We start from the raw sequence: 272633 nt of genomic DNA, 5'->3' as shown, positions 1-272633 counted from the left end.
CATACATATCCCTCGCATCATTTGCCTACAGGCCTAACTGCGACAAGGCTCAAGGACAGAGCTGTCCCGTGTAGGCACCGAGGACAGCTGCAGGGGAGCCCAAGGCCTGTTCCAGAAGACAGTGCTGCCTGGGGTGACACTGAAATGCTGTCACCCTTGGGACTGATCCATCCTTCCCCAAATAATGGACAAAGGGTGTACCTGAATTTCCTTCTTCAACCTCCTTTGACAGGTCAGCCCCGAGTGCAAACAGGGAGCGGTGCCTTACTAACTCATCACCCAACAAGATTCCACTGGCGTGTGCAGTAAACCACTTACACCCCTCGAGAACCCACAACACAGTCTTGTGTGAACAGCTGTGGAATGAAACCTCTTAGCAAACTTTTCCTCATGCCAACCCCAGAGAGCCCACTGATGTGACCAGAATACGCCTAGGTTCTGAGGAAGCCATGACTGAGGACAGGTGACAAGCCATTGTAAGGCCTCTCCTCAAACAGGATTCCGGCCGTGCTGTGAGCTCTGCTAGTGAGCTCTTACGGTTATCAGTTTTTCTGGTTTTTGTCTGTTTTGCCCCCAGGACTCACCTACTTGGAGTTTTGCAGCTTAAGCCAATTCTGATTAAGGACATTCAGTCCTGCGCTTGCATCTGCCTACCCTGTTCAGAAAACGGTAAGGGAAAGGACAAAAGCTTTCTGTTTGCTGCAGATGTGCTGTGGAAGCGGTGAGGCCGTTTTCAAAGCAGCTTTCCTGTCTTTCTTTCTTTTTTTTTTTTTAATGCTGAGCAGAACCTGCTGTTTTCAAGGTTAGAATTAAGTTCCCAGTAGGAGAACAGCTCTTAATTCATTTCAGTGTGGCATACTGAAGGCACCAGTGTCTCAAACAACACTAAGACCTAATGTAGCTCAGCTAACATTTACTGAGGGCAGAGCTGGCACGCTCCCCCATGCCCTGCCAGCTGGCTCCCGGCACGTCTGCAGGAAGTGCTGCCCCAAGGAATTCTGAAACTAAATGGGGAATTGCTCTGGCCACACCTAAGTAGCCTGCAAAGTGTAATGAATGCCTCCTCTTGTCGACTCAACTGCAGTTTGTGTGTGTGCTAATGGACTGATAATACCTATCTGCTTAGATCTAACACCCTTTTTTAAAACTCAGCCCATCCATCTCAGAATATAAAAAATACACAAGTTTCTTAATTTCATGCTATTTAGAGTAGTTACAGGTTTCTTTCAAAGCGGAAAAAACTGGGCCTAAAATTTTAATGCTATTTGAAACAGTGGCTGCCTAAAACTGCCCTCCCACGGCTGGCATCCCACATCTGGCCATGCTGGTTCAGTGGGACACACTCACACCTCTCAGCAGAGGCCTGAGGGTGCACGCGGGCGAGGAACCACGTCGGGTTGTCCTGGCCCTGCACTTCACTACAGTAGTCAACACTACATGTGTTAGTATATCTGAGAGTGCCAAGATGGAAAAATACAAGCACGTCCTGAGTTCAGAACTCCAAATAAGACTATACGCAGAGTTAGAATCTGACAGCAATTCAATCTTAAGGCTCCACTCTGCTAGCCTTCCTAACTTCAGAGGTTCCAGAAGGCAGGGCTCGAGTCACAGGGCTAAGCCTGGCCACCAGCAGGAGGACGCAATCATCTCTCAAGAAGGGCCCAAAGAGAAACAGGGCTGCCAATCTCTTGGGAACAGCTGGAATGACCAAGTGCCTTCTAGGCACACGTGGCAGTTCATTTCAGAAGAGAGACTAGGCCAGCAGGGTCACAGGCGAGTGGACGCACCGTCCAGGCATTTCACTCTGCTCTGCCAACCCAGGACAGAACTGCCTGTTGGAGCCAGCAAGGGAAAGGAGTTCGTTCCTACAACAGAATCGTGCTGGGCTCTAACAATACTTTCTTGAGTTTTTCTTTTTTCATTTTTGGTGATTTTGGACTCAGCTCTGAAAGTAACCTGTACTCAGGTGCAAAGTCACATTTTGGCGTTCACACACCTTTAAGATCCTAAACACGGGGAGTCCTCCTTTACACTGGTTACAGCATTTCCCTGATTTCAGTTCTATCAAGTGGATCCCTCTCCTCTGCCCCTTCCTAAGTCATAAAAAATAAAAACAAACAAAAAAAACCTCACACCCTTTAATCACAAAAAGCCTGATCACCTTCCTGCTTTTCTCCTTTATCTTGAGTGTACTTCCTTCAACAGCGTGTGCTGCCGTGGCTCGACAGACGCAAGGCTTTATTTGCCACCACTCTGTAGGAGCAGTAAGCTTTCCAGTTTGACCAGACTTAGCTAAAAAAAAAAAAAATGATAGTAATAATAAAAAGACACAAGAGATTGCAATGTGTATCTGTAAAATCCACAAGTGTGGAGGAAGAACTGCAAAGTTCAGTGCCAAGCCCACCCTCCAGGCCCACACCCAGTCCCCTACCCTCTGGCATGGACTCAAGACTGGCCACCTGGCTGGCCCCTGCTGGGCGGGCCGGGGCGGGGCCGAGGAACTCAGAAGGGGATTCCGCAAGCTCCCCGCGCTGACCCCTGTGGCTTTGCCTCAGCTTGGAGTGCAGAAACACCAAAGACGAGCTGCCCAAGGCCACCCTGTCCCCGTCACAGAACTTGCTGCAGGCCACGTGGCAATCCGTCTCATCCCCTTTGGAACTGATTGTGCTGTTTCTCTATCTGTAAAAAGAAGTGCCGCTTGTTTGGGGCTGAGCATCACAAGTGGGAGAGAGGCATCCTGTCTTCCACCAGCACAGTGTCCACCCCAAACTGGTCAGCGCACTGCTTCACGGTGCCCAGGACGCTGAGGAGCCGCTGCTCCAGGGCGTCCAGGTGGCGATCCGCCAGCACGGGGGCGATGGGGTCGTGGGCCATGGCGGATTTTAAGGCAGACTTTAGCACACCATTCTTTAAGTAGTTCAGTCTGTTCCAGGTGGAAACGCGAATGCTGGAAGAGAAAGTTTCAGGACACATTACACAGGCTCTCTTCCAGACGGCGTTTAAAGCCAGTATGGCAGACCCAAGTTAAAAAACACAACCCAAACAACAACAACAAATCACAAAACATTCTAAGTAAGAAATATTTTGCTTTTAAAATATTTGTTTTTAAAAATATAAAATTTTGTTTTTAAAATGTCCATTATATACTCTGGTTTCTCTTCAGATTGTATAATTCTTTCACCTTTTTAAAATGTCCATTATGAGTAAGCCGCATTACTGCTATTTGATATTAAGGGAGTTACAATTAATTAGAGATATATACAAACATCTACGTGTGTTCACTGTAGTGCTAGCTGCAATAGAAAAATGCGAAACAATATGAATGTGCAAAATTGAAAAGTATTAAACAAATTATAGTTCATTCATTCAAAACACCACCACAAAGTCATTGATAAGTTTTGGAGCACGGACGTTGTGCAACACCGTGGGTTGAGCTGAATTCTACATCAGAGAGTCTGGGCTGGATTCTACGACTCCTTTTTTTTTTTTTTTAAGATTTATTTTTATTGGAAAATCAGACATACAGAGAGGAGGAGAGACAGAGAGGAAGATCTTCCATCTGCTGATTCACTCCCCAAGTGGCTGCAACAGCTGGAGTTGATCCAATCTGATCCAAGGCCAGGAGCCAGAAGCCAGGAACCTCTTCTGGGTCTGGGGCACAAACCAGTGCCCATATGAGATCCCAGCGAGCAAGGCAACAATGTAGGCACTGAGCCAGGCCCAGAACATTTCGAGGAGCAGGCACTGAGCCTGCCTGCTCTCACAGAGTGCTGGCCTTGATCCCTGGCTCTGCTTCCCGACCCCAGTGACCTGCCCAACTAGATCCTGGGAGGTGGCGGGTGATGGCCAGATAACCAAGCTCCCAAAACCCACGCGAGGCCAGGCTTGTGTTCCTGATTCCTGCCTTTTGGGCCTGGATTTTATGCTGGCCTGGATTTTGGGCCGTCCTGACTCCTTCCCAGGACACAAGCAGGGAGCTGGAAGGGAAGTGGAGCAGCCAGGATACGAATCAGTACCATGTGGGATCTTGGTGTACACAACCTGAGGACTTTAGCAGACCTATAGCTCTTTCTTTATCTCATTTCCTTGATTTTCAATTTTTTTGTTTCTCTAATACAGACTTTTAAAAAATCAACTATTACACTTTGGGCAACAAGTTACTTTTGATTTATACAATTTCAAGCCAAGATATGCAAGTCTCAGGTAACATGTGATAGGTGAGAGGACCTGAAACCGCAGGGAAAACTGGATGCTGCAGTCAAGGACACAGATTTTACTGGGATTCTTATTTTGGGGGGAGAGGAGGTGGGAGCAGGGAAGGGCTGGAGGACAGAAGACATTGAATCAAATAAGGATATGTATGACCGATCATGAATTCTGGACTCTGGGTTACTTGCCTCCGCACCTCATGAGCCCAAGGGCCTTGGGTTGGAAAGCGGTGGAGAGCACAGCTCACGTGTCAGGAAGTCCTGAGGCCAAGGGAAGGACCCCCGTTCCCTGAGCCCGAAAGGCAGGCGAGGCAGGCAAAGGACTTTCCGGGCAGAACTTACATGCAGCACTGATAGAGAGGGGCGAGAATGCTTCTCTCATCCAGCGAAGGGTTCCCGAAGCTGCAAAGGGAAAAGGACTTGGTCATCCAAGGCGGTCACCAGGCCCCTCGTCAGCAACAAAGCAACAGCAAATCATCTGAGAGACCCAAAAGGGATCCGAGGTAATTTCACACTCTAGGAGCTCAAAAATCTTAAACTGAAAAGCCCAATTCGATACAGGATCTAATATCCTTATTCTCCAGGTGCACACTTCACCAGGGCACAGTGCGGTGCTACTGGACCAACAGGGCGGCTGCAAGACTCCTATGCGTTCCCCCTCAAAATACTGCAGGTGCACACTTCACCACGGCACAGTGTGGTGTTCCTGCACCAACGGGGCGACTGCAAGACTCCTACACCCAAAAGGCTCCCAGGGGCAAGGAGTCCTACTAGGCCCCCAACAAGCAGATGGCATGTTTCTCTTCATAATTACCATCTCCTGGCTTCTCACAGTGATCTTCCATATAGATTCAGACTGGAAAACTTGCTCACGGGGGCTGAGAAAACCCCAACTCAAAGCAGATACAAAAATTATCTTAGCCACAATTCACAGTTAGAAAAGAAGTAATTTGGGAAAAAATTGTTCATTTTCCATTCTTCTTCCAGAAGTTCGATCTCAACAGTTAAAGATTCTGGAAGCCCTTGGTGTTCTGTAGCTCCAGGATTGAAAGCCAAAGGCAACTGCCACATCTGCGTGTTTGTCACCCCAACCCCAGTGCCAGGGGACAGAGGCCAGGGCGGGGCCTCTATCAGAGGACTACTGCCCTTGCAAAGGAGGCCGTGGGAACACTGGGCACCTCATCTGTCACGTGAGGACTCGGAGAAGCAAGCACTTAGGAGAAATGGCCCCTCACTAGACACTGAACCTCCCAGTGCCCTGCTCTTGGACTCGGTCTCCAGAATTGCAAACAATGTTCAGAAATTACCCGTCCACAGTATTTTGTTATGGCACCCTGAATGGACTCAAAAAGCAACTGTTCTGATATACATGACATATATGAAATACAGGAAATATCAGGTGCACCACAATATACATGGCCATTTTTACAAACAAAGACATGGATTTTCAGGAACACATATAATGTTGTCCACCACCTGCTTTGCTGGGGAGGGGAGGAGGGCAAGGCAGTGCTTGCTGGTGCTCCACTTTCTGCAGCTGCCACCAGCTTGGACACAGCACAAGGCATCCGCGGTTCAGTATTCAGGTGGTGGCACCTTGCAAACACTGCCCATGCACTCCTGCTGAGGAGCTACGTGCCAGGTTCTTCCCGGCACCGACGTCAGCACAGGAACCTTGTGCCTGCACAGACCTGGGCTCTGAGGAGGTGATTTTTTTGAGCAAACACTCGCTCAGTGTAGCGGAATGTTGAGATTGTGAACTGGGCACCATGGCGAATGCAGAGGCCAAAACGGAGACACAATACACTCTCCAAAGAGCCGAGGCTCAACTAAGTAAGGACATTCTATATATCACAAAATCAACTCTGTCCTATTTAAGAAAAAAGCAGTTTGTTCTTATATGTAATCAGTAAGTACCTGCTCTTCTTCCCAGGACAGCAAAGTCTTGGCCTAAACTGCCACAAAACTAGCAAAACTTTTTATCAAGTGGATTAACTCTAAAACTTGGACAGCATAAATCTAATTGGGAAAAAATTTCATGTTCTATTAAATCTGTATTTCTCAAGACTCTACACATCACAGTCAAGAAAGAATGATATACGGAGTGACAATTTAAAGATCTAGACTTCCGGCTGTCTACAGACAGGACCATTTTTAAAGTCCTGAGATCTCTGGGGACAGAGGGTGGGACAACAAGGACTCCACGTGGAAAGGAACGAAGGCCTTGTATGGGGCTGTGCCCTGGATGTCTTTATGATACTAAAGAATGTGTCCTCTGGCTTTTTTAAAACTTTATTTGTATTTCTGTGTCCTGTTTATGCACAGAAACCCGTAGCGGGCAAGGGTGTCTCCCGGCCCACCTTTTGGCGTTGTCGAGAAGGATGAGCATACTGGCGCCTTCATCATCCTGAAAGCTCTCGTAGTGATGGCGGTCGGCATTGCCAATCAGGTAGTCAAAGACGGCTGTGTCGATGATGTCCAGGAGGCGTGGGCCCGAGTCATAAGGGGACGTTTTCTTCACAGCATCACAGTAACTCTCATCATATTCCCACCTGCAGGCAAGCACCACCAACAGAGTTACTACTGAGTGCCATTAAAGACAAAGAGATGACACGACCCGTTTAGCGAGTTTGCCCCCAGAGTGTGGCTCCTCAAGGCTGGCACCTGGCCTGGCCCTGGGGAGAAGGAAGCAGTGGCCCACAGTAGCATGCACCTGGCTAGTTTCCCCTCTCGGTAGGTTCTGCCCCACGGGTGTCGGTGTTTCTGCAGAGGCCACACGTCTGGAAGCCAAAGCGTCACAGACCCCTCCATCATGTCTCCATCAGCACAGGCGGGCTCCGTCTCTCGGCAGTAGTAACACTTACCATAGAAACAAGTGTTGTTCCCTGCAAGACAGGAAAGACCACTGAGGGGGGCGGGGAAAGGAGAATTCCCCTCCAAAAGCAGCCGAGTCAACAAGCACCAAGAGAACAAAGATCCTCAGCTTCATCATATCTGTCACACGTATTTTCCTGTTCAGGTAATATGAGTACAGGCTATAAAAGTTCTTTTGAAAGTACAAAGAGAGACACATCATCAGAAAGTACCTTTTCCTCCCCTTCTCCGTGGCTTTCACCCACTCTCTCCCAGGAGACCACTCCCACATTCCCCCTCCCCCACGAGGGCTGAGGTCTGGACACAATGTCCAGGAGGGGAAGGAGGCGGCACCTACTGAGCTAAGCCGTGCGGGGACTGGTTGCTCGCAGGGTAGGGCATGGGCCTGGGACAGGCAGGGGGAGCGGAGAAGGAAAAGGAAAGCTCACAGTAAACCTTGTGCTGTTGATTCAGAATTGGAACACTGGTTTACACTCACACATTCTCAGACACACGTGTGTCTGTGTGCGTGTGCACACATATGTCCTATCTCTTTTTAACAGAACCTGGATAATGACTCCCACAGAGCAACAAGCAAGCATATTAGATGCTACCTACATATTAACATTATGAATTCCATTAAGAAAAAAGACCTATTTTATTTTTACTGGAAAGGCAGAGTTACAGAGAAAAAGAAAGAGGAAGTGGGGAGAGGAGGAGAGGGAGGGAGAGAAGGAAGGAGAGAGAGTGAGAGAATGAGAATCTTCCATCTGCTGGTTCACCCCCTAAATGGTCTCAACAGCCAGAGCTGAGCCTATCCAAAGCCAGGACCCAGGAGACTCTTCCGGGTCCCCCACATGGTGTAGGAGTACAAGTACTTGAGCAAGCCCTCTGTTCCCTTCCCAGGCCATTGGCAGAGGGGTGGGTCAGAAGTGGAGCAGCAAACACTGGAACCAGAGGCCTAGCGTGCAAGGCCACAGCACTGGCCCCTCTGAATTCCATTTTATTACTTTAATGAAAAGAGAGAGTTCATTAGGGAACACAGCTGTCCCTTGGCCAGGACAAGCACAAGAAGAACCTGGACATACTGCAGTGAAGAAGTGCTCCGAGATATGGGATCACTGGAATGACACCGGCGCTCCTGTCCAGGGATCTCTCTGAGCACAACAATAGTAACAAACTGTCTAAGTCAGTAGTTAAGCCTGTAAATTCAGAGTAATAAAAATGAGGCAGGAAGGTAGATGGAAGACTCCTTTTAACACAATGGCAAATAATAACATCTACAATTGAGGATAAAATTAGAAAATTACCGTTGGGCAATAATCGAATATAACTGATTCCAACAAGGATTATCAGTAAATGCTAAAATTGTGAGTGAAGGTTTAATAAGAAATGGGATTTGTCACCTTGCAAGTGCCAGTATCCCAACTGGCGCCAGTTCATGTGCCCACTGCCCCACTTCCCATCAGCTCCCTGCCTGGCCTGGGAGAGCAGTCAAGGACGGCCCAGAGCCTTGGGACCCTGCACCCGTGTGGGAGACCCGGAAGAGGCTCCTGGCTGCTTGTTCCTGGCTTTGGATTGGCTCAGCTCTGGCCGTTGCTGCCACATGGGCAGTGAATGAGCGGATGGAAGATTTGCTCTGTCTCTCCTCTGTGTAAATCTCTGTTAAAAAAAAAAAAAAAAAGTTGAAAAGAAAAGAAATGGGATTTGAAGGTACTTCCACAAGGTCATGAAAAATATAATTAAAAGATATATCTAGGACCCGGCGCGGTGGCCTAGTGGCTAAAGTCCTCACCTTGAACGTGCCGGGATCCCATATGGTTGCTGGTTCTTTTTTTTTTTTTTTTTTAATATATTTTTATTTTGAATTGTGTGGTACAATTTTGTGTAGGCTGGGATTTCCCCCCAAACTCCCAACCCCCGTCAGATTTTTCCCATTTTGTTACAATAGTGTAGTCCATAAGGAATCATAATTCTATCAGTATCTTATTTAAGTCTACTCTGACATTGTTGGTACAGACAATGTCAGACATATGGCTGCTGGTTCTAATCCCGGCAGCCCTGCTTCCCATCCAGTTCCCTGCTTGTGGCCTGGGAAAGCAGTCGAGGACGGCCCAAAGCCTTGAGACCCTACACTTGCATGGGAGACCTGGAGAAAGTTCCTGGCTCTTGGCTTCGGACCGGCGCAGCACCGGCCATTGCAGTCACTTGGGGAGTGAATCATTGGACGTAAGATCTTTCTGTTTCTCCTCCTCTCTCTCTTTCTCTCTCTATATATATCTGACTTTCCAATAAAAATAAACAAATCTTAAAAAAAGATAGATCTATTTGACGTTTATGTACAATAATGTGTATCTTCCATGAATCTTTGTCAGCTCCCCTTTATATGGTTCTAGAATATACCTGCCTACCAAATATTTAGTACTTATTTATTAGCAAACGCAGCAAATGCTGGCCTACTTCCCAGTGGAACACCATCCTAATGAAATGCTAAGAGCTCCTCTCACCTGTAACAGGACACACAAATCTACACCGTGCACCTTGTGATGTGACGCGCAAAAGGGCATTCTCACTTCTCTGCTGATTCTGCCCATGTTTGCAATCAGAGGGCATTCAACAAACCCACATGTACATGTGCTCGGTAAGGTTAGTGACCTAAACTCTTCAGCAATGTCAATATCACGCTCAAATAAGGAGAGGGATTTTTTTTTTCCGGAATGGCTGATGGAATTTATAGAGAAAAGCACTGAATACTGAATTTATACTAGACATGACCAGGACAAGTGGGAAATCGAAGTGAGGTCTATGGATTAGACGGCGATATTGGGTCAACGCTAATCTCCGGATTTCCATGGCTGAATGTGCTTACGTAAGAGTGTGTCCTGCCAGCTGGGGCACACTGACATTTTAAGGACACGTTAAGCAAAGCAATGAGACATTATCGTCTGCCACCTAGCTTCCAGTAGCCCAGCAGTGCCAACCAGGGAGGGATCTTCAGGCTCAAGATCATTTCCTGCAACTTCTACAGAAGTTTAAAATGATCTCAAAATAGAAAACTTTTTCAGTAATAAAAAATGTAAAAGGTAAACAATGCTGTGCTTTGCCCTACTACCCCATGAAATGACATCATCAGACAAGCTAATTTCTTATACCTAACATTTTAACACTCATTTTATTTATTTTTTTAAAAGATTTTATTTTTATTGGAAAGGCAGATATACAGAGAGGAGGAGAGACAGAGAGGAAGATCTTCCATCCGATGGTTCACTCCCCAAGCGGCTGCAATGGCTGGAGCTGAGCCAATCTGAAGCCAGGAGCCAGGAGCTCTTCCAGGTCTCCCATGCAGGTGCAGGGCCCCAAAGCTTGGGGCCGTCCTCGAATGCTTTCCCAGGTCACAAGCAGGGAACTGGATGGGAAGCGGGGCTGCAGGGATTAGAACCGGCGCCTATATGGGATCCCAGCGTGTGCAAGGCAAGGACATTAACCACTACGCTATCATGCCAGGCCCAACACTCATTTTATTTTATGTTAATGTTATTTACCTAGTTGAGAAGGATGCAAGCTCATGTGAGCAACTGATTCGGGTGGGGAAGCTTGAGGCACAGAGGAAGGTGGGTGGATCAATGCTTATCTGCAGGGGATGCTGGGAGGGTGAAGTGTAGGGGGTCACTCCTTGCTGCCTAACTACATCAGCGTCTAGCGATGGGGACCGTCCACTCATTGTCATCTTACAGACCCCAATGTGCAGAAGAATGCTCTAAGTGTGTCACCTGAGTGGTTTTGATAGTTCTAACACATCGTTGGGCTGAGCAAATCTTTCCAAGGTCCATTGGTTAACAAAGTCCTCCTTAATACATCCACACGCCCTGACACATGCTGTCAAAACTAGGCCAGGAGAGTGGTCCAACCTGCTCTGCTTTCCATCCTCTGACAAGGCACTCGATATCCTCTGATAACCCAAATGAGCTGGCTGCCATGTCCCGTGTATTTCATCACTTGCCACCTTCTCATTTCCATTTTTAAAAGATGTATTTATTTATTTGAAAGCAGAGTTACAGAGAGAGGGAGGAAGGGGACTAGAGAAGGGGGAAAGAGGTATTGTACCCAAAGGTTTGCTCCCAACTGACCACAATGGTCTGAGCTAGGCCAAAGCCAGGAGCCAGAAACTTCTTCCAGGTCTCTAATGCAGGGGCCCAGTTGAATCAGAAGTGGACTCACACTGCTGCCCACGAGGATGCTGGAGACGTAGGTGGGGCCCAACGGCAGCCCCTCGCGCACTCCGCCTCCTGGGCACGAGAGCTCTCCTACACTCACCACACCCCTGTTCATGTCTGTTCTCCGCCTAGACCAAGGATAAGTTCGGGTCTGAGAACTGAAAGGAAACAACCCCAATCTGAATCTTAGCATTTCTTTCCATCAACATGGCAGGGACCAAACTATAATGTCAGCATTACCTGTGACTTTGCCATCAAAGGGTACAGATTTTTTATGCTTCGTTAATATAATCACTTATAGATATCGCAAAATATCTATTTATATTGCTAGTGTGCAGTTATTAGAGTAGTTCCCAGATCTGTGCTAGAGTATAATGTGCTAACTAACAAAACACATGTTATTATCTCACAAATTTATCTTTCAAGTTTTTATTAGGAGATTAATACTACTGGCTTAATTTAATGTAGTTAATAATTCTTATTTTACATATTTAAAAACATTATTTTGAGAAAGGATCCATATTGTCCAGACTGCTAAGCAGCAGATGGTGCAAACAACGTTAAGAGTCCAAGCCTAGAATGTTCTTTCCCATTGTATCATCCAGAAGACTGCTACCCTCATTTTAAGACTTGACTAAAATACCACTCTGAAAATATCTGCATCATCACTTTCACCAATGAACGGCCCCCCACGTTTCACCCTCCATGGGCTCCGGGCACGTCTGGCTCCCCCTTCTCACAAAATCCCTCGAGGACAGCAAGGTCAGAAGGCACCCAATTCAGAGCATGTCATACAGCACTGAAATCAAGTTTTATTGAACAAATGAATATATAGAAAAGACCATAAGCAGATAAAACATTGAGACACCATAAAATCTAGGTAACAATGAGTAGCTTTGTGACTCTGGAAAAACCTTTGTACTTTTCCTCAGTTATATGAAATGTGAAGATAACAGTTTGAAAGTGCTTTGTTTTTAAGATCAAGGGGCAATGTATCATTATATCAACCTATCGTACCAAGAAAAGGAGAGAACAAGTCAGAGTGGGAACGAATATTTGCAAAAGACACACCTGACAAGGACTGTCACTTAAATATTCAAAGAATTTTCAGATGGGAGCAATCAGGAATAGGCAGGAACAGTTAAGAAACTGCTTGGGAACTCTGAGTCCCGTATTATTAGAGTCCTGCTTGGTCTTGCTTCAATTCCCAGTCCAGCACCCTGCTCGAGCGTACCCCGGGAGGCAGCAGCGCCAGTCCAGCACCCTGCTCGCGCGTACCCCGGGAGGCAGCAGCGCCAGTCCAGCACCCTGCTCGCGCGCACCCCGGGAGGCAGCAATACCAGTCCAGCACCCTGCTCGCGCGTACCCCGGGAGGCAGCAGCGCCGCCCCACACAGTGCAGTCTGCGAGTTTTTGCCTGCAGCTTCGGTCGGGCCCAGCCGAGTTGTTGCAGACATTTAAGGAGTGAACCAACGGATGGATGTCCTCTTAGTCTGTGGCTCTGTCTCTCACATAAACAAGTAACCAAACTCAACAGTAAGAAAATCAGTACCCTGAAGAGTTTATTTGCAAGGCAGATTTTACAGAGAGAAAAAGAGAGACCGAGAGAGGTCTTCAATTCACTGGTTCACTCCCCAAATGGCAGCAACAGCTGGAACTGAGCCAATCCAAAGCCAGGAGCTTCTTCCGGGTCTCCCACGTAGTGCAGGGACCCAAGAACCCAAGTCATCCGCTGCTACTTTCCCAGTCTGTAAGCACGGAGCTGGGCCAGAAGCAGAGCAACGGGGACATCAACTCCTGCCCATATGGGATGCTGCTGCTGCAGACAGAGGATGAGCGTGCCACCATGTTGGCCCCAGCAGCCTGAAAATTCTTAAGGCAGCAAAAGCAGCTCCTCTAAAACTCTTCCCCAGCCTGTGCTTCTCCCACACTTCATATAATGTGTGGGAATAAGCCTTATGAGAGTCTTTTAAGAACAGGGACCCTGGCTTGCAATTCTTGTCCCCTCTCATGGCTCCCAGGAACTTGACAGTTGCTCAGCATAAAACTGACCAACCAAAGGAGGCTGAGCAAACAACTGAAGGTGACTCCACATGCTGCTGGCTATCTGTAAGAGGCAAGCCCGAACATCACAAGTTTAAATTCTGAATGACCACATGCTGCTGGCTATCTGTAAGAGGCAAGCCCGAACATCACAAGTTTAAATTCTGAATGATGATGTGACCTAAGTCCCTGGAATATTCAGTTCTACCTCATTTTAAATGTAAATCCATTCACTCTAGCAAAAACCAAGGTAAAGTTCACCTTGCAATGTCCATTTCAACATTCATACCATAACACAGAAGCCTGGATCACTGAAGATGAGTCACCATGAAGAAGCCGAGACAAGAGACCACATGACCTCGAAATTCTTCTCATTCCTATCACTCCTTAAGGACAGGACCGAGAATTCTGGGCCAGATTCCCTGATTCACAAGGGATGATGGAAAACAAGCCAGAGGCCCAGGCCCAGCAGTGAGGCGGTGGAGCCTGTCCAGGCCCAGGACCTATAGCGGCTCTTCTGATCCTTCTATAGAACTCCCTGAGGGGCTCCTCAAGCAGGAACTTAGTTCTCCAGAAAACAGATACATGAAAAAGTCACCAAGTCACGAGTTTTGTAAGGTTGGTAAGGCTGTCCAAGTTCTGAGTTTGCAGAGGAAAATGCATTTATAATCTGCTTTCGCTATCAGCTAATGACTTGCACAGACACAAAAGAGGGTGTACTGGAAACCTTTCACTTCCCCTCCCATCCGCATCCCTCCACAACCTGACAGCAGGTGCCGGCCTGCTCAGTCACGAGCCAGCTTGCTCAGTGACGCCCCCACACAGGGTAGGAAGTGTTCCCCTAGCTAAACACTGTCCGTCATCTTACCTACAGTTAGGAAGGTGCTCAACAGCTGCTCCGTGGCAACAGGCTTCATCTCTGTCCGCAGGTTGACAAAGCGGCCAACCACCAGCGGGGCTCGGCGGAAACCCAGGATCCTGGTTGGGGGGTTGAGAAAACAAGGGGAAATCTTTAGAGATGTTACTTAGGGATATTCATAGCACATCAGCAAGAAAGATAAAGCAAATCTGTGAAAATACAAGCAACTGCTACCTCTAGGAAGTTTATATATGGGTTTATTTACTATTCTCTCCATTTCTGTTGGAAATTTTTCAAAATGCAAATGAAAACTAAGTATTAACAATGCATTAGGAAAAAATGAGTCTAAACTCATAAATGGGTTCAAGCTTCGCATAAACCAGCAGAGAGCCTGGCGTGATAGCCTAGTGGCTAAATCCTTGCCTTGCACGTGCCAGGCTCTCATATGGGCGCCAGTTCGTGCCCGGCTGCTCCACTTTCCATCCAACTCCCAGCTTGTGGCCTGGGAAAGCAGCTGAAGATTGTCCAATGCCTTGTGATCCTGCACCCTCTTGGGAGATCCAGAAAAAGCTCCTGGCTCCTGGCTTCAGATGGGCTCAGCTCCAGCTGTTGTGGCTGCTTGGGGGGAGGGGAACCAGCAAACAGAAGATCTTTTTGTTCCTCCTTCTCTCTGTAAATCTGCCTTTCGAACAAAAAATTAAAAAATAAAAAAGAGAGAGAGAGGGAGAGAGAGACAGCGAGGGAGGGAGGGAGGGAGGGTCAGAGTACCCAAGTGTCAACCTGGCCAGAACGAGCACTGGAGAACTAGCAGATGGAGCTCTCTCTGTTGCTTCCAATAAATAAAAATTGTTAACACAACTGAAGGCCGAGAGATAAGTAATCCATTCCTTTCAGCTGCTAATTCTGTCCTGAACAGAAAAGCTGCCAGAGCAAAGGACTCTACACACTTGTCAAAATAAAATAAAATTTGACAGGGCACCGCCTGATGCAAGAGCAGAGAGACTGACTGTAATGTGATCCCGAGCAGTAAGGTGTGAGAGGCCACGCAGAGCAAAGCACAAAGCTAACTGTACCTGCTACTAGGCCAAAGCAGAGCAGCCATCAGCGCCAAGGTCGGCGTCATCGTGGCCCTCTGCGTGACAACCGACAGCAGACGGGAGGACTGGCTGGACCGTGTCGACAGGGAAGGACTTCTAGTACAAGCCACAAACAAACACTTTACCAACACCGCAAGTGATTATTTTACGCAAGGACCGTCTCACTTACAGTTAGCCTTGGCTGTCCTGCTGTGAAAAGACAACTTTCCACAATTGGGGAAATACAAAATACCAATCAGGTACCACTTCACAAATAGTAGGCTAACAGAAACTGCAATAGTGGATAGTATAAAGAATTGGGTTAAAAATGAAATAATATGAATCTTCATGCCCAGGTGGTGTCTGATTGACAAACTGAAAACAGGAGGAGGGCTGAGGATGAAGAAAACAGGACCAAAAGGTCCTCGAAGCCAGGTGCCAGAGTATAGCGAGAGCAGGATTTACCCAAGCTCCTAAAGGAGACAGGCAAAAATCCTGACACTGTAACGTGGGCACTAGGTGTAGCGGGTCAGACAGCGCTCGGCACGCGGATTCCCCTAGCAAGTGTCCGTGAGTCCAGCTCGGCTTCTGCCTCCAGCTTCCTGCTAACACAGACCCTGGTGGGCAGCAACGACAACTCCACAGGTTGGGTTCTGACACGCAAACTCTTTGGCCAAGCCACCCCCAGGGGAAGGATGGGAAACCACCGCCCACCAAAAAACATCAATGATTTTCTTTTTTTTTTTTTTTAAATTTATTCATTTTATTACAGCCAGATATACAGAGAGGAGGAGAGACAGAGAGGAAGATCTTCCATCCGATGATTCACTCCCCAAGTGAGCCACAACGGGCCGATGCGCACCGATCCGATGCCGGGAACCTGGAACCTCTTCCGGGTCTCCCACACGGGTACAGTGTCCCAATGCACTGGGCCGTCCTCAACTGCTTTCCCAGGCCACAAGCAGGGAGCTGGATGGGAAGTGGAGCTGCTGGGATTAGAACCGGCGCCCATATGGGATCCCGGGGCTTTCAAGGCGAGGACTTTAGCCGCTAGACCACGCCGCCGGGCCCCATCAATGATTTTCAAACTGCCTGGCGTTGTAACCATCTATTCAATCTTGTCCATGTTATAGGTGGCCTGTGGCCAGTTCTTCACTGCTACAATGTCACAGCTACAATGGCTGTGCATATACCTTTGGGTTTTTATTTCCCTAGGGTACTTCCTGGAAGTATCTTCCTAGAATTGTTCTATACATAAAAAAAAAAAAAAAAGTTTTTTCAAAGGTTATGAACAATAAGGTTTCTGATAACAATGCCAGAGTTAACAGAAGGACTGAAAAAAATTAACAATGCCATAAGCAACACATAAATCTCAATGGATTAGTCCTTGCAATGGAGCATTATCTTAATATAAAATCTTTACAGTTTTTGGCAGGGGAAAATGGTATTCTGCTGTTCTACCTGGAATTTTGAAAACTCTGGTAAGGATAAACACCCCCCTCAATTTATCAGAAATTGATAATCGCCATTCAGTTAACTGCTTTCAATTCTGATCTACTTTCTGTTGGCATTTTAGTGTATGTATAGATTTGCATATCTACCCAGAAAATACTTTGTAATCCAGAAAGACAAATATATATATTCCCTTTTACTTGCTTTAGCTTCCTTTCAGATTCATTTTAGATACACACATTGTGCCTAAGTGCACCTGAAGTCTCAACTCAGCAGCCTGACGGAGCTGGCAGACCAGTCACTGCAGCAGCCTGACCAAGACATGTGACTTCTCCCAGCCAGTCAGCAACCTGCAATTCACCTCTACTTCCACTTGGGATTACCTTGGTTCACGAGGCTCTGCAGACTTGTTTCAGGACACTAACGCTCGGCGGGCTAAGTCACCATTACTGTAAAACTGGAACCAAACCACAGAACCGCCACACGCAACCAAAGACCAGCTCCGTCCTGGGGTTGAGCTCAGACTTTGGTTTCCATTTGCTATATTACTCACCAACAGTGTCTTCGCTCACAATAAAGACAAAGGAATGAGATGACCTAAAAAGCTTGGGGTTAAAATATTTACTTTGATATTTCTGGTATTCTGCTCAAATTATGAGGGATTCTTTTTTTTAAAAATATTTATTTATTTTTATTGGAAAAGCAGATATACAGAGAGGAGGAGCGACAGAGAGGAAGATCTTCCATCCGATGATTCACTCCCCAAGTGGCCGCAATGGCCAGTGTGCGCCGATCCGATGCCGGGACCAGGAACCTCCTCCGGGTCTCCCACCCAGGTGCAGGGTCCCAATGCATTGGGCCGTCCTCAACTGCCTTCCCAGGCCACAAGCAGGGAGCTGGATGGGAAGTGGAGCTGCTGGAATTAGAACCGGCACCCATATAGGATCCCGGCGCGTTCAAGGCGAGGACTTTATCCACCATGTTATCACGCTGGGCCCACTATAACTCATTCAAATAAGCAAACTAAAACCTTTAAAATAATAAAGGGTACAGCAGGCATGCCATAAAACTCGTTAAGAATCTCGGGGCCCGGCGGCATGGCCTAGCAGCTAAAGTCCTCGCCTTGAACGCGCCGGGATCCTATATGGGTGCCGGTTCTAATTCCAGCAGCTCCACTTCCCATCCAGCTCCCTGCTTGTGGCCTGGGAATGCAGTCGAGGATGGCCCCAAGCCTTGGGAGAGCTGGAGGAGGTTTCTGGCTCCTGGTTTCGGATCGGCACAGCACCGGCTGTTGCGGCCACTTGGGGAGTGAACCATCGGACAGAAGATCTTCTTCTGTCTCTCCTCCTCTCTGTATATCTGCCTTTCCAATAAAAATAAATAAATCTTAAAAAAAAGAGTTATAGAAAAAGCGAGGGAAAGGAACAGATACAGGGAGAAAAGAAAGGTTTTCCATCTGCTGGTTTGCTCTCTAATGGCTGCAAGGCCAGGGACAGGCAGGCTGAAGCCAGGAGCTGAGAGTTTTACCCAGCTCTCCCACATGGGCAGCAGCAGTCCAAGCACCTGAGCCATCCTCTATTGCCTTTCCCAGGCAATCAGCATGGAGCTGGATTGGAAGTGGAGCAGCCAGGACTCAGTGTTGTTCATATGGGATGCCAGCTTTGAGGTGGTAGCTTAACCCATTATGCCACACGGTCGGCCTCACTGCTGCACCCTGTGGCCCAGGGGTGGGGAACGCCCAGCCTGCAGGCTGTATAAGGCCTGTGAAATCATATGAGCTGGTCCTGCCATGGAAACCGTGGGTGGAACCTGAAATGGAATAAATCTATAGCAGGCTACCTTCTTCTTGATTATTCTCTATGGCCTGTGGATGATGTTATAAATATGCAAATGGCCCTTGGTAAAAAGCAAGATGCTTTGTAAGAGACAAAATGAATGTGACATCTGGTTATACACACATACCTGTCCAAATGGAAGGCTGCCACCTCTGCATTGTGTCTGTCATAACCAGCATATGGCTCCCCTTCCACCACGTAGTCCCGGCTATACCTGCAACGTGAACCGGAAGCACACACAGAGCCGTGAGGACATGGCAGCCACAGGGCACCGCACGAGAGGCACACGGTCAACCCGAGCGAGCCCATCTGCCTCCACACACACACCTTCTCTGCCAACCCTGAGAACCGCTGTGGCTTAGCAAGCACTGCTGATGGAGGTCAGGGTGAGGTGGAGACAAACGTCTGAATTCCCACTGCTTCAGCAATCATGCCATGAACCCAGCAGGGAGGATGGCATGGTTGCCCCTCTAAAGGGCTTTCAATGCAGCTTTAAATCCAACTACAAGGTAATTCTCTAGAAGGCAAGGTTCATCCCTGTACTACCAGCAGTGTTGGGTCTACAGCTGGTACTCAACAAGCATCTATGAAAATGTTTATTAAACTGAAGTGAAGAAATGAAGGAAAACACTCAACAAAAACTTCTGCTTGCCAGATGGCTGTGGTAAGGATTTATAAGAAGTTTAAATTTCTCGGGGAAAACCAGTCCTGATACACCTCAGTTTTTGTCATGTGAAGGAAAAGATGGTTAAAAACAAAAACAAAAGCAACAACGGCCATTCTGGTTTTATGCTTCACGGGCAGGGCCAGCCAGGGGACACTGTCATGACCTGACGCGGGAAGCCTGCAAAAACCTCCCTCTGCTCCAGGTAGCAGCGTCCTCATTATTATTATTCTTCGTAGTAGTAGTACTATTTTAATATTTATTTGGAAGGCAGAGAGTCACAGAGAGAGAGAGAGAGAGAGAGAGAGAGGAAGAGGGAGAGATTTTCCCAACCACTGGTCACTCCCCAAATGACCACCATGGCCAGCGCAAGACCAGTCCAAAGCCAGGAGCTTCATCTGGCTCCCCAATGCGGGTGGCCAGGACATGAGCCCTGGGGCCCCTTCTGCTGCCTTCCCAGGTGCCTCAGCAAGGAGCTGCATTAGAAGAACCTCAGCAGGACCTGGAAGCAGTACTCACACGGTGGCTGACCCCGTGACCCACTGCACCACAATGCTGGCCCCAGGGCCTCAGGTTAACTCTGATGTGAGCAGCTTAACTAGGGATTCGTTTTTAAGGTCTCCTTTCTCAAACTGCATTTTGATAATTTTGTATCCAATGTGTGGCACAAAGGATGAGAAACTGGTATATTTCTACTAACCAAGAAAAAGACTGTAGTGCAGCGCGTTAAGCTGCCTCTGGAGGGGCTGCATCCCATAGGGAGGTATCTGGGATCAAGCAGCACTCACACTCCCAGCCCACTTCCCGCTGACACACCAGGGAGGCACATCAGGCTCAAACACCCAGCACCGTGCGAGACCCAGAGGTCTCTGACTACTGCAGGCACTGGGGAAGCAAGCCAGCAGATTCATATTCAATTCCTTCCTGCCTCTCTCTCACATACACAAACCTTTTATTTAAAGAGAGAGAGAGATACAACTTAGGTCTGTTACTTGTGAAGAGAGATGCAGGAAAAAAAACCTTAATTTCTTGATGACCTCTGCCACTTACCCACACTCCCTAAGTTACAGGAGATGTGTGGGTTCTGCAATAAACGGACTGAGGCAAAGCGAGGCAGCTCTGCTGAAGACGCTGAAACAGCTGCGGGAAGCGGAAACAATACATAAAGGCAGGGACCTGGGTCCAGGCACCAACCCCTAGGGGCCAAACCCCGGGCTTGAATGCTTCAGGGTCCTACACAGTCGCTTAAGGAGGGAAGATCTTTCTCTCTGGATCTCCTTTGCTCTGTATATCTGCCTGTCCAATACAAATAAATCTTACAAAAAGAAAAAGGAAGGATCTTCAACTTAAGACATCTTAGAATACAAAGTAAAATCGTATGCAGAAAACACCTTCAACACAATGAGGCATTTGCAGAAGACAGCCGTCATCACCATGTGGCTGGGGACTGGTTCGGCAAGGCCAACATTCTCAGACTTGTTTTTACTCTAGTGTGAAGGATTATTAGGCTACCAAGGTTTCTATACTCACTACCTCTAAATTAAAAGTCAGGTTTTGAATGCGAATGCAGAAAACTAACAGTTGAAGCCATTTTCTCGCGACGGCAGGTGTAGGCTGCCCATAAAGCTAGGAGTCTGGAAGATTGGACTCCGCAGAGCTCCAGTGAAGCCACAGCCGACACGGTGACGCTGTGCGGGGCATGCCACCCAATGCAACACTGCAGGGACGTCTAACATGGCTAAAGGCCACTCAGAGTGAAATGTAAAACCCTACGGGCATCGAAAAAAAACCAAAAAAACCCTACGGGCATCCAGAAACTGAGGACGGGCCAGAGAGGAAGCGAGGGGAAGGAAAGTGAAAGAAGAAGGAATCCAATCAGTGCAGCGCACTGCGGTCGGCGGGTCTGACTGCTCAGCGCACATCAGGGCCACGAGAAGCAGGCAGAGCCACCATTCTGGATGTCCTTCTCCCGACCTGTAAGACGGGCAGCTGGCCAGCTGATACCCAAAGGCCCTCTCGGGACACCCTGAGATCACCCACACACTTCTACCCACTCCTATGACCCTGCCCCTCGCTCCTTTCCACCCGAACTCGTTTTTGCCTGTGAAAATCAATTTGCTTCCAGAACAGACAACACTGGGAAAAAAATCATTTTTATAAGGTGAGATGAAATGTGTAAATAAAAGCATCATGGTATCCCTACACTGTCAGCACCTGTTCACACCTGCCAGTTCTGAGAGCAGGATGTGGCTCCGGAGACAGTGGGACCATGGGTGGCTGTCACAGGGAGGCACACGCCTCGACCGAGCAGCAAGGACACGTGTCCCTGACAGAACAGCACAGCTCCTACCGGAACTGCCAATAAATCACGCCTTCTGGTCAAGGCCGTCAGAGTCGGCCTCACCGCAGGGCTACACAGCCTCTGCGGCCCTGCGGGTCAGGACAGCATCGTGCTGGGGGGTTATGGACTGGAATCAATTTCCAGAGTATTTAACCTATACTCACCTTCCCCAGTCTGTGACAGTGCCTAGTACAACACAGCACACATTGTTGTGCACAGGGGCTCACCTCAGCTACCCGGCTGGGGTGACGAGTCCCCTGGACCTAGAGTGGGCTCGAGGGCTCTGCAGAAGGTAGGCTGGGGTCAGTGTGACACAAGGAACTAAGGGGGATAAGCCAGGTAGAGACAAGTGCAGACTGCATGGGGCTGGGATTTGTCGGGAGGACAATGGGAAGTCCCTACATACTTCCACGCTGGGAGCACAGTGGTAACAGACATTTGCGGAAAGAATGGAACTGGCTTTCAGGATGGCCCGGAAGAGGATGCAGTGGCAGCAGGAGACAACAGAGGAAGCAAGCAGTGACGGATGCTTATGCAGGATCTGTGGCTACCTCTCTCTCCTCTGTATCAGTCCAACCTCTTCCTTCTCCTGGGCTTCACCAACACACCTGAGCCAGTCTGCAAGGCACCCACTCCAACACAGTGCACTCCTGCTGCCCACCTGCTCTAACACAGTGCACTCCTGCTACCCACCCGCTCTAACACAGTGCACTCCTGCTACCCACCCGCTCTAACACAGTGCACTCCTGCTACCCACCCGCTCTAACACAGTGCACTCCTGCTACCCACCCGCTCTAACACAGTGCACTCCTGCCGTCCACCCGCTCTAACACAGTGCACTCCTGCTACCCACCTGCTCTAACACAGTGCACTCCTGCTACCCACCCGCTCTAACACAGTGCACTCCTGCCGTCCACCCGCTCTAACACAGTGCACTCCTGCTACCCACCTGCTCTAACACTGCACACTCCTGCTACCCACCAACTCCAACACTGCACTTCTGCTGGCATCCAGCAACCCTGCCTTCCAAGCTCACCCCTGATTCTCCAACAGACAAACGGAAGGTTTGGGAAGATCTGGATGGGATGCTCACAACTCCTCTCGTTCTATACAAATGTAATGTTCCTTTTGCCTTAGCCTCATCCCACTGCTTATACTATGAATATCTCAGGCTCGAAACAAGGTCAAGGACAATACCTCATATCTAACTTACAGGAAACCAAGTAAATAACTTAGAGAATTACATGTAAGGTGGAAGACAAGCTTCTTCTGACACTGAAAGCTATGGATTCAAACCCCAGGCCTGCTGGCTATTACCATGTGACCTTGTGAAGTTAGTTACTTCAACCTTTCCTTTCACCATCTAGAAGCAAGAACAGAGCTTCCCACGAGGGTTAGAACCATTATCAGATACAAAAGTACTTAGTCTAATACCTGATACATGATGTTCTTTTTTTTTTTTAAAGATTTATTCATTTTATTACAGCCAGATACACAGAGAGGAGGAGAGACAGAGAGGAAGATCTTCCGTCCGATGATTCACTCGACTGCTTTCCCAGGCCACAAGCAGGGAGCTGGATGGGAAGTGGAGCTGCTGGGATTAGAACCGGCGCCCATATGGGATCCCAGGGCTTTCAAGGTGAGGACTTTAGCCGCTAGGCCACGCCGCCGGGCCTGATACATGATGTTCTTTCAGGCCACTGAAATCAGATTCCAAGGCCCGCCTAGCCATGCTTTTCATGCTGACAGCAAAGCATAGTTTCCAATCTCCTGCAGTCTTTAACCTTACAATCCCCACCGCTTCCACACACCGCGCTTCCAGCTCCAGGCGCTACGGACCCCTGCCAAGGCTGGGATCTCGGCGCATTCGCTCTACGGCTGCCTTTTCTCTACTGACAAGTGGGCAACTAAGAGAGCTGAATTTATCCAGATCTCCTCTCTCTAGCCAGAATTCCAAAGGTGTTAACTTACTCAAAAATTTCACTGAGGAATGAAAACCATGTTCTGCACGCAAAAAAGAAAAGTTAGATATGACCCACTTTGAGAATAACCACTGAGAACTACCGGCAAGACAATACAAACCAGCATGGTGACCAATTTCAAAATCAAATAGTCTCGGAAAATTTTTTAGTTAATTATACCATAGAAATGCCACACTTATTTTCTCTGTAAATCCCTAGAGAAGTCCCAAGGGATCACTAACAACATTTATACCACTTAATTATTCTGGTAACTAAGATGGCCCAAATTTTTGCTTAGGAAGCAACAATGTGGCAGAGTGGGATATCTTGCTGCATGCAACCACATCCCATACTAGTGAGTGCTAGTTCAAGTCCCTGCTACCCTTGCTTCTGATCCAGCTTCCTGCTAATGGCCCTAGCAAGGAGGCAAAGGATCACCCAAGCCCTTGACCCCTGCCAACCAGGTAGCACCCAGGAGGCCAGGAGGGAGTTTGTTCTGATTTCCAGCTGACCCACTGCAGGCTGCTGTGGCCATGTGTGGGAGCGACCCATGGGCCTGGATAAGCATCTCTGTCACTCTGGCTCACATAAACAAATCGACCTTGAACTACAAGGAAAGGAACCGCAAGGCACCGCCACTGCACTCCTGTTAGAAGCACTACCACCGAACACTGCCCTCAAATCCGGCCAAGGAAGTGGAGCAACAGGAAATCAGGCTCAGCGGGGGAGGGGACGTGTAACAGCACAGGCTCCTGGCTGGGCGGCTTGGCACTGCTCTCATCGGAGCCACACGAGCAGAAAACTTGGGTCCACACAAACAGCTGCACATGGACATCTAACACAGCTTTATCCACAACTGCCAAAACTTGGAAACAACCAAGATGGCCCACAGGAAATGAAGTGGGAAGCTGTGGCCCATCCAGACAATGGACTGTTACTCAGTAGTGGAAGTTTAAAAAGAGAGTTAACAAGTCACAAAAAGATACACAGAGATCTAAAGGGCATAATAAGTGAGAGAAACCAATGTTAAAAGGCTACACGCTGTGACTCCAACTATATGACACCTGGGAAAAGGCAGAATAATGGAGAGAGTAAAAAGATCAGTGCTTGCCAGAGGTTCAGGGTCAGGTGGGGAAGGATGAAAAACGGCAGAGGCTCTTTGGGACAGAGGACACGATTCTGAATTATATCACAGTGATGGGAACACATTGCCATACATCTGCCCAAACCCTGAATTTTGCTTCTGAATGTTATCTGTATCAGATAAACAAAGGTTCATCTGTAATAAACACACTGCACCAAGAGAAGATGTTAACCCAGGGTAAGGTCGGATTTCTGGAAATCTAAAAGTGCTCCCAAAATTTTAGTATTAATAATGTTCCAAAAGTTTATAATAATGGTAATAATAATAAACTGAGACCCCATTTGACAGAATCAGTGCTTCAATACCAAAAGGAACTTTACCCCCACCCGGACGTGTAGTTAGCTGGGAACTGTCCATGGTTGCCGACTAGCTGCTTACATAGCCAGTTCCACATGGCACACAGCAGAGATCTGATAAATCAGGAATCGAGGCTAGCTCTGCCAAACAGTTGAGTCTTACGAGGTAGGCAAATGTGTTCCTATAGATTTCCCTTTCTGGAAGAGTCACAGAATGTTACGAGCTAGGGAAGAGCCACCTGGAAATCCTCTAGCCGATTCCCCTCCTATTACGGCAGAGAACAAGCGAGAAAGAGGTGAAGGCTTTCATGCAGACCCCACCGTACAGGACCCAGCCAGCCAGCACGCGGAACTTCCGCTGCGAAGACTTACCGCTTCGGTTTGAAGACAACTTTCTGGCCTCCCTCAAGTATCAGTAAGGCTTTCAGCTGCGTCCCTTTATAACCCACATCAGCTTTGATAATTTTCTTGGTGGCCATGGCATGCATAATTGCCCCAAGTTCTGGTGTGTCTTCTGGGTACACTTCCCGGGGAACCACCCACTGGGCCGCGATCTCCCAGGGGGATTGCAAGGTGTGGTCCAGCTTGGGTGCCAGCTCTACCCGCAAGCCAGTCATCATTCGGTGAAAGGCCCTCTGGTCCTCCCGGTTGGCAGCCGACGTGTCCAAGTTGTCAATCAGGAAAACTTTGGTGAAGACAAAGATGATGAGGAGAATTGCTAACAGCACGACTCGCTGCTTCAGCTTCATGGTGACCTCTTCTTCTCCCTGACCCCCTCTCTCGCCCACCAGCAAGGAGAGCAGGTGTGGATGGCTAGCCACGAGAGTCCATGATTACACACACCGGTCCATTTCCTCCCACAATTCCTGCAAACCCAAGTACAAAGCAACATTTGATCAGAAATGCTATCCAACCATCCCTGGGTTCCCTCCTCATTACCCACCCCTGCATCTTTCACAAAGCTCCAACATATTACTTACCCTTTAAGCCTTGCTAATCCTAAATTTGAGAAGACCCAATAATTTAAAACTGACTGGTCTGAAGAAGGGCTCAGTAAGTAAGCATTAGTCTGCCTTTTTACCTTTCAAATCCACAAAGGACTGCTGAATGCCTAAGATCACGAGTATTTTGTAACTTTTTGTAATTACCTTCTCCAAACATGCTTTATGACACCTTGTAAGACAGAAGTCCTAAAAACACCAGAAACAGTACAGCAGACGGAACAAAGTCCCTCTCTGGACCCAAATGCCCAGCAATCCGAGACACACCTACAAGCTGCTCACGTCCTGACATGCGACACCAGGACACACATTTCTACTGTTACGGGTGCGAGCGAGATCACACCAGACATGTCCAAGGCTCATTAAGGAGTCTATTAACCAAGCTTGGTGATAACAGAACACACTAGAAACAGCAAATCACAAGTCTATACAGCAATGCAACAAATCATAATCCAACCAAACATAACCCCAAGAGGAACAAATGGTCATTACCCTTAAGTCCATTAAGCTGAAGACCTATGTCCCAGCTTCCCCAACAATATCAGTTATCCTAAGAACATGCTACAAATAACCTGGACACACTTACAGAGCTACAGATGCTCACCTTTCCCCGGCTTCTCTGCCCACGTTCCACTACTGCCAGGCCTCACCTCTGCTACAACTTGTGACAGCACACAAACCAGAAACAACATTGTTATATCCATTGTCCCATCTAAGCAGTACGCAGGGACCATGCTCAGGGGATTACCTGTCCTGGGTTAGCCAAGAGTCGGGGTGCCAGAGCAGCAGAAGCACCTGACCAGAAAGAGAGAGAGCCCCTGCTTCAAAGGTCTTTTAAAGGGGCTTGTGAGGGGAGTGGTTACACAACAATGCAATGCTGTCCCCTCTCAGTTGATAGGTGAGTCACAGGTGGGCAGGAGCGAATACCTAGGTGGTGGTGGGGGAGTGGTTGAGAACGGAATTAACATTCCTTTGCTGTTAGGACCACCTTCAGAATAGAAGGTAGGGGACACAGCTCACGTCAATGGGTGCTGGCTATCTCTGGCTGCACCCCATAACACTACCAGATGAGCCTTCCACCAAGTATTTTTCAAAAATATGGATAACCAAATCCAAGTCAATGAAGTAAAGGACAACTTATGCCTATACCATCTTGCCAAGAGTAGAACATGACCAGAAAACCAGCGAAAACCTGGCAACGCTACTGCCCTAGAACAGCCACATGCATCACGGGGGCATCAGGGCCACAGCCCGACAGCAGCACTGCTTCTGGGGCGGGAGTGACCACACGCCAGGCAATCCTAAAGCCAGACGATTCCAAACACAAGGTTTTTGCAAGGGTGCTGAGAACATACATCGGCATGTTGAGGGCCAGGTAAAATATGTTCACCCTTGCTCTACTACAGGCACAGCACTGGGATAAGACGAAGATGACAAGAAGGTAACAGGATGCTGCTTCAGTCTCCAATTCACTTAATGACTCGAGCCATTAATGGGACAAATGAGACAATACAGAAGACAGGGCAAACAATGCAGGCTGAGACCCCCCACCCAAACCTGAGACTGCTGGCTTGCTAACAGCTGGAGACAACAGAAACCAGCCTGGAGAGCCCACAGGTTCAAGGGTAACACCTGGCCACAGAACAGCTTATTCTCCGTGGTTCACTACTCTTCTCCCATTCATTTTCATGAAGGAAACAGATAGTGCGAGTTAAATTCAAATTGTAATTATCTCCAGCCACCTGCTTTGTTTCATCATCACCTCCCTCCGTCCAGGGAGGACAGAACACTATTAGCTAAAACAAGAACAATTCAAGTGCATCTAAAACCTAATTGTGATGCTATCAAATCTGGTGTGGAACCCAGCAAAAAAGCTCCTGTGATTTCTGTTAACAGCCCTGTTACAAAAGTCAATTCAGAAAATGTTGCTAGTCCAACAGTGCACATCTCGGGCTGCAGGGCCAAAGGTAAGAGGAAATGCCTGCACTCACCTCCTCAGCCCCACAGACGCAGCCACCTGGAGATGCGGGCCAGTTCGGCTTTTTGGCTTTCATCCAGTTCCTACGACGCACCCCCAGAAGCCTGCTTAACCCACACCCTTCTAACAATGCTCAAACCTATTACGACAAAGATAATTCTCCCTGATGCTACATGAATAGATCCTAGCCATTTAGCATGAAGGCACAGCTGTTTTATTCCCCAAACAGCAGCACAGCTGGGGCTGGGCTAGGGTGAGAACCTGAGCCAGAAGCTTCTTCCGTGTCTCCCAGGTGGGTGCAGGGACCCAAGGACCAGGAAGGACCCCTAGCCCTGCTTCCTCAAGTGCATTAGCAAAAGTGAAGCAGCTGGGACTTGAACCAGCACTCATACGGGATGCCAGTGTTGCAAGTGGCAGTTTAAGCTGTTGCACCACACTGGTCCTGTGGGTTTTCTTTAGCACCGACGTCATTAGTTTTAGCAGCTCTGAAATTCAGATGAGAAAAAAAAATGGTCCAATTCTGCAACCCAAGTGTCTGTTGCTAAGTTTTGAAATTTCACTGCCTTCTGAACAGAGCTCCTAAGCCACTCATCCATCCAATTCACTGTGCTCCGGGAGGATAACAAGTGGGAACCGAGGGGCTGGACTGCTAGCTCGTTTCACCACTGCCCTCTCCCACGCAGGGCAGGAAGGCGCTTTCCTCCCTGTGATGAGCAACCCCACCTGGTCGGCAGCAGTCAGACCAGACTGGGCATGGGTCCTTCCCAACTGCCATCAGTCCGTGCAGAGAACTGACTGCTCGGGCCCCGGGTTCCGTCTCCAGCCTGAAGGAAACAGCCAGGATCCTGTCCTGCTCACTCGTGTGACTGCACGCTCATCAGCACAGCACTCCGGCACTACCTCACGTGGCTTCAGCAGAGGCAACGCGCTCGGTGCTGCCAAAGCATACCGGCGGAACGAGCCCTGGTCCTCCCCTGAGGGGCTGCCCCTACCCCAGTCACTGCTCTTTCCCTTACCTTTTCTTCTCATCCTTTCAAGGCCACCTTCAAGGCCATTCTGGTCTCTCTGGACTCTCAACAGTAACTTCTCCTTCCCTTTGACCAGCACTTAACTACACTCTGCCTTGCAGAGAAAAGCCTTCCTGTACACAGCTCCTAATTCCCCTTTCCGACCCGGGCTGCACGAGGCCCTCTGCTCCTTCCCCTGCAGGAGAGCGGGACACACAGCACTCGGTGTTCTTCCACCTGCCCCTCGTACTGGGGACAAAGCAGCACACTACACATGCTGAAAACAAACACCAGCAAAATGAATATGAGCTCACTGCGCATATTCCAAACTGTTCATGAAAGCCTGACTAGCAATCCCAGAGGAACATGCCTGCTCTATTTCATCTCCTACAAACGCTTCCAACACGCAACACTGCCCAGTTAGCTCATGGTCGTTTACGTTCATGCTTCTGCTACGTGCAACAGCCCAGCTCAAAGAACAAATGGCTCCAAAGCAGTACCACAACTCAAGGGAAAGTTACCTACACAAAAGGCACTGCGGAGGGCACATTTGTTAACAGCTTTCACACGAACAAAGGGCACAAATTCCCAGACCCAGCTCCCTCAGCTTAGGTAGGGCTTGCTACAGAGGTCCATGTACTGTTCTGCATAGACCCTTGCAGCCAGCCTGTCTGCTTGATAAACACTTTATAAGAACAGAAGGAGAAGAGAGAGACTGCACACGAACGGGTGAGGTCCTAGTGCAAAGTCCTCACTGAAGAGCCGGCAGGGGAGCACGCCAGGGCCGAGGTCCCTAAGTCACGTCATACAGTTCAATGCATGCAGCTGCCAAGGAACTTGCAAACACCTGGCCCGACACTCACTGTCACTTCCTGGGAGGTCTGGCAAGCCACCAGGGAGGTTCCAAGTCCCAAGAGCAGAGCGCCCTAATGAAGGTGACGCCTTACCTCATCCAGACAATTCTGAGGTTTCAGAAAAGAAATCTCAACCTTGGCTCATAGCAACTTCAAGCTTCAAAGCAAATCTGTTTTGTGTCTTTTCTTCTAATGGTTGAAACAGGTTCTTGACACAGCAGTGAATCAAGTGCCTTACGGATGTGAAGTCCAAGGCGCAGCTTTCGTGCAAACACTCCACGCAGAGGGCTGGCAGCGGCAGCTCTGCCACAAGGGGTGGAATGTATTAAATACCTAGCAAACAAGAGTACATCACAAAGATTTTATGAAGAACCAGGCATTCAGTCTAGCATTCAAGATGTCCACAGGCCATGCCAGAATGCTTGCATCAGATTCCCAGCCCCAGGCCCCGAGTCTAGTTCCCTGCTAACGCAGACCATGGGAAGCAGCACCGGTGGCTCATGTAATTTGTTCTCGTCCCTGACATAGGAGACACACTGTGTTCCAGTCCCGGACACTGTGACTATGTGGGCAATGACCCAGTGGAAGAGACCTCTCTGTCAGTCTCTACGTCTCAAAAATTCATTGAAAAATGGAATTAAAAGATAGGTTTAGGAGCCAGTGTTGTCACTAAGTGGCTACAACCTATGCCTTCAATTCCAGCATCCCATATGGGTGCTGGTTTGTGTCCTGGCTGCTCCACTTCCGATTCAGCTCTCTGCTAATGACCTGGAAAAAGTAACAGCAGATGGCCCAAGCACGTGGGCTCCTGACGGCCCATGTGAGAGACCTGCCTGGAATTCCTGGCTCCTGACTTGAGCTTGATCCAGGCTCCGCTGTTACTGCAACTGAAGGATGAACCAGCAGATGGAAGCTCCCTCACTGTGTATTCCTCTCCATTGCCCTGCCTTTAAAAATAAATAAATAAATATAGTTTTAAATCAAGAAACCATTGTCTTAAGACTCTGTATCTGGGGATAACTTATAAAGCCCAGTATTCTCACATCTATCCTGTCCCTACTACAATGCCATAGTGATCAGGGGTGAAGACATGGGGACATGAGCTATGTGACCAAAAACAATTCCCTCAGGGAGTGGTAACATTTAATTTGCCAGTAGGTGTAGATGAATGTTGAATCAATTAACTGTTGGGTCGTATTTGTAAATGACTGTAGATGCCTTCTGGGGGGTAATGTGTCCATCAGGAAAGCTCTGCCATGTCTATTTCTACTTCTTTTCTGCCATCGCTATAGATGATGGTTAGGAAGATACGTACTTTAGAAAGTCATTCCACTTCAGGCTCAGGGCCCTTCAGGCTAACCTCACCTGGCTGCAGCACTGCACACAGCCCTGCTACATTCTTCAGTCACAGTGCAGACAGCTGAAACCAGACCCATGCTGCGACACACACATCCACCCGGCGCTGGGGGTGACACAGCCCTTTCCAAGCCGCAGGGAGCAGCAGAGTAAGGTAGGTGCTCCACTGGGACTGCCTTTGCCCCCAGCAGTCAGTGTGGTCTCTCCTGATGGTTTGTAAATGATGAGCATTCAGAAACCTTTGCACTTAATGGCGTACGCTTCCAGCCAGGAAGGCACAGCCTCCACTACCACACAGCCGCAAGGGTTAGTACCTGAACAAACGCTGCAGACTGCCCAGAAAATCTGCCCTCCCGCCTGCCGCCCGCAGCCTGCTGCAACAGCACACGAATCTCCCTTTACACCTTCAAGTGGGGATCCTCAACTGAAAACAAAAGCCAATACCCAACAATTTCACCAAAGAGCACCATAGACACTTCTCTTTCTTTGCCTAAGGAACAGCTTCTCAATCCTCCTTCTTACACTAGGCCCCAGCTCTCCTGCGCAGGGAGATTCTGTGAGCCTGGGCCTGAACACGCAGGATTTGGATCCAGATCGAGCCTCCCAGCTCTCTGGGCCTCAGTCCCTGCAGGCAGAAAACCAAACAGGGATGCTGACATGCGGTGATTAAATACCACATGTTTGCCTTAATTTAAGATGATACGATGTTATGTATAACATGTTATGTTTTGAATATTATATGTTGTATATAAACTAAAATTGAAGTATAGGTGAGGTGGTCACAGAAGGTGGCTGGGAACTCGCATTTATCTTTAACATATTGGTTACTCATTACTATGTCAATTAATTCCATAATGATGTAAATTTTTGCTGATGGTATGTTGGAGCTTTCAATTGACTGGGATGATACTCTGCTGGCTCTGTCTTCAGATCAGAGAGGGTATACCTAAGAAGCCATTGAACTTGACTGGACAACAAGATGTTGGACTCTATGTTTGGTATATGCTTGCAATGGGGGAATCTCAACTGAACTTGATCTGTGGTTATGCAACAAGGTGGAGGAATCCACCATGGTGGGAGGGTTTGGGGAGGGGTGGAGAGAACCCAAGTATCTATGTAACTGTGTCACATAATACAATGTAATTAATGAAGTTAAATAATAAATAATTAAAAAAAAAATGAATGAGGGCCCAGCGGCGTGGCCTAGCAGCTAAAGTCCTTGCCTTGAATGCCCCGGGATCCCATATGGGCGCCAGTTCTAATCCCAGCAGCTCCACTTCCCATCCAGCTCCCTGCTTGTGGCCTGGGAAAGCAGGAGAGGACCGCCCAAAGCTTTGGGACCCTGCACCCGCGTGGGAGACCTGGAGGAGGTTCCTGGTTCCCGGCTTCGGATCGGCGCGCACCGGCCCGTTGCGGCTCACTTGGGGAGTGAAACATCGGATGGAAGATCTTCCTCTCTGTCTCTCCTCCTCTCTGTATATCCGGCTTTCCAATAATAATAAATAAATCTTTAAAAAAAAAAATGAATGAGCTGACTCTACCTACGATACTAAGATTAGTGATTGGACAAGTCACAAATGATTGGCGTAACTGCTTGCTAGTCATTATTGCTGCATCAGAAACAAAGGTAACCTGAGCAGAGGATGACTCACAAGAGAAGCCTTGCTGGAGTCCACATCCCATAACACTGTCTTCTCAAGCCTACACGCAGAGGCTAAGCACACCCACGTGTTACCAAGTTTGCTAGTAATGAGTACTCTGGAGAAGCTGAGATCTGAGTTGCATGTCTGAGGCCACGTTGCTGGTTTCACTACTCTCTCCTCTGCAAAGCACAGCCCAGCCCTTGCAATGTCACTGAGCCACATGGGAAAGATAAATGCTTTTTTTTTAAGACTGAAATATACATCTTTCTCAAAAGTCTTCAGTGTGAAAAATTAGTTCTGTGTCTTCAAGACAACAGCTTGGCATGTCCTCACATCCTTAAGATAAATCTTAAGAGTAAATTAAAGTTACAGTATAGAAAATCAATTCCTCTAAAGTCCAAATCAGCTCAAGCATTAATCCCTGTTTTCACTTTCACATACTTAAAAAAAAAAAGATTTATTTATTATTGGGCCCTGTACTATTGCCTAGTGGGTAAATCCTTACCTTGCACGCACCAAGATCCCGTATGGACACTTGTTCGTGTCCCGGCTGCTCCACTTCCCATCCAGCTCCCTGCTTGTGGCCTGGGAAAGCAGTAGAGGATGGCCCAAAGCCTTGGGACCCTGCACCCATGTGGGAGACCCTGAAGAAGCCCGTGGCTCTTGGCTTCGGATCAGCTTAGCACCAACTGATGTGGCTACCTGGGGAGTGAACTAGCAAACTGAAGATCTTTCTGTATCTGCTCTCTGTAAATCTGCCTTTCCAATCAAAATAAAATCTTTAATATATATATATTTATGTATGTATTTGAAAGGCAGAGTTAGAGAGAGAGAAAAGCTTCGCTCCCTAAATGTCTGCAATAGCCAGGGCTGGGCCAGGTCAGAGCCGGAGCTTTGTCGGGTGGAAGGGCTCGAGCTCCTGGGCTGTCCTGCGCTGTTTTCCCAAGTGCATCAGCAGGAAGCTGGGTTGGAAGCAGAACTCACATGGGACGCTGACACAGCGGCACCGTACCAGCCCCTCACATTTATTCTTCTAGTATCTTTAACTCAAATCTAACAGTTCCTCACTGGCATTAAAGAAGCCTTCATCTGGCCTCTCCTTCTAGGTATGAAAGCAAAAACCAAACAGACAATAGTATTTCCTGTTTGGGGAAAAAAAAAATCTCAATGTATGTAACCTGTTTAAACACTGACTGAAAACAACCTTTTAAACCTCTTCCTTGAAAAATCAGAGGGGGAAAAAACACAGCACACACCACTAGCAAGATTTTTAACACATCACAGGCCACGTTCCCTGACACACTGGTCAGCTTCAGCAGTTCAGTGGAGCGGGCATGATGAAGATGCCCAAGTCCCGAGGACCCCACGGCTGTCGGCAGTGAACCACCACTGACTAGAGATCTATTACTGACCTAAACTCCTGGATCACACCAAGATACAGAATTTCAAATAACTGACACTTTTCTCCAGCTTTCCATACACTTCGCATATTTACTCTCCAATTCATTAAAGTTCTTAAAATAGCATATAAGTTTTATGTAACACAACAGCACTTTGCGTTTGTAACCCCGTTTCCCAGGATGTGCCAAGCTGACTGGTCACAAGGAGTCACTTTGACAAACAGCAGACCTCGGGGCCGGTGCTGGAATGCAGCGGGTGAAGCTGCTGCCCGCAGCGACAGCATCCCATACGGGCAAGCCCCACCTGCTGCACTGCTGGTTCAGCTCCCTGAGAAAGCAGTGGAGGACCACCGACTGCATGGACCCCTGCTAGCCCTGTGGGAGATCCTGAAGCAGCTCTGGCCACGCGGCCATCTGAGACCCGTTGGATGGAAGATGCTCTCAATGTGCAACTCTTCCAAACAAGAAAAAAGAAAAGTTAAAACTGTGATCCTCAGCACAGGAGACGTGTGTGCCTCTCCGGTCCAACTAACGTGATCCAGTGCTGATGTATGCTGAGCAAAAGGAACAAAGATCTTTAACTGGCCACTCTGATTCAAAGATGGTTTCTTTAACAAACCTGAGAAAAAACGTCTGTATTTATCACACAGTTTAAACTGCAGAAGAATCAAACAGATATGCCGATTCGACACACCCGATGTCAACTGCGGTCTCCTGCGTCCTGCTTCCACACCTCAAGGCCACTGCTGAGGCGAAACTGGCGCGGGATTTTGACTGAGAATCAAGAAGATCAGGAAATACAAGGAAAGATGGCATTGGTCCCAGCCACTGCCCAAGGGTGAGACAAGCAGGGCTGGAAGCAGATCTTCCAGGATTCCTGTTTCCAACAAGGGCCAGCATTAGCATTTCTGTCTTATCTTCTTTACCAATGAGAAGAACTACAGGAGCACAAACGCACTTTCACTTTTTACATTCACTACTTACAATAAGACACAAAAACCAAAAAAATTCTTCGGAAAAGCACAACAGTGGTTATGGAGTTCATAAACTAATGGGGGAAGAGCTGGCAGAACCTAATTACCTGGTGAGCGGAATTACACTCTCAGCTAACCAGAAGAGAGAGTGGCGCAAATCCAAAGCTGGTCAAGATGGACAAAGGGGCAGTAAAACAAGAGCAGCCCAAAGATGCGGTGTTCGGCCGCTGAAAGGCCCAGCTGCATATCGGAAGCAGGCGGAACAATGCAGATGACAGAGAGGCAAACTTACTCAAAACTACAGGCAACGATTGTCAGTAAGGGATGACAGGAATCGCATCTTTTCATTGCTGAAGAGGACACAGAATACATATATAACTCATTAAAGAAATGTTTTTACACAAGGTGTGAGGTGGGAATGTTCACTGGCCATCAACACGAGACGCATGAGGCACTGCCACACATATCCGTATCTCACATTCCCTGACCTCCTCTGCACCGTACCTCAATTAGCACCCTCCCCTCTAATGGGGTGGCACTCGGCCAGAAAGTACAGACCTCAGGCTCACAGCAGCACCCTCTCTTCTCCATCCCCCCGCCACCCACAGCCATCACAGGCTAGGGTGGCTGAGGTCAACTCCAGGAGAGGGTCAGGCCAGAGACAGGACTGCTGCTTCTGTTTTTGGTAAGAAGATCAAGTGAGAAGTGAGATGTGTGCACCGTATTCTCTCCCAGGCAGCTCGGGCACCCATGCCAGAAGCCAGCTTCAGGTACGGGCAGTCCTGTTCTGAAGCTCACACCGCACTAATAGAGCCATCAGGCCCTGGGGTGCCACAGGCAGCCACGCAGGGAAAGAGGCGACACTTACACAGGAGGGGCAGGAGGAGCAGGTGCTGGAGAACTCTAAGAGGGTTGACACCCCACTCTGCCCAGGGTGAGGCCGAGGTCAGCGGGGTCGGGCAGGGCCAAGAGCACTCAGTGTTCCCAATACCTGGCTGCTGACCCACCTGCTGAGATACCCTACCCCGCGCAGCCTGCAGCAGCAAGCCCACGAAGCCACACCTGACCAGAGCCTCTGAGGCGGCTCCAGCAAAGAACTGATGCCTTTTACAGACTATGTCAATATGAACGGGAAACGGATTTTTCTTGGTTTTTATTTTCTTTTGACAAAGAAGAACTAAACAGTTTACAGTATATGTGTTGGAATATTGTTACACTCTCCTCATACTGTTTTCCTTCCTTCATCCCACCAACAAATACTTGCTGCACAGCTACGACACCCTAGGCACTGTCCAGTGCAGAGAAAAATGCCAACTACTGCAACAACCCCTGGGCCTCACTGCAACGGTATTTTCCATCGCAACCCAGAAACCCACCCAACACCCAGTCCCAGAGACCCACCAGGCACCCAGTCCCAGGGACCCACCAGGCACCCAGTCCCAGGGACCCACCAGGCACCCAGTCCCAGGGACCCACCTGACACCCAGTCCCAGGGACCCACCTGACACCCAGTCCCAGGGACCCACCCAACACCCAGTCCCAGAGACCCACCAGGCACCCAGTCCCACGGACCCACCCAACACCCAGTCCCACGGACCCACCCAACACCCAGTCCCAGGGACCCACTTGACACCCAGTCCCAGGGACCCACCAGGCACCCAGTCCCAGGGACCCACCTGACACCCAGTTCCAGGGACCCACCTGACACCCAGTCCCAGAGACCCATCAGGCACCCAGTCCCAGGGACCCACCTGACACCCAGCCTCAGAAGCCTGTCTCATTATCACTGTTTGCATCTATGGCCACAAAAGGCAAACAGCACCTTCTGCTCTAAGATTGTAGCAATCATCAAGTGCCCAGAACTGTGGTTAGTTATTTTTAAAGAGTTCTCAAGGTAAGAACTTCAAGGCTTCGGGGCTTACACCACTGAAATGACAGCCAGACAAAGTAAAGGAAGTTTACATCTGCCCTAAAGAAAACAGAAAATTCCACTTAGGAATTCCAAATTCAGAGCTGTGTGGAAGAGCTGGAATATCTACAAATGGAAACCAAAGGGATGAACTGAAAGACACACCAATCAATTTAACACGGAACAACTCTATCATATAAAGTATTACAGCAACGAACTGATTTGTTTGTTCCTAGGAAGACAAGCGGCGCACGCGTCTTCGTGCTTTCACAACGCAGCTTACTGAACCAGAGAGAAAGGAGCAAATCCGAGTGTCACATTTTCACCAGCAACAGACAGCGGCTGTGAACAGCCAAGACGGTCATCGCTTGCTGTCCTCCACATGCGCCACTGTTCTGTGTCTGGAAACCAACCGCTGGCCTATGCCCTTGAACTCCGCTTTGAGGAGCAACTTTGCAGGTGGAGGGGCCTCCTGGTCGCGGATTTCACTGTGCGGATCCACAGCCCAACATCTCCAGAAACTTAGAAAATTTCCTGACGGAAAACATTAGTCCTCTATCTGCCTTAGACCGGCTCTGAGGGCAGGCCAGCAAGCTGCCATCTGCAACCCCTGTTCCTGGGCTTCTCCTAGGGGCAGCTGCAACCCCGTTCAGAATTCCTGGGGTGCAGGTCAGCTTCCAGCTAACACACACCTTGCAAGGCAGCAGGTGGCTCACGTGAGGCAACCCCCTGCCACCCACGCGGGAGACCCAGACTTCTCAGCTCACAATCTCCACCTGGCCCAGTCCTGGCTGCCGCCACCTGGGGCCGGCCACCTCTCGCCATCTCTCTTGCAAATGAATACGTACGTGATTTTTAAAAATATGTCCTATTGTTAAATAATACACAGAAGTGCTGAGCTTAGGTCTTCGTTAAAGTCAAGGCATGTTCCCAATGCACGTGTGCAGTGGGACCTCCAGCCCAAGTTTGAAAAATCGCCACGGCCATGTTTCGGCAGGGTTTTCACCCCCGGGATGATGGGCCACAGTGAATAACACTCGGCAGCCTCAAATCTACCCGAACACAGATTTATGAAGTCCTACAACGTACAAAGTTAAAAGGGCCTACCTACAACTGCAACCCCCCAAGGTGAGAAACCACCTCCTGGCTGTGTGTTGGGGGCAGGGGGCCAGAAGAGGGGTGTGACGTTACTACCCAAGTGGCAGCATCAAGCGTCTGGCCACCACCCCAACGGACCACATTCCGCAATGACCAACCACGCAGCGGCGCCTTCCACTTTCCTTCCAACTCCTGCCACCCGCTTCTCTGCCTCATCCGGAGCCTGGCGGCCACTCGGGGGCCGGCAGGAAGGAATCTCTCCTCGCACCGCAGGCTCACGGACGCAGCTTGACAGCTGCTCGCATGAATCACGACTGGCAACGTTTGCGCCTCGCTCCAACCGCCCCGGCCATCACACCCGGAAATGAAACGTCCAGCGCAGCCCACTTTGGACGACCGCAGCGTTTCCTCAAGTTGTGCCCCACTAAGCCAGCGCCGGGAGCCGGGCCGTGGTCACCGGGGTCCCCCACACCCGACGCCCCGGGCCTGCGGGTCAGCGGCGCCGGGCGGCCACGAGGCGGGCGCCGCGGCGGGGACCCCGGGAGCGCGGGGCGCAGGGGTCGGCACCCAGGCCCGGCTGCACCCCGGGCGGCCTCGGCCAAGGCCCGCGTCGCTTCCGTCGCAGGCCCGGGGCCGGCCGGCCGAGGCGGCCCGGGGAGCGCCCGGCACGTTCCCGCCCGCAGCAGCCGCTCACCTGTCGGGGCCCTAGGCTCGCTCCATGGCCGCCCGCGCGGTGCGGAGCGGAGCGGCGCGGCCCCGGCCGCCCACGCCGCACTCACCGCCCCCGGGAGCCGCCGCCACTGCGGCGCCCGCCCACCCCCGGCCCGGCCATTCCCCGCGCCCGGCCGGCCGGCCCACACCCGCCCTGCCTCCTGTTGGTACGGTCCGAGCCGAACGCCTTCCCCGCGACCAATCCGAGGGCTCGCTGGGCGCGGCCCCGCCCCGGGCCCCGCCCTCCCGCGGGCGTGCCCCGCCGGCCTCGCTCCGGGCCGGCCCGCTCCACCCCTTGGTTTCCGGCCGTCCCCACTTAACTCTGTGGGCACCGACTGGTACTCGCGGCTCCTGCCTCGCCCCGCCCCGCGGCCAGGCCCCGCCTCTGCCTTGCCTCCCTGGCTTTTTCTTTCCTGGACGGAAAAGCAGCCAGGCCTCAGGACTGCAGCTGCTGTGGTGCGCCCTGGGGCAGGTGGGCATTCTGAAAAGGGGGACGGCCGCGTCCCTTTTGCCTTTTCGTTTGCCTGACTTCTGCCCGGAGGTCTGTGTGGCCCCCAAAGAGGCCGGGGTGCCTGTAGCATCACCCACATGGCTGAGGACCGGAGCACGGCGCCCTGCTTTAGTCCGCCTCCTCTCCCCGAACTACACCTGCAAGAATGAATGCGCCCAGTTCATTCATTCACCCTCTCCAAGCTGGGACGCAGTGGGCCTGACCTTGAGATGTTGCATTGCCCGTTACCCAAAGGGGTAAGCGATGGGGAGGACTGAGTTGAGGCTGCTGTTCCAGGGAAGGACCCAGCTGATGGCTTGGCAGGCCACCTGGCTCCTCCCACGGAAGGGACTCTGACCGGCTGGCCCCGTCTGGGTGGCGCCCAGGGAGGTCCACCCTGTCCAGTCAGCCGGTTGGCATCCGGGTGTGTGTTCATCACCTCTCCTCTCAGGAGTTCCTTAGGAGTCTCCAGGCTTGACACCCACCCAGGACTGCCTGGCCAGCGGGCAGCGTTACCCACGCACAGTGCTGAGCGCACAGGGCCTCGTAGCGAGCAGCCTTTACGAGGGTGGGAGGGCTGGGCACTTGGTCGGAGGGGCCCTGTCAGAGCAGGGCACGTGTGATGCTTGGGCAGGCCGGCTGGGTGGTGAGGAGAATCCGGCTCCTTCCCCTACACAGGGGCTGCAGTGGTCTGTAGCCGGCCACGCTCCCAGGCCCCGTGCGCATCAGCAGGCCCGAAGGCAAAGGCGCACAGCACGGCCCTTCTCAGGGGCTCCCACCCCTACTCTGCTTCCTTCCCGGTGAGGGTGGACATTCCCGGAGGCCAGCTCAGCCCGTACCTGAGGCCTTAGAGAAGGGCTACGTGGGCCCTCCGGGTGTAGAGTGCCTCCCACGCCCTCTCCTTCCCCTCGCCTCCCACCAAAGGCAAGGCTGCGGGCTTTGAGGGCAGGGGGCTTTCTATGTCCAAGGTCTCCCCTTAGCCAGGATGTGTCTGCCATCCAGCACCCGTGACGCCCGGCTCTAGCCCCACACGCCTGCAGTGGGTTCGTCCCCAACCAGTCAGCAGCGGAGCCCAGGTCTAAGTGCTGACAGATCAGTTAAGGCAGGAATTTGCAGGACTGGCACACCTGCAGGGAGCAGCTGGGAGGCGCACAGGGCACTTGGATGAAACTGCTGCCATGGCGGGGAGAAAGGGCCCAGCAAGCCATGGTGCGCCTGTGCACCCAGACAAGAGTTTTGACCCAGTTAACATCCCCGCAGTGATGGGGCCTCTAAGAACTAGGAGAACTGGGCATGAAGGCCTTTGGGGGCAGCTCCAGGAAAGCCCAGGCTGTCCCAAGGTGCCGTAGCCAGGACATGGGCAGGGTCAGGGAAGGGCAGTGGGTGAAAGAGTGCGTGTACCTGCCAGTCCCTGCCTGGGGCTGGTGCCTGCCATGGCCACCTCCCAGGAGCTGTATGCCCCTCACCGGGCACCAGGCTCAGTGCCAAGCTCTGTCTGCGTTGCTTTCCCTGTGGAGGGTAAGCTTGCTTTTTGCCATTCTGCCGCACCTCTGCAGAGCTACCCCACTCAGCACTCCCCGGAGTACAAACAGATCAGACACACTCCTAACTCTTGGCCTGACACCTGTGCTCCTGCCAGGTGAGCCAGCCATGCATGTCCCAGCGACAGCATCAGAGCACAGATACAGGGGCCGGCACAACGGCTCTACCAACTCCAACTCCAAGCACCAGGATCCCATATGGATGCTGGTTCGTGTCCCGGCTTCTCTACTTCCCATCCAGGGAAAGCGATAGAGGATGGCCCAAAGCCTTGGCACCCTGCGCCCAAGTGGGAGACCTGGAGGAAGCTGCTGGCTTCAGATCAGCTCAGCCGTTGTGGCCATTTGAGGAGTGAACTCGGGGATGAAAGATCTCTTCTGATCCTCCTAGAAGTTCTTTATGCCTGTGGCCAGTCTACAGCCTCTCGGCTCCCACCTGCCGTCATCCCCTGCTCTGTGAAAATGACCCTGGTCTTTGAAGTAGGGGAGTCCCTCAGTGCCTGCGAGGGTTGGTCCCAGGGCCTCCTGTCCACAAATCCACGGTGCACAGACCATGTCAGCATGTCACTCGTCTGCCTTTGTGCTGTGCTTTAAATCACCTCAAGGGGGAGGCGTTGTGGCACCGCAGGTAAAGCTGCCTCCTGCTGCCTGGCATCTCATTTGTCATCCTCACGAGTCCCAGCAGCTCCTCTTCCCATCCAGCTCCTCTTCCCATGCAGCTCCCTGTTACTGTGCCTGGGAAGGCAGCAGAAGCTGACCCAAGTGTTTGGGTCATGAAGCCTGGCCCTAGGTTGAGGCAGTGACACGCCATGTGCTAAAATGCAGCAGTAGAGGGCACTAGAGAGTCGCTGCACGAGATGTGGATTTTCCCCATTGGCTGCGACTCACTTTTTCAGATGGCGTGCACTCAACACCTCTGGTGCCGGACCATGGGACTGCACAGCGGCTAGCAGCTTGCCCCAGCCCCCGTCTTCCTGACTCTTCTCAGTGTCTTTCCCTAGCATTCTAGGAAAGGGATTTGTTTTAAATGGCAGGTTTTCAGAACCGTTCTTTTTGTTTGTAATTGTATTTCTTTGAATTTTTATTGAAACACACACACACAGATCTTTCATCTTCTCACCCACTCCCCAGATGTTATAAGCAGTCAGGGCTGAGCTGAGCTGAAGCCAGGAGTCTGGAACGCTCTCTCGGTCTCTCATATAGGTGGTAGGGGCTCCGCTTTGGGACCACAGCTGCCTGCTTGGGTGCACATCAGCAGGAAGCTGGAATCAGAAGTGAAGGCGGAACCTGGGCACTCCTCGCTGTACAGGACGTGGGCATCTTAGCTGCTGAGCCAAACACCTGGCACTTTGAGAGGTCTCCAGCAGGTATCATGTCTCTGCCATGCTGCTGGAAGAGCCGACTGTGCGCGTCCAGCCTTGCTGGAGCTCAGCCCTGGAGGCCGGGCGGGCGTGCCTTGAGGTGGGGTGACTGACAGCTCCAGTCCTTGCATGCTCTCTGGTTCCATTTATTTCTTACCGATTCCTGCCGACTGTAATCCGCTGCCATCATTGTTCCAATCACTGTATGTTCCTAGCTTCATACGTCCTTTCCTGATAAGTATTTTCCTTCTCCGCGTTTCTTTCTCGCTGGTGTAGCTCCCTGTGGTTGCTGCGGGAATCCAGCAGTGGCTGGTGGAGTGCAGCTGCCCCAAGTTCGAGCATGTCAGTGACTCGAACTCCACCTTCTGGCCAGCCTCTCCCGAGAGCCCTCCACTCGGTGCTGCTCTCTCTTCGTGGGCTCCCTCCTCGACACACGTCTCAATGTCGTTGCTTTGACTTCCTTCTTCCGCCCCACCTTGGCAGGTGTATGCCTTTTTGAAATCTCCTTCGGGATGGGGGCATTTGCCTGAGCAGTTACTACTCTTCATCACATAGCATAGCCCTTGGGTTTCCTTCCTGGCTTTAGCTCCCGACGCCAGCTTCCTACCGGCGCAGATCCTGGGAGGCAGGGGCGGAGGAACACAGTGGTTGAGTTCCCTCCGTCTACACGGCGACCTGGGTTGAAGTCCTGGCTTGCAGCTTTGGATCAGGAACTTGGGGATATTTGTGGTCTTAACCACTGAATGGGAGCTTTGTCCCTCTCTTTCAAATAAGATTTTTAAAAAAGATTTATTTTACTAGAAAAGCATATTTACAGAGGGAAGGAGAGACATAAAGATCTTCCCCTTACTGCTTCACTCCTCAAGTGGCCACAATGACAGGAGCTGAGCCAATATGAAGCCAGCAGCCAGGAGCCTCTTCTGGGTCTCCCACATGAGTGCAGGGTCCTAAGGTTTGGGCCATACTCCACTACTTTTCCACACCACAAGCAGGGAACTGGATTGGAAGTGGAGTAGCCGGGACATGAACTGGCGCTCATATGGGATCCTGGCACTTGTAAGATGGAGGGTTAGCCAATTGAGCCGTCATGCTAGGCCCAATATTTTATTATTAATTTATTTTTTAAAGACTTGTTTATTTTTATTGGGAAGGCAGATATACAGAGAGGAGGAGAGACAGAGAGAAAGATCTTCCATCCAATGATTCACTCCCCAAGTGGCCACAACGGCAGTAGCTGACCAATCCAAAGCCAGGAGCCAGGAGCCTCTTCTGGGTCTCCCATGCAGTGCAGGGTCCCAAAGCTTTGGGCCATCCTCAGCGGCTTTCCCAGGCCACAGGCATGGGAAGCAAGGCCACCGGGATTAGAACCGGTGCCTATATGGGATCCCGGTGCGTTCAAGGCGAGGACTTTAGCAGCTACGCTATCCAGCTGGGCCCTTATTTTTAATTTAAAAATCAATAGCCGGGTGCAAGGTATGAGCAGCTGAGCACACCAGCTTCCTTGGCAGAGGGAGGTCCAGAGGGCTTCCAGGACCCTCCAATCCTAGAGGCCTGGCTTTTTGACCTGCAGGAGTACTTACAGCTGGGTGGCCTGGAAGCCCCTTGGGCTGCCCTGGGGGCGCACCCTCACAGTTAGAGTGTCATGATTTAATGTGGGATGATGGGATCGCACGGGTGGCAGTGGGAGATGACCTTTGGTTTTTATGCCCAGGTTAGTAATTACAGCTGAAGGGCTTCCGTTGATAAGTCCATGGCCTGTTCATATATGAAGGGGACCCACACCAAAGTGGTTTAAAGAGGTGAACAAGAGAGAAGTTGGCCTATCAGCAGAATCTGTGGGGGCAGTATGGGCTACCCCTGTGGAACTGCAATCTCTGCTGGCTCCTCCTGGAACTGAGGGTAGGGTCAGGCCTTGCTGGGGAGCTCAGGGGGACCCCAGATGGGTTGGTGTTCCCACTGGTGAGAATGAGAGTAGGACTGAGTGCAGCAGGCATGACTGTACATGGCTACACACTGCATGGGCACAGGTGTGACTGTACATGGCTACACACTGCACGGGCACAGGTGTGCACTGGAGTGGTGGAGCGACAGCCCCCACTGGTACTTGTGAGAGCCACTTTGGGTTTTAAACTGGCCAGACCAGGCCCTGACTCCCACTGAACTACCTGAAAGCTGTGGGGGTGTGTACCAGGTAACGCTGGACTACAAAGACCAACAACAGGAACCAGAATGGGCGTGGCCGGATAAGCAAGGCCACTGTTCTCACCAGGACAGGAGGTGGACAAAGTCAACCTGGGCCAACAACCCAATGGTGTGCGTGAGAACTGTCACTGGGAGGACTCAGTGGAGGAGCTTGGGAAACTCCTTCACTGGGACGCAGCCCCTGCAGGACAGCTGAAGAAGTAAGGCCAAGAGCAGCCCAGACCATGCCAGGTTACAGTACCCACCAGCATACATGTGGGTCAGGTCTGGGGAAGGACCAGTCTGGGCCAGCACATGACACCCACTGGCAGATCTGAGAACCAGGGCAGGGGGCAGGAGGAGCCAGATCAGGCCGCGACACCAGTCAGTTCACATTAGGACTGGGACAGTAATCAGGCTGGGCCTGGGATAGGCTGGAGCACCCACCAACAGGAGGGGAAAAGAGGGCAGATTAGACTGGGCCAGATGGTGCGATCAGACTACAGACACTCAGGTGAGGCGAGTCGTGGCAGCCTCGGCCAAGCGGGGGCCAAGTACGTGAATCCCAGGGGCAGGGGATCTGACAGGGCTTGGGTAGACTGGCTCAGGTCATGGGGCCCACCTGTGTGGTGGGTGCTGGATTCCTGAGCCCCAGGAGTGGAAGAGTCGACGATGTTTGGGACACCTGACCCAGCTTCTTGGACTCACCAGCAAGAACATGCCCTAGTTAATCAAAAAGGTGGGGCAGTGGACACAGGCCCCGATGTAAAAGAAGAATAAGGCAGCTCATTTGGTGCTGTAGCAGAAGGACAGACCTAACTGGACAACTCCCAATCAGATGCTGACGGCAAAAAATCTCAGTGAATGGAGCCAATGGACATTGGGAGGTGGCACCATCCTTGGATCGGTGAAATCGGCAGCATTCCAGAACTATCCAAACCACTTGGACAGAACCCTCAGAATACGTACACATTGAGACTCTGGGTTGAGATGAGGAGGCGGTTCCTCATCCCTGGTACTGGGACGTGTGGGAAGTCGTGAGTGGCTTCCCCCTTTGTCTCTCCCCTTTCCCCAGGAACAACAAGAAGAAATAGCAAATTTGAAAGCAACGAATCACCCAATTTTTCCTAAACCTTGATCCTTCCCACCCTGACCAATCATGTAATCATTATTTTTTAAAAAATAAATTATTAGAAAAAACAAGTTAAAAATATATAATACATGTATCATATGATATATATCTGATATATGATATGATATATGTGAGCTATATGATATATGTATTATATATACATAATTTGAAGTTCAAGTTCCAGGCCCAGGTTTATGTTTATTTAGACTTTTTAGACTTTTAATTATTTATTATACTTTATAAAAAATCCACATGTATTGATATCACTGGTAAGATGCTAACAGAATGTTTGTTTTAATAAGGAAGCAAATCCTTTGGCCTTTCCCAGACTTCTCTGTATATAACCTATTGAAATCTAGGTTTTTTTTTAATTTAACAATATATTATGTTTAATGATATATTATGAAGAATTTCCCATATTCTTACAGATTACATTCTTTTACACCTATTACGTATTCTTTTGCCCATATTCACATTTTAACAACATTTTTTTGGTATTCTATACCATAGAATATAATGAAGGGAGTCTTTAAAAACTTCATGAAAAACCTGTACGTGGATTTCAAAAATGTTTTCTGCCCATATAAACTCACGCTAACTTGTTCCAACCCGTCTGAACATGAAGTGGTTGGAGACAGTGGTAAGACATCAGTGTGAGAAGAGTCCCCATCAGAACACCATGAATTCTGCCAGAATTAAAGCAAGAACACACAGCAGATTCACAGTGAAGCTTAGGTGAACACAGTGAAATCACTAATGTTTTGCAAAAAGTTAGTGGGGACAACGGCCTACAGAAACCAGCAGTTTGCAAGGGGCAGCCTGTTTGAAGAGAGAAGGAGCCTACACGGAAGATGGAACCCATGATGGCAGAGCTGCCAGGTGCAGCCGCTGGCGAGGAACCCACTCTCCTCGCTCACTCCCTCACTGAAGGGGACCAGTGGAGACACAGCCAGCCCCCGCCTCTCAGCTCAGCGCTCCGCATCACGCAGTTCTGAAGCTGAGCTGCGGACAAGGCCAGAGCTGGCCCGGAAATGCTCACGGTGCGGGGCGGATGCCGCAGGCCTTGTGGGACATGCACCGTGACTTTCTTAGTGTTTCCCAGACCGGACACACAAAGCCACAGGTGCCAGGAGCTTGAAGACAAAGCGAGGGCAGACTGGCCAAGGGCAAGGTCATGCCGATGTTGTTTCGGGCTGTATGAGTTGCCCCTATGCATTCTAGAGAGCCCAAGACTGCTATCTACTTATGAGGATACTGACTGATTTGACAAAGCTACTCGAAGTGTAAGCAGAAAAATGGCCAGAAAAGTTTTGCCAACTTTTGTTCACTGTACTGCTCCCGGTCATTGTTTTTCAAATGAGAGCCATTTCACATGAACTTCATGAGCGCTCATGATACATCCACCTTACAGTCTTGAAGTGACTCAATTTCAAGACTGGCACATGCAAAGCGAGGATTTAGCCACTGGGCTATCGCGCTGGGCCCTTTTCCCAAACTTAAAACATCTCCAGTGAGCATGTATTTTTTTTTTCAGTTAATTATGTGAAATAGACTGAGTCAACAAATTCTCAAAACACTGTTTCTTAGAGATAGACCAAGTGTCTGGTCTCATCACCTACAAAATAATCTTGAACTTGATGGATTTTATATTGAGAAATGAAGTTTATCTTTTAATTTCATTCTTCCACAAACTTTCTCAAGTCCCCTAAAATGATAGCATTTTTAACCCTTTTCCTTTTAAGGGAATATAGGTTGTTACATGTTTGGTGTTGAAAACTGTTTTTTCCAAAAAAATTATTTGTTTGGAAGTCAACGTCATAGAGAGAAGAGAGAAAGAGAGGGGGAGATTGAAATCTCCCACCTGTTGGTTCACTCTCCAGCAAGACCAAGGCCAGGAGCCAGGAGTTTCCTCTGGATCTCCCACCTGGGTGCCAGGGTTCAAGCAGCTGAACCACTGTCCACTGCTTTCCCAGACACACTGGCAGAGAGCTGGTCAGAAGCAGAGCCAACAGAGATGGGATGCAGCTGGCACAACTCCAGTCCCTGTTGAGAACTGTTATGAAGGGCAGGTCTGCAGAGGAGATGGGGCCCCCCGGGAGCCCGAGACTCGTGCCTCTCACAGAGTCAGCTTGTCATGCAACAGAGCAGCTTCTGTCTCAGCTTTTCTGAGGCATCCATGGGCACTGGAGCGGGCCTGTCTGTTGCTACCCAGCTACCAAGGCCAAAACGTTCGGAGGCTGTCTTAGCCAGCTGCCTGCTGATCGGCGTCTTAGCCAAGGAAAGGCCAAGTTGGTAGCTCTCAGCCCATCTACAGCTTCTCTGGGAGCTTCTCTCTCTCTCTGTATTTTACTGCTATTTCTGTTTTGTGTGTATAAGCTACATCTGTGACTGGCAGCCTTGTCTACAAGTACAAAGTGCGTTAGTAATTCCTGTGAGGCCTTTGACACTTACCTACCCACCTTGTGTGCTTACCCTGGATCCGGCTCTTAGGGTATGTCAGGCGCCGTGGAACGCTGGGTAGGTGCCGCTGGCTCCTGGCCCCTTTGACTCCTGCCGTAAGGTGAAGGCAGGGAGCTTTCGGCACCTCAGGTTCTAAAATGCAGCGAGAGGTGACATCATAACACAGACAGAAATAGAGGATGCTCAGTGCAAAGCTAAGGCTTGGCGAAGCCTACCAGGAAAGTGGGGCTAACTCTAACACCTCAAGTCTGCACCCCCTCCATGCATAAAAACAGACGGGCAATTCATAAGCAGATGCAAGGTTTTCAACACCCGAAGGTTTGTAGCAGCGAGAACAAAGTCCCAAGTCAAACTCTCCATACAGTGCCTCTCCTTGTGTTTCTTAAACCTCAGAGGCCCCAGCAAGAACACCCACCCGGCTGGAAACCACCAGGGCGGAGGCGGCCCTGGGCACAGCGCTTCGTCTGTGCCCCGGGAAGGAAGACTGGGCGCCCCGGGGTCCGGGGGCTGCCGGCTCACCAAGCCCCATCTGGCTGCCGCTGGCCCAGCCCCACTCAGCTGAACTTGCAGTGAGCCGTGGGGGCTGTGCTTTTGAACGAACCTTCCTCTGGGAGACGCACACTGAAGTTTTCACGTCCAGGATCTTGCCCACACACGGCGCCTTCTGGGCCTGGGACAACACAGGGTATCACGCTGGCGCAGGCCAGCAGGCGAGGAAAACCAACCCCGGTTCACAATCCCTTCTTTTCATCCCGCTTGTTTAATTGACAAGCACCTGGCCGCCAGCTGTTTGCAATTACGACAGAGGCTGGTTGGGCGAACCGGTGTGAAGGGAAGGGGGCTGGATGGAACTGGTGTTATCTGAGGCAGTACCCTGCAGACCAGAAATACAGCAACATTTTCCAAAAGGAGTTTTGTTTAGGTACAATAATCTCCCACCCCTTGTCAACATGGGATAAATTCTAACACCCCCAGTGGATGTCTGAATGCCCGAAGCTACAGAGAGCTTTGAATCCCACGTGCCCAGTGTTTCCGGGTGCCCGGTGTTTCCTGGGTGCCCGGTGCGATGGCCACCTCCTACCTGCAGCTTCTACCCATTTCATCCTGGGCTCTCCTTTACATCGCTGTTCTTGCTCTGTGGTGCCACTATTAAGTAAAATAAGGTTTATTTGGATACAAGCACTGGAATAACACAACAGTTATTAGAAAACAAGATGGCTCTGAGTGACTGGCAAGTAACATGTACAGTCTGGAGACGCTGGGCAAAGGGCAGGACAGAGCCAGACACTGAGAGCTCCTCACAGCAGTGCAATTCAACTTAAACTCACTGAGACGCTGGGGAGGGCTCCGGGCATGGCAGTTAGGACACAGCGTAGGCCACCTGCCTCCTACGTCAGACTGCCTGCATTGGGTCTCAGGTTTGCCTCCACTTTCAGTCCCTTGTTGGTGTGCAGTGTGGGATTGGCTCAAGCTGTTGATCCCTCACCCGCCCAGGTGGGAGGCACTGAGCGGGCTGTGGAAGTCTGAGTTCAACCTTGTCCTGCCCTGGCTGTTGCAGTCACCTTTGAAGTGAACCAGCAGATAGAAGATCTCTATTTGTCTCTGTCTCTGTTGTAATTTTTTTTTAAGTTGATAAAAAAGTGAATTTTTCATTTCTAGAATTTTCCATTTAACATTTTCAGGCTGCCATTGGCTAGGGATGCAGAAACTGTGGGAAAGCAAAATTTCTGAAAAGGAAGAGGGATGACTGAGCTACACAAAGACTGAATGGGCCAGCAGTGGTATAACAGGCTAGTCTTCTGCCAGCAGTGCCAGTATCACATATGAGTGCTGGTTCTAGTCCTGCCTCCTCCACTTCCCATCCGGCTCTCTGCTAGTGGCGTGGGAGAGCACTGAAGGATGGTCCAAAGCCTTCGAACCCTGTGCCCATACGAGAGACCCAGAAGAAGCTCCTGGCTCCCACCTTAGGACTGGACTAGCTCTAGCTGTTTCAGTCATTTGGGGAGTTAACCAACAGATGGAAAAATCTCTCTCTTTCTCCCTTCCCCTCTCTGTTACTCTACCTTTCATATAAGTGAGCCTTTAAAAAAATATGGATAAGGGGCTCGGCACCGTGGCCTAGCTGCTAAAGTCCTCGCTTTGAACATGCCGGGATCCCATATGGGCGCCGGTTCTAATCCTGGCAGCCCTGTTCCCTTCCAGCCCCCTGCTTGTGGCCTGGGAAAGCAGTCGAGGACGGCCCAAAGCCTTAGGACCCTGCACCTGCATGGGAGACCCAGAAGAAGCTCCTGGAATGCCTAGAGGAAGTTCCTGGCTCCTGGCTTCGGATCGGTGCAGCACCGGCCGTTGTGGTCACTTGGGGAGTGAATCATTGCTCGGGAGATCTTCTCTGTCTCTCCTCCTCTCTGTATATATATCTCTAACTTTGCAAAAAAAAAGTGGATAATGGAGCTAAAGGATTCAACTTCTATTTTTGCAGTGAACCAGGCCACATAAGAATGAGAGCCCAGAGGGAACCCGAAGCCCTAGAGGCAGAGGGAAGACAGAGCAGCAGTGGAAAGTCCTCCCCACCTCCCCAGGGCATGTCTTACAGGTGAGGTCTCCAAGAATGCCCCAATGGCTCCTTGCTGCTAAAACAGCCCAGCCCAAACAACAGGAGCCTTCCCCAGCCCCGGCTCAGCTCTGCTTATTTTGCTAAAGTCTATTTCATCCACCCCAAATCAAACCCAGAGCAGCCAAATGCCAGATGAGACTAAACTTCCTCTTTGTGCAAAGATGGGAAGGGTCTGTTTTTCTAATGTCTGGATTTAGTAGGAAGGAGAAAATACACAAAATCCTGTTAATGACCGTGACTTCACGGAGGCCACCAGATGTTAGCTGTGGTTGACTCCCAGAAAGCGGCCCCAGCTAGGGTGTTCCTCCATGGAACGTCAAGTTCTCAGAAGTCTGAGAGCGCAGAGGAGATAGGATCTGCTGTGTAAACATGAGCGCGGGGAGCAATGCCAGTGTGGATGGTGAGTAGCCCGATTATTCGCGGCAGCTCAGGGGGCAAAGCAAAACTCAACGACGCGTCCGCACAGTCTTTCCACTCACTGCTGTTGGCACCGCGGTGAGACACCCTGCTGGAGTCCTGGCCTGCAGAACGCGGAACAGGCTGCACGTAGCCACTGATGTTCCATGGCCTGCTGGACTTCGCCAGCCCATGTGAGCGCATGCGTGTTGCCACTCCGGTGCAAGGCCGTGCTCTCCGCCGCTTCATCCTTACTGACCGTCAACCTCAGGCACTGGTGTGCGGCACCCCGCATGCTGACAAGCTCACAGGGCTGCAGGGAACCTGCTCAAGCAACTGCACTCCCGCTGCTCAGGCTAACGGGGCTCGGGATCTTACTCCCTGGGGTTGGCCCTCGCCTGCCTGTCATCTGTGAAGGGAGGGGGCGAGTCTGGTCATCTCGGGATGAATTCACTGGGCCTCCCTAGGGCTGGAACTTCCGGGCTATTTCTCAAGCCTTTGGGCAGCACCACCTCTTATCTCATCGTTCAATACCCAGGGGATGCGTCTCTCCTCCCTGAGCCTCGGCAGGTGGGGCTGGGTGAGGGAGTGCAGAAAGACACAACCTCGAACCTACGGTTTCTGTGCTTGCCTCCCACTGTCCCTGAGCCAACGCCCAGAATCCCACAGATCCAGTTCTGACTCAGCCCTGTAGTCCCACGGGGATGGGGCCAGTGCGTCTCACCATCCCGTCTACCGACTGCACTCTGTTCTGTTTTTGGGTGTTCTGGCGCAAAGCAACAATCTTTCACCCTCTCTCCCCATCAAAAAGAAACAATAATCCACTTCTGTGTCTTTCATTTGACCAACAGACACAGGTTCCCATTCCTACTGGCCCATGCAAGGACTGCTTTGGGACAGAAGAGATGAAATGGCTCAAAAATCTGAAGTTCAGACACTGGTCTAATGTTGGTGACTCAAGGAGCGAACTTCTGCTACCTTCCAACAGGCTTTCAATCACTCTCCATTCATCCTCCTCCCTACACATGGACTTCGAAGTCTGCTTTCTTTGTAACGCTTTTAATTTCTTTTCTTGGGGTTGCTGTGTAGTGTAGTGGGTAAGGCTGCTGCCTGTGACACCTGCATCTCATATGGGTACCGGCATATGTCTGATAGCTCCACTTCGGACGCAGCTCCCTGCTAACATGCTTGGAAAAGGCGAGGGAAGATGGTCCATCCCCTTGCGCCCTGCCACCCACGTGGGAGACCTGGAAGAAGCTTCTGGCTCCTAGCTTTGGCCTGGTCCACCTCTGGCTCTTGCAGCCATGCAGGGAGTAAATCAACAGATGGAAAACTTCTCTCTGGCTCTCTTCTCCTGTGCTTGAGATTCATGGCCTCCACAGGGGGTCTCAGGGCACAGCTCTGCAGCCGCATTGCTCTGGGCCACCATGCACTGCCAACAGCTGGTTCATTCCTGCCATTTGGCATAGCCCAGTGGGCTCCTATTTCAATCACCGCCCAAGACTACGTTGAGAACACTCTATGCCGAGCCCTGCAGTGAGGGCTGCAGCCCAAGCGTGAACACAACCCAGTGCACCTCAGCCCTGGGAATTCCCACAGCTCCCAGGGCAGTGCCAGGGTGGCAGGGCGGGTGAGGGTTGCGGGAGGCAGGCAGGGACACAGGAGCTGTACCTCACCACAGATTTTTTTTTTTTTAAGATTTTATTATTATTGGAAAGCTGGATATACAGAGAGGAGGAGAGACAGAGAGGAAGATCTTCCATCCGATGTTTCACTCCCCAAGTGAGCCGCAACAGGCCGGTGCGCGCCGATCCGAAGCCGGGAACCAGGAACCTCTTCCAGGTCTCCCACGTGGGTGCAGTGTCCCAATGCATTGGGCCGTCCTCAACTGCTTTCCCAGGCCACAAGCAGGGAGCTGGATGGGAAGTGGAGCTGCTGGGATTAGAACTGGCGCCCATATGGGATCCCGGGACGTTCAAGGCGAGGACTTTAGCCGCTAGGCCACGCCGCCGGGCCCACCACAGATTTTTTTGTAAAGAATGTTTGAAGTGGGGCCAGTGCGGTGGTACAGCACGCTGATCCTCTATCCTGTGGTGCCGGCACCCCATAAGGATGCCTGCTCATGTCCTGGATGCTGCACTATCCATCCTGCTCCCTGTTTGTGGCCTGAGAAGGCAGTGGAGGATTTGTCCCAAGCTTTGGCACCCTGCACCTGTGTGGGAGACCCTGGCTCCTGGCTTTGGATTGGCTCAGCCCCAGCCATTGTGGTCATTTGGTGAGTGAACCAGCAAATGGAAGAGCCTCTCTCTCTCTTTCTCTCTCTCTCTTCGTCTCTCTGTAATTCTGCCTTTCAAATAAAAATAAATCTAAAAAAACCCCAACAAAACGAAACAACAACAACAACAAACAGCCCTTCCAAACAAGTGTAGTGGATGGGATAATAACCGTGTATGTCTCCCCAGCCTTCAGCCAGTCACTTCTGGCCTTCACTTCTTTCCTTAAGTATTTTGTTTTTTAAAGATGATTTATTTAAAAGGCAGAATTGAGAGAGAGAGCCTCCAACCCTTGGTTTATTCCTCAAATGGTTGCAAAGGGCCTGTGGCTGAAGCCAGGAACCTGGAACTCTATCAACGTCCCCCACCTGGATGCAGGGGACCAAGGACTGGGGTCATCTCAGGCTGTGTCTCCAGGCACAGTAGCAGGGATCTGGACTGGACTTGGATCAGCTGAGACTTGAACCAGTGCCCGAATGGCATTTAGGCAGTGGCTTAACCTACTACACCACAACACAAACTCCTTTCCGAGTACTTGAAAACAAATTCAGGGTATCATTTTACTTGGGCTACTTCTGTCTCCATGTCTTGCAGACAAGCCACGCCTACACCAATCTCAAAGCTTCCTGGAACCCGTGGCACCTGAGCCATGCCCGGGGAAGGAGAAGGCTTGGCAGCAGGTAAAAGACACATGGAGAGGAAGGGTGAGGAGGAAGCGGGAAGGAACAGGGGTCAAAGGCAAGGAGAATGTGGCATAGTTGGCACCTTCTTGCTCACCTGTGCTCCGTGGGCCCACAGAAGGGCCTCACCTGGGAGCTTGCCAGGTTTTCTGGACCTGGAGTTCCACCCCAGGTACAATGGGCCAGAATCCATATTCCTCCAAAACACCCGTGCAGTTTGCTTGCATGGCCAGGCCTGAGAGCCCGGCGCGGGGGGGCGGGGGGCGGGCAGTGCCTGACACTCCACACCATGGGGGAGAATGGTGCAGGTTGGGGCCAGGGCAAGGGTGAGGCACGAAGGTTGGCACAACCCATGTAATTGTGCCAGCTCTGATGCCACAGAGGAGCCGCAGGAGGCTCCTGGAGGCGGCGACTGTGCAGTCTGTGCTTCCCTTAAGGCTGCCAGTGGCTGGGCGTGGCTTCTGCAGCCCAGGCCTCGCCTGTGCTATATTTTAAACATTTTATTTCTTTTCATCTGTTGGCTTGTGACCTAAATGCCTACAATGACCAGGGCAAAGTCAAGCTGGAGCCAGAAGCTTGGACACAGCCCGGGTCTGTTGAGGGTGACAGGAACTCTGCAACTCGACACATCAACCACTGCCTCCTCCAGGGCGCCCTGGTTGGCAGCAGAGGTGGGCTGGCTCTCAGGCACCCCGGTGTGGGTGCAGGTGTCCCAGGCGCTGACTTGGCTGCACCCATCACCTTCCCTGCAAGCATGTTTTTCAAAAAAGATTTATTTGCGATTTTTATAGAGAAGGCAGATTTACAGAGAGAAAGATCTTCCATCTCCTGGCTCACTCCCAAAGTGGCCACAACGGCTGCAGCTGAGCCAATCCAAAGCCATGAGCCAGGAGCCTCTTCTTCTGGGTCTCCCACAAAGGTGCAGGATCCCAAGGCCTTGGACTGTCCTCAACTGCTTTCCCAGTCCACAAGCAGGGAGCTGGATGGAAGTGGACTAACCATGAAATAAACCAGTGTCCATATGGGATCTCAGCGTGTGCAAGGTGAGGATTTAGCCACTGAGCCATTGTGCCAGCAAGCCCCTCCCCACCCTCTCCATGAATATTTTCATTGTATTGTTCAAACCCAAGCTTGACTTCTTAGGAGTCCAGTGGCTGGGGCTTGAGACATAGCTCAAGCCTCCCATGCAGCTCTGCGCATGGGTGCAGGGGCTCAAGGCCTGGGGCCGTCCTCTGCTGCTTTCCCAGGCCATTAGCAGGGCTCTGGATGGGAAGTGGGGCAGCCAGCACTGATTTTACCTACTAGGCCATGAGGCTGACCCCCGAGACCAGCTCTCTAACTTTCCTGGCCATCTGTTTCCTCCTCCACCCAGGTACTGGCACTTTGCTTTTCTGGGATTTGAATCAGCAGCAGTGACAAATGAACGTCTCAAGTGGGAATTTCAAATAGAATCAGAAATGCGACAACACTGAGACTAAACCCTTTCCCCTCCATTCCGGGAGAGAGCATACAGGTGGTGCTAGGGACTCAACGGCTACAGGACAGGGTCAGGTGCCCCGCCTCACCCAAGCCCCTGCTGCGTTGGGCGGGTGCACCCTGCAGCCGCCCTCCATGCTCTGCTAAGCTGTCTTGCTTCATCGGACAGCCAAGTGTGCATGCGGTTGTTTAGGGAGCATGCTCTGTTCCCCCTGCTCAGGGGTCTGGGGAGCGTGCTCTGTGCCCCTGTGCTCAGGGGCCTGGGGAACGTGCTCTGTGCCCCTGCTCAGGGGCCTGGGGAGCGTGCTCTGTGCCCCTGTGCTCAGGGGCCTGGGGAACGTGCTCTGTGCCCCTGTGCTCAGGGGCCTGAGGAACGTGCTCTGTGCCCCTGTGCTCAGGGGCCTGGGGAACGTGCTCTGTGCCCCTGTGCTCAGGGGCCTGGGGAATGTGCTCTGTGCCCCTGTGCTCAGGGGCCTGGGGAACGCTGGGAAGTTCACACATTTCTTCCCTTGGCCTTCACAATCCATACTGCTCCTTCTGCTCATCTCACACCTGCCCCCTCACCCTCATGATCAAATTTTCAGGCTGGAGAAGAGCCGAAAGGGTCTGGTGGGAACGTCCGTCCCCAGAGGAGGGGGGCTGTGCCATGAGTAGGAACTGAGCGAGGCCAGGAAAGACCTTAAGCGCTGTTCAGTGGAGACAGAAGGACCACTCTTAAGGCTCCTTTCCTTCCCTCCCCCAGCTGCACCTCCACGTGTGGCCACACGGGGTCAGTGTCCTTTCAGCTTTGGGTCTGAGTACCTGGTGCAGGACAGTTGGGGCTCATTGTGCAAAACTCTTGTGAAGTCTGGGAGCAATACAGCCCTGTAGGCCAGACAGACCTCCTGGTCAGGAGGGGGCGCAGAGGCTGTTTCTAGCGGTCACTTTGTGCCCTGGGAGGAGCTGTCTGTGTACTGCCCAGATGCCCTGACCAAGGGGTTTGGGGCGGCGGACATTCAGACCTGAGCTGGGTGGGTGTACCCCCAGGACTATCCGAGGTGCCATGCCACAGCCGACAGTGCCTGGGGTGCTGCTGCTAGTGACCACTGGCCATTCAGCCTGGGCACACGCCCTGAGGGCTCCCCTTGTCCCAGGAGGGAGGCAGGAAGAGACCCAGGTGCATGGCCCTTGGGCTCCTACGTCCTCCTGCTGCCAGGGCGGGCTGGGGCGCTCCTCAGCCTCCAGGGACCAGAGGTGAAGGCTGGGCTGGAGACACAGGGCAAGGAGTGGGCTGGCAGCCCCAGGGAGCCCCTCGGACTAGGACTAGCCATGGGTAGGAACCTAGTCCTTGGGCTAAACCCACGTTGGGATAGGGCACAAATCTAGGCTCTGTGAGGTTTGTGGCTGGTACATTTCGGAAGGTCTTTTAAAAATATAAAATTACAAACAGAATTGAGCATTAAAGTAAATATGTATTTAGAATGAGAAAATAAATGACATCAAATTGTAAAATTTTTAAAGGCTGGCAAACACCAGAAACATCAGAGAACCCAGAAAAACAGAATGTTTACTAGCTGTTGGGCCTGCCTCGGAACTCTTTTCCCAAGTGGTCCTGGCTGTAGACTCCGGGCTAACCACTTCAGGTGCCAGGAACTTTGTACAAATCAGTGCCTATGGGAGAAACAGGAAGAGAATTCCATTTTTCCTTTAGGATAGTTGGTCACAGTTTTGTGTGATACGGCTCTAGGGTTTTCCTTACAAACCCCAAAATCAGTTATTATATTTTATAAACCCAAACCCGTAGAAAAACAAGTATGGTGTGTTTCTCATTGTGTGAGTACTTCGAAAGGCTTGTGGGAAAGTGGGATGAAAAGATGTCTATTCTGCTACAATTTTTTGAAGCCCATAGTTTGTTTGTTTTAATACAAGCTTCTGTGAAGTTTATGGAGCGCCCTCTTCTGCTGTGTTACGTAATACTCCTGAGGGGAGAGAATGACCCTGCAAGACAACTTGACAGCCACTACAGAATAGACCCTGCCTTTTACATTGACAAAGAACCGCTTCTAACTGCACGCCTTGAACCTGGTGTCTCCCATACTTTCCAGTTCCTGGGTTATACGTCACATTCGCATTGTCTTACAACGTGGGTCGTAAGTATCCACACGACGGACAGAAGTTACAGAAGATCTGGGCAGAATTCTGACAGTGGGCTGTGATGGCTGCTTCTCAGAGCAGGCTGCCCGCTGCTCAGAACCAAGGTGCCGCAGGCTGGCCAGACAACACTGATGCTCAGAGATGAAAGTGGTACTTACCTGGGTCCAGCTTCATGCCCTCGCTGTGATGGCAGCCACTTAGCTGGTGGGAGTGACCCAGGCTCCGGCACGCGTGAGCAGAGCACGCTTCGCAGGCAGGCCCCCTTATGCACTAAGGTGGCCTGCAGTTGGTCACGCAAGGCCCTAAGACAGAAGTATCCTTAGGCCTACGTTCAGATCTTTAACGGAAGTGACCATAAATCAATGTATGCTCTCAAATGAATCTCCTTTAGCCAGATACTAAAAATGTTGCCAGTCATGTCGAATACCAGCCAACAGGAAAGGAAGTGTGGCCGTGGGGTGCTGGAGTGGGGAGACCATGGCCATTCCTGTGCTAGCTCACAGGGCCTTCCAAAAGCTCGTGAGAACTGCTTATGATGGAAAAACTAGGCACAGATTTCCAAATTGTTTTTTGTTAAGATTTATTTATTTAGTTTTTATTGGAAAGCCAGATAGACACAGAGGAGGAGAGACAGAGAGGAAGATCTTTTGCCTGTTGATTCACTCCCCAAATGGCCACAACAGCTGAAGCTGAGCTGATCCGAAGCCAGGAGCCAGGAGCTTCTTCCAGGTCTCCCTCGCAGGTGAAGGGTCCCAAGGCTTTGGGCCGTCCTCAGCTGCTTTCCCAGGCCACAGGCAGGGAGCTGGAAAGGAAGCAGGGCTGTGGGATTAGAACCAGTGTCCCAGACCCTGCAAGTCAGTGCAAGAAGCATGGAAGGAAACAGCGCAGAGGTCATGGAAAGTGACCCACTGGCACACATTTGGCATGGGTCGGGGGCAGACCAGGCTGAATCAGTTCACATTATTTGCTGGCAAATTCGAACGCCGGAGCAGAGTGTGGGTCGAGCCAGGTTTGGTTGCGACAAAAGCAGTACACAACACGGAATGCCAAGGTGAGGTTGCCTGTGCCAGATGTGACCGCAGCACCCAACCAGCACACGTGAGAATCAGGAAGGGAGGGGGCAGAACCGGCAGGGGAATAAGGGGTGGCTCCCTTGCTGGACAGCTACTCCCACTGGAGAGCGTGAGCTGGGATGGGGACAGACCAGACTAGGCAGGGCTACAGCACCTGTGGGCCTCATGTGGACCAGATCAGGGAAAAACCAGGCTGAGCAGATTATTCCTACTGGTGCAATCTACAATTAGAGTGGGTGAGGGTTGGTTGGGCTTAGCCACAGCATCAGCTGGCAGAAGCTGGCACTGGGGGCTAGTTCTGTCAAGTCAAACCACAGAACCACTTGGAGAGTGCATAATCCGCGAGCGGGAGTGGCCTGGAATGGAAATAGTGGGCTTCTCCCTCTTGGGTTACCACCCCCCACAGGAGGGCATGAAAACTAGGATGGGGGCTGGGGTGGCTAGACAGAGACACCCAACAACATCCATGAAGGCTGGATAGTTGAGCTGGTTAGATGGAACAAGGTTTTAATACCCATTGACATGTATGACAGCAGAAGGGGATGTGGCACAAACTGGACTAGTCTGCCACACATACGGGCAAACCAGGGTAGGGTCGGGCCTGGTGGGGGTTATTGTGGGCCGCTCTGACTAGACTGCAGCTCCCACTGGTTTATGTGAGGGCTGAGTATGTGCTGGGCAGAACCAGGCTGGACTGCAACACCCATGGGTTCCAGTGGAAGACAGGGATGGAAACAGAACCAACCCAGCAATTGCAACCACCAGCTGATCGGGGTGACGGACTGTGCCAGGCCCTGTGCTTACTAGTACATACAGGAATCTGGTCTGGGAACACCTCAGACAAAGTTTCTTTGGGGATCTCCCCAATCGAGCTTTCAGACTCAGAACCCTAACCATGAAAAGACAGAGGACAGAACAACTCAATCAACCACCTCAGCCATATGTTGGCAGTGAAATACTGGGCAAATGGAGACTCTATGATGGACTATGTCAACCAGTGGATTCTTCAACGACCTCATCGTGCTTGGAGTGGTGAGAGTGGCAGCAATTCAGAACTGTTGAACTACCAAAACCACTTGAGCAGTGCCCTCGGAGCATGCCCCACATCAGGGACCTGGGCTGGGTGGGAGACTGGGTGGGGCTTCTCCCTTAACATCCCCTTTTCCCTCAGATATATTAAGGAAACAATACGGAGCTAATTGTCTTGCCCATCTTCCTGTAGCGCTTGAACCTTTTTACCCTAATTATGTCAAGATTGTCAAAAAAATAAATTAAAAAAAAAGACATTAAAAAAAGAACCAGTGTCCATATGTGATGCTGGAGTGTGCAAGGTGAGGACTTTAGCCACTACGCTACCGTGCCTGGCCCCCGAATTATTTTTTTGTACTGAAACTGACATAGTTTTATCTTTCCACAAATTTCTGGAAAGACTCCCGTACATGATGCTTTCCAGATTTGACCAATGGCTGGGGTCTCTCCCAGAAGGCTTGGAGGAGTCCTGCAGTGACACTTTGGCTGCATTAGTTTCTCGCTAACTCTTCCTCTAGCTGGGTCCATCACTTCTCTTCCTCCAGCTCCTGGAGCTGGCCCATCTTCCTCATTCTCTGCACGGGGGTGGCTCCTGGGGGAGGAGCTTCTGCCTCTTCCTGATGGAAGGTAGGACAGGTCCTGGGACTCCGGCCTCAGCCCCCAGCCTCCTTTTGTGCTTTCTGCTGGTTTGACCACCAAAATGACAGACAGGGAATCAAACAGATTCTTCTCTGCTTCCTCTGTCTTCTCTCTACCTGGCAGGGGTCCCGTGGTGGCACGCACAAATGTAGGTGCTGGTGCTTTTAGCTGTGACCAGAGGGACAGGGGCTGGGGTTTCTGCCTGCTCCCTCCTGACCCCCCCACATCCTCAGTTGATCCTGTGGAAGGCTCAGGTTGTGTCTGGTTGTTATCCATGCTCCCTACACCTAGCATAGTTCTCGGTAAACAGTAGCTGTTGAATCAACGCTGAATTTGAAGAGCAGAATGGGGTCTTGGGACCCCGTGCCCCCCATTGGCCCCTGGGGGAAGATGAAAGGGGTGCGTGGTGTTGAATGCCTGGAGGTGCTCGAGGGCTTGGAGGTTTACCACGGCAGATGGCAACCAGGGCCGGGGCACTGCCTTCCCCACCCACCTGGCGCATTCTGGCTTGGGATGCTGCTAGGCTTAACATGCTTCTTCCTCTAGTAATCAAAGATCAACACCAGCAGCCTAGTGTTTCCAGGCAGGAATCTCTCCTAACCCTGTTTTTGGAAACTGCACATTTTTCCGAATTCCACATCCTGAGAAAAATTAGCTGGGGTAATAAGACACGGTGTGGTGATTTTCCTGTACGCCTGGAGGCTTAGCTCTGAGCCCAGAGTCGGCCCTATGTGCAGGCCTGCACGCCCATCCCTGCCCCTCAGCGTCCAGCTGGATCAGCAGCTGGAAATGCTGACGACTGAGCTCGGTCAAGGCTGGTGCTTTGGGGTCACACAGAGAGGCCTGGTCAGCACACAGCTCCTCGTGCGCGCAGCCCTCGCTGCATCATGAATGAGGGTTTGTGATGTGTTCTGCTGCCGCAAGTCACCATTGCAACGAAATCGGTACCAAGAGTTCAGATATGTGTACTCTTTGTGACTCCTACCAATGATGTGTCAAGAAATAACACGTACGGAAAGTAAAAACAAGTCCCCAGATGGGCGACTCCACAACTCTGGGTCATGCTATTGACCTTGTCTAAGATTTGAAGGTGGCATTACCCAAACCCCACCTGGCATCTTCCAGTGTTCAAGCATTCTCTACAGGCAAACATCACTCACTGTGTCTTACACATTATGCAAGATTGAGACGCCCATAACGAGGAAAGAGTATGAAGGCTGTTGGAAGCGTTTGAAGAATTTACATTTTGGGAAAATTTCTAAGAATGCCCAGGAGTTTCCATGCCTTGTGCCCGAGTCGTAAAGGTAAGTCAATATTTGTCAGCAATTCTGAATAAGGGGACTGGGACCAGGCTAATCTTTATGGGGCAGGGACTCGGGCTGCGAGGCCCGCTGCAAGGTCTCCCGGAGCACGCTGTCAGGTGCAGCTCTCAGCGCGGAGTGCAGGTTGCCACATGGGTTGGTAATTAGGGAATCTAGAATGAGCAGTGTCGCAATGGTCGCCCAGTGACCTTGACATTCAGTAGATGAATGAGCAGCTGGGATGGCTCCGGGCGACATGATGCCTGACATTTCTGGTCTTCAGGAACGAAAATGAAAGCAGTTTGATTAAACATGACACGTTAAAAGCAGGGATGTCTTTCCACTCCTCAAACTCCATTTAAGATGTTTTATTAAGAAATTTTAAGTTATCGCCTCAGGATAAAGTAGAGATGTCAAAACAATGAAGAGGGCCCGGCGCGGTGGCCTAGTGGGCACCGGTTCTAGTCCAGGCGGCTCCACTTCCCATCCAGCTCCCTGCTTGTGGCCTGGGAAAGCAGTCGAGGACGGCCCAAGGCCTTGGGAATTTGCAGAAGACGCTCCTGGTTCCTGGCTTCGGATGGGCTCAGCTGCGGCTGCTGTGGCCATTTGGGGAGTGAACCAGCAGGTGGAAGATCTTTGTCTCTCCTACCTGTAAATATGCTTCTCCAATTTAAAAGATAATAGCAATGAATCTTTTAAAATGAGAAAAAGAATCTGTCCAGCCCAGAGCAAAGGACTGCAGCCACTGGGATTGGGGTTCCCCCAACTGAGTGAGCAGGTGTCGCCCTGCTGACCCAAGGGTCCCTTTGCTCTGTCCTCAGGCCCAGAGCAGCACAGCAACCATCCCGCAGCTCCAGGGCACCAGAGAGGGAGAGTCGTTAATAAACAAAGACGCACTTTACCTTGTGTTCAAGTTCCAGGGAAAATGTCAGAAATCACTATTTAAAACCATCACCACTCTGCAGCTACAGACGAAGAACAAAGAGGACCTTTGCCGTCCACAAGGGGCAGCACTGAGCTCTGAAAACCGAGCCTGTAACTAGAGCTGCATGACCAATAGAATTATTCAAGTAAGGTTTCATGGTCTGGTGACTAAGAATAGGGGGCTATGATGTGTGTGCGCTTTAAATATTCTTATTTATTTACTTGATAGGCAGAGTTAGAGCGAGAGACAGAGAGATGTTCCACCCGCTGGCTCACTAACGGTTGCATCGGCAGGAGCTGAGCTGATCCAAAACCAGGAGCTAGCAGCTTCCTCCAGGTCTCTCAGCCCGGCCATCTTCTGCTTTCCCAGGCACATTAGCAGGGAGCTGGAGCAGAAATGGAGCAGCCAGGACTGGAACCAGCGCCCATTTGGGATTCTGCCTTTCCTCACATGCCACAGCACTGGGCCTCACTGTGTATTTCTTACCTTAAAAACAAGTTGTAGGGGTGGCACGGTGGATCAACTGTCTAAGCCTCTGCCTGCAGTTGGTGGCATCCCATGTGGGCGCTGCTTCCTGTCCTGGCTGTTCTACTTCCAGTTCAAGTCCCTGCCTGTGGCCTGGGAGGGCAGCGAGGGACGGCCCAAAGCCTTGGGACCCTGCACCTGCATGGGAGACCTGGAAGACGCTCCTGGCTTTGGACAGGCTTGGCTCCAGCCATCGCCGCCATTTGGGGAGAGAGCCAGCAGTTGGAAGATCTTCATGTCTTCCCTTCTCTTTATAAATCCGATCTGCCTTTCCAATAAAAATAAATAAATCTTTAAAAAGAACAGCAACAAGTTTTAATGCCAATGAAGTTCCTGACTTGCTCCCTGGGTGTCAGGAATTTCTAAACAGAAAATGCAGAGCAGAACGACTTCAATTTTACACGTTTGAAGTGACCTTTTTCACTGGAGGAAAAAAAAGGTTGATTTTTTTTGTTTGTTTTTTGTCTAACAAGGGGAAATTAAATATTTAATCATTTATTTGAAAGGCCGAGTAAGAGAGATCTTCCAACAGGCAGATTTGGGTCCTGTGGAAGCCAGGAACTCCCTCCAGGTCTCCCATGTGGGGGCAGCGTCCCAGTAGCTCAGGGCATTATGTACCTCCAGGCACATTAGCAGGCAGCCCGATCAGGAGGGGAGCAGCTGGATGCCAGCATTGCAAGTAGTTAATTTTTATTTTATTTTATTTTATTTTTATTGGAAAGGCAGATATATATAGAGGAGGAGAGACAGAGAGGAAAATCGTCCATCGATGGTTCACTCCCCAAGTGGCTGCAATGCCTGGAGCTGAGCCAATCTGAAGCCAGGAGCCTCTTCCAGGTCTCCCACATGGGTGCAGCGTCCCAAGGCTTTGGGCCTTCCTCTACTTGCTCCCCAGGCCACAAGCAGGGAGCTGGGTGGGAAGTGGAGCCACCGGCATTAGAACCGGCGCCCGCCCACATGGGATCCCGGAGCGTTCAAGGCAAGGACTTTAACCTCTACGCTATCACACTGGGCCCTAATTTTATTTTGTATAAAGGGAAGCTTATTTATATTTTATTTTGGTTATGATTTATGTATTTTTATCCATATGAGACCATCTTTAATATTAAACATGGCAACCAAAGCAAGCAAGTGAAAAATAAACAGAAAAAAAGAGGAGTCCCAGAAACAAATTTAATGTAAGGTACAGAAGGAAATACTAAATCAATTGTAGTGAGCCTTGGAGAGTTCAAAAGCCATTACAAAAATGCTAGTTGCTGGCCCTTGTAAGTGGGGCACTCCAAGAACAAGGAAGACCCCTTGGAAATTAAAAGCACAGCAAGACACATTCAGGAGGGGGCTGAAACTTCAACCTGTGGAAACCAGGGGGGCTAGGGTGCTGCTTGGGACAATCGCCCCGCGTGAGTCCCGGCTCTGCTGCACGGCCTGCTAGGGCACCCCCTGGAGGCAGGAGGGCAGGGCTCCAATACTTAGGTCCCTGCCATCCACATATGACCCCTCTCTCTCCTTCTCTCTCTGTTGGCCTTTCAAATAGCTTTTTCTTTTTTTTTAAAGGCAATGATGAAACATAAGAAAGATCAAATATCATGGCAAAGAAACTTTGAAATGGGCCCGTGTGTCTCCACTTTTATTCCAGGTTCTTGCTCCCACAATGTTAAGAAGTACAAACGGAGGCACCTCTATATATCAAACAAGTGAGAACAAGATTTACTTTGTGAGAGAACTAGTTTACATGCAGGTGCGAGCCTGGGTTGTCCCATACAGAGAAGCGCTCATGACGGCTGCGCGAGCAGTACCTCTGAGGGCGGATCCCGGCTCCCAGAGGCCCCTGCCCTTTCTCAGCCCCCATATGACCTGGGATCAACAGAGGAGGGGCTTAGTCTTTGTAGGAAGCAGCCAAAGACATCAGGTTACATGGCAGTGTGGCAAGAACGTCCATCCACCTAGATTTGTCTAAGTCCTAGTTGCACCATATCCATCTCAGCGGGACAGACTAGCCAATTGAGGACGTCACCAAAACTCGCAGAAACACTGCTGGCCTCGAGGGCGTGCATGGGCTGTGTGAAAGCACTCAGGGTACCAGCAAGGACGGTAAGGCACCTCATTTCACACTGTCACATCGGGCCAGGACAGGTGGTGCTCACAGCCTGGGGAAGACAGCGAAAGTGACAACTCGGGGCAGCAAGGTGGACGGCGCAGGGGCTGGAAGACAGAGTGACAGAGCCCTCAGCCGGGGGAGGAACCTCTCCCAGCCCAGTCTCCAATTCTATTTCCGGCCAGACTTGGAAACCTGTGAGGACAGACCAAAGGCATTTGCAAGACCTAAACCAAAGCAACACACCAGCACCACCCTTGCCTTGGGCAGCTCCTGACACGGGAGTGCCCAGGAAGGGGGGGCGGGAATGAGATAGACAGAGGTGACAACCGGGGAGAGTACTGTCCAGGGAGTTCCAGGAACAGCAGTGGTCAGGCCCCAGGCCCGGTAAGAGCCGGAGGCCGAGGGCTGCAGAGGGAGGAGCGCTCAGAGCAGGCAGCAAGGTGTCCACCGCCTCGCCTGGGGCCACCCGGGTGCGGGGAGGAAACGATAGGCACAGAAAAGGGTATTTGTACCTCTCACATGGGGGTGGAGCAGGAGCAGGGACTACGTATGGAAAAGGAAATGTATTCCCTAAGACTCAGCTAAGGAGAGGATGTGGGTGTCGTGGCATAGCGAATTCAGCCGCCTGTGACACTGGCATCCCACAGGGGCGCTGGTTTGAGTCCCGGCTGCTCCACTTCTGATCCAGCTCCCTGCTAATGTGCCTGGGAATGCATCAGAGGATGGCTGGAGTGTCTGGGGTGCTGACACCCCCATGGCAGACCTGGAAGATACCCTAGGCTCCTGGCTATGGAACAGCCAGCTCCCACCGTTGAGGACATTTCCAGAGAGAACCAGTGGATGAGAGTTGCGCTTCTCCATCTTTCCTTCTCTCTAGGAATCTGCCTTCCAAATAAACGCAGATAAGTTTAAAAAAAAATGCGTGGGAGAATGTCACGGGGGGTGCCTGGCTTTGCCTCAAGTCTTGCAGCTGAGAGCTTAGTCCACGCCGAGAGCAAGGCTCTTGACATAGCCGAAGCATGTAGGTGGGTTGCACTGGCGTTGAGCTGGACGAGCAAGCCCAGCTGGTTCTGTCTTGGGCCTGAAAATCATATTTCACTTTGGAAGTGCTGGAAGCGTCCTGTGTTATGCAAAAGCAAAGGTGATTCAAACTATTCCCCCCTCTCAATTTTAGTTCCTTCCGTGCCTAACTAAGAAGGTCTCAGCGCCCCTCACCCTCCATCCTCCTGAACTGTCCTCCCCAGGAAGAGAGCAAACCGACAGCCCACCAGCACTCCCTTCGTTGCTCCTAAGCTGCTGGGCTCCTGCCAGGCTCAGCTCTCCCCATATCAAAGAGGCAAACCCGAAATCGCCTGCCTCCCTCCCTTCCCCGACCCTCCCCGACCCGCAGAGGCAGCCAGACTGTGCCGCAGAGCCATTAAAACCGGAGCGACCTCCGGGGCGGGAAATGAGGGCGCACGCAACATCAAACCGCGAGGCAGCTGCGTGGCTTTTATCCTCCGGAGAGGCAAGCGATGGGCGGCCCGGCGAGACCCCGCAGCTGGCAAACTCATTATGGACGCGAGCTTCATTGCAAGAGGGACACTCGGAGACCCACACATGGCAGGAGTTTGGGGGTATTCATCGGTTGCCTGGAAACCAGAGCCCAAATAGGAAACAGGAAGCCCCTGGAGACAGGCTGAACTATTTCAATAGCATCGTTTCCAGAGGTGACGGCTGCTGGCCAAGCCGCGGGGGCAGCTCTGGTCCTGCTCTCTCCTGCAGCGTGAGGGTCAGAGAACTCGGCCCCCTTCCACTCCACCTCCACTCGCCGCTTTGCACTCTCAGAGGGAGAGGCAGGCTACACGCACACATGCGCGTGCACGCACACATGCGCGCGCAGCCTCGAAGCCTCTGCTGGCGCTCTTGCTGCTGAAACTGAGAGGCTCATGAAATACTGTCTCGCTGCTCCGGGTCTCTCGCAGCTGCCCGGGCTGCCTGCACAGGGCACGAACTTACTGCTTCCCTGTGTGTGACCCCGTGGGAGGCTGGCTCTGTCCCAGGATGGACAGCTGGAGATGAGTGTAGCCAGGCATGGAGGGGCATACGGGAACCCAGAGCGTGGACCTCGGGGCGTCTCCACCCCAGGTCCCCGCAAGTGTGCAGCTCTGGGTCCCTGCCCCTCACCCCTGTCTGCGACTCTGTGTCTCTTCACAGCCACGCGGAAGCCCCGCTTCCCTCCCAACCACCTCCTCCGGGTCTGCGTGTTTGTGCTCCCCTGTTCCACACCTGTGGCATCTCCCTGCTGTCCGTGTCTGGCTTCAGCACCCCCCCCCCCCCCGGGCACCTGACTCCTAGGGGGTCGGTGTGTGCCAGGCGTGAACTACAGGCATGGGCTTTGCTTTCTGGCATCGGCTGGATCTGGGGGCAGCTCTAGCCCAGCCCGTCTTAACCTCAGTTATTTAGAAAAACATGAGCAAATCTTTCTTCTCAACGGAGCCCTGAACCTTAGGGTAAATACAATACCCAGCTTGTCTTCACCAAAAAGAAGAAAGACAAGTGGTTAACAAGTACCTGAGGAGAGATTCAACGTTGCTCACCACGGGACATGAGAAGTTAACTCCAATAAGATACTTAAGTCTTTTAAGAATGGCAATGCTGGGGCCTACAGGAAGCATGGTGTATTAATCCTCTGCTTGCAGTTCTAACGCCCCACATGGGCACTGATTCCTGTCCCGGCTGCTCCACTTCTGAACCAGCTCCCTGTTTGTGGCCTGGGAAAGCAGCAGAGCATGGCCCCAAGTGCTTGGACCCCCTGCACCCCTATGGGGGAGCTGGAGGAAGCGCCTGGCTTCAGCCCATCCCAGCTCCAGCGGCTGTGGCCATTTGGAAGTGTTCACAGCAACACAGTCCTTCTTCCAGCTGAGGACGCGGAAGCAGGAGGCAGTGTATTCGACAAGCACCTCTGGCTCTTCTCTGGCATGTCCAAATTCCAGCATCACGACTCGTGTCTGGGAGCAGTGCAGAGTAAGGTGAGGACTACACCCATACTTGTCTTCCAGTCCCACGGCACTGCTAGTTACTGACACAGAGGTAGCACACACAGCATGGAGACGCTTGCCCACAGGGCAAGTCACGTCCTGCATGGAATGGAGCAAGATCATTTTTTTAAACATTTGTTTATTTGTTTGTTAGGTAGAGCTGCAGAAAGAGAATATCTTTGAATGTCTTCTGTCCTCGGTTCCCTCTGTAAAGAGGCTGGAACTGACCAGGCTGTAGCCACAAGCCTGGAACTGCTTCTGGTTCTTCCACATTAGCAAAGGGATCCAAGGACTTGGGTTGTTTTCTTCCTCCGGGTACCTTAGTGAAGAGCTGGGTCAGAATGATGCCCATTCGGGATCTTGGCACTACATGTAATGCCTTGACATGCTGTGCTACAGCACTAGCAACAAGAGTCTATCATGCTTCTCACAACAGCACCCAGTTTAAAACTTATGAGTCGGGGGCCTGCTTTGTGGCTTAGCAAGTCAAGCCAGGGCGTCCCATGTGGGAGCTGGTTCATGTCTCAGCTGTTCTAGTTTCCATCCTGCTGAAGCAGCTGAAGATGGTCAAGTACTAGTGCCCTGCCATGCACATCGGAGACCCAAGGAAGCTTCTGGATTGTGGCTTTTCATTGAAGGGGATGTATAGTAACTATGTAATGAAGACTGTCATATCCAGATGTGAGGATACAATGCAGTATGCATCTCTACTTCCAGACAAAGATGGACTCCCAATGAAACTGTTAAATATATCTTGACAACAGGATGCTGGACACTCTGCCATTGTCCATGCCCACAATGATGGACTTATGAATGTTTATGAAGAACTACAGTATTGTAATAATATAGCTGAAATCAGTAGGGGGTGAGGGGATTTAAGGAGAGGTAAGAGAAGTCCCAGAGTCTCTGTACTGTATCATAAAATAATAACAATAGCAAGAAAATGAAAACAAAACAGAACCAGGTATGCTTAGTGTAAACAGGATTTGCACTCTTTTTTTTTTTTAAAGATTTATTCAGTTTATTACAAAGTCAGACATACAGAGAGGAGGAGAGACAGAGAGGAAGATCTTCCATCTGATGATTCACTCCCCAACGGAGCCGCAACGGCCCATGCGCGCCGATCCAAAGCCGGGAACCTGGAACCTGGGTCTCCCACGCGGGTGCAGTGTCCCAAAGCATTGGGCCGTCCTTGACTGCTTTCCCAGGCCACAAGCAGGGAGCTGGATGGGAAGTGGAGCTGCTGGGATTAGAACCGGCGCCCATATGGGATCCCGGGGCGTTCAAGGCGAGGACTTTAGCCACTAGGCCACGCCGCTGGGCCCAGTATTTGCACTCTTGCCAGTGGATCCTGCCCTGCTGGGAAGCCTGGGAGCCTCCCTGACAGTACTGCCACCTAGAGGATGGGAAAGCAAGTGGCAAGATCTGTATCCACGTGGCATTCGCACAGTTGAGTCTGGAAGGGCAGACCTGAACAACTTGTACCTCTGCTTGGGCCTACAGTGTCGGGCCTTGTCCTGCGGTCTTCCCACCAGGCCGTCCAGGGGCAAGTGGACTTCACGGGATAGCCCAGCTGCTGGCTGGAACCGAGTCCTGCACTTGGCCTGCCAGTGCTGGGCTGAGGGCTCCAGAGCAGCTGGGAGGGTTGTGCTGGCTGCTGCAGTACAGGCCTCCGTCATGCTTCCTTAAACGTGTGTCAACTGGGACTGACCTTGACCTTGACTTGAGCCTGCGAATGTGAAGAGAGTTAAAAGCCTGATATGGGAACCAGTGTTGTGGCATAGTGCATATGTTGTCCATTATGTATGCTGCTACATTTTTCTGATTTTTTTTAATGATAAACAGTTCTTGGACAAGCACTACTGCTGTGCCCATCTCACAGAGAAGCAAACCAAGGCTCTAGAAATCTCAGTAACTTGCCCACGGGCCCATAGCTCCAGGTAACAAGGGCTGTGGCCCTCCCTTCTTGTCTGAACGGACAGGGACTCCTGGAAGGTTCTGTGGGCATGAGACTTGTTGATGTGGAAAACCTGGTGCCCGTGTCCCTGACCCTCAGGGCACCATTCACGCACGTGCTTACCACACCTGTGCTGCCCACTGCCCCTCAGATGAATGACCGCTGCTTTTCCTTTCCTGGCTTGGTTTTGTAAAATCTGGTCCTGTAGACTTCCGTCTCTTACTCTTCCAGTTAGCATTTAAAATACTTCTGAGGGCCAGTGAGCGTTTGGCTCAGCAGTTAAGACGCCTGCTAGAGCGCCCGCACCCCACACTGGAGTGCCTGCAGTTAGCCCCCACTGTCCTGAGAGGCAGTAGTGATGGCTCAACTCACGGGGATGCTGCCACTCCCACAGGAAGGCCAGAATTGAGTTCTGGGCTCCCAGCTTTAGCTCAGTCCAGTCCCTGTCATTGTGGACATCTGGGGAGTGAAGCAGGTGGGAGAGCTACTCACGCTTGCATTTTCTATTGAGTATTAAAACAACCACCACCATCTTGCACCCACAACCAGTTCGAATGCATCCCTGAGCCGCACTGAGGTCCTCTTAGGGCTAGGGGTGGGGAAATAGGAGCGTGAGAGGTAGTAGGGCGGGCGGGGGGGGGGGGGGGGAGGCGGGGCAGGAGCAGCTAGCAGCTGCTAAACCAATCTTTTCAAAAATGGAAAAAGAGATCGTTTCCCAAACCAGCACCCTTGGCCAAGCCTGTGGTTGGTGAGGACAATTACAGACACAGGTGGTGAGCCCTTGGGGACAAAGTGGCGCCCCTGAGTCCTTTAGACCTGGAGAGTCAGCACAGACTCCCAGCCTGGAGCAAGGCCCTCCACTGAAATGCCTGCTCTGTCCTCCAGGTTGCAGGGCAGTGAGGTCAGGATGCCGCTCCGGCCTGCCAGGTCTTGGCTGGCTGGGTGGAAGTTCTTGGAGAGCGTTCATGAGGGCTGGAGACGGACGATCAGTCTTGTCACATTCATCACCTACAAGCTATGTGACTGTGCAGGAGGCACAGCTGGTGACCGCGTGGCCCATGCCAGGCTAGGTGGGGACAAGGACAACTCCCAGGCCAGTCCTGTGGGGGGAGGGGTGGTCACACCCTGTCTTTCTTTGTTTAGTGTCTTTGAACTCCCTCTTTTCTCTGCCTGCAACGAGGAATCAGAGTGCTATTTCTGGAGGAGAGCCAGGGCTGCTGCGTGACTTACCCCAAAGCCCTGTCACCCACCTTGCAGGTGCGTGATGCCCCATGGGGAGGTGGATTGGAGATCTGCTGCCTGAGGTGGCTGGGGAGCCCTGGGTGAGTAAGGAGCCTTGTTGTATCGAGCCATGTGATCCTGGGGTTGCCTATCACTGCGGAAACACCTGCCTTGTCCTGCCCCACACAGCTGGCCAACAGGGCCTCAGGTCATGGTCACGGAGCCCACACTGGGTGCTCATACATGGATCAGATAGACTTTTAAACTTTTTTTTTTTTAATTTCATGATACAGTTCCATAGGTACAAAGATTTCCCCTCCCCCTCCCCATTCTGCCCCCGCCCCCGACGGTTTTCCCCCATATTATTATGATAATGTGCTGCAATAGTCCTTGAGCGTCATAATGATTTACCAGGTGTTATTTTTTTGGATTGCTGGACACCTAGAGATTTTTACATGTTTTTACTCATTTAAGTCTCTCAATAACCCTATGAGGTGAGGTAAGTGCTGTTATGCCTATTCCTCGGCTGAGGAAGCTATGGCTCTCAGAGCTTAAGAGTTTATGTCAGACCCACTGGACTCCACTTGATGGTGCAGAAATGATTTGAGCAAGCAAGAGAGGGGTGTTGTGGCACAGTGGGTAAAGCTGCCACCTCCAACACTGGCATCCCATATAGGTGCTGGTTCAAGTCCTGCCTAGCCCACTTCTGATCCAGCTCCCTGTTAAAGGCCTGTGAAACACAGGAGGTGGTGGCCCAAATGCTGCTCACAAGGAGACCTGGAGTTCGAGGCTCCTGGCTTCGGCTTGGCCCAACCTTGGCTGCTGCAGCCATCTGGGGGCTCTCCCTCTTTGTAATTCTGCCTTTCAAAAGAAATACATTAATAATAATTTGGGGATCCCGCCAACTGAACTGCTGATCTCAGAACCCCAACCATGAAGAGAAGTTGCAGGTTCCATGGTCTGACCATGGAGTGCAAGTGTCAGAGCTGAGCCTCCTCAGAGGCTCAGACGGAACAGTGGACAGCATATCCAGGTGCACATGGAGGATATGGGGGTCCATCGGAGCCTGCAGAGGACACCTGGTACCACAGCAGAGGACAGAGGACAGAACAAATCAATCATCTGCCCCAGCCATGCGTTGGCAATGAAGATCTGGGCAAACGGAGAGTCAGGTGGGCTGTGTCAGCCAGTGGATTCTGGAGAGATTTCATCATGCTTGGAGTGGTGAGATTGGCAGCAGTTCAGAACTGTTGAACTATCAAAACCACTTGAGCAGTGGCCTCGGAGCATGCCCCACATCGGGGATCTGGGCTGGGTGGGAGGCTGGGTGGGGCTTCTGCCTTTATCTCCCCCGTCACCCCAGATACAGAAAAAAATATATAATGTGGAAACAATGGTCTTACCCACTTTCCTGTAGCTCTTGACCCTTTGTGCCCTGATCAACTATGTAAAGACTATCAAAATAAAATAATTACAAAAAATACATTAATAGTAATGAAAGAAACAGAGACTAGAAGGGAGGGAGAAGGAGGCAGTTGGAGAGAGAATGTAATAGCAGGCTCCCATTCGTTGGCTGCTGGACCAGGAAGCAGCCGGAACCGGAACCTCAGGGCAGGGTTCTCATCCGAGTGGCAGGGACACAGCAGACTGAGGCACCGGCTGCTGCCCCCTGGGTCCGCTTTAGAGGGAAGCTGGAGTCTGGAGTGGGGCTGGGAAGCACGCCCAGACCTTTGGCAGGGAGGGTGAGCACCTTTACTGCCGCCATGCTACAAGCATGCCCCTCCGTCTGACATTCTATAAGCTGCTCCACGTTTCCTTGGCTCTTGGCCCACACCGGAGCTCAGAGTGGGCCCTGCAGGCTGGCGGCGAGGCGCGCTGAGTGCACCGTCTCCTGGTGGTCGTCCGCTCAGCAGCTGCGCACTCGGTCTCCTGGTGCAGAGCAGGCAGGCATGCCCCGGCCACGGCTGAGGGCAGGCAGGCATGCCCCGGCCACGACTGAGAGGGGGCTGGCTTGGCCCGGCCATGGCTGAGGGCAGGTAGGCAGCTTGCTAACCTGCCCAGCCGGGTGATGGGTCACCTGGGAGATTCCGTGTCTGCTTAGCATCTCAGGATGCTTGAAGTGGTCTGACTGCCAATAAAATTCCCCACCATGTCCTTTGGGGGGAAACACCCCATCAACAACCCCTACCCTTGCCCTTACGGTTCTAAATCCATATGAATTCTCTGGGAAAATTCGATCCATATGTTTCTCAATCTTTCATGCACTCAAGTACTTCCCAGGGAGTATTTGACTTCCAGATCCTCCCACCGCCTCCCCCCAGTCCCCCTCATCTTTCCTGATACTCCCGAAGCAGGAATTCACATTGTGGCAACAAGCGAAGCTTGGGGGAAACGTACAGGCTCCTCTGAGCAGGCTGAGTGGCTCTGAGCCACCGAGATGCCAAATGGGCACCTGCTAACCCCGGGCGCCAGCTCCTTCCGCACTTGGAGTCAGGTCAGCTGGCGGCCACGGAGACCCGCCCTGCCCGGGTCCTTCAAGAGTTTACAGAAAGGACTTAGGCGGCTAGTTGATCGTCCTATAAAACATTTGAAGCTCCGTGGATAGTTTCTTCTTTATGTGCGTTTTCCATGAGCTTTTCGAAGACCCACATCTGCAGCACTGGGTGAGGACTCACATTTTGTCAGGGCCTAGAGACAGGGCCTGGCCACAGCTCCACCCGCTCCCGATGGGGTTGCGCAGGAAAAGCCCGTGGGTCTTGCAGCAGTTTGAGGGGCAAACTGTACAGGGGATGGGGTGGGGGTGTGTCACCGCCGCTCTGGCTGCAGCGACGCTAAAAACGCTGAGTCATATTCTTGGAGGGCCGGGAAAAACTGGCAAAAGCGGCTGCATTTTAAAACCTTTCTCCGCTGCTCCTGTCCCCGTCTGTCTAAGCTTCCCTACCCGCTTCTTCGCCACCCTTCCTCCGGTTTTCCACCACCCTTCTTCCCCATTCTTCCCGTTTCTGTATTCCCCCCATAAGGGCCACCAGAATGTCGCGCACCAAAGAGGAGAGAGACAAAACCAAAAAGAGAGGGCGAACCAAAAAAGGCGTTTGTTACCGTAAGCGAGCTGCTTATATACAGTTCTTCCACCAATCACTTCGGCCCGTGGTCCACGGGGCGCTATCTGATAGGCCAGCAGTCACAGCCAGGGAGAATAAGCCTATCCTTGTGACTTCCTGCCTGCCCACTGGTGGGACAAGTCCCGCCTCCTGGCACTCGGCTAGCCGCCATCTTGAAGCCCCTCATCCACGTGGGGTCGGCCGCTCCTCACAGGGGTGTTTCCAACCAAGCTCCAGGAGGTAGAAATAACCATTATAAAGCCTGGTATTTGTGCAGTCTGGAGAGCCAAAAATCTTAGAATCCGTTGTCTTTGCTCTCCAACTTGAGCCCATTATTTCCTCTCTGGGCCTCAATTTACTCATCTGTGAAGTGGGGACAATCTGGAGTCCTGCTTCACAGGCCAGTCAGGAGTGTCACAGGAAGACAACAATGATGGCAAGTTACACCTGCTCACACCTCCACACCTAGGAGTCCCGGCTGCTCATGAGTGACAGATTGTCTGTTTTCCTTTTTTTTCTTCCTAAATGTTTCTTTATTTGATGAGCAGATTGAGAAAGAGAAAGAGAGAGCTTTCCTCTGCTGGTTCACTCTCCAAGTAGCCTCAGCAGCCAGGGCTGGGCCTCTCTGGAGCTGGGAGCCTAGCAGCCAGTCTTGGAGTCCTCTGAGAGTGGCAGAGACCCCAAGTCCCTGAGCCTGCACCTGCTGTCTGCTCAAGTGTGCCCACCAGCTGGGAGAACTCTAACGCCAGAGACGGATGTGCCAAGTCTTACCCGTTGAGTCAAATACGTGTGTGGCTCCCCTTCCTCATTAATCTAAAAACCAAAGTGGGCCATGCCCCTCTCGGGCTTACTGTCCGTCCTGTGTGCTCCCAGAGTCCAGAGCCTGGGACCTGTTTCTAGGAGAATCCACAGATCCTCTCCCAACCTGGGGCGGGTGATTCATGCTAGGGGCTTCAGCCCTGCTGAGCACCAGCAGCCGCTAAACCTCAGCAGTGCAGGGTCCCTTCTTGGGTTCTAAGGAGCATTTGGCAGAGGCGAGCTCTGTGGTTAATGGGAAGGAGGCACAGCAGGGGGACACATGATGACAGAATGGCACTGCCTCGCCCCCTGGGAATCAGAATTGCAGTGCAGGGAACCGGTGGTCCCACCACGGCAGGTGGAGGTCGGTCCCCTGGCTGTGATCCTAGTCGATTCACCTTATGCGCACGTGTGTGAGAAGTTGGCTCCCTAGGAAAAGGCTCAAACTCCTGAGCATGGCACCTGAGGTGAGACTGGGTCCCTGTCTGAGCCCACTCCTCATGGCACCCTGGCAGGAGCCCTGGGCAGTTCTGTGCCTTTGCCAAGGATGCTTCCTGCCTGATTTCTGCCCACCCTTCCCACTTGGCCTCATTCTTAGGACCAGGCACATCATTCCCCTCCAGGGGCTCCAACTCTTCTGTCGGCCTTTCCTGCTCCACTCAAGTGTCCCTCCCAGCCAGCTGACCCAGCCCAGCCACTCCAGCTGACCCTCGCTAAGCAGCTCCTGTGCCTAACCCTCTGCTCCTTGTGGGTCCAGTGAATTCCTCCTGGGTGGACGCTAGCAGGAGGAATCAACGGGAAGGAGTTTGTCAGGGGAGAGGGAGAGCAGCTCACCCCGAGTCAGCCAGTTCCCAAACTGGGTTTGCAGCAATATGGAACTCCTGCCCTCCTCTGTGCTTACAGGCTTCCTGGGGTTGCTGCCTAGGGAAGATGGGCACACCTGGCTCCCACGGGGCCTGTTTCCAAGCCAGCATGCTCGCTTTGCCCGGGCATGACGGGCAGAACGCACCGAATGGGCAAGGCTACATCCGGGCCCATTTGTCCATGGCAGTGGCTTCTGCTTTGCAAGGTACCCTGGGCATTGCTGGCTGCTCCCCTGTCCCCATCGGCTTCACAGGTAGCTCTTCTCGAGCAGGAAGGAAAGTCTGCCAAACGCAGGAAGCACCCACTGGCCAGTGCCTGGCAAGGCTGCTGGACAGGTGCCCAGATGGGATGTATTGCTACAGGACAGAGAGCTGTGAAGCCATCCAGCTCAGGCTCCGCTCCCACCCCATCAGTCACCTCAGCATTTCCAAGGGTACAGACCAGAACTCTAACAGGTGGCTCCAGGGGACAGCCACATTTGCATAAAGGTGATCTTGGAGGAGTGGAAAGAAAAACCTGGGCACCAGCTCTGAAGCCATGAACTTGGGCCCTGGCTGGTTGCCTGGCTGGTTGCTTGGACCCCATCTTGTTGGTGAGGTTTGATGAGGTCTCGAGGTATTCCTAATGTGCACGGAGGGCAGCACCCCTGACCCAGGCTGAAGGCCTCACTGGACTAAGAGACGGCAGGGCACGCCAGAGCGCCTGTCACACATAGACGCCCTGGATCTGAACCTAGGAGCAGAGCCCTGACTCCAAAGCCAGGAGCCACGAGCTGCTTCTGGGATTCCAATGTGGATGCAGGGGACACCTCTGCTGCTTTCCCAGGTGCATCAACAGGGAGCTGGATGGGAAGTGGAGCAGCCAGGATGCAAACCAATGCCCACATGGGGTAGTGCCATTGCAGACAACAGCTTTAGTTGCTGCACCACGGTGCCAGGCCCAGGGATTTTTTTTGAAAGACGGAGTAACAGAGAAATGAGACATAGTCTCCCGTCTGCTGGTTCACTCCCAAAAGGCCACAATGGCCGGGGCTGGGCCAAGTTGAAGCCAGGAGCTTTGTTTGGGTCTCCCACATTGGTGTAGGGGCCCAAGCACTTCTCTGCTGCTTGCCCGGGCACCTTAGCAGGAAGCTGGATTAGAAGTGAAACCACCGGGCCCAGCGGCATGGCCTAGCGGCCAAAGTCCTCGCCTTGAACGCCCTGGGATCCCATATGGGCGCCGGTTCTAATCCCAGCAGCTCCACTTCCCATCCAGCTCCCTGCTTGTGGCCTGGGAAAGCAGGAGAGGACGGCCCAAAGCTTTGGGACCCTGCACCCGCGTGGGAGACCCGGAAGAGGTTCCAGGTTCCTGGCTTCAGATCGGTGCGCACCGGCCCGTTGCAGCTCACTTGGGGAGTGAAACATCGGATGGAAGATCTTCCTCAATGTCTCTCCTCCTCTGTGTATATCCGGCTTTCCAATAATAATAATAAAATCTTAAAAAAAAAAAAAAAAAAGAAGTGAAACCACCAGGACTCAAACCAGTGATATGGGATGCCGACATCCCAGGCAGAGGTTAAATGTACTACTCCACAGCACTGGCCCTGACAATTGGTGGCTGAAAGTCCCTGGAACTGGGGTTACCCTCAGTAACGCCAGCTGCTGCCGCACTAGGGAACTGCGCTAGTCTACCCCCAAACCTCCCCTCCAAGAGGCTCCTCTCTTCTCCTTCCCAGGAAACTTCTTTCAGATCCCAGGGGACACCTGGAGGCCAGGCATATGGAGCCATCTTCGCATGAACTGTGCTGCAATGGAACAGTGCCTGGCGCCCTGACTTGGGTTGGATGTTGGTATTATTAACTTGGCAGCAGCATTGCAGACACCCGGAGAGCATGCATGGCTGCATAACCCACCATCTTCGTACACAGTTGTTTCTACTTAGCCATGCTGCCCTCCCTTCTCCAGCCAGGGAAACACACACTTTCCCTTGCTTCCACTCACAGCTTTGCATTCTGCTTCCACTTAGGACGAGCCTGTGCATGTTTCCGTTGTCTCGGCTTGGGGCTGGCCCGTTCTGGCGTCTGCAGAATCCATCACTTTGCTGGCTCCCTGAGCTGTTCCCGAGAGCCGGGGGCTGAGGTCAGTCCCTCTTACGCACAGCTGTGTGGTGCCATCCTGGGGCAGGCCCTGGCCGCACCTCTCACGCGGGACATTTCTTCAGGTGTGCTTGGAGACTGGAGGGCAGAGAGGCCAGGGCCGTGGGACTAGGGGTGGGGTGTGTTTAGGGGGATGTGACTAGGGGGCGCATGTGAAACAGGACCCGAGAAGCAGATCATCTCTCGTCTCTTGCTTCTGCTTGTGTGGACCCAGCAAGTCAAAGAGACTTCCCAGCCACCACCTGCTGGGCAGTGGAGTCACAGGCTGGGTGAGAAATTTCTGGACTTGCACCTACATGTGCTTGGAGAAGGGTGGAGAATGGGGCATCAAGCTCTTCCTTGTTCTGTGTGTGTCCACACAGCTGTGCTAGCTCACACCTGATGAATAAGTACTGTGCGATGCACACGGCCCACTGTGCCCTCCTTTGTCCCGAGGGAGGGGACTGAGACCTGGAGGACACACATGGGGAAGTGATCAGGCTCATTATTTCCAAAGAGTGAGGAGGACTGAACAAAAGCTGTCCTCAGGAAGCAATAGGAACTTCAGGCCCAACTCAGATACACTAGGCCCGGCGGGAGAGAGGCCAGGGTAGCAAGGTGGGGGTGCGGGGACCGGGAGGTGATACAAGCAAAGGCTCCTGGGAAAACCAAGGCAGGCCAAGGACTGGGCATCCTTGAGGGTTTCCCACAAGGCCTTGGGAGGGATTTCTGAGCCCCCCCACTGCACTTGCAGTTGCTCACACACTGGTTCCGCCTCACCTTCTTCCCTTCTGGAAGCCGTGGGGATGCAGGCTCCAGGTCAGCTCTACTTTGACCTCCAGTGTTGGTGACCCTGTCACTGTGGGCTAGAAGCAATGCTGAGGGCCAGGGGCGTGGAGCAGGTGGCCAGGCAGGCAGTCCCCACAGGGGAGGTAACACAAGTTGAGGCTGGCGGAGGAGGGGTGAGTTCATTGACTTGGGTTCCTGTTGGGGACAGGTGAGCAGTAGGCTGGACCCAGGGCCCCTGGCAGAGTTCGCAGCCTGGGGGAGCCTCTTCCAGGTTCTTCTCTGGCTCAGGGCATGGAATAGCGAGGGTGTGTGTACTGATTGCATTTGGCACTTTCGTGCAATCAGGAAAGGGGGGAGTGAATAATCCAACCCTAGATGAGGTAAACACGTCCAGACCCTGAGTGAAAGCAGGCTTCCCAGCGCCGGTCTCAATTCCAGCGGCGAGCCTGGAGGAGTAGGGGCACACAGGAGGGACCCAGCTGCTGCCTCAGCCAAAGCTGAGTCCTGGGGGGCAGCCAGTGCGTGGGACAAGCTCACTCTGGCACCATAGGATGGTGCTGTGGAGGTGTCACCCTCAGGCTCCAGGAGCCACCAAGAAGCACTGGGAGGCAGCGGCCATCTCCTCCCTCCGCAGGGCGAGCCACAGGAGGCGCCATTTGTGCGCTCCGTGGGTCCCAGACTCCTGCCCATTGGCTTTGGAACTCTGGTGTTAAGTGAAACCAGCGAGGATTCCTGGCAAGCCCTGAGACAAGACAAGAATGAGGAAAACAGACGTGTCTCCCCAGCAGTGTCAGCAAACAGCCCGAGGTGCTGACGGCCTCCAGAGAACAGCCTGACCACAGCCCTGAGCCACCTGCCCAAGCTCACTCAACTGTGGTTCAAGTGACAAATGCTGACCCCCACAGCCCAATGCCTGCTGGATGTTTCATCAGGTGGAAACATCTCCCGCTCAACAGCTGCAGCCAAACTCAGGCCAGGCCTCTTGTGTGTCTGCAGCTCCAGGTCCTCCACCTGCCTAGCAATCGGGCCCAGCCACACAGTACACACCGTTATCACTTCCACCGCAACCCAGCCTCCCCCAGCACCATCCCACTGGTCCTGTCATTCAAGTTCTCCTAAACAAGAGTTACAACCAAGTGCGCGATCCTCCTGCCTTCCCCTTGACTGCTGACAGGAGTAGTTCCAGGCAGCAACCAGGAGACTCCACCCAAAAGGCGAAACTGACCTGGTGGTCCACCACTGCTGCCTTAGAATGGGCAGCAGAAAACATGAGAGAGAGAGAGAGAGAGAGAGAGAGAGAGAGAGAGAGAGAGAGAGAGAGAGACTGACTATCCACTGGTTCATCCCTAAATGCCTGCAATGGCTTGGCCAGGCTGAAGTCAGAAGTGAGAACTCAATCCAAATCCCCTACGTGGTGCAGGGAGCCACCTGCTTGGGCCATCACTGGCTGCCCCCACACCCCAGCCTTTAGCTGGAGTTCACTTAGCAGGAAGCCAGGACTGGGAGCAGAGTCAGAACTCAGCACTCCAGTGTTGGATACGGGCAAGCCACATGGCACCAAACTCCTGCACCAAGGCAGCATTTCTTCTGCTGCTGCTTTTTTTTTTTTAAAGATTTATTTATTTTTATGAGGAAGGCAATATACATAGAGAAAAAGAGACAGAGAGAAAGATCCTCCAACCACTGGTTCACTCCCCAAGAGGCCACAACGGCCAGAGCGGAGGTGATCTGAAGCCAGAAAACAGGAGCTTCTTCTGAGTCTCCCACATGGGTGTAGGAGCCCAAGGACTTGAGCCATCCTCTGCTGATTTCCAAAGCGTGGAGCTGGATCAGAAGTGGAATAGCTGGGACTGTGGGATGCTGGCACTTGGAGGAGGAGGACTAGCCGTTGAGCAATGGCACCGGCCCCAAAGGCAGCACCTTTCCAAGGGTGAGTTGGTGGTGTGGCTCTGTGAGCTGGCAGATGGAGCTCTGTCTGGCTCCCTTCTTGCAGAAAGGGCATGTGGGAGCTGAGTGTGTGCGTCACTGATGAAGGCTCAGCACAGTGAGACAAGTGGGTGGGAGCCACAGAGCACCTGTGCTAAGTGGGAAAGAGCAGCGCAGACACATAACCTTAAAACATGCTTTTCTGCTTCTGGCATCACCGAGCCAGCGCCCTGTGTCGTCTCTTCTCCCCACACTCACCATCATCTTTAAGCACCCAGTCTGGTGGAGGGTTCTTGGGGGACGGATGAGTCCAGCGATGGGACAGAGGAAACCAGGACATGTCTGGATCAAGGGATCCCTCCTTGATGGACCAAACCTTGATGGTTTGGTCATTTGCTGAGACAAGCTGAACCACAGAAAGACTTGGAACTCTTGTGGGGTGACTCAATTGTTTAATCCCCCATCTGCCTGCACTGGCGTCCCATTAGGACTCTGGTTCTAATCCCGGAAGCTCCACTTCCCATCCAGCTCCCTGCCTGTGGCCTGGGAAAGCAATCAAGGACGGCCCAAAGCCTTGGGCTCCTACACCTGCGTGGGAGACCTGGAAGAAACTCCTGGCTCCGGATTGGCTCAGTTCCGGCCACTGTAGTCATTTAGGGGATGAACCAGCAAATGGAAGACCTTTTCCTCTGTCTTTCCTTCTCTCTGTAAATCTGCTTTCCTAATTACATTTTTTTTCTGAAAAAAAAAAAGACTAAAAATCCATTTCAATACTCAAAACCATTATACAGAGGAATGGTTGGTGATGGGGGTGGACATGTAATTGGATGTGTGCCTTTGAGTGATAAACAGGTCTTTTATTTCTTTTAGTGGTTACCATCACTATATAAATCTGCTTTTAAATTTTTTGTTCAGAGTGAGGAAGAAAGGGGGAGAGAAGACAGAGAAACTGGGAGCTAGAACCCGGTCCAGGTCTGAGTGAGAGGTGCGGACTTCTCGGTTCAGGGGGCAACTCAGTGTAGCAAGACCCACGTCTCCCTGAAAGCCGAGGACTTGGAACGTGACTGATGGGAGATCCGTGAGGAAACTGAAGCTGCTCCTAGGGGAATCTCCTTGAACCAGCTCACCCAGCTCTGCGCCCTGCCCCACCACCAGCCGCTTGCTCAGTCACGTGGCAACCCTGGCTGTTTCAGGCAGTTCTGTTCTTCTTGTGGTCTGCTAAGAAGGCTAAAGATGCTGGGAAGGTAAAACTAGTATTTAGTTTTAAAAAAAGTTTCTGAAATCCTAGGAAAGTGTTAAAACTGACACCTCAGGAAAGTGTGGAATTTCGGAGAGGAGACAGAGTGCAAACCACCGTGTTAGCACTTTTACAGCAAATTGCGGAGCGAGAGTGCTAAACAGCTTGGCACGCACGCGATTCTTGAGCTGCAGGTTGAATACATTTAGAGTATTTAAGAGGAACTGCCTCTTATAAACTTAATGAAATGTTGGGAGGTGTTTGTTCAGGTCTGCAGTCAGTGTTGAAGGTGGAAATCCAATTACTAAATTTGTGCTTTGGTAACAGACTACGTTTTAGAGCAGTTTTAGATTTATGGCAAAATAGGCCAAAAAAAATAGAGTGCCCGGTGTGCTGTGCCCCACATCCTCCCATCCTCATCCACCGTCAACCTCCCCATCACAGCGGGGTCCTCCCGGGCTCCCTTGCGCCCCCACGGGCTGTGCTTTGTAGGAGGTTTCTCTCACTCAGTGCTGAAAGCTCTTTACACTTAGATAAGCGGGAATCTTCCAGTCCAGTCCAGAGTTGATGCCCAGTCTTAAAAGTCCTCCAGACTCCCCTCTCCACCCCTCCCTTCCCCACTGGCCTCCACACCACCACCACCCTTCTCACTGCCTCCATGGTTTTGCCTTTTCTAGAATGTCATAGTTAATACATGCGGTGCAGCCTGCTTACATATTTTTTTTCACTTAGTAACATTCATTTAAGTTTCTTCTGTGTCTTTCCATGTGTTGATAATCCACTTCTTTGTAGCACTGAATGCTGTTCCCTTGTTTGTGTCACCGTGTATTTTTCTATCTACCTGCTGGAGAGATGGCTTCCGAGTGTTGACAACGGTCCATACAGCCGCCATGGACTGTGCAGGTTTAGATAAGTTTTCAGGTCATTTTGATTGATACCAAAGGGACCACATCACTGGGTCCTCTGAAAAGATCAGCTCACACTGGTAAGACCCCACCAAGCCCTCTGCCCACGTGGCTGCCCCGTTTTGCATTGCTGCCATCCATGAGCGAGAGCTCCCCTGGCTCCCTCCCCATTCTCACCAGCATTTGATGTTTTGGGCTTATGGTATTCACAGCGTGCAGTGGTATTGAGTTGTTTTCAGTGAATTTTGGATTGGTGAGTGACGGTGGCATGTGTACATATCTTAACCTGTGGAGTGAAGATTGTCACACACTGAGATTTCTAAATGGACAGGGACACAGGTGCAAGCAGCAGTTGGCATTCCTCTCCATAGTCAGGGTCTTGCAGATTTGAAAGGACCACCTGTGTCCTTAAATACACAAGCAGAACAGCGCAGGGTGGCGTGGGGCTGGCTGGAGAGGGCTAAGAGCAGGCGCCTGGGTGAGGGGTGTGTTACGGAGGAGGGGGCCCGTGGGAGATGGAGCCGCACGGTGGAAGGTCCAGGCTCGGATGGTGGAAAAGGCCAACCCAGGACCGTGTGCTGTGTTGCTCACTGAGAACAGCAGCACCATGATGGAAGCTTCCCTGTGTCCACGGCTGCTCATCCCACAAAGGCCTTCAGTGGGCAGCTCTGTGGAGCTCCCAGAAAGCCACGGAGCTACGCACTGATGTCCACGAGGAGCCGAGGTGGCGGTGGGCAGGGGCAGGTGAATGAGGCCGAGCCGCATGGGGGGGTGTTTACAGCCTGAGGTCACCTCACTAAGGCCTGTGCAGGTCTCCGTGACAGGTGGCACTGGTGGGTCGGAGCATGTCATCATTGCCAGCTTGGCATTAAGGCACGGGAGGGTGGAAGCATGCCATGGTGGCAGGATATGCTTGCATGAGGGTATTTGCCACAAACCTAAGCACCTTGCTACCACTGTCCACAGCACGTGCTGAGGGGACGGGGCTGAGAGAAGCCCTCCATCCTGCGGGCGGCTTGGCAAGCTCTCCTCCCCACTCTGAGACACAGCCTATGGGTCCATTCCCGTCTCAGTCCCACTCCAAGAAACCTGGGCTGGGCTTACAATGCCTTGTTTGAAATCACAGGGAACACTGCGGAGTCCCCCAGGTGAGGTGAGGTGAGGTGAGGTGAGGTGAGGTGAGGTGAGTGCAGCTGGGGCGGGGCCTTCTGACCAGGACAGAGATTCCAGGGCCTCCCGTGGGCCAGGGCCGGGTGCCGCCCTCCTGCAGCCGGAGCTCTGGCCTGCCGCCACCTCTGCCGGACATGGGAAGGGATCCCACAGTGAGAGCTGGTCCCCAGGCTCCGGGATGGCTCCCAGGTGTCAGCGTGCCAGGCCAAGCTCTCAGCTGCCCCTGCCGTTGCTTCCAGCCAGCGCCACGTTCCGCCTTGTCAGCAGAACAAGAAATGAACAACAAGAAAAAGAGTGCAATCGCAGGCAGGGGGACTTTTAAGGCCGTAGAGAGAAGCGTGCTTGTTGGAGCACGTCTTTGCCGTCTCCAAAGGTGCTGTTGTGCCAGGGAGTTGAAAAGGCTCTCCCAGGGCTCTCCCAGGGCTCTTGCCACAAGGGCGGCCATTACCTGGGATGCCCGTGGCCCCTGTCTGCATGTCTGGCTCGAGTTCCAGCTATGCTTTCCAACCAGCTTCCCAGTGAGCTGCACCCTGGGAAGATGGCAGATGCTGGCTCAAGTGGTTGGGTCCTAGGATGGAGTGCCTAGGCTCCTAACACCCACCTGGCCCACAGCTGACTGCTGCGGGTGAGAGATTTTCTCTCTCTTTCTCTACTGTTTCTCTTTGGTTTTCAAATAAAATGAAAATAAGCAAGTGGAAAGTATAATAGAATCAGACCACACTTCTGCTCATCAGTTCTTAGGGAGGCGAGTATGAGAGACACCAGGGGAAGGTGTGGGCTGACACTGCTGGTCCCTGTACATGCCATCTCCTTCTGCCCACGGAGGCATCAATGACCACAGGCAGGCAGTAAGGAGGGCATGAGCAGGTGGGCCAGCAGGTGGCCAGCCTCATCCTTACACCCTGACACCACTGGATGCTGGTCCTCACTCCCAAGGCAGCACCCTATCATCACATCCCATGTAGCCTGCACAGGTAATAAGGGCTGTTCCATAATCCTTGTGGGTAAGAACTCCAAAGCCCAAAGAGCAATCTTCTTGACAATAGTAGCGGTGGTGGTGACGGCGGTGATGGTGATGATGGCGGTGGTGATGACGGCAGTGGTGATGGTGGTGATGGTGGTGGTGACGGCGGTGATGGTGATGATGGCGGTGGTGATGACGGCAGTGGTGATGGTGATGATGGCGGTGGTGGTGATGGTGGTGATGGCGGTGGTGGTGATGGCGGTGGTGATGACGGCAGTGGTGATGGTGGTGATGGTGGTGGTGACGGCGGTGATGGTGATGATGGCGGTGGTGATGACGGCAGTGGTGATGGTGATGATGGCGGTGGTGGTGATGGCAGTGGTGATGGTGATGATGGCGGTGGTGGTGATGGCGGTGGTGATGACGGCAGTGGTGATGGTGGTGATGGTGGTGGTGGTGATGGTGGTGATGGCGGTGGTGGTGACGGCGGTGATGGTGGTGATGGCGGTGGTGATGGCAGTGGTGATGGTGATGATGGCGGTGGTGGTGATGGCAGCCACGGTGACCCTTTCCTAGCAGGAGAGCGCTCTGAGATGCCAGGGATAGCTAGAGCCACGAGGAAACCCGCCCTGCCCCAGGCCTGTCCTCATCCTGGAGTGCCACACGCTCTTCAGCTACCTCACCTCTTTGGTTTCACATTTCTCCCCCAGTGGCCAAGATACACTTTTCCTGGAAAGCCACACACCTGCTATTCCAAAGCAGCCCGCCTCTGTGGATGGTGCCACTGCCTGCCTGGGAAGCCCTCCAGCACAGCTGACTTGGTGCCATGCACAGACCAGGACTGCAGGCCAGGGCCACGCTGCCAGGAGAGATCATATAAAAGGCACCGCCTTGGGACACGTGGACCTGAGATTGTATTATGCTGGTGCTGGCTCTGCCCCTGGACCTGGGGTACAGCCCGCACACGGCTGCTGGCTGCCCCGTGGGTCGGTTGTGTGCAGGGCACATTCCCAATTCATCTCCTAAGTGTACAAGGCAGGGAAGTGTCAGCGCTCTTATGCTCACGTTGCAGGAAAGTAAGGATCAGAAAGCCAGGAAGCTGGCCGCACAGCTCCTAAGGCTGAGGCTGCGACATCCATGTTGAGTCTTCAGGAAGTGGGACTGCCTTGGTTGGACTTGGCACTTTAGTCTGATTGTCAAGGTCAAAAGCTAACTCAGGTCTAATCTCCGGGAAACAGACAAACCTTGCAGTGTCAGGCTCCTTGGAGACAGCAGGAAGTGGCGTCCCTAAAAACCTTCTATTTGTGCATTGTCAAAAGGTCGCACTTGTGGCAAAGTCTTCTAGCTATAAAAGACAGTCTATCTGCTGGTTCCCTCCCCGAATGGCACGACAGCCAGCACTGGGCCAGCTGACCCATTGTACATTAACAGCGAGCAGGATCAGAAGTTCGACTGTGAGTCCAACTGGTGCCCTTATGAGATGCAAGTGTTGCAAGCAACAGCTTAACATGCTTTGCCACGGCACGGGGGCCCCCCACCCTGGGATCCCATACCTGCTGTGCTTTCTCACCTCTGCATTGCACCTTGGAAGTGTGGTGTTCAATATCTGAGATGGACGATACTGGGGGTCAAGGCCAGGAGAATACTCGCAACTTCACGCTGTTCAACCAATAACAGACTATGCAACTTGCTAAGCCGCTGCTGTCCGACCTCCATCTTCTCCACCAATGTTTCTTGTCCAACTTGTACCTTCCTGGGACAGTTCAGCTTGAGTCACGCCACTTCCTCCAGCAAGTCTCTGCTGAGTCCCCCTTCAGAAAAGACCTGTGCCGGGACTCCCCCAGTCCCTCGGTTTCACCTCTGCTCATCGCCTCCCAGATTCCCTGGTCACCTGTGTGCATGTGCACCTGCTCCCGTCTGCTCCAGGAGTTCTGGCTCACTTAAACACCCCCAGCCCCCAGCCTGTCCAGCTCTTCCCATGGGATCTGGCATCTTGGAGGTGCCAGCCAAGTGTATCTAGTATAACAGTGTGACTTCCTGCCTCTCATGGGGCCAGCTTGCGTCGGGTCATCCAGCTTGCAGCGGAGTCTGAATGTAGGTATGCGCAGTTTCCACCGTGAGTGTGAGCTGTGGTGGCCAAGGGGTCGGCAGGCAGGTGGCTCTGCATTTCCAGCTTATTACATTCTGGGAAGGCTCCCCTGGCAGCCCTCCCCTCCCAGGCTTGATTAAAGCAGATGGGATTAGTGAATTTCAGTTTTCCTCCAGAGAGGCGAAATCCACCCGGCTTCCTCTCTATGATGCTGATTGCAGAAGACAGATGGGCCACAGCTTGAACTGAGCGGAGCTGTGGTTTCCGCTCTGGATCGGAAACAGCAGAAGGCCCGGCCTGAACCGTTGCCTTGAGGGGAACTTCCCAGCACTGAGGAGAGGGCCCGTGGGAGAGGCGAGACGGGCAGCAGCCATGGGCGCACAGATGGGTACTTAAGCAGCCGCCTCTTCCACCAGCTGTACCCTCACCTTGTCTGAGTGCCAAAGCCGATTGCACAAGGGCACACAAGCTAACTGCAGATACCTAAGACGCAGGCTGAAAACACGTGAACAGTTGCATATGGGGGTGTGCCTTTTTTAAGTACTTATTTATTTAAGATGTATTTATTTTTATTGGAAAGGCAGATATACAGAGACCATATATATACAGTAGCCATTTGGAGGGCGAATCGTTCGCTGGTTCACTCTCTAAGTGACTGCAACGACCAGAGCTGAGCTGACCCGAAGCCTAGAACCAGGAGCTTCTTCCAGGTCTTCCGCAAAGGTGCAGGGTCCAAAGGCCTTGGGCCATGCTCGACTGCTTTCCCAGGACACAAACAGGGAGCTGGACGGGAAGTGGAACAGCTGGGACACAAACTGGTGCCCAAATGGGGTCCTGGTGCTTGCAGGGGGAAGATTAGCCTATTGAGCCATTATGCTTGGCCCAATGGAAGTGTCTTTTAAAAGTGCATGGAGGGGTTCGGGCCTTGGGATTCGGGGGCAACTGCCGCTCCTCACAGTGTGGCGGCTGTGGGGGGTGCCCCTGCCGGGTCGGACCCAATGCTGGGGGCTCACGCCAAAGACACTGCCGCAAGGCAGTGAACGAGTCCTCGGCCTCATCCAGGACCCAAGAGAGCTCATTCCTCGGGTAAGTGCACCATGAGGGAACTTGGGAACTGGCTTAAAATTCCTAGCTCCACCCAGCTGCTAATATCTGGCAGCTAGGTGAGTTTGGGAGGGGTTCGGGCCTTGGGATTCGGGGGCAACTGCCGCTCCTCACAGTGTGGCGGCTGTGGGGGGTGCCCCTGCCGGGTCGGACCCAATGCTGGGGGCTCACGCCAAAGACACTGCCGCAAGGCAGTGAACGAGTCCTCGGCCTCATCCAGGACCCAAGAGAGCTCATTCCTCGGGTAAGTGCACCATGAGGGAACTTGGGAACTGGCTTAAAATTCCTAGCTCCACCCAGCTGCTAATATCTGGCAGCTAGGTGAGTTTGGGAGGGGTTCGGGCCTTGGGATTCGGGGGCAACTGCCGCTCCTCACAGTGTGGCGGCTGTGGGGGGTGCCCCTGCCGGGTCGGACCCAATGCTGGGGGCTCACGCCAAAGACACTGCCGCAAGGCAGTGAACGAGTCCTCGGCCTCATCCAGGACCCAAGAGAGCTCATTCCTCGGGTAAGTGCACCATGAGGGAACTTGGGAACTGGCTTAAAATTCCTAGCTCCACCCAGCTGCTAATATCTGGCAGCTAGGTGAGTTTGGGAGGGGTTCGGGCCTTGGGATTCGGGGGCAACTGCCGCTCCTCACAGTGTGGCGGCTGTGGGGGGTGCCCCTGCCGGGTCGGACCCAATGCTGGGGGCTCACGCCAAAGACACTGCCGCAAGGCAGTGAACGAGTCCTCGGCCTCATCCAGGACCCAAGAGAGCTCATTCCTCGGGTAAGTGCACCATGAGGGAACTTGGGAACTGGCTTAAAATTCCTAGCTCCACCCAGCTGCTAATATCTGGCAGCTAGGTGAGTTTGGGAGGGGTTCGGGCCTTGGGATTCGGGGGCAACTGCCGCTCCTCACAGTGTGGCGGCTGTGGGGGGTGCCCCTGCCGGGTCGGACCCAATGCTGGGGGCTCACGCCAAAGACACTGCCGCAAGGCAGTGAACGAGTCCTCGGCCTCATCCAGGACCCAAGAGAGCTCATTCCTCGGGTAAGTGCACCATGAGGGAACTTGGGAACTGGCTTAAAATTCCTAGCTCCACCCAGCTGCTAATATCTGGCAGCTAGGTGAGTTTGGGAGGGGTTCGGGCCTTGGGATTCGGGGGCAACTGCCGCTCCTCACAGTGTGGCGGCTGTGGGGGGTGCCCCTGCCGGGTCGGACCCAATGCTGGGGGCTCACGCCAAAGACACTGCCGCAAGGCAGTGAACGAGTCCTCGGCCTCATCCAGGACCCAAGAGAGCTCATTCCTCGGGTAAGTGCACCATGAGGGAACTTGGGAACTGGCTTAAAATTCCTAGCTCCACCCAGCTGCTAATATCTGGCAGCTAGGTGAGTTTGGGAGGGGTTCGGGCCTTGGGATTCGGGGGCAACTGCCGCTCCTCACAGTGTGGCGGCTGTGGGGGGTGCCCCTGCCGGGTCGGACCCAATGCTGGGGGCTCACGCCAAAGACACTGCCGCAAGGCAGTGAACGAGTCCTCGGCCTCATCCAGGACCCAAGAGAGCTCATTCCTCGGGTAAGTGCACCATGAGGGAACTTGGGAACTGGCTTAAAATTCCTAGCTCCACCCAGCTGCTAATATCTGGCAGCTAGGTGAGTTTGGGAGGGGTTCGGGCCTTGGGATTCGGGGGCAACTGCCGCTCCTCACAGTGTGGCGGCTGTGGGGGGTGCCCCTGCCGGGTCGGACCCAATGCTGGGGGCTCACGCCAAAGACACTGCCGCAAGGCAGTGAACGAGTCCTCGGCCTCATCCAGGACCCAAGAGAGCTCATTCCTCGGGTAAGTGCACCATGAGGGAACTTGGGAACTGGCTTAAAATTCCTAGCTCCACCCAGCTGCTAATATCTGGCAGCTAGGTGAGTTTGGGAGGGGTTCGGGCCTTGGGATTCGGGGGCAACTGCCGCTCCTCACAGTGTGGCGGCTGTGGGGGGTGCCCCTGCCGGGTCGGACCCAATGCTGGGGGCTCACGCCAAAGACACTGCCGCAAGGCAGTGAACGAGTCCTCGGCCTCATCCAGGACCCAAGAGAGCTCATTCCTCGGGTAAGTGCACCATGAGGGAACTTGGGAACTGGCTTAAAATTCCTAGCTCCACCCAGCTGCTAATATCTGGCAGCTAGGTGAGTTTGGGAGGGGTTCGGGCCTTGGGATTCGGGGGCAACTGCCGCTCCTCACAGTGTGGCGGCTGTGGGGGGTGCCCCTGCCGGGTCGGACCCAATGCTGGGGGCTCACGCCAAAGACACTGCCGCAAGGCAGTGAACGAGTCCTCGGCCTCATCCAGGACCCAAGAGAGCTCATTCCTCGGGTAAGTGCACCATGAGGGAACTTGGGAACTGGCTTAAAATTCCTAGCTCCACCCAGCTGCTAATATCTGGCAGCTAGGTGAGTTTGGGAGGGGTTCGGGCCTTGGGATTCGGGGGCAACTGCCGCTCCTCACAGTGTGGCGGCTGTGGGGGGTGCCCCTGCCGGGTCGGACCCAATGCTGGGGGCTCACGCCAAAGACACTGCCGCAAGGCAGTGAACGAGTCCTCGGCCTCATCCAGGACCCAAGAGAGCTCATTCCTCGGGTAAGTGCACCATGAGGGAACTTGGGAACTGGCTTAAAATTCCTAGCTCCACCCAGCTGCTAATATCTGGCAGCTAGGTGAGTTTGGGAGGGGTTCGGGCCTTGGGATTCGGGGGCAACTGCCGCTCCTCACAGTGTGGCGGCTGTGGGGGGTGCCCCTGCCGGGTCGGACCCAATGCTGGGGGCTCACGCCAAAGACACTGCCGCAAGGCAGTGAACGAGTCCTCGGCCTCATCCAGGACCCAAGAGAGCTCATTCCTCGGGTAAGTGCACCATGAGGGAACTTGGGAACTGGCTTAAAATTCCTAGCTCCACCCAGCTGCTAATATCTGGCAGCTAGGTGAGTTTGGGAGGGGTTCGGGCCTTGGGATTCGGGGGCAACTGCCGCTCCTCACAGTGTGGCGGCTGTGGGGGGTGCCCCTGCCGGGTCGGACCCAATGCTGGGGGCTCACGCCAAAGACACTGCCGCAAGGCAGTGAACGAGTCCTCGGCCTCATCCAGGACCCAAGAGAGCTCATTCCTCGGGTAAGTGCACCATGAGGGAACTTGGGAACTGGCTTAAAATTCCTAGCTCCACCCAGCTGCTAATATCTGGCAGCTAGGTGAGTTTGGGAGGGGTTCGGGCCTTGGGATTCGGGGGCAACTGCCGCTCCTCACAGTGTGGCGGCTGTGGGGGGTGCCCCTGCCGGGTCGGACCCAATGCTGGGGGCTCACGCCAAAGACACTGCCGCAAGGCAGTGAACGAGTCCTCGGCCTCATCCAGGACCCAAGAGAGCTCATTCCTCGGGTAAGTGCACCATGAGGGAACTTGGGAACTGGCTTAAAATTCCTAGCTCCACCCAGCTGCTAATATCTGGCAGCTAGGTGAGTTTGGGAGGGGTTCGGGCCTTGGGATTCGGGGGCAACTGCCGCTCCTCACAGTGTGGCGGCTGTGGGGGGTGCCCCTGCCGGGTCGGACCCAATGCTGGGGGCTCACGCCAAAGACACTGCCGCAAGGCAGTGAACGAGTCCTCGGCCTCATCCAGGACCCAAGAGAGCTCATTCCTCGGGTAAGTGCACCATGAGGGAACTTGGGAACTGGCTTAAAATTCCTAGCTCCACCCAGCTGCTAATATCTGGCAGCTAGGTGAGTTTGGGAGGGGTTCGGGCCTTGGGATTCGGGGGCAACTGCCGCTCCTCACAGTGTGGCGGCTGTGGGGGGTGCCCCTGCCGGGTCGGACCCAATGCTGGGGGCTCACGCCAAAGACACTGCCGCAAGGCAGTGAACGAGTCCTCGGCCTCATCCAGGACCCAAGAGAGCTCATTCCTCGGGTAAGTGCACCATGAGGGAACTTGGGAACTGGCTTAAAATTCCTAGCTCCACCCAGCTGCTAATATCTGGCAGCTAGGTGAGTTTGGGAGGGGTTCGGGCCTTGGGATTCGGGGGCAACTGCCGCTCCTCACAGTGTGGCGGCTGTGGGGGGTGCCCCTGCCGGGTCGGACCCAATGCTGGGGGCTCACGCCAAAGACACTGCCGCAAGGCAGTGAACGAGTCCTCGGCCTCATCCAGGACCCAAGAGAGCTCATTCCTCGGGTAAGTGCACCATGAGGGAACTTGGGAACTGGCTTAAAATTCCTAGCTCCACCCAGCTGCTAATATCTGGCAGCTAGGTGAGTTTGGGAGGGGTTCGGGCCTTGGGATTCGGGGGCAACTGCCGCTCCTCACAGTGTGGCGGCTGTGGGGGGTGCCCCTGCCGGGTCGGACCCAATGCTGGGGGCTCACGCCAAAGACACTGCCGCAAGGCAGTGAACGAGTCCTCGGCCTCATCCAGGACCCAAGAGAGCTCATTCCTCGGGTAAGTGCACCATGAGGGAACTTGGGAACTGGCTTAAAATTCCTAGCTCCACCCAGCTGCTAATATCTGGCAGCTAGGTGAGTTTGGGAGGGGTTCGGGCCTTGGGATTCGGGGGCAACTGCCGCTCCTCACAGTGTGGCGGCTGTGGGGGGTGCCCCTGCCGGGTCGGACCCAATGCTGGGGGCTCACGCCAAAGACACTGCCGCAAGGCAGTGAACGAGTCCTCGGCCTCATCCAGGGCGGCCAGTGCACCATGTGGTGCCAGGCTTTGCCTGCTGGCCGCCCGGCCGGGAAGCTCTGGGGTAATGGATGTCCGAATTGCTGCTTAGATAGCTCTAGGGTGACCCCACTGTTTCTGGGTTCTGAGTCAATCCTAAAGATTCCCAACGCCAGTAACTCTTCTTTTGGAGAACTTCTAATCACTCAATAATGCTGAGCTTTGAACACCTATAATGCAAAAGATAAACCCCGGATTGTCTAGCAGGATATTTTTTTGCCTGACATGATGTCGGTTCAGGAGACTGGTCACATTAGGCAGGTCCATAATTTTAACTAGCACTCTAGAACCTTATACTGGGGTGGACTCTGTGCAGGATGTGTGGGCCACACCCTGTAGAAAGTTTGGCCCCACTGGTAAACCTAAATTTTAGGTGGTTATGGACTAAGCTAGGTGTGACCAAGGAGCCTGCCATCAATCACAGGTAAAGGGATCCACCATAGACTGGACTGGGCAAGGCAGCAGCACCCAAATGTGCATCCTGAATAGGCTGTGGGGTGGGCCGGGCTGCAACATTCACCAGCTCATACAAGGCCAAATGGGAGGCCAGAGTACATCGGGCACTGGCCTAAAAACCAATGGCATGTATGTAAACTGGGTTTGGGAGTGGATCAAGTGGAGGTACTTGGGAAGCTCCCCTGGCGAGTCATAGCTCTCGCTGGTGAACATGCCGTCCAAATCTGGGGGTCAGACTAGCAGGGCATAGTAGCTCCAAAATGTGTAACTTGGTAATGGACCGTAATGTACTGGGCAGGACTGAACAAACCTTTGTTTACAAGCAAAACTAGAAACCAGCATGGAACACAGGTCATACCGAGCTAGGCTCTTGCACCTACTGGTCCTCAGAGCAACCACGGGCAGGTGCATGATTTACAGCTAGGAACAAGCCCAATCGGGGAGGTAACGCGACACCCTAACTAGGTTGAGGTTCCCACCAAGGGGCGTATGTGCTAGAATTGGGGCTGCGTTCTATCTAGGAAACAGTTGCAGTCACCCGAGGCACTAGTGTGGGCTGGGATTGGATGCACCAGGCCAGTTCAGACCCCAACACCATCTGGTGGCATGGAGAACCAGGGGGTAGATGTGGGACTGACTAGGCTGGGTCTCAACCCCCTACTGAGCCATGCGTGAGCTGTATGTGGGTATGGACGAGCCATGGCTGGGCTGAAACATCCAACAACAAGAACCAGAATGGGGTGAAAGCCAGCCAGGAAAAGCCACTGTTCCTGCTAGGGCAGGAGGTGAACTGAGTTGGGTTGGCTCAAGGACCCCCTGGCATGCGCAAAACCTGCCTTTGGGAGGGGATCTGATGGAGGAGCCTGGGCAACTCCTCTGGCAGGACACAGTCCCTGCAGGTAAGCGCAAGAAGCATGATAGGAAACAGTCCAGAATAGGCCATGGAAAGTTTCCCACTGGCACACATTCAGCATGGGTCAGGAGCAGACCAGGCTGAATCAGTCCGTATCACCCACTGGCAAATCCGATCACCAGATCAGAGTGTGGGATGAGCCGGGTTTGGTTGCGACAAAACCAGTACACATTATGGAATGCCAGGGCGTGGTTGCCTGTACTGGATATGAATGCAGCACCCAACCAGCACACATGAGATCCAGGAAGGAAGGGAGGGGCAGAACTGGCGGGGGGATTAAGGGGCTGGTTCCCTCGCCGGACAGCTACTCCCAATGGAGAGCGTGGGCTGGGATAGAGACAGACTAGACTATGCAAGGCTACAACACCTGTGCGCTGCATGTGGACTAGATCAGGGAAAAGCCAGGCTGGGCTGATTATTCCTGCTGGTGCAAGCATAAATTAGAGTGGGTGAGGGATGTTTGGGCATAGCCGCAGAAGCTGGCACTGGGGACTAATTCTGTCAAGTCAAATCACAGAACCACCTAAAGAGTGCATAAACCGGGACAGAGAGACCTGGGAGGGAAAAAGTGGGTTCCCCCTTCTTGGGTCACTATTCCCGTGGGAGGGCATGAAGACTGGGACGGGGGCTGGGATGGCTAGATAGAGAGGCACTCAACAGCACCCGTGAGGGCTGGATGGTTGAGTTGGTTAGATAGAACTAAGCTTTAATACCCATTGACACGTACAAGAGCCAAATGGGATGGGGGAAAGACTGGTCTTCTGCTACACATACTGGCAAACCAGGGTAGGGGGCGGGCCTGGTGGGGGTTATTGTGGGTCGCCCCGACTAGGCTGCAGCTCCCACTGGTTTGTGTGAGGGCCGAGTACGTGCTGGGCAGAACCAGACTGGACTGCAACACCCATTGGTTCCAGTGCAACTCGGGACTGAAAACAGAACCAACCCAGCAATTGCAACCACCAGCTGATCGTGGTGATGGACTGTGCCGGGCCCTGTGCTTGCTAGAGCATACAAGAAACTAGTCTGGGAATACCTCAAAGCTTCTTTGGAGATCTCCCTAATCGAACTGCTGGACTCAGAACTCTAATCAAGAAAAGACAGAAGACAGAGCAGATCAATCATTCATCTCAGCTATATGTTGGCAGCGATATATGGGGCAAACGGAGACTTTAGGATGGACCATATCAATCAGTGGACGACCTCATCGAGCGAAACTGGCAGCGATTCATAACCGGAGAACTATTAACACCACTCGAGCACATATCTCAGAGCATGCCCCACATCCGGGACTCGGGGTGGGCGGGAAACCGGGTGGGGCTTCCCCCTCAATATCCCCCTTTACCTCAGATACAAGATGGAAACAATGTGGACATAATAGTATTACCCACTTCCCTATCCCCCTGAACCTTTTTTTTTTTTTTTTCTTTTCTTTTTCTTTCTTTAACTGTAATTAACTATGTAAAGATTGTCAACAACACAATAAAATAGATTATAAAAAAAAAAAAAAGTGCATGGAAATGATACATTCTAAAAAAATTATGTGTGACTTAAACTTTTTTTGGCACCAAAATAAATATCTCTTGACTCACTTTTATACACTCAAAGCATCTGGATTTATCTATTTACTCTTGAACTGGCTTGGGCACTGCCTCCAAGAGGAAGGTTCTCGATCCTCAAGGAAAGAGAAAGGCCACCAGGAGGTGGGCAGACAGAAAGACAGACAGGCAGACGCCACGCTGGACAAAGATGAGAGCGCCAGCACGTGTGGATGCAGCAAAGCAACTGGGTGCTGTGGAGCAGGGCGCAGGAAGGTTGGGTGGAGGAGGAGATGACCCCTGGGACCCCTGAGCCACAAGAGCTAAGCTGGGGTGCACCTGCAGGGCTGGCAGCGTCTGGGGGCCTCCGACTGTTACGTGGGCGAGAGCATGGTGAGGGGCTGTGAGCCTGGAGCCTGAGCATGCGGGAATCATCAAGGGACCTTTGGGCCATGCCAGCCGCTCAGAGTATGCTGGGAACCCACAAGGACCCGGGGAGGCAAGAAGGTGGGTGATGGAGCAGATTTGGGGTCCAGGGAAGCTCACCCGGGGCAGGGTGCCCCCTCCCTCAGCAGGAAGCCAGGGCCTGCAGGGCTGAGGAATGGCTGAGCAGCCCCCATGTCAGCAGCGTGGAGGGAGCTGCGTGTGGGAACTTGGCAGTCACTGGATGAAGGAGTCCAGAATATGGTGGCCAGGACACCTGCCCCAGGCGTGGGTGAGGATTGCCGCCAACCTCGAACTAGGGCTGCAGGGAGAAAATCATCGAGTCACAGAGGAAGAGGGGGCGTTCTGTTTTGAGGGTCCTCAACTTATTTCAAGTGGAAATAACCGCGTTTCTCCTTTATACCAATAATGACTCACTCGAAGAAAAGGAAGAAAGGAGGACTCAAGCTGCCCTTCCTTCTGCTACCAACCTGACGGTCAATTTTAACATAATGGTACATGTTCTTTTGAAGCCTGTTTCAAAGAATGCAGCATTTTTAAAGGCAATTGGGAGTAGAGCGCCATCGTGTTCAATGTCTGAGGCTCAGTTTGTACCCTATCAATGCACCCCATCTATTGGCATTGCTGGTGGTTGGGGCCCTGGCGTGGGATATTTTGATGCTTATTTGGGCTGTGGGTTCTTGGTTCTGGCCCATGATTCCTCCCCAAGGCAGGCTCGGAGAGTAGGATTTATTTTTCTCAAGGCAGGTGATAGAAATTCTAGCCTCTGTCTGACCAGCCTTAGACCCAAAGACCCCAGACTGAGATGAGCAGCTGCGCCTGCTCCCAGTGAGTAGGGAATGCTGGGAATGTGCTTAGAGACCCTGCTTTCCATGAAGGCTCGGTAAATGTTGAACCTGTGCAGCTTCCCAGAGCGGGAGAGCCCGGTGAAGGCATGAGTGGCCAGGCCAGTCACTCCAGCTCAGAGATGTGATTGTGGGAATGCTGAAGCACACTGGTCCGAGGCACAGGGAGAGCAAACTGGGGATTGTGGTTCGCATCTCGAGGGAGGGCTCAGGGATTGAGCCCTCCGCCTGTGGACCGGAAGCCTCCTCCGTCCCTCCCTCCCGTTAGAGGACAGCGCCTGGTGCCTGCTGTGGAGGCGGGGCTTACTGGGGTGGGCTTATTGGGGGTGCCTGCAGCACGGGAAGTGATCTGTGCTGCGGGAGCCCCGGGGGCGCTGGACTTGGCCTTTCCCCGCACAGCCAGGGCAGCAGTGGCCTTTGTCAGTTGCCTGGCGGAGTGGGGTACCAGGCGCCTCCAGGGTGAGCGAGCCCAAGAGGACCTCAGCAAGTTTGTGGGGGACAAATGGAGTTAAAGGCATTTACCTTTGGAATCCCTGCATGATTTTATTGTAACATGCATTGTCAGGAAGTTTTTTGCAGAACACTCCTATGGGTAGATTTTTATCTTGGTGGGGTGGGGATCAAAAGAAATGTATTTTTTGGTTCTGTTTTACATTAATTTATTCTTGAGAAGTAGTGAAGGAGACAGAGAGAGAGCGAGCGAGAATGTCAGAGTCATGGTGTGAGGGCTCCGTCCCTAAGACCTCCCCACCTTGAGGTGCCAGGCTCAAGTGCTTCTGATCAGCAGACAGGCAGGGAGCAAGCCAGACAGAGTGAGCGGGCTCTTCTGGTCTTGCAGGCGCTCACTCTGCACCTGCCCGAAGAGTGGGGGCTGGGCCAGGTCAAAGCTTGGGGCCCAGAGCCCAGCTCAGGTCTCCCACGCAGGTGGGAGGGACCCAGGTGTTTGGGCCATCACCTGCCACCTCCCAGGTGCCTGACCTTGAACTGAGCCACTCCCAGAAGGTACACATCTTTTTTTTCTTTAATACTTATTTTATTTTTACTTTTGTTTGAGATTCAGATTTGACACAGAGAGAGAGAGAGGGAGAGAAAATCTTCCATTTGCTTGTTTACTGCCCAAATAGCTACAAAGGCCGGAGTTGAGCCGATCCCAAGTCAGGAGCCAGAAGCCTTCTCTGGGTCTCCCAAGTGGTTCAGGGTTCCCAAGGACTTGCACCATGGCCTGCTGCTTTCCCAGGCCATGAGCAAGAAGCTAGACTGGAAATGAAGCAGCTGGGTCTTGAACCAGCGCCCACGTGGGATGCCGGAACCACAGGCAGATTAACTTAATAGGCTGGTCCCAAAAGGTTGCACCTTAACTGCTGTTCCAAATCCCACCCACAACACATGGGCAGCCACTGCTGGTTCCACGCTTTCCCAGAAGGCTCCGAAAAGCCAAACTCGGTGTCATCACGAGAGTCGCGGACCCAGCTGCGGTTCCTGGGATGGAAAGAAGGACAGATGGCAAGTGTGGATGCTTGGCCTGACCCCCAGGACGCTTTGGTATGGCTGAAGGATGGCGAGGCACCACAACGGGAGCTCTGACTGGCACATCAGGAACCCCTGCAGGTTCAGGCTCCCCAGATGGGTTGCTCATCCGGCCCTGCTGGGTGAGCCATGGAGATCTCAGAACACCTGACCTTGACCGTCTCCAATGACCTTCACCAGAGGAGGAAGAAAAGAAGGCGAGGAGGGAAGTGGGCCTTCCATTCGCATTAGAGCCTCGTTCGGGTCCAAGTTGTGCAAACCTGTGTGGACTGCCAAGGCTCACTCAAGGTGTGCCGGTGGCCTCCTGCTGTCCCGTGCAGTCAGATCAAGAGCAGCCTGGGCTCTCGTGGATGAGCCCTGAGGTGGGCGCTGTCGGCAATACCTCTGCCACTCGCAGCATGGCACACACACACACACACACACACACACACACACACGCAAGGGCAAGATGGGCTCCCACTCTGTAACCCTGGATCTGTCCCAACAGCAAGCCCCCAGCCTGGACGAGGGCACAGTTCGCAGTGGGAGCCACTTCCCTGAGGCCAGGCAAGGGTGCACTGGGCGAGGCTGCTGGAGCAGCACATACTCCAAAGGCAGCCCCCTTGGGTGCTGGCTTCTGTGGCCCGTCCGCCAGGCAGGCCTTCTTGGGCTCCATGCTCACGCCTCCTCTGTCTCTGGCTGCAGAGCCCTCACTGAGTGTCCTGCGGGGGAGGCTGGAACATTCTCCAAAGGCCCTTTGAGGTGAGGCTCAAGCCAAGGGCAACTGGATCTTCATTCCTTTTATGGCCAGATCACAGTAGGACTGGGGGGGGGGAGGGAGAGGGAGAGGGAGAGAGAGAGAGAGAGAGAGAGAAAGAGAAGCCCTGAACTGAACAAACGCCGACACTAATGCTGGAGACCTTGCCGTGCCTCCGGGCTGACCTGAGGACCCTGTGGCCCTGGAACTTGCCCTCACCCCGAGCAGCGCTGGCCCCTGCCCCGATGCGCATCAGTCAAGCAGTGGGAGCGCTCTGACATATGATGAATACCTTGGCTGGCTCCCTCTTGAAAAAGCAGAGTGGAGGAGAGCAATTTAAAAGGAACCAGGCCTTGGCTGCACACGCAGCCAGAATTTAGTGTTCCTGGAGCTGGCTGCAGCTGCACAGCCTGGAGCTGCCAGGAGAGTCTTCCCTGGGGGCAGCCCCTGCTCGGCCCACTCGGAAGGGGGAAAGGGCTTTGGTGTCTGTCGAGAACATTATTCACAAATTCTTGACTACTTCCAAGCCTTCGCTGTGAGCTGGAGACGGGGGGCCGAGGGAGGCTTTGCTGGGTTGGGGCCGTCCCTGGGGCACAGCGCCAAGTTTGAATGCTGCTCTGTGTGTGTGTGCACGCCTGTGCATGTATGTGCAAGCATGGAGGCATGACTGCATGGAGTCTGTCATACAAGACAGCTCACCCGAGCAGTGGGGAGTTGAGCAGCAGCCTCTAGGCCCAGGGTTCTGCTCAGCGCTGCCTGGTTAGTGCCCCCCATGTGTGTTTCCTGCTGTAACAGCTCCCTACCCTTGTCCCTGCTGCCCTCAGCTCATTTATCCTAGGCCGAAGGAGCCTGCAGGCAGGTCTTTCAAAGAGCCCGTGCCGCCCTCTCCACCCAGGCAGGGAAACCTGGGCTCCCCGGGCGGCCTGCCCGGCCCTCTGCTGTGGGGCCCCCAACGGGGGGCTCTGAGGGGCCACGGAGTCCTGATGCACATGGACCCAGGCCAGGCTTCAGGAAGCTGCTGCCCAGTTCTGCTGCAAACAGGACAGTGGAAGGGGCCTTGTCACCTCCCTTGGTCCCCTGAGAACCCACAGAAATAAGTGCTTTGAACAGGGCTCTCTGGTGGGCCTCCTGCAATACATTAATCATGTTAAAATCTCCACTCACATCTCCAACCCCACCTCAACACTTAGCATTTTTCTATTGAAGTTTTTCTTCTCTCTCTCTCTCTCTCCCTTTTTTTTTTTTCAAAGATGCAACCCAGTGGGGTCTGTTGCTGCAGGAGGGTGAGCCATGGCCGTGGCCTCTGTCTCTTCTGTCCCTGGCGTCCCCTGGCTAGCCCGGTGTCAACCTCCCAAGCTGGCTGGTGGAGCAGCAAGCTTCCCTCGGGGCAGGCAGGGCCCAAGCACCATGGCAGGCCCATGGCCAGGGCTGTCCGGTCACCACAACCACACTAATGCACATTCATTTTTCATTAGGAGAAAATATAACTCACAAGTGACATCAGTTGAAAAATGTTCTTTGTGAACGAGTTCTTTCCATTTAAAGCAAAGCACATGACAGCTGGTGACTTTTAATGGAAAGTAGAATTTGCTGGGCTGAGTTACTATCAAACCACTTGAGGCTGTGTGTTTTTAATTTTCCTTCTTGGAGGGAGGCCACGCCTCAGAGTCCAGCAGAGCAGATGAGAAATGGAAAGGTCTAGTCTTGTCGCTAAGTGTGGCCTCAAAAGACCCTGGATGGTCCTCGTCCAACGCAGGCCCAAACCAAGGCACGGTCATCTCCTTTGCCCTCTGCCTGGAGCCCCTTTAGTCAGCTGGTTCGAAACCCAAACTCTGGCCTGCGGTCACTTGGGCTGCAGCCCAGAGCCAGTGCACGGACTCACTGCTCCATTGCCTACGTCATGGAGAACACCCAAGGGCCTGAGTGTGACACCCTCAGCACCTGGTGGAGGGGGCGTGGGGCGGTGAGGAGGCTTGGTTTGGAATACAAACGTGGACTGGATCAGTGTCCTTCTAAGAGGAAGAAGCCAGTGTCTGTCCACCTCAACAGGGAGACACAGGCGGGAGACACAGGCGGAAGACGACGGTCAGCGAGCCAGGGAGGGACCCTCTCAAAGCTTAGAGGACCTGCTGGTATCCCAAGTTTGGACTGGCAGCCTCTAGGACTGAGAGAAATAAGAAAGAAATAAGGGCAAGCCACTTAGTCTACGGTAATCTGTGCCAGCAGCGCACGCTCGCTAAGGAAAGTTCTCAAGTAGGCTGGGAGATTCCACTGGCCTGCCGGGAGGATGAGCCGCACCTTCTGTGAGCAGCCGCTGGGGAGGGCCCAGCTTTCCCGGGCTGTGTGCTTCAGGCAGCATCAGTTCTGTTTCCCTATCCTTCTAGAATCTGTGGCATCTTTATTGTCTGTATGGGCAGCAGAATGCACTACCAGGATCTGGCAGCAGGGCATCTGGCCTTGAAGGGGAGGGTATAACAATCCTCATGTTGGGGGCATTTGGCACAGCAGTTAAGGTACCCCGTAGGACACTGTGTTCCCCAGTGGAGTGCCAGGCTCGGAGTCCTGGCTTGACTGGAGCAGCAGGCACTTGGGTCCCTGCAACCAGTGACTTGACTCCAATCCAGCCCAGCCCTGGCTGTTACAGGCATTTTTAACAGTGAACCAACAGATGAAAGATGAGAATACTCGTGACGTATTTGAGATGAACACTTGCAGGTGTGAACCGCCCTTGGTGAGCCTTAGCACATACAATGCTGAGGGCTGCATGGCTTGTTTCAGCAAGATTCAATCATCTTGGGCCCAGCGCCATGGCTCAGTGGCCAAATCCTCACTTTGTACCCAACCGGATCCCATATGGGAGCTGGTTCATGTCCAAAGGACCTGCATCTGTGCAGAACATCCAGGCAGGTGCAAACTTCCGCTGTGTGTGGCCTCCAGGGGGTGTCACAGCCTGCACACACCACCACCAGCCCGCCCCGTTGCTCCCAGCTGCCACCGCCAGCTTTGGTGTGGATTAGGGAACTCCGATCTTGTTTTCCAGCTTTATGCACAGCCACTTCTCAGCCTCCATGGTGTACTGCTTCCTGCTTTTGGTTCTCCTCGGGTCCTAAATCACACCTGTCCATCCCTCCCGGCTCCCATGCCTAGCCTCCGGGCATTGTGGGCCTCTCTATTCTCCGTAACACACAGAGCTTGCTCAGCCCAGCATGCACACCTCATCTCCCAGCGAGCCAGGATGCTTGGGTGTCCAACTCCAGGGACCACACACAGCTCCGTGCCAGGCCCACAGGAAAGCAGGCCCTGGCATGGACACTGAAGGGGAAAAAGTCACTTGTTCAAGTCCCCGCTGCTCCGTTTCTTATCCAGCTCCCTGCTTATGCACCTAAGAAAGCAGTGGAAAACGGTCTAAGACCTTGGGGCTCTGCACCAAGATGGGAGACCCAGAAGAAGCTCCTGGCTTCTGCATTCAGTCTGACCCAGCCTAGGCACTGTGGCCATTTGGAGAGTGAAGCAGTAGATGGAAGGTCTCCCTCCCTCCCTCTCTCCGTTGTCCAGTCTTTCAAATAAGCAAAACATAAAACAGGAAAAAGGTTACAATCACACAGTGACAGCTAGAAACTGCCATTAATACCAGCAGATGGAAGACCTCTGTCCTTGTCTCTGTAGATCTGCCTTTCGAATAAGAATGAATCCTTCGAAAGAAGAAACTGTCATTAGTAAGGATAAGGCGAGTGGCTAAACTGTTCTTTGAGTTGTGTGAAAAATCAGAGTTGGCTCAGCTCTTGCCCAGCTTGCTTGGGCACCCACATTGGAAGCTGCGGTTCGGAAAGCCAGTGTCCACTGGAGTTGAGGCACAGACTGGAGTTCAGATCCTGCTGCTGGCACAAGAAGATGGCCAACAAATTCTGAAACCTCTCCAAACTTGCCTATTGTCATTCAGGAAGAATTATCTCTACCTTGTAAAGTTGTTGGGAATATGGGGATCTTGTTTACAAAGTGGGTAGGACTAGAACCAAGGCAAGGGTGACTCTATAGAGAGCCACCGGCAAGGTGTCACAGATACAGGGGACCTAGAATGGTGCCTGTAGGGACCCAGTGAGGAGACACAGGCAGAACCAGGGCTGGAGCTCCTGAGCACCTGCTCACACTTCCACCTAGGGCTGCAGGGGCAGGGACGGGGAGATTGGCACACAAGTGTGTTGCCTCCCGCCAGCGGCCATGGGGGTGTTCTCGTGTGTGTGCAATGCAGGTGAACACTCGCGAGGCACGGAGCACTCCTGGTTTCTCAGCCTTCCCGTCCCTCCTCAGTGCAGGGTCCCCAAGCTCCTGTTCCCCAGGGGCTGGCAGAGGGCAGGCTTTCAGCACACCCTGGGGCTTACTGGGCATTGGCAGTACCTACTTGCCAGGAACACCAGTGGCAGGCGCTGGGACCTGCTCCCAGACCCTGGAGTCACTGAGATGCTGGGAGGCTAGCCCTGGCAGGGGTTCCAGGGCAGCTCCAGGGAGCCCTAGGAGGAGAGGAGAGGAGAGGGAAGGGGAGGGGAGGAGAGAGGAGGAGGAGGAGAGGGGAGGGGAGGGGGGGCCAGGATGTTCCTCTGCAGCCACACAGCCTGGACCAGTGCAAGAGTAACAAGTTCAGAAGGGCCTTGATTTGAGACTCTGGGCCTTGTTTGGCCACTGTTTACCAGCTACCATAGCAGCACGCCTTACCCTGGGGTGCTGCGCGGGGCGTCAGAGGCCGGAAGTAAGACAGGTCAAAACAAGGGCAGAGTGAAGCAGTCAGCCTTTAGCCCTTCCCGGGACCCCCCCCCCCCCGCCCCAGGAAGCCTAGGCATGCTTCAGGAATGGGGGCTGGGGTCCCCAGGGGCACAGCTGCTGGCCGGACCGAGCTGACACCCGCGGGCAGGGCGTCTGCCTCCCCCGGGGGCTCGGGAATCAGCAGGGGCGCTGTTGCAGCAAAGTGAAGCAAATGGTGCCTTTCTCGCAGAGCTGCAGCTGCTGGCGGCTCCCACGCAGGGAGGGGTGAGGCCAGGAGGGACGCTGCAGTTTGGTTTAGGGGCACTCACCTTGACGATGAAAGACCCCATCTCATCTCCTCACTAATTAAAAAATAACCAAAGGAATGTTCCTCTCCTATATTTGGGGAACATTAATCAGCTCCATCTGGTCAACTCTGGGCAATGCATAGGTGCACGAGCCAAGCTCTGTGAGAGAGGCTTCCATTACAGAACACGTTTCTGCAGCTAAATTATTCCTTATCTTCACTGTGAAGTTCTTTTTTAAAGCTGTATTTATCTATTTGAAAGGTAGAGTTATAGAGAGGGAGATACAGAAAAAGCAATCTTCCATCCACTGGTTCCCTCCCCAAAAGGTTGCAATGGCCAACACTGGGCCAGATCGAAGCCAGGAGCCTGACACTCTGCCTGGGACTCTCATGTGGGTGCAGGGCCCAAGCACTTGGCCCGTCCTCTGCTGCTTCTCCAGGCACATCACCAGGGAGCTGCATCGGAAGTGGAGCAGCAGGGACTCGAATTGGCACTAGTATAGGATACTCACGCTGCAGGAAGCAGCTCAGCCCACTAACACACAGCAGGTGGCCTATGTAAAATTCTTACAGGGGGCCTTCCTCCAACGCCCTTTTTCTTTTCGGTCCCCTCTGCACCCCTATCCCGGCCACCTTTCTCTGCCCTCACCTCCCCCTCTGTCTTGTTTGCTTTCTCCCCTCCTCCCTTTTAAAGATTTATTTATTTGAAAGTTAGAGTTGGCGGGGAGAGGAGAGAGAGAGAGCAAGAGAGAGAGAGAGAGAGAGAGAGAAAGAGAGAGAGAGGGAGCAAGAGAGAGAGAGAGAGAGAGAGAGAGAGAGAGAGAGCGAGCTCTTCCTTCCATCTGCTGCTTCACTCTCCAAATGGTCACAACAGCTGAAGCTGAGCCAGGTCAAAACCAGGAGCCAGGAGCTTCATCTGGGTCTCCCACGTGGTGCAGGGATCCAAGCTCTTGGAGCATCTTCTACTGCTTTCTCAGGCGCCTTAGATTGGAAGTACAGCAGCTGGGTCAGGCGCCTGAACCCACGCGGGATTCCTGTGCCGCAGGCTTACCTGCTGTGTCAGCGCGCTGGCCCTTCTCTTTGTTGAGCAGTGGCTCTTCTAGGGCTGGCTTACCACAGCAGCAGGAGTCCTTTCCACCGCCCCTATATAGCCTCTGAGGGAAGTTTGTCTCATGGGCATACTATGGAAGCCTCAGTTCTAGGCATCACATCACATTTCCCAGGCAGAAGGAAGTGCAGGGCTTGATGGTGAACTAGAGCACAACTTGCCCTTGCTGTTGTGAAATATTTGCTTGTTGCTGCTGCGCTGAGGGGTCAGGAAGGGATCCCAGATGTTCCGGAGTGATTCCTCGGAGTGAGTCACCAGGCTTTGTGTTGTGACTGTTCCAGTCTCACAGGGGTCAGCAGGGCGCTCCTGGGAGGGAGGGAGAGGGGCGCTCAGTAGAAGGTCGAAGGTCGCAGCTCCTGTGGCTCTGGCTAACTCTGCTCCCCAGCTGCGAGACTCCAATTCCCCCGAAGAGCTGGGGAGGAGTCAGCTCTCGCACCTGCCCACCATGTTGCTCTCCATGCCCACACACCCGACTGGCCTGTGGAGCACCCCAGCTGCCTGCTCATTTCCAGTGCTTCTCAAAGTGGTTCCAGAGCGTCAGTGCACCCTGGGACCCTGTTAGGAAAATAAGATCTGATACCCTCCCCGCAGTCCCCCAGGAGCAGCATGCGCTCCTGTGACAGCCTGTCCCTCAGAGAACCAGAGGCACCCAGCTGCTGTCCCAGGCAGCCATGGCCAGAGCTGGCCTAGACCAATGCCAGGAGCCAGGAGCTTCCTCTGGGTCTCCCACTTGGATGCAAGGTCCCTAGGCCTTGAGCCATCTTCTGCTGGTTTCACTTCATAAGCAGGGAGCTGGTTCAGACGCAGAGTAGCTGAACTTGAACCAGCAGCCATGTGGGGTGCTGGTGTGATAGGCAGAGAATTAGGTGGCTAGGCCACCACTCCAGCCCAAGACTCATCCTTTAAAAGCGTACAGGTCAGTGGTTTTCAATGTATCCATAGCCCATCACTGGGAAGTAAATCAGCAGAGAAGAAATTTTTCCCTCTGGCTCTTTTGTTCTCAAATAAATGCAGGGGGTTTTTAAAAAGCCCTCTGCATGAGCTCGTTCCTCTGGGCTGGCATCAGCTCCTGACTCAGCTCTGGGGGTGCCTGGGCCCTTGGTCCACACAGCATATGCAGCATATATATACCTGAAACCTGACTTAGAGGGGGGCAGGAAGAGAGAGAGAGAGAGAGAGAGGGAGAGAGAAATCTTCTGTCTGCTAGTTCACTCCTCAAATGGCCACAATAGCTGGGTCTGGGCCAGGCTAAAGCCAGGAGCCAGGAGCTTCCTCCAGGTTTCCCACATGGGTGCAGGGTCCCAAGGCTTTGGGCCATCCTCTACTTATTTCCCAGGGCACCAGCAGGGAATTGGATGGGAAATGGAGTAGACGGGACATGAACTGGCACCCATATGGAATGCTGGCACTCGAAGTGGGAGGATTAGCTTGCTGAGCCATTACGTCAGGCCCCCAAATGTAGCCTTTTTTAAAGAAGGAAGAGCATAACAGGAATCAGCTTTCCTTTAAGAAGGGAGTCGGTTTTTAGTAAAGGTACGGTCACACAGGCAATCTCTACCCCATGTGCAGGAAGTCCTGTCAGTTTGGAAGGAGACAGAAAATTGCAGGAGCAGTGAAGCAGGCTCCGCTGGCATGGCAGGTCTCTTCCTCCCACTGCACTCGGCCATCCTCCGGCCTCTTGGCTTGTTCAGCTCAGGGTGCAGGGGGAAGGCAGCACCCCGGAGAGTCCGGTCGGAATGTGCAGTCACTTCCCTCTCCCTGCGGGAACTCTAGCCCCTTGTGGCTGCTGTGCGAGCATCGCTCAGGCTGTGCCGTTGTAAGGCCGGTTCCTGGAGGGTTGGAGTCAGTGTGGCTCTTGTTCACTCTGCAAATCTCCAGGTTTTCCACGCCCAGTGAGAATGAGTCCTGTTTCCACATGGAAACTTTGGAATCGCTTCTGGAAATAAATGCAGCCACTTGCCTGTTTGTTTTTCTTTCCAAACAGCTTGATGCACATGCTGATAGTTTCTGAAGCTATGCTGTGTAAAAAGACTGGCTTCCACTATTAGGCCATGACACAGCAAATTCAGCCACTGTTAACTTCCAGTTGAACTTAGGCGGCGAGCAAACCAATTGCATTTAAGTTTTAGCGTGCAGCAGGAGCTGTGCTTGCATTTTTTATTTCAATGACCCCGACTGGCATCCAGAAGTCTGAATTTTAATTTTTATTTTTTCATGTAAGAGAGAGAGACTTTGTGTTCAGATGCCAGACCTGGTGGGGGCGATGTGCTATTGTACCTGTCAGATTGCTACAACAGAGACCAGATAAAGTGTGTGCCAAATCCCTTGCTTTGGTGGCTTCCTTGGTAGCCAGACCTGGCAGCACTTGCAGGGTTTTCCAGACACACATTAACATTAGCGTGTAGTGTGATCAGGGTGTTTTTCTCTTGTTACCAGCTGTGGCCCCATTCCAGTTCCTGTCCTCATTGTGATTGGGTTGAAGGGACAGGACAGAGAGAAGGGTGGAGTCTGAGGTGCTTGAGTGCGGCTCTTTGGTTTCACAAAGACTTATGCAAAAAAATGCCCGGGCTTTGTGGGCAAGGCTGAGGTGCTCTCCCTGCTGTTCTGGAGCCCATCGGCCTGCTGCCTGACCCACTGCCCTCCCAGGACAGACGTTACTACCCAATGGTAGGCGTGGCTAACCGACCCGAGCGTGCTGCTGCGGAGCCCAGGGGGATCCCGTCCTGTGGTGTGTGGGCTGAATTCTCTTTGCCCTTCTTGCATGGCCTAGTACCACTCTCCTTTGATTGCTTGGGTCTTTCTCCCTTTGCAGACATCTGACCGTACCGTTCCCACTGCTTCATAATGACACCTGCAACATTAGATACTGGGAATCTAGTGTGTCCCTTCCCCGGAACTCGAGTTGCTTAATGAGGGAGGGGGAGCATTGTATAATCCACTCTCTGAGGTTGTTTGTTGTGTTGCTTTTGGGTGTTTGTTTTGGGCTGCTAGAACACGTGTGGGTGCTTTTATTCCCGAGTCCTTGGGAGCTGCTGCAGCCACTGCTCAGAGGTTGGCCAAGTTCACACAGCTGATGTTACTGCCATCCCTTTGGGGGGGAAGGGACACACAGCCTAGGGATACTAGGTCCAGGAATAGCTGGGCTACAAACCCTGCCATCCGCAATCCTCTGTTCCTCACAGGCAACTACCAGCCTGTGGGAAGAGCGCACCATTCCCACTGCAGCACAGGTCTGCTGCCTTCAAGTGTATTAGCAGGAAATTGGGTCAGAGCAGCTCGGACTTGAAAAGACCCTCTGCTGGAGGTTGTGGGCATCCCAACCCAACAGCAGCAAAACACTCTGATATCCAAATATGCTATGTTTTTCTCATAATATGTGTTCTTCATGAATGTTTTTGGGAGGCAGGGAAGGAAGGAGAGATGGGGGTTGGGGGGTACTTTTACCCATTATTCACTTCCCAAATGCTCGCAGGGCCTGGGTAGGCTGAGTCTAGGAGCCAGAAGATTCATGTGGGTCTACCCCCTGGGTGTACAGCTCTTGGGCCATTTCTCACTGCGTTCCTAGGCACTTTCTCCGGGAGCTGGATTGGAAGTGGAGCAGCCAGGACTCAAACTGAGGATGTATCAGATGCCAGGGTTGCAGGCAACAGCTTAACCCTTTCCTACAAACTTAGTTTTTATGAAGTCCCTCATTTCCTGAATTACTGTCTCCTTGTGGTTTTTTGTTTGCAAAATATTAAAATTTCTCACTCCCTTTTGTGTTTAACTTACAGCTATGTTTTTTTGTAGTTACCATGAGTATATTTAATTTCCTAAAATAGTAACACTGTAAATTAAATTTATACAGCTCAGTGATTTTCTAATTACTGTATAATATTTTGGGAATGCAAATTTTATTTGAATGTCAACTACAGTTACGCATGTGCCATTTGTTTTTCTTACTCAGGTTTTGTAATTTGATGGAATGTTTTTATCACAATTTAATAAATGTTTGCTTTATTTAAAAAAAAAATGTATACAGCTCAGTCAGGCGGGAGACCTGGAGGAAGATCCTGGTTTCGGGTCAGGTCAACCCTGGCGCTTGCAGCCATTTGGGGAGTGGACCAGAACACGGAAAACCTGTCTCCCTTTCTCTCTGTAAATTTGTCTTTCCAGTAACAAAAGAAGGAGTAGCAGCCCTCTAAGCCCCGTAGATAATGAGTTACAAATAGCAGCTACAATCATACTGGCCTTTTAGCTGCCCATGGATTTTCCTTCATTGAAATCTTCATTTCTTCACATGGCTGAGCTCCTCTCCCGTCCCCTTCTCACCGCTGCCATTTTCTTGTATGAGGGTCTTACGGTGATGAACTCCTGCAGCTTTTATAGGGCGTGTTTTAATCGCTTCGTTTTGAAGGCTGGATGTAGGGCTATCGGTTGACTTTAGCCCAGGGGCTCACTGCCTTCTGGCCCCTGAAGTTTGAGAAGAGAAACCAGGTCACGACCTGAGGGTCTTGCTGGTGTGACTTCCCCATGTCTCTGGATGACGAGGCTTAGGGAAGGCTTCAGTTCATCTTACTTGGAGTTGCTGAACTTCTTGGATGTTTATATTCATGTCCTTCATCAAATTTGGGCAGAGCCCAGCTGTTACTATGTAGATTCTCTTTGTGCCACTTTTTCTCTCCTCCAAGTCTCACAATGCGTGAGACGGTTCACACGCGCCTGACGGTTCCTCACATCCCCTTAGGCCATGTTCACTTCCATTCACCTTTCTCACTTTCTCCCAGGTTTAGTAATTTCCAGTCTTTTTCAAAAAGATCTAAAAGAGTTAGGATGGGAGAAAGGAGAGAGAGAGAGTTCTTTTCCATCTCAGTCCACTTTCCAAATGACTTCAAGAGCTTGGGCTGTGCCAAGGCATAGCCAGGCATTTCATCTAGGCAGCCCATGTGGGTGCAGGGACCCAAATGTCTAGGTCAACTTCTGCTGTTTTCCTCAGGCCATTGGCAGGGAGGTTGATTGGAAGTGGAACAATCAGGACAGGAATTGACACCCATTTGGGATGCCAGCATTCCAGGTGGTGGCTTTACCCACTTTGCCATGTCTACCCTTCTGTGTTATTTTCATCAAGTTGAATCTTCCTTCTACCTGCTTAAATTTGCCTTTGAATATATCATATATATATATATATATTTAAATTTGAGCCACTGTAATGTTCATTTGCCAAAATTTCTTAGGTGTTCTGCTTAGACTTCCAATTCACTTCATGTATTGTTTTCTTGCTTTTTCCACATCTGCAACCCTTTGAGCCTCTCTAATTGTCTTAAAGTCTGTTTTAGGGGCCTGGTACAGTGGCTCAGTGGCTAACTCCTCACTTTGCATGTGCCAGGATCCCATACGGGTGTCAGTTCGTTGCTCCACTTCCCATCCAGCTCCCTGCACGTGGCCAGTAGAGGGTGGCCCAAAGCCTTGGGACCCTGCACCTGCATGGCTTGGCTTTGGATCGGCTCAGTTTTGGTAGTTGTGCCAAATGGGGAGTGAACCAGCACATAAGGATTTTCTCTCTACAACTTTTTTAAAAAAAGGCCTGCAGCCTGGTCTTTTTCAGTGATATTTTGTTGATTTTTTTCAAAGATTTATTTATTTTTATTGGAAAGTCAGATATACAGAGAGGAGGAGAGACAGAGAGGAAGATCTTCCATCCGATGTTTCACTCCCCAAGTGGCCGCAATGGCTGGAGCTGAGCCAATTTGAAGCAAGGAGCCTCTTCTGGGTCCCAAAGCTTTGGGCCGTCCTTTACTGCCTTCCCAGGCCACAAGCAGGGAGCTGGATGGGAACCAGGGCCCATATGGGATGTTGGTGCGTGCAAGGTGAGGACTTCAACCACTATGCTATTGCCCTGGGCCCAGTTGTTCTCTTTTTAAATGTACATTTTTTCTGTTCCGTTGTATAATCTCTAACTCTGGGAATCAGATTTTCCCCCTCTCCCGGAGAGGAGAACCTGTTCTTGTTAACTGGTGGCTGCTGTTTGCTTGAGGAGCACATTGGCCTTCTGCAGTCTACCTAAACTTCCCCTGGGTACCTGCAAGTTACTGTCCTATTTCCCCTGTGGATACTTATGAATGTATTCAATGGCTGGCTGGCTGGCTGGCTGGCTGGCTGGCTCCAAAAGTGAAAGAAAAAACTAAGGGAGGATGAAGGACACCAACTCTGCAAGTTGCTCCACCCAGTTGGGGGAGAGGCTTACCACAGTCGTGGGCGGTGGAATGATGGCCACCTGCTTGCACTTCCGGGATCAGAAGTGGCCACTTCCTTCACCAGGAGATCTCTGATATTTGCAGGATGGGGTCCATTTTGTTTGTTCCAGCTCCTGGAGATTGTACGCAAGCCACTCTCGGGACTTGTGTGGAGCTGGAAGCCACCATCACCTGCACGCTCCTGCCCAAGTCACCCCTGGAAATCGCAGGCTCTGTGATCAGTTACAAAACTTGCAATAGAACTCCCTCCAACACAGCAGGCACTTCCAAGCCCCCAGGAGATGTGAGGTCTCAGAGGGTATTGAAATCCATACATACATATATACCCAAGCCAAGTTGTCTTTTCCAGGTTGATCACACCTTCTGCAGCTTGAGGTGGGATAACACGTACTACTTCCGCATCCCCAGCAATCCATTTGTCTAGTTGACAACTTTCATCTTTTCCCTTTCAGGAAGCCTTGTATGGCTTCTCTTTGGCAAATGTAAGTTGCCAGTCATTTTTGTGCTTTGGAGCCGACCATTGTGAAGTAAAATAATGGTTCCTTGAACACAAGTATGATGATGCCATGCCAATGGATCTGATAACATGGCTACCAAGTGACTAACAGGCGGGCAGTGCCGATAGCAGGGGATGCTGGACAAGCAGGATGGTACAAGACTGCATCACACTAACTCTAGAGTGGTGGGTGACTGGAAACTGACATTATTGCTGGAATTTTCCATTCTAATATTTTCATACTGCAATGGATTGTAAGGAAATGAAAATGCGACTGTAGGTAAGAGGGTGCTACTATATCTGAAAGCTTCTGAGGGTGGCAGCTGGACCTGGGGTTAAGGCTTGGCTCCAGCTTCCTGCCAACATACATGCCCGAAGGCAGAGTGAAGGCCGAGTACTCGAGTCCCCGCCACTCATCTGGGAAAGCTGGATGGAGTTCCTGGATTTGGCCTGGCCCAGCCTTGGCTATTTTGGGCATCTGGGAAGTCAAACAATGCATGGAAAATCTTCTGTCACTTTGACTTTCAAATAAATAAGCTTTTCAAGCTCTTCTACACATGCAATGCTTAAGTAGGTTGGTGCTTTTTACGCTTGACATCTCCCCAGGACCCTCTTCCATGGTTGTTTTAATTCTGATGCTATGCTTTTAACTCGGGGAACTCTCCCAGAATATCTGCCAACCAGGATCTATTTAAAGTCGATGGGATAGAAACAACGGAAGAAAATGATAAAAAGCAGTGAAACTCAAGTCTTCTAAAAAAGAAAACTAAAGTACTAAAATGGAGATGCCTCAAATTCCGAGTAATAAACCAAATTAGAATGGAAACTTCTCGCCCCATCAGGAAAGAATGTTTTCCCTTTTCAAATTTGGATGTCTCGCATTTATTGTTAACTGAACTTTCCCAGTAATTGAGTTTTTAACACTTGAAATAAATTACAAATGATGTGTGTCTCACTTTTTAAGGAAAACTACTGGGATGGAGCAACCATTTTATGTGTCACAACACATAAAATGTTAAATACTATTTCATATGGCTCCACTAATGGCTTGGCCGGAAGCCTCGGACATCTGCTGCTACTTGTCTGTTAGAGGAGCAGGAAATGCCAGTGAATTTATTCAGCACCCAGAGGTGCTCTGTGGAGTCTCTCCAAGATGCAGATCTTTCATGTTGCATGTAATTTCACCAAGTCAGACACGCACCCCAGGTACTGTGAGCCTGTGCCCAGGACGCTTGTGTTTTGTGTTCACTGTGATGGTACCAGAGTGCTTAATGAGAGAAGTGGAAAAATCAACTCTTCACAGCCAGTCAGAAACTCATCCGGCTAGGATTACAGGACTTCATTACAGAATGAAGTCAAGGACAAGCGCTTAGATACGAAGTGGGGAATTTGGCAGGTGGGACGTATAACTTTTGTGTTGCTTCAACTTTGTACAATAAGAGGCACAATTTTTACAATAAAAAATAGCAAATAGCTCCTGTTTAATGAAGTTCAGCTTAAAAAATACAACCGGACATTTTAGTAGTCCATCTTGTTCTACTGCTAGCAGACAATCCTTTCAAACCTGAGTGGAGCATACGGAGGGAGACACATATCTCTGCAGCTCTGTGCTCATTTCGCATGCTCCTATAGACCTGCTTTAGGCTGAAATATTCAATACTCAACACTCTGTGAGCAACATATTATATCCCAGGTCATGAACAGATTCTTACGCAATCCGTTCAGGTTAGCTCCTTCTAGATCCGGCCGAGAGAGGCTAACATGTGCAGAAGAGTTCAAGTCCCTGCCTAACAGAAGCCGAGCTCTTCCCCGGGAGCAGGACCAGCCACTCACCCGTGGGCAGCGGGGCTGGCAGAGCTGGCGTTCGGAGCACTCTGCTGTCACGGTGGGCTGCCCTATGCACCAGGGTCTCCCACCGTGCCCTGTCCTCTCATGTGTCTAGCTGCTACAGGACCTTCTCCCAGCTGTGACAATGAAAAACCTCTCCAGTATCTCCCGCGGGACAATAACGCTTCCAGCTGAGCATGAGTCACATACAGGAATTTAATCACATTGATAACAGGGGTATTTCACGGAGCGTTGACACTGCGAGTCAACCAGCGGTGGCTCAGAGTAAATGGCCCCTAATCTCCTGCCTGAGGACACATGTGCTCTAGGAGTAAAGCCAAAGTTTAAGAATTTTAAACTGAAGATTAGTTTGCCTAAAAAGAAAAAAAATACTGGTACTGCACTGTTAGAATCAGCTTGGGGCTCATGGTGGAGCTGTACTATGTACCGAGGTGTTCTGATCTTGGGCACGCCGTTACTGCTTTTAGCCCAATGCTGTGTTGGACAGCTGGACACGTGCAGTTGAGAGACGAAAGATGTAAGGGGTAAAAGTTGGAAATGAAGTGACAGGTAGCCTAATTCCAGGAGACTTTAGGGACGATCTAACAAAGCTGGGTAAGGAAGTTCATTTCAGTAAGGTTAGTGACTGTCAGGATCAGCACAAGAAACAGCATGCCTGATTACAAGTAACGATCAATGAGAAAAGCAATACAATGGCCATTCACAGCGCAACAGCAAACTCTCCTACACATGAACCAGTACAAGATGCGTGAGATCACAGGCGGAACACTGTAAAATGCTACTGAAGGGCACAGCACTCGTGCAATACACGAATGCACATTTCCAAGTCACAGATCAACATTTCAAAAACTGTTATAGCTTCATGTCAGAATCTGAAGCAACTTCAGCAAAAATCCCAATACCACTATTCGCATGGAGCACGGCCAGCTGCCCTTGGACTCTCAGGGAAAATGAAGGCTCGGTCATTTTAAGAACACACAATGATCTCACCAGATGCTTACAGAATTACAGAGTAATGAAGACAACATGGTGTTGGCGCGCGGACAACAAACTCATCAAACAGCAAAAGGGACCCAAAACACTTGGCCTGCAGATATGGAAAACTGACGTCTGAATAGAGGCACCATGTTAGGTAAAGACAGGCAGACCCCACCGAAGAAACAACATTTTTAAAAATTTCTGTGAAGAGATGGTGGGCATTTTCAAGGCCACCGGAGAGATGAAAATACTGCTGAAAACTAACTTTGGTGCCACTGGGAATTCCGTTCTGGCTTAGGAGCCTCACATCACTCCAGAGGCTAACTTCAGTGGGATTCTTAGATATGGCAACACCAACTCCTCAGCTAATGACTTCTGGGCAAGTTTCAATGCAGATAAGCTTGACTTGCTCCAGTTAAAGCTCCACGGGCTGGATGATGGCGGATGGATCCTGCTTTCAGACTTGTTCAAATGAAGACCTGTCCTGCTCTGGAGCTTAAGGCAGCAGGGTTTTAGCAAGGAGGGCCTGGGGGGGGGGGAGGTAGGCGGGAGCTGCTCACTTCATATCACAGTTGCAAATGCCATAGCCTGTGTCCCGTCCTGCAGGACAGTCACGGTTCTGAGCCATACAGCAGCGACCGCAGTTTACTGACACCTTTCCCTGTGCTGGCAATTCTGGGTGACTACTTTGGAAAGGGGAAAAAAATCTACTGGCACTTCAAAAGCTAATGACAAAAAGTTACTGATAGGGGTCGGTGCAGTGGCACACCATGGCAATCCTCCACACGTGCCAGCATCCTGTATTGGCTCTGGTTCATGTACTGGCTGCTCTGCTTCTGATCCAGCTCTGCTCATAGCTTGGAAAAGCAGCCAAGAATGGGCTGCTTGGGCCCCTGTGCCCACGTGGCGGATCTGGAAGAAGCTCCTGGCTTCCGATCAGCTCAGCTCTGGCCACTGCAGCCACTTGAGGAACGAGCCAGCCAATAGAAGACTTCTGTGTCCATAAAAATCTGCTTATCAAACAGAAACAATCTTTTAAAAAATGAATTATAAACATGCAAATATGGTAACAAAACATCCTTACACAATCTATCAGTTTAAGTAATTTATTTCAATAGAAATATTTCAGAAAACTGTACTTAAGTTCATGTTAAGTTAGCTTATGCAAACACACTGAAGATCACACACTCACATTTGCATATTAAAAAAGAAACAAGAAGTGGGGGAGGAACCAAGCTGCACATCACTCCAGGAGGTCATAGTGCAATCAAGTGCTTCGTCACAGAGCACCTCAAGTTCATTGGGACACAGACTAAAAATGGCTTGTGTTTTCTGGTGTGCCTATCCCCACAGACGTTAGAATTCCTTCAATTACGAAGTGAACCAGTTTCCAAGGCTCTTCCCACACAAATACACCTCAGTAGGTCATAAGACAAAGAGCTTGTCAATTACCAAGGCATTGAAACACTTGACGGGTGGGACACTTAACTGTCCCACTTAGCACACCTACGAGGCCAGTCATTCTTGGACTATGTTTGTGATCAGTTCTGGAGGTAACATTCTTAGGGAAATGTATTGTTACCGGTTATTTAAATCACAGCTAGTATTTTATGGTTCTCTTTTTCTATTAAGAAAAAAAGTTTTTCAATCCTAGATACCTGTAATTATGCACTGACATCACATAATAGTCCAAATGGCTAGAGCCAAAATTTAAATTTTGCTAATAGCTCCCAAGAACCAGCTGACTCTTTCAAAAAAAAAAAAAGCAGATAAACACCAGGAACTTCAGATAGTCCAACAATCTCAGAGAAGCAAAAATATTTCCCAAGTGTTGTTTTCACTTTTCAGCATAATATTTTCAAATAAACAACAAGTGGCAGGTTGAACGAGCGCCTGGTCACTCAGTCTTACCTGAACGGAGGAATGACCCCAAGGCACTCTCGCCTCTGGTCACAGGGGTTCATTACAAGATTTTGGGAGCCTCAACAAACCTAACAAGTCTTGCTGACTATATGAGTATCTCAGTCTCTTAGGGATTTTTCCAAAAGGTCTTATTAAATCTCTGCTCACAACAACAATAGAAACAACACAGTACAAATGGCCTCAGCTGCAGGAATGCCCCATCAGAGCAGGGAGATCTGTCTCAGGGTCCACTGGAGTGGGTTTACACTGGAAACCGTACCATGGAAGAAGACAGGGCAGGGCTTCTTTTAAAAGACAAGTCAAGAAGGGCTGCCCCAGTTCCCTGGAGAATCTGTACAGCCGTTCCTGCGCACGCCATGAGAAGCACTAAGCTCGGAAAGAGGATTAGCACACACTCCTGAAACGGAGGAGTAAGAGGGCCGATGACTCTTGGGATACTTCATGCTCTAAACTTGATCTTCAAACTGATAAGGCACTGACCAAATCTTCCCCACTTGACAACTTGAGATATCAGCATAAAGACATTGCTCTCAAATAAGCTTCTTCAGTTTGTATACACAGCTCTCTCATTCACTGCAAATCTCCAAAGAGGAAAGAAAAAAATCACTTTAGACACCAGTCATCTTTAAGGGGGCAAAACCAAAAGATATTTGTTCGGAAAAAGTTCATGTGGAAAGCAATTCATCATCAATGTGATCAAACAACATTCTTGTTCTTTTTGCATCTTAAAGCTTAAACAGAAAAGGATGCCACTCCAGATGTAAAATCATAAACTCGCTACATTGGAAAGAAAGCGCACAAAAGAGACAAAATCAAAGCCAGCTTCTACGGCCACTAGCGAAGCCAGGCCTCCTCACTTGCTTTGGAGCATCATCCTCACCCAGAGCTGCCCTGCTCCACTGCGACACCTTCACTTTCAAAAAGGGACCCAAGGTTTTCGGTAGACTTTGAAGCTAAGGATTTCTTTCATGAAATGTTATGAAGCAACACTGTGATCTCGTTTGCAGAGACGATTTAAACACTGGGCATAAAGGAACACACTGCCTCAGCAGCAACAATAAAAGGCAGGAAGCAGAGCAGCAGTGGACAACGGATGAAGTCTACTCACACTCCCGGGTCCCATGAGTTGCACTCCCTGCAGGGTTTTTGGTTTTTTTTTTAAGTAGTGCATGTATATTGTTTACATATTTAACCTTAAAAAAGACAAGACTTATGCCCAAGTCCTTTGACCAGTTAAATTCTAAGAGATCAGTCCTGAGATCAATGGGCGGCTCCGCCAGGGGCCCTGATGCAACCAGCAGCGGCTCGCCGACAGCGGGGCCATCCTCCCCTTCTCTCACAACCAGCAGCGGCTCACCGACAGCGGGGCCATTCTTTCCTTCTCTCACAATAGTGCCTTTTGGGCACATGCATATGAAGGCAGAAAACATCCAGGACTCAAAGGGTTTGGATCCCTTTTTGTGTGTTTAAACAGTAATACTTACATGGTGAAGAAACAGTAAAAGGAAGATGTGCTTGGTCAGCTCCTAGGTTCTTACAGTTCAGAAGGTCTCCTGAAAATAACTCTGGGAGATAGGCAGTGCCCAAATCCAGAGGGGACATGAACCCAGACACAGCAGCCTGTAAGGGCACTTCGCAAGTGTTCTCATGGCTGGATGAGGAAAAGCAAGCCTCCATGCTCAAATAAATTGTTAACTGAGACATGTCTCCAACTGTATTTGATTCATCTTTTATATTTACACAGGCCATATACTATGCCAATTGTATGCTTAACACAAATCAGCTTGTGTTTAAATTACAATTAAATTGATAATGAGTTCTTTCTTGGCTTGGGAAGAAACCCGTGAGTTTAATGATGACAGCAATTTTGAGCGCTGAGTCATGAATTTGCAGTTGAGGGTAGGTTTAATAAGATTCATCTTCTGATGAATAAAATGTTTTTCCTTGAGTTATTATCAGATATAATTTATTGAACTGCAGATCAAAAACTCGCTCATACTATCTTAGTTCAGTTCATTTCTCCTAGTGGTTTCAGTTTGCCTTAAACGCTAAAATAACCTTAAAAAGTACTGACAAATCTTTTGAATTTCAGGCAATCACTGGACACAGCTCTTTTGCTGTGCAAACATAAATGAACAGCTTAGGGCTGAAAGCATCAAACACATCTTCCCGCTCAGCCTTTACTCTTTGGCAAAACTGTGTGATGTCAGGCGTGGACTTCTACAGATACCTAGTTTAGCTTATTTATGACAAACAAAGTAATAAAAAGAAAATCCACAGGGTTCTCACTCACAACATTTAAAAAAAAAAGGTACATACACTATTAAAATGCTATTTCCAAAAGAATTAAACAAATCAAGACTATTTTTTAAATGCAAAAACAAAAGTAACATGTGCAAGGCTACAGGGTAATACTGCTGGCTATGAGCCAAACATGGGTTGAGCTCAGATCATCAACCCAAGACTCACTCTGTGCAGACAGCATCTTGTCCTTTCCAGCCCATGTTCAACACCTGGAAATCATGGTATTTTCTAACTGTTGCACGAGGAACAAGTTTCAACTCTTTTCCAAGTAGAAAACTAAATTTTAATACTTAGCACAAAGGAGAAGCTCTTCTGCCTTTTGTTCATTTTTTTTTTTTAAAGCTAAATATTTTCTATTTTGGTTTCAGGAACTCAAGGGCTAAATACTTTTCATCAAAAAAAAAAGTCTGAAACTATCTTAAGAATACAAATGTGAGAAATTTTATGTGAGGTCTAAAGTACCAGAAATCTTAGCAGATAACAGTCAAAGAGTAGTTCTTACTCTGATCACAGCTGAAACGTATTACAGTGTCCCAGGAATTTATAATTTCAACACGTAGTCTTGGTTTAAGTGCCATTTTTTTCCCCCTGAAATTCTATGGTTTCTTGCTTTCAAATTTTGTTTCAGTAACCAACATTTACCTTAGAAATGTGTTACTGCACAGAGCAGTTCTCACAAAACACCAAGGCCGAATAGTGACAGAACATGACCAGGGAGCTTGGGGGACCTCAGGAGAGCATCCCACGGTGTCTGTGGAAGCTGTACAGAGAACTTTGTTGTTGAAAATTCCCAGGACCTCGCACTTTCGCCTTTATCACCTGTAAGGTTATTCTATATGTCTTTTGATAAGTTACATACATTATGTGCGTATGTAGAATCTTTTAAACAAATAGATCCTGACTCTCACACTGAACCCAAACAAAAATGAGTAATAAAAAAATATCTCTGGCATTATGCACATAAAACACTGTAAAAGAAAATACCCTGAAAAAATGTCAATGTATAGCTTTAAAGTCGAAAAGGAGAAGGGCTAGTCTAATGAACTTGACAGAAAAGAATCTGAGATTGGGGTTACAGTTCTTCACACACAGGTCTTTGCTTTAGCGTTAGAACCAGCCACGCTTTCTGAAGCTTACTTTCACAAAACCATCCGGCAAACCAACACTCCATTTTTGTACCGCCTGCAAGAAACAATGTCCTCCATACAGTACTAAATCCCCCAAGTTTAGTGTTTAAACGCCTCTCATCCAAAACAAAATAAACAGCACGTGCCTTCCCAGACGAACACCAACTCACATCATTGCCATTTCTAACTGCTACGTTCTCCTCGTGAGAAATCAAGCCAGGCTGCAGAGACGGCCAGAGGCCCAACACACCTCGCAGGTGGGCTGCTGCTGGGACGCCTGCTCAACTGTCCTTTTCCCACAACTTAAGACCACCTCCTGACGTGATCTAAGAAATAGGTTTCCTTTTTAAGTGTATCTAAAAAAAGTTGATTCCCCCCTCCAAAATTAGTACAAAGTTAAAAGAAACGCAATTTTGCTACGATCTACTCCAAGCACAGCAGCGCCAGAAGATTCACACACACTATTTGGTGTCATGTTGGTTTTGCTTTCATTCTTTTAAGGCAGTGGTTTCCACAGGTCAGTTCAGAGATAAGCATGGTTCATGGCAGTTTGTTTTCTAATTCCAATCGGTTCTCTGGGAATATCACACTTCATTCCCTGAAATTAGTGCTTTTTCGGTTCAGAACTCCGGAAGGCTGAGTGAGCCCTGGGCTCTCCCCGGCACAGGATGGCATACAGCTGGCGCTCGCTCGCGGGTCCCAGTGCTCCGGAGGGGCAGGGTGCCACTTTGCTGTCTCAGGCATTTACTCAAAAGTCATCAAGTTTGTTGGAACCTAAAAATTAGAAGCATTATATTAAACTGTTTAAAAGTTAGTTTTCACAGGGTTTATTTTTCCTTGTCAGGATAAAGCCGAGTCCTTCAGACATGATGAATAATGAAAATACTACCCTAGGCACGCTCAGAAAATCACAGGGTTGACAAACTGATGCGGGGACAAAGGCAGTGGCCACCCTAGGTCCCTGCTGCTCCACAGACAGGGCTCAGCATATATGCACTCCATAAATTAAAGAATAAGCAGGGCCGCCCTATGGAGCAACCCAGTCAAATAAATCTGCTATTTATTTTCTCATCAATTACAAAGTTGCTCGATAATTTTATGTGTTACCAATGATTGCTTTGTGATGTCACCATAAAAATTAGTACAGAAAAGAACACAATTCGGTATCAAATAAATTATGTTTGGATACCATGCCTCTGAAGAGTTAATCAGGTATATAATTCATTAATTGATACAACTTACGGGTTAGGTCACATTTGTTTCTTTCTAATTCCGCACTAAAATAACATGACTGTCTTACACCTATTAATTTCTGAGTGAAAAACCTCTACTGGACAATATAGTCCTAAATGAATTATAAATCAAATTCAGTACAAATTCTCATGTGCCTGAAGTATATAAATCCTCAAGTCTGGTTATAAAAACCCGTATTTAAGCACTGTAAACATCTGTCTCAATGAGACTTAAGCTAGTTGGCATCATGTTAGTCTTCAATGCAAAACTGCACAGGCTTCACTTGTAAACTTGTCACAGCTCTGATTATTTCACTTACAGAAAAAACACCAAAACACGTGGCTAAACTGGTACTGCAGGAAGGTTCCGTGGTGCCGTGAAAATTCTGTGGATTACACACACTCTCTAGGGCAATCTGGGAACCTGAGCTCCTCTCTCTCTCTTTAAGCATTTGTTTACTTACTGGCCAGGCGGAGTCACAGAGGGAGGAAGGTGTGGGGTACACAAGGGAGGGAAACAGCGAGAGCCAGTCTGACGCCAGCAGCTTCCTCGGGGTCTCCCACGAGGGTGCAGCGTCAGGCACCTGTGCCATGCTCTGCTGTTTGTCCAGGTCCATCAGCAACGGGGCATCTGGCCCTCAACCTGGTGCCCACCTGTGATGCTGGTACTTCAGGCTATGCCACACTGCTGACAACTGAGCTTTCCTTTTCCTTAAATAAAACTTAATACCGTAAGTTATATTTTTAAACTAGTATAGTAAGCAAATAAAAAAAAAGTCAGACTTCAGCAAAAGAGGGTCTGTTCCTTCCATCCTGCTCTGACCTCACAGGGACAGGAAACAGTTTCTGTGCCACGGTCCTTCATGTTCCTACGGGGAGCGCCCGAAGCAGAACCAAACCCTGTGCTGTGGACTCACAGGGGTGGCACTCGGTCACAGCGTAGAGTGTGGACTCACAGGGGTGGCACTCGGTCACAGCGTAGAGTGTGGACTCAAGGACACAGGGGTGGCACTCGGTCACAGCGTAGAGTGTGGACTCAAGGACACGGGGGTGGCACTCGGTCACAGCGTAGAGTGTGGACTCAAGGACACAGGGGTGGCACTCGGTCACAGCGTAGAGTGTGGACTCAAGGACACAGGGGTGGCACTCGGTCACAGCGTACAGTGTGGACTTTCGGGACGCAGAGGTGGAGCTAGGGTCAACCTTTTTCCTTTTTTAACTTTGTAAGTCCATTTGGTCTGAATTTCTACTTTTAACTAGTTAACTTTGTACACTACAACTGTACATTAAAATCAGCTCCTGACAACACTTGCCATAGACTCAGTATTACCAATACCCTGTGTGTCAATGATGAAATATATCTAGAACCTAGTTCTAGCAAAAAGTCTAGAGAAATTTTTGTAATTGCAATTGTACCAATTGGTGGTTCAACTAACTCTGCATCCAGGCTTGAGGAAAACAACTCAACAGGCTTCTCCGCAGCTGAAAACCTTTCAGTGCAACGAACAACACAGTCAAAGCCAATGGTCTCTGGCTTTACGGAATTCATGGGAGTCTACATCAAGCTGTCAGCTGATCAAATTAAGAATCACAGAGTGACTTGCATCTATTTCAAGTATTGTTCCACTTTGCCCTTTCTGCCGCTCCACACTCCCTGACCTGCTGTTGGTTCCCTTCTCTAACACTGGAAGCTCGCTCAGCCTCAGGGTCCTTGCGTCTGCTCCACCCTCTCTCAACAGTCCGTTCTCCCTCACCTACACCACGCCTGTTCCTCCTGGAATTCAAGTCAGCACTTCTACTTCGTAAGACTCTACTGCTCACCTGGGCTTCCCCAAAGCTGCCTCTTCGCCTACACCCTATATCGTATAATTCTATTGTTTCTACATGTAGTTGTTATTAGTTGAAATGTTGTGGGACCCAGTGCAATAGCCTAGTGGCTCAAATCCTCGCCTTGCATGCACTGGGATACCATGTGGGCACTGGTTTGTGTTCTGGCTGCTCCACTTCCCATCCAGCTCCCTGCTTGGAGCCTGGGAAAGTAGTGGAAGATGGCCAAAAGCCTTGGGACCCTGCACCTGCGTGGGAGACCCAGAAGAAGCTTTTGGCTCCTGGTTTTGGATGGGCTCAGCTCCGGCTGTTGTGGTCACTTGGGGAGTGGATGGGAGATTTTTCTCTTTGTTTCTCCTCTCTGTAAATCTGCCTTTCCAATACAAATAAATAAATCTTTTTTTAAAAAAGTGTGGCCTTCATCCTTATGGCTGTTGTCAACCAGAGAGATGCTCACCTGTTGTTTGTTACTTTGGCAGGCTGCACTCAAATGCTTAAACCATAACATTGCGTTCATCCTGCTCCCAGCTTGAAACTTGTATGAATTTCCTGAAATGACCAAAATAAGGGCAAGATAAAAACATAAGGCCCATGACGTATGGTAATGCTGCAGGAAGGTTCAGACATGCTCAGTATGACCAGAGTTGTTTCCCATTCTGTTCTTTTAGCAGATGATTTCCAACACAAACAGGAGCTCTCTGTGTAAAAATTCCCACCCATCACACATCCATCAAGCCACTGTCTTGTTTATGGAGCCACAAAATAATTTTATCTGCTTAAATGTTAAATACAGCACAACTAAATAACTGCAGCTGCATATGATTCAACATAGCCCATCTTACAACTTTTGTCATTTCTTTTATAAATTTCAATGGTCAAAAGTCAATTGTATTATTCATTTCTTTCATGTCTCCTCATATTATATGTATGGTATTTTAATTCATTTGGAAAGTGATTGAAAGTAATTGAAACTAATTGAAAGTAACACAATCGCTTAAAGGAATATTTGGACACTTGCAGAATTTAAGAATCCCAGTCTGGGGCGGGCTCCGTGGTGCAGCACATTAAACCAATGCCCGAGAGATGAGCAGCCCACGCGAGTGTCAGGGCAAGCCCCAGGTGCTCTTCTCAAGTCCAGCTCTCCGCTAAGGTGAGTGAGAAGACCAGAGAATACGGCCCAACCACCGGGGCCTTGGCCGCTCTTATGGGAGAGCCGGGTGGAGTTCCTGGGTCCTGACTTTGGCCTGGCCCAGCTCTAGTTGTGCTGCCGCCTGGGGAGTTAACCAGCAGACAGGAAATTTCTCTTTCAAATAAATAAAATATTTTCCATGGTAACAGGTAGGGATGCCAGATCCCCACGTGCGACACAAGCATCCCACACTATGGCGTCGGCTTGAGACCCCGACGCTGTTCATCTGCCTCAGAAAGCAGCAGCAGATGACCCAGCCTTAGGTCCTTGCCACCCCCACGGAGACTTCAACAGAGTTCTGGGTAGCTGGCTTTGGTCCAACGTAGACCCAGATGCTGCAGTCATTTGGGGAAGGAACCAGCGGTTGGAAGATTTCTGTCTCTCTGTGTCTCTCCCTCTTTCTTGGCGACTCTGCTTTTCAAACTCATCAATCTAAAAAAAATCTATTTTAGGATATAGATGAAAAGGTGCTGCCTACATGGCCAACCTCTGAGATCTTGAAATGGCAACGGGCTATATTCAGATTCCCTTCTTCTCTACCTCTCCTTTTGGTTACCTTCGTAACGATTACTTGGACTTTTAATGTTTAAGCTTAACACCCATGAAGCAAATAATAATCAGTCCTAAAAACACTGCTCTAATGAAACACATTCCGTGACCCGAACATTTCACTAGGTAAAGCTACACAAACTCTTCCTTTGTTAGTATTCCAGTTCCGTTAGGTTTCGGTCATCAAAGGTCATGTCCATGTAGTCCCTTCAAAGCTCTACTGAGCCTGACTACTCGCCTCTCTCGGAGTCCGTGAGCAGGAAGAGGTCTGGGTGCTCTGGGTCGTCAGCCATCATCACCATCCAGCCCACCACAGACACGTTCTTATTTGACGTTGACTTGAACTGAAAGATAAAGAGACGAGGAGTGAAAACAAAGTTTATGCCTATTTTAAACACAAACTAAACGTTACAGAGTGTACTTTGAGTCCCCCTGCGACAAGAGATTTGTGACCTGCTGGTCCGGGTCAGCTGGGGGACAACCTAGGTCCCTGAGTTCCACCCAGATGTGCCCTCTTTACTTGGCTTCCTTCTTTCCAGAACTTTCCCGGTTGCAGCTGTGCATCAGGACCAAACTCTTCTGTCTCCACTCCCAAGGACAGGAGCTGTTGGTCAACCTGATACACTCACCTTTGCTGTTTCTTCTAAGCTGTGGCTCAGCTGCTTGGAGCAGGTACATTTGTATTTTAACAGCTACAAAGTGTCTAAACTTTGAGACTGAATGAGCTAGCCAAGCAGTGCTTTCAGATAACTTTTAATAGCAACATTTTTACCACGTCTCATAACTTCCATTTTTTTATTGCTATAGTTAAATTTACTTTTATTATTATTGCTTTAGCTAACAGTTCTCCTTCTAATCCTAAGAACTGGCTATTCTAAACACATTTATTTCATTCACGCATAGAAATGAAAAGCACACCGAGTAATGTATTGGCAAAATGAATTTAGTATTGTGCCAACAAACAGGTATAATACAGTAACCACACTGGATTTATCCCAGGAATGTGAGGTGGGCTTAACCTTAGAAATCAACTAATGCAATTAATCTGAGTTGGTTTCAAGAAAGCAAGGTTATTCCAACTTCAGGCAGATTATTAAATTACCATATTAATACATTAAAGGAGAAAAATTCATGAGCAATTCGATACCAATAAAATACCTGCTAAAGTGTAACGCATACTGTGTTAAAGACACAGCTAACTCAGAACAAAAGAGATTTTCTAATCCAACTAAGGTAGTTTATAAACAAAATGTCCACACAGAAATCAACTCAAACAGAAACATAAAACCAGAGTAGCACACTTAGGTAAGGGCAACATGCTAAAAACACTTCAAAATCAAGTATCAGGGCAAGAATGGCTACTACGGCTACTCCTATCAACGGGGGGAGGGGGGTAGCGGAAATCATAAAAGTAAAAATAAGACGGGGGGAATAAATAAAGTCTGTGGAAAATAACAATAAAAACTCAGACCACTCAGGCCAATCAGACAATAAAGGAGAAATGAAAACTGTAGGGTGAGGAGCCGACAGAGCAGCCATTACTCACAGGTGACACGATCTACAGAGATCAATCCATATCCGTCACACTAATAAGACAGGTCACCAAAATCATGGGGAAAACCACTAGAAATGTAAGTCTATTGCAGAAAAGACACCGAGGAACCCACCAACAAGACACAGAAAGTCTAACAGCTAAGACACTAAAAACCCAAGTCAATAGAGCAACAACAAAATGTTTAGAACTTCTATGTTATAAAGATACCAGTTTTCTAAATTAATCTACAAGTTCAGTATAATTTAAATAAAAATGGAAATAAAAACGAGCTTGACAAAGCTAATTCTAAAATGTACATGGATAACAAGGGAAGTAATAACCAACATACTCGTCAGCAAGGATTAGGCAGGAGGTGCTCTGCCACATGTCGAGACAGGACAAAGCCTTGCACGCTCTGGGATCCCATATGGACACCCGTGTATGTCCCAGCGGCTCCACTTCCCTTCCAGCTCCCTGCTTGTGGCCTGGGAAAACAATCGAGGACGGCCAATGCTTGGGACCCTGCACCCGCGTGGGAGACCCAGAGTAGGCTCGAGGCTCCTGTGTCTGGATGGGCTCTGCTCCGGCTGTTGAGATAGATGATCCTTCTCTGTCTCTCCTTTTATCTGTATATCTGACTTTCCAATAATAAAAAAAAAGTAAATAATTCTGTCAACCATACCTTAATAAAGCAGAAAAAAAACACAAAACCCTAAAAAACAAAGCCACAGCTACGGTAACTGAAATCATGGGCCACTGGGACAAGAACAAGCCAGAGGAGGAACGGAACCTAGAAAGGAACAATGTAACTCATTATAGCAAATTAAGCAGTTGGGGAAAAATAAGAAACAACCTCATTAGAGCAAGAGAAGGTTCTGCAGATCAGCCATGGTACAATAAACCATTTTGGTTGGCTATGTAAGTAGAGTTACGAAAATGAATGTTTACTTCATGCCACACCATCCCACTAAACTCCAGGGGAATCAAATTTTTAAAAAGATTTATTTATTTTTTACTTGGAAGGTAGATTTACAGAGGAGAGACAGCAAGACAGATTTTCCATCTGCTTGTTCACTCCCCAAATGGCTGCAGCTTAGTTAATCTGAAGCCAGGAGGTTCTTTTGGGTCTTTCACATGGGTACAGGGCCCAACGAGGCACCTTGCACTGTTTTCCTGGGCCGCAGGAAGGAAGCCGGATCAGAAATGCAGCAGCTGGGACTTGGGGTGCTGGCAATGCAAGCTGGAGGATCATTTTGTTGAACCACTATGTAGGTCTCCAAGTTTAATCATTTTTCTTTAATTTATTTTTAGGGAAAGGCAGATAAGATTTACGGAGAGAAACAGAAACAGAAAGATCTTCCATTGCTGGTTTACTTCCTAAGTGGCCACAATGGCCAGAGCTGAGCCAATCTAAAGCCAGGAGCCAGGAGCTTCCTCCGGGTCTCCCACATGGGTGCAGGGTCCCGAGGCTTTGGGCCATGCTCCACTGTTTTCTCAGGCCACAAGCAGGGAGCTGGAAGTGTGCAGCTGGGATGTGAACTGGTGTCCATAAGGAATACTGCCGTGCGCAAGCTGAGGATTTGGCCACTGAGCCATCATGCTAGGCCCTGCATTTGTCTTTTAAATTGATTCACAGGCCCAGCACAATGACTCAAAAGATCCCCAAACTGGAAGTCATCCCAGTGTCATTAACACTGATGAACAGGTCATGACAGACCTGTGCAAGCAGACTATTCACCCGCTGACACCGTGCTCGCAGCCAGGAATCACAATGTAATACCAAGCAAAAAAGCTAGCCCTTACCAAAGTACATGTGAATCTATCTGGTATACTTAAAAAAATAAAACAAGGGAAATATACAAAATTCCAAAGAAAAACACAACAAATTTGAAAATCTCTACCTCATCTATTTCTTGGCAGAACAACCAAACACAAAAACATAAACAAAAACCCTCCTAAAACAGTGAGATAGGGCAGCGTCCCTGGCCATCGGCTGAATCCCTCCGGGCTGAGTGCACAGCTACAGAAGACACCACGTGGGTGCCTGCTGCGTGGACTTCCGCGTACTGGTGTGGCTTTCAGATACCAGGAACTAACTTCTTGGTAAGTACTGTGGACACTCCCATGTCTCTGCTGTTATAAATATGACTGCACGCACGTTGGTGCACTCTTGAAGAACTTGTGTGGCAGTTGTTCTCAGGCGAGGAACGGCAGGCTTCTCTTACGTTACCACAAAAACGCCAGCACCGTAACTCCTGCCCATGGCGGACACCAAGCCTGTGTTCCCCCAGCTCATGGCCAGTGCAACACCGTCAACCGTTAAAGCTTTTACCTAACGTCAAACATCTTTAACCTGTGCTTCTGGATACCTAGTGAGGTTGGTCATGTTTTCACGCTGGTAAGACATCTGTGTTACATACTTGCTTTCCTTTTCCAACCTTCTGTTTTATTCTTATTTACTCATGGGAGGTCCTGACATGTTATGGATTTTTTTTCAGGTATAACTTGATTTTTAAATTTAACTGCTCAAACAATATTTACTCAGTCACTACCATGCAGAGGTAGGTTCAAATGTCTGAAAAAATTTTTTTTACAATGAATATACTTCCTTCAAACACTTTTTACTTTGAATATGTTCCTTTTTAATCATTCAAAAACAGAAACAAAAAAATTATTTCTCCTTTCATTCCAGCTATTCTACCTGTCTAAGCAACTTACTGCAGAAAAAACATATACACTGGATAATATTAAAATATGGGAAAATACAAGGATGCAAATTTCCCTTCTGCACTTATATATATAAATGAACAAGTGAATTTTCACTCGTGTTTTTCTCCTCCAGTTTTCCACTCGTATTTGACCTTGAACACTCAAATCTAAGCTGAGAAGTCAGATTCTCAAGATTGTATTTCTCTACAACTACAATGCAATCATACCCAAGAAATTAAATACATACGGGCCCGGCGGCGTGGCCTAACGGCTAAAGTCCTCGCCTTGAATGCCCCGGGATCCCATATGGGTGCCGGTTCTAATCCTGGCAGCTCCACTTCCCATCCAGCTCCCTGCTTGTGGCCTGGGAAAGCAGTCGAGGACGGCCCAAGGCTTTGGGACCCTGCACCCGCGTGGGAGACCCAGGTTCCAGGTTCCCGGCTTCGCATCGGCGCGCACTGGCCCGCTGCGGCTCACTTGGGGAGTGAAACATCGGATGGAAGATCTTCCTCTCTGTCTCTCCTCCTTTCTGTATATCTGGCTGTAATAAAATAAATAAATCTTTAAAAAAAAAAGAAATTTAATACATACAACCATATAACATTAACATTAAAATTCTTTAATTGTGCTAACAATTGTTTTGATAGCTTTTTTTTTAAACAAATATAATCCAGATTCAACCAAAACCCTATCCCCACCTCACATTCTAGACTTTGTATCCCAGACAAATTTATCTGGACAAATTCTGGACTTTCTATCCAAGCCAGTTGATTCACAGAATGTCCCCAAATTGGGACTGGATTATTTCCTCATGGGAAGAACTGGGTTAAATGTTTTGTCAAGTATACAATACAGGTGGTACTATGTTTATTTTTTTTTATAGATTTTTTTAATTGGAAAAAAGGACAGACAGAGATCCTCTGCACACTAGCTTACTTCCCCAGTGGCCGAATGGCCGGAGCAGCGTGGAGCTAATCTGAAGTCAGGAACTCCTCCAGGTCTCTCACGTGGGCACCGATCCCAAGGCCTTCAGCCATCCTCTACCGTCTCCCAGGCCACACGCAGGGAGCTGGGTGGGAAGTGGAGCAGCCGGGACACGACCAGCGCCCACATGGGATCCCAGCACACACAAGGCGAGTAGGGTAGCACTAGGGTATCACACGGGGCCACTCATCTTCCAGTTTGTGTATATTTTAACTTTGTTTGAAAATGATGTAAATTTTAGTTCCACCACTGCTTTTAGTTCTGTGCAATATTTCTTCTATTCTGCACTTAATACTAGATATGGACATGGATCTATCCTTCGGCCTCCATTCTCTGCTTGTAATTCTGTCTTTAGTCGTAACCGTTCTCATTAGGAAAGATGAAGAACACAGTCCATTTCCTTGGTTCTCATTTTGATTTTCTCACATCTGATTATGCTAGAATGTCTAAATTATGTTCTACAAATTGCTTATCATAAATCTCACACAATTAAAATCATAACTATAAAAATCAGAAATATAGTAATTTTATATGCATCAGTAGTAATGGCAGACAGAATACTTAACATATGCCTTAGCTATCAAATCCAGGTATTTTCTCTCTCCCAACTTGAATGTTGTCTAACTGAAGCTAACAGTAACGAGTATTTTGAACACCTACACATATGTGCTTATACAGATTGGCAATGCAGACAGGGGAAGGGAAGACACACACACACTCCTTCCCTCCTTCCCTCCCTCCCTCTCCCTTTCTCTCTCTTTCTCTCTCTCTCTCTCTTCTCATCTGCTGCTTCACTCTCCAAACACCTCAAATCGGGAGCTGGAGGAGTGTGCCAGGTCTCCGTGCCAGGCCTCTGTGCCAGGCAGGGGACCTGGTGCTGGAGCCCTGACCGCTGCTTGCAGGAAACTGGAGTGAGGAAACAGCCCTGGCACTGCAATATGGACTGTGGCTGTCTTAACCACGGAGCCAAACGTCTGCCCTGGAATCCTTTTGTTCAAAGACCTATTTATTAGAGAGGCAGAGTTGCAGAGAAGAGCTAAGAGCCGAGAGCTTCTCCTGGGTTTCCTAAGTGGGCACAGAAACCCAGGGAGCTGGGCCAGCCTCTGGAGCTGGATCTGAAGTCAAGTATTGCAGACACAAGATGGTGACCGTATGGGATACCAACCCTGCAGGTAGAGGCTTAACTCGGTGTGCCACCACACTGGTCCTGATATCTCTTTTACTTCAACCAAGAATTACAACAGAACAAGGAGCCTAAAAGGCTAGTGTTCAAGAACACATCATCCCATTCAGGCATTGTTCAAAATGAAACTACGAGTTCATCAGGCAAACCTAGGAATATATGGTAACACCAAAGAAAATCAAAGGAGTGGTTAATGTGACGTGTAGGCAGTGACAGGCTGTGGGCGTGGCTGAAAAAGAAGCAATGCCATCTTCGACCTCCCTAAGCTGAGTTACACCAAAAATGCTCTCTTTTAAGCCTTCAGCTTAAGGGCTAAAACCGGGAGAATGAATAGTTTCCCTGAAGTACGAAGTGTCACGTGATTATAACTAGAGAAAGAACTCAGAGATTTTTCTTGAACGACTTACCTTTCCTCAACAGGGTGAGCCACTTAATTCTCCCCCTTCCCCAAAAGTATATGAGTTAGAACTAAATTCAACTCAGAGATTTAATTAATGCAATACATAAAATGATTATTCCTTTTGAAGTCTGCTTCGCCCCCATAGCAAACATAGCAGGTAAGTCCAGATTTCTGGGCCCCTGCCGCCCTCGGGAGACCCAGAGGGAGCTCCTGGCTCCTGGCTCTGCCCTGGCCCGCTCTGACCGCTGCAGCCACCTGTGCATCAAACAGCAGATGCAAGATCTCCGTGGCTCTCTCTCTGGAGATTTTTTTTTTCTTAAGAAAAATTAAAAACAAAACAAAAACACAAACAAAAAAAGACACAATAGCATGCAAAATAAATTCAAAGGAATTCTAGAAAATAAGATCGAGTCCTAAGTAATGTGAAATGCAAGACAGTACACAGTAAGTACTGTGGTAAGTCACCGCACTGGAGCCTGGCGGACAGACAACCTCAGATGCTGGTTCCGAATCACTGCATTTGATGTTTTAGGAACTAGGACTCCAAGGCAATCATGCTGAACATGTTCTGAACCAGAGACTCAGGCCTGGGAAAGCCGTACTACCAAGATAGAAATCTGTAATGTGCAATTTTGCCATTGGCAATGGAAGGACATTATTCAAAAAAGATATTTTAAAATATGGAAGTTATTCCAAGGCCTTCCTTGGAATGGCCCACATGAAAGAAATTTCCATTACAGCATTCCTACAGGGAGTAAGTATAAGAATTCTGGATTAGAACATATGGGATAATGAAAAATAAAATATGGGGAAAATGAAAAGCAAATACCACCCTTTTCACCCTGCCAAAATCCTGGTATCCTAAAAGGACTGCTTTCTTTACGACCACAAAGAACCAATTATGCAACAAGGAGAGCTTTCTGGAGGAGGGATACGCACATGTTTTCTCTCTGTAGCCTTCAGGGACTTGGCGGCATAGTAGAAGAGCTGTGTTCCGCAGAGAGCTGCCCAGTACTTTGTCCAAGATGCTACCTGGGGAGGGCAAACACGTGAACACACCGTGAACACCTACTGGCTCCTCAGCTTCCCCACTCTCTGCAGTGCCCATAAGACACTCCATCTCTGTCACCCAAGGTCCAACAGTGGAATACTGTCACTTCTGGCACCATCTTCTTTTCCTTCTCTTCGTATCTAGCCTGTACTTTGTGGTCCAACACTAGATCCATTCCTTTCTAAGTGCTTTAATCCCAGTAAGCCCAAATCCAACCATGTGATTATCTGGCACATCACAGTAGCTACATATTACTAAAGAAACCACATAAGTGTACTATAATAAAATTGTGATCATTTATCTCAAATGGAAATTAGCAGCACTTCGCTTTACTAAATCTGGTTGTCTCTTTCTGGACACAACTGTTTCACACCTTCTTTTTAAAATTCCAATTACCAACCCCTCACCCCGACCTTCGGTTTCAATGACATCACTGTACTTTCTACAGGAAAGCAGCATAATTCCATCTGTTTTTGCAGAGCTATCTCCAGTCTGGCCCTGCTTCTATTCACTGTCTCAATTTACTTCATTTGGCTTTCACTGCTGTCAAGGTCGTTGACTCTGACGTCCTAGCAATGTATCTTCTTTAGTGTCTGACGTAACTGACCGTTTCTTTCTTCTTCAAGCCCTTTAACCAACAGGGTACGGGGATTCAATGTCTTATTTTCCTCTCCAGCCCTCCCCTCCTTTTTTCTCCCAGTTACACGGTGTTTACAGATGATTCACCTCACTGTTTCATTCTTCAGATACTATCCGTATGCTAATGACCCCCAAGTCATTAGCTCTATCGAGCTGGACTTTTCCAGGAGCCGAAATCAGCATAAGGACCTGAACTGGGCCACTTACTTGCCCGCCTTCTCCAACATCCACGAGGGCTCAATTCACTAACTGCTTTACATGTCATGTCCACTCCGGCCTTGGCCTCTGACTTCCTCTCCTCCACGTCCTTCCCACGTGTAGTGCTGGAACTGCACAGGCCTTCTGCTTTCCTGAACTCGAGCTCCAGCAAGGCCAGATAACCTTTCCTATTCAGATCTCAGCTCAAACATCTTGCCAGGGTGGCATGGCTTATTCTCATTCTAATCCCCACAGCAGGCACTGAGTGCCAACTGGGTACCTACTCTGTTTCTAGCTCTGGATGCATTCTAAGTTTGGGAATGGTTCAACTGACAGGCCATTAGCTCACTAGCTAGGCTGATTTGGATTTCTGACTATGTGCTTTGGGCTCCCTGTAATGTAAGCATTACATATGTTGAAATCATCTTTATATTTTAAGAATCCCTCATGCCTTCAAAATTTTTAAATGTGGATATAAGCCAAAGATTTGATAATCCAAATCAGATAAACTACAATAACATTTGAGGAAAAAAATAATTTTCTTCTAGTGGTCAAGCCACTATGCTGGTGCTCTGTCACATATGGAACTTTGGCCTTATTAATTTTTTTCCTTTTTTTTCAGTTTTGCTTTGGAGGACACTTAATATCTGGGTTCCAGTTCACATGAGAAAACAAAACTGCATTACAAATATTTAAAATCCAATGAAACAGTATTAGTTGAACTCCATTTTTAGTTTGTTATTCCCTATTTTCTAATTTCCCCAAACTTGCTAGTAAAATAATTTTTAATGATACACTTTCAGACTTCTTTAAGAAACAGTTTGAAACACAAACTCCACAGAGGGTGCAGGAAGAACAGAGCAGCTTTCTTCAGGCACCCTGAGCAGATTTCACCGAGGTCTGTACGCAGGCGTAATACTTTCAGAAATATGGTGAAGCCAATGTACTATACATCTGATTTCATGGCAATTGTTTTAATTCTTTCTGGGGCCTTATTCTTGCACATTTTTAGAAGTGTGTTAATACAATACAGTGAAATCTTACTGTAGGTTTTTTGCCTTCTTTTAACAAAGTTTTTCTCCTGAGAACACCTTGGATAGTAACTGCTCCTGGATACAAATGCACAGCCAAATCCTCTGATTCCGCAGAGCTGTAATAACGAAAACAAGGGAAACGACACAGTCAGAGCTTGGAGACAAGGCATCTTCAAGCAGCTATTTAAAATGTAGCTGTATTTAGCTTGAAAACCTTGTTGCTTTACTCAAGAGTTGAGAAGACACTGACTGTTAAGCTGAAATTTATAAGCTGCCATAAATTTAATTAGAAGTTATTAAAGTCAGCAGATCCTAAACAGACACTATTAAAGCATTCGAACAAGTGAAATATAGAAAGAGTTCAATCATTCACTTTAGAAAAGATTAAAAATTTAAGATTTTTTTTTTCTTCTTAACATGTCATTCTGCAGCACTGTTGTAATCTTACGTCCCCACTATAAACTTTAAATCCTGGCAGGAAAGATGAAAAAAATCTATAGATTAAAGGTTTTTAAGAAAACAAAAGTAGTGTAGGCTCAAAAAAGACTGAATAATTCATGCTTAATTTAATTCTAAACTAGGTTAATTATTAAAGTAATAAAAGTAAAAACACTTTTAAAAAACTAACTTTCTGTGATAAATTTTCAATGGTGTTTGAATGCTGTCAACGTTTAAACACTTGATTGTCTAACAGTTCTCCCAGACAGGAATAATCCCCAAACTCAAGATTTCCTTTCCACATGTTAGAAAAAAAAAGAATCACAAAACATCTAAACATTTTAACATATTTTCCAAGCTGACTTAAGGTCCTGTTTCTAAAATCAGAATGATTCCTACATGAACCAAAGAGTAAGTTTGATAAACAGGTAATTTGCATATGAACCGCAGAATTCCTACAGCAGTGTGGAAGCCTTCAGTTTGCCAGTTTACTGTTCTTTACGTGTCCTCAAAGTGACTTAAAGACCTAGAAACCAGAAGAAACTTTATCTTGGGGACTTACACAGAGGCACACACAGGGGGGCAAACACCACCAGCTGGCTTTTCCCATTTGTTTTCTTTTGTTAAAAGCTGACTAAGTTACCACTAAATCTCAATCTTTATTCACTTGCCTCCACAGGTCAATGAATTGAGACATATATTATTTAATGAAACAGACTTGCTAGACCTGTGGTTTATCTGAAAAAAAAAATTTATTAAAAAAGACAGGTCCAGTGTAGACTTCCTAGCAAAGTAACTGCTCTGAAGATCACGAACAGCAAGCAGGTTCTTACATCGCTCTCGTGTGACAAAGACCTGCGCAGGTAACAAGCTACCGACGTATCAGCATTGTAAAAACGGGACATCAAGACTCAAGTCTCAACAATCAGCTGTGTGCAAGAAAGAAAAGTTCAATTTATCTCTGTGTGCAATCTTGGAAAGAAAGTTTTCTGGTGATTTATTTAGTTTTTAAATTAGTTAGTGGAGAAAGGACAGAAATCATGTCAGACCACACCCGTGTGAGAGGACCACCAACACCAGAGGGAATCTGTGACCCCCGAGTGCAGGGGATTGTACCTGCTGGCCTTCGGGTGGCTTCGATAACCATTTCGTGCCACTCTTGTCACCGGGCCGAGAGAGTGGTATAATCTGTTCCTGTTGGATTCCATTATAAATTGTATACATTACATACACTTTGATTCATACAATCATCAATACTTAAAACCACTGTAATAGAGTCTTTATAGAACATAGCTTTTGAAATCTGGCAAAAAAGATAGTACGTGATCAATCTTTTCTTTTTTATAATACATGAAGATTGATCTTAAAATCTCTTCTCTCCTGTAGACTAGAAGTCCTTCAAGGTGTCACGTGCACGCCGCACTCACATATGCGTTCACTTTCACAAACTGCTAAAACAAACTGAAAGGCTATTTACAGGCAAACCTACACATCTAAAAATACCTCACATTCTTTTACTTCTACTCCATCCCTCGGAATTCAGTTTAAATAGTATGCCTGGACTTACCTAAATGCTCTCTTACTATATGTCCCCATGAAGCTAAGTTAAAAGCAACGTGGCTTATAACTTAGGACTAATGTGAAAAATCTTATTTTCCTTGTTTTTTTCCTACATGATTAATCAGAGTAATGAAAGAGGTGAATGAAGTAATAAATACAGGTAGTATCTTACTTCTAATTAACAACTGAAAACATGATACAAATTGATATTTATGTAAAAATGGCACATACTACTAAGAAAGGAAATACACAGAAACACATTAAATATTGATATCCCTTTTCCTTGAAAATGGCCAGAAGCAGCGCTGCTGATAAATATTTTAAATAAAAAGTGCTATTTTAGTAACTTTAGCAACATATTTGATGTCCAAGAAAAAAGAGTAGAAGATGATGTGTTAACTAATAGTACTATCTTCAAGTTCACTATCTACTGACAGTATTTTAAATCCTAGCTCTTTATTAACTTTCATTCATGTCTGAATCGTGCAGAGCAGCATTCACTTAACTGTTCTCAAAATGTCCCCAGAGCCACTGATCTCAGCTTGGCACAGGTACAGTGGAATTTTTAGCTGCAAATGTCTACAAAGCAAAACATTTGTCATAAAAGAAAAATCCTGTTTTGAGCCCTGACTGTAACACCATTACACACTCCCCTTAAACAGCCTGCTGGGAGGAGAGCGGATTAGTTAGCACAATACAATTCTGCTTACTCACATCACTCAAACAATTTAAGCAGCAATTTTGTTAGTCAGTGTTTTCATCTAAATAGTATAATAAAGTTTATTATCAATACATGATGACATCATTCTCTTTATAGAGGGAAGCACAATTTGTACAAAATCAGACAGCACGGCTGAAGTAACTGTCATGTGTTTCTCATTTTCCGGAAACCCAAATGAGACTTATAGGTTAGAAAGAAACAATCTAAAAAAAAATTAAATTGCTAAGGAACCTCCTAATTAAAAGAAGGAAACTTGAGAACATTGAAAATGGAAGTAGAAAGGAACTCAAAGTCCCTTGAAATTTGGGCTTAAAAGCAAAATCTTAAACACAAAATGATGAGAAATTTTCACAAATTTTATTCTGAAACATGATCTAATCTTCCAATCAGGTATCTTAAAATGAACTGATTCAGAACTACAACTCAAAATCTTTTTCTACTAAAAAGTGATTTACAGGGAGTTAACCAGATATTTCAGCTGTAGTCTTTGATTAACTGATTTGATTTATTTCAAAGGTAGGAGGTGAGGGGAGGGAGTGGCTGCTGGGCTGGGGGCTTGGACTTCACCTGCCAGGAAGTTAGCAGGAAGCACACTAGAGTCTCCAAACACCTAGTCCCCTCAACTGGACAGTACTCTTGCTACTCTAAGTTACTTTGAACATAAAACAGAACTATTATTTTGGTCAAGAGTCAGATATATTAGGAGTTTAAAACAAGAGAACTAGAAATGGTTAGAGATATTTAAGAATCCTAAAGAACACATAAAAACTAGCAGTAATAATTATTTGTGCTGTTTGGCTAGATTCTTAGAGACAGCTTCTATTTGAAGATCAGCATAACATGACGCTTGCTTCAAGCAGATGATGTTTTTTTAATTACAAAGTCAGATAAACAGAGAGGAGGAGAGACAGAGAGGAAGATCTTCCTTGTGATGATTCACTCCCCAAGTGAGCGCAATGGCTGGTGCTGTGCCGATCTGGAGCCAAGAGCCAGAACTTCCTCCAGGTCTCCCACGCGGATGCAAGATCCCAAAGCATTGGGCCGTCCTCGACTGCTTTCCCAAGCCACCAGCAGGGAGCTGGATGGGAAGCAGGGCTGCGGGGATTAGAACCGGCGCCCATATGGGATCCCCGCGTGTTCAAAGCGAGGACTTTGGCGCTAGGCCATGGCGCCAGGCCCAGATGATGGGTTTTACAGCTTCACATGGTAAGGCAGAGAGAGGACTCTGATACAATGCTTCAGGAATGTGCAAATTCTGAGTTCATGATCATTTAAATTTGAATTTCAAAATGTTTTATTTATGGCATGACTTTAAATTTAAAGTCTATTACATTATTTTGGTCCTGCCAACAGCAGATAACAAAATGGATGATATTTCATCAGATGTCTTGAAATTATTTAAAAATATACAGTGCCTTAAAACTACCTAAAAATGAACCAAAATTTTAGGCAAATGATTTTATTTCTGAGCATACAAATAGCTCCAATTGGTTACTGATTCATTTTGAGGGGTAGAGAAAGATAAGACAGAGCTGTCTACTAGTTTGCTCTCCAGATGCCTGCAGTGGGAGCCAGGACTTCCCTCTAGGTCTCCTACACAGATACGGTGAGACCTTAAAATACCTGGCCCACCAGCGCTGCCTGCCAGTGTCCGCATTAACAGGAAGCTGGATTCAGGAGCGGGAGCTGGCGCTGGCAACCAAGCTCATGTACTAAGAGACGGGACCCAAGGCCTTACCGGCAAGGCTAAACGCCCACCTTGGTTATTCTTTCTGAGTTACAACACTAAGCACATGACAACTGAAAAATGCGTGTCAAGCCACCAAGTCACGACACGAACTGTAAGTTAAGCATTCTCATCGCTTACATTTCCAAAAGTAAAAATATCAATTTATAAAATTCTTTTATCAGTAGGAAACTTAAAAAGTCCCTTACAGATATGCAGTTAGGTATTACTTTTGAGAATTCCCATTAGCTCATACTTCGAGAAAGACAGAATAAACTTGGAGCAGTTAAAAAGGGCAATTTCTCTTACCTTTCAAAAGCAGGCCATGAGGTCTCCTCACTTAGCTCAGAACCATCGCTGCTACCTACAATCACAAGTTGTTTCATGTTTAGAATTATTCTTCCAGTAAGGGTTTCATAAATTATCTATCTGTGCTCCTGACATGAAAATCGCATTGCAGGGGAATATTCACATTCTTTATTCTAATATCATTGTTGCTAGGTTTATATTACAACACAGTTGATAAGATTACATAAGTAACAACCTATAATTCAAATTTTTCTACTTTTCGAGAATACATACTGCACATTTTTTCAGGTGTGTCATAATTTAGGATCAATATTATAAAATCCTTAGCGGTTCATGGCATACTTCCTTTAATAAAGAAATTTGCTACTACCCTAATAGCTCACTACCATTAAAGAGACAAGGTTGAAGAGGCTGGTATTCCTAAAACAAAAATAAAAACAAAAACCAGAGTGATAACAACGTAACACTCTCCTTGGCCAGTTAACACAGTGGTGAGCTGGGACCCTTTACAACGGGCTGGACAAACACCAGACAGATGAATTCCGAGAGTTCAAAACAGCTTCAATGGATTTAAACGTTACCTGAAAGATAATCCTGGCTCTCAACAAAACTAAGATGAGCAAACATGTCAAGAAGCATTGCCTCCCAGACTTAACAATGAGGGTCCGAGAACCACACACGCCGACGCGGACTCCGTGAGCTGGTCCTTACCCAGGACCTCTCCCATGTATCTGAAACGGCATGAGTTAGCTACCCTTCCTGGGGTGCTCAGGGAACAGGCACACAAGCTTTGCTTTTTAAATCTGGACAGTGTGGCTGAGATGAGGAACCACAGATTAGCTGCTGGTGGTCCTTGCGTCTTTTGACTTCCAGCATCATGTGATGTGTGGAGCCCAAAGTGGGTATCAGTCTAGGTTATCCAGGACATATTTTCCCTTTAAGAAAATGTTTGAGGTCACTGTCTCAAGTCCTGGCTGATTTTTAAACGGTACTTTCTTGAAACCTTCAGGTATAGGTTAGTATTATACATGGAATCTACAGCTAAGGGATAAACTCTGTATGTGGGTCAGCACCTATCATTTCCTGGTAATAACATTTTGAAAACAAAAATACTGAAAGGCAACTGCTTATGTGTAACATTGCTTCAAGGGTGAGCAATCCCACTGCTTACCAAGTACTAGCCTTGGCATAACCAAAAAGAGTAGCACAAAGGCGAACACTGGACTTTTTAAAAAGTCTCCAAATTGAGACACTAATTACAATTAAATAACTACATTTACTTTGCAATAACCTAAAGGTAATCTAGAAAAAATAAAAGCTAGATATGCTAGAGAATAATCGTGGCATACGAGTGGTGACGGGTGTGGTGGGTGTTTGGTGCAGTAGCTAAGGCACCACTTGGGAAGCCTGAATCGGACTGCCGGAGAGCCAGGGTTGGAAATCCAGCTCTGCTTCCACTTCCAGCTTCCTAAAATGCACTGGGAGACAGTGCTGAAGACTCAAGCAGCTGCGTCCTGCAACACACGGGGACACCTGGACTGAGTTCCTGCTTCTGGCCTGTGGACTGGCCCAAACCATGGTTGTGAGCGTTTGAGATGAGGGCCAGCACTCTCTCCCTCTCCCTTCTCCGTACCTCTGTCTTTCAAATAAACAAGTGTGTAAGTATCTTCTTACCAAGTCGGTTGTACCTGTGGGGATGGTGCTTGTTTGGTCTGGCAGTTAACGTCCCACTTGGAACAGTCACAGTCCAAACTGGAGCACACAGGTGTGAGTCCCAGATCCACTCCCAACTTCAGCTTCCCGGCTACGCAGCCAGGGAGGCAAGAGTGGTGGCTCATGTACTTGGGGCCCCGCACCCATGTGGAGACCCTGACTGAGTTTCTGCCTCGTGGCTTCAGTCTGGCCCAGCTCAGACATCATCTTGATCCTTGCTTCTCAATGAATGAAAATTTTAAATTTCTTACACTTAGTGGATCTAGTATGCCGCTTAAAGCAAAAAATAAAATCTTTCTAAAAGAGGTTCATGGATTCATTTCAAAGGCAGAGAATGAAAGAGCACTTTCCATCAGCTGGTTTACTCCCCAGACGGCTGCAACAGCCAAAGCTGCACCGGCCTGAAGCCAGGAGCCTCTCAGGCCTGCAGCACGTGTGCGTACAACAGCCAGGACTCGAACCAGAGCTCACAGGGGATGCCAGTATTGCAAGCAGTGGGTTAACCTGCTATGTGACAGTAACAGTGCCGTAAGTGGGTTAATCTGCTATGTGACAGTAACAGTCCTGTAAGAAACTTTTAACTGAACAACTTTCTTTCACGCAAAGTTATTCTGTGTACTATTTTGCAGACTAAATTTGATATTTCACAGGTGCCTTAGAACATTAATAAAGAAGCATTTCAGGTGATCAACACTTTCTATTGAAGTTTTATCATTCAGTCACTGGTATTTACTAAAAGGGGACATCAGAATGTAGTGCTGCATGGAGCTGGGCAATGCCGCTGTCACTGTTTTCAGGGTGTGGAACTGTCCGAGCTCGTGCAGAAGGCAAGGGGCCTAAGCAGGCAATCTCCTTTGGCGTCTCTTCCCATTAACCACTTATCAACATCGAGACCGTCACACGAACACAGCAAGCTTGGCTTTTGAGTGACCTGGTACTTAACCAAAAAGCCAATTTTCTCCTTTATTCCTTTTATAAAATAAAAACCACATAGATTATTTTCTCATGGGGAATTAAAATGATCAAAGACTCAAGAAAACAGAAGTTTAGAAGTTGCTATGACTTGGGGCTCGGCAGTGTGGCCTAGTGGCTAAGGTCCTCGCCTTGATCCCATATGGCTGCTGGTTCTAATCCCGGCAGCTCCACTTCCTCTCTATCTCTCCTCCTCTTAGTATATCTGACTTTGTAATAAAAATAAAAATAAATCTTTAAAAAAAAAAAAAGGTTGCTATGACTTGAATATGATTTGTCTCTAGCCCCTAAATTCCCGAGGTTCAGTCCTCAGTGTCTGATGTTAATGGTATCTCAACTGCAGAAAGTTAATCCCATTAGGAGCCTTCAGAGGTTGCTTCTCTGGGAAGTGACCAGGAGTGGGCAGCCGGGTGGACTGCTGGCTTGAGATGAAGAGAACAGACATCAGACAGAGGATCATGGGGTGAGCACTTGGTGGGGCCGTGGCCAGAGCCTGTGCTGTGCTGTCTGCACTTCCACATATCCCAAATGTGAGTTAAGCATACCCCTTTCCTTCACAAAGTAACCTGTCCCAGGTATTTGGTCACAGTAGTAAAAAGCTAATATAAAAGTAAAAATAATCCCGTTTTCATCTGATATCTCTTTCTTCCCACTCTCAAATCCACGCCATGGCGGGTTTTTACCTTCACCATTTATGAAGCAAGTCTTGGACAAGATGACCGACATATGCCTTGCTAAGTGCCTTGGTCAGTTCCATATTCTATCGTTATTCTTCTTTCCACATTGGACATCACTACATTGGGTGCAGCTTTCTTCCTGAGAGCCTCTCTGCAGAGCCATGCCACACTGACTGTCCCCCCGTTTTACTGGCCCCTCTTCCCTTCATAATCTGATATGATGGCACATTATTCTCTGAGAACTAATTAGTCAGGGCCTGGCACAATAGCCTAGTGGCTAAATCCATGCCTTGCATGCCCTGGGATCACATATGGGCACTGATTTGTGTCCCAACTGCTCCACTTCACATCCGGCTACTTGCCCATGGCCTGGGAAAGTAGTCAAAGACTGCCTAAAGCCTTGAGACCCTGCACCTGCATGGGAGACCGGAAGATGTTCCTGGCTTCGGATTGGCTTCAGATTCGCTGTGCCTACCTGGGAGTGAATCAGAGGATGGAAGATCTTTCTGTCTATAAATCTGCCTTTCCAATAAAAATAAATAAATCCTGCTCCTGGTCATCCACACAGGATACTGGGACTGACTTCAGGACTCTGAACTTTGGTCAGGTCTGACCCAAGCTGTTGCATGCGCTTTAACAGAAACGAGAAAAACCCAATCAGACCTCTCCATGTGATTAAGTTTTTCCCTTAGCTATTTTTTTACACTCCCCCTGGGGGCCCTCAGGAAGTCCACATGGCATGGAATATGTTAACCCCTAATAACTTCAAAGACCTTGCCCCACTTAGCTACACATTCATAAATTCAACAAGTATCTGATATCTTTATGGAGACTAAATCTGTCCACAAGAGAATTACTGATGCAGCCACCACGCAGGAACACCTTCCTGCCCACAGAACATCACTCAGTCTTCCCTGTCTTGCCACAGCACCACCATCCAAGTAACTGCTTAGTCCAAATAGAGTCCCATTTCAGTCCGAACTTCGCCCCATCTCACATCCAATCAAATAAACAACAGAATTAACCAATTTAACCAGCTCACATTCTATTTCCTTTTTGTTTTTGTCAAAAGCATCAAGCACCTTAAAACCATATTAACTTCATCCTGTAGCTGTCATTTCGGTTTTCCGCCACTAAATTTTACTTACGGTCCCATTTTGTCTAAATTGGAACCATCTGAGAAAACTAGTCTCACCGATTGATATTCCGCTGGAAACAGTGGAGCTTTCCGCGTGCCCTCGAGACGGCGCGTGGGGCTCCATGACGCTATCGTCCAACAGATGTCTCGGCCCTGCATTTGGGAATGTTGCACTCTTAAATTCTGCGGTGTTCATCTTATGAATGAAACTGCAAACAAAGAGATTTTCAACAAGTTTTATGCTGCTATAATGCAGGACAGAAAAGATACTTATAAATAAAGATTCAGAATTTAGAAGATCCACCTGTTTCCCTGAACTAACTTGAAAACTCTCACTCGCACATTTTACCATGAAAGTCTCAAAATTAGTTGAGGGAAACTTAGAGAAACCTGGCTGTATCTGTCCACACGGCCAGAATGCATTTCATTTTCATCTCGAGAATCAGGTCCCTTCAAAATCTGCTTTTACAATCAATCTTGGTAGTTAATAAAATTTTTCTCAAAAATAATGGTAAAGCTGAATGGAAGAACCTTTTGAGAAATGAAGGCTGCAAAACTTACACAGCTGAATAAAAAAATTCATTTCCTTTGTTTTGTAGTTACTTATAGGAAAATGGTTAACTGATCTCCCTTAGGAGGAAGGCGCTATTGGGAAAAGCTCATTTCTCAGTTCGGGGGAAGGAGGGAACAACACTCCCACGCAAGCAAAACGTGTTTTACTGATAGTAGTTCTTGTCATAACGAAGAGAGGCAATAAAACCAACCCCAGACAACTTAAAACCACGAAAGGTAAAATCAAAATGCTGACTTATAGCCCAAGCTGTGGCACTTCCTGTGTCCATGCGCAATCAGATTCCGTGGGGACGGGGGCGTCTGTGGGAGCAGGGCCCCCTCGGCTGCCATGCTCTTTCTGCCGCTCTGCGGTGATGCTCCCACGTCAGGACCTGGGGGAAACAAGAGCTATGCTGGGGCGCGCTTTGCCACTGGAGGAGAAGAGAGAGACATTTTCAAAAGAAACAGCTTCAAACAATTTCTTTAATCTTTCAGATTACACAAATGGCTTAAGCTTAATATTAATGTTAGCTTTATGTAATGAATGGTCTGGAGGATGAGAAATACTTTCTTCCAAGTCTTACAAACAACATTTATCAAACAATACAAATCCATTATTTTCTTTCTTGCACTAAGCAGAGGCAGTGTAAATATTTTTCTTGCTAACAAATGAAGCAGCAGAACTAAGAGCTCAGCCCTGAGAGGGCGGGGAGACAGCGTGCGAGTGCCCTGGCTCAAGCGCCCGCCTAACACTGGCATCCTATCGAGGCACTGGTTCGTGTTCCCGCTGCTCCACTTCACACCCAGCTCCTCCTAACGGCCTGGGCAAGGCAGTGGAAGAGGGCCCAAGGGGCACCCATGAGCAAGACCTGCAAGAAGCGCCTTGGCTGCTGGTTTCATTCTGGCTCGGCCCTGGCTGCTGCAGCCAACTGCCTGTTTCTTCCTCTCTTTAACTCTGCCTTTCAAACAAATACATCAACCTAAAAAACAGAAAGCAAACACTTCAGGCCTTCCATTACAGCTATCTGCACGAGGCACTCTGAGCCTTAGGGTCAGTGCTCTGTTGACACAGTGCCTCTGACTCACAGCACAGGCTTCCACTTAGATTGGAGTCAAGCACTCCATTTCCACGTGATGTGTGTACACTGCCATAGTTTAGGCTTATGGATATAATTTAAAAACAGTGAGATACATAAAATACTGCTTTTTAAAAGATGCTTTTTATTTGCTTTTATTTTTCAGAAAGACAGGAAAAGAAAAGGAGAGATTAAGGTTATCCGTCTTGGGCCCAGCGGCGCGGTGGCTTAGCAGCTAAAGTCCTCGCCTTGAACGCCCCGGGATCCCATATGGGCGCCGGTTCTAATCCCGGCAGCTCCACTTCCCATCCAGCTCCCTGCTTGTGGCTTGGGAAAGCAGTCTAGCACGGTCCAAAGCCTTGGGACCCTGCACCTGCGTGAGAGACCTGGAGGAAGTTCCTGGTTCCCGGCTTCGGATCGGCACAGCACCAGCTGTTGTGGTCACTTGGGGAGTGAATCCTTGGATGGAAGATCTTCCTCTCTGTATATCTGACTTTGCAATAAAAATAAATAAATCTTGAAAAAAAAAAGATTGTTCATCTTCTGGGCCACTGCCCAAATGCTTGCAATATACAAGGTTGAGCTGGAGAGCAGCCAGGAACCCGGAACCCATACTGGATCTCCTACACGGGGACCAGGGACCCAGGACTTGGGTTATCATCTGCTGCCTCCAAGGTTCATAGTAGGACAGCAGATTAGAATCCGAGAAGTAAGGACTCCAATCTTCACTCTAACATGGGACACAGATGTCCATGCTGTGGCTTAACCCACTGTGCCACAATGTCTGCTCAAAGAATGAGAAATAAGACTGTTTTTGAAGGACTATACAACTGTAATAATACGTGGGAAATCAGTGGGGAGAGGGAGCTTGGGAAGAGGTTGAGGGGGGAAAGCCCAGAACTGTATCATAATATAAACAAACATATAAATAAAATGAAAAATAAGAGCATATTTAAGATGTTTAAAAAGTCTATTTATTTTATTGGAAAGGCAGATTTACAGACAGAAGGAGAGACACACAGAGAAAGATTTTCCATCTGCTAGTTCACACTCCAAATGGCCTAACAGCCAGAGCTAATCTGATTTGAAGCCAGGAGCTTCTTCCCAGTCTCCCACAGGGGTGTACAGTCCTAAGGCTTTGAGCTATCCTCCATTGCTTTCCCATGCCATAAGCAGGGAGTGGAGCAGCCAGGACATGAACTGGCACCTGTATGGGATGCCAGCACGTGGAGGATTAGCCAGTTGAGCCATCACGTTGGTCCCAAACTTAAGATTTTAAAATGAAAATTTTTTTAAGCTTAAAAGGAATTTTCACCCACTTAAAAGGTAGAGTATGGGAGTGGGTTGGGAACAGAGGCAAGTACATATGAGAGAGGATAAATGATCAGTATTACACCTGCTGGGTTATTCCCTACAAGACCGTAATAGCCAGAGCAGGGTCAGGATGCAGGAATCCATCCCAGTCTCCGACATACGTGCCCAGGTGGCAGTGACTTGGCATCCGAGCCACTGGACACTGCCTCCCAGCTGCATCAGCAGGAGGGTACGACTGGACCCAGCATGCTGACACAGGATGCAGGCTTTCCAGGTGGTGGCCTACCTGCTGTACCACAAAGTTGGCCCCAAACACCACTTCAGAATGGGAAGAAGAGCAAATGTGAGAGCTTAAAGCTGAGCTGCTTCCTTCTGCTTGGAATGCTCATCTTTCTACTACTGTTTTTAAAGATTTACTTATTTTTATTGCAAAGTCAGATATACAGAGAGGAGGAGAGACAGAGAGGAAGATCCTCCATCCAATGATTAACCCTCCAAGTGACCACAACAGCTGGTGCTGCGCCGATCCGAAGCCAGGAACCAGGAACTTCCTCCAGGTCTCCCACGCGGATGCAGGGCCCCAAGGCTTTGGACCGTGCTAGACTGCTTTCCCAGGCCACAAGCAGGGAGCTGGATGGGAAGTGGAGCAGCCAGGATTAGAACTGGCGCCCATATGGGATCCCGGGCACATCCAAGGCGAGGACTTTAGTTGCTAGGCCACCGCACCGGGTTCCCTACTGTTGTTAAGGTACATTATTTCATATTTTACTAGACAAGTTTCAAATATTCAAATATGAAGCTTAGCTATTATTTCTTCAATAGTTAGTAATTATGCTCCATTTTGCATTTTTATTAGCTGTGGTAAGTACACAGATCCTCACAACACTGCAACAGGTAAACTGGGAAGACTGATTTTTATATTTTTGGTGCTTGGTCCAGGATTAAAGTAAACATCAGAAAAATAAGTTACTAAAATTCACTTGCTGAAATTGCTCAGAGGACTCTAATTTTCCATTGAGAGCGCAGAAAAGTATACTGTCATCAACACTCAGCGCCGAGGACAACACATTCTTCAAGGCTGAGTAGGAGACGCACGAAACATTCACTGCTCGTCACACCTCTTTTCCTGACTACGTAGCATTATTTTTGTGTTACTGACAACTGTCACAAGCCAAGGTTCCAATGAAAAACAAGCCCGGAAAGGAATGAAAGAGCTCAATACCCAAAGTAAATTTTGCCCAGAATACAAGACGTGCTAAGTACTTACTTACCTTGGAGTTTATTCTTTTTTATTAGGCAATCTGAGTTATGTGATAATGAGAGAAACCAGGCACTAACCTACTAGATCTTCCCTGGAGGCAGCTGACCGTGGAGTGCTTGTTCCTGGTTCTATCTTTAATGAAAGCCTGGATTTTATAAAGACAAAACACATCAAATAATTAACACTTAACATAAGTGTTAGTTATGTATTTTTATCATTAAAAAACTAAAAGCATTTTCGTGAAATAACCTAATTTACATATTTTTTCCACAGTGACTTTTTAAGCTGTTACGTCTCCTTTACAAAGCTGATGTTATATTTATTCTAGGAAATATTAAGGAGAGAAGAAACATTAAGAAGTAATATTTAAAAACAAAATCATCCCAGCTACATCCTAACAATGCTTGATGATTGACTAAAAGACAATTTACCATAAGTCTGTCTGATACACTTAAGTTCAGGAATGTTCACATACATTGCTAAATATGTTATGTTAAATATTATGCAAATTATTTTTATAAACTCCATCAGATGAACTACTGCTTTGATTGTTAACACTGAAATTTTCAAAACAGTTTATATAACTAGCTACTTGACAAACCAACTCACACAGCTCATCGAAAGAAACATACATACAAATAAAAAGGCTTGTCTGAAAGCTAGGCAACACCTGTCATGGGTCAAACGTTCTTAGTTGCTACTGAACTTCTGTTTAGAATAACGTGCTCAGGCTTGAGTACGACAGCCGAAGAGATTAGGACTCCTACAAGCGAAAGCAATTTTAGGATGCAGGAGCTGTGGAAAATAGCTGGGTCTAATGTATGAACTACTGACATTATCTGAAAATCAATAAAGATTACTGAGCATTCTAACTACTAGAATTTTTAATGAACCAGTAAAACACATGTGATATTCATAATTATAGCCAAATAGAGATTATTCTAATAACTTAAGAGGGAATTACATATTTGCTCATAACTTCAATGATCTGAAAATGTGGAACATGTGTACTGAACAGATGTGTGACCAGCCAGAACACTCTGTTCTTTTCATAGTGGAGTTCACTTATGCAGGTCACACATAACACGGCATTCACTTCAGCACGTCTTCTTTGAACACCTATCTGAACTGCAGGCTAAGGTGAACGAAGCATCTGTGCCCTTTTGCAGCTTACAGTCAGGTGGACGAAGAACAAGAGGGTAAACCCAGTAACTACAACTTCCTAACACAGCACTCAAGCAGAACAGCACGGGCAGCGAGTTTACGTGTAGACTACACTAGGATCGCAGCGGCAGAATCTCCAAGGGCAGAGCACTGGAGGGCACTGAGTGGCCGCTGCTCAGGGGCGTCGCCGAAACACGGCCAGTGCTAGCCTCGGAAGAGTCCTGACGAAAAGGCACGGTGATAATTTATATTATATGCACTATTCGCCAATAAAAGCGAAGTTGCTTATCTTTAATTGGACAAATGTTTGTGCAAATCAATCCAGTTTGAAAACTTGGGGAAAACTGGCACAATCAAGCTAAGTAATTTTTCAAAAAGATTAACAATTAAGCTAAAACTAAAAAATGAAAAGCTTCAAGAGATATAAGCCCTTGAATAAGATTTTTTTTATTATAGCTCTTCTGGCTAAAACAAACGCTTAGCAATTATGACATGAAATAGACCATCAAAATAAAGTTAGTGCCTAAAACATCCCCTTGTCCTTGAGCAACACTGTGAACGGGAAGAGGAAGGCATGACTGTCAACTATGTTAAAAGTGATTTTTATAAAATCTTAATAAAGGGCTTATTATGACAGAGAAAATAATATAGTGCTGCCTGGAGAAACATGCCTCTTTCTATCAACCCACAACAACTGAAAATAATTTCAAAGATGTGTCAAAAATTATCATGAAGAAAGGATTATATTGGAGAATGAATTTCCATAAAAATCCAATGACTGCACACAGTTCAAGTTAGAACTACCAACCATCAGCTCTCTGCAATTTAAAAGAACCACAGAACAGATACTGGTGTATTGCAGGATTAAAAACAGATCTATGCACTTTTATCATTGCTAATATGACCCTGGATGTGTGGGAAATATCGTCGAATGTGTTTACACAGGAGACAAGTTCATACAAAACACTTGTAAACATCCAACCTACTTGTAATTATCGTCTTCCACAAACTTCTGCAGTTCTTCTATATACTGAACAGAATTCAGGTATTTCTGAACATGAGGCAACAAGGGAATGTCTAGAAGGAGATCACAATAAAGTAGATCTTAATCAGAACGTCAAGGCCACACGGCATCAAAATTCAGAGTAATTCCACAAAGACATCACTGAAGCATACTTCAACGCGAAACTCAAGGCTGTTTAGAAATCACAGCTACATGCTGTTTGTGTAGAGCTAAAAAGAAAACAGAACCTCAAATACAAAGTCCTTCTATCTGAGAAATTTCAAAGGAAAAATTTGGGACTTCATTATGATTTATATTCCAAACTCACAAGATGTGAAATTTTTATTTTCTCTTAAAGAATAGTAGTTTATAAATCTGGTTCCTCTACTAGATCCTTCATAGATTTCGAACAAGATTAATTTAAAATTTCAACTCCGACTCAGGTTTATGAAAAGAACAGAATTAGGAGTTAAAATTCTAACAACATACACACACACATTTAGGAACATTTGAAGTCCTCTTATAAATGCAGATGCATATAAATAAAGTTAGCTTTAAGACAATATTAAAAATAAATCGTATAGTCACTATTTTTAAATAAGCTGAAACTTACATATTAGCTGCCCTACTTCACTGTCAGCACAGAGCACCCATTCAGAAATCCTCCTGTTAATCACTTCAGTTTACCTCTTTCTAAACATGTCAATCCACAGAATACACCTTGTACAAAAGTCGATTATTTACTCAACACTGAATAAAGAAACTCAGTAAAGGGTAGGCACCGTGGCACCAGTCAGCGCACCCTATATTTGAGTGCCAGTTGGAGTCCATGATGCTTTGCGTCCCAGCCAGGTCTGACTCAAGCTCTTGGCGAGGCAGAAGAGCCACCAGTACTATGACCGCCTACACCCAAGTGACACTCGGATGGAATTTCAGGCTCCTGGCTTCAGCCTGGGTCAGCCCTAGCAACAGCGGTCATGAGGGGAGTGAACCAGCATGCGGGAGATCTCTTTCTCTCTCTCTATCCCTCTGCCTTTCAAACAAAATAAAACAAATACAAAATAAACTAAAAAAACAACCAAAACTCTTAAAAAAAAAACTAATGTCACCATGATACACGGCCTCAGTTACTTTTTCACTTGAAAAATAAGAACTGTTAAGTGATAGATCGGAGCACTACAAAAGATGAAGATAACAGGATGGAATTTAGTGAACTATGAAGGGCTTAACAACCACGCAGTGTAACATGAAGTACTAATGTAAATATCAGACGCACTGTCCCCCAGGCACTCACCGTACTCACAGGACTGTTGTAAGTCAGAGATTATCCGAAGAATGTTATTCATTAAATTTGATCTTTGCTCATTTTCTAGAATGCTGCCAGTTGATGGGTATGCTGAGTCGATGTACGTTAAATCTGATAAATAGATCCCTGAAACAGAATGGGATAAATAGTGTTTTTCTTACTTGCATTTTGGAAGACTGTGACACACTGAAGGGGGAAAGTGTTAATTGACAGAAAAACTGCAATATACACCATATTCAGGGCATGTTAATAATAAGTTGAAGTTTTGCTAAAACTTGACAACCGGGAGCCTAGATTTCCAAAGCATCGGGGTCAGACAGCAAATAACACACTCTATGTAGATGTCTTCTACTGTTTTCCAACACGGTTTGAGGCTAAGTTCAGGAACCTGAGCACAGGACTCAGGCATGATGGCCTTGTGGCTGAATCCTGACCTTGCATTTGCCAGAATCCCTTATGGGCTCCGGTTCGTGTCCTGGCAGACCCGCTTTCCAGCCAGCTCCCTGCTTGTGGCCTGGGAAGCAGTGGAGGATGGCCCAAAGCCCTGGGACCCAGCACCCATGGGGGAGATCCCGGAGAGGCTCCTGGTTCTAGATCAACCTATCTCTGGCCATTGTGGCCACTAAGGGAGTGAATCAGCAGATGGAAGATTTTTTTCTCTTTAACTCCTTCTCTCTGTAGATCTGACTTTAACATAACATAAAAAAACAAAACAATTTTAAAAAATAATCTTGAGCACATATGGGACTTAATGCAAAGAAGCTGAGCTCTTGAACTACCTCTGCCTGTGACTTGATTGTAACACAGACAGTTGTTTAAATTTGAACATTAGTTTTTGTAACCGTACAATGAGTATCATCTTAACACGTTATAACCTGAAGAAGTTAAACTTTATCAGCTTAGTCACTGTACTATACGTGTAAATTATTTGATATTACTGCATTATTACTTGTGTTGAGCTGAGACCCATCTTTTTTGTCTTAACTAGCAGAAAACAGTCTCAATCTGGTAGAATGTCAGATTGACAGACCAACACCGGACTGCTGGAGCGGCTAAGCCTTTCCTGCTCTCCTATCCATGTTTTCTGTACCAATGAAAGTAATACATCCCCCAAAATTATCTGCTTAAAGTGGTCTCAAATGTGAAAAATCACTCATTTAAAAATACTTTCTGAAGAATTTTACTCTACATGTATAAAATGTGTAAGACAACTGTAGCTGGAAAGAAACATCATCTATTCCTGCTCCTACTACTTCACACTCACAAACTCTCAGGGCAAATGTAACCAAAGTTACCTGCCGCCTTCTAAATAAACTTTGTGTTTTACTTTTGCTACTTTCTTCTATTTTGGACATCTTCTAGAATTATCCAATCCAATCTTCCAGCTTATATAGACACTTTCATGTCCACTATGTTCTAGTTTTCTCACAATTCCAAGAAAAGAATTTAGAAAATGCCTAGTCAAACTGCCTTTTACTTACAGAACAAACTTAAAGCCACAAAAGCAAAAGGCTATATGGAAGGCCATGGAAACTGTGTGAAGAGTTCAGTCTCATAGGTTTTAGTTGTACACAACATTTTGCTGTGTTCTTAACAATTATATTCTATTATACATTATCTGTATTATTCACTTGGTAATTCTTGACTTTATAATCTGACAACTTTTTTCTTTCCTTCTTTCCAAATGAACGTCCATCTTAGGTCTCTCCTGCCTCTTCCCGTCTCTGAGGTAGAAGGACGTGCTGTTTCTGAATCTACATGGTGCTTCTGGATGCACCGTACTGTCTCCTTCCCAACACTCACTACTGCCTCTACTGCCAGCTTTCACTGCAGGAGGAACAGGCCTAGAAGCGGATACAGTGATTTGTTTGAGTTCCCAATCTGAGGAGACAGAACTCTCCTGTTTTTCAATCAGTCTATGATTATATTTGACCTAAAATGACAGCACAGCAATTAACAGTAAGAATGATCTTGCTTAGATAAGAGAGGTCATTTTGTAGAGTACAGGATGTGACATTACATAATACCACAGTTTAATATTAAAAAGCATCAGGCTTCTGAAAAAATGTCACTTATTCTTGGTAATTATATATAATCTTAAGAAATTATATATTGTACATTCATCTTAAGAAATGTTACATAATCAAGTTTCTTACAAGCTTAAAATCTTAAAAAACGCACTTTGGGCAGTAACATACTTGAAACAAATGATTAGCTACAGAAAATGTTTTATTTTAGGTGGCCCGTCTCCTGACAAAGTCAAGCTCTCACCCCATAACAAAAACTAAACACATCAGCCTGCAGGTGCCGCTATTACATGAAACTCAGTACTATTTTCTCAGTTTTCAACCTAAAAGATCTCTGGCCAGCCCACTAGAATGTTTGTTTTCTAAACTGCCTGCTGAACTAGGATAGTTGGTTTCCAGATGGTGCCCTTGCTTCAACCTGCACACAATCTCTCCTTGTTCGGGCCCGTTTGCCCTCCTGCTGATCGGACCCCCACCCCCGGCCCCCGCCCTACTGAAGGTTGCACGGAGGAAATCCTAAGGAGGAGAGTTCCACCCCCCCAGTCTCCAGCAATTTTGGGGGTGACGTAATATGTGGGCTGAACTTGAGGCCACCGAGAGAGAGGGAATCACTCTTGAAGGGTACTGTATACAGAGTCGGTGACAGCTGCAGCTGGTTACTGCACTTCTCCATGTGGCAGACAGAGCAAAGCCACAACGCTCTCTCCGCTGGATTAAAGGCACGCCACAGACCAGAACTTCCACTATCCGACTTAAAATTACATAGGTGGCTTGTCAAACTCAATCGATTAGTACTGTAAAAAGAAAAAAGACGCCCTCATTAAAGCTTGGATTCAACGATCCAAAACAAAACAAAAAAATGCAGCTGCCATTAAAGTCACAGATGAACAAACCTCTAAACTCAATTTTTTAAAAAACCGAGAATAAGAGCATCAAGTTTCTGGATTTGTTTCATCAACAGACACAAAAAGGTACTTTAAAATTTCTTTTACTTTGCTTGAAAGTACTTTATCAAAGTGTGTATTTTGTATTTGTAATTTTAAAATCAGTTATTAAACAAAGAACTTGAGAATATTCTGTAACTTAACTCATCTGAAAAAGGTTTTGTTTTACAACTTCATGTAACTGGTCATTAAGTACTTTATGCTGGTTAATGCATGACTTGGAGCTGAATTTAACGATATGTACTATTATAGTGATACACACATGCTGTGTTCTGGAAAACAAATGCTTTAGTGACACACGAAAGGAATCTTAACAAACAACAGACTAAATGTATAAAGTTCACAGCACAGTGACCAGAAACGGGTATACAGAGTAAGAGAGTGGTGAACACGGGTGGCTTATTTTCCACAGAAATGGTGCTATGTAGCAAAGCTAGACGCAAACTTCTGTTTCTCCCAGCACAGTCACTAAGCAAAACGAAGCAGATACAAAAACAACAAAAGGCTTTGCCATGAAAACCCAATTCTAGAATAATCAAATCTTAAGCAGAAACCTTTGTAAAGATGAGGTAAGTCTATGGTATTTCTTGTTCCAACTAAAAATGTTGAGGTCTTCTGGGTATACAGGTAACAGAAATTATAATTTCTAAGACTTGAAACAAACTTATAACGATAACTTAAAGTTATTGATACAAATACACTAAACCTCTTTCAGGTTAAGATTATGTAAGCAATCAGCATTAACAATAGAAAATATGAACACAAAAGATACCTAGCTGTAACAGAAGATTAAAATGTCAAAAATATGTAATATTTTGAGACAAATAATTTTGGCAAACATACATACAGCTTTCTTTAATGTTCTGTTTAGGGTCATTGTATCTGTATTATTACAATCATGATTACTAGTTACCTACAGTATGTTTTTAACAGCAAGGATACTTCGGAGCCCTCTGGCTTCTGACATTTCAACCATAACATTCAACAAGCGTGTCATGGCAAACTAAGATATTGTCTTCATTTTCATGTCCAAAGCTGCAAGCTTCAAAACTCTAAATATAGAATGTTTTCAATTAAACACATATTTCGTAAGAATTCTTGACAAAATTTCCATGCAGTGTTGGCTCTGCCAACCTCCTTTTGTTGCTGCTCATGCAGGACCTCGGATGGCTTCAGTTTCCACTAAAGCTGCCCACAAACTTTCACTCTGAAATCTACATCACACACACAACTACTTATCCCTTTCCAAAAAAAAAAAAAAAAAAAAAAAAAAAAAAAATCTAAGGATGAGATTATTCTCAAGTCTTGCCGGAACCTATTTCACAATCCAGAAATTGTTAGCTCAAATTCTCAAGGTCACACATTGAACTTCAATGTCTTATGCCGCTCTCAGTGCACAGCATAGCCAGTTAAAAGCCCCCTACTGAAGTCACCATCTGAGAGAAACTAACTCCAAATTTCTAGTTCTAATTGGTGGCGACGTAGCAATTATGAAGAGAAATACTATTAACAAAGTTAATCAAATACATAAACTTTTTTTTCCTTCAATCAAAACAACCAAGTCAAGACACAGATTTTAACCTTAAGTAACTAGAACAAATTTACAACATTCTCCTGGGACCCAGGAAAATTTTAGTATACAGAAAGGTTTATGAGGTAACATAGATTTATGGATCTTTCGCTTTTAAAACTTGAACATATGTGGGAAAATATTAAATAAGAGAACGTTTTTAGAAAAGGCAACAGTAAATGTATTTTTAAAACCAGTCCTTTACCCATGACGTAGTCAGTCTACCATTTAACAAACGTGCCTCCTTGCTCTGCTTCTTAAGGGACACCTAAGTCATTACTTTAACAAGGATAAAGGAACTGTATTTCTTTTTAAAAAGCAACTTTGAATTGTCCCGTTTGCATGCTAACTTAAATTCTATGACTTCACCATTCAGGAACCTCTGGGAACCACAATGACCCAGAGCAGAACACATACAGAGACATTCTGACTTTGGGGGTGGAGGCATGGGAGTTCTTAACTGACAACTCTGATGTGAAAATCTTGGGTAATACAACTTCTTCCTCAAAAATCTTTGGTACTAAGATAATTTATTAATGCAATCAGTATTATTCATGAATTTTACTTGTTTTGAAGTTTCATGTCACATCCTGTTTTCTCCTTGTTTTGGTAGTTCACTTCATGGCAGAAATTAGTTAAGTAACCTAATTTTAAGATCCAACAACTTCCATTCTATTATTAAATTTTACTGTCACTTAAATTTGGTACCACTTACATTAAAAATGTATGAGAAATGATAAACATTAACCATGGAGCTTGATGGACTTTATTTTTCCCAGTTTATTTTTTAACAAGCTCTATCTAAATTAAATGAACCTGAAACTATAACATACATTGTTTTTTTATATAGGTAATTCCTGTATGGTAAAAGTCTTTTAAAAATAAAACATGTTAGGTGACTCCTAAGGTCTAAATTTTCTCCTTGACGCCTAAGGTAAGGTTCAAAGTCACAAACAACCAGGATGACTAGTTCAGGTGTGCTCTAGGCTTGCAGTCAGCTACACAAAGCCTCATCTTGATCAAGTTAGTTAAAGAAAGAATTTCTCCCACACTCTTTCATTCTGTGGTTTAATCTCATTATCTATCCACGACTCAAATAAAAACACCAAAAAAAAAAAAAAACCCCAAGAAGACAAGATTTTAGAAAGTGAAAGTAGCTGAAGAGTCTGCATCTCATTGACACAACTCTATTTTTGCAGGGGACCAAAATCACACATCAGACACAAATATCAACTGATGGACTACACACGAGGGAAAGAGATGACAGCAGAAATGTCCGGAATATAAAAATAAGGAAGAAAGATTCTTACAAAAATGTTCCACAAATACATTGGCATAATTAGACAACCAGTCAATGAAAACCAATGCAAACCAGGGAAAGCTCATGCAAACCAGGAATCCTACAGTTAGTTTGCTGTCTTAACCTGACGAGAACAAATCTAGTTGTGGGAAAGTTAGCAGCACAAGTTTGGATCCTGCTGGAGTGTTTGTTCTCCAGGTACTGCCACAGAGTTGCTCACAGAAAAGACTTCAGTCTGTTCCTACTTACTGTTGAGGCAAACTAAAAATAACAACACGCAGTCTTCTGCCTTTGTTCAAATTCTCCATCTCCGCCAAGCGATATGACTCACTGAGATCTTCAGCTTTTGGATGCTATTTAATTTGCAAATAGGGAGCAAAATAGGTTACTTTATGGGGTTGTGTTAAGAAGTAAAAATGACTCCACGCATGCATGGAGCACCCAACAGGAAACGTAAGAATGAACTTGTTACTACTATTATTACTGTGGATAGTGAAAAGCAACTTGGGGTTGGCCTGACTTCTCAGATCAAGAAACAGGCATGTTAAGTGGATAGAAACGCTTTCTTACACACTCACTGCCAACTCCAAGAACAGCAGCTAGGAATCGCATTTACAAGCGTGGGAGGCTTTGTTGTAACACAGAAGCTGCAAATTAACATGATGGAATAAACATAGCTTATCTATTTTATTCTGCTCAGTGGTAACTAATAAAAAGTAAAGAAGTGTTAGCCCTTGAAACCGGCTCCAGTGTTTCTTTAGAAGAAACTGTATTATAAAATATTTCTTATCGGCCACAGCAAGTGTGAAATAGTCCTGGCCCACCTCTGTGCAGGTGTCACTGCCATAGTGACAGGACATTCTGAAGAACTGGTTCTAACACTGTGGCTCCAGGCTTCAACATGCACATGTATCCAACTAGTCTCTAACGCATCTTCCAGTTCTGACATTCAGACAGCTCCTTTCTTTGGTAACACTTGTGGAAAATGACATTTTTACTAAAATACTTATCAGCAGAACTGCTGCTAACAGAATTAACCTATTCAGTAATCCACAAATTTACAGCACATAGTAGATTTATGATTCAGGAAACAAATCCATCACCAATCTCAAGACAGGCTACAAAAGCAAAAGCAAACATGATGCTAAAACTATCTGGTCCCAGATCTTTCTTAAAAAGGCCTATCAATTTAATTGAAACTACATGCTAAGTTACCTGGTAATTTCTATACTTGTGAGGCCAGGAATATTTAGATTAATGCCTAACAATGTGCACCATTTCACAATCGCAGGGGCGTGGCACTTTGGGAAGGCAGGAGAGCCCCCCAGGTCCAGCAGCACCTAGCAGTGTGCCTGCTGCAGCACACAGGCACTGACCACACTGCTCAGCAGGCGTGGTGTGCTGAAAGGGTAACTCTTCAACCCCGATCTTCAAACACATGTCAGTATCAAGCTTAAGAGATTAAAAAGCTACTTCTCACCAGTCATTAACACTTACTTTTAAAATTTCTATTACTGGCTTTATAGATTAATATGAATTCTTTTTACTTCTCCCCTCCACTGATTTGTTTCCCCAAAGACGTCACTGTACAACTTCACTTCAAAATGAAGGCTTCTATCTGGACCACAGGTGTGCTGTTCTTCCTGCTGCTGGACGCTGGACACTGCAGAGGAGGGCAGTTCAAAATGAAAACACCGGCCCCAAGGAGACACCCACGTGCCACAGACAGCAAGGAGGAGACAAAGAAATGTTCCTACACATTCCTGGTCCCCGAACAAAAAATCACCGGGCCTATCTGTGTCAACACCAAAGGGCAAGATGCAGGCACCATTAAAGACATGATCACCAGGATGGACCTGGAGAACCTGAAGGAGGTGCTCTCCAGGCAGAAGCGGGAGATAGACGTCCTGCAGCTGGTGGTGGACGTGGACGGAAACATTGTCAATGAAGTAAAGCTGCTGAGAAAAGAAAGCCGCAACATGAACTCTCGAGTCACCCAACTCTACATGCAACTACTACATGAGATAATCCGTAAGAGGGATAATTCGCTTGAACTTTCCCAGCTGGAAAACAAGGTCCTCAACGTCACCACGGAAATGCTCAAGATGGCGAGCAGGTACAGGGAGCTAGAGGTGAAGTACGCGTCCTTGACGGACCTCGTCAACAACCAGTCGGTGACCATCACTCTGCTGGAGGAGCAGTGCCTGAGACTATTTTCCCGACAAGACACCCGTGTGTCGCCCCCTCTGGTCCAGGTGGTGCCACAGCACACTCCCAACAGTCACCAATACACTCCAGGCCTGCTGGGGGGCAACGAGATCCAGAGGGACCCAGGCTATCCCAGGGACTCAGTGCCACCACCTGACCTGGCGACTTCTCCTACCAAAAGTCCTTTCAAGATTCCACCCGTAACATTCATCAATGAAGGTGAGTTACTTCACGGTTAAAACCACAAGAGGCTAATGTGTCTTCTAACTTATTTAACAATGCTCATAAGTGCTTATTCACCTTGGTGATATTATACATATGCATTATAATTTCTATTTTTTCTTAGTATCATCAAGAATAGAACCTAAAACTGTATCTTCTACCAACTCAAAGGTTCTAGGAATTCATCAAACTTGGGTACTCTGTGAAAGGGCAGTCCCTCATGCAAATTCTTTTTTTTAAAGATTTATTTATTTTTATTACAAAGTCAGATATACAGAGAGAGGAGGAGAGACAGAGAGGAAGATCTTCCGTCCGACGATTCACTCCCCAAGTGAGCCGCAACGGGCCGGTGCTGTGCTGATCTGATGCCGGGAACCAGGAACCTCTTCCAGGTCTCCCACGTGGGTGCAGGGTCCCAATGCATTGGGGCCATCCTCGACTGCTTTCCCAGGCCACAAGCAGGGAGCTGGATGGGAAGTGGAGCTGCTGGGATTAGAACCAGTGCCCATATGGGATCCCGGGGCGTTCAAAGCAAGGACTTTGGCCGCTAGGCCACGCTGCGGGCCCTTCATGCAAATTCTTGCAATCTAGCTTCCTCGCAGATGAGCCTGCGTGGCTCCTCTCCCCCGCTGGGGCCCTGCACTCCAGCGCCGCTCCAGCACCGCCAGCACGCAGCACCTTCCCTCCAGGGCCTGCCTGCAGTGCCCAAGCCTTTCCATTACCTCTGGGTGCTCTTACCAGGAACCCCAACATTCTGCATTCACTTCCTCAGGCCTGTGATTATATCTGTTTTCTCCCTCTCACTCAGCAGACACTCATGTACAAGTGAACCACAAGTAAGTCTGACCAGGCCCCGGGGTTCTTGGGCCTTTCCTATCTTGAAGGAAATAACCTCTGTACAAAAACCATGACCTCCGTGCCCTAAAGTCTCTACATGAAAAGCTACCCCTCTGCCTGCTCAAGGCCACACAAATGTTTGCACCTTGTATCCAAAGAAGTGGCTTTATTGTAAGACCTCCTTCCTCCATTCCTTAATTTCACTCCTCCTTCCTTCCTTTGTCATTGATGTGGGTACTCAGAAAACAAAGAGGAGTAATTCATGTATGTTTCATTGCTAGTAGACACACCGCTTATTTTCTGAATGAGTATTGTACCATTATTTTATATTTATATCCATTTTCTCCTAAGACAATCTCCCAAATCGTCCAGCATAAAGGGGAAAACCTGTATTTTTCAAAATAAAAATATGAGCATATCCCAATTCACTCACTTACTGAACAGACAGGACATAAAGCTGCAGACAGACTAGGAAATCATTTTAAATGTCATCCAAAGCACAAACCCAAGCCTGGAAAGCAAGAGAACACAGGGCGGCCGTGCTTCCCTTGTGGCCAGGCATGCCACAGGCCACTCACGTCTGCTTTCCTGATCTCCCAGACTGGCCTATCTTCCTACATCCTTAAGTCTTTCATTAGCATTGTTCCTCTTTTCTGCCTCAAAGATTTATTGTTTTTAAAGATTTAATTCATTTATTTGAAAGTCAGAGTTGCAGAAATGAGACAGGGTTGAGGGGCGAGGTCTTTTACCTGCCAGTTCACCACTCACCAAGTCAGTTGCAATGAGCAGGGACTGGCCAGAGCAAAGCCAGGAGCCCATAGCTCCATGGGGTCTCCCAGGTGGGTGTGGAGACCGTCTGCTGCTGCTTTCTCAGGCCATTAGCAGCGACGTGGGATCAGAGGCGCCACCACTGGGACTGAAATTAGCACCCACGCGGCCTGTTGGCATGGTTGATGGAGGCTTACGTGCCGCACCCCAGCGCCAGCCCCTAGAGCTTTAAGATCTATTTAGAGGTTGCGTACAACTTCAGGGTTCCACATCTTCCCACTATTCAAATGACACCTGAATGGAGCTCTCCCTCCAGACTCTAACCAAAACTAAACCGTCACTTTAACTGACAATTTAGCAGATTCCAAGGCTTAAATACTACTGTTAACATTACGCCTTTTCATACTTAAACATCCATACCTAAATCAATGACGAATAAATCCCAAATCAATGACTATTTCTTGAGAATGCGTTCTACACTGAATCACATTGAAGTTATTTATGTACCTGTCCATCTCCCTGCTAGTGTGAACGCTGCTGTAAGACACTGAACCCCCTGCTCAGGATCCTGCCTCAGCAGCGAGCCAGGATCGGATGTGGCACCCTGTGCCCGGGCTATTTCAGCAGTGAGCCAGGATCGGATGTGGCACCCTGTGCCCGGGCTATTTCAGGTCCCTGACCAATGAGTGACTAAGCTGCTAACCAGTCCTTTCCCTACATTAGTACTCTACTGAAGAAAACTGTGTGAACACCACTTAACTTTCTCAGCAGCCTCATCGAATATGCAACTACTCAGAACCTGATAATGACCTCTACGTTTTTTCTCTTATAAACAAAGTTGGTTCATATTCTTATAATTCGTTAAAAGTAACTTTGTTGTTTTTCTTATTCTGTGATTACATTTCTAGAACAAGCTTCTGTTAGTAAAATTGATGGACTGAATGGTTCTGGTTTCTCTATTTTGATCTACGTTATCACCAATTTCTTAATTAGCTCAGCTCATCTTTGATACTTCCACTTGGTCTGTTTCCAGTCAGAAGTCTCTTTGCAGCCACTCACATATGCCTCTGGTTTCTAGTCAGAGCCAGAAGTCTGAAATTCAAAGAATTCATGGCAGAAGCTAGCAGACAGACAAGACAGACTTCCTGGGTCACTAGGCATGAGACCGCAGGGTGGGACGCAGCAGACTTCTCTGGGCTTCGTTTTCCTCATCTTTACAATGGGAATAAAACTACTACTTCACCAAGCTCAACGCTCAAAGAGCACTCACCACAATGTCTAACATTCAAAAGGCAGCTTTTCCCAAAATATTTATTTATTTATCTGGAAGTCAGTTACTAGAGAGAGAGGAAGGGAGGGAGGAAAAGAGAGGGAAAGAAACAAAAAAAGGGAATGAGGGTGGCGGAAGGGAGGATCAGGAGCAGAAGGGGGAGAGGCAGGCAGGGAAGAGGGTGAGGGAGAAGGGAGAGAAGACAGGGGAGAAAGGAGACAGGGGAGAGGGGAGGGGGGAGCAGAAGGGGGAGAGGGAGAGGGAGAGGGAGAGAGGGAGCTCCTGTCTGCTAGTGTCCTTCCCAGATGGTTGCAACTGCCAGTGCTAGGCCAGGCTGGAGCCAGGAGCCAGGAGCTTCAGCCAAGTCTCTCACATGGATGATGGAGGACCAGGCACTTGAGTCATACCATGCTACTTTTCCCAGGCTATTAGCAGGAAGATGGATCAGAAGTGGAACAGCTACAACAGGAACTGGCACCTTTATGGGATGTCAGCATTGCATATGGCAACTTTACCCACTATGCCACAAGGCTGGGCTTAAAAGTTAGCTATAAGAAACGCACACAGCCTGACAACTGGTCTCTTTCTCCATCAAAATATGTTCTGGGTTCCAGTAGATCTGCTTTCTAAGCTACCCACAAATCATACTTCTCACCAGTTCTCCACTGGAAACAAAGTTCAGTTTGCCTAGGATGGCTAAGAATAACGTCCTCAAACCTGCTTCTCTTGCTAGCTTTCTTTTCCTTAGTTTGTTTCATAAACCCCTTCTGTTTCACTGAAAAGCATTCATTCATTTTCCTGTAAAAATGTCTCAAGCCTTCTGACTATTCAAACTATGAAGTTCAGATCGAACACAAAACAAAATGGTAAGTCCTGCTGGAAGTCACCTTGATAAGTCCCGTGGGTTTGCAGTCACCGTTCGCTCCAAGAAGAGCTCTACTTTCATCACATTCACATGGCATTTCACACTCTCTCTTGAATTGCCAATCATCTCTACGAGTGCCCACAGCACGTCTTCCAGCTGTATTACAATCTCCTTCCGGGGAGACACTGTGTCTCACTTGCAGCTGGAAAAGCAGTTAGCTGATTTCTGGAGTCTCTCTCTTTCTTTTTTAATATTTGATGTGTGTGTCTTTAAAGATTTACTTATTTTATATTAGAAAGGCAGTTTTACACAGAGAAAGATCTTCCATCTGCTGTTCACTCCCCCAAGTGGCCACAACAGCTGGAGCTGAGCTGATCCCGAGCCAAGAGCCAGGAGCCTCTTTCAGGTTTCCCGTGTAGGTGCAGGGTCCCGAGGCTTTGGGCCGTCCTCTACTATTTTTGTAGGCTATAAACAGGAAGCTGGATGGGAAGTGGAACAGCTGGGACACAAAATGGAGCCAATGTAGCATGCCGGTGCCTATAGGTGGAGGATTAGTCCAGCTGAGCCATACCATTGGCCCCTGTATAGAGCTTCTTAAGTCAATCATTAAGATCTTTATGAAACTTTGGCAGCGATTCATAACCGGAGAACTATTAACACCACTCGAGCACATATCTCAGAGCATGCCCCACATCCGGGACTCGGGGTGGGTGGGAAACCGGGTGGGGATTCTCCCTCAATATCCCCCTCTACCTCAGATACATGATGGAAACAATATGGACATAATAGTATTACCCACTTCCCTATCCCCCTGAACCTTTTTTTTTCTTTTTCTTTAACTGTAATTAACTATGTAAAGATTGTCAACAATACAATAAAATAGATTATTTAAATAAAAAAAGATCTTTATGAAACTTTAATACATTAAATTTCACTAGGTTATTGATTTTATCCTGTCTTAATTAACAGTAGTTAAGAGCTCAGAGTGTGAATAAATTAGGTAAATGACGATCAATGTTAATACCTCAAGCCCTTTGATTTCTAAAGGGAAGCTATATATGGAAATGATCCTGTAAATATAGAAAGAAAAAAAGGTGTATCTTAAGATTTGTTTAAAATGTTCTACAGGTACTATGTAAGCTTTTAATGTATAGGGCCTATCAGCCTAGGTTATATATATATAATTTATAAATAAATACAAGTGAGGTGTGATTTTTTTGGAGGGTGGTAAGCTCGAGAACAATTGTGGGAGCATTCGGACGGCAGCTGTGGAGTGTTCCATGGGGCCTTCATTCACTTGAACGGAATCACCCACTCCAGAGCAATGACTATTTGCATCATATTTATACAATGACACACTAAAGAAATGTTCCTGTTTTATACTGTGCTTCAGCGTGTGCGTGTGCACACACACACATCCATTGTTACCAAATGCAATCCTATGTTAGGATTCAGTATGTCCAAGGTGCCCCTGGACACGCTTTGCTGTAATGAAACAATGTTGTTTATAACCCCAATAAGGCAATGCAAATCAAGGTGGGAGAACTTTTCTTCCTTTACTCATCATTATTAAGTAAACACTGATTTTAACTTATTTTATTCTATAAATGTTGCTCACCCAAGTTCAGGCATGATTAGGTACGCCATAGGAACCAGTCCATCAATGAAACACTGATGAACATGTAAAGAAAAGACACAAAATTTATAAAAGTTGGACCTACTCTATGTTTGCCATGTGACTTTGAGAAAGTCACTTAACCTATCTCTACCTTCTCATTTCTACAGTTAGAGCTGCTAGTTAGATTGGTTAATTCTGGTATCCCTTCTAGTATCAATACCTGGTGATTCTTACCAAATATGAACTGCTACAAGCAATAATAAACAGGCTTGTTTAAAAGGTGCCAAATAATTTGCTTAATTTTCATTTTTCTCTGGGAAAAATGTCCAAAGCTATCTTGGCATTTTACAAAGAGAGCCACGAGAGATATGCCTTCTGATCTTGTAAGTTTCTGAACCAAGGAATTCCAATGGCTGAACTCTACAGGCTGGAACCTGACATAGCATGAGATACATGCCATCAGCGAAACTCAAAAAGATGTTCAGCTGGCCACCAGAGACACATATCCCCTGTAATTCTCAGTCAAAGAGAACTGTTCAGGGGTAGCAGAGTGTCAGGAGTGCATGGAGGTGGATGGGGGCAATGGCTGAGCTCCAAGAAGCACTAACTGCCACTGTTCTGAGTGTGAGCGGGCAGGATGGTCAATTTAACCACACACAGACATATATCACACATCTGAAGAAAGGGCTTACAATGAGTGGCAATTTTATATTTTCTTTTAAAATGCTTATAGGAACAATGCACCTCAAAAATGAACATACAGAAAATAACTTTTTAGCTCAAAAATATTTTCCAGAAATATTGCTTTACATTATAAAACAAACTCAGGCAATGTAAATGTCTGAGCAGTTGTAATTAACAACAAAATCCAGTTAGTGTTATTCACTAGCTGTATTTTAGATCTTTTATAAAACAAACATTTTGTCTAAGTTCATTCGTTGAGGGTGAATGGAGTCGAGCCAGGCCCCTCCCAGGAAGCGGCAGGATGGCTCTGAGCCCCAGCAAGGGCCCTGGCAGGCTCTCCTGAGGCCCAGCTGCCTCTCCTGTGCTGGGCGGACGCAGGGACACATCAGAACCACGCTGTGCACGAGCTGATCACTGGTAATCAGCACGACTCTATGGTGCCTTTCCCTTTCTGTGCCTCGCTGTGTTAGATATACAGAGGCATAAAAGGTAACTCTAAAACGTTAAACTTGAGAAGTAATCACTGGAAACTAAAAACATGCTTTAAAATGGCAGGTGAATATATTCACATCACTGAAAATTTTGTATCAACAATTCTATGTAATGCTTCCCGTTAGTCACTGTCTTAGTTTCAGTGGAATGCACACACTAACAGAAACCCTACAGATTAGGCACAGGCAGTTGGGATGGAACTGTAACAATTGGCTATGCAAGAAACCTGATAGATTAGCATCTAAAACCTTCAAAGTTCGGGCTGGTAATTACATCTTCAACACACAAAATTAATGTAAATAGCTTAAGTTACTATAAGAATACTACATTATCACTTCAATTTTCCACTTGAGAAATGCTGAATACATCTCAGATTTTAACACATTAAAAAATACTCCTCAAAAGCGCCTACTTACTCAACAGCTATTTGAAATCCAAATTACTATCTTTTTTTGCTGTGTTTCTCTTTCTATTACAGGGAATTTTGCTTATGCTTAAAGTAATTAAGGAGTTACAGAAAAAGGACAGGTTGCTTGCTGGTAAAGCTGGTATTCAAACTATAGATTTTGAAGACCTTTAAAGCACATGGAATATCGAAAATACGGGTTCTTACTGAAAAACATATCCTGGGAAGTAATACAGCATTGCTGTTCCTTCCATGAGTTAGACTGATTCAAAGGTGTTAGCTCTACAAACACTTTAATCTTAACTAGCGGAGAGAGGTTGGTATTTCCCAATTCAGTACACAGAATTCCAGTCCTGCTTTGAGAATAATCCAAGTGTGTGCCATAGATGATAGATCTATTTCATGATTATTTAATGCAAGAAAAAGATTAACAACAATTTTTTAAAAATTAAAAAGCACTTCTAGGCTATACTGTGTGAAATATGAACAAATTCCCGAATCATACGCTAATCAACTTACTTCTGTTAATATGCAAACCAGAAAGTTGCATTTGATCTCTCAAGGAATAAAGCTGACAATTTTCTACTAGCTATTTAAGAATTTCTACTAAGCATTGGTGTCCATGGTACAGAAAGCAATAAAACATTTAATATAGGAATAATTTATAAATTCATTCTAGGGCAGGAAGGAAATATGATATGCAAATGAGAAAGTATTTCTTCTAAGATTCACAATATTCAGTAGGTTAGCACAGGTTAGGGGTGCATGAATAAATACACGCAAATGCTGGACTGTCATGGTGACTGAGCAGAAAACGGTACTTATGGGGCCAGCAGAAAGGCCAAGCCTCTGCCCAGGGTGCTGGCTTCCCACTTCTGATCCAGCTTCCTAGTTCTGGCCTGGGAAGGCAGTCCTTAGGCCCAGTGCCCACATGGGAGGCCTGGGGGAATATCCTGGCTCCTTGCTTCGGATAAACTTAGCTCCGGCCGCTGTGGCCATTTAGGGAGTGAACCAGGAAGGCCTCTGTCTCTCCAAGTAGCACCGATATGGCATGCTGGTGTTGCCGGCAGCGGCTTAACCTGTTAAGGCAGTTGCTGGCCCCCATCTTCCCACTTGTATCTCCCACTTAACTCTAAGGTTACTTCTTTGTCCTTTGAGAATGAAACAGTCTCCAGCCTATGCTAGATGCAAAAAATACAGTTCTTGAAAGAAAATGTAGAAATGAGGACACTCTGGAATCACTTGGTTCAACAAATATTTGAGAGCTTCCGGATTCCAGCTACAGACACACACGCAGAGTCCCTGCCTGTGAACAGACAGCTCTGTCACCAGGCAGCACCCGACTATCATACTTCATTTCTCCTTCCATCTACTTCCCATTCTACTTAAAAAATACGACAGTCTTATTAACTTTTCTCTAACTTGATTATAGTGTATGTTTCTGTAACGTGAAGTAGCCATATGTGACTGGTTAAAAAAAAAACAACCCAAAACAATACTATCAGTAAATCAAAGAAATCATATTGTTTCTCTGGGATTTTTTTCCAAGAACATAAGGTTTTGTGCCCCAGGTTACTGAAGCTGAATGTACAGCACATTTCACAAGGTCAAGACTTGGGTACCCCACAAGTGATGCTTGAAGATCAGTGATTTAGGAATAGAGAGCGTCCGAAAGTCTGCAATGTTACCAGAGCAGTTGTAGCTAGCGTGGAGTCGGAAAGGTCTACTGGTGCCCGTGACACGTCCCTTAACTATTCCATCTGTAAACCAGAACGGGGTCACCGCACCGGTCATATACATGGACACAATTCTTTAGGAAATCATTTTGGTCAACATTTCTGAAATGTATTCTCATAGACTGTTAGTAAGTGCTCAATGAGGTGGGGAGGGGTAGAACATAAGATTCAAAAAGTTTGGGAAACTCTGGTTTCTTTATCTTCAGAATTCCCAGTCTTTAGTATGTGAATACACATTGTGAGTTTTAATTGGGAAAATACATTTAGCATTTCTAAAATGTCTGTGACCTTAATACTGAACTTTGTTTCTTTAAACTTCATTTATTTCGAAAGGCAGTGACAGGGAGAGATCCTGTGCCTGCTGCTCCACTCCCCAAATGCCCACCCAGCAGGCGCTGGGCCCAGCTGACTCTGAGTCTTGCATGTGGGTGGCAGAAACCCACAGGCTGGGGCCATCACCTTCTGCCTCCCAGACAGTCCCAGGAGCAGGATGCTGGATCACAAGCAGAGGCAGGACTTGAACCCACGGATTCCAATACAGGATGTGGATTTGAGAATTTACAAACTGGGTCCTTACGAAGAACTGTACTCAAGGCACTTCTACGTGTAAATATGAAAATTATCACCCAGTCAGAGTCAAGACATTTTGTGTGCTATTATTTAGAATAGCAAAAATCAGATGAAACCTTTATATCACTGTCAAAGGCTACTGAAGATGTATGGAAACGCTTGTTGAAATAAGATGAATCCAAATTGTATGTGGTTTAGGATTATAGTGATATAAACTGCATGCTTCTGGACAAAAACAAGGAAAATGGAAGATAAAACACATCAATGTACTCTGGGTAATGGGAGTAAAGTCATACTTTTATGTAGTTTCATTAACTTTCATAATGTTGCATAAAGACAGACAAAGGTTAAGAAGCATGATTAAAACTCTGAGCTTTCTTGATAATCAACACAATGTAAATTGCAGGACCCTTCAAAGACTGTCAGCAAGCAAAAGCAGCTGGGCATTCTGTCAGTGGGATCTACCTGATTAAACCTGAAAACAGCAACGGACCAGTGCAGCTGTGGTGTGAGAACAGTCTGGACCCTGGCGGCTGGACTGTGATTCAGAAAAGGAAAGATGGCTCTGTCAACTTTTTCAGGAATTGGGAAAATTATAAGGTACACCAGTGACTCAGACCTAGAGGAGCTCAAACAAAGCAGATCTACAACAGGGTCATGCTAAACAAGACAGCGACAGGCGCGTAACCACAGGCTTTTCCACCATTTGCACCTGTCAAAGATGTCTGAAGGTCAAAAATAAAATGTAAAGATACTGACCATCTATTTTTAAATATCCACTTACATAAAAGGTCCTCAAAAAGTTCATAAAAACATGTATTACAAAAAAACTATACATGAATTTTAAAAATTTATTTTTGCACCAAAATAAACTTGGTGCTGGCGTCGCAAGGCCACCTGTGACGTGAGTGGAGTGCGGGTTCACGGGCCGGCTGTTCTGCTTCTAACTCAGCTTCCCACCAACGTGCCCAGGGAAGTACCGAGCGGGGGCCCTGTGCTTGGGCCCTGTCTTCCATGTGGGAGACGTGGCTGAGTCCCGGCTCCGGGCTTCAGTCTGGACCCAGTCCTGGCTGTGGTGGCTATTTGGGGAATGACGCAGTGCAAACCTTTGTCTTGCTCTGCCTTTCAAATAAATAAAGCTAAAATCAAAACAAAAACAGAAAAATATCCTATAATTCCATTTTTCATGAACTTTTTGAAGAACCCTCATACATAAAATTTGACACTGAGAATTATTTTTCCCAAGACAATGTTTTGTTTATGACCACACATGTTCTATCAAATATATTTAAGTAAATGAACTGCTAATCTTCAAAAACAAACAAAAGACAACTCCCTTTTGAAAGACACTAATCACCCCTGATAATGAAGATACCATGTTTTGTGATATGAGACATTGGTGCTATTGGGACATGATTTAAACCTACAGTTTCATATAGGAATAGAATTATGGGATGGCTATTTTGGAAGGGTAGACAACTGGTCTTTGCTAACAACTCTGATTTTTATAATGCTTAAGTCACACACACACACACAAACACCTTGTTTAAGGAAGGCAAACAGGAAAGATGGTTTCTAGTTATTCCATTCTTTCAAAACTATAAACAAGGTCACACTGGCAGCTACAAGTGAGAATTAATACATCCAAGTCAAAAGTTGTACAGATTCCTAACAAGCAACACACATGAGAGACTGGAAAATTCTCTCACACTGCCTTCCTGAAGACATACCTGGAGTGTTAAGATCAGGTTTGCCAAATTTATTTTCTTGCACACTTGCAATGTCAAGTGCTTACTCAAACATGGTAGCAGTTGATAGCTTTTTTCAAACATTAATTTACAATTTTCTAAAAGCATTATTTTTTAAAAATATAAAATTATCTTATATTTACCGATCTTACTGAATTTACTCTAAAATGCATGCTCTCATTTCATTGTTAGATATCCTTTTTTATTTGAGTATGCAAAGCAGAAATTTTGTCCTCTTCTGCATTTATCGTATTTGCTTTTATATTTATTTGATGAAGACAAACCTAAAACAAAGTGACTGTGTGATCAGTTAAATGTCCAATATCTTTAAGCTATCAAGTATATATAACTTACCTATAAAAACCTTAACTATCCCCTTATTGATGCATCTGTGTGTTCGTTAAACAGAAAGGGTTTGGAAACATTGACGGAGAATACTGGCTTGGACTGGAAAATATCTATAAGCTTAGCAATCAAGACAATTATAAGTTGTTAATTGAACTGGAAGACTGGAGTGATAAAAAGGTCTATGCAGAGTACAGCAGCTTTCGCCTGGAACCTGAAAGTGAATACTACAGACTGCGCCTGGGGACTTACCAGGGGAACGCAGGGGACTCTCTGATGTGGCATAATGGCAAACAGTTCACCACGCTCGACCGAGATAAGGATACATACACAGGTGGGTCAAAAGAAACGTTCATGCTTTGAGTAATCATAACATTTTTTTAGTTATTGCTCAAATCATCATCACTTCCTATGCAAAAGAGAATCTACCTATGAAAGTGCAGATACTAACATCCCAGATCATTTTGGACTCGAAGGGAACATAACCCACTGAAAGAAGCACCTTGTAGAGATTACCTTACAGCACAGATCCAAACTGCAATCTCTGTGAAGAACAAAGTTCTAGGGAGAAAAACAAAACAGAAATATATTCATCTGGAAATAAAGCTCAACTGCCTAAAAAGTACTAACTAGACACGCCAGGGCACTGCTGTGGGCACTGCTGTGGGCACTAGGGTCTTGGCAGCTGGAGACAAAATGACCCACAGGTCACAAGTGAGGACAATAAAACCTGGACACAACAGCCTGGGCACCAGAGCCTGCGATGGGTGCTGCTGCGCCTGCCACCCCAAGAAGGTAACCTGTACAGCAGGGGCCGCAGGGCAGGGAGGCAGCAGACCTGGACACACGGCATAGAGCGCTGGGATGAAACTGCTGTGTCGCACAGCAAAGTCATGTCGCTTTTAGGAAGAGTTGATCAGACCACTACTCCTTTTTAACTCTTCTAATTAGACAGTGATCATCTGTCTGCTGGTTCACTCCCCAGATAGCCACAACCCACGTCAGGAGGCTGGCAGTCCATCATGACCTCCCCGAGGGTGCAGGCCTGGAGGATGTGGGCTACACTCTGCTGCAGTCCCATGTGCGTTAGCAGGGAACAGGACTGCAGAGCAGAGCAGCCAGGGCTTCATTCAGCACCAAAATGGGACGCCAGTGTCTTGGTGGCAGCTTAATCCACTTTACCACATGGCAGCAACTTGCTTTGCCCTTTAAAACCAGATTTCTGCCCTGATTAAGAGATACGCTCCCTGAAAATCAATTTATTCTTCCAAGTTACATCTTGGCAAGCTGCAAATGGGTTTCTACTTTAAACCATTTCACACTGGCAAATGTTGGAGAAACTATATAATTTATGCCTTACTTACAGAAACCCATCAAATTGCTGCGTCTGCTGTTCTGTTTTATACTAGGGTTTGCTATTTATTTTCATAACTTTTTTCCTGAAAATTTTCTCTTCATTGACAATCTCTCATCAGCCCTTCCCAATCTTTCCCTCTTTCTTACATCCATTGCTTGCACTTTATCTATGTGGCCCCTAGAAAATGAATCATTCTCAAACAAAAATCTGAAAAAGATAAGTGATCTTTGAAGCAATTGATACAATGAGAACAGCCACAACACAAAACTACGAGGTAATGGTGACTGAAATCGGAAAGCAAAGCTTTAAGAAAAAGCTCCAAAGAGAAGTTTTTATGTTTTTTTTCAGAGTGGCATACTTAGAGAAAACCTCTACTGTGACATCTATGTGTATTTTTTTTCCTTCCAAGGCAACTGCGCTCACTTTCACAAGGGAGGCTGGTGGTACAACGCCTGTGCGCACTCCAACCTCAATGGAGTGTGGTACCGGGGCGGCCACTACCGGAGCAAGCACCAAGACGGAATCTTCTGGGCCGAGTACAGAGGCGGGTCCTACTCCATGAGAGCGGTCCAGATGATGATCAAACCTATCGACTGAGGACAGGCCCCCAGGTGGAACGGCACGGCACTGCTGTGTTCTTCAGTCCCTGAACATGGAAACGTTGCACGTACATTACTTTGCACAGTTTATTTCTACAGATGGTTTCCAAAATGAATTTTACAATGCTACACAAGGACTCTGTCAACACAGTTCCGTGTTCCTGCCATGTGGCACAGAATGTTGGTTGTAACCATACCCTAGATTGCTTTCATCCTAGTTATTTTAAAAAATTATATTGCCTGCATAAGGCAACATTTATTTCCTAAAATGTACATATTTGTCACATGTAAAACAAATCTCAGCTTTATTTTAAATCAAAAGAGAATACATGTCTAAAATATTTAGCAACTTATTTAAAAACTGAGACTGTTCTAACGCCCAAGAAAAAATAATTTCTAAGATCAGCCAACTAACTCATTTTATTTATATAAAACGACAGGAAATTAGAGAGACATCTCTAGTTTTGCCAATAGAAAATACATTTTTCATTGAATAAAAGTTATTTCGAATGAATTTGTGTCTTTGACATGTAATGATTAAATCTGAATTCTTGACAATGTCATGGGGCCAATTTTTCCCAAAAAAAGTGACTCACAATTAAGATATATACCTTTTGAAGTGAAAAAGTGGGGACACAAATATATGTATTACTTAACTGCTCAATTTCTAAAAACATGTACAAGTGAATTTTCTTTTTTTTTTTTTTTTTTAAGATTTTTATTATTATTGGAAAGCCGGATATACAGAGAGGAGGAGAGACAGAGAGGAAGAACTTCCATCCGATGTTTCACTCCCCAACTGAGCCACAACGGGCCGGTGCGCACCGATCCGATGCCGGGAACCAGGAACCTCTTCCAGGTCTCCCACCCGGGTGCAGGGTCCCAAAGCATTGGGCCGTCCTCGACTGCTTTCCCAGGCCACAAGCAGGGAGCTGGATGGGAAGTGGAGCTGCCGGGATTAGAACCAGCGCCCATATGGGATCCTGGGGCATTCAAGGCGAGGACTTTGGCCGCTAGACCACGCCGCTGGGCCCACAAGTGAATTTTCAATATTATCTTCACACAATATGCTGAACACCAGTCTCCTGAAATGCATCTTACATATTTATGAAATCAGCAAATTATTCACATTGTGCCAAATATTTACTGTGCCAATATCTGAATTTTTAAAAATATTTTTATTTTGAATTTTGAATTATGTGGTACATTTTTGTATAGGCTGGGATTCCCCTCCAAACTCCCACCCCCGTCAGAATTTTCCCATTTTGTTACAATAAAATATCTGAATTCTAATTTAAACTACTTATTAATACTCCTTTTTAACTTGCTAACTTTACTGTTAATAAAACATGTACTGCAAGCCAGAGAGCTTGGATCAGCATCTGTGTTCATTGGTAGGTGGGACCAAAAGGACTTCAAGAAAAGTGTTTTCCCAACGACGACGACTCGGCAGCTCCGCGGAGACTGCACCAGGGCGCGAGCCGCCCAGCCAGCAAGGCCGCAGCACAGTTCACTTTGCTGCCTTTAGCTCATCGTTTCAACTAACCACTCGATCAGGGACCTTCTGGGACAACTTCCTTCCTGAAATGCGTGCACTGCTTAGAGCTAATCTCCCCCTAACTCGCTTGTGAGCTGCTCTAACTGACTTCTCAGGAATTCAACCAGAATTAAACATGTGTGTATGATCCAGAGGAAATAATGCTTTAAACTGAAAGCAGTCATTTGAACCCAAGTCTACCAACCTGACCATAACTCAAAATAGATGTGGAAGCAGAGAACGTCCAGTTCTTAGAATGGCATTTTTCTTTGTTTTATCTACTGCCACCTCAAAATGGTTTTGAGGTTCCTCTTCACCAAAAAATTTCTAGGGGGAAGTAGGGATCTGTTTACCAACTCTTAACTTACCAGGGCACCCCAAACATTAACAAGGCTACAGCATTTCATTTACATACCTCAAACTTCACCAAAGATAAATGTTACAGAATTCACTACACACAGGTTTGACTGCAACCAGAGTAATGTAAAAGTCAATACAGACAGAATTTAGAAAACGGGAAAGTAAGGCAGCGAGTTCAGTCTGTTCTCACTGACAAAGTTCTGTCCTGCAGTTCCTAGAGAGCTGCAGAACAACTTGGGCAACTACCTTCCTGAGAGCGTCAGTGCAGGCTACAGAGATGGATCTGCTTAGGTTTGTGGCTCAGTCCTGCCATGCGCTAGCTCTGTTACCAGCTGTGTCTAAAATGGGGATGATAATATCTAGCTCTTGTGTTATGATGGCTGAGGTCGTAAATGAGAAAGTTACGCCCGAAGCGCTTCTAAGTGCTTAGTATATTGTAGCTGTCATATTATTACTCGTCTTTGACATACATAACAATGGTAACCTGACCAACTGAACACTGAACGGAGGAGAGCGCTCTGAGTGAGGAGGCAGAGACCCAGCAACGCAGCGCAGCCAGGGCCACCAGCGGGCTGCACACACTAGGGAAACGGCCGACGGCCTGTGTCTGTGTAGGAAGAGTAATGCTGCAACAATTCACTTTCTTCCAGAGTTTGTAAAAAAATGTGCATTCTGGGCCCAGCGGTGTGGCCTAGCGGCTTAAGTCTTCACCTTGAACGCGCCCGGGATCCCATATGGGCGCCGGTTCTCATCCCGGCAGCTCCACTTCCCATCCAGCTCCCTGCTTGTGGCCTGGGGCAGCAGTAGAGGACGGCCCAATGCATTGGGACACTGCACCCACGTGGGAGACCCGGAAGAGGTTCCAGGTTCCCGGCGTCAGATCGGCGCGCACCGGCCCGTTGCACTCACTTGGGGAGTGAATCACCGGACGGAAGATCTTCCTCTCTGTCTCTCCTCCTCTCTGTATATCTGACTTTGTAATAAAAATAAATCTTTAAAAAAAAAAATGTGCGTTCTCTCCCAAAAAGCATCCTAAGCTGGCTGAACTCCTGCCCTTATCATGAATAATGTAGAAATGAGGCTTTACAAAATGCACAGCAAAGAGTATTTATCATGTTTCATATAACTAAATTCTTTTCGTACAATCAGCTAGTCTTCATTTTGCAGCAAGGCAAAACTTCCCATGCCAAACTCCTCAACAAACTCAAGATTATTCTCCAATGACAAGAACAAATGAATGTTTTAATGATTTTCAGATTTAAAGCAGTAACTCATATAAAATAATTTTTTCCTTGAGATCTGCCAAACTGTTCTGTTCTAGCCAACAGTACCTCAATGTATTACCCAAGCTAACTTCTACCCTGAATGTAACCCAACAGAAGATAGTGAGCTGGAAGCCAAGAAAACACCCCCTGCTTTTTTGCAGTGTAACCACAACGAATCGGGTAAATTCAGCGGCGTCAACATGATTCTGTCAATGCAATGACCTCTACCCCATTTTAAAGTTTCATGTTAAATGGTTGATCTGGACCATTATTATTTTTCTTAAAGGTTTATTTATTTCAAAGGAGAGTGACAAAGAGGGAAAAGATGTTCCATCTGCTTCGTTTACTCCCCAACCGGCTGTGATAGCCAGGGTTGCATCAAACTGAAGCCAGGAGCTAGAAATTTCAACCGAGTCTCTGGCACGGGTCCAAGGGTCCAAGCACTTTAGCTGTCTTCTGCTGTTTCCCCAGGCACATCAGAAGTGGAGAAGCTGGGACTCACTCTGGTGCCCGTACAGGATATCAGTACTGCAGGTGGTGACTTAACTCACTGATGTTACAGTGCCAGCCCCTGGACCATCATTCTTAGGAGGAAAATATCAACAATGTGAATCACATCTCTTAGGAACAGACACTGGCCTACCCTATCTCTATTTCTCAACTTTTGCAACTGATGTATTCTTTCCTAAGAAAGAAATAGGCAAAATCTTCAGACTTGGAGAGTAATAGTTAGACAGTTACCAACACACATAAAGAATATTATTTTTCACACAGTCAGGGTAAGTTCATTCTAACTGCAGGTACAGCATCTCAAAAATACTGAAGCTTCTGGCAACTGTACGAGGCCTAAAAAATCAGGACAAGTTAAATTTAAAAAATCACAGCCTAAGTAAATTAGAATAAGCTATGAAAAATATAACTTTGCCAGGATGTAAACTGTTAAATCTTTATTCAACATACTTTAATACAGATATTAAGGAATTAAAAACTAATCTATGTGCACATAATGTAAATCAAGCAGTCAAAAAGCGGTATAAGAAATTTACCTCACTTGTTTTTTAAAGATTTATTTTTTTATTGGAAAGTCAGATTTACAGAGAGGAGGACAGACAGAGAGAAAGATCTTCCATTGCTGGTTCACTCCCCAAGTGGATGCAACAGCTAGAGGTGAGCCAATCCAAAGCCAGGAGTCAAGAACTTCTTCCAGGTCTCCCAGGCAGGTGCAGGGTCCCAAGACGTTGGGCCATCCTCAACTGCTTTCCCAGGCCATAAGCAGGGAGCTGCATTGGAAGTGGAGCAGCTGGGATGCGAACTGGCGCCCCTATTGGATCCCAACAGATGTAAGGGGAGGCTCTAGCTACGAGCCCACTGCGCCAAGTCCTGCCTCACATTTTCTTAAGCACGCATGTTTTGAGACTGAATACATTTAATCTCGAGATTTAATGAAGTAACAGCTCTGTTCTGCAATAAGAGGACAATTTTCATGTTGGGAACTGACAAAACATATCTGACACATGTTTCATTTTCTCAAGTCTAACAAATGCTTGTGCCAAACGGTCCACCATCATCACCCGTCTGCATGTTCCATACACAACAGTGTAAGCCTGGCCTCCAGGAAGCCTATCAGCGTCTGCCATCATGTCGATGAGTGTACGTTCACCATTTACCTGTCATAAGTTCTCTGTCATTCCTCCACCTGTCGTTTCTCATTTTTGGGTAACAGTCAGACACAGAGCGTCTCATCTTTACTAAGACACACAAGACACAAAGAAGGAAGAAGAGAAGTGCGCTAAGACACCGGGCGTGTAGGCTGGTAAAGCAGTGTAGCTAACACTACAATGATGTGATCACTGGTAGACTACAGCGAGGCGCTAAGATGGGAGAGATGCTGAAAGTCTATAATGTGGAACCAGTTAACCACACACATTAAACCCAGCAGGATTTGAGTGTGAAGACACACCAACATATAGATCTAGTCTAGATCTAGTCTAGATCTGGGCATTACTTGGGAAAATGTGAACAACTTAACATGAGCATATGAAGTAAAAAAAGAAGAGAACTAGATTTTTATGAAAATACATTTCAGAGAATGGCAAACAGCAGCCAATCAACAAAGGCCAGAAGTACAGAATGAAAAATAAGAGATTCCTGCCATTCCTGGAAAATTTATGCATCAACTCTGATAAAATTAAGATGATGCTTCAGAAATACCCATCAAATGTTTCAACTACAAAGTCAGTGGTGACTTTAATGGGAAAAATTGTAGACTGAAAAAGGGAATATTAACAATGATTTTTTAAAAAACCCAGCAAGACAGCGGAGACAACTAAAACAGTGTATTTTTTTCCTAATTAGCTTTAGTATAAAGTCAAGGAGAACTGCATGGGTGAAATGTAAGATCATGAGTTCTGAGAATTAAAAAGCACAGTCTTGAGATCAAACTGAAGATACAGAGCATCCCCTCAACTCTGTAAGGATGCTAAATAATAAAACAACAAAATCACATATTTCAATGAGGGGAAAAAAACCCTAAATCTGAAATCAGCATTTGTTTTAAGGATGGAAATTCAGCAGATATAACTGGCAAACGGTTAAGTATTCAGACTGCAGAATCTGTCGGTAACTTGGCCGTAGCACTACGAATGAAGACATCATCTACAATTTTGGAGTTTGGTTTTCTCAACAGTAAAGTAAGTGATCTGTAAGATATTGTTATGGTTCCATCCAGTCTTAACAACATAATTCTGGTTCTATGTGTACTTTTCCCAGTCAAAGATGTCCAAAGAAGACGCTTCATTAACCCAAAAAGCTCACAGAGCAGTCATTTTAGAGCTGAGGATTATTAATGCTCAAACACACCATGATTCATGCTCCAAGACTGTTTCCAATGTACACGATAAAGTTCGTACATGATAAAAATCTTCTGTTCCTCCTCTCTACCACCAAACTGCACCTCCGAATATGGGCACAGCTAAGCCTATGGTCACGAGTGGACACATACAGAATGTCTTTCTCCTCACACCCAGCTCAGAGCCCCTCTGATACAGTCATGCTTAATAAGGTCCTGAATGAGTTATTAAAGGAACAGAGTGTAATACTCTGGTATGTAGTGACCACTAATCGTACTGTGCTTGGGAGTGTTCTGCGTGCAATAAAAAGTGCACAGCATGTTCCCGTTTCCAGTGGACCCCTAGGATGCCCCACAAGCTTCCAGTGAGGCTAGCTGATGGTGCCAGAGCAGCTGAGTGAACACACACGTGCCTACTGCCTTTGCTCTTCTTGTCCTTCGGTCACTGGCACCGAAAGGACTTCAAAGGTGACACTGTGGAGTTTCCTAAGCCAATCGTGGACCCCTCAGATCTCTCAGAAACAGCTCCAGAAAAGACCGAGTGTAGCTGGTATGGGTGAAGGTGAGGGGCACAGAGGTAGTTCAGATCAAAACAATTTATTTTAATGTATCATAGTTATTTATACTATAGACTATCTTTCTATATATTTAATTTACACACAAATTAAAAACAGTTTTGAAACTGCAAATACTTAATGAAAACATTTACATTGTTGAAAATGTTATTGCTTAAATATTTGTTTGAATTTACAGATACTATAAGACACCTAAAAATAAAGCCTTAGATAGTATGCACTCAGTGGAATTTGCACGACAACCCACTTCATCTAAGCAATAATGCTGATACTAATATTGAGGTTATAATGCAGTATTCATGCCTAAATACCTGCCAATTATATAAGAATCTTGATGAAACTCATTCTTAAAAAAGCAGTGATAACACATAACAACTTTACCATATGGCCCATTCTTTAGTCTCTGGAACTTTATCGGCAAAAGGCTGGTTTAACATGAAAATACATTTGCAATTTATATAAAGGATACATGCACTTCAAAAACGTATTGACCAATGAACACACAGTTGGCACAACTCACCCAAGTAGGGGATGCAAGGTGTCATCTTCAAGCTGCTTATATAGTCTCTGAGTCTTCTGTAGTTATCTTCTTTACTCATTACATATTCCAATTTGTCAAAGGTAGTTTTGTCTTTTCGACTTAATAACTAAAAACAATGAAAAAAAAAACCCAATTATTTACAAATCCAGTTTTATTGCAGCCAAGACCTAAAATAAAGCTATTTTACTGCAAATTTGTATTTTACTTTCAAAACTATACCTTCACTAGATAATTTTGGTAATGCAGAAACAATTATCAGTTACATCTTTTAACACTCCAAATTATTTTTAAAGCTTTTGTGTGTTTGTAAAATTAATTTACTAGGCATAAAAAATATATTATTTATCTTTAAAGTTTTAAATGGCTAAGCAATTTTGACCATTTCCCTAATTTAAAATAACTGTGTATTCATATTTAATGCAAATGCACAACTATTTTAACTGACCTGTCTCCTCAAAGGTAAGAGATCATGCTTATATAATGTTTAAGAAATAAAAACAAAACCCTACAGCAATCGTTCAGCACAGATCTAATCATGGTCAATCCTAATAATCCATTCAGAACACTGTAACTCTCTACATTTTGTTGGCTTTTGACAAGACACTATGTTTTTCTTTAATACCTCATCAGTGCCTTCTATATACAGTAGAAGGTACTATTTCAAGGGGCTTGGACAGTAAATTTGTAATGAGTGCTCTCTGAGCTCAACCATCAAGGGGAGTAGAAGTAAAGCAAGGTCAGTCACCCACAAAACATGAACTCAAAGTTCAGGAATTGTTCATTTGAATCATTCCAAAGACCATGGGAAAGCACTTTTTATCCTATAAGCTTATGAAGTTACTATTTCCTTATCCTGTGATTTAATTTTGCTTTGTTTCATCTCGAAATATCGGTGTTATTTTACAGCAAGGAAAAAACACTTCCACCTACACAATTCTTACCTAATTCTCGTAGGAGACTAACAGAACCCTTTGAGAAGACGGAACTAGAAGGTTCACAGTGCTAGCAAACAGCAGGATAGATTATACCTGTACTTGTTGGCTCACAAACTCTCATGTCCCTGGCTTCCAGGACCTCACAGTCCGATTCTGCAGATAAAAGTACAGTGCCACTTAACCCACTAACCCACCGCTCTTGCCAGCATCATCAGTAAGCATCGTTGAGATCTATGTCTGATAGGTTCAGAGATGTAGATTATCTCCAGATAATCTCTAACAGAAACTGTCTGAACATTATCCTTTCTTCTTTAAAATACAGTTCCAACAAGTACTTTGCTTTTGTCCACTATTCCATGACCTGAAACAGTGGTTTTTGCTATCTGCACTTCCTCCACTTCAGAATAGGTCACATTTCCAAGCTCAGGTCCAAACCCCTATTTGCTACCTGTGACTGTAACCATCTCCTGCTCTCCCATATCACAAAGCATTCAGACATGCAAAACATCGCTTATGTAGGGATCTGAAAACTCAATGAAGAACTGTAGTACAACATGAGAAACAAATGACTTAGAACCTATAATGATCCTGCCACAGGTCAAACAGTACCAAAGAATACTTGGTTTAAGATGTTAAACATTTCATAGTGTTTATAATAAATCAGTACCTAGACTAACAGGAGTCCATCTAGACCAAAAGGAAAAATCTTTGTCCAGAAAACTAACTGGAGGAAAAACAGGGATAGAAATAACTAAAAAATACTGACATACGTACTTAGCACTTGATAACATGGAGACTCAGTACAATTAGGAGGTTTTGATTTTCTTCTCTTCCCTTCCAAATCTTTTTTCTGACACCATAAGGACATGCCTTCATTTCACAGTGTGTTTTACCCGCAAATAAAAGGGAAAACCATTTCACAATGCCTCATCCCTGCTGTCCTTGCTGACAATCCTCTGGCCAAGAGCATGACAAATGGAGGCAAAGCTCATCACGCGCTCACTGGGAGCAATGGAAACAAGCTGCGAGGCTCCCAGAAGCTCCCGGCCCGAGCTCCAGGCCACCCACCACCCACCACCCACCACCTGCCCTGGGGGACGTGCAGATGAATGGCCGCTCATGTCAGGAACCGCTAGGCCTCCAGGCTACGCCTCACCACTCGGCATCCCTGCACAACATTCCCTAAAGGTGCACACACACAGAAGTACTCTATACACTGCCTCTCAGGTCCAGGACAGCTGTGACACTCTGCTCATGACACTCAATTATCATTCTGCAGTATGACTTTGTGAAACGAATTTACTTTGAACTTTGAAAACAAACACAAGTCCTCCTAAGAACTGCATTGTGATAACATGCCTCTATTTAATTACCTCCTCTACATCCACTCCTTGTTTCTACTCATTTTTCTGTTGTCTTCATGTTTCTTTTTTATTTTTAAGAGTTCTTTATACATTCCTGTTGTGCATTCTTGATCAATTATGCCTGTTGAATGCCTTTCCCTCTTAAGTCCCTTTTTGAAATTTAAGTCATCTTTTAATAAAGTTTATTAATTTCTTTTAAACTGAAACGCAGAGAGAGAACAAGGGAGCCAAAAGCACCTTCCACCTGCTAGTTCATTCCCCAAATGCCCACGTAGCTGGGGCTGGGCCAGGCTAACCCAGGAGTCGGTGACTGCAGCTAGGGCTCTTGGATCTGCCATTATTCCTAAACAATAATCATGGGTGAAAAGCCCTAAGGTTTTCTGATTTTAAAATTCCAGAAGCTGAAATCACTAAACTTTTGAAACTTAAAATTAGCACCTTTGACAAATTCCCTAAAAACATAATCTTTGACAAATGTAACAGTTTTTGGTATTTTTGGTATTTGGGTGTTTTTTTTTGGTAATTGGATAAATCAAATGAATATGAAACACTAAAAGTATAAACCGTCAGAGAAGTTAAAAACATTACCTAATGAGCAGAGACAACCTATCAAACTGTAGGCGACCAGAGCATCACTTGATAAACTTGGTGGAACAATGTGAAAGACCAAATGTGGGTTTGAAGAACAAAGCTGATTATAAAATTCCTATCTATTATCATAATATCACCCTTACTAAGAACTACAGAAGAAATGAATACATTTTTATTCCCCAGGAAGTCTAACCTTTCAGGAGCTAAGGAAGATTACTCACCGCCCATGTTTTAGTCAACCTGAAGATCGGAGCACTCTGCAAGCCAGAGAGCACCGCCATAAGTGCGTGAAGGTTATTCAGCTCAAACAGCTTCTGCAGAGGAATGAGAAACACATGACATGAATGCCAGAAAAGCGAACACCAACAAGCGCAACCTAGGTCAACTGGTTGTGTCCCTGCACTTGTCTCTGAGTTTGGATTTGGCACACAACTGAACTTTCATCTTCAATGGTAGCACTGTCCCCAGGTCTGGGAACAAATCTGTTTCAAGCTGAGTAACATTTTTTAAAAAAGATTTATGTCATTTTTCTTTGAGAGGCAGAGTTACAGAAGGAGAAACAGAAGAGAGAGGGTTCTGGTTATTGCCTTAATTAGCTAACATGGCTGGAGCTAGGCTCATCTGAAGCCGGGAGCTCCTTCCGAATCTCTCACATGGGTGCAGGGACCCAAGGACTTGGGTCATTCTCGACTGCTTCCCCAGGTCATAAGCAGGGAGCCGGATCAGAAGTGGAACAGCCGAGATATGAACTGGCGCTGTTATGGGACTTGAACACCACAAGAATCTTAGCCTACCATGCCACAGCAATGGCCCGGGGTAACAAATATATAAAATCAAACTGATGGCTCAGAGTCCAGGTTTACCTAAACTATCTCTTTCCTTATATTACAACATTACTGGTTATCAGATTTATGTTCCAAATTTCATAGGCAGATCTAAATCCTAGGACCCTGATTCGGTTTCCTACTGTGTGCTCTTGTTATTCTGGGGCTGGAGTCCCAGGCTGCTTTCCCTCATCGTCCTTCCTGATGTCTCAGATCCTTTGCTGTTCACGCTGGACTGGAACATTCTGTTGGAATTTACATGCAGAATGAACCTGCTTAACACTAGGTTTCACCAAGAGGTTTACTTGACACTGTTAATTTCCCAGATTTTTTTTCCTACTTCCTGATGTGTGAAATAATCCCAGATTTCCTGACTCAAAAAAATAATAAAAAATAAAAAAACTGGTATTTTAGCACTGTCCTAACCTTACCACCAAGCCCTGGTCTGGAAAATGCTGTGCCTCAAACATTTCATTAAAAATCCAAAGTCAGAAAAAAAAAAAAAGAGAGAGAACAAAATCAATAGCTCTGAGTCACGATGTAAACCTTTACACAGCAAGATTAGACAACTGGGGAGCCATTCAATAAACGTGCACTAAGCGTTTACTGTGGATTAGGCACAAGATGCCAAGCAGACATGAAAGCGAACAGAAATCCAAGCTGCATATTTCTACAATGAAAGTGTATTCAGGATTTATAACCGAATAGAAGCATCAGGGTGACCCTGTGACAGAGGTGCAGACATCCTGAACTGAGAATGGACACAGCATACAGACAGCCTGAAGACCTCCAGGGGACAGGCTGCACACAAGGACGTGTCGGGAGATAAGAGCCACGCCTGAATGGGAACTAAGGAGGTCAGCCTCACTCTCACAGGGTCTTAGGGAATTTTAGAAAGCTGAGGCTGCACATTCAAATGCCAGATGCCAGTTCACAACACTTTCCCTGCAATCCTAAAATCCAAAAACGGACAGGTCCAAACTTCTCTTTTTTGTTTTGGTTAAGTGTGGTTTCAAATTCTTTTGGTGGAAAACTATGACTTAATATTGGGTTTATGATAGACTGTGGTGAGTCACTACATGCTTGGTTCCAAATGTATGTAATGTGTTTGATTCCAAGCTCCAACCTCCAAGGAGTGGACTGTACAACCTTTGTAAAATTTGAAGGGGAAAAAATTCTACAAATATCTGATCTCAAAGACTTGAACAACTAATATAGATATGCATTACATTTTAGAAACATCAGAGAGTGGAAGGAAGGACGCAGAATGGGAACTTTTCAGAACTGTTTCAGTGGTCCAGGTAAGATATAAAGATATAAAGATAAGTTATAAAGTTTTCAAATAAGCCAGGGCAAGTGGAACTGAAGTAACAGAACAGATTCATATCCAGCAGAGACGTGGTGAATTCACACAGCAAGAAAACTCTTGGAAGGGCAGGTAAGACATGGAAAACATCTTGTGAAGATGCCCCAGTAGCCTAGGGAGAAAAGGTGCAGCAATCAGAGTCCAGAGAGGGGAACTGCCAATCATCTGGAGGGCATCTGCCACTCTAGCTGGTTTTCTGAGCGTCAGGGGACATGGGTCTGACGCGAACTCCTCCTCACATAAGGCGAACACCTCAGAGAGCTCCAGGTTCTGGGCCAGGGGCAGGACAGCAGCACCCCTCACCAACCACCAAACACAGCAAGCACCAAGGCTTGTCCTCAAGCTTAGGACGAAGGGAAGTGTGGAGGCATCTCCTGTAAATTTGTAGCCCAAATAAACACTTAAAATGTTGTTAGTAAAAATGGGCAAATAGCAGCCATCTCAGGCTGGTCTTGTGATTTCTGGTTAAGATGAAGAACAAGAGGTACCCTGTTCTGGCTGTAACAGCAAGGAAAAAGAAAGACAAGGAAAACGAGATTAAAACAAAACAACACTCAAATACTTTAACTATCAAAGTATTGCAGAGAGAAATTAAAGAAAATATAACATACATATCACATCGGTGGACTGAAAGTTTTCATTTTAGGCTATCAATTTTTCCCAAAATGATCTATGTATTCAACAAAACATAAAGGAAAATTTAGGCAGACCACTTTGCGGAAACATATACTCTAACCATAATATTCCAACAGACATCTGAAGGACACAGCATAGCTGAAATACTACTGGAGAACAACAAAGACCAACCACAACAAGATTTCAAGAATTATGGAAATTAAGACAACAAAATACTGGGGTAAAGAATGGACAAGTAAAGACACAGAAAAACACAAGTATCTAATTAAGCAATTTTCAACCAAACTGCCAAAGCAGTTAAACGGAGAAAGGGACAGAGCTACATATTTTTTTTTCTTTAAGATTTATTTTTATTGCAAAGTCAGATATACAGAGAGGAGGAGACAGAGAGAGGAAGATCTGTCTGCTGATTCACTCCCCAAGTGTCCACAACAGCCAGAGCTAAGCCAATCTGAAGCTAAGAGCTCTTCCGGGTCTCCCACACGGGTGCAGGGTCTCAAGGCTTTGGGCTGTCCTCGATTGCTTTCCCAGGCCACAAGCAGGCAGCTGGATGGGAAGTGGAGCTGCCGGGATTAGAACCAGCGCCCATATGGGATCCCAGCGTGTTCAAGGCGAGGACTTAAGCTGTTAGGCCACCACGCAGGGCCCCCCAGAGCCAGATATTCTTAAGAGGGGCAAAAAGAACTAACCTTGACTCCTACATACTATACTACATCATACATGAAAATTAACTCAACATGGATCCTTTAACACTTAAGACTATTAAAGTTCCTGGCAGTGATCAAAGGAAAATGTCTCATAAACCTGAAATCAAGCAGTGAGGTCCTGCTCTCCTGCCTTCCTCCCACGGGGGGAGCAGGAACTCAGGAGGTGAGCCTCAGGGGAAGCCGGATGGGAAGCGTGGCACCCGAACTCACACCCGGGCACTCCTCATGGAATGCAGGTGCCTGCTGCGGGGAGCCTTAACCTACTATAGCACAAGGCCTTGTTTGGGTGTTTCTAATGAAGCTAACACACACTGAATTGATAACTCAGCAAGTCGACTTCTAAGTATGAACTACGAAAAATATTCCACAACAATTATCCCAGTCTTCATTCATGAAAGTCAAAAACTAAAAACAACTCCGGCAATAAGAAAACAGTGAGTAATGAAATATACTGGAAAGCTAGCGAGCAAAACAAAAAAGGGACTGTTGATAACATAAAACATGATAAATTTCAACATTTAGGTGGCAAAAATAGCTGGCCACAATAGAGTACATTCTGTATGATGCTATTTACATAAATCCCAGGAATAACTTTTGCTTATTGCACTAGGGCAGTGGGGCATGCTGGTGCAGCAAGCTGCCGAATATGGTGTTTGGAAATGTGCCTGAAGAAACTATGAAAGAATAGAAATATTCTGTCCTTAATTTGCATAGCAGTTAAAAGTAAGTAAACTGTATCAAACCCTCAAATAGAATTTCCACGTCACATATGGACAAATAAAAATGTAATCCACTGGAATTAAACACTCAAGTAAGAAAATCAAAGCTGTATAATCCTTAAGGATAATATGTCTCATAGTTTCAGAAATTAGTATAATATTTTCTTTTAAGATTTATTTATTTATTTGACAGGCAGATTTGCAGACAGAAGTAGAGAAAGATCTTCCATCCACTGGTTCACTACCCAAAAGGCAATACGAGCCACGACTGGGTGAGGCTGAAGCTAGCAGTCCCTCTGGGTCTCCCAGGTTGGTTCAGAGCCCCATGGACTTGGGCCATTCTCCGCTTCTCTCCCAGGCTATAAGCATGCAGCTGGATTAGGAGTGGTGCAACTGGGTTTGGAACTAGTGTCCAAGTTGAGGCTGGTGACTCGAGTGTCAGTTTAACTGGCTACACCACAATGCTGGCCCCTGATAAAATTTTCAAAGATAAACTAGTTGCTACTGAGTTGCTAGTATTAATTAGCTAGTTGCTACTCACTAAGCTAAACCCTTCCCAACCTGACACTTAATCCACCTCTAGCTCCAAAGCAATCAATCAGAAGCATTTAGACCAACAGCAAAGGAGTCTCCTAGCACCCTAAGAGACGTCCTTAACCTGTTCACATGCCCAGACATGCCAATGTGACTGACAAATGACCTTCCAGTGTGGTGGGGGGCAGTGGGCAACAAGGCCCTTTTGAATGTACTGAGTGCAAATGAAGGAATCGTGCATGCAGGGAACACCAGCTGGGTGCAAGTCAGCAAGCCACGTTCCAAACAAGAGCCAGGACTGGGCTGGGGGCAGGCGAAATGCCGTGTGCCAGGAAGGAAGCACCACACCTTCCTACCCGCAAAGGTCACACCCAGATGCCACTGCGGACCCAGGCAGTGGACCCCTTTCTGTTGTGCTGTCTCATCTGTGCTCAAGCTTAGGCCCTCAGTTAACGCTGTCTGCTTTGCACTTTGGCTTCTTGTCAATTTGTATATGCAAGTGAGCCAGAGAACCCGTAGGATCAGTAACACTGGGGAGTACGTGCTGAGACGCAGTCCCCGTGTGACTGAGAGAAGGCTTCTGAGGAAGAAGCATGAACAGCTGAGCCATCCTGAAGAATAAAAATAAAGCCGAGGAATCAAAACTCCAGATTTTACGGCAAAGAAGACGGCAGAGATGGTGAATTAGTTGGTGCTACAACTGAGATTGTAAGATTACAGGCAGGGGTCCACAGCAGCACAGGAAGAGGATAAAAGTTTTCTCGCCAAGGCTTGTTTTTCAGCGAACCTTCCAAACAAGCGTATCTCCCAACACAAAGAAAGCTGCAACAAAGCAGTGTGAGTCAAGACTGAACGCACACTGCAGCACGGCGCACACTGCAGCACGGCGCACACTGCAGCAGGGGCACACTGCAGCACGGCGCACACTGCAGCACGGCGCACACTGCAGCAGGGCGCACACTGCAGCACGGCGCACACTGCAGCAGGGGCACACTGCAGCACGGCGCACACTGCAGCACGGCGCACACTGCAGCACGGCGCACACTGCAGCACGGCGCACACTGCAGCACGGAGCACACTGCAGCAGGGCGCACACTGCAGCAGGGGCACACTGCAGCAGGGGCACACTGCAGCACGGCGCACACTGCAGCAGGGCGCACACTGCAGCAGGGGCACACTGCAGCAGGGGCACACTGCAGCAGGGGCACACTGCAGCACGGCGCACACTGCAGCAGGGCGCACACTGCAGCAGGGGCACACTGCAGCACGGCGCACACTGCAGCAGGGGCACACTGCAGCAGGGGCACACTGCAGCAGGGCGCACACTGCAGCACGGCGCACACTGCAGCAGGGCGCACACTGCAGCACGGCGCACACTGCAGCACGGCGCACACTGCAGCAGGGCGCACACTGCAGCAGGGCGCACACTGCAGCAGGAGGCTCCCTCCCTCTGTCTTCTGCATCCTGGGCCCGCCCCTTTCACCCCTGCTAAGAAAAGTCCTGGCAAACTGCTCCTCAGGCAGAGTGTCCTGTGGACCTGTACTGTCCCTCTATCCCCCTTGTCACAAGCAAATAAGGTTCTCCTCCAAGCAACTCCCACTGTAACTAATCTCTTGGTGACATTTCAAGCAAACGCATCCCTCTGTCCACCACAGTGCTTTTCAACTTCATCTCAACAGCTCTCCAGAATTGAGAAAATGTGTCGCTTATGCCACTTAGTTTATGGCAATTCTGTTTAGCAGCCTTGGACAGTCAAAAATTTAAAATTAAATGTTAATATATTTGAGTACTTAAACCAAGTATGGCAAAAGGTAACACAAAAAGAGTGATGAGAAGCCACAGATTATGAAAGTGTATATTTTAGAAAGCTAGCATCTACAGTATAAGAACTCTTGCAGAAACCAATGAAAGACCAATGAAAAACATTGAAAATCGTGAATAGACATTTCAGGACAGTAAATCTAGCCAATGTTGAAAAAAAAATGCTCACTCCCATTAGAATCAATGAAAGGCCACTGAACATTTTAAAATGAGGTACGTTTCACAACAGTCATAGTTTGAAATAACAGAAATTCTAACAATATCAGTGATATTAACAACATTAAACAGTGATACATCGTGAACAACAGGTACCTTCAAACATTGCTACCTACAGCGCTTATTAGTGGAACAAGTTTACGAAACAACATTACAGAGATGAGCAAACCACTCAGCAATTTCACTGGTATTTCTAGAACATCAACATTTATACAAGTATCAAGAAACTCTTGTAAGAATGCTTACAGCAGCAATCTTGGTAACAGCAAAATTCTGGAAACCAAACCATCTACTACATTTGTGGCATTTGCAAACAACGGGAAACTGCACAACAGAGCTTCAATCAAAAGCACTGAGGAACACAGACATTTAAAAAAGTATATGAAGGCATTTTAAAAGTTCATGGAAAACAGAACTTTTAAATGCCTATTTTGGTGTTTGTGAAACCCACACAGCTTCTCACAACAATCTATGCATAGATTCCAAAATGTCTTCCTACCAAATTAAACTTAATTTCATTTCCACAAACTTTCTGAAGTTCTCTCAAAAAAGCGAAAATGAAATAATTCAACTGAAACAAAGTCCAAACACATATATATGGAATACTTTATCATTCAGGAATACAAATACAGAATTTAATTATAAGAAAAATACAGACCTATAAGAGAAATGTGAGAAGTTAAAGAGTTATGTTTCTTTTGCTATCTTAAATATTTCTACAGATGGTTGCTGTAATGGTAAAATTACATGTGTCAACTCCTGCTATAGCACAGTAGACACACTTATCTAAGCGTTGCCATAGTTATTTCACACATGTGATTAACAGAGATCTGCTGACTTTAAGAGATTATACCTTAGAGCTGGTTGTGATTCAGCTAGTTCAGGCCTTATAGGTTAAAAACTGAGGTTTTCCAGAAAAGAAAAAATTCTTCTTCAAAACTATGGTCAAAGGACTGGAGTGGCACTGCAGGCAAAGCCACAACTTGCTATGCCAGCATCCTGTGGCAGAGCGCCAGCTGCCATAGAACTGCTGATTTCTGATTCAGCTCTCTGCTAATGTTTCTGGCAAGGCAGCAAAAGATGTTCCAAGTGCTTGAGCCCTGCCCCTGCCACCTTTCAGGCTGGCCCAGCCCTGGCAGCTAGAGCCATCTGGGAAGTGAGCCAACAGACAGATGATCTGGCTCTGTCTCTCTGCCTTTCAAATAAATTAGTCTTCAATTAAAAAAAAAAAAAAATCCTTAGAAGAACAAATGACTGCCTCCACGCCGGCCTGATTCTCCACATGGCAGGCCTGCCTTCCAGATTTCAGACTTGTCAGAGCTCACAGGCGTATGAACCAGTTCCTCAGACGTCTTCATGTATTTTACATCTGCATTCATTCCTGTGGGTTTATGCAGGAGCTGGTCCCTCTGGAGAACAGGGAAAGACACACTCGACTAAAGGAAGACGACAAACTTGCCAGTGAATACAGACGGCAGAGAGTCAGAGCAAAGGCACTCAGGAAACAGTGATGAGCAAAAAATAATCAGGAATTCAGGGGTTGGCATGGTGGCCAGTGCTGTCAAAAATAACCCAAGATCTAAGAATCTAAACCAGAATTTAGCAGTGGCGTGCTGAGTAGGATAATGATAGGTTTGACAGGTAAAAGACGCTGGTTTTGATTTCAACATACGAGTAAATATAAAAATACCAAAGAACACCAATGCAAATTAAAATTTATGCAAAAGGTAATTTCTTAGTTAAAAACACCATACCTAACATATCACACTATTTTTAAACTGTGGATGACACTTTGGTGAAAGTCCTTTGGAGAAGACCAGCTCTGCCACCTAGTGCCAGAGTATGTTAAAGACAACAGCTACCAAGCACAGTGTTGGACACAGGGGCAGCAAACACGGCATCCTCTTGGATTCCACCTTCTGTATTTTCAGGGGATGTATGTCATGTATATATGATTAAAATAATGAAGAATGAACAAGGCTCCAATTCCCACAAACCTGGAGCTGGTATATCTTAATAACATTTCAGATTCTTCTCGCAGAGTGTCCCGTTCATCCCTAATCCCTAAATTCTAACTATTCATGAAATCCATTGCTTCACTGAGCACCTGTGCCACAACAGTAACTGTTCATTCTATTGTTTCAAAGATAAAGTCTCCTTATTCTTGATATGGCTTGCGGAGTGTTGTTGCAGAAGCCACACTTGGTATGGGGGCCGACATGGTGGCACAGCACAGCAGTGCCAGCAGCCCAGATGGGCACTGTTTCTAATCCTGGCTACTCCACTTGTGATCTAGCTCTCTGCTTACAGCTTGGGAAGGCAGCAGAGGATGGCTCACATGCTTGCGCTCCTACAGCCAGGTGGGAGCTCCTGGCCCCGGGCTTCAGACTGGCTCAGTTGTGGCTGATGCTGCCGTTTGGGGAGGATAGTAAACCTCCCTGTCTCTACTTCCATCCGTAAATCTGCCTTTTTAAGTACGTAAAATAACCCCACAAAGCTGCATGCACTGTCCTCCTTAAATCTTTGCGGTTTCCCGATACCTGTGGAGTACTTCAGTATTTTGTTAGCATCTGGTTAGCCAGAATCTGATCCATCATGCATTTATCCAGATCAACAGATTTGTAATTCAGTGGCTCAAGAGACAAAGAGGAAAGAAACAAAAGGGGTAGAAAGTAGGTGTGAGAAAAAAGGCAACCAATTTCAAAAATTCACCTGTATCAATTATATCTCCCGTTCTCCAGTATCAGTAAATGATAAATGGCAAATATTCACTTCTGAACAGTTAAACTCAAGAAATACAACCACAAGATCGTCTTACCTTTGCAGTCTTAATATAGTGACTCAAAACTTCTGCTCTAATTTTTAACGTCTGGGCATGAAGAATCTCTCTGACCACCCAAAAGCTCACCTGAAAATGAACATGGAAATTGAAGGGTAACATTAGGTTTATGTCTGACAAGCATATATTTCGACACACAGAACCTCCATATTTCACAAAGGTGTCTATCTTAATTCCTTGTTCTATATTTAAGCTATCGTTGGCAGTATATCTCCCAGATTCTGGTAAGATCTAGTTCCCAAAAAACACCAAAAGTTACAGATATTTAAATAACCTTGGCAGATATCATCTATGAATTTGAATCAAGAGAGCATGATTACTGATTTATTCTAATCACATAAAAATGCAAGTGTGATTCTCCAATACAAAGTGCTTGTTTCGTTTTTGAGTTCCTTTGATGAATACAGTATTGGTGAAATGGATGTTAACTTCCTAAAGCCAGAAGCCTGGAACGGGGCCCACGCTGGGCACATGATCAGCGAGCTGGGAACGAAGTGGAGGTGTACATTTCAAACCAGTGCCCACGCAGCCTTAGCCAGGCCCATCCCAACTTTCGCAGCCTTTTGAGGAAATGAAGCAGAGGAATCAATATCTAAAGGTTTTCCAGGGCCTGCAGCCCGACAGGCCTGGGAGTGGTGGTCCCGCTCCTGACTCCAGCCTTCTGTCGGTGTGCACACCAGAGGCAGCAGGTGGCGGGCCAAGCATCTGGGTTCCTATCCCCTGGGAGGAGGGGCTCAGCCCGGCCCCAGCCAGGCCTGGGTGAGAGGCAGCATGTCTGCGCTCATGTTCTCCGGCTCTCACTCGTTCTGGCTCACACTCTCACAAGAATTTCAACAAGTTCCTAGGTAACTTTATGCTACAAGAACATATACAAGTGTATTTTCTAAATTTCCTGAAAATGCAATGTGCATTTTCCACGAACTTTTTGAGACCCCTTCTACAGTACTTTGCTATAAAGTGTAAACTAAGGAAGAATGAAGAACGAAAGATTGTGTCTTGAAACGTGGGCAACAGTGACGGGGCGACTCCCTCCCCCGCTGTCCACAGTCCCAAGTCCTCTCAACTTCCCTGCAAAACACGTTATTGTATTGATAATAAGGTAGGAAGTTTTTACAGACATGAGATAGAGTTCCATTTTTGGTAATAACAGAGTAAAGCAGCCTATATTTTAGGGAGAATTTGTTTGAGTATAATTACAAAATATTACAGAAAAAAAAGCCATCTTTAAAGAGGGACCAAAACTGTACAACTGGCAATGGAGAAAAGGGGAAGAAACTGTGCGAGGATGCGCATGTAGAAAGTGTGTAGCCTCTGGACACTGTCCGGCACTGCGTGGGGTACGGGTGCCAGAAGGCACTTCAGAGCACCAAGCCCTTCCGCAGCCACAGCACAGGCTGCAAACAGGCATTTCTGAAATGCCGGGCAGAGCCCCCAGCAAGCTATATAGAAACTCTAACCGAATTCCTGGCTAACCTCAGCCTGTGGCACACATAGAGGCAACCACAGGAAGTTCAAGTTCAAGCAAAACGAACCTAGAAGGCTGAAAGAGACGATATGTTTTCCAGAGAGTTTGCAGTGTTTAAGTCCTATCAAGCCAACTCACCACTAAAATACACATCAGTGCTCTGTAAGAGAAGAAAACACAAGCTAGAATCTGCAAGACCCCATCCAAAATGATGATTACATCACTGGGGGAAAAGCGTCAGTCATGTAAACAAACAGGAAATGTTGACAGAGTTTGGAGAAAAGCTTTTGATAGAAAGTGGCCCCACAATAACCCTTTTGTTGGAATTAGTGGCAATTAAATGTAATATGGAAACCACAGTGGTATGTCAGAACAACAAAGAGTCCGCCTAGTGAATGAGGTCCTTACTGTAGTGACTGGCATCCATCACACTGCTAATCTTCTGGTTCTGATAACATAATCCACAGGTACAGAAAACGCCAACATGGGGTGGGGACTTCACATACATAAAAACACACAACTACACTGACCTTTGCGTTGAGTTTAAGAGAAAAAGCTGAGGTTGTCAGACTGGATAAAACAAGGAAGACTCAACAACATGTTGTCTACAAGAGAGTCATCTTTAAAATAAAGATGCACATAGTCTCTCCACTAAAGATTCTGTCTAACTTATTTTCTATTTTGCTGCTTCAGATTTCCCAAGACCCCAGTGGAAAGTCAGAGTAATGCAGCGACTATGGAGTGGCGCTTCCCACAGGATCAGCTGTGGTCAGGAATAAGGACACGAGCTTTTAGCATTGTGACACATCTAACTCTGGTAAATCGTTTATTTTAGTAAACAAAAAATAGGAAAACTTATAACTAAAGCCAAATTTGGCTGTTGTAACATAACGCTTTGTAATTAAGGAAAAAAATTTTTTTTACTGCAAGGATAAATTCTGACCATTTTAGAAGAAAAAATTTAAAACAACTTGTATAAAACTCAAATCTATGATCCAGTGCAAGACATGTTTGTCCTGTGCCCTATTAATAGGTCTAACCAAATTTTAAAAATAAACAAACAAACAAAAGAAAAAAAAAAAAAACCACCTTAACCCAACCCGCTTCTACCTCTGAGAACACGCTGAACCTGAAAAACTATTTGCTGTAAGCACTCAAAAATGTTAGGATAAATACAACCCAAGAATGCATGTCTAAGTTAGAAGAAAAATAAGGATTTCCCTAGAGGCCAAAACAGTGAAGGAATAAACGCCAAGCAGAAGTTCTCAGAGTGCACAGGCAGCTGTCCCTTCACGTGCAACAGAGGCTTGGGGACTGAGCTGCTCTCCATGAACCAACGCCGGCCTTACACCTGTGCCTTCTATCATCCCCACACGGGCCGCACACTCAGTGAAAGGGTGGACTGGAAAGAGGGACACACCAAGCTGACCTGCCTTAGCCGAGACTGAGAGCAGGCAAGGAGACGAGTCTTTAGCAGCAATTTATAACTAGGCTTGCCTTCAGCGGATGTGGAATTTATATTTCCACTACAGAAAAGTACCAATATTCCTCAACCAAAATATTCAGCGTAAAGCATATTTTGATGCCTGTAACAGCTCTGAGGCCCAACAAACGTAAACAAAAAGCCTCTCAGAAGGAACGTACTATAGAGGATTCAAAGTATGCCATTGTAAAAGAATTAAAAACATGAAAAGGAGGAAGAATGGGGATGAGGGCAGCGTGCAACAATCACTATGCTGTTAAAACTGCATACATGAAACACCTGAAGTCTGCGCCCATTTTGTAAATTGAAAAATTAAAAAGAGATGCACTATTATTAGGCAGCAGCAGAACTCCTGTAAAGCTTAAAGCAATATAAGTTTTCAATTCAAGATTAGAAAATCTGTAAATAAATAAATAAACCATTAAAAGTCAGAAAAAATGAGCAGAGACTCAGGATTCCAAGGCTTCAGATAATAACATAACCTACAAGGAAATGCTGAAAATGACTTTGTCGGTTTTTAAAAACAAGAACACTACCATAAAATCCACAGGTATAGAACGGATGAAACGCCCTGAAGGGGACGAAGTGCACTGAAACACAGATGTGGGGAAACCACCGCCGACAGAGCACATGTGGACAAATGGAAAACACGGGAGGTTAAGGGACAAAGAGCTCAAGCTCTGGCGTATGTCCAGCAACCCTGCCGAGGGAGAAATGGCAGGGACCAGGCAGAGCAGCGACAGCCAAGGCGACAACTGACTGCAACCACTGCGGAAGTGCAGTGAAGCATTCCGCTACTTCTCAGTGAAAAGTCACATATTGAGAAGCCGCATTTCAGAAACTATTAAAAGTATAAAAAGAACTCACATGATTAAATCGTCTTGTGAAAGCAACTGCATTTGGTGCGGAACTGTGTTTCTCTTTTTTATTCCATCCACAACTTGAAAGCTCCTGGAAAATTAAAGCGAAAATTTAACATAAATTCAATGAATAACTCAGCATCATTGTCATAGTGCAGATTTGAAAGCATTCAAGGGCCCGGCGGCGTGGCCTAGCGGCTAAAGTCCTCGCCTTGAACATGCCAGGATCCCATATGGGCACCGGTTCTAATCCCAGCAGCTCCACTTCCCATCCAGCTCCCTGCTTGTGGTCTGGGAAAGCAGTCGAGGATGGCCCAAAGCTTTAAAAAAAAAAAAAAAAAAAAGCATTCAAGACAGCCAACTCTCTTTTCCAGAACCACTTTACTTGACAAGAGCATTTCTAATAACCATTCAGGATAAATTTCAAAAGCTGATTTCACTACCCTGTAAGAGAACAAAACTACCTGTCTGTGAACACTGGTAACCTGCCACTGCAAAGGTGGGATCCTGGGGCATTCTCGGAGATCTGAATCCCACACAGGCAGACCCCAGAGGATGAGAGGCAGCATCTCCCAATCCACAGTGGAGACTACTGGGGCTGGCAACCACTCGCTGCTCCAGCGGCTTCTGGAACCTTTCAGCAGGCAGTAAGAGCCCAGGCAACTGAGTCAAGCTCTGTAGAGGAGCTGCTGATCTGCTAACAGAGTCCAAAGACCCAAGAATTTCAATGTTCAAAAGAAACTATTTTATGCAAACTTCTAATAGGCATAAGACATTTCTGTTAATTATAACTGAAGCCTACCCATTACAACACCATGGTAGTTACACATATTTCTAGATCTTACATAATACGTTAATAAGGAAGCATGTATATTGCTATATAGCTTTTTTCAGTAAGTGTTAAATTAATAAAACTGATATCCTTTCATTTTAATGAGCTTCAAAAATATAGACTTCCGATTGCCAAATGGGTCCAAAGTCGTAGCCAGTTCAAAGCTCCTCTGTAACACAGGAAGGCGCAGGGAAGGGGAAAGGAGAGACAGAGAAGGACCCCAAAACCAAAACCAAACCAAGTAAACGTAAAAAGAACTCTGAAGAAACTGAGTCAAGGGAGGGAAAAAACCAGGGAGGGCTTTCATGATCACTTTCAGATGACAAAAGATACTGTGCCCATTAAGAAAAAACCAAATTGTGATGTAAACAGAGCAATCTTAAAATGTGATAGGATTACGAGATTGAGATCTTTTAAACAGAAAACTAAAAATGTGGACCAATACATTTTGTTAATTAGAACAGCCCATCAATCAACATCTGAATAAAAGTGATTTTAAGAGAAAATGGAGAAAACTTATCAAAAATGTAACTCAAGAAAATGTCCCAGAACCTAAAGGAAAGAAAAGCTGTTGCTCTGGCTCACACTCACACTAAGGCAGAGCACCCAAGCGCCGAGGGCAGCTGGCACCGCCGGCCAGCACGTCACCCCCTGCTTGTGACGTCTCCGAGGGCAGCTGGCACCGCCGGCCAGCACGCCACCCCCTGCTTGTGACACCTCCGAGGGCAGCTGGCACAGTCGGCCAGCACGCCACCCCCTGCTTGTGACGTCTCCGAGGGCAGCTGGCACCGCCGGCCAGCACGCCACCCCCTGCTTGTGACGCCTCCGAGGGCAGCTGGCACCGCCGGCCAGCACGCCACCCCCTAGCTGCTCTGCTTCCAATCCAGCCTTCTCCTCCCATGGGCCTCGGGGAGGCATCAGGACCGTCTACACGCTGGGCCGCTGCCACGCGCAGGACACCAAGCGCAGCACTAGGGCTCCTGGCTTCAGTCTGGCACAGACCTGATCGTGACGGCCAACTGAAAAGTGAACCAGCACATAGTTCTCTCTTTTCTCCCTCAGCCAACCTGCACTTCAAATAAACAAACGTACATATCCTTTCTAAAAGTTTCAGGGCACTGCAGACAGAACATAAGCGTACCAGACTCAAAAGAACAAAAACACAGATCACATACAGAGAGTCACTGGGATCAGTTAATTCAACATCAGCACTGGAAGATAAAACACAACTGAAACAATCGCTTCAAAACCCTGAAGTTCTGTGTGCCACAAAAATACCAAGCCGACTACAGATACTTTCTGATATAAACATCTCAGAGAACTTGCCTTCATGTAGTTATTCTCAGGAGCTAGAATGAGCAGACCAGGAAAAAGCAGGGCATCAAATCCAACACACCCAGAGCTCAACACAGAAATAAAATGTTAGGATTCCTCCAACTGGCAGTCGAGGGCGCTCCGGAGACAAAGCTGCGAGCAAACTCCAGCCCGAAGAGGTAAGCGGGCAGACACAGAGGACTGGACAGCCAGCTCCTGGTCTTGCCACTCAGCAGGAAGATCTGAACAAAGCTCCTGGCTCCAGCCCAGCCTAACCCCACCTGTGCACTCAGGGAGTGGAAGATTCTCCCTCTCTCTGTCACTGTTAAGAAACTTTTTAAAGATCAGATTGCCAGAACATATTTTTGTTTTAAAATCACAGCATGTTTATACAACTACACAAAGACACTGCATTTTAGGCCCAAATCTTTACAATTAAATCCATCGATAATGAATCTGGTTTTAACCAATTAATACAATCCCCACATTTGATACTTAAGTTAGAATTAAAGTATAATTATAACGCACGGTACAAGGATGGGCTGCTTGTAAAGTGATTAGGCTGGGTTGGGCTCCTGGGGTGAAGCCCCAGGAATAATTCAGTGGCTCATGAAGACAGAGGTATGCTCACAACCAAGCTCCATATCTAACCACCTAACGCTGGTTTCATTTTTCTGTTACAGTTATGCTATATCTTTGAAATCTTTTCTAATACTTCTGATCATTTAATAAAAATACAGTACCACAGCACAGCCGGTATTGATATCAGCACCATTTGTTAAATGTTTGGTTCCCGAAGTCTTACTCTAGCGGCTAATGGAATAAGGTCTAAGAAGCTGGGGCCTTTGGGAAGTAATTAGAAACAGGCCGGGATGGGGTGCAGCTCTGTGAGGCACAGGCCGGGACGGGGTGCAGCTCTGTGAGGCACAGGCCGGGATGGGGTGCAGCTCTGTGAGGCGCCCCGTGGCAGAAGCCAGTTGCACCCAGAGGAGTGCGCTCCCGGCTCCCCGAGCGCTCAGTGAGTGCTTCAGCAGGGCCCTCTTACAGCATCTCTTCAAGCTTGGACTGTGAACCTCCAAAGTTGGGAGTGAAAACAAACTTCCTTTTTAAAAGCAGTGAAATTACTGAGTCAAAGAGCAGGCACCTTTTGAGAGGTTTGATATTTGTCAAACTGCCATTGTAATACTGCATCCTTTATGCTTGTACTAACAAGTCTGTCTCATAATCTCATCAAAACCAGGAATGTTCCTCTATCACTTCATTTCATATATGAGCAATATTGCCCTCATTTTCCCAACTGGAATACTATGCTTATTGTCAAATATTGGGGGAGGACCACAGAAGCAGCAAGGGAAGAGTAAAACATTTACAATATATCACACCCAAGAAAGCCTACATAAACATACAGGTTTCTTAAGAACTTACGTAGCCTATTTTATACTTATTTGAATAATGTACATCCCATGTGATTCACTCGATAGCTTGTTCGAAGAAGGTCCCCTTCGCGGAGCAGGTGCCCGACACAACAGTCCCAGCACTAATACAGTGCTCCCCAAGTGTAAGGGCTTCCCACTCCAACTGACTCGATTCCATCTTCAGCATTACAACAGGGCACTGGGGCATGTCTTCACTTTCACAGAAAAAGTTATGTCCAACACTTCATATAAACAATTTCTAAGGTGTTCTGGATAATCTATGCAATTGTTTGAGCTTTGTAACATCAACAATTTAATGGAAAAATGCTTGGTCAGTGAAGTCTTAGAGAAGGAGTACTGAGATACTGCGGGTTAAGTCACAGCTTAGGACATCCACATTTCATGCTGGACTGCCAGGAACCGAGTCCTTCCTCTGCCTCCTTCCAGCCTCCTGTAACGTGCCAGGAACCAAGTCCTCCCTCTGCCCCTCTCCAGCCTCCTGTAACGTGTCAGGAACCGAGTCCTCCCTCTGCCCCTCTCCAGCCTCCTGTAACGTGTCAGGAACCAAGTCCTCCCTTTGCCCCTCTCCAGCCTCCTGTAACGTGTCAGGAACCGAGTCCTCCCTCTGCCCCTCTCCAGCCTCCTGTAACGTGTCAGGAACCGAGTCCTCCCTCTGCCCCTCTCCAGCCTCCTGTAACGTGTCAGGAACCGAGTCCTCCCTCTGCCCCTCTCCAGCCTCCTGTAACGTGTCAGGAACCGAGTCCTCCCTCTGCCCCTCTCCAGCCTCCTGTAACGTGTCAGGAACCGAGTCCTCCCTCTGCCCCTCTCCAGCCTCCTGTAACGTGTCAGGAACCGAGTCCTCCCTCTGCCCCTCTCCAGCCTCCTGTAACGTGTCAGGAACCGAGTCCTCCCTCTGCCCCTCTCCAGCCTCCTGTGTCAGAAAGGCAAAAGCTCATGTCCTTGGGCTACCCGTCACACAGCTGCAGTACCAGGTTCCTGCGGTGGAGCTGCCCTGCCCTGGCCACTGCAGGTATTAGGAGAGTAACCGGGCAGAGGAGCTCTCTGCCTTTCAAGTACAAGAAAGTAAAACAAAGCAGGAAGGGAGGGAGGAGCGAGAGAGAGAACTGCTAGAAGTTGAAGTGAGGACAGAAAGTAAAGGAAGCAAATGGGTTAGAAGGCCACTAGAACCCTCCATTTTACAGAATCTTAGAAAACCTAACATTTTAATGTCATAATAATTTTTGCTTCAGAAAGTATTTCTGCTTTTGAAACAATGTTACGAAACTAACCTACAAAGCCAGGGCACACACTGGCTGCCGGGAGCTGGGGGCCCAGCACAAGCACATTCTGATGGAAGGGATCTCGCCTAAAACACAGAGGTCTGAGACGTCAAAACGTCGGTGTCCTGGCTCTGACACTGTTCCTAAGAGTAACACGACTTCTCTACACCGCGCCTGCCACTTCCTGGGCGTCTCATTTATCTCTGTTCTGTTTTTATTTTTTGCAACCTTCTAATATTCTTTAATCATCTCAACATAAAAAGTTTAAAAACAGTAACAACAAAACCAACTCAATGGGTTATGAAGCTAAACCTGCCTCCAAGAACTCCCTGGCTACTTCCTTCTTAACCCTTGAAATGCATTCATCACCACCAGGCTTTAAAGAAATTCTTCCCTGTCCCATCTCCTTATTGAAATCAGGAGGTAAAGACACATCTTTACAAGGTAACTTTGAACATTTTCTTTTTTAAAATTACATGCATGCGAGCTTATGCGCGTGGGCATGCAGAGCGAGGCAGACAGACAGAGACTAATCCAGTGGTTCAATCGCATACACCCGCAGCAGACAGGGCTGTTTCCTGCAGTCTGGTCTCCCATGCCACGTAAACGGCAGGGACCAAAGAACTTGCGCAATCCCCGTTACTTCCCAGGGTGCACGCCAGCATGAAGCTGGAATTGAGAGCAGAGCTGGGACTTAGTCAAGCACTCCAATACGGACAGAAGCACCCCAAGAGGCAGCCAAACTGCTCACCAAATGCCTGCCTTAAGGGGCGACTGCTTCATGGTCATTACAAGCATTTGAAAGAACAACCGCAAATTCATTTAAACCAAGAGACTAATTTTTCGTCATATTTATTTTGGAAGCTTATGGGAAACCAAAACCCCACAACTGATGACCACCTACCCTATGAAAGAATTACTGAATTCACAGGAGCCACAGCTTCTCTTATATCTTGTAGGTTTGTTCTGTAAAGTGTAATTCTTGATCTAAATTTCATCTTGTAGGTTCCAACACTCTTAAAAGGACTGTTCTAAGGGTGGTGATGTAGGGATACCTAAAGACAGAAGAAGAGAAAAGGCCAATATAGACCAGCATGTAGACAGATGGAAGAAAAGAAAAACCAGTGAGCTCTGGAAGGGCTGGGATCCTCGAGGACTGCTGAGGCCCCTACATCTGCCCATCAGCGGTTTGAGACGGGCACCGCGGCACAGCGGGCTGAGCCACTGCTCAGGGTGACCACCTCCCATACCAGAGGACTGCGACCAAACCCCAGCTCCTCTGTTTCTAATCCAGCTTCCTGCTAATCAGCCTGCCAATGTAGCAGAGAACAGTTCATGTCCTTGAGACCCTGCCACCTGCATTGGAAATCCAGACGCATTCCTGGCCCAAGCCACAGCTACCACGGGCATTTAGAGAATGAGCCACTGGAGAGAACAGTCATTTCTCTGTCATTCTGCCTCTCTCAAGTAAATAAAAATAAACATTTAAAAATGAAGTTCGGGGCCAGAGACTCCACCAGCATCCCACAGAGGTGCCAATTTGAGTTGGTTGCTCCATTTCTGATCCAGCTCATGGTTTATGGCCGGGGAAGGCAGTGAAGGCTGGCCCAAGTTCTTTGGCCTCTGTGCCCACATGGGAAACCTGGAGAGAGCTCCTGGCTCTTGGCTTCCGATCAGCTCAGCACCAGCCACTGTGGCCATTAGGGAGTGACCCAACAGACAGAACATTGTTCTCACATTATATGCTAATAAAGAAGGCATATGTTAGGTTGACACAATGGCTTAAACAATCTTTTGTGAAATTCATCAGAAGTGTAAGTTTCGACATAATAAATAATGAACTGTGCAATCAGTTTGGGAGTATTTCACAAATTTAGAGACGCTCATGGGGCCTGGTGCAATGGCTCAATGGCTGTATCTTTACCTTGCAGGTGCCAGGATTCTACATGGGCACCGGTTTGTTCATGCGCCGCTGTTCCACTTCCTATCCAGCTCCCTGCCTGTGGCCTGGGAAGGCAGCAGACACACTGCTCAAGGCCCCAATCCCTGAAACGCTGCACCTATGGGGGAGATCCGGAAGAGGCTCCTGGCTCCAGCTCGGCTCAACTCTGGCCATTGTGGCCACTTGAGGAATGAAATGGTGGATGATGATCTTTCTCTGTCTCTCCTTAGTTCTGTAACTCTGATCTGCCTATCCAGTAAAATAAATAAATCCTAAAAAAAAAAAATGCCCATGTTCTATACTCCAGTGATTAAAGTACTAGAATGTATGTATGTTTCAATACGGATGCTTGGCAACAATGTTGAATGCACAAGGCTAAGAAGGATTAAAAATGGGATTTATCAAAAAAGTTTTAAGACTTTGAATAGCATAAAAATGAATAGCATAAAAAAGTTTTAAGACTTTGAATAGCATAAAAACAAAAAAGACTTCAAACAGCACAGAGTAGCTAAGAGACAGCTACAGTGCAGAAAAAACTCAGCGGACAGAAACGTTACAGACCAAAGTTGGTGGCAGTCAGCTCGGGGCAGGTGAGCAGAAGCCCTAGAACACCGGGGACCAGTGACAGTTACAGCTCTCTAGGTCTTCCTAGACAGCTTCAGGACTCCTTGACTCGGTCCTGGGCACCACCTCCTCACGCTTGCTTTCCCACATACGCTAGTCAGCAATGAGAATGAGCTGACTCCAAGTCCTTCTACTGCCTTCCATCTTTTTCAAAGTGACGATCTTCCAGGCCTGACCTAGCCAGCTCTCCCTTGCCCATCATTTGCTTAACCCAAAATCAAAAAAACAAGTATTTCTTCTGCCAGATGTCAAAGTCCAGTTTATGTTGGCCAGACTGGCATTAATCTGCATCATCACATGAAATAGAATACAAAACAAAAATGTCTTGGTTTTACATCACTGCTTCCATAGGGTTAAGCTACCGATGACCATTTACTGAATGCTACGCCGATTTTGTCATCCTCAATACCAAGCTCCCGCTACGTGCTACGCAGCAAAAACAGGAAGCAAAAAGTATTAGCCTCTGCCCTCCCAAATCAGGGCAACAGACCCAGATCAGGTTACTTCAAATCAGGGGACAGACCATCCGCACTCAAACACAGGATGACCAACACTGGACCTGGCCAGTGCCTCCTCCTTTCCCACGGACTCCCTCGCTGGGCCACAGAATTCCACACTCTTTTTTCCTCCAAAACCACCAGCCGCTGTTGGGACAGTTTCTTTGGCTCATCATTCCTCTTCTCTTTACCCATTTTCACTGCGTAATTTCACATTCTTGGATCACCTCTATGCTGACCTGCCGCAAACTGACGGACACCTATGCCAGTGCACGTGGGTGGAGCACCTCCACTGGGGAACATCCCAAACCCTTCCGAATCCGACGGACATGATGCCCCAAGTACACAGCCCCACCCCTGACCTCCAGAAGACACTCAAAACACAAGCACTCAAAAACTACTACATAAAATGTTCTTCAGACTAAATGAATTTCATATTTAGGTTTGCGCCCCATAGTCAAGACAGCTCACCATGTATATGTAAATCTTCCAAAATCAAAAACAAAATCAAAATCTGAAACATTCATGATGTCCAAATGTTTTGGAAACAAATAAACTGTAACTCCACATTCTCCTTAAACATTGAAAAGGCATGTCAAATGAGGCACATCCACAGACAAATGCCTTGTTCCGTCAGGCCGCACTGTACATCATGTGCTGTCATTGCACACCCACAGCTGTGTGGCCGGACCAGCCTAATTGCCCATGTCAGAGGTCACCAATCGCACACTTCTGGTGTCAGGTGACAAATACTGACATCATCCTTACCGCCGCATGTGTATGACCTGACACGCTAACTGCACCATCTCTTCACTCCCACCCTGATTCAAGTCATCTGCATCGCACACTGTATCCCCTTGACTCGGTCCTGGGCACCACCTCCTCCCGCTTGCTTTCCCACATACCCTAGTCAGCAATCAGAATGAGCGGACTCCGAGTCCTCCAGGCCCGACCCATTCTGCTCTCCCTTGGCCCATCATTTTCTGGGGCATTCCCTCTTGTGCTCCTGCACTTGGGCTCCCTCTGCCAGAAACAGACTTGCTCCAAACCCTGGTTTGGCCCTCTCTCTCCCTTCCTCAGGTTGGATTACACTCTCACCAACTGCCCAACAACCCTCTCCCTCCGTTCTAGGTTTTTCATGACACTGTTGAGCTCAATCCATTCAAATGTCAGAGCTACAAGGGCAGGGATTTTAGTCTGTGCTCACCATTCTATGCCAACCAATTAAGGCAGTGCCTAAAATATAGCAGGCACTCGGTAAACACATGTGGAATCATACCACACACATTGAAACTGAAATTATTCAAAAGACTGGTAAAGAATTCAGAGTGCTGGGAGAGTCTGCACAGCACAAATAAAGAAAAAAAAAAATGGGGCTGGTGCCATGGCTCAACTGGCTAATCCTCCCCCTCCAAGCACCAGCATCACCTATGAGCACCAGTTTGTGTCCCGGCTGCTCCACTTCCCATCCAGCTCCCTGCTTGTGGCCTGGGAAAGCAGCCGAGGATGACCCAAAGCATTGGGACTCTGCACCCACATGTGAGATCTGTAAGAAGCTCCTGGCTTCGGATCGGCTCAATTCTGGTCGTTGTGACCACTTGGAGAATGAACCAGCAGATGGAAGACTTTTCTGTGCCTCCTTCTCTTTGAAAATTTACCTTTCCAATAAAATACATTTCAAAAAAATAATCACAGCTTAAAAAAAAAAAAAAAAAAAAAAAAAACAGAGAAACTCTTGGGACAGGCACAGTAGCCTTGTGGCTAAAGTCCTCGCCTTACATGAGCCAGGATCCCATATGGGCACCAGTTCTAATCCCGGCAGCTCCACTTCCCATCCAGCTCTCTGTTCGTGGCCTAGGAAAGCAGTCCAGCATGGCCCAAAGCCTTGGGACCCTGCACCTGTGCAGGCGACCAGGAAGAAGCTCCTGACTCCTGGCTTTGGGTCAGCTCTGCTCTGGCCACTGCGGCTGCTTAGGGAGTGAATCAGTGGACAGAAGATCTTCCTCTCTGACTCTCCTCCTCTCTAAATCTGACTTTCCAATAAACACTTTAAAATCGTTAAAAAAAAATTAAATACCAATTTATTTTATTCCATGATTCAGTTCTATAGGCTCTGGGATTTGCCTTCCCTCCTCCCCAAACTCTGCACCCCAATAATTTCCCCCACGTCACTGCAATAGTAGAGTCCTTCACAATCAGTCATAAGTCCATCATTCTGCTATGTAAGTGCACCCTGGCATTGTAGCATGGACAACGGCAGAGAGCCCAGCATCCTATTGTCAAGGTACATTCAACAGCTTCATTGGAAGCCCATCTTTGATTTGGAAATAGAGATGCACACTGCATTGAGAGACTGTCTTGGTAACAGTCTCTCTTACACAGTTACTATACATCCCCAAAAGTGAAAAGTCATAAAATAAAATCAATGACAGAGAGAAAAATAGAAAATTTACAACAACATGAACTCAAATATGCTACTGAATGACGAATGTGCTACTGAAAAGAAAATCAAAGGCCTTCCTGAAGCAAACGATGCTATTTTGCGACCTGTCTGTGAGGAAATTAACAAGCAAAACAAGTTTTTGAATGAATGAATGAAAATAAAAACAAAAATATCTAAACCCCTGAGATGTAGCAAAAACAGAACTAAAAGGGTTACTAATCTCATATTTTGCATGAAGGTCACCTTCTATCGGGGAGATCACGTGATATCTGTCCTTTTGGGTTGACTTGTTTCACTGAGCACAATGGTCTTTAGTTGGGATCATTTGATTGCAAATGGTAGAATTTCATTCTTTTTAATGGCAGAGTTGTTTTCCAAGGAGTAGATGCACCACAGTTTCTTTATCCACTCCTCTTCTGACATGCATCTGGGCTGTTTCCATGTCTTTGCTATTGTAGACTGTGCTGCTGTAAACACAGGATTACAGATTCCTTTCTCATGTACAGATTTCATATTCTTTGGGTATATTCCCAGGAGTGGAATAGCTGGGTCAAACAGCAGGTCAATTTTCAGTTCTCTTAGCACTCTCCATACTGACTTACATGTTGGTTACACTAGCCTACACTCCCACCAACAATGAAGGATGGTACCTTTCTCCCACATTCACACCAGCAGGTGTTGTTAGCAGAGTTCTGAATGTAGGCCAATCTCACTGGAGTTAGGTAGAACCTTAATGTGGTTTTCATTTGTATCTCCCTGACAGCTAGGGAACCTGAACTCTAACTGGAGAAAGTCACTCTTGATCTGAAAAGTGAAAGATGAGTGGCAACTAATGGACACAGGTTTAGTAGAGGAGGTTAATGTAGCTAGACAAGGGAGACACACAGAACACTTGAGATGAGGATGGAAAGGAGAACTTGCCGACCCTATCCTCAGGGCAAGAGGAAGCCACGGAGATGGACCACAGGAGCACGGCCGCGTCCTGGAAATGATGGCTGCGGGTAGGTAAGAGTTCAGGAGGCTCGGAGGGCATACAGGAGATTAGCCAACAGAGTGCCACAGCCATTCACTGCGACAAACGGCATGTGGATCGGACTTGGTTACAGACAGACTGCATCAGGTTAAAAAGCATCAACGGCATTGTCTTCAGAGAATTTAACTTCAATTGCACGAGGTACCAAGAGCTGCTCAGAGTGAACGAAAAATTCCTTTAGATACAATTCCTAAACCTTTGATGTCGAAGCCCCTAGCCACAATTGGCTACTGAGCACTTGAAATATAGCCATCCCATATAAAGATGTAAGCAAAAATAAATACATACTGGACTTCAAAGAATGTAAAAAAAAAACCTCAGTATTTCTTATACTGATTACAAAGTAAAATAATAACTTTTGGATGTAGCAAAGTTAACAAAATCATCTAAATTGATTTTATCTGTTTCGACTTTTGTAAATTGTAAAAATGGTTTGCATTTCCCTTTATCGTTACTGTTTTGTTAAGAAACATAATTCTGCAGTTTTATAAAGGAAAAAAATGTCTAAGGAAAATACCACTGAGTTTCAGGACCAAAAAAAAAAAAAAGGCAATTTTGGTTAAGAATTTTGTTTCTTTGGTTTTACTCAGGGAGGGAAGAAAACAAATATTACAGGTTTGTTTGCTTTTTTATCATTTAAAAACAAAAGCCATTTTCTACTCGATCATTATTTACAGAGTGCCCGGCTCCTCTTCTACTGCTAACTCCGGTGGTCTGACTGCAGATGGCCCCTCGTGCTGCAGGGAAAAATTACGGGAAACCCAAAATTGAGGAAACAGTCAAATACTTAAGAAATCATTGAGGCCCACCTCCTCATTTTAGAGGTGAGAAATTTAAGATACTAAGACACTGAGTAACTCATGAAAATCACAGGAATAATGCCATCTGTGCCACAAATCAATATGCACCTATTATGGTGTTCAGAGCCGTCATAGACCTTTTTCTTAAAGATTTGTTGATTTTTATTGGATAGTCAGGTACACAGAGAGGAGGAAAGACAGAACGGAAGATCTTCTGTCCGATGATTCACTCCCCAAGTGGCTGTAATGGCCAGAGCTGAGCTGCCCAGAAGCCGGGAGCTGGGAGCAGGGAGCCAGGACCCTCTTTTGGGTCTCCTAGCAGGAGCAGGGTCCCAAGGCTTCGGGTAGTCCTCTACTGCTTTCCCAGGCTGCAAGCAGGGAGCTGGAAGGGAAGTGGAACAGCTGGGACATGAACTGGTGCCCATATGGGTCCTGGCTCATGCAAGGTGAGGACTTTAGCTGCTAGGCACTGGGTCCCATCACAGATTTTTATATGCCAAAATAAATACATCATACAAAGGGGGCTTCAAAATTTAGTGGAGAAAAAGGTGTAATTAAAATTAAATAAGCTTATTTTGGTGTGAAAACTTCTGTAAAATTTTTTAGAACAATACAGATTTTCCAGGAATTTTCTAAAAAACCCTCAAGCTTTTTTTCCCCAAAGAAACAGAGTAGGGAAAGCATTTGATGCTTCTTCAGAAGCCTGATCCCCCAGCAGGCGCCTGAGGCCGTGCCCCTAGCACTCCACCTACGCCCACCCTAGAAACGGGCAGGCAGCAGCTCAACTATGTGGGTCCTGGCACCCACACAGGAGGCCTGGACTCCGCTCCTGGCTCTCTGCTTCAGCCTGGTACAGAGAGCTTTCTCTGGGTGTGTGTGTGTCTTTGTTTCTATAACTGTATCTTTCAAATTAATTAATCCATTAATAATAAAACATCTGTCTTTCCATACTGAATTTCAGGATTATCAACAATTCTGTTTGGGGGTACAGAATCATATTTGTATTCTTACACGACAAGAGTGGAAAAAGTTAACAGCTTTTAGAATTTGAAATCCAGTTCCAACACTGTTAAAAAGAAAATTCCCATTTTTTTTCCCTCTAAGTCAAAAACACTCCGCCACCAAACACCAAGTTGTAACAATGACAGAACGCTGTTAAACGCCAACCACATGCCTCTCTTCTTTCCAGATGCAAAATGCCAGAAATGATCCTTTCTCTCTCCGCAAACTGTCAATACACAGCCGTAAGAGTCCTAAACGGAAAGATCACTGAAAAACCAATTGGACTATTCACCTCCTACTTAAAAGGCTCTAAGTCAGGTGTAAGCCACTCAACCTTAAGTGTATTACTCTCTCACACAGTGATGAAGCCAAGCAACCGAAAATGTCTGGAAGGGCTCAGTGAGGAGTACCTCTGATGGCACACACAGTCCTGAGGCCCGAGTAACAGACAGGAGCTTAGACCAATACCTTTTAACATCTCAAAATGAATATAAAGTATAATCTGACATTTTAAAAGCTTTTCAATTTGGGATACTATTATTGACCATTTTCTTCACTGAAAATAACATTCTAAGGCCTGGTATAATGGTTCAACTGGTATAATGGTTCAATCCTCCCCTTGCAAGTGCTGGGATCCCACACGGGTGTTGACTCATGTCCCGGCTGCTCCACTTCCCATCCAGCTCCCTGCTTGTGGCCTGGGAAAGCAGTAGAGGATGGCCCAACAACTCCCACACGGGAGACCCAGAAGAAACTCCTGGCTTTGGATTAGCTCAGCTCTGGCTGTTGCGGCTACTTGGGGAGTGAATCAGCAGATAGAAGATCTTTGTCTCTGTCTCTTCTCCTCTCTGTAAATCTACCTTTGCAATAAAAATAAATAAATCTTAGGAAAAAAAAAAACTGTAACATTCTTAAAATTACTTACATCTGGCTGAATGGCTTTGAATACTGGAACATCCATTAATGTTATCTGACCCTGAAACAAAAGGTGAAAAAACATGACTGAGTACTCAACATTACAAGTATTCACAGAAAATGTAAATTTAACTCTTGTACCATGGAATATAATTATTTCTATTATTTCATGCCTAATTGTACATTCTTGGGAGATAAATAAATCAGAATTAGAAAATAAAACGAGAATTAATTTGTGCACAGTCAAATGTTAAAACGACAATGAGAAATAAAACGCAGAAGCAGGCCTTTGGCTAGCGGCTACCACGTCCACGCCCTACGGTACAATGCTTGGGTTCAGTGCCCTTCTCTGGTTCCTGGCGTAGCTTCAGGTTAATGCAGACACTGGCAGACTCAAGGACCTGGGCACATGCCCCCCATCCGGGAGACTGGGACTTCATTCCTGACTCCTGGCGCAGGCCTGGCACGCGCCTGTACCATGAGGAATCCAGGAAGTGAACCCTCCTGGCGCAGGCCTGGCGCGCGCCTGTACCATGAGGAATCCAGGAAGTGAACCCTCCTGGCGCAGGCCTGGCACGCGCCTGTACCATGAGGAATCCGGGAAGTGAACCCTCCTGGCGCAGGCCTGGCACGCGCCTGTACCATGAGGAATCCAGGAAGTGAACCAGGAAATGGCAGCATACCTTCTGTGTGTGACTTTCTTTAAAATTATTTTTAAAAAATCATACACACACAAAATTCAAAATTCAAACTAATATCAGAAAAACTGGTTCATTGAGTATTTTTTATTATGGCTATTAAATTATAGCTCCTCAAATAATTATATATGAACTGACACTCACATGCCATGGAGCTGGCTGGCTGACTTATGGCAACAGATACAAAAAAAATTAAGTAATACATTAAAGAATAACCGACCATGCAGTTTATTCCTAGGATGCAAGAATGATTCGGCATCAGTCAGGCAGAAATTAAACAGAATGAGAAGATAGACAAATGAGTATGTCAGTCACAAATGAAATTTTTCCAAATATCTTCTATGATTTTACATAATGACTTCATATTTCATTTCTATTTTAAAATCTACAACATAACAATCACTTTATGTATTTATATATAAAAGTTAAATATAGTTGGCCTAAAAAGATAAGAAAATTAACATAAAAACACTAACAACTTCCAATTATGAACGGAGCTGACCTAGAAAGCCTATCGTTCCTGTCTTCCCCCTCAGCCTGAGGCTTGCTCCAGACCCGTGCTACTGTCCCCAACGATCCCAAAGCCAGCTTTGTCCGTCATCTCCCCTGAGCCTATGAACTCTAATTCAACAAGTGCAGAGACCAGAGAAACAGACTTACCGCATACTCTTCTGGGGTGACCTTAAGAACATCAAAAACCACAGCATCAAAACTTTTCTTTAACTCGGAGCCTTTGTCACTTAATGATTCAGAGCTGCTACTTTTCTGAAAATCGAAAGAAAATGGAGTCAATTTGACACCGTGTCACAGTCAATCTCACAGACCTGAAGAGGCCACAAATCCTAAAAAGTCCCAGCAGGTCCAGAAGCACCATGGAGACCATGGAGAAGCTGAGCGCACACGCTTCCCTGGAAGAGCACCAGATGGACGGCGAGCCAACCTTCCGTGCAGATCTGTAGGTAGGTAGTCAGTCATTTCCTGTATTAATGCTTCCTCACTCTGACAACCAGTCATTTCCTACAGAAATCCCACCTTGAGCAGTGCCCATGATTCTCAAATGGAAAAAGGGAAAGTCTACAGGAAAGGAGAAGATGTTTATTTACACTTACAAACTTTTTTTTACAGCCAATTCTTACTGTTTAAGAATGGGCACATTTCTTTTAAAACAGAGTATCATTCACTACAGAATTATGTGACTCAATTGTGTGTGTGTGTGTGTGTAAGATTTATTTATTCATTTGAAGGAGCTACAGAGAGGGACCATCGGAGAGAGGGAGAAGCAGCGTAAGCAGAGAGCTGGCGTCCACTCACTGGTTCACTCCCCGGGTGGCCACAGCAGCCAGGCTGTGGCCGGGGGCCAGCAGCGAGGAGCTTCATCCAGGCCTCCCTGGGTGCAGACCCAAGCACTGGGGCCATCTCCTGCTGGCTCAGCAGTGGGGCAGCAGGACAGGAACTGTGCCCAGACGGGGCGCTGCCATCCCAGGGTGCAGCTTTGCGTACTGTGCTTTTTCTTTACTCTCTTTTCTGGTGTTTTTGTTTTAAACACATGTCTCTCTGTGGTACTATTAACTGTACTGCTCCTTCTACTACAGTATAAACTTATGTGCCTTCTGCTTTAAGTTTGCTGTTTTGAGCTTAATTGTGTTGTTGCTCCATGGAGAACAAACAGTGTTCTGGACTACCAGGCAACAAAAAAGTAAAAAGGTTTTAATTACTACAGTATAAGAGGTCAACCCAGCAGGAATTTTAAGTTAGTTGCAAGGACCTGTCATTAGGGACCATTTTAATGTTTTCCTTTTCAGCATCAGCTACATTTATGTATGGGTTTATTATCATTTACTAAGGAAAGGCTCTTATTCATTTTGGAAAATTCTCAATATTTCAAATATTTCTTCTGTTCGTTTGTCTCGTCATAATCTGTGTATTTATGACTTTGATCAGAGTTCTACAGGTGTTCTGTGTTTTCTTTTTCAACCCTAGTTTCCTCCAACTGGTTAGTTCTACTCTCAGCTCTCCAGGCTCACTAATTCCTTCTGGCATTTTCTATTGGTCACGAGTCCATTGATGAGTTCATAGACAGCATTCTCCACTACCGTTAGCAGTGTTTCATGCTCACACCTCTTCCTATTTAAGAGTTTTAATCTATCTGCTTGTATTACTCATCTGCATTTGCATATTGCTTATATTTTTCATTGGAGTATTTGGCATATTCATGTTGGCAATTTTTAATCCAGTCCAATAGCTATAACGTCTCTATCATATCTGAGTCTGGTTCTGTTGTCTGTCTTTTTCCTGGTCATTTAATGTGTCTTGTAATTTTTGGCTGATATGGCACCACAGCTGCAGCCTACTGCCCAGGTCACCTTGTACCTCGGCCAAGTGTGTTACACTGCTGGGAGAAGAGCAGCCAAGAGCGGGCATTCTGAGCCTGATCAAGGCCAAATCTGTGGTAACTATACTAGCGTATCAGCACAGTTACCTTTTTTTTTCTTTCCAAGATAACTGGGGAAGGCAGGGAACGCTGGGCAGGGCACGCCACCCCAGCCCCCAGCTGAGGGGCTGAAGACTGCGAAGAGAAGCGTGCTGCGTTAGAGTGGCTGAGGGCACATCGAACAGGGTCTACCATGGACTGGGCCACTGGCAAACACCACATACCAGCACTTGTGTGAGCCTGGTCTGGGAACAGGCCTGGCTGGGTTAGGCTGCAACACAAGATTTTTTTTTTTAAGACCTATTTATTTTTATTAGAAAGTTAGACAGAGAGGAGGAGAGACAGAGAGGAAGATCTTCCATCCCATGATTCACTCCCCAAGTGACTGCAACGGCCGGTGCTGTGCCGATCCAAAGCCAGGAGCCAGGAGCTTCCTCCAGGTCTCCCACACGAGTGCAGGGTCCCAAGGCTTTGGGCTGTCCTCAGCTGCTTTCCCAGGCCACAAGCAGGGAGCTGGGTGGGAAGTGGAGCTGCCGCGATTAGAACCAGTGCCCATATGGGATTCTGGCATGTCCAAGGCGAGGACTTTAGCCACTAGACCACCACACCGGGTCCTACACATGCTTTTAAAAGCTGAGACTGCAGGTGGGCCATTCTAGTACCCACCAGCATGCACAAGATCTGGGTATGGAAGCAGGCCTGGTAGGGGAACATCAGGAACTCTGCTGTTCCGCTGTAGCTCCCACTGGTAAGTACCAGAGCCAGGGCTAGGGAAAGGCCAGTCTGGACAAGGCTGCAACACCCACCCAGGCATGTATGTAAGGCTGGGTTTGGGTGCAGGCCAGATGGGCTGCGCTCTACCACACAATGGTGCTTACTAGACCCAGAATGTGCATAGGATAGGCTGGGCTAGGCTGGGCTAGGCTGTGGCACCCACCAGGTCATATGACAACAATGTCTGGGGGTGGGCCAGGCTGAGTTAGGTTGTAGCACCCACCTGTGAGAGTCCGAATGGGTCTTGGATAGGCCACAGCACCAACTGGTAATTGCCAGGACTAGGTGCAAGTCATTTCAGGCTAGACCGCAATAACCCCTGGCACAAGATCTGGGGTTATGACCAGGCCTGGTAGGGGAACTGTGAATACTCCCCTGTTGCGCTGTAGCTCCTGATGGTCTGCGTGAGAGCCAGGCTGGTCAAGGCTGTAGCTAAGCTGTAGCTCTCATGGGTGTGTACAAGAGCCAGATGAGATGGAGGCTAGGCCACAGCACATACAGACATACACAAAAACCGGGGCTGGACGCAGGCCAGTTGGGGCTCACCCCAACTAGGCTGTGGCACCCATAGCCACTGGTATGTGCACTGACTGCTGCACATGATGAATCAAACCTGACCCTGCTCTGGCTGGCACACACAGGAGTCAAATCTGAGGCCACCCCAGGTGAGGTTTCTTGGGGCAACTCCCCAACTAGACCCACTGGACTCAAATCCTGACCACAGGGAAAATCATAAGATATGGGGTCCAAGCTTGGAGTATATGTATCAAGACTGGGCCTCTTCAGTTGCTGATGCCTGTGCAGTGGATAGCATGTCCAGATACACATGGGTAACATGACAGCCAGCTCATCTTGGCTAGCAGAGAATGTCAACTGCCTTCTCAGAAGATGGAGAGAATAGGTCGGACCACTCTCTTGGCCAAACCTTGCACATGTTCTTGGGCCTGGGGCTGCACGAACATGGACTTGGTCAGCCAATACACCTTCAAACGATTTTCCCAACCCTGGAGCAATGAAACCAACAATTTCAGAACTATCAAAACCACTCAAATAACCCCCTCGGAACATTCTGCCCCATACTGGGATCTCTAAGGTGTCATCAAATGATTGGGTGCTGATACAGTTTGACAGCAAGGAGCGGGCCCTCCCCTCCTCCCCTGCGGACACAGGAGGGAAAAACAACCTGAAACAGTGATCACGTCCACCCTCCTCCACACTCCACCCCCCCATCCCAATCAGAGACCCACAGGGTGTGCGTCCCTCCACTCTGTAAGCAATGTTAAACATTTTACAATGATATACAAGCAACAAGAATCCATTACTGAAAGGGTTTATGCTCACATGTCAGATGGAATTGTTTATAATCTGATATTGGTAAAAGTGTCTGAGTCTCCAATTTCTTCTAATCTTGTATGTTTCCCCTTCCCCTCTTATCTTTTGGCTTCTTTAAAATCTCCTTCTTAGAGTCTAGTTTCTGTATTTCTTTCAGCTGTACTCTAGTTGTCACACAGGAGCCCTCTCGGCGTGGTGCCAAGGGTGTGGGTGCAGAAGTGACCTAACCTAGGATCAGCTTTTCGCTTCTGAGGGAGCCTGTGTCCCTGGAACTAGCACCTTCACTAACGTTTCTCCCTCGGAGCTCAGAGTTGGTGTTTTTGTGCCCCGAGGACGCTAGGCTCCAGTAAACTGGCTTCCCTTGTTCAAAGGCTTTCCAGGGCACACTTGAAAATGGCTACTTTCCCCTTCACTTCCTGCCCTAGGAACCTGGTCATCATCCCACAAGTCAGGAAACTGACAAGTGAAGGGTGAGGAAAACCTGGGGTGAGAGCCTCAGACTTTGTAACTGGTAAGCGAGGCGACGGGCAGCCACGCGGGGTCTGCGGGCCACGGCTGACCGTGTGCTCTGCTGGCTCCGCCCCTGTCGCCTGGGACGCACGTGCCTGTCTCTGGTTTCCAAGGCGTCGTTGTTTGTTCTGGGACCTCAATCCTCTAACAGCCCTAAGAAAAGTTACTGATTTCCTGTTTGCTCAGCTTTTTATCAATCTGCACAACAACTTGAAAGTCCTGCAAGTGGATCCAAGCAGACTCCTAAAGCCCGGTAAAGAAAATGGAGCGCTTATTTCATGTGTAATCTCTGTAACTACAGCTAGGCTACAGTAGGCCAACAACACTATACCCAAGACTGATGAACAAATTTATGCATAATGCTGAGTATTCATATAGACCAATACAGGAGCAACACACAATGCTCTACAAGTAACTAAATATTTGGTCGTTTAAATATATTACATTCAATGTGAGTTGGTGACTTTCTTCAAGTTTTCAAAACTTATTCAAAGTCAGTCAGTAAATCATACTGGCAATTTTACTGATCAAGAGTAAACATTTTGTGTTTTTCTCATAAGCCATTAACAGAGGCTAAAAAAATTACTAGTAATGCACTCTGATTTGCTCTCCCAGGATCAGCAATAAACTGACAATGATGAGAAAGTGAGCAGTACTGGGAGCAGCAGCCGAGCCGGTGTGCAGGGCCCTGCGCTCACACGGGAACCCTGGGTGAAGCTCCTGGCTTGAGCCTGGCCCATCCCCGCTCACGGCAGCCATCCGGGGAGGGGACCAGCAGGTGGGAACGCTCTCGCTTGCTCTCTCAGCCTCTGCCACACCCCCTCTCTTTTTATTAATTATGACTTTTAAATAAAGAAATCTTCGACGATACATATACATACATACAAAATGATGTCAGCTTCAAGCAGGTGACGAGGAAGAGCAAAATCCATCAGGAAGGAAAGGGTACAGCCAGTCTGAGAAGTCTTCAATCAGCAGGGCAGGAAGGACCCTTGAATTAGTTACTGAGCAAGCAGGAAATGCCAACAGTGTTGGGACAAGAAAAAGGCTTAGAGCTATAATTTGGGCCTGGTGGCATGGCCTAGCGGCTAAAGTCCTTGCCTTGAATGCTGGAATCCCATATGGGTGCTGGTTCTAATCCCAGAAGCTCTACTTCCCATCCAGCTCCCTGCTTGTGGCCTGGGAAAGCAGCTGAGGACGGCCCAAAGCCTTGGGACCCTGCACTCGTGTGGGAGACCTGGAGGAAGCTCCTGGCTCCTGGCTTTGGATCGGCACAGCACCGGCCGTTGCAGTCACTTGGGGAGTGAAATCATGGGATGGAAGATCTTCCTCTCTATTTCTCCTCCTCTCTATCTGACTTTCTAATAAAAATAAATAATCTTTAAAAAAAGAGCTATAATTTAAGAATATTAATAATAAACTTCTGTCAAACAGACCAGAAGCAACAAATAAAACAAACTGAAAGGCCACTGCCACCGCCTGGGTGAGCAGCATGTAAAGGACTTCAGCAGGATGGCAGCAGCAGCCATGGGGAGGAGCCAGCAGGGAAGTGTGGTGCCCGGGCTGGCCCCCAGCTGGCTGCCACCGTCTGCTTCCTGCTATCCCCATCCTTGGAAAACTCTCTTTCTACAGAAGCGTGGTGAGGACCTGTGACTTGTTCCTAACCAATCGATGCCCAAAGTGATGGCATGTCCCCCCCATGGCTACCCTACACAAGCTCAGAACCTCTGTCCTGCAAGCATGCTGCCTGCTGTGCCGAGAGAACGGCCAGTGGGCAAAGGCAAAGGCAAACAACAGCCTGTCTGAAGACGTCAACTCAGATGCTACAGAGCCATGGGACATAAGTCAGAGAGCAACGGAGAGAAACAGCAACGCGGACCTCGGTTTTCCTGATTATTACAACAAAATGTGTAGCCCAACAGAAATGTTTAATAAAGTTTGTGAGGGAAGCCAGGGATAGGTACAAACAGACAGACAGCAATGCTTCCATATGATGACCTAAGTAACCTGATGGCCAAAAACTCACAAATTTTGTTTTTAAAGTTTAATTATTTGAAAGTCTGGATTACACATAGAGAGGAAAAGACAGAGACAGGTTCCCCTCTGCTGGTTCACTCCGCAAACAATCACAGAGCACAGCCTGACACTTCACCCAGGGCTCACACACACTTGAGCCATCGCGCTGCTTTTCCCAAGCCACTGGCAGGCAGCTGCACCGGCAGGGAAGCAGCTGGCACCCAAACGGCCTTGTATCACAAGCAGAAGTCCAGTCCCCTCTGCCACCGCGCCATTCCCAGGACTTAGGTTAAGGATTCTATGGCTTAGTTTCACCCAGTAAAGGCAGAGAAAAACAAAGAAGATACACAGTTATTAAAGAAAACTTTGAAAAAGCAAGAGAAAAGAGTCACCCCGGGCCAGGGCGGCCCGCACCTGGTCTGGTTAACCCCCGTGTTAATGCGGCATGGCCCCTAGTGAGAGCCCCTCCAGCACTGCCAGGAGGACTCTGCCCACTGCACCAGGCTGCAAAGCAGAGGCCCCCACACTGTGCACAACGTGGCCGCTCCCAGAGAAAGGAGCCTTCTCTCTGCCTCGCGTGTACCAACTGCCTCTGAAGTTGATGTAAAGATATCCTAAGGAGAAATTTTATGTGACTTTAAAAATTAGAACCTACAAAAGGTTTTAAGTATAATTATTACTTTTCATGTACTTAAGTAACTAAGCATTGTTTCTCAAACAACACAGGGAACGGCATAATTGAGTTTAACAAAGATTTCTGAATGTGCAGCCCTTTTTGTTAACTTTTCATCTTTTTATTAACTTTTTATGAGCACGCACAGCGCCTGCAGGAGCGCGCCTGGCAGGACCTTCACAGCTGCCCCGTCCCGGCTCACCTCGGAAGCCGTAGCCGCGAGGTTCACACTGCTTGCCTGCCCGTTCATGAGGGCCATGCCTCCCTCATCAGTCCGCGACCCTACGGCGACAGCAACGCAGGACTGGCCGCTTCATGGCCAAAGCCACAACCGCATCGCACCTGGGAGACAAACAAGAAGAAAAATCAACATGTGCTTCTTCCTAGAAATTGAAGAAGAAAAGTGAGCCTAGCCCTCCATCATGCTAAAAAATAAAATGTCAACCTCCCTCGGCTCTTCTTTGACTTTTAGCTAAGCCACTGGAACCAGATTAAAGACAATCCCGAAGACAGCTCTCCAATGATCAGAAACACCAAGCAGGCGGTTCTGCTATGTTGTTCAAGGCAAAGTCAAAAGAATAACTTCTAGGGCCCAGCACGGTAGTCTAGTGGCTGAAGTCCTCATCTTGAATGTGCCAGGATCCCATATGGCTTTGGGACCCTGCACCTGCATGGGAGACCAGGAAGGAGCTCCTGGCTCCTGGCTTCAGATCAGCTCAGCTCTGGCCATTGCGGTCACTTAGGGAGTGAATCATCGGACAGAAAATCTGCCTCTATCTCTCCTCCTCTCTGTGTATCTGACTTTCCAATGGAAAAAAATTAATTTTAAAAGAAGCATAACTTCTTACATTTAAGTAGAGAAAAGATCAAATTGTAAATAAATAAAGCACAAAAACTGTAAAATAATACACACCATGACACAATACAATTCTGGAGATCCAAATGACATTCCTAAATCACCAATCCTGGATACAGCGTCTCTGTGCCCATGAGAGCCCCGGCCGGGCTACAGGCGCTCTCAGAGCGACACGCCTCTGGGCCCTGCTATTAGTCCATAGTCGGCTTCAACGAAATCCTTACAAAAATGTTCAACCTCTCACACCCACGTCGGTGAGCTTCTCTAAAATCCAATGACAAGAACTAGGATCTGCTTCTTAGAGAGCACAACACACTCCTAGCTTTCAAATGCCTAAAAAGTATCACTACTGACCGCAACCTTCAGCCTCAAATCTAGCTGCATTACTTCAGGTATGGCCTAAGCACGTGCCAGGAGCAGAGTATCCAAACAGAACCGAAAATCAAGCATATGATAAATGATGAGGTTTTAAGACCACTGAGAACCCATCTGGAAAAGCGCTGTGGAGGGCATGGTACAGGTGGCAGGCCAAACCCAACAGACCGAGCCCACTGGCTGGCACACCCAAGAGCCAAGTCAGAGGTCACCCCAGTCGAGGCTTCTTGGGGGACTCGCCAACTGGACTCCAACCCTGACCACAGGGAAAATCACAAAATGCGTGGTCAGCCTTGGAGTGCGTGTATCGGAGCTGGGCCTTGTCACCTGCCGGTGCCTGCGGGATGGACAGCACGTCCACATGCACGGGGGACATGGCAGCCAGCTCACCTGGGGCAATGGGGGCCACCGACCGCCTGTCAGAGGACAGGAAGTAGAACAGATCAGGCAATTCTGGCCAAGCTTTGCACATGTTCCTGGGTCTGTGGATGCACTAAGGCGGACTTGGTCAGCTAACAGACCTTGGAAAGATTTTCTCAACCCTGGAGCAAAGAAGCCGACAACTTCAGAACTATCAAAACAACTCAAGTAACCCCGTCAGAACACTCTTCCCCACATGGGGGTCTCTAAGGCACCACCAAACTGCAGATGCAGTGTGACAGCAAGGAGCAGCTTCCCTGTCCTCTCCTCCTGTGGACACCCACCTTGCTCCACACCTCGGCTCTCCCCACCCTAGTCAGAGGCCCACATGAGCATGCATCCTTCTCACCAATATAAACAAGGTTAAAAATAAGCATCAGAATGCCAAAATGACATACAAAACTGCATGATAACAGGTTATTTCTGTGTTTGCAATAAAATGTTTTCAAATAATTTCATTCCACACCTAATTCTAAGTATTTTAAACATGAATTCCTAAATCAAGAGCGCCCCCTGGTGCTATGAAAGAGACTGTCACTGTTACGGTTTCTTACCCTACTGTACATGTCAAATACTACACAAATTAACTATAGTTGCTGGAATTCGGGCAACAGAGAACAGAAATAACTTTAGTATAACTGTAAGCTGCAATAATAAACAGTCAAATTTTCTCTGCCTGTTTTAATAAAATTTTCAAATATTCCTTGAAAATTAAGGTCATGTTAGAATCTTTTACATATTAAAAAATAACAGCAAAAAATACCTTAAAAAAAAAATCCTAGAGTTGTACTCACACATGTACTTTATGTCAACAACACTTAATTATGCTGAAGTGTCACAGAGGCTCTTACGACCCTGTAACACCACACTACAAATCCTAAGCCTCAAACTGAGTAAGACAAACATTCTAAAACAGTATAACACTTTTTCCACTGCTATATCGCAACAGCCATTTTCTCAATTAAATTTATTATTGTCTACTTATTCTCTCTGCAACTTCTAAAGATAGTTACTCTAGCTGTCTTTTGGATTTAGATTCCAGAAAAGAAAATCTGAAACATACAGTACTGAGATATTTGCTTGAAATCACAGAACTAAACATCAAACAGCAGGCACACTACCATATTCTCAATGGTATTCCCAGTAAGAATTGAGAAGCTAACACTTCTTATATAAATGAGCAAAGCACTTGAAGCCAAACCAGTAATTCCTCACTGATTATCAATTCAAAGCTTCTGTCAAATCATACAGTAACAAATTCCTTAAGAACAAAAAAATAAAGATAGTAGTGACAGGTCCAATAACAGAAGCTAATTTTCTTAGAAGCTTCATGACGTCATAACTGCAACTCAGTATGAAAAATTATACACTACAACTCTCTTTAACATTTATTTTTACATAAAAATTAAATACATAAAATGCAATACCCAAGAGCCTGTGTCGTGGAGCAGCCAAGCTGGGCCTGGCTGCCAGCATCCCCTCTCGCATTGCTGCTTGGCGTCCCAGCTGCCAGCCTCCAGGCCAGCTCCTGAGAACACGCCTGGGAAGGCAGCAGATGGTGGCCGGGGAGCATTCGGACTGTAGACACCCACGTCCAAGCCCTGCACGGAGTCCAGGCTCCTGGATTGAGCCCTGACTGATGCGGCCACTTGGGAATCAGCAGGTAGGAGATTAGTGTCTGTCTGTCTGTCTGTCTCTCTCTCTCTCCTTATTCTCTCTCCCTTTCTGTCACACTGTTTTTAAGATAAATACAGTTTTTCAGAAATGTGGTGCCCACTGGAGGTCCAAATGCCCACTTCCAGCATGTGGGAAAGCTAAACTTTATTTTTTATACCTTGTTTATTTTTTATTTTCATTGGAAAGGCATCCATCTGCTGATTCACTCCCCAAGTGGCCACAACAGTCAGAGCTGAGCTGATCCAAAGTCAGGAGCCAGGAGCTTCTTCTGGGTCTCCCATACAGGTGCAGGGTCCTAAGGCTTTGGGCCGTCCTCGACTGCTTTCCCAGGCCACAGGCAGGGAGCTGGATGGGAAGTGGAGCTGCCGGGATGAGAACCGGCTCCCATATGGGATGCCTGTGCTTGAAGGAGAATTAGCCAACTGAACCGCTGTGCCAGGCTCACCATCTCCATTTTTTAATGTAAGAAAATTAGAAATTAGATCTAAAATTCACAGTACATTGTTTTACTAATTACAGCCAGCAAGTGCCTTTGACCTAGTTGATACTGAGCTATTCTGACAAAAGCCTAGCAACACCCAGCTGGTCAAGTGAAACCACTCCTGCTACAGCATCCCTGAAGACCATTTTTGCTATCTGCAGCTCTTTAAAGAGTTGAGATTAAGTGGAAATTTATACAGAATGGCTCTGCTGTGCATCTGGGACTGTGCAGTCTCCCCGGCAATGACTCCAGGGAAGCCTTAGCACTGACACACGCTTTGGTCAAAATTCCATTGCTGCTTTCTCACACTTTCTGTTCTAAGGGCCTTTCATCTCCTTGCTGGCACACTGGCACAGCAGGTTAACGCTCAGCCTGCAGAGCCAGCTTCGTATCCAGCAACCTGCTCGTGGCCTGGGAAAGCAGCGGAGGACGGCCCATGGCACTGGGCCCCTGCACCTACGTGAACAACCTGGAAGTTCCTGGCTCCTGGCTTCAGATCGGCTCAGCTCTGATCATCTCCAGAAGAAAGATCTCTCTCTCTGTTTTTTCTCTCTGTGAAATTCTGCCTTTTAAAAAAAAGAAAAACAAATATTTAAATAGCAATAATAAAATGAAAAAAACAGAGCACAGGGGCTGGCACTGTGGCACAGTGAGTAGACCTGCTGCCCGCCGTGCTGGCATCCCACTCGGACGTTTGCTGGAGTCCAGGCTGCTCCAATGCTGAGTCAGCTCGCTATAATGGCCTGGGAAAAGCAACAGAGGACGGCCAAGTACTGTGGCCCCTAGAACAGAAGTGGGAAACCTCGAGGAGGCTCCTGGCTCCCGACTCTGATTATCTGGAGAATGAACCAGTGGATGAAAGGTACCTCTTTCAGTCTGTATGTAACTAATTTTCAAATACATCAATGAATTTTTTAAAAAACAAATTCAACAAGAGAAAAGAAAGTATTTGGAATAAAGGAAACTAAAATCAAAAAACATCAAAACACACGGGATGCAGCCAAAAAAAAAAAAACAAACCCAGTATGGAACAGGTTATTGAAGTTACACTTTTCATGCTGGTTTCCTTATATGAGAGAAAATAAATGGTATTTGTTCTTTTGGGATTGACTTATTTCACTGAGCATAATGGTCTCTAGTTGGGACCATTTAGTTGCAAACGGTATAATTTCATTCTTCTTAATCGCTGAGTAATATTCCATGGAGTAGCTGTACCACGGTTTCTTTAACCACTCTTCCTTGGACGCACATCTGGATTGTTTCCATGTCTTTGCTATTGTAGATTGTGCTGCAAATTTAGACCTCTTTCACATATGCAGTTTTCGTTTCTTTTGGATTTATTCCTAGGAGCAGGCAAGCTGGGTCACAAGGCAGGTTTATTCGCAATTCTCCAAGCACTCTCCATACTGATTTCCACAGTGGTTGTACTAGCCTACACCCCCACCTTTCTCCCCACATCCACGCCAGCAGGTGTTAGTAGAGTTCTGGATGTAGGCCAGTCTCACTTTTGTCTTGTCGACTTCATTGCTGGCTCATGGATTACACGGGGGCATCATTTTACCCAAGAGAGACTTCTGTGTTTTCTCTTTGTCACCCTTGTGTTAGTTACTCAGTAGTGCGTTTCCCATGGTGCTCTGTAATTTTGCTGTTGTTGCTCTAATTCATACTGGTTGTTGACCTTATTTCACGGCTTCTTATTTATGGGAATGGATACTGATGGAGTACTGGGGTTTACCATATCCAGATGTGGGGACACAATGCAAAATGCATCCCTGCTCCCAAATCAAAGATGAACTCCCAATCAAACTTCTGGAAATGTGCAGACAATGGGATGCTGGACTGTCCGACACCGTCTATAACAGTAATGTTGGGGCACAATTAAATAACGGGCTGATGGAATTATGACTCCTAATGAAGGACTATACTATTGTAGCAACATGGGGAAAATCTGTCGGGGTGTGGGAGTTTGGGGGGGAATCCAATCTATACAAAATTGTACCATAAAATTCAAAAATTCAAAATAAAAACTCAACAAATAAAAAGCTCATTATTTTTCATCTTTGCATTCGGGCACATAAAGCAATACCTGACCTCGATTTCCAGTTGATCTGCTTTCACTTTCAGAACCAGTAAATGACTGACCAAAGCAATCACTCACAGGATAAAATCAGATAAATGCCAAGTTAACAAGAAAAAGCTTGGAATGATGATCAAATAATTGATATTGCACACGATACTGTAAAGATTCTTCAGAAAATGACGAGGGATTCTACTTCCACCAACACGGCTGACAAAACCATGTAAAAATCTCTCTGTTAGAGTACATTTAGAACAGATGTTGGAGTTAAGCACCAGGTACAGAGGGCAGTCAAGGCCCCCAAGAGGCAAGAAGGCAACGGAGGCAGACACTCCTTCAGGAGTCCCCTCCTCGAGTAAACCAGAGGCCAGGCCTACCCTACAGGTGATACGATGACCTAGGGAGAGAGGCATGCCCAGGACAACGGGAACTGCTGCGCCAGGTCCAAGACGGAGCCATGTATCTGTGCTGCAAACGCATGGTCGTGGAGCCATGGCTCAGGGGCTAAAGTCCTCTCCTTGCGTATGCTGGGATCCCATATGGGCACCAGTTGGTTAGTGTCCCAGCTGCCCAACTTTCCTTCCAGCTCCCTGCTTGTGGCCTGGGAAAGCAGTCTAGGATGGCCAAAGACTGGGGACCCTGCACCTGAGTGGGAGACCCGGAGGAGGCTCCCGGCTCCGAATGAACTTAGCTCACTTGTGGAATGAACCAACGGACGCAAGATCTTTCTGTCTCTCCTCTCTGTAAATCTGCATTTCCAATAAAAGTAAATAATTCTTAAAAAAATTTTAAAAAAGCATGGTCCCAATACATGCTGCCAACAGATATTGAGTTTGAATTTATTCTACCATCCTGGCCCAAAACAAGAAATTCACATAAAAAAAACTTCACATGTAAGTAAGACTCCTGAATCCCAGGGAACATGGTAGGAACAGATTATTTGAGCAACAAACATTCATTTAACCCAGGCATCGGGTTCCCACAAAAAGCCCTACTGACCAGCTCGGTATAAAAAATTACCACCTCTGTGAGCAAACAACCCACAAAGCATAAGACAGGAAGCGACCGCTAGCGTTACCTCCCAAGAACTTCAGATGAAAGACAGACACAGACTACAAAGCAGGAAGGATTAAAACCAATGGCCTGAACAAAAAGGAAACTCAAAACACGAGACACCACGTATTTAACAAACAATCTCGGGGATAAGTAAAACTTCAAACACAGCTGAAGTGGGCAATCATGGAGTGGAACAGGGAAAACTATGTAAAAATTCTACTCAAAGTGTGAATGGAAAACAAATGAAATGAAAAAGAGTAGGCTCTAGCACAAAAGAAAGGCAGACCTTAAAGAGATAAAGTGCCCGGGAGCTCATCAAAGTCACAGATCCTCCCGGCCAGGATTCAGACACTTTCATCAGGATAGACACACAGAAAAGCCACGCTCAACACGCGTCGCTTGCAGTGGGAGACTCTGCTTTTGCAGGCAGTTGAGCACAGGAACAAAACCAAACCAAACAATTCACAACAGCATCGAAAGACAGATAAAAAGGAAGCACTTTCAAAGCACTAAAATAAATAACTGTGGAGCAAGAATTTCAGACCCAGCTAAACTCTCACTTACGAGAGGGGGTGGGGAGGATAAAGGCATTTTAGATAAAGGAAAAAATGTACCACAAAATTAGTTCACATGGCAAGCAATTGAGAACACCATACATGAAAAAAAACTAATTTATCCCAAAGTAGAAAAACCTGTCCTAGTTTCTGCTCCAACATTACAGCACTTGAAACTAAACTTAGGGGTGGAAGTAATTATCTCAACCATGACTGTTGAGATGATTAATATTTTTGAATTACTGCCAATGTTTAAAACTTCAAAATCAACTGCAACAGCCATTTGTAAAGTAACAATGTGCTCTTAGGTAAAAAAGATAAAATTATTTCTTTTGTAGGAAATACTTTGGTGCCCACAATAGCACACACAGGGCAATACAACGCTAGCCAAGGCCAACAGTGGCTGCTCACCAGCACCACGCCCTGTTTACGCGAGAACATCGCATCTCCAGGGGGCAGGTACAGGCACGCAGACAGGAAGAACCCAAGGAAAGCCAACTGCGAGGACACTGAAGGATCTGCTCCCCCAAATCCCTACAACTGCTTTTATAAAACAAATTTGTTGATATTATTTACTTACTTATTTTGAAAGAGTTTCACAGAGGGAGGAAGATCTCCCGTCTGCTGCTTCCCTGCCCCAGAAGGCTGCAGCTCCAGGAGCCAGGAGCCAGGAGCCTCATTCATCCCAGTGTTCCAGATGGTTGGGCTGTCCTCCACTGCTTTCCCAGGCATATTAGCAGGGGGCTGCATTAGAAGTCAGCAGCGGGAATCAAGTGTCACAGGCAGTGGCCACAAAGCCAGGCCCTCCTGCAGCTGTTCAAAGTCTCATGTCTCAACATTAAGGATCCCTGGATGGAGAGTGGAGATGACCTAATTACGGCAGCCGAGAGGTGGGTCTAGGTCCTCTTCCGAAGTCGCCACGTCACTGTGCCCTGACACCTGCCATGACCAGCCTCCACAGCAGACAGTCTGTCAGGCCACCTGACCTCAACTCTAACCATCAAACTCTCAGCAAAAGCAAACCTTTACAAGAGACATTCCCCTGGGGTGGCTGGAAGGTACAAAACACACACTAACAGAGGAGCCAGAAAAGATAGTTCCCGCTCTGGTCAACAGTATGGTTGGAGAAGAAAAGAAACCAGATTAGTACAACTTGTCACCCTGACTCAGCTTCTAGGCAACATGGTTTCTACAGGATGACACGTATAGATGACAAGTGAAGGCCAAGGCACGGCAGGCAGAAGGGAGAAATCACAGCCAACCACAGCACACATTCATAAAGCAGGCTAGTGCAGGGAGAGGGGCGGCGCGGAACGCCGGCCTGCTGGAGGCCAGGAAGCAGAGGCATCCAGCTTGGAAGGGAACACATTTACAAAGCAGGCTAGTGCAGGGAGAGGGGCGGCGCGGAACGCCGGCCTGCTGCAGGCCAGGAAGCAGAGGCATCCAGCTTGGAAGGGATGGGCACCAAGAATCACTACCGCTTTCTCAACATGGAAATGACCTTCAGATACTAACGCCTGTATGCCAGGGCTCAACATGCCAGGGGTTTAGAGCAAGAGAATAGTCCACAGTACACTCCCACTTTTTGCCAAAAAGCCCAAGTGTCTGAAATGTGCTCCTCCAATCTCTTGAGGCCCAGAGCTCTCCTCTGCTCAGTCTCCTCAGCTATACAGAATCTTCTCCGGCTCACTCGCCTGCACCTGCAGCACCCAGTTTGTCATTTACGATCTCCAATCACACAGAAATGGCCATCTGTGACAAATCACACTTCGAAAACATCAACACAATTCACATTGATCCATCAGTGACACTAGCTCCTACCCCCAAACGAACAGCGGTAACAGTGCAGGGGAAAGCCCCACACACACGAATACCACCTTCAGGACTTCAATCCAACATGTAATGCTGAATGAATCTCTCAGTAGAGGACAAAGGGACATGAATGTACAAATTCAGGATCCTAAGTCAGCGGATTTAACAACCAGGGAGAGTACGTTACATCTGTTGACTCACGTCTAAGCACAGGCTGAGCGACAATCCCTTACCCAAAATGCTCGGGGCCACAGTGGGTCAGATTTTGGAGTCTACTGAATTTGGGAACATCTGCAGTCTTTACCAGTAGAACGGCTCAAATTTGAAAAACCTGAAATTCGAACTACATCAAGATAGTACCCAAAAAATTTCTAATTTCAGATCACTTCACATTTTGGGTTATGGGTACTCACATTTATATATTAAGCCTAAATATTAGTTGTTTATTTTAAAGTACATAGTGTCAAATTATCCCCACTTCTGCAGAACTAAAGGACTTTATCCTTACTGTAGGACTAAAGGGTAAAGTATCCTGAGCTATGCTAAATCAAAGGAGAGCAAGGGAGGCCACAGCCCCGGCACAGGGGGTAAAGCCCCTGCCGTGCCGGCAGCCCACAGGGTGCCCCTTCCAGTCTCCGCTGCCCCACTTACCACCCAGCCCCTTGAGAACTGCTTGGGGAAACCGGTGCTTCGGCCCCCTGTACCCAAAAACGCTCCCGACTCTTTGCTTTGGTCTGGCACAGCCCGGGTCATCGAAACCAGGAGAGTGAACAGTGGCTCAAAAATCAATCCCTCGCTGTAGCTCTTTCAAAAAAGTAAATACATTTTTAAAAAACAATAAAGGCTTAAAAAGGATAGCAACAATTTTTTTTTTAGATTTATTTATTTTTGTTGAAAAGTAAGATATACAGAGAGATCTTCCATCTGCTGGCCCACTCCCCAGATGACCACAATGTCTGCAGCCCAGTCAATCCAAAGCCAGGAGCTTCTTCCAGGTCTCCCACTTCTGGGCCATCTTCTGCTGCTTTCCTATGCCATGAGCAGGCAGTGGGATGGAAGCAGCGCAGCCAGGACATAAGCCAGCGCCCATGTGGGATGCCAGCACAGCAGGTGGAGGACTAGCTTGCCATGCTATCACTCTTGTCCCAGCAATCATAAACTGCAACAAACGTGGATAACAGCACATTCGAATGGGCTTTTTTTTTCCTTTAATTTGTTTAAAGGACAAATTTTGGAGAACTTTCAAGCACTGGTAAGCCAACCATAATGATACATGCAACAATTTTACATAGCACCCAGGTTACAGAAAAACAAACCAAACAAAAACCAATAATTTACACAGGTAAAAGTTTTGTGCAAAAGAAAAAGAATTAAGTAAATTTCCCAGTAATGCTTACGGGACCATCTATCAAATATATTATTGCTCCAACATCTGTCTACATTTTGCAGACAAATATTTATTCTGTAAGTATTTTAGGCACATATTCAGATGTATAAGAAGGATGGTTTCCCAAATAAGCTAACATCTTAAATTAGAAGGGAGAAAATAAAGACAGCAGAAAATTTTTACTTATTACAGTAGACACCTTCGTGTTCTCCTTGAAGTAGAGTGCATATTAAAGAAAACGCCAAAAAGGAAAAAAAAAAAAAAAAACCCACCCTTTTTTTTTCTCATGATACAGTGCTACAGGCTCAGGAATTTCCCCTTCAGCCTCACCTCCCTCTCCCCCGCCAGTTTTCTCCCATACTGTTACAATCATACAGTTCTTCAGCAACAGTCACCAGGCATACATGATAGCAGAAACTCCAACATCCCATCAAGATATAGTCAACAGTTTCATTGGGAGTCCTTCTTTTACGGGAATAGAGATGTTTAGTGCAACAGATCTTCATATCTCAGTATATTAGTCCTAAATAGAAGAATTTCTTCAAGTTTTAACAAATTTTAAAAATAACGAAGTTGGGCCCGGTGTGATGGCCCAGTGGCTAAATCCTCACCTTGCACACGCCAGGATCCCATATGGGCACCGGTTCATGTACCAGCTGCTCCACTTCCCATCCAGCTCCCTGACTGTGGCCTGGGGAAGCAGCAGAAGACGGCCCAAATAATAATAATAATAATGAAACTGCTTAATTGCTAACATTATCAATAAAAAGAAATTCTACACAGAAGTCTGTCAGATGTCCTTTTACTGCATTTGTACTAGAAAGTAAAGTGCTGGGCTGGCCCACTGTGAACTGGTTCACATCCAAACAGAAGGCTGAGTCCTGTTTACCTACCCCATTAGCCTGAAAGCAAGACTTTCAGATAACAAAACATCAAAGGGTGAAAAGAAATCTATAAATACTAAAGGATAAAGAAAAATCTACAGAATTATGGACTTTCAGTGTTTATTAAGTCCGCAAGAGATTTTGCTAAACAAATCTAACATACAAGTGCTGGGAGATTGTGTTTGCAACTTGACCAAAGCAAAAACACAGGTTAACTAGAAACTCAAGTGGCGGGAGTTAGTTTCACATAAAAACAAAACAAACAAACAAACAAAAAAACCACAAACCATGCTCCAAACAGTTCTGCTCTGTGTTTTGGTTTTGGTTTTAGTGGGTGAGTCTGTATTTTGGCCAGATTCTCTAGCCAAAACACTGGCATGTAAAACACCACTTCATTGAAAATACTAGTATACTGATAACAGTGTAACAGTATGCTGATCCGATATTAGCAGCAAACAAGCAAACAAGCTGTCACTTGGGCCCTAGGTGCAGTGAGAGGGAATGGGGCCCATGCGAGTGAGCGGGCCACGGCTCAGCACGCCGGGGCTTGGGGTTTCTCCACCTCCATGGCCGTGGGAGCTCATTCTGCAATGAAATTTCTTGCGTTTTCTTTTTTAAGATTTATTTTTTTATTATTATTTTTATTGGAAAGTCAGATATACAGAGAGAAGGAGATAAAGATCTTCCGTCTGCTGGTTCACTGCCCAAGTGGCCACAACAGCCAGAGCTGAGCTGACCAGAAGCCAGGAGCTTCTTCCAGGTCTCCCACGCAGGGGCAAGGTCCCAAGGCTGCGGACCGTCCTTGACTGCTTTCCCAGCCATAAGCAAGGAGTGAGAAGGGAAGTGGAGCAGCCAGGATATGAACTGATGCCCATATGGGATCCTGGGCATGCAAGGCCTTCAGCCACTAGCCTACCATACTGGGCCATACAGTATTTCTTTTGTATTAAAATTTTCATTTCATGGGCCCGGCGTGGTAGCATAGTGACTATAGAGTCTTCACCTCTATATTAAAATTGATATTATATAGAATATACTAAGGGATTATATATGATGAAACATATCTTGTATAAATACATATCCATACATTCTCTTGGCTGTTTCTCTCAAGAACCTAACTGTAAAGTTAGAGTTATCCTCACAACTTTACTAATAGTTTCAAATTACTTCAAAAGAAAAGGGCTGTAAAATTGTCCCAAATTATGCAAAAGCTTCTCAAATTTTAAAAAACCTTCCTCTTAGAAATTTCATAGCAAGCTCCACATCCAATACAACCTACAATTCTGACCAATAGATGGCAGTAGTGGTCATCCTATACTTAAAAGCCTAATGGGTTCATGAGTTTTATGGTATATCCGCAAGTATTTTTGGTTCATGCTAATGCAATACAGATGAGTGATACCTGACATGGATCTTTTTAAAGATTTACTTCTTTGAAGGTAGAGTGATGGGGAGAGAGGAAGGGAGGGGGGAGAGAGGGAGAGAGGGACAACTTCAATCCACTGGTTCACTCCCCAAATGGCTGCAGGCAGGACTGGCTTCTCACGTGGGTGGCTGGGGCCCTAGGCTCGTTAGCAGGGAGCTAGAGCAGTGGGCATAGGGATGCTGGGACAGACTGGCACTCTGATATGGGACAACTTCTTCAGTGTCTCAACCCTATGCACCCAAACACCAGCTCCGCCTTCTCACCCCTCTCTTTTCAAGACTGAGTTAAAAGGCAAAGTGGTGACAGAGAGGGAGACAGAGAGAGGTGCGGAAGTTGGTTCCATTGGCTGGTTCACACCCAAAAAGGCTGCAACAGCCAGAACCGGGTCAAGGTGAAGGCAGGAGCCGGCAGCCAGGAGAGGCACTCTGGTCTCCCATGTGGGTGGCACTTCCCACCATGTGAATGCAGATCGGCGTAGCCAGGACTAGAACTGACAGCAAGGTGGAGGCTTACCCTGTTCCAATAGCAGCCCAGGATACGACTCAGAGAGCACAACTTAGGGTACATTTTAAAACCCCGTGTTTCCCTCATTTGGCTGTGCGCCCCCTCCCCCAAAGGCATGCCCTACCTTCCCAGTCCCTATGCAGTCACGGCTGTAGGAATTTACGGCCAATCATCAGAGCCTTCAAACACACGCGAATGAGGGCCAAGAGGAAGGGAGGGGAGCCAGTCAGCTAACACTGCCTCTATCCCAGTTCTGATTCGACGCAACAACACGGCTATGCTGCAGTTACAAGGTCCATGTTCCACAAGGCCAGACCACCTCTCCCTCCCAGCCCCAGGCTGCTGAGCTACTGCGCAAGTACCTGGTGTCTCTCCCTCAGGAGGACAAGGTGACCGTGCAGCGCACACAGGCTAGAAGAGGTGAGACCATTTCTCACAGCCACGACTGTCATGCAGAGGGCAGAGCGGAACACGGGGGCCGCAGGAGCAGAGCAGAAAAACAAGCAAAAGGGCACTAGCAACCTGCACAGAACGACAAAATCCTGAACTTTATTCTGTACACAACGAGAAGGCAAAGTCCTCACACAGAACAACTAAGTGACTGCTCTCCCAAGGGCCGTTCAGAGAGACACAGAGAGAACGAGAAGAGAGACTGGGGTGGCCAACGCATTCCTTATGAATTCACCAGTCTCAACAAATGACAGCTATGCCACAACTTCAATTACAACAGAATACTGCTGTTACAAGACACTTCTCAAAACACACTCAAAGATTCCCAAGTTGGAGACTTTCACAGCATATAAAACATTACAGTATAGCCTTTCCATCCTATAGAGCTTTAATGAGTCCTTAAAAAAAATTATTGGGGCCCATTGCAGTAGCCTAGTAGCTAGTCCTTCCTTTGCATGCGCCAGGATCACATATGGGCACCAGTTCATGTTCCAGCTGCCCCACCTCCCATCCAGCTCCCTGCCTGTGGCCTGGGAAAGCAGTCGAGGACGGCCCAAAGCCTTGGGACCCTGCATGTGTGTGGGAGACCCAGAAGAAGCTCCTGGCTTCAGATTGGCTCAGCTCTGGCCATTATGGCCACTTGGGGAGTGAACAGGTGGACAGAAGTTCTTTCTCTGCCTCTCCTCCTCTCTGTATATCTGACTTTCCAATAAAAAATAAGTAAATTTTAGGGGGAAATAAGTAATTCATAAGGCCAGTGCAATGGCTCAACTGGCTAATATTCTACCTGCACGAGCTGGCATCCCACAGAGGCACTGGTTCGTGTCCCAGCTGCTCCACTTCCCATCCAGCTCCCTGCTTGTGGTGTGGGAAAGCAGCTGAGCATGGCCCAAGGCCTTGGGACCCTGCACCTGTGTGCGGGACCCGGAAGAAGCTCCTGACTTTGGGGTGTCTCACCTCTAGCCATTGCATACATTTGAGAAGTGGATGAAAAATATGTTTCTCCTTCTCTGTAAATCTGCATTTCCAATAAAAAATATGCTTTAAAAAGTTACTTGTTTTTTAAAAGCTACAGTTAGAGAGAGGGGGATCTTCCACCCACTAATTTGCTCCCTAGATGGCTGCCAATGGTCAAGGCTGGGCCAGGCAGAAGCCAGGAGTCTCTTCCAGGTCTCACACACGCACGGGGCCAAGCACTGGAGCTACCGTGTGTTGCTTTTCCACAGATCATCTTGGGGAGCAGGACTGGAAGCAGAGCAGAAGGGACATCGACAGGATGCTGGCTTTAGCTGTTGCGCCAGTCCTGATCTCTAATGATTCTGAGACTGAAACTGTCCGTATTTATTCAAATTACCATATAAACTATAAAGCAAACCCATCTGCATCACGATTTTAAGACATCACAAAATACTCCATCTTGTGCCTGGCACTTGGTGTAGTAAGTAAAACCACTGCCCCTAGCACCTGTTCGAATCCCCACTATTCCACTCCCATTCCAGTTACCGACAATGTGCCTAGGAAAGCAGTATAAGATGGCCTAAGTCTTTGGGCCCCTATATCTGTGTGGGAGACCTGGACGAAGCTCCTGGCTCCTGGCTCGGGTCAGCCCAGTTCTGGCCAGCTACTGTAATCTTGTGGAGAGCGAACAAGCAGATGAAAGATAGATTCATCTCTCTCTGTGTCTCTCTCCCTCTCACTCTTTCAAATAAATCAATCTTATTTATATAAAAATTCCTCCTTCTAGATCTATTGTATGTTGCTTCTCTTGATCATCCGCAATATCAGCTGGTGTTGGCAGCAAAAACACGGCACTGCCAACAACTGGCCACAGCAGCGAGAAGCATCTACTGGGTGCTACACTAGGAGATGTGTGCCCACCAAAGTTACAAATATCACATGCCAGGCCCCTTTTCAGCATTCTTGCAGCAGGGAAAATCACAGTGTTTCTTGGTAAAGCCACAGATCTAGACTGTCAGCGACTAACAGTTCCCCTCCCCCAGTCACACGCTCTGATAGCAAAGATCTCAATGGGCTTTCACAAGGGACCGTGCCTGGGCCTGGCGCCGCAGCACATGCCAGGATACCATATGGGCACTGATTTGTGTCCTTGCTGCTCCACTTCGCCTGCAGCTCCCAGTTTATGGCCTGGGAAAGCAGTCAAGGATATTCCAAAGCCTTGGGACTCTGTACCCACGTGGGAGACTCGGAAGAGGTTCCTGGCTTCTGATCGGCTCAGCTCTGGCTGTTGTGGCCACCTGAGGAGTAAACCAGCAAACAGAAGATCTTTCTCTCTGTCTTTCCTTCGCTCTGTAAATCTGCCTTTCCAACAACAAAAAAATAGTAACAATAAAATAAAAAGAAGTTACCAAGCCCTAATGTCCCCCTTCCCCTGCCTTTCAAGTTCTATTCAACCACAGAGGATGTCAAACATTTGAAGGGAAAAAAACCAAAACCCTGTATCTGATACTGAATACGTACAGACTTGACAGCACAACTGCTTACAGGATATTGTACTGGATATTACAAGCCATCTAATTAAAAGCACACAGGAGGATACACAAGAGAATATATGCAGAGGATTCGCAAGAAGATACTCAAAGGGTCTGGAGTGCCTATAGACTCAAACATCTGCAGGGGCGAGGGGCACCACAAGTAATCCCCCCAGATAACTATTCTTATAAACTGTAATCTGCACACGCAACTGAAAGTAATTCTAGCAGAAGGGTTTCAAAGAATGTTCTAGCGGATTATCACTGGCTAGTTTTCCAGTAGATCTTTTTTTATTAAGAACTGGGAATACCATTAGGTCTCTCATGGTACAGTTTTTGAGGCTACATGAAAGACCAGAAGGGTATTTCCTACATAAATAGACACGTTACAGTGACTGGAACACTGTTCTTTGAGTATTCTAACAGTTCTTTAAAGTATATGTTACACTAATCTTTGGAAATTAAGGCTCAGGTTAAAAAGAGGGATATTTAACAAGAGCAAAGAAATTATCTCATAGAAACTCTCCTCCTCCATCCTTCCACCCTCCACACTACTGCAGGCTTCTCCGTGTCTGTTCTGCAAGAATTCTTTCATATTTATTTAAGTCTGCCAAAGGAGATACATTAAAAATAATGTTTACAGAGAATCAGACATCTACGTTGAGAGTATTAATAAGTACAGCTGGATAAAAGAGAAGGAAAATGCTTCCCCCCCCACCGCCCCGCCGCCAAATGTTCATTTGAAAGGTTGAGTCACACAGAGAAGGAAAATTAAAGATCTTCCACCTGCTGGGTCACTCCCCCCTTGGCTGCAACACCAGGAGCTGAGCCAGGAACCTCTTCCGAGCCTCCCATGTGGATGCAGAGTCCCACGGACCCGAGCCATCCTCCACTGCATTCCCAGGCCATAAGCAGGGAGCTGGAAGGGAAGGGAAGCAGCCGGGACACAAACCAATGCCCACCTGGGATGCCAGCGCTGCAGGGAGAGGCAGAACTCACCACTGGCATGGCACCGAAAACGTCTGATAAAGGCAAACCTTCTGACAGGACATACATTTACACAGCCAGAAGCATGGAACAAACTGCCCAACAGGAGAATGCTAAAGACATGTATGTGTGCACACGTGCGCTTGCGCACAGACAGCTAGAAGTGCAGAGACCATCTGCAGCCACATGGTAAAGCTCTTGCAGAGCACGGCGAGACACTTGCTCCATCGTCTCCAGATCTCAAGATCTGCTAAGAGATCATGAATAAAACCACCGCCATGAACTAGCCAACTCTTCAAAAAAATCTGAAAATGGTGTACATTAGCATGCATAAAATAAATCCATTTACCTGGACCAGCAACCATCAAATGATTTTCAAAAAGACTGAAGAATAAAAAGCAGTTACCACTGTTGTGCCTGACAGGGAGTGTCTACATAATTACAGAGGGAAGTGTGCCATAATACTCTTAGAAAGGCCACATAGGCAACATTTAGTGCACACAGATGGCATAAAAAGAAAATCTTACAAGTAGAAGAAGCAGTAAAGAGGTTATTGCCTTACACCAGCCAAGGCAGGCAGGCAGGCGGGTGGGCGGGAGGGAGGGAGGACATCATTAGTTGCAATTTTTTCCAAGTTTCTGCAGGCAGATTTAAAACTGAAAGGTGGTGAGGCTGCCTTACCATCCTACTTCTTGGTTAAAATTCGTATTGTTCACTTATCCCGTGTCGCTGGCAGTAAAACCCAGTAACCAAAGCAGAATAGTTCCAAGTACCACTTTTTCCACTTGCAACCAGTGATCATTGAAACACTAACAAAAAATGCCAAATATCCTCAAAGAAAAGTTGATGGTGTACAGTGATGGCTGGCAAGCTTTGTTTGGCAAATGAAACCTGCAATGGAACACAGCTACACTCATCTGTTTCCGTACTACCAATAATCACTTTCATTCTTACAAAGGCAAAACTGGAGCTTCAGCAGAGACCACACTGCCTGCAAAGTCAAGAGTATTAACTGCCTAAACTTTTACAAAAACTTTCCCAACCTCTGGCCTAGGACATGGACAGACACTACATCAAAAGCTCAGCTTTGGGACCAGCGCAGTTGCCTCATGGCTAGAGCCCTCACCTTGCATTCACCGGGCTCCCATATGGACACTGGTTCGTATCCCAGCTGCTCCATTTCCCGTCCAGTTCTCTGTGGACTGGAGAAGCAGTGGTGGACATCCCAAAGCCTTGGGACCTACACCTGTGTGGGAGACCGAGAAGCTCCTGGCTTGGGGACGGTTCAGCTCTGTCTGTTGCAGCCACCGGGGAGTGAACCTTCTCTCTCCTTCTCTCCATAAGTCTGTACAATAAAAGCAAACCTTTAGCACAACAGATGGGAGCCATGAACAGAAGAGGTCTCTAAGTGCCACTCTGCACAGCAGCCTACCCTGCTGGGCCGCCATCACCTTCCGGTGCAGCTGCTCAGTCTGCAGTGGCAGCAAGCTGCTTCTAATCCTAATCACGCTCAATTTACACAACTCCAAGTATAACTCTATTTAGAAAAATACCACTCTGCATAAGCAACGTATTGGGGCCAAGGTTATCAACCCAGGAAAAATCACCACCCTTCTCCACATTCTCCGATTCAAATCTCCCTCATGTTTCTCTTTTAAAATGGAAAAAGGGGCAAGATTAAGATCTAATATCATTTCAGGGGAGAATCAAGATGGTGGAATACAGTAAGGACACGTTCAAACGGACGGAGAAACATTTAATTAGGATGAAGCAGAGATGACACATTCCAGGAAATAGGAGAGGACAGAACAGCAGCAGAGGGGTACCTGGAGAATGACAGACACAGGAAAGCAATGGACACAATGGTGTGGTGTTGCAGTGACTGATAATCCAGTGGCATTCAGCTAATGGCGATCTGAACTCCACCAGCAACCAGGTGGGAAGGGACTTTCACTGGGAGCTTGGGAGGTGAACCCAGACAAAGAACTGTCCATCCTGCTGGTCTGTTGATTTGACCAGAAGCAGAGACAGAGCGGCAGATCCCAGACGGGCAGTGCGAGAACAGGGTGGATTTCACAGCCCAGTCAGCCCCCTAGAGCCAAACTGGGCGCCATTTTGCATAAGGAGACAAAGGCAAGGGAAAGGACTGAGCATGCACTGAGCTGGGAGTGAACTCATTTCTGACTCAGTGAACTGCAGCAAAGGGATATTCTACAGGTTCCACCCAAGACAGGCCGGGTAGCCCTCAGACCTGATGGACAGCAGATCAAGAACTCTAGTAGAGGCATGTCGGGTGCCATTTTGTACACTGTGGCAAAAGCTTAGGACTGCAGGGGACAACAGTGACCTGTGCATGTGCTGAGCTCGTGAGAACTCACTGAGTTCCATGGATTGCACTGGTCCTGCAGAAAAATAATACCAACTGTGACATCGTACAGGTCAAAATAGGTCTGTGTGGCACCCAGACCTAACGTCCAACAGGTTCTGGCAAGATCAGTACCATCAACAATGTAGCTATATAGGGTACCTGGTGTCTCCCTAATCCTGGCACCTGCTCCGACCGGAAGTGGAGAAAAGGTTGTACAGACAACAGTGCAACCTCAGCACGACAGCACAGGAGGTGGAGAGTGGTGAGACCATGGTGGAAATCTAACGTAAGAACCCAGACCTGCAACCTGCTGGAGGGAGCGGCACAACTGGCTACAAGTAAAGAGCTGTGCACCAAAACTGAACTGTAGACCTGTGGGTGACACAGCTTAGAAAACTGCCCCAAGCAGAAGAATCTGATAACTAGAAGCACAATGACCAAGAGCAAAAGAAGACACAAAGGCACAATGAATATTACTGAAGACTCCCCTGCAAAGGAGCAACACCCTATGCCAGCCGCAGAGCTGACTGAGGAAGATCTAGTATCATTTCAGTGTTATCATATAAAACTGCTTCTGAACTTGACCTGAGAACAGGGTCTTGGTCTGCTTTGAGAACACTGACAAGAAGCTGCCTGGGCAGGCACTTTTAATTCATAAATCTAAATTTAAGGTTCCAAATAGGTACTTTTATTTCAAAAACAAACAAAAAACTCCATTTCAGCCCACCAATTCAAATTAAGTTACTGGTGACCCTCCATGAGGAATGATGAATATGGTGTAGTGATGTCTCAACATTTTTTAATGATATGAAAATAAATATGGTTACACATCCAAACAGAACTTCAGGAGCCTGCATAAAAAATTATTCATGAATCAGAAACTCATAAATGTATAATCCACACATTCCCAAAGGCCAAGGACACAAATTTGTCCAAACGATGCTGTTCTTTCAACAATCTACTTTGCTAATGATGTATTTCAACTCAGGATTCAGAGAAGCAACTGAACTGACTTCATGTCTCATCATGGTTTTTCATCCTGGCCCTTGTGGACACTCAGAACCAACCAATGCTGTTAGGCGGCCTTCCTGTGCGTGGAGGGCTGTCTGACGGGGTCTCTGGCCTCTACCCACTAGATGCCAGTAATAGTTGTGTAAAAGTATATATATACATATATGTATAGGAGGCCAGGAAGAGAGGACAACTGAGAACCGCAGCTCCACAAGAATTCTATTTTATCGATTTCAAAGACATTTCATTCAACTTTTTCTACTCTGTACATATTTACAGTAATTGTGTAAAAGGCAATTATAATACATTAAGTTTAATATATCCTATTAGTCCACATCTACAGTAAGCTTTTTGTTGCATCATTTCATAATCTTTAAAAAATAGCTTTATTTACATGTAAGTAGCCTGCAGCACACCTGACATGTTCAAAGTATAAACAACCAGGAAAAAATTCCCCGTAACAAAAACAGTGAATAGAGTTAGTGCCCCAAAGTCTCTCTGGCTTTTCAGCGTAATTATTTTGACATTCTTCCCTGTGACTATCAAAGGTTCAGGCCTTAACATGGAAAAGTCCCAATTTGCTTCTCCATTCTTGTACCGATAAGCACTGGAGTTTCCCTGGTTTGGGACTCTTCTAAATAAAGCTGCTATGAATGTTAACATGCAAGTCTTTTCAAGTAAATTTCCTAAGGCTGGGTTGACTGGAACATGTATGCTTCACATTGTAAGAACCCAAATGGTCTCCTCCGGTGGCTGTTGCATTCCCTACCCCAGCAATCAGGCAGACCCCCAGCTCCGTTCACTCCCTGCCAGCACGACATGGTCAGCCATACTGGTGTGCAAGCAGCCCAGTCGGGGTTAAGAGTAACCAGCTTTCCACGTACTTGACATATCTTCTTTGGCAACGCATCTATCAAACCTTTTTTACACTTTTAAAAATTGGATTGCTGCTACTTAGTTTTGAGAGCCTTTTATATACCCTAGAAACAAATTTTAAGATATTTCAAACGCAAAAATTTTCTCTCATTTTGCAACTTTTCATTCTCTCTGTATCTGCAAAAGTGTACATGTTAAAAGTGCCATTTTATGGATCATACTTCAGGTATCATGTCTTAAAAAACATCTTGGCATAACCCAAGACAACAAGTATTTTGACTTGTCTAAAACATAATTTTAGGTATTACATTAGATCTAGGATTCATTTTGTCTATAGTGCAAGATCTAGCTCTAACCCAACTTGACTACATATGAATATCCAATCATGACAAAATTATTTGATTAGCTGTTCTTTATTCACTGAATTATTTTTCTACCTCACCAAAATCTACTGCCCACATACTCACTGGCTTATTGTTGGTTTCCAATCTAGTGCATTAATCCATATACTAACACAACACTGTTTTGATTATTTTAGCTTTATAACTAACTATGGTTTAAAGAAGTAACACTCTTACAACTCTGCTCTTTTTCAGAGTCTTTCTGGCTATTCTTGAATTTTAGAATCGGCTCATCAGCCTCTAGAGTCTGTATTGGACTTGCACTAAATCAACAGATTAACTTGGGGGGATGTCAGCTTAGTAACGGTGAGTCACCTGACCCGTGTATAAGGAACGTCTCCCATGTACCTAAGCCTTCTTTATTCTCCAGTGCCGTCTGGTTATTATTTCCTATCTGTTGCTGCCGTCAATGATATTGATTGTATTGCATTTCAACAGCTGACTGTTCACTGCTAAAGAGATGTAACTGATTTTTATACTAGTTCTAGTCAGTAATTTTACTTCCAAAATTTTGCAGGCGCTGTAAGATTTTCTCCCTAATCGTGCCACCTATTAGACAAAAGAAGCAGCCAGCCTGACTCCCCGCTTTCTAACACGGATGCCTTTTAACTGTGCCTCCTGCTCGACTGCACTGGCTAGAACCTCCAGCCCTCTATGGAACAGCAGAGCTAAGACAAGACATCCCTGTCACACTCCTGATCTTGAGTAGAAAGTTTTCAGTCTTTCACCATTAAATGCGATGTCATCTACATAGACTCCTAGACTTCTACGAATGTCCATTTTGGATTAGTGAAGCTCCTTTTTAAATTTTTCTAATTATAAAGAGAACAAATTTTATAGATCTCATCTATACAATTTTAAGAACATAATATGATACTTCCCACCCTAATCTACCTCCTTAACTACTACCCTTCTTGCATTCTTTTTATTTTTCTTTCTTTATAACTGTATTACTTGGCCCAGAGCAGCAGCCAAGTGGCTAAAGTCCTTGCCTTGTACGCACCAGCATCACATAAGGGAGCCGGTCCACGCCCCAGCTGCCCTGCTTCCCATCCAGCTCCCTGCCCGAGGCCTGGGAAAGCAGTCGAGGACGGCCCAAAGCCTTGGGACCCTGCACCCGTGTGGGAGACCTGGAGGAAGCTCTTGGCTCCTGGCTTCGAACTGGCTCAGCTCTGGCCATTGCAACCACTTGGGGAGTGAATCAGCAGATGGGAGATCTTCCTCTCTGTCTCTCCTCCTCTCTGTATATCTGACTTTCCAATACAAATAAATGTTTTTAAAAAAATAAAAGTAATCACATTACTTTTTAAATCTTCACTAAATGAAAAATTCAACAAGTAGTAAACAGAAAAACCACTGTTCCTCCTAGGTACAGATAAGGGTTGTAAATAACAAATCTCACAATGTCCATTTCGCCCATATACATTTTTTTTGTATTCTATGTATTGCTCACCACAAATCAGAGAAAACTTAAAATATTTGTCTTTTGGGGACTGGCTTATTTCACTAGGCATAATGGTCTCCAACTGCATCCGCTCTGTTACAAGAGAGAACCTCATTCTTTTTTTATGGCAGAGTAGCAGTATTCAATCGTATCTATAAATCAACATGTGCCTTACTGAGGCATCAGCTGATGGACATGTGGGTTGATTCCATATCTTGGCTACTGTGAACTAAAGTGCAATCAATATGGGCTGAGTTGACTTTCACAGGCTGACTTCATTTCCTTTGGGTAAATTCCCAGGAGTGCAGATCTAAACCTCCCTCAAAGTTCCCCTCTTGTCGTTCCTGGGCCAGTTACTGACCAGAAGGTACACTAGACTGTCAACCCTTTTTGGATACTAGTCACCATGTGGCTCTTCTTTTTTGGTTGTACAATGAAGTACGGTGAGTTTTTTCAATGTTAAGCCAGCTTATAACCCTGAAATTAACCCTGCTGGGCATAACGTATTGGCTATTCAAGAAATTGTTGCATTTAATTGTCTGAAGTTGACTTCAGAATTTTTGCCTGAATGCTTACGCGGGATATTTCTGTGTAGTCTGTTTTGCTTAGTTTGAGCATGAGGTAACGCTTGCCCGGGGAGCTACGACATTAATTGCTCTTCCACAATCTGCTGGACTTGCCTGTGGAGAACTGCTATCATTTCTTCCTTAGATGTTCAGTGGAATTTTCTTACTAAGTCCTCCGGGCCTGAAGTAAGCTGCTGTATGTGAGTGCGGCAGACAGGGGGTAAAGAGGGGATTTCAAATACAAATTCTGTTTCTTTAATATATACAATGCTAAACAGGTTTTTCTTTTATAGATCTCTTTTTAAGTCTGCTAGTATGTCTTACAAAATAAATGTTCACATCATCTCTGCTGTAAAATTTATAGGTCCATAAAGTGGTTCACACTATTCCCAGTATCCTTTTTACTACTGTAAAATCTGTAGGAATGTCATCTCTGCCAGTCCTGATGCCAATCTAATTCAAACTTTATCAGCTTTATCGAACTTCCCAAAGAATCAGCTTCTGTTTCACTGTTAATCCCTAATGATTAGAAAGTAGGGGACCAGCACAGTAGTCCAGTGGTTAAAGTCCTCGCCTTGTACCTACTCACCAGCATCACATATGGGCACAGGTTCTAATTCTGGCTGCCCTACCTTCCTTTCAGCTCCCTGCTTGTGGCCTGGGAAAGCAGTCGAGGACGGCCCAAAGCCTTGGGACCCTGCACCCGCGTGGGAGACCAGGGAGAGTCTCCTGGCTCCTGGCTTCGGGTCAGCTCAGCTCCCGCCGTTGCGGCCACTTGGGGAATGAACCAGCAGACAGAAGATCTTCCTCTCTGTATATCTGACTTTCTAATACAAATAAAATAAATCTCACAAAAGAACGTAGGAAAACAATGATTTTCACACTGATCTTTCCTTTCCTGTAATAGCTTTAATCTGTTCTTTCTCTAACTTCCTAAATGGAAATGGAAATGAGATCTCCTTCTGTTCTATTATAAGCACTTGGGTTTCAAATTCTTTCTCTACTGACTTAGTGGCACGTCACAAATCCTGACATACCATATTATCATTCTGTTCAAAATACCTAATTTTCTTTTTGATCTTTTCCTTGAACTGTAAGTTATTTAGAACGGTGGTTAATTTCCAAATATTAATAAATTTTCCACAGTGTATTCTGTCCACAATTTTTAATTCAGTTCCAGTGTGATCAGGGAATATGCTATCAATCCTTCAATGACATACACTAATTTTATGGCCTGAATTACAGGCCATAATGGAAGTGTTCTTTCTGCACTGTTGCAGGAAGGGCACTGTATATGTTGCTTAGGTCAAATTAGTTGGTTTTTGAAACTGATCATGCCCCTGGGATTTTCTATCTGTTTGCTTAACCTCAAGAGAGGGTACTGAGGGGCCCAGCGCAATGGCTCAGGATCCCATGCCAGTTCTAATCTCGGCAGCTCCACTTCCCATCCAGCTCCCTGCTTGTGGCCTGGGAAAGCAGTGGAGAACAGCCCAAAGCCTTGGGATTCTGCACTGCTGTAGAAGACCCGGGAGAGGCTCCTGGCTCCTGGCTTTGGATCGGCTCAGCTCTGGCCACTGTGGCCACTTGGGAGTGAACCAGTGGACTGAAGATCTTTATCTCTGTATCTCCTTCTCTAAATCTCCTTTTCCAGTAAAAAAAAAAAAAAAAAAAAAAGTAAATCTTAAAAAAAAAGTATTGAAAGTTTCAACTAAGATTGTTGATTAGATGGTTTCTGCTCGGAGATCAGTTTTTCTATCATGCATTTTGAAGTCCAGTTATTAACTACAAAAATTTTTAAACTGGTGCATCCCTAATTAACTGACCTCTATCATTATGTAATAAAGCCATTTGTCTATGAAAATATTCTTTCCTCTAAAGCCTACACTGTCAAACAAGCCACTTCTCTTGTAACTAAACAAGATTGTCTTTCTCCATCCTTTTCTTTCACTCAACCGGTGTCTTTAAAGTGGGTTTCACATAGGAAGGAGACAACTGAGGCTTGTCCTCCCCTGCCTATAGATCCAGGGCTGGGCCGGCGGCAATCTGCAGCCTGAAACTCCATCCAGGCCTTCCACGCAGGTGCCAAGGCCCTATACACTTGGGCCATCACCTGCTCCCACTCAGAATACGTCCTCAGGAAGTGGACCAGCTGCATCCTGATGGATAGGAGTGTCATTGGTGGTGGTTTAATCCACTGCACCAAAATGTACACCCTGGGTCTTCCTTTTTCAATCCACCAACCTGCCTTTTAAATGTCATGACTGATATAAGATTTAAGTCTATTATCTTGCTATTTCTATGTATTCCATGTTCTATTTTTATTCTTTTAGTGCCTTGCCTTAAATTGGACATATTCTTTTTATTTTCATTTCCTTGGTTGACTCATTAACTGCAATATATTATGTTATATGATTACAGTTCATAGTACACATATTTTCACTTGCCGTGGCCTTGCTGTGCTATTATACTACATCCTCAAGGAAGGCAAGTTATCCTAGTACTTATTCCTAATGCATCTCGCCACTCTGTGCATCTGAGGTCTGCTGCACCTTTGTTAAGTGGAAAATAAACAAGTATTGGAAAACATGAAAGAATGACCAACTGCACCTTTTCCTTGACTTACTTAAGAAGGCAAATAAAAACTGAAAATAGGTTAACTAAGAGCTAAAACTCCAGACCACCTGGGTTCCAACATCGTCTCTACTACTCAGGTGCCGTGCAATCCTGAGCAGGCTGACAGGCCTTCCTGCGCGCCACTTCCTGCATTGTTCAAGTATTTATTATTTTTGGAGAGGCAGATGTAGAGAGAACAAGGGACAGAGAGAAAGAGATCTTCCATCTGCTGGATCACTCCCCAAATAGCCGCAACAACCGGAGCTGGGCTAGTTTGAAGCCAGGAACCTGGAGCTTCTTCCGAGTTGTCCAGGTGGGTGCAGGGACCTAAGGATTTGAGCCGTCCTCCACTGCTTTCCCAGGAACATTAGCAGGGAGCTGGACTGGAAGTGGAGCAGCTGGGACTTGAACTCGTGCCCCATGGGATGCCAGGTACTGCAGGCAGAGGCTTTTTCCCTACACCATGATGCTGACCCCAGTTTTTACATCTTAAAAGGAATGTAACAGTACTTTCTTCACCAGACTATTATGGCAAATCAGTAAATACTGATAATTGCTCATAACAACATCAAGCACCCACTAAATGCTCAATGAAGAAACAGCAAGCACCATTATTCATACAACTACCTCGCTCACCTAACAAAATGCAATCTGCAAGCAGGTTAACTCCAGTGTAAGACTCCAGTTGCAAAAAGCAAATTCAAAATGGCCTTAAATAGAATGCAATTTAGCAAAGACCTGCTTTGTGCCTGACGTTGTTCTAAAAGCTTGGCAGATGTCATGCTCAGTTCTCACAGCAACTCTGAGTAAAGATGTTCATTCTACAGATGACACATGAGAGACGTTACACTCCCCCACAGTCCCAAACCTGGGAAAAGAGAAAAACCGAAGTCTAACAGCAGAGTCTGCACTATTTCCTGGGGAAACCGAATGCAGCCTCAACAAGGGCAGGAGTCAAAGAAGCACTAGGAGGGAGAATCCCAGCGGCAGAAGCCGACAGCGTGATCTCCACTCTCCCGACTCGCCGGCCCTCTGCGCTTCTCCAGGCAGTCACCAAACGGCCTCCTCACCTCCCTCGGCTTTCTGTAAGCCACAGCTTCCGCTTACACCTGCGTTCCTATCACCTAAATGTTAGTTTTCCAGATCTCTACAGCAATGCATCTTTTCAGAATCCGTTCTTCTAGGCCAATGGCACACTGACTCCATGTTTCCCAGGACTGGCTGTCAAGTCTCCTAAGCACACAATGCTAGGTTAGGAGTTTCTGCATTAGGTTAAATGCCCATCACTGGGCCAATCCCTGGCAATATAATTTTATATGCTACAAAACACAACTGTTGAGGTCTGTTCAGCAATGTACTATGAAAAACAGATTTCCTTCAAAGGAACTATGGGTAGACCAGAATTATAAACAACCTGTCCAGGATACTGAGTTAGATAAATCACCACTTATCTGGGTCTCAAAAGCCAATCAACACTTCTATTTGGTTAGTTTAATTGAGCCATCATAAATGCAAAGTTTGGTTGCTACTGAGAGATCATACAATTGATAGCATCACAAGTTAATACAAGGGTCCAGGTCCAGCTGTTAAGTCAAGCGTTGCTGTAATACCCTATCAAACGTACTATAACTAAGAGGAGGACTGTCCACTGTCATTTATCATTTCTATTTGTGTGTGGAGGCAGTAGTACCCATTTAGGTGTTGGGTGCAGTGGTCACAAGCTCCCGTTTGGGACGCCCATATCTCACCACGGAGTGTCGGAATTTAAGCCCCAGTTCTGTGCTCCACTCAGCTTCGGACTAATGCACTCCAGCAGAGAAATAAGTGCTAGGTGCACGGCTCCCCATGTGGGAGACCCAGAATGGGGTCCAGGCTTCTGGCTGCAGCCTGGCAGCCTGCTTGCGGTAGGTATCTGGGGACTGAACCAGCAGAAGAGAGGCCATGCGACCAATGAAATTTAGAAAAGCCACAGAACACACAGATTTGTCACATTAAGAAGTGCCAGGCGGCCAGTAAAGTTCTAATCAAAATCAGGGACTCTCAATCAGAACTAAAAAGACACTAAACACTTTACTCCAATAACCCTAAAGACCTAGCGTAACCTTGAGCACAAGAACCCAAGTGTGATTACACTCAGTCTGCAAAACCTTAGAAAACAGTGAGGAGCTCACTCAGACAAGCCTCTTACTTCTGCTTTCTCCTTTGAGTCTGAAAATAATCCCTCTCTTCTGCCTTTCAAATAAAACCTCTTTTTAAAAAGCTAAGACAAAACACTTGCTATATATATCAGACCAATACATAGGTCTTTAAGGTCAATCAAGTGCTAATGGTATAGAAAAACACATACACACCATGGTAAGTAAGAAAATGCATGTAACCTACAAACACCTAATTACTCTGTGTCATGGTCTGAACAGGATTTGGCTCTCCAACACATGCCAATGTTAAAATCCCAAAGCCTAATGTTAATGGCTAATTAATACTGGTAATTAATTAATACTGTTAAAGGTTGATGAAATGCTAACAACACACTTACAGAAATTCACCTATTTTAAAGAGTTACTTTCAAGTACTGCTTCTAATATAAAAGCTAGGTACAAGCTACATAACCACCAAGAGATTGCCGTCATTACAACCCACAAGGCACGACAGCGCACCTTTCACAGCGGACAGGAGACAAACCCTCTGGACGACGAGCATCCTCACAAGCGTGCAGACATTTTTAGATGAGCACCAGAAAAAAAATGTTTGCTTGCTTGTTTTTCTGGTTTGCTTCACGTTTTCCCTGAGACACACACGTATTCAAACTAGAATGTTCAATGAAGTCTTCCCCCATGACTCCACACATAACCACCAACCCACTGAAGACAAAGGAACATCTCCAGAACTTCAGAAGCTCTCTTCACTCTTCCTGCTGCCAAGCACCAAGCCCTAAATACCCTCATGGCTTCTATCACCAGAAGCTTCCTACAGATGCAATCACACACCATGGCTTTCCTGTGTTCAGGCTGTAGTTCCAACACTGCCTGTGTATTCCCTCCCGTCTGCTGCGTAGTCACAGCTGTGACCCTCACTGTCGCAGTGCTGCCCTGGAAGGCTGTCCTGCACGCTACTTAGTCACTTCTTCATCGAGACACCTGGGCTGTGTCTAACCAAGAGCAGTCATTCAAGACATCCACGGAGTCGGCCAGCTGCAGACCGGCACTATTCAAAGAAAGTAACATCCCAGCAAGTGACAAAAAGCAAAACCTGGACTGGCCACACACTAAGCGCATGCTGACCCCTATAAAGTGAGACGCAGCCTTCTACATCATACCCTCTCTCGCCAGCGAGCTGAAGCACTGTGCTTCCTTTCACGTGTGCCAGGCCTTGGTCCACACTTTCCTTGTCCTTATCCCCAAACAACACATGGCAAACACTATTCACATAACATCTGCAATGCACTGGGTATTAAAAGTAATCCACAGCTGGGCCCAGCGCGGTGGCCTAGTGGCTAAAGTCCTCGTCTCGAACATGCCAGGATCCCATATGGGCACCGGTTCTAATCCCAGCAGCTCCACTTCCCATCCAGCTCCTTGCTTGTGGCCTGGGAAGAAAGTTGAGGACGGCCCAAGGCCTTGGGAGCCTGCACCCGCGTGGGAGACCCAGAAGAGCTCCTGGCTCCTGGCTTTGGATTGGTGTAGTACCAGCCATTGCGTTCACTTGGGGGGTGAATCATCGGATGGAAGATCTTTCTGTCTCTTCTCTTCTCTGCATATCTGACTTTGCAATAAAAATATATTTTAAAAAAAGTAATCCACAGCTGACTTCAAGCAAGAGGAGGATGTGCACATTTTTTTTTAAAAACCACACACTATTCCACCCAAGGGACTGGGTGACCGGCCAGTGGCTTTGGTGTCCTCAGGGGTCCTGGAACATGCTCCCAAGGAGACCACGTTGTTTTGCTAAGTCGACCCTTTCTTTTTTACCTTGTCCCTTCTTTCTGCCCCTCTTCCTCCCTCAGGCTAACAAGATAACAAATGCTTACATTTGATGTGTAACATTTTTTTCTACCCTCACAAGATCATTCACACAGATGGGGGGGGGGTTTGCTGCTGTTTGCCTCACAAAAAGGAACTATTTTTACATATTACTCTCCATCCTGATTTCCCCAAATATGGTAGCACTGTTGTCACTTTACTGTATTTTTCCAATCTTCCGAAACAGCTCTCGTTACTAAGATGTAATTCACATGCCATACAACTTTCTCCTAAGCAAGCATATCCAGAGATGTGTACCAGAAGTTCGGTATTCTTTAGCAATCTGCCACTGCAACCCTAAGCCACAACCAACCTGCTTTCTTCCTTGTTGTGGTCACTCCCTATGACTGGAATCATGCAATCTGTGGGTTCTTTGGTGACTAGCTTCTTTGATCTAGCATGTTTCAAAGCTCACACATATACAAGCACGTATAAGTACTTCATCTTTTTTATGGCTGGCGGGAGTCCATTTTACATATATAGCATATGACGCTAGTCCACTGATCACCTAATGGTCATCTGGGTTGAGAACAAAGCTGCTACAAACACACACACACCTTCTTGCAGGGACTAGCTTTGTTTCTTCGGGTACACACCTGGGAAGAGAAGTGTTCTACCACGCTCCAGCTCTAAACCACAGGAAGACGTGCCAGACCATCCTAGAGGAGCACCGTATCACCTATCGGTGAGCTCCATCCTCACCCACAATGGTGGGAGGTGACACTGTGGCTGGGAGGTGACACTGTGGCTGGGAGGTGACACTGTGGCCCTGGCTTCATTTCCTTGACGGTTAACACTGATGCGACACATCTCTTCATGTGTTTATTGTCCATTTTCTTCAGAGAAATCTCTATTCAAATCCTCTGCTCATTTTTAAAGCAAGCTGGCTTTCTATTACTCAGTTCTAAGCGTTTTTACACATTTTTAAAAACAAATCTCTTACCAGATCTATGACTTGCATATATTTTCTCCTCCCCGGGGGTTATCTTTTCACTTTCTTGACAGTATCCTTTGAAGCACACAGTTTTAATGTTGAAAAGTCCAATGTATCTATTTTTTGTTCCTGTTTGTGGTGTTATGGCCAAAATTCCCAAGTCATGAACGTTGCTTCTGTTGTCTCCTAACGTAAATGTCTTCTGCGACGTACACACTCTGTCTTCTACCGGGTCTACACGCGACAGGAAAGCGCTGGCTCGGAGCACAGACACAGAGCCAGAGCAGACGGCACCAGGCGCTTCCACGTCCGCTCACCGCGCGGTTCCACCTTCTTGCCCACACTGGGTGCTCCCCGTCAGTGTCGTTCCGGGGGGTGCGCAGTGCTATCACATTCGACATTTAATTTCCAGTTCTCTGAAAGTCACGTGCAGCCCATCCACCCTGGCCATCTGGACAATTCACGTCGTAAATGCTTGTGCCAGCCTTTAGCTTGTTTCTTTTATAATTGGGTTGCCTGCATTTTGTTTCTATTGAGCTGCACTATTGTTGTTTAAATGCACCCAAGACACCAGGTTCTCCTTCAAACAGTAAGCATGCTAAATGCCTTCTCCAATGCGTCACTTGAGTCCTATTCTTTGATGGTTAGATGTTCAGATTTAATGAAGCACAATTTAGCAATCTTTTCTTTCTGGCTTAAGTTTCCTGTTTTCTTAAAATCTTTGTGACAGCTCAAGTAGATACTGTTGTTTTCTTTTAGAAATTTTACTGTCACCTTTCACATTTCATATGAATTCTTACACAGAACACATAACCCCTGGAATTCGCAGCCTCCACCTGCGCCAATGGCACCGGTTCTAGTTCCAGCTGCTCCACTTCCCACCCAGCTCCCATCATTCACAACCCGAGAAAGCAGCAGAGGAGGGGCCGAGTCCTTGGGTCCTCGCACCTGCAGCTTCATACCAGCCCAGCTCTGGCTGCTGCAGCCATTTGGGAGTAAACTAGCAGATGGAAGATCTGTCGTCCCTTCTCTCTGCTAATCTTTCTTTCAAACAAAACTAAGAAAAAATAGGGGAGAGGAGAGAAGGAAAGGAAGAAAGAAAGAAAGGAAAAAAGGAAGGAAGGAAGGAGAAAGTAAGAAAGAAAGAAAAAGAGGATCAATGAAGGGGAAGAGAAAGGGGAAAAAAAGAAATAACTCCTGTATTAAAAAAAAAAAAAACCTTTCAGAGATTAAAGAAAAAGGGAAAGCTTCACAATGACTCTCAGGAAGTCAGCAAAACTTTGAAACAAAAACGCCTAAATCTTATTGGTAAGTGTGAATTTTAAATGTCTCCAAGACCCTGGCAAATCAAACTGAGTCTTGCAGAGTAATAAATCACTCCATGAATTATCTTCATCAATAGTAAGATTCCATATTTAACAATGAAATTTTAAAAGTATCTGTGCTGAAGTCAGAACCATTAAGGTCCGAATCATCACCTCCAGGGACTTGGGTGCCACCTGGCAATCGCGCTAGACTCCCCGAGAACCATCGATCTCCAGGGACTTGGGTGCCACCTGGCAATCGCGCTAGACTCCCCGAGAACCATCGATCTCCAGGGACTTTCGGCAATCGCGCTAGACTTCCCTCTTCTACTCACTCTGCAACTCTTTGAGAGATGACCGTGCTTCTAGTACCGTGTCTTCTGGAACCTTCCATACATACTCCTATTCTTTCTCACTCTCAGCTGATGACCTTAGCACCCATACACTCAGATGAGAACTTCCTCAGGCCACCATACCACGTCTCGCTTCTCCATCTCTCCAGTGACTCTCCTTACTCCGGGGTGATCCCTTCCAAGGCCGCATAGGCGAAAGGTTCAAAACAAAACCAAACCCCACAGCGTCCCAGGCCAGTGCTGCTTTCCTGCTACAGCAGGACTGTCTAGCCCTTTAAAGAGAAAGCTGCTAACACAGGAGGTGGGCTCTCCCCGCCACCTCATCAGACACTACTGGTTGGAGAGGCCCACTAAGTTGGGTGTACAAAAACAAAGATTTCCCACAAGAAACACGCCACATTGGGATACAGCAGATACTCTGAGGACAACAAAAAACATCAGGTCACACACGCCACAGAGACTGTTCGACAACCACCTGGAGCTAGACGACTGCAAAGCCATTCCTTACGTTTTGAAGGAAAATCTTTTTTTATCAACCAGGTGTCAGAGTAGTAGAAAAATATTTTCAGCAAGAAAACATCTCAAAAATGTCACCTCACTAAGCACTCTTGAAAGTCAACACAGCATGCATTTTACTAAAACAAAGGAGTAAACCAATGAGGAAAACATGAAGCCAGAGACCACAGGCCCTAGCAGAGGAAAAAGGCAGAGAATTCTCACACCTGGGATGAAGCCCCATGCTACCGCCGCACGCGGGGAGGGTGGGATCCAGCTCAGGGAGACCTTTTTCAACAATCAGTTCCCCTGATGCATTGAAGGACAGCTGGATGGCATGGAGGGAAAAAAGAGAGAGAGAAATGGGAAAGAAAAAAAAACAAAAGGTTTTAGCTCCAAGAAATAGAATCCCAGTGCACTACACAGTTCAGCTATGAGCACATTCCCCAAGCCCTCGCCATGCACTCAAGGAAGGCTGCCGTAACCAAGAGCAGGGCACAGCTGTGCTGGGACACAGACGGAGGGGGAGGCTGAGGACCCTGGAGGACCTGAGGACCTGAGGACAGAGGGGAGAGCTGAGGACCCTGGAGGACCTGAGGACCCTGGAGGACCTGAGGTCCTTGGAGCACGGCTTCCCTTCCACAACAGCAAGCCAACACAGAACACAGGAACTCGGGACAACATGTTCATGACCGGAAATCAGTGCTGCGGCCTTCTGGGGAGGGACCCAGCAGGTGGAAGATCTCTCTCTCTTTCTCTGTGGATCTGTGTTTCAAACAAAAATTTCTCTTTAAAAAAAAATGAAAGAGACGAAAGGAGTCAGGGGCATGGCATTTTCAGTACAAGCTTTCTGGCATTATTTTTATTTTCCCTGCACAGTTGTATTATTTAAGGTCAAATATTAGTTTAAAATCCCAATGTTCTCACTTATTCCACAAAAATACAAGCATCGCCTATGTGCCAGGTGCCTTGCAAGTTGCTACAAAAACAGTAAACAGAACTTAGTCCTTGATCTCATGAAACTTATATCCAAAGAGGCAGATAAAGTACGCTACAGCGTCGGATTAATCAGTGCGGGGGGGGGGGGGGAGATAATGACACCAGGACCAGGACGGGGCGCCGGGCGTGCTGGAGGTGCCAGCTGTGGGGGATTTTCAGAAAAGGTCTCCTGGAAGAAGCAGGAACTGCTGAGATGTCAGCACCCCACGGGGAGGCCCCACTCCTCCACTTCCGAGTGAGCTCCATGCTGAACCACAGGGCAAAGCAGCCCAAGATGCTCTAAGTGCCTGCCCTGCGCCCACGTGCCAGACCCGGAAGAAGCCCCTGGTTCCTGGCTTCAGCTTGGCCCAGGCCTGGCCTCTGCAGCCAGCTGGGGAGTGACCCAGCGGACAGCAGGCATCACTCCCACCTTCTCTCTGTAACTCTGCCAAAATAACAACAAGATGAAAGAAAGAAAAGGTATCCTGAACAAAATCTGTTCTGAGAGCCCAGGTGAGCAAGGTAAGGCAGGGTGTCAATTAAGCTCCAGGGGAGCGCTTCTTCCCTGCAAGTGTATCATTCCAGAGCCATTACCCAAAGTCCTCTTTAGGGCAAACAAAAATTGCCAAGTCTCCTCAACTTAAATCCTGTCAACACTGCCACATCCCTAAATATATACTGACACACCCTTCCTGCGGCTCTAACTCACTATTGAGAATTAACACAACTAACTAACTACAGGGACCGGCAAACTTTTTGCTAGGTACACATGTTCAACGGTAATGCTTTACTCCCACTATGTAGTTACATGTTTTCCTAAGTCAAAAGCTCAGGAAATTATTCAAGAATAATACCCAATTAATTCCAAGCTACTACAATTTATCATATGGCACATCCAATCTTCTACTTTAACACTAAAAAAAGAACCGAGGGGAATTTAAAATACATTTAAATAAATGACTTCTAGGTTGACAGAATACATTCGTTTTCCTCTCCAAGGAACTTCACTCAAGCTGAGGCAGTTCTAACTTCTCACTGAAAACTGAGAGACTTAAAAAAGAAATGCAGTATTCAGGTTGAAGGGCTAATTCTATTCCAAATGTAACTGTTACACACTGAAAGCCTCACATTAAAAAAAACAGAACTCATACCAACACATCTTATATAACATCTTGTACCCCAAAACTTTACCTGGAAATTAACACCTAAATACTCACATCTATTTTATGTAACCAAACATGTCTCTCTGTTGTGGAAAATAAAAACAGGTCCAGAGCTCTCACAAAATGGGAACACTTCTGATGAATTTTAATAGTCTTACTTAAGGTTGCGAATTACTGGCAGTTGTCTGAGAACGCAGCCCAGGAGGCCTGTGGGCGCTCAGCTGCAGCCCCATGGCTGCTCTCCCAACACAGGACCCTGCGCTTCCAACACAGGACCTTGCTCCGCCGTGGATTTGAAAAGACGTTTATTTTGGTGCAAAAAGGTTTTAAATCCATGCATTGGCTTTTTCCGTAATATGCATTTTTCATTAACTTTTTGAAATACCTTTGTACATACTAGATATAAATCTTTTGCCGAATATGATGTGCTAAGTATTTTCTCCCATTCTGTGAGTTATCTTCAAATTTTTAAAAAAGATTTATTTATTTATTTGAAAGTCAGATATACACACAGGAGGAGAGACAGAAAGGAGGATCTTCCGTCCGCTGGTTCACTCCCCAAATGGCCACAATGCCCAGAGCTGAACTGATTCGAAGCCAAGAACCTCCAGCGGGGTCTCCCACGCGGGTGCAGAGCCACAAGGCTTTGGGCCATGCTCACTACCTTCCCAGGCCACAAGCAGGGAGCAGCTGGATGGGAAGTGGAGCAGCCAGGAAATGAACTGGCTCATAGACACAACTCTAAGAATATAATGATATCCCCTTCCTATCTTCCCGCTCTCTCTCCCTGAGTATCACATTCTAACAAGAGCTACCACGAGGCTTTGGGCTCACTGCTTGCCTAACGGTATTTGCCAAACCTCAGTGTTCCTATCTACAATGGAGATCATAATGCCCACAGAGGGTCAGTATTAATTACCAAAACTCCGCCAGTAAGAAGCAATAGAAGACGTAGGTATCAATAATACAGAAAAAGCTCTCCTCGGTAATCTAGAAAGAACTACACTAACGCCTGTCGCACTTGAATCACAGCTGAGAGGCCACCAGCTCACTCACAGCCAAACCAGGCGAAAATAAAAACAGTTCCAAAACATTAATTAAAAAAAAAACTCTTACAAATTCCAGCAGAGTATTTTTAGCAAATATTTAACTGTATAAACCAAAAGAATAAAGCTGTTTCACCACAAGTTAAACTATGCATCATGCGACATCAGGTAGAATATTTATCTTTGGTATGCTTAGAAACCAGATAGTCTTGTGTATATAAACACGAGCATATTTTTTGAAACTGTCCTCATGCTTTTGCTCACTAACCAGTAATTTCCACTATTCTTAGAAGGAAAAAAAAAGCAAGCATGGGGTGGGGAGAGGGAGGCGGGCACTGCGGCGCCAATCACGCGCTGCCTCTGAGGCTGGGATCCCAGACGGGCACCAGTTTATGTCCTGGCTCTCTGCTTCCAATCCCACTCCCTGCAAGTGTGCCTGGGAAGGCAGCTCAAGACGCTCCAGGCGTTTAGGCCCTGCACCCACCTCAGACTCAGGAGATGCTCCCGGCTCCCACCTGCCATTCATTGGCCACAGGCACCATTCAAGGAATGAATCAACCAAAGGGAAGACCCATATCTACCTCATTTTCTCTGTAACTTTCAAGTAGGTAAACAAATCTTTTTTTAAAAAAAAAAAATGTAAACATTAGAGTTTGTACTGCTTTTAACTTTTCATCTCCGTATCTGCCCATCTGTCACTTAAGATCTGTCATTTTCTCTGCCATATCCCCAATCAGGAAAGAACCAGCATGAAGTAGATACTCAACAAACACGTACAAAATGAGCGGGTGAGCCGGGCGTCTGGACAAAAGCCTAAATGCCTTACGCTGCAACACAACGATTTCATCTCTAAAAGCATTACTCACTACACACAAGCTGTCTCAAATGCAATGACACAAGCTGAAAAACATAATGCACTAAGTATTTAAGAAAACACACCAATACGTTACATGTGTATCTGACTCACAAAGCCAATTTTGCAGTTGTATTTTGTCTTCAGAAAATTCGGTGTATTCTTTCTGACAGGACAGATAAATTCCAGAAAGGCGGTTTTCAAATCTGCTGGTACAGGCTATAGTTTTCCATTTCTACTGCAATCTGGAATAATCAGGCAAAGTGAACCCTAACTCCTCAGGCCCGTGCAGGTGTCTGGGAAGACCCAGATCCTCAAAGCAACGAAAGGCGCCAAACTGACGGGGGCAAGGCAGACGGACCACCTCCAAATCCAGCGAGGTCCACAAAGACACAATGAACGGGACTTCAAGTCAATTAATCCTGCTCAAACTGTCCCTTCAAAACGGCACTTAGCGCCCTTCCAGTTGCTCATCGCATCTGGTGACCAAAACATGCCATCCCACATCTTCGACGCTACAAGATAAACGCCTTGCCTAACGAGAGGTTAATTTATTTATTAAAATGTTACTGTTTGGATCCAAGTTCCTTCCTATTTCTCAAGTCTAGAGTAACAAATCCCGCAGTAACGGCCGCACGCTGCGTTAGGATGCCCCAGCCCAACCAGCCTAGCCACCTGGGAGGAACAGGCTTTCGGGGTTACTACAATCCTCTGCAGGCGTCTCTAGAAAACAAAAGTTTCCCAAAAAGCCGACGCTCGTCTTCAGAGGCCTGAGCCAGGAGTCGACCTGCCGGTGAAGCCGAGGCACGGGGAACGCCAAGGCAGCGGGGCGGGCCGGAGAGCGGAATCCGGGCTACGCGGACGCCTCCCGGACGGCTCATCCGCCGGGCATGCAGGTTATCTCTCGGCATCCTTTGTCGGCGGACACCCCGGGCTTCGGCGGCCCCTCCTCCAGGGCTAACTAACAACACTGGCCTGGCTTCCTCCCTCCCTCACCCTTCCCAGCGCAAACAAATTGCCATTTGCACGAAGGTGCCTCCTATCAGCTCGCAGCTTCTTCCCCAACACGCCCACGGACGCTGCAACCGGCCAGCGTCTACACAACAGCAGGCTGGGGAGGCGCGCCCGGGGGGCGGCGGGCACCACCTCGCTACGCACAGCTTTAGGGCTCCTTTCCAGGTGGCCGACCTGCCCGAGCTGTGGCTCGACTGGCTCCCAAATCACCCCCAAAAGCACGGTGCTCAGGAGCCCACCGAACCCGACACTGCGACGGAATTCCGGATATTTGCACACATAACATAGCCGGGCTTCGCCAGCGTTTGATCCGAGCCGTGCGGAAGCTCCCTTCCTTTCAATACCGTCGGCTCGCAGCACCAGGCCGGCTCCGGCTGCGGGGCGCCCCGCACGCCCAGCCCGGGGCTCGGCAACAGGTCCACGGCACCCAAGGGTCCGCGGGCGGCCGGGCTCCGAGGGCCGGGGCCAGGGCAGGGGGTGTGGCCGGCGCGGCGCTCCCCGGCTCGGGCTCACCTGAAGCCGGCCTGAGGCGCCAGGACAGCGCGCGGCCGGAGGCCAAGGGGCTCCCGCCACCCGGCGGGCTCGGGGGTCGCCCGAGAGGAGACCCCGCCGCCCGCCCGCCCATCCGCCCACACGCACACACACACGCACGGCCGTCTCCCGCAGCTGCTGCCCCCGCGCCAGCTCCCCGGCGCCCTCCTTCCTCCGCCGGAGCTCCGCAGCCCCCTCTCGGCACCGAGGCCGAGCAGCCCCGGGCCCGCGCCCCCGCCCGCCACAGCCACACACCGCAACGCCCCGGCCGCCGCCATTCCCCGGGGGGCGCAGCGCACCCACCTCCCCTGCCTCCTCCGCACCGCCGTCGCCTCCGAGGCCGGGCAGCCGCCGCCACAGCCGCCACCGCCGCCCGGGCCAGCGCTCGCACCGCCGGGCAGTCGGCGTCTCTCATTCAGTGCCCGCCGCCGCTCGGGGGAGGGCGGTGCGCCGGATCCACCCCGTCCGCGCCGCCGCTCGGGGAGGAGGAGGAGGAGGAGGGCCGAGCTGCGGGGGCGCGCCGAGCGGGCTGGGCGGAGCCGCGTGCGCGCACCCCGACGAGCGCCGCGGCCCGCGGGGTCTGCCCGGCGCGTTCGCCCGCGGCCGCTGCGCCCGGGGCCCCGCCGAGCCCAACGGCCGCCGGGGACCGGTGCCCGCGGCGCGCTCCAGCCGCCCCCGCGCCCGCTGCAGAGGAGCGACGGGAGGAGCGCGCGGCGGACAGGTGGAGCGCCCGAGACGGCTGGGCCGGCGCCTCCCCGCACGCGGCCCTCCGCTGTGGAATCTGCCGCTGTGGCCGTGGCCTTCAGCGGCGCCTGGCCGGCCACCTTCAAGGCCGGGGAGCAAAGTCTGGGAACGCTAGGAGATCCGACAGCCCGCACCAGCGGTGTTTCTAGGAGTCGCTGCGGATAAATGAGGGGGTCTTCAGGTGTGAAGGGGTCGCCCCGTCGCCGTGGCTGGTGAGGTGTTGTTGCATGTAGGCCTTTGTGAGTACCGAGCAGGGTAGGACCCTTGGCCTAGTAAGCCAGCGACAGACATTTGGCATCACCTGGCCTCAGCGTGATGCCTTCCAAGGTGAACACTAGCTCCACATTTTTGCTCAAACTTAATTCTGCAGTGCTAATTATTTCCTGTGAATGGAAAGGGGGCAACTTTCACATAAAGGGTGCCAGGGTGTTGTTCCAGAGGGTGCATTATGTGGCGCGACCTGCTTAAAATTAGCGCCAGGGAATGCAGTGTGACTTTTTTGAAGGAGCCACCTCTGAACTGCTGTTCGACCCAATCTACAAGTAAAACACACGAAAGGACTAAGTCGGTTCCCATTTCGTTTCTGCCCTCCATTTAATAACCACTAAACAACGGAGTCATTTTCCACATGGAAGAATGCTAATTATTTTATCTTTGGTCTTGTCATAACACTTGGTAGGGCAACAGTTAAAGCATCCCCATGCAAAAGTAAGTTAAAAGCAAAAACAAAGATAGGCAGCAAAGTCCCTAGTGTTTCCCTTTTAACTTTCAAAGTCTGGAATCAAAAAGTCGCTGGGAGTGGGGAGGCTGAGAGCATTCCGAAGAATAGATTTTAGAACCAGATTATTAGTAACAAGGGGGAAGCAAGTTAGGTAGACAGGAAGTTCTCCCACGGAAGTCAATTGCTTTAAGTCTCAAAGAAACAATGGGCAAGCAGAATTAGCAACTTGGGGGGGAAACCCATCTAATTACTGAGTTGAGAAAGTGTTTAGTCTTTAAATATTAGCAAGAGATCAAGGAAAAGAGGGTTGGCTGTGTGCCAACAACAATACATAAAACAATTTTATACGTATGAGTACTTCCAAAAGTTAATGGTTGATAGCAACACTGCTCACGAGATCCAGAATATGGAATCAGCGATCGACACATGAATAGTCGGAGAAAATTTATGTTCAGTATTCAGCTATTATAAAATGTGAAATCCTGGGGCTGGCCTGATGTCACAGCTGGTTAATCCTCCACCCTGTGACATTGGCCTCCCTTACCGGCACTGGTTCACATCCCAGCTGCTCCACTTCCAATCCAGCTCCCCCTGCTTAGGGCCCAGAAAGACAACAGAGGGCTGCCCAAGTCCTTGAGACCCAAATGGGAAACCCAGAAGCAGCTCCAGGCTCTGCCTCGGAACTGCTCAGCTCTGACCATTGTGGCCATTTGAAAGTGAACTAGCTGATGGAAGACCTCTCTCTCCTTCTGCCTCTGTAAAATCTGCCTCTCCAATAAAAACAAATAAATCTTTTTTAAAAATGAAACCCTGTCATTTTGCAGCAAAAATGATTGGAACTGGAGGACATCAAGTTGAGTGAAATAAGCCACAGAGACAACAAAAATCATATGTTCTCTCTTATATGTGGGAACTAAAAAGAAAAAAATGTTCATAGAAAAATGGAATTTAAATAAGGCTACGGGCCAGTGTTGTGGCATTCCAGGTTAAGCCGTTGCTGGCATCTGTATGGATACCACTTTGAGGCCTAGCTGTTCACTTCTCATCCAACTCCCACTAATGCACCAGGAAAGCATGGGTGAGGGTCCAAGTCCTTGAACCCCCACATCCGTGTGAGAGACTCCTGGCCCATGCCAGCACTTGCAGCCATTTGAAGAGTTAACCAGCAGATGGAAGATATCATTCTCTCTGCTTTCAAGTAAATAAACATAAATCTTTTTTAAAGGGAATAAATAAATAAACTTTAAAAGTAAATAAACAAATCTTTTTTTAAGATTATTTTTTTTATTGGAAAAGCAGATATACAGAGAGGAGGAGAGATAGAGAAGAAGATCATCCGTCCAGTGATTCACTCCCAGGTGACTGCAACCACTGGAGCTATGCTGATCTGCAACCAGGAGCCAAGAGCCTCCTTCTGGTCTCTCAAGTGGATGCAGGGTCGCAAGACTCTGGGCCATCCTGGGCTGCTTTCCCAGGCCACAAGCAGGGAGCTGGGTGGGAAGCGGGGCTGCCAGGATCAGAACCAGCACCCATATGGGATTCCGGTGCATTCAAGGCGAGGACTTAAGCCGCCAGGCCCCCCAAAATTTTATTTTGGTACGAAACAATTTGGAAATCCATGCCTAGTCTTCTCCATATTTTGTATTTTCCAGAATCTTTTTGTAAAGTTAGATTTCTGGTTCATTTCAGAAATGCCTGCAACAGCAGAGTCAGGAACCAGGAGTACAGTCTGTCTCCCACTGACTGGAGCCACACCTGCTGCCTGCACGGGCCAACCAACCACTCTGACAATGGACACAGATGTCCCAGCTGCCATCCCAACTGCCATGCTGCGTGCTGGCTCCTGTCAAGCGCATTTGTAAGTACTCTTGCATATATACACCATTATCACAAATATTTAACTGCTTTTAAGAAAAAAGGAAAGTGGGAAACAACAGGGAGTTTTATTCTAGGTAAATGTCTTGCAATCACTTTAAATCTGAATTCTCATTTCATAAAAGTAAGTGAGTGTGTGTCCCTACATTTGTCAATCATTTTTCACCGTTTAAAAGCAGTGAGATTTTTCATTTAGACTTTTTTTTTTTTTCTAAAGATGTATTTATTTATTTTGAAGAGGGAGAAATGAGATCCCCTATCTGTTGGGTCATTCACCAAATGGCTAAAGTGTTAAAGACTGGGCCAGGCCAGGGCCAATGGCTAGGCACGCCGTCCTGGGCTCCCGCAAGTGTTGAAGACTGGGCCAGGCCAGGGCCAATGGCTAGGCATGCCATCCTGGGCTCCTGTAAGGGAGGCAGGGCCCACGCTCCTGGACGTATGCCGCTTTCCTAGACACGCTAGCAAGGAATGAGCAGCGGAGCAGCCAGGACTCGAACCGGCACCCATTAGCACCTTGGTGTCACAGGTACCAGTTTCACATGTTTTGCCACAAAGCCATGTGATTCAGGAGTTAGGCTTTAAATACACTAAATCCTTTGCCTAGTCAGTATCTAAATTTGAACTAAATACCCAAATGTGTTTCCCACCTTGGTCATCAAACCAGTAGAATAATATTTTATTTACCTTAAGAGCTGTGTTAAAGTCCTGAACTTGGTGTGTGGGGGAAGTTCATTTTTTGCCTTTTTCTTGTTGAGGTAGGGTGAGAATTATTTCTACAAAGTCCGTGTCCCTTGTGTTGCTGTGTAAGTAAAGGTAGGGAGAGTCTTGTTTTTGTCTTCTTACATGACAAGAGAACCAGCGCCTAGGTGCCGTTCCCAGAGCTCTTCTCTGTGAAATCCTGCAAGCTACTGTGAGTTCTCTTTGCTTTTGCCAAAAGACAAGGAATATGTAGTCTTAGAATAACAAAAAGTGCTAACGTATAAAATAGAAATGCCATCATAGAAAATAGAAATCAATAAGAATTCAATATGCTCAAAGATCGTTTCGGAGGAATCACCATTATGTAACAGCTTTACTATTCTGCATTGTGATTACATCCAGGGAGTAAGCCAAGGAAGTCATTTAGACACAGAACAAACAGTTCGAAGACAAGAACCCACCACTACGAAACAAAAAGAAGCATAGCAATAAGTAACTCAATGTGTTATAGCTGACCAAACAAAATCAAGCCACACGGCAAAACGCTGCTCACTTCAGTGAACACCTATTGTTACTTTGACCAACAGAATTTCGGGACTAACATACACAGTAACACCTCTCATTTCTCTAACCTTTTTTTTGGTGGGGGGAAGTGGGGGAGGGAGTCAGATACACAGAGAGGAGGAGAGACAGAGAGGAAGATCTTCTGTCCTGTCCGTTGATTCACTCGCCAAGCGGCCTCAATGTCCAGAGCTAAGCTGATCCGAAGCCAGGAGCCAGGAGCCTCTCCCAGGTCTCCCAGTTGGGTACAAGGTCCCAAGACTTTGGGCCATCCTCGACTGCTTTCCCAGGCCAGAAGCAGGGAGCTGGATAGGAAGTGTTGCTGCCGGGATTAGAACTGGTGCCTATATGGTGTCGTGGCTCAGGCAAGGCGAGGACTTTAGCCACTAGGCTACTGCAACGGGCTCTCATTTCTCTAACCTTGAATCATCTTTTTTCTTCTAAATGTTTGTAGCAGCTAGGAATCTTCAAAACATTTGTGAATTAGGTTTGCAACGTAAAATAGACAAGTGGCATACCCAAAAATCACTTTGAGAAGAGGAAATAGTCACTTTCCTGTTGACGTGAGAATGGCAGGAAGGGACACGGAGCATCCACCATGAGCCTCAATCATGAGGGACATGCCGCAGTTACGAAGATATCAAGGATAAAGAGGACCCACGGTCTGTCACCTGGGACACCAGCTTTGTTCTCCCTTGGCAGTGACGCTGCTCCACGCAGGCGAAGCTGTGCTGATGTGACTCAGCAGGGTTTTATTTACTCAGCAAGGATTAATGTTTCCCTGGATCAAATCTGGAGGAGACTGGTTAGTGTGTAAATAAATGTGTCCACGCACTAATCATTTTCAATATTAACTTTCAAGATGGTTCAAGAATGCCTCATTTATCTGTCAGGATTAGAAAGGGCAGGGAGGAGCCTGGCGCGGTAGCCTAGTGGCTAAAGTCCTTGCCTTGCACACGCTGGGATCCCATATGGGCACCAGTTCATGTCCCAGCTGCTCCACCTCCCATCCAGCTCCCTGCTTGTGGCCTGGGAAAGCAGTGGAGGATGGCCCAAGGCCTTGGGACCCTGCACCCTCATGTCAGTAATTACTCATCATAGTAGTCTCCTTTCCATATATCAAAATGGGTTGGGGTCTTTAGGACAAGCAGGAACTCAGAAGCCATCCAATAGTCCCCTTTAATCCTCTTTCAAAAGTTCCTAGCTTGAATCAAGTCGGTGTAAAGGTAACCCTAACGAATCTCTGAGGTTTACTGCTCCGCACATTTCCCTTCGCATCCCTTCTCCTGTGCCTCCTGTACTTTCTCTGTGGAGAATATCTCCAGCCCTCTCCCTCGGTTGTTCCTGTTGGTTGGCTAAGTTAGCATCCAGTAACTACCAAAACCTCAGTCAGCCCTGCCAGGCCCTCTTGTCACCACTCCACACCCAAGTCGTTAACACCCACGTTGTCCCTCGCAGTCCCCCCCACGCACCTGCTGCTCTCATCTCATTTCCATGCACCTTTTTTGGTCTTTGTCGCTGTGTGCTCTACAGCTTTCTGTGGGGTCTGGCGTGCGACCTGCTGGTGCTCAGGCCCGGGAAGTGAGCTGATAGCCGGTTCACATCTCTACCGAGGTTACCATTGCTGAGCCCTCTCATCTGGCAGTTGGATACATAATAACGCTTTATCGGGCCTATCAGCATTTCTCCTGTCCTCCAGTAGATTATAAACTCCTGGACAGCACAATCCCAGTCTGTATTTGAAGTCAATTTATTCACTATTTAAAATATGTAGTACATTGAATACTCTGTCTTGACACTTCATTTAGTTCTCATGACTACCTGAAGCTAGATATTTTTATAACATCTTTTTAGAAGACTGATTTATTTTTATTTATTTGAAAGGCACAGTGACATAAAGAGAATAGACAGAAATCTCCGTTCTTCTGTTTCTCCCCGTGTGGATGACAGAAGGCGGCGTATTTGGTGCATCAAATGGATGGATTTCTTATATCCTAATTGCTTTACTAGAAAGTTGAATCTGCGACAGAGGCAAGAGCCAATCCCAGGCGTAAAGGTACGGGCAGTATCCTGTGACTTTCCCCAAACTTCATGGGAGGAAAGGCTCTTTGTCAGTAATGTTCATCACATTTTCTTCATACGTGAAGTACAAAGAAAGTTGTAGGGTACGGTGGGCATCCTGAGCGCTGGCTTACCTCACTATGCCCACCTTCTACCATATGTTTAAAATGAGACTTAAAGTTAAACGATTTACCCAGGCTCATGCCATTAAAAAATGGCAAAGTTGTAGACCAAACCCAGGCAAACTGGCTCGGTCACCGTGCTGTATTGTTTTCCTGTAAGTCTAGGTACTCCTCTCCATGAACAGCCCCGTGTCGGGTACCTAACCTAGGTACTCCTCCCTATGAACTAACTGCACCGTGTCGGGTACCTAACCTAGGTACTCCTCTCCATGAACAGCCCCGTGTCGGGTACCTAACCTAGGTACTCCTCCCTATGAACTAACTGCACCGTGTCGGGTACCTAACCTAGGTACTCCTCTCCATGAACAGCCCCGTGTCGGGTACCTAACCTAGGTACTCCTCCCTATGAACTAACTGCACCGTGTCGGGTACCTAACCTAGGTACTCCTCTCCATGAACAACAGCCCCCTGTCGGCTACCTAAGAGAGGCTTGGAAATGCTTGATGAATGTAATACACTGTGTGCTAACAACAAGCAGTCCAAATGTCATATCTGATGCAAGTTTGATTTGGAAATAGTATTTTCTATAATCTACTTGTTATAGACGCTTATTTAAGAGTTCCAAAGAGCAAAACTGCTTTCAAAAATTAAAATTTGGCTTTGAAACAATGGGAAAATTAAATTGGGGGAAATTATAGCATCAGATCCAGTTCCCCATTTTGTTTGCTCAAGTGTATCAAAAAATATACTGAGGGAGATAATTTGCTATCAAAGTAGTGCAGTAATAAATTTGGTTATCACATTACAGATGGGAAAGGCTTATTGCATAACCACTGAGCCCATTTCCCTGGAGAGATGTAATTCTACCTGTGGTTTCACATTCCAGAAAGAAATATTCCTACTCCTTCTGGAAATCGGTAACGTAAGCATTTAAAAGTACTTCTGTTAGACAAAACTATAAATTTTATGTACTTTTTGCTGTGTTTAATTGAGACTTCACTTAGCTTGAAAGCCTTCTTTAATTGTGGTATAATTCTGCATACACAGATTTGATACTTGTTGCTTTGCAGAATTATATTTGCATTAAAAGCGCTTTGTAACATAGCAGGACCTGTAAGAGTATTTTACATATGAAATTATTAGTAAATTAATAAAGGTAAAATTGATTACAAATTGACTTTTGGACTATGAATCCAGCTAGGAAACATAACTTCAAAAGTAAAAGCAGGCTGATATGTCAGCTGCTTTTCAAAAAATTATCAGTTTATTGTTCTGCATTATAAAATCAGTAATAATTTTACCTGTGTTACATTGACATGTAGAATAAACATCAACACAATAGAATAAAATAACTTTAAAATGAGTAAGTGGAGTTGGCTTATGGCATAGCGAGTTAAGTTGCTACCTGAACTGCCAGCAGCACATAGGACAGCTTCCTGGGAATATGTTTGTCACCCATGTGGGAGACCCGGATGGAATCCCAGGCTGCAGTCTAGCCCATGCTGGCCATGGCAGCCATCTGAGGAATGAGTCAACGGATGGAAGATACCTGTCTCTTTCTCCCCTTCTTCCTTCCCTCCTCTCTCTCCCCTACCCCCTCCCAAGCCCAGTTCTGCCCTTAACATAAATAGACAAGTTTTCAATTTAAACCCAGCAATTTATAGTGTTCAAGCAAGATTTTACAGAACTTTGTGCATTCAGGGGCAATCAAAACAATCTTATAGTTCTAACAAGCCATATATTAACAATTGAAGAGTAGAACAGTCTTAGGCAGGTGAGCAGAGAAATCCCCAATAACTTAGAGTGCCCTTATAGGCCGAGAACTCTGAGGTCAGTCATTTCCTATCAGATTTCCCATACAGGATTGAAGCAGTCCAGAACTCTCCTCATAGGGACTGGTGACATTGGAATAGACAAATTTTAAGGGGGGGAAAAAAACCCAGCGAGCTGAGGGCTGCCACTGTAGAGTTCTGTGTAGAGCCCAAGCCTGCCACGCCAGCATCCCTGACAGGTGCCGGTCCTGCCCTGCTACTCCACTACTGGTCCAGCTCCCTAATCATGGCCTGGGAAAAGTAACAGAAGATGACCCAGTGTGTGTGGGTCCCTGAACCCATGTGGGGAACCTGGATGAAGCTTCCAGGTTTGGCTTGGCCCAGTGATAACCACCAGGGATATCTGGATATCTGGGGAGTGAACCCTCTCTGTGTAATACTGACTTCCAAATAAATAGGTGTTTTTAAAAAAACGGGCTTTGGGACTGAGTTAAATCTAAACCAAAGTATTTGTGAAGACTGTTCAGGCTTTAGTACTTTTCTTTCCTAGCAATGTAATTTGTTTTGAACTATGCCCATAAACGAGGCAGAACTTCTGAGAGACTAAAAGCAAAATGTATTGATCACGTTCTAAGTCTGGTCAATTGAACATACATGTTTTTCTGGGCTACCGCTAAATACTTTTTAAAATTTCAATGAAGAGCAAAGACAATGAGGGAGGAGGTAAAGGTGAGAGGTTTTTGAAGATCGGAGGAAGGAAAGTCAGCTGGTAATTGAGGAATGCGGCACAGTCTACCTGAGGAGTCAAGACAAGAAGCCAGCTGAGCTGCCCCGAGTTTGGAAACTTCGGGAATTAGGGACACCCGTTACTAAGGGAAAGGAGCATGAGAGATGAACCAAATTATGAACCAGGATTATACAAGTCTGTGTAAAGAGCAGGTGAATTCTCAGCCCTGTTGCACTTCAAGGTGCCATCCTGAGCCCAATGCAAAAGGAGGATGGGCTTTTGTTCTGGCTAATTGAACCGGAAAGATTGAGAAGAGATCCCTGGCTCTTAAACATCCCCACACAGCCCCTTAAGGACCATCAAGCATTTCATGAAAGTCCCTGACATAAGAGATGCAGAGACAGAGCCCCTTCTCTACAACCTCTGCCTCCTCCAAAAAGGTAGGGGGAAGAAGAGGAAAACGTTTTTAAACTTGCATGTCACTTTAGAATGACCTGGAGTTGGTGTAGAAGCAGATGACGCTGTTACCTTGGCTGTCCGGATGCACTGACTGCCTGAGATCAAGTTACAACTCCGTCTCAGCTTCCAATCCAGCTGCTTGCTGATGTGCCTGGGCAGCAGCAGGCGATGGCCCAAGCGCTTAGGTGCCTGCCACCCATGCGCAGACAAGGATGGAGCTGCTGTTTCCTGGCTGTTGTCTCTCGCAGACCAGGCTTCTGTGGGCCTTTGGGGAGTGAACCAGGAGATAGGAGTTCTCTCCCTCACCCTTACCCACTCGCTCTATATGTGTGCATGTGGGTGTGTCTCTCTCTCTCTCTCTTTCAAATAAGCAAATGCTAACAGGAAACACTCTGGTTTCTCTTCAGAACATACTATTTTGCCTTTTACTAAATAGACGTAATTATGTGTTAAATAAGACTAGCATACTATGAGGTAGTCACCACCAAATAACACAGAAAAGGCTTTTACAAATTGCATGTGTAATAGGCAACACAGGGACGTCAACACATTAGAATACTGAAGACATTTTCCAGAAAGCGGTAACTGCGGACTTAATAATATTGTAACTATACATTGAACTAAAAATGCGAACCAGCACTGTTATAAATGAGCGATTAGAAAGGACTGGTAATATTTCTACAGAGGGAAGTTTGGCAATTCCTTTCAAATATAAAGATGTGTGAAATTCCACTTCCAGGAATTTAATCCTAGAAATTCATTTTTTTTTTTTTAAGATTTTATTGTTATTGAAAAGCCAGATATACAGAGAAGAGGAGAGACAGAGAGGAAGAACTTTCATCCGACGATTCACTCCCCAAGTGAGCCGCAACGGGCCGGTGCGCGCCGATCCGATGCCAGGAACCAGGAACCTCTTCCAGGTCTCCCACGCAGGTGCAGGGTCCCAAAGCCTTGGGCCGTCCTCAACTGCTTTCCCAGGCCACAAGCAGGGAGCTGGATGGGAAGTGGAGCTGCCGGGATTAGAACCAGTGCCCATATGGGATCCTGGGGCTTTCAAGGTGAGGACTTTAGCCTCTAGGCCACGCCGCCAGGCCCTAGAAATTCATTTTTAAAAAAGACACCTGATGTGCACAAAGAGTAATAGCAGAAGAATGGAAATATGTTAATGTCATTTGTAGAAAACTGGCTAAAAATTACATTACACCCACACAGGGGAATAGCATGTAGCCAGTCATGAATACGGCTGTTCTAGATGCTTTTCTGTGGCACGATGTCTAGAACGCACTGACGAAGCCAGGTGTGAACTCATGTGCTAACACACAGAAGCAGCGTGTCTGCAAGAATCCCCCAGAACGAGCGGTGGCGGGAGCCGTCGGCAAGGGAAATCTGCGGCTACAGCTGGAAGGGAGTTAATTTTTCCATGTGTGCCCTTTTGAATCCTAAATTTTATTTCAAAATATGTTTCAAAATATTTTTGAAAATATTTTAACCTACTAAGTTAATGCCCCTATTTATCATTAAAGTGTTTTTTTCTCTTTTTATTGTTGTTATTATTTTCCATGATACGGTTTTAGAGGTATAAGGATTCTCCCCTCTAACTTACCTCCCCTCCTTTCTAGCCTTCCTCCACCCACCATTTTCCCTCGTATTATAAGAGTATAATCCTTCAGCAACAGTCACAAGTCCTCATTCTGCTATTTCCCTGGACCATACTGTTGTAGGCAATGGCAATGATAGATAATCTAGTGTCGTATTGTCAAGGTATAACTGTTTCATTAGGAGTCCTCCTTTTATTTGGGAATAGAGATGCATACTGCAACATATCTTCACTTCTCCACATGCTAGTCTCCATCATACAGTTCATCTATGAGAAATATATATATATATATATATATACACATGTTTACCTAGATGTCTATTTCTTTTGTATTTTGCATGAATTTGACTTTATATCAGAGAGACGTATGATATTTGTCCTTTAGGGATTGGCTTATTACATTGAGCATAATGGTCTCCAGTTGGACCATTTTGTTGCAAATGATAGAATCTCACTCTTCTTAATGACTGAGTAGTATTCCATGGAGTAGATGCTGCACAGTTTCTTTATCCATTCTTTTTTTGATGGGCATCTGGGTTGTTTCCATATCTTTGCTATTATGGATTTTGCTGCTATAAACATAGGATTGCAGGTCACTTTCCTATGTGTACATTTTAATTCCTTTGGATATATTCCTAGAAGTGAGATTGCTGGGGCATATGATATTTATCTTCATTAAAATAGCTCAAGTTTTAAACAGAATGAAGTTTGTAACACTTTTATGAATCATCTTAAATCCATTAGTACTTTTTTTAGTTAAGCTGCCCCAGATTAGACCTTATATTTGAAAACAAGGCTCTCCAGTTGAATATGGCATTTTATCATGGTGAAGGTATACAGTCTTCTCCTTGGTTAATTACAGGACACTGATGGATTGATACAACCATAGACTTTACCATAGCTTTTGTGTGTGCACATCCCTGCATATACATCAACCACTGTCCATAGTCCCCGTTGGAACGACGGCCCTGAGTGACAGTGAACCAGGGCACAATCCTCACTGCACCTGGCCCTCAGAGTGTTACCCGAGGCTTTCTTCATCTCCCAGCCATTTGGAATGAGCTTACTAAGAAATAGTTAAGTTTGAGCTTTAGCAGCCAAAACTCAAGATTATGCAATACTGAATGGGCTACAGAAGAGCGGGAAAGGCAGTCTCCAAGGAGGAGTACAAGCGCGGACGGAGAACACAAGGCACTCGGAGACAAGTCCTGTCCTCCCAACCCCAGGCCTGCCGGCCGCCTTGGCTCTGACATCCTGGGGGTTGTCCCCAGACCTGTTTCTTCTGCTAGAGTGAGTAGTTCCTATCCCTGTGCCAAGCCGTTTCCTAGCTAGTACACCAACCATGATGCACACACTGTTTTCAAGCCTACTTATTAACAATGTACCCTCTATTTATTAATATCTTTCAACATCTATCCCATTAGAGATAATATTGGGAGGAAGCATGATGACCTGGGAATCAGTCATGCTTCTTCCAGTAGACCACACTAAACAACCCAACTTCCTTTCTGTGTCAGTTTTCCTTTGCTTTAAAACTAGTATGACAATATTTGCCATCTCATCCTTAAATCTTGATTTTGAGGAATAAATACTATTTCAAATGCAAAGGTAACTTTGAAACGTGCTTTTGAGTATCAGATATCATACTATTTATTATGTGCCACAATGTTAATTTTGGAGCACCTCCCTAAGTTACTGACATTCATTTGGATATTTGTTGCTAACTTGAAGTTGTAGGAGCCTGCATGGTTTAAAAAAATCTAGTACAGCTCAGGACCATTACATCAGTGTATTTGGGCTGGGCTGCATTTGTCTTGTTCCAGAATTATCTCCTTTGCACTGTCTTTAGGTGCCTTCCACCGTTCTGCTTCCCCAGTCCCTGGCTGGCCTTGCCTGACCTAAATCCAGGTCATGCTCCTGGAAACCAACGTGAGTGCACTTGTCTGGAAAAGGAATTCAGGCCAACTTATCTGGGTAGCATTGATCAGCACACTCCGTTTCTTCCAGAGCTGTTCATATGATAAACACACATTAGGCGCCAAACTCAAAACGTAAAATCTCATCCTTACAGCACATCTGGGGCATATCTTAGGAGAGAGGAGAGCCTCACGCGAATGTGAGGAAATTAATCATTTTTCAACATACATCCATGTTCAGGAAG

The 272633-nt window shown here is 47.3% G+C and overlaps 3 protein-coding genes across 7 annotated transcripts; 1 reads left to right on the top strand and 2 right to left on the bottom strand.

The window, feature by feature from the left end:
- Positions 1-1907: 1907 nt before the first annotated feature.
- On the bottom strand, positions 1908-38987 carry FAM20B (FAM20B glycosaminoglycan xylosylkinase). Of its 3 annotated transcripts, none has more exons than XM_058660722.1 (8): positions 38860-38987; positions 25318-25811; positions 18667-18753; positions 14186-14295; positions 6922-7093; positions 6569-6760; positions 4551-4610; positions 1908-2947 (listed from the first exon to the last, which is right to left on the bottom strand). In XM_058660722.1, the coding sequence occupies exons 2-8, from the start codon at positions 25692-25694 to the stop codon at positions 2716-2718; spliced, it is 1230 nt and encodes a 409-aa protein (XP_058516705.1). In that variant the 5' UTR covers positions 25695-25811; positions 38860-38987; the 3' UTR covers positions 1908-2715. The 3 variants fall into 3 exon arrangements, with proteins under 3 accessions (XP_058516705.1, XP_058516704.1, XP_058516706.1); XM_058660721.1 differs by lacking the exon at positions 38860-38987 and adding an exon at positions 29879-30104; XM_058660723.1 differs by lacking the exon at positions 38860-38987 and adding an exon at positions 26695-26713.
- An 82110-nt stretch (positions 38988-121097) lies between these two features.
- RALGPS2 (Ral GEF with PH domain and SH3 binding motif 2) lies at positions 121098-259686 on the bottom strand. Of its 2 annotated transcripts, XM_058660718.1 has the most exons (20): positions 259438-259686; positions 219933-220072; positions 212655-212759; positions 211307-211357; positions 197207-197290; positions 193371-193460; positions 183951-184043; positions 180819-180945; positions 152136-152273; positions 150825-150915; positions 148752-148819; positions 145280-145415; positions 144529-144680; positions 139972-140026; positions 136772-136849; positions 135228-135333; positions 133235-133327; positions 125724-125829; positions 124205-124296; positions 121098-121462 (listed from the first exon to the last, which is right to left on the bottom strand). In XM_058660718.1, the coding sequence occupies exons 2-20, from the start codon at positions 219987-219989 to the stop codon at positions 121433-121435; spliced, it is 1752 nt and encodes a 583-aa protein (XP_058516701.1). In that variant the 5' UTR covers positions 219990-220072; positions 259438-259686; the 3' UTR covers positions 121098-121432. The 2 variants fall into 2 exon arrangements, with proteins under 2 accessions (XP_058516701.1, XP_058516702.1); XM_058660719.1 differs by lacking the exon at positions 136772-136849 and having other exon boundaries at positions 259438-259683.
- On the top strand, positions 154853-173933 carry ANGPTL1 (angiopoietin like 1). Of its 2 annotated transcripts, none has more exons than XM_004596268.4 (5): positions 154853-155145; positions 159567-160415; positions 170071-170264; positions 171821-172091; positions 173524-173933. In XM_004596268.4, the coding sequence occupies exons 2-5, from the start codon at positions 159593-159595 to the stop codon at positions 173709-173711; spliced, it is 1476 nt and encodes a 491-aa protein (XP_004596325.2). In that variant the 5' UTR covers positions 154853-155145; positions 159567-159592; the 3' UTR covers positions 173712-173933. The 2 variants fall into 2 exon arrangements, with proteins under 2 accessions (XP_004596325.2, XP_058516703.1); XM_058660720.1 differs by having other exon boundaries at positions 154868-155145; positions 159618-160415.
- Positions 259687-272633: the final 12947 nt, after the last annotated feature.

This window comes from Ochotona princeps, chromosome 2 (assembly GCF_030435755.1).
Source record: "Ochotona princeps isolate mOchPri1 chromosome 2, mOchPri1.hap1, whole genome shotgun sequence".
NCBI classification, from domain to species: domain Eukaryota; kingdom Metazoa; phylum Chordata; class Mammalia; order Lagomorpha; family Ochotonidae; genus Ochotona; species Ochotona princeps.
The sequence above is the reverse complement of the archived record's forward strand: the minus strand, read 5'-3'. Positions and strand labels throughout refer to the sequence as shown.

Coding starts and splice junctions, on each gene's coding strand:
- FAM20B (XM_058660722.1), bottom strand. CDS start 25,694: ATGAAGCTGAAGCAGCGAGTCGTGCTGTTAGCAATTCTCCTCATCATC. Junction 7,094..14,185: donor GAGCACCTTCCTAACTGTAG/GTAAGATGACGG, acceptor CCTGTCTTGCAG/GGAACAACACTTGTTTCTAT. Junction 4,611..6,568: donor CTTCTCGACAACGCCAAAAG/GTGGGCCGGGAG, acceptor TTCCCTTTGCAG/CTTCGGGAACCCTTCGCTGG.
- ANGPTL1 (XM_004596268.4), top strand. CDS start 159,593: ATGAAGGCTTCTATCTGGACCACAGGTGTGCTGTTCTTCCTGCTGCTG. Junction 170,265..171,820: donor GGAATTGGGAAAATTATAAG/GTACACCAGTGA, acceptor TTCGTTAAACAG/AAAGGGTTTGGAAACATTGA. Junction 172,092..173,523: donor AGATAAGGATACATACACAG/GTGGGTCAAAAG, acceptor TTTCCTTCCAAG/GCAACTGCGCTCACTTTCAC.
- RALGPS2 (XM_058660718.1), bottom strand. CDS start 219,989: ATGGCCCTCATGAACGGGCAGGCAAGCAGTGTGAACCTCGCGGCTACG. Junction 180,946..183,950: donor GGTTGACTAAAACATGGGCG/GTGAGTAATCTT, acceptor CATTGTTTTTAG/TTATTAAGTCGAAAAGACAA. Junction 145,416..148,751: donor CTCCAGGGAAGATCTAGTAG/GTTAGTGCCTGG, acceptor TGTTTCCCCCAG/GTCCTGACGTGGGAGCATCA.